This window comes from Musca autumnalis, unplaced genomic scaffold (assembly GCF_047663935.1).
Source record: "Musca autumnalis isolate F117 unplaced genomic scaffold, ASM4766393v1 scaffold_2, whole genome shotgun sequence".
In the NCBI taxonomy this organism is placed as follows: Eukaryota; Metazoa; Arthropoda; class Insecta; order Diptera; family Muscidae; genus Musca; species Musca autumnalis.
The window spans coordinates 174,294,190-174,537,982 of NW_027411755.1; the positions used below are offsets into that span (position 1 = coordinate 174,294,190).

General features: G+C 36.0%; 1 protein-coding gene across 1 annotated transcript; it reads left to right on the top strand.

Moving 5' to 3' along the window:
- Positions 1–51,646: 51,646 nt before the first annotated feature.
- On the top strand, positions 51,647–243,593 carry bdl (borderless). The gene is made up of 8 exons (XM_073969929.1): positions 51,647–53,219; positions 172,017–172,239; positions 172,696–172,980; positions 181,277–181,425; positions 181,789–182,049; positions 197,383–197,611; positions 235,937–236,143; positions 242,210–243,593. Exons 1-8 carry the CDS (start codon positions 52,947–52,949, stop codon positions 242,830–242,832), a joined length of 2,250 nt encoding a protein of 749 aa, XP_073826030.1. The 5' UTR covers positions 51,647–52,946; the 3' UTR covers positions 242,833–243,593.
- The last annotated feature ends 200 nt before the right edge of the window (positions 243,594–243,793 follow it).

Below are 243,793 nucleotides of genomic sequence, written 5' to 3' on the forward strand. Positions count from 1 at the left end.
AATCAGTTCTTAAACGCAACAATCTTACCTACCTAACAAAAAAAAAAAAAAAAACAAAGAAAACAATATCTGTCATAGCTCCAGAGAAATATCTATTTCTTTCTTCAGAATTTTTCAGAAATTACGTACTTTCAAAAATTGCGAAAAATGGTCGCTTTAGGAGCACACCACGCCACCTTCCAATATTTTGACATAATTTTTTGGTTTCCTTAATTTTAATATATTTACTATCTTATCCCATATAAAAATTAACAATCGGTGACGACAAAAAATTGGGGTTTTGGCCAGGAAAATCGATTCCTGAACTACTGTGCTTCGTAACTAGGGTCGCATAAACAATACGTTGCCAAAAATTTTAAATCTATTCCATACAAGTCCCTTAACTGGACACTTTCCAAACATTGTGTGGGAGGAGTTGTCCGATGTATTTAATATTCGAACATAATCCGAGTCTGTAAGAAATAATGCGATGTGCGATGATTGGGCCAAATCGGTTTCTCTCTTCGAAGATGACTGGAGGCTTTTTGGGAGCTTTTGGGGCATTATCTCAGGAAGTATGGACTTGACCACGAAAAATACTGCGCCGTCGTAATCGGGCCCACAAGAAGAACTTGTTGCTAAGAATTTCAAAATGATCCGAGACGTGCTGTTAAACTGTACTTTTTCCAATATTTGTGTGGGAGATACCCGAAGGAGTATACCTATTTTGTCCATATTCACAGCTGATCTATGCCTGAAATAGGGTGTCCAAAACCGAACCCGGTTAGCCGATTTTCCGATTTTGAGTTACAAAACCGAAACCGGTTTACGCCAAAAACATAATTTTCGGTTAACCGAAACCCTGATTAGTTGAGTCAATTAACCGGTTTAAGGAAACATGAAAAATTTTTCATGATTCTTTTTTTCAAAGAAACAACAAATATTTTTAGGTAGATGTTTTTTCCTCCTGAAAGAACACATCTTAAACTACTTCTGGAATTTTTGTTGTTGAAACATGTTGCATAGTTTTGTGGTAAATGGCTACCTGCCAAACCCTTTTTTATACCCTCCACCATAGGATGGGGGTATATTAAGTTTGTCACTACGTTTGTAACTACTCGAAATAATCATTGTAGACCCCACAAAGTATATATATTCTTGATCAGCGTGCAATTCTACATCGATATAGCCATGTCCGTCCGTCTGTCCGTCTGTGGAAATCACTCTAGCGTCCGAACGGATTGACGTAGGTTGATGAAACTTTGGGAAAATATATTATATGTACGTAGGACTTTTGGTATTGAAAGCGGGCTATGTAGGTTCACGCTTTCGTATAGCCCCCATACAAAATGACGCGTGACGCGTCGTCGTTTTAAGGAATTTTTAAGATATTTGTCCCATTTTACCACCGAATTGGTTTTAATTTGGTACTTTGTGTCTCCAGAAGCCAAAAAACATTCCTACCAAAGTTGGGTTATATAGGTTCACGTTTTGGTATAGCCCCCATATAAGGCCCCATATAAAGTACGCGTCATTTTAGTATATTTTGAATGTATTTGACCCATTTGACCACCGAATTGTTTGTAATTTGGTACTTTGTGTCTTCAGAGGCCAAAAAACATTCCTACCAAAGTTGGGTTATATAGGTCCACGTTTTGGTATAGCCCCCATATAAGGCACCATATAAAGTACGCGTCATTTTAATATATTTTGAACGTATTAGACCCATTTGACCGCGGAATTGGTTGTAATTTGGTACTTTGTGTCTTCAGAGACCAGAAAACATTCCTACCAAAGTAGGATTATATAGGTCCACGTTTTGGTATAGCCCCCACATAAGGCCCCTTATAAAGTACCCGTCATTTTAATATATTTTGAATGTATCCGACCCATTTGACCAAAGAATCGCTTGTAACTTTGTATTTGTGTTTCCAGAGCCTAAGAAACATTTCTACCATAAATTTTTTATATAGGTCCACGTGTTGATATAACCCCCATTATACGATATCTCCCGATTTTCGATATTTTAAAGGTTTTAGCCTCATTATCACACCGAGATGGCTGAAATTTGGTATTTAGTCTTCTTTAGGCTTATAAAACTTTCCCCCAAAAATTTTTAGGTATAGGTCCACGCCATCATATAGCCCCCATAGAACGGTACCTTCCGGATTTCGGGTTTTTGAAGGTTGTGGTCACATTAATCCACCGAAATGGCTGAAATTTGTGGTGGAGGGTATAAAAAGTTCGCCCCGGTCGAACTTAACGCTTTTCTTACTTGTTTGTAAAAGCGTTTTGCGGTGCCAACGATAACTCGAAAACGGATGGGCCGATCTTAGTATATTTTTGTGGGCGTTTTAAAAACGTAATAATCTTGTCTTTAAGCGAAACAGAATTTAAAAAAAAATCGATTTTTAACAAATTATGAGCTGTCAAAGTCAACATTTCGATTTTAGCGAAAAAATTGACCGTTTTATGTCCAAAAATCGGGCAAAAAATTTTTTAAAAAAAATCTGTCTCGCTTAAAGACAAGTTTTTTATGTATATAATAAGCTCAACAAACCATATGAAGATCGGTCAATTCGTTTTCAAGCTATCGTTGGCACCGCAAAACGCTTTTACAAAAAAGGGTTTCGAGAAAAACTCGTTTTAAGTTGAGCCTCTACACACAAAACTCAACGGATTCTTCAATTTGATTCTCCAATTTTGCTCCGATCTACTTGAAAATTTTTGTGGTATACTCTATAATACCTATACTTCAAAATAATCTAATAACATTTTTTCCTATTTTTTTTAAAGTGACAAACAGGGGTAACCTCTTAAAAAATAGTAACATTTTCTATATTTCAATTGTATTCTTGAAAGTAAACTGAACATAACTAACGCAAGGTATGGTCAACGTTGTAAATGTCAGATACCATTAAATTTGAAAAAAATATATTGTGTAAAATGCAGATTTGTGTGAAAAAACAACGTATACGTAATATCACACGGTAGTTTGTATGACGTTACTAATACGTTTTTGAACTAGTATAGTAAAGTAGGAACTAGCCGAATGTCAAGTTATAAAGGGTAACGATTACAAAATGTATGTTTGATTTCGGCATTTCACGATAGTTTGAGATTGGCAAAGCAAAACGAAGAATCCAGACTTAATAAAATGCAAACATAATTCTTTTGGTACACAATTTTATACCTGTAAGGGTTTTTATTATTCTTAGTAGCACCCGCTATTTTAACATAACTGTGCACATAATAACTAGCGCTGAATCATCAACTTCCACTATTCAAGACTTTTTAAAACATAATTCGATCTTCGATCTTTCCAATATTGATTTCCTATCCCATATGAAAAAAAAACAACTCCCCCTCAAAGTGAGAAGCTTCAAACTTTAGCAATATCTTGGAAACAAGTACATGTACATACATATATACAAAATATATATTTTTTTATTTTCAATACATTTTTTCTGATTTTAAAAGTTTGTATAGAAAGTTATATAATTTTTTTTCTGAAAACATTCTTTGGTTCGTGCATTTCCTAAACAATTCTAAAATAATAATAGAATTTCTCCAAATGAAAGAAAAAACTAAGCGGATCTACGAAATAGAAGACAGACAAAATGGCAACAAATGGCCAACAAATGAGAAACACGAATATGATATCGACAAAAAATGTGAGAAAGTAATGAAAGAAATTCAAAACACAAACAACACAGAGAAAATATTGAGGAAAATTTTTAAACAAAAATGCTTGCAAAGAATAAGAAGAAGAAAATTATGAAATAGGATTTAATTTTTAATTTTACTTAAAAATTAAGCACTTAAGATGTTACAACAACAACAAAAATTGTAAATTGAACGGTTAAAGGTTTGACACAACTTGACGCCAAAACACTGCCACAGCGAAGAAGAATAAAATTAAAAAAAAGAATAAATATTAAATAATAAAAAAATACAAAAATAAAATGAACAGAAGATATAAAAACACAACTAAATATAAAAGTAAAACAAAAAAAGGAGAAAAGGATAAGGTTTAAAGAATTAAAAAAAAAACATAACAAACGTAAGCTAAGAATATGATTAACAGCAAACAAATAAAGATGAAAAGTATAGTGAGTAAATGAAATACATTAAACAAAGGTTAATATAATTTTGTATAAAAATGATATAAAATATAAAAAAAAACTAAAGTAAACGTAAAGCAAATGAATGAAGGTGAAGTGGTGGAGTAGAAGAAGTCATTGTAAAAAAAATAAACAGCAAAAGAGGCAAAAGATTTGTGTTTCAAAAAAAGAGTATTATTCTTTCTATTTTCTTTTTGTTATACAGGGTGTGGAAAAAGGATTTAAAGCTTAACAGAAATATTTGCCAACACCCTGTATATTTAATTTCAATCGATTATTTTTTGATTTTCCGTAAAAGAACAAGATCTCAATTCAATTTGTTTAATTAAAAACCTATGTATTTTAATAGCTTCTAAGCAGAGTTGTTTTATCGTGTTTAATTTTGAATTTTGTGAGCCCAACTTTGCAAAATTTTCAATTAACAAAGAGAACAACAACTAAACTCCCATTACAAAAAACAAAGAACTTTCTTGAAATTGTGTTTAGTTACTATTTTAAGAATAAATATAATTTCGACTAAGCTCTTTATATTACCTACATATTATTTAAAACAAAATATTTGTTAATTTTTTTTAAAAATATATTTTTTCATTGAATAATTAAAACAAAATCTCTATATTTATAATTCTTCACAAGTTACCTTCTCTCTTTCTCAAAAGATTAACACATGAAGTAAAAAAACAACAACATAAACACCTGAAATTATTTATAAATCCACAAAGAAAAATCGAAAAATCACCATTAACGGTTTGTTCAACACCATCATGAAAAAAATTTAAGCTGCGCCATCTATAAGAACAACAACAACAACAAAAACCGTTAAATTACCACAAACGAAAATTAAAACAAACAAAAAATTCTTAATGAAAACGAGGAAAATTCTAAATCGTCATAGCATTTTTATTGTTTTGTAATTTAGCCATAATTTGATCAAATAAATAAATATTATTATTATTAATATTAGTAATAAATTTTAAATAACTTATAATATTATTGGATAAGAATAAAATGTTATAAACAAAATAAAGAAATTAATAAACAAACAAATTAAACTATATTCAAAATTTTATTTATTTTCTTGTTTATCATTGTGGGAATATGGGAACAAAGGAAATTACATAAAAAATAAGGCAACCCAATTTAACTTTTTGGAATGGTTTGCTTCTTGGGACTGTAAGAGTTTTTGGGTTACGTATACTCGTATGACTTGTGTATTGTCAACAAAAAGATGGTAAGTATCGGTTCTGTTCGTGGCTTTCTCTAGAATTTGACGTAAAGTTCTAAACTAGTTGATGGTGGATTTGTCAAATCCGCGCTGAAAGTATCGGCTTTTTATAGTGTGAAAGCAAATTCTGCAAGGCATAAGCACTATTCTGCCTATACATTAGACTGCCCAAAAAATATATTGAAATGTATATCCTTTATTTTTTCCATTTGATCCAAAACCCTTAATTATAAAATGTCATGGTGTTGGATAACATTAACGTGTTCCCCATGACCGATTTCTATTTCCATATTAATTTTTATTGGCCCAAAGGTGACTGACTTTTCACTCTACAATTGCATTTTTTATGCAAACGATGAAAAAACTTTACGCTTTAATTGTAATTTGTTGTGACAAAAATAAAAAAAAAACAAATCTTACGAATATTTGTGAAAATAGAATCCGACTTTTATTAAGCCTATTTAGCCGATTTAATGTATTTTGAGTGTCCTTCCGTTAGTGGTTCCAACTAAAACTTTAATCACGCTGGAGGTCGCAATTTTGATGGGATCTTCAATGTTAATGGGGGTCCCAGAGAGGAAGAAGAATATGTTTAAGCGCAATATTAAAAATTCGAACGGATTTGAGAATGGGATTCACACAATCCATGTGCCAAAAATCTTTCACATACCTGCAATTTTTTTATTTTTTTAAATGGAAATGTAAAACAAATTAGTTTAACCGTATATTTGTTCGATTTGTGGTACTGGATGAACCATACCAGCTATCTCTGCCCAATTTTGGCGAAATTTAATTGAAATCGGTTTAGATTTGGATATAGCTCATATATTTTCGACCTATTTCACACTATTTGATGTGCCTATTTACACATTTTCCAACGATACTTTTAACGAGTGATTCAACTAGAGGTACTTTTTTCAATGGCCTTTTTTGACTGATCACGCGTGAATCGTGTCATGCTGCCATGTTATTTTTGCTTAGTATTGTTTGGCATTTCATCGTGGAAAGACGACTGAAAAATGTTTGCAAATCGTTCAACTTTATTACGAAAATTAACGTTCTTTGAGGAATGCGGTTTGAGCCAAATTTTGTTCAGCGATGAGGCCCATTACTGGCTTAATACGTATGTAAAGAAGGGAAGTAGCGCGGCATTTGGGTTAAGAGCAACCTAAAGAGATTCTAAAGGTTTGTCGGCTGGTAGAATCGTCAGCACATATTTCTTCAAAAATTTTGTGTGAGAACGCAACCTTCAATGGCGACCATAGAATTTTCTTTTTCTAAGTTGGGAACCTCTATGTGGATCACCTTATAGAAGTGTTGTTTTATACCCTCAACCATAATATGGAGGGTAAAATTAAATGTGTCATTCTGTTTGTAGCATATCGAAATATTCGTCGGATACCCTATAAAGTATATATATTCTTGATCAGCATATAATTCTAAGTCGAAATAACCATGTTCGTCTGTGAGTTGAAACCAAGATACAGCTCCCAATTTTTATACCCTACACCACTATGTGGGGAGGGTATTATAAGTTTGTTTTGGCCAAAAAGTTTGTAACGCATCGAAATAATGGTCGTAGATCCATACTTATATATACCAAAATGAATGTCTCGACGAGCTGAGTCGATCTGGCTATGTGTGTCCGTCTGTCCGTCCGTCTGTCCATCTAAACCTTGTAATCACGCTACAGGTCGCAATTTTGATCGGATCGTCACCAAATTTTGGGTGTTGACGAGGGTCTCGGAGGGGAAGAAGCCTATTGATTTTGGTGATGGTCGGATAATATTCAGGGGTCGGAATGCGCAAAAACTTATTTGGGGAAAAAGTCAACGTTTTATTTCAAAGCGAATATCTCCGCACCTGTAATGGGTATATCAAAAGCAAAACCTGCTAATGAAAGTAGAAAATATCTCCTATACAACGATGTAAGGTAGGTTGTCGTAGGTGGTCAAACAAAGAAGAAATCGCAATAGTCGCTAATACAACCCATCTTTTTATTTTTGCAATTTGAGTTACAATGACGAATATCACAGGTTTGGGTGGGGATCTTCCAAAAGCAAAGCCTGACTATGAAAGAAGAATATCCCACCTTTACAATGATGTAAAGCAGGTTGGCGTAGGTGGCCAAATAACGGTAATATAGCAATAGTCGGTAATACATTAAATTTTTCAATTTTTTTCAAAATCGCGCTACAGGTCGCAATTTCGATCGGATCGTCACGAAATGTTGGGAGTTAATGGGGGTCCCACAGAGGAAGAAGCCTATTGATTTTGATGATGGTCGGATAATATTCAGGGGTCGAAATGGGCAATAACTTATTTGGAGAAAAGATCAACGTTTTATTTCAAAGCCAATAGCTCCGTTTCTTTAAGAGGTACATCAAAAGCAAAACCAGGCAAGGGAAGTACAAAATATCACCTTTACAACGATGTACAGTAGGCTGTCGTAGGTGGTCAAACAACAGAGATATCGCAATAGTCGGTAATGCATCCCATTTTCCGATTTTTTTGTAATCACGCTACAGGTCGCAATTTTGATCGGATGGTCACGAATTTTTTGGGAGTTGATACGAGTCCCACAGAGGAAGAAGCCTATTAAGTTTGGTGGTGGTCGGATAATATTCAGCAGTCGGAATAAGCAAAAAGCTTAGGTGGAGAAAAGTCAACGTTTTTTTCTTATGCGAATATCTCCGCTTCTGGTTGAAGCATTCCAAAAAGAAAGCCAGCAAATGGTAGAAGAAAAGATCTCGTTTATATTGATGCAAAGTATGTTGGTGTATGTGAGCAAACAACGGAGATATCGCAAAAGTCAGTTATATATCCATTTTTTTTTTCATTATTTGTAATCACGCTACCGGTTGGAATTTTGATCGGATAGTCACTAGATTTTGGCGGTAGATGCGGGCCCACAGAGGAAGAAGCCTATTGATTGTAGTGATAGTCGGATAATATTTAGGGGTCGGAATGGGGAAAAACTCATGTGGAGACAAATTCAAAGTTTTATTCTTTGTGAATATATCGGCTTCTAGTAGGGGTATTCCAACGGCAAAGCCTGTCAATAGAATAAGAAAATATTGCCTTTAAATTGGTGTAAAGGCGAAGGTGGCCAAACAAGGGAGATACCACAATGCATCCAATTCGTCCATTTTTTGCAATCACGCTACAGGTCGCAATTTTGATCGGATGGTACCGAAATTTTGGTTGCTTATGGGGTCCCGAGAGAAGGAGGCATATTATGTTTGATGGTATTCGGATTATATTCCCTAAAAGAAATGTTTACCAGTGAAAAGCTTATGAACAGGGGTAGTGGTGTAGGGTAACACATGGTCGGCCCCGTCCCGACTATAGCCTTTGCTCACTTGTTAAGATTGAGTTTTATACATAGGTATTCAAGTTTCTATTACCTCTAGGATATTTTGTGTTGGAAATGCGCTATATTGGTCGACGTCTTCATATAGCCCCCCATAAACCTCCCGATTTTCGGTACTGGCCTCAATATCCAATCGAAAGGTCTAGCATTTGGAATTTAGTATTCGTTGGGGGTATAAAAGTTTCCACCAGGAATTTGTCGGTATAGGTCTTCACATAGACTCCATAGAACGGCACTACCTACTTTCGATATTTTGAAAGTTTTAGCAAGGGATACAAAACATTATAACCGGTACAAAACATCCTTAAAAAAAATCGGACAATATACGTCCACTTTTTGCTACATACCCATGTAGTGGTACCATCCGACTTAAGACTTTTTATGATGTTAGTCACATTTTCCTACCAAATTGGTTGTTAATTGGAATTTTGTGTCGACTGGGTCTGAAAATAGAAAACTTACTCCCAAAAAATATCCCTATATGGATGTATATGTCACGGTGCGCCTGAACCAACTTTAAAGCGAAGGTGCTCAAACCTGGGAAGTTTTTGCGGATTCTGAAACCAGAATGTTCATCGATGAGAAAAATCAAAAAACAAAAAAATTCCCGGAACGATTTTTAAATAAATCGCGGTTTCCAAGCAAATTCGCGGACTTGCGGTTTCCAAGCAAAATCGTGAAAGCCGAAAAAACATAAAAATTTGAACTTTGATCCGATTTATTTAAAAATCTCTCCGCCGATTTTTTTATCATCTATGAACATTGTAGTTTTAGAGTCCGTGAAAACTTTCCAAGTGTAAGCACCTTCCATTTAAAGTTTGTTCAGGCACATCGTGATGTAACTTTAAATCTAGGTATTGTCCAATTTTACGTATTTCGAGGGTTTTTTCATGACTATAGCTATATCTCATTTCCGTTTGCATGTTGCAGACAAATGTTGACAGATAAAACACCCCATAACACAGTGTGGTGTAAGGTATAATGAAAATGGAAATATACAGAATAATATGCACAATTTTACAAAACCTATGTAAATACAGTAGATTTAAATAATCAACTTCACTACATATACGACAAATGAATCCTTAAAACGGAGGTAAACCCGTCAAAAAGCTGTGATGTAAACATGATATTAAGCTAATACTACTATTAGGCCGGGGCGATTTGTACGGAAGGAAAAAGTGTTATCGGGCGCCTGGAGATTCTGATTTTTGGGATTGTACTGAGCAAAAAAGTCAACTAGACCATATGTCTACGGTGAAAATCGAGCCCCCGGATTTTGACTTGAAGTTTTTTTTCAAGGATTTTTGGATATTTTGGCATATAACAACCAAACCACTGAGATTTTCGATCCAACACAAAGACAACAATTGTAGCCAAGACAATAGTAAAGAACTCTTTAGTACATCGCAAAAGCATTGGAACGCTCCTTCAGGTAGTTATGGCCTCGAGAAAGTGCACACATTTCGGAAAATATCGATAAACGACACTGTGCTACAAAATGGAACTCAAAGTCAGTGGGTGGAAAATTTCTTTTGGAGATGAAAGCCCTTGGTGAGTGTACAGAGAACCCAAAAGGACATTTTCACCATAGGTCAAGTTTCCGAGATATTGCGTGATTAAAGGTTTAATTTTGGCCCCTTAATTTGTGATCAAATAGGTTTATATCTCTCTAAAGCGTTATTGTAGCTTCATTTCGACATTACATGTCTTCAGTCAAATCAAATGGTGAATCTTTTTGTAGAATATTTCATCCCTCTAACTTAATTCCTTTCACGTCCTTTTCGTCCTTAATTTTTTGAACCTTAGTAAAAGTACCACAAGGCGAGATTTTACAGCATCCAAATATTCTACAAAAATGTTGTTCAGAAGATTTTAGGTACGGTTCTCATTGATGACCAATCGATATTTCCCCGTTTTCATGGTCCTTTTTGACAATTTACCGGTTTTTGTTCAGAAAACTATGTTTTGTTTTTATGTATATTTGTTATTGGTCTGTGGTGCTTCTGAAATACTTACCATAAATAGCTCTTGTAATGACGAACACGTTAATAACAAATTTTATTGGAGGACAGATCCGGTTATCTAAATTTTTTAACCGGATATTCTGATATCTAAACCGATTTTGGAACCGGTTTTTAGTAACCGATTAACCGAATATGTATATCATTAGGAAGCTAATAAAATGGTCAATCAAATGACAGCAAGTAGCTGATTACAACTTTGTTGGTTACGAAGCTTTTCAAAATAAATATTGAACAAAACAAAAAACATTATACTTTTGGATAAAATGTAGGAAAAATAAGAAATAGAAAATTTTATAATTTTGCGCTATGGAAAATGAAAATGATAAGGACAGTTATTGACGTGGTTCAAACTCCTGAGTTATGGCGAAATTAATTCATTCTTGATGAACTTTAAGTGCATGACAAAAAAAAAACAACATAACACAAATTCATCTCGCCATAACTCAGAAGTTTGACCTATGACATAACTACCTTTCCAGATTTATAATATTATCTTAATCGACTTTCATCGCCAAAAAGAACCCAGTGATATTTTACATCAAAATCGGTTTAAGAACGCGGTTTTTTATTCTAGCTTCGTAATCAAAAAAGTTGTAATCATCTACTTGCTGTCATTTGATTGACCATTTTATTAGCTTTCTAATGATATACATATTCGGTTAATCGGCTACTTAAAACCGGTTCCAAAATCGGGTTTAATATCAGAATATCCGGTTCTAAAATTTTGATAACCGGATCTTTCCTCCAATAAAATATGTTATTAACGTGTTCGTCATTACAAGAGCTATTTATGGTAAGTATTTCAGAACAAAAACCGGTAAAATGTCAAAAAGGACCATGAAAACGGGGAAATATCGATTGGTCATCAATAAGAACCGTACCTAAAATCTTCTGAACAACATTTTTGTAGAATATTTGGATGCTGTAAAATCTCGCCTTGTGGTACTTTTACTAAGGTTCAAAAAATAAAGGACGAAAAGGACATGAAAGGAATTGAGTTAGAGGGATGAAATATTCAACAAAAAGATTCACCATTCGATTTGACTGAAGACATGTAATGTCAAAATGAAGCTACAATAACGCTTTTGAGAGATATAAAGCTATTGATCACAAATTAAGGGGCCAAAATTAAACCATTAATCACGCAATATCTCGGAAACTTGACCTATGGTGAAAATTTCCTTTTGGATTCTCAGTACACTCACCAAGGGCTTTCATCTCCAAAAGAAATTTTCCACCCACTGACTTTGAGTTCCATTTTGTAGCACAGTGTCGTTTATCGATATTTTCCGAAATGTGTGCACTTTCTCGAGGCCATAACTACCTGAAGGAGCGTTCCAATGCTTATGCGATGTACTAGAGAGTTCTTTATTATTGTCTTGGCTACAATTGCTGTCTTTGTGTTGGATCGAAAATCTCAGTGGTTTGGTTGTTATATGCCAAAATATCCAAAAATCCTTGAAAAAAAACTTCAAGTCAAAATCCGGGGGCTCGATTTTCACCGTAGACATATGGTCTAGTTGACTTTTTTGCTCAGTACAATCCCAAGAATCAGAAACTCCAGGCGCCCGTGATGGTGTTCAAATCGCCCCACTCTAACTACTATACCTATAATGCCTTTCTTCGATATGCCTGAAATTATGCTATGAAAATAAAACAAGTTATAAAATTTCATTTACTGAATACTTAAATCTTACAGTGATGTACTAACGTAGGTTACATATCATCTACGGCCATGTAGAGTTATATGTATATCCGTGTCGATATGTTATTTATTTCACGGAAATAATATATAAACCTTTAAAGAGGGTACTCATTCCAACGGACAAAATTTGATGTTTTGTGAGAAAAATATACAAAAAAATGTCTAAAGAATTACCATTTCAGGGACCACCCCTGTAGCTAAAATCCTCAAAATACCGAAAATTTTGAGGTGCCGTTAATTCGGTCTATACAAAAACATGGATATACACTCCACGTCAGTAGAATAGAACACCTAAATTTTTGTTAATGTTAGCATATTTATCCCAAAACGAATGCATCTGCGTTTTTAATCTTGTGGGGATTTAAAGACTATGATGTTCCGTATCAAACACAGAAAAAATTATGTTTCTAGCTCTTCGCGAAATGATTTTCTGATCAATTTTACGATAGTACTATGAAAAATAGGCATTTATTTTTGGTCATCAGGATAGAACAGTCACTTTATTTTCGCGAATTTTTGAGATATTAACGCCGAATTTTCTTTCAGTCGATAAAGCAAGGCTTTCTAATCATTTTTCCAAAAGAAAACCTATAAATTATTACGCGGACACCGAAATAACAGCGTTAAAGGGTTTAAATTGACAGATATTTGAAACATCTCGGAATATCAATAGGAGTCGCGCAGTTATGTCATATTTATCACAATAATATAGAATATGACACAGACGACTTTGACGGATACAATCGAGTGCTTCGGATGCTGATAAAATGGAACATTTTCAAAATAATTATGAAAAACGTCAAAATTTCTTATAAAAACCTTGATGTTTTGTTCAATAAAATGGTTTTTTCCGCGAACAAGTCTGCCGTTTAAAGGTTCGGAAATATGCTCCAGATTTGGAGGAAGATAATCTGATAAGAAAATAACCGTTATTTTAATACACTGAGGGAAATTTTAGTACTTTTTAAAACAACATACGAAACCTAAAACCTCAATTTCCATGACTGTGTTTTCCAGCGAAAACGGGGCTTTTACATTTGCGAGTTCAGTTAAAAAAACTACTAATTCGTAAAATCCGGTATAGAGAGCATAAACTGGGCCATTTATATTGGAGCATAACACTCTTGAGAACAGTCGCGGACACCGAAAAAAGAACACATATAAAACTCGAAGTCCAAAGGGTGTGTTCAATTTGAAAAATGTACTAAAATTTCCCTCAATGTATAAAAATAGCGGTTGTTTTCATATCAGATTATTTTCCTCTAAATCTGGAGCATATTTCCAAACCTTTAAACGGCAGACTTTTTCGCGAAAAACCCATTTTGTTGAACAAACCATCATGGTTTTTATAAGAAATTTTTACGTTTTTCATAATTATTTTGAAAATGTTCCATTTTATCAGCATCCGAAGCCCTCGATTGTATCCGTCGAGGTTGTCAGTGTTATATTCTATCTTATTGTGAAGAAGTATGACATAACTGCGCGACTCCTATTGATATTCCGAGATGTTTCAAATATCTGTCAATTTAAACCCTTTAACGCTGTTATTTCGGTGTCCGCGGAATAATTTATAGGTTTTCTTTGGTGAAAAATGATTAGAAAGCCTTGCTTTATCGACTGAAAGAAAATTCGGCGTTAATATCTCAAAAATTCGCGAAAATAAAGTGACTGTTCTATCCTGATGACCAAAAATAAATGCCTATTTGTCATAGTACTATCGGATTGAAATTGATCAGAAAATTATTTCGCGAAGAGCTAGAAACATAATTTTTTCTGTGTTTGATACGGAACATCATAGACTTTAAATCCCCACAATTTTAAAAACGCAGATTCATTCGTTTTGGGATAAATAAGCTAACATTAACAAAAATTTAGGTGTTCTATTCTACTGACGTGGAGTGTATATTGAACTTTTTATACCCTCAGCCTTTAGGCTGAAGAGGGTATAAACACTTTGATACGACCAAAAATGAGCGTCATCGAAATAATGGTTTAAGACCCCAAGTATGTTTGGACAAAATCTGTTGCAGACAATTTGGAGTCGATTGAGCAATGTCTGTCTGGCTGGCTGATAACACTCGAACGAAGCAACCGATCAGGTCCAAAATTTAGCTTTTGCAATACTTTGTCCAAACTTAGTTTAAGTTCGAAAATGGATCATATCGGTCTACTCCTTCCGGTACCTCTCCACTGAAATGATCATAATTTTGCATATGATAATACTACTTCCAGGCATAGATCGGTCCACTCCTTCAGGTACCTCCTAGTTTTGAAATTTTTTTCAGCAAGTTGTCCTTGCCGCCTCCTTTACAACGGTACATTTTTTTTGACGTAAGTCCATAATTCCTGAGATAATGGCCTAAAAGCCCCAAGAAACCTTGACAGCAAGATAACTCCTGTAGGGAGATTCTGATTAATCCAAATTTTGCACATCGTATTATATCATCTAGTCACGTATCAGATCGAATATGGACTATATCGTTCCCGTCCTTCAGGTACCTCCCACACAAAATTTGGGAAAAATGCAGCTTAACAGCTCCTCTCGAATCGTTTAGAATTTTTTTCCAAAAATGTCTTGTTGTTGGCCCTGTTACGACGGCGCCATTTTTTTTTTCTGCCTGCCGGTAACAACGTAGGTGGGTAGTACGTAAGATAACGCTCGAAGGAAGAATCCGATTTGGTCCAAACTTTGTACAACGTATTAAATCATACAGCCTCGAATTATGTCCGAATATTGACTACATCGGGCCACTCTTTCGATTGGGATGGTTTTCAAATGTTTGGCAACATGATAAAACGGTACAAGTTTTTTTTTCAGGGCCAAACCCATACTTTGTGAGAAATTGGGCCAAAAACTCAAAAAACCGGTATAGAGGTCAGAAGTATTATCTTTCGTTTTTTTAGGTCCGTGGCTGAAGGTATATCTATGTCGGCACAGCTAACTGATTAGGGTTATGAGTTTTTGAAATTTGTTCTCAAAAATTATTTCCTGTAGTGAGAATAAATGAACTGTTGCCTATTAATGCCTATAATAACATTCATTCCATTTTATTATAAATATAGCAATGGTAGGCAACATATTTTTCTACTGCATACTTTAGGGGTTGTCATTGTGTGAGTGCTATCCCAGCAAACACAATGTCGGACGTCCGACGCGTCTGCTCAAAGTCGGAATTTTTTTCCGACGCGTCTGACCGACTTCGGTCCGAACTCTGTCCGACTAGTCTGACGAACTTTTCCCGTCCTCTCTCTCCCTCTCTGAAGGGAATTTTTCTATTTTCTCTTGTGCTGCTTTGGCAAAATTAAGTGTAAATAAGCAGAGAGAAAAGAAAGTGTAATTGTTGATGCAGTACAAACGAAAAATTGAGTGCTCGGGTTTAAATTTCTGTATCGGAGAACAAATTTGGTTTATTTTTGTTATGCGTGTTGATGCATAATAGTGTTTAAATGTTATTCATAGTGATCGGTTGCATACATATTTTTTTATTTTTATTAAGGTAATGAAAGTAAAAATTTTTTTCGTCAAACTTCAACACTATTCCGTGGAAAGTCATATGTTTTATATTTGTATATGACCAAATTTAACTTTCTGAACACTTTTATGTGTATCAAAATTTTTTTTGGATGTGAAGACATGTATTTTTTCATATATTAATAACAATTGTTTTACATATTTCACAGATCGTGTTGAAGAATTTGTTGTTCTCCACAGTTTGTTTTTCCACCAAGTTTAACACAGCATAAGATGATATTACAACCTTTAATATGTTTATAGTAGATAAACTTTTATAGGATTTGGATATTTCATGAATAGACATCGGATTTTGCATATTTGCATATTTTTTAATAATAGAGATACGAAGATTCTGATTGGACCAAAATTCGTTTCAGAGAAATCTAAATTCAGCGGCAGGGTCATATTTTGTATTTATTTTGCATATTTGCATATTTTGCATATGCACAAAATATGCAAAAAATATGCAAAATATGCAAAAAATATGCAAAAAATATGCAAAAAATATGCAAAATATGCAAACAGTTTTTGGCCGAAAATGATCATAAAAGTCGTAAAATTGACAATTAAAGTTGGGAAAAATCATCAAAGTGTCCTAAATTAAAATTGTTGGCCGTTTAACGTCGCTTTTTTAGCAGATTATTATGCTATTGAGACCCCCTACCACAGTGTGGATATAAAAATATGGTTATATGTATATTGTAATACCAATTTTTATTATTAACATATTAAAAAAATATAAAATTTGATAAACTGTGAAATATTTTATTTAAAATTCAATATTTTCTTTGTCATAATTTGTTGCATTAGTCTGGTTTTAATTCAAAGGGAAAACATCGATGTCGGATTTTTTATGCGGCACTTCCCTAAAGTATTTAGTTTGGTTAGATTTTAAGATTGTTAAAGTTTGAGCACAACTGGAATATGTTAACACATGCCACTGGGTCCTCGAAGTTATGAAAATCTCGACTTTTTGGCTATTTGACGACTTCAGCCACCCATATCTATGAAACGGTTAAAACTATTTGCCCGTGTTATGCATTAAATTAAATGCCATACTATTCTTAATATTTCTTGCCGAACAACAAAATACGTGAGTAATACTGAATTCAAGCTAATAAAGCCAATGTCCCGAAAACGCCTTAGGGTGAAAATGGAGTCTATTGTGAAAAAACCCTTTTTACAGTGTTTAATTTAACTTGCTTTTGTGTCTGTTTAGTTCAAATCTAGTAACTTATTTTCCACACAGTTGTAGTTGACCAATCGAACTAAAACTTTGCACACTTTTCAGACTTGGATGACAATACATGAATATGAAACCAAAACCAATATGGGTCCATTTTTTTTCTTAGAGCCCCCATATAGCGGTACCACCCGATTTAAAGTATTTTAAGGATTCTGTTTTAATTTTTAGGCCGAATTGGCTATAACTTGGTATTTGGGGTTCCCAATGGTACAGAAACTTCCTCACCAAAAATGTTGGACTCAGGTCAAGGCTTTGGTATAGCCCCTATATAACGGTACAACACGATTTCAGGTATTTTAAAGTTTTTATCTACATTTTCGGCCTAAATTTACTATAATTTTGTTATGAGGTTCTCAGTGGTCAACAAAATTAAATGCTGAAAAGTAAAAAATAAAAAATAGTTAAAAAATAGGTTACAGTGTTTTATTTATAAATGCACTTAAAACTAGAAAATAATTTTTAATGATGAAATCTCTCAAATAAAACGCTTGCATTTGAATTAAAAATTTTGGCAATATTAAACGGCAAGCGTTTTGAGAGAATCCATCATTAAAAATTATTTTCTAGTTTAAGTGCTTTTATAAATAAAACATTGTACATTAATTTTTGGGAATAAAAAACAAATGTCTTTTACATTTTGTTCATATTTAAATTTATTTAAGGGACTGACATAATGTGATTTTGGAGCCATCTGGGTAAAGATGACTACTTGGTGATGAACTCGACTCCTTGCTCTGCTATGTCGTTCACAACTTTCAAGTTGTTTACCATCCTTTACCATTCCTGCTAATTGATGTTTTGTGGTCAAGTTGCAGGATCTTTTTCAAGAAATTCGGAGTTAATGCTTAATCTCTTAAACAACAAGTAAGTATTCCCTCTAATTACGTCTGGTTGACTTTTTCTGGGAATTTCGGCAGTTGTTCTTTTGTTACTTTGGTTTTTTCCATCTTCTTCTACTTGCTTTGTTAAGATATTTTTCGCATTTGGCTCTTTACGGTGGTTTGAACTATGTTTGATCAAACAATGCCAGGCAAACAAGTTCAGGACTAAGATACCACCGATGATTTATCATTTTGTTATTTCCTTTATCTGATATTTGTTTCGTATTTCAATAAATCTTCAATTCGGTTTAGGTTTTATATTGGACCAAAAAATATTTCTGAATTTCGTTTTCACTAATTTTTGTATTAAACTCAATCTAATGTCTCTAATCCTTTTCAACCTATTGATTATGTTTACCCAACCCATCCTATATTATATCTATAAAAACATTATTTTTTTCAATATACGTTTTGTAAAATCAATAACCCATACTCTCATACACTCAGTGGTTGTCGTTTAATACAAAATAAACAAAATAAAAAAAACGTTCTGGGCGCGTTAAACCAGGCTCGAAAGATGGAAACACAAAGTGCTTCTACGACCTCTTGTTCGTGGGAAGTCAGCTGGAAAGTAGTTTTAAAACATGCTCGCCTACATCGAACTTGGATTTTTCAATCGCAGACTATTCTTATAGAAATCGCATGAATATGCTTGGATGCTGCCAAACTTGCAGTCAAAAATCCCTCTCAACAACACTTCTAATAAGTCTGTACGCAGGTACAGAAGCTTTCGACCTAACATCTGCTCAAGCTGGTAAGACCCCATTATTCTAGGCATTCGTACACTGATAAGTCTTGTTTCTCCCTTAGACTACCGTCAGTTTCAGGAACGCCCAGGAGTTGTCCTTTACCCCCATACCAGATGATACCAGAACAGCAACCCGCTCTTTCTGCTCTGTTTTGGGAATACCTGGTAATAGTTTTCCATGCCAGTGCACGCAAATAGCCTTGTTTTGGGGTATCTTAACCCTTCCTTGAACTTTTTGCGAGTATTTTTCACTGTTTATTCTCCGGAATAAACGGATAAAGCTTCTAAAGATCTTATATTTGTTGGGGTCCTCTCCGAGAGCTTCTACTGTAGATAAAATGATACGACTGACGTTCCTATAGCGCACTTTACAGGGGTCCAGGAGCAATGTCAGTTTCATGGTTAGGAGTTTTTGTTGAAGCTGCGCTTGATTATTTTCGGGACAAATGGTTCTTCAGATTCTACGAAGCGTTTAGCATCAAAAGAAGACCTAGACCTCATTGAAAATCTATTGAAATACGAAAACATAGTCAGAAAAAGGAAATAAAAAATGATAAATCACCTGTGGTATCTTAGTCCTGAACTTGTTGGCTTGGCATTGTTTGATCTCACAGTGCAAAACACCGTAAAGAGTCAAATGGCGACAAAAATCTTAACAAAGCGAAGATGGAAACTTCTCCGGAAATATTCGACCCAAACTTACAAAAGAACAACTGTTCGAAATTCATAAAAAAGTCACATAAACTCCGAGTCGAGCTCACCACAGATTACAACTAATTAATTACAAAGGACGAACAACTAAAACAATGCGTTCTCCAAGTAGTCGGCTATACCCAGATAGGCTCCATTTTCACCCCAAGGCGTACGTTGTCACGTTAATTGGGACACTGGCTTTCTATCTCGAATTCAGTAATACTTACGCATTTTGTTTTTGAATATAAAATAAACAGAATGGCTTTTATTTAATGCATAATACGGGCAAATAGCTTTAACTGTTTCACAGATATGGGTCGCCGAGAGAGACGAGATTTTCATAACTTCGAGGCTCCAGTAGAACGTGTTAACTTATTCCAATGGTGCTAATTGGCAATCTTAATCTTAAATCTATCTAAAATCTAATCTAAGTAAACAGATTAGGCGGCACCCCCGCCTAAAAAAATCCGACATCGATTTCTTCCCTTTGAGTTAAAACCAGCCTAAAGCTACAAACTAAGACAAAGAAAATATTAAATTTACATAAAATGATTGATATTTTATCAAATTTTATATTTTTGCATAGTTTAACAATAAAAATAGTATTACAATACCATATACCCTACACCACACCGTCGTAAGAGGTATCAATAACACAATAATCTGCTAAAAAATCGACATTAAATGGCCAACAGTCTTAATTTAGGACACTTTAAAGTTTTTTTGATGATTTTTTCCAACTTTAATTGTAAATTTTACGACTTTTTTGACGATTTTCGACCAAAAACTGTTTGCATATTTTGCATATTTTTTGCATATTTTGCATATATTTTGCATATTTTGCATATTTTTTGCATATTTTGCATATTTTTTTTTGCATATTTTGCATATTTTTTGGCATATTTTTTGCATATTTTTTGCATATATTTTGCATATTTTTTGCATATTTTTTGCATATTTTTGATATGACCCCAAATATCGAAAAGTTGACCCTCAAAACGCCTAGATCCAAAATTTGAGTCCAATCGGATGAGAAATAAAAAACATGCAAAAATCCGATGTCTATTCATGAATTAACTGTGTATTTTCAACATCTTTTAATAATAAAAACAAATTCTGGTCGAATATTGGTAAATAAATCAGAAGTTCATACGATAGTTCATCTGACTTCGGACCAAATTCGGTCCGAAAGTCGACAAACACTTTCGAATTTCATAAGATTTTACTTCCGAATTCGCACCGATATCTGTCCGATAGTCGGTAAATAAATCAGAAATTTATACGACAGTTCATCAGAGTTCGGACCGAATTCGGTCCGAAAGTCGGCTAAAACATCCGATTTTCATCCGAATTTCGGTCAGAGAACTCGTCAACCACGCCATATGACTTCCGGACAGAGTTCGGACCGAATTCGGATCCGAACTCGGACGTTTCATCCGACTTTCGGACCGAATTCGGTCCGAACTCTGATGTTTCTTCCGATGTTGGTTTGCTGGGATGTTTCTCAATAGGTTGAATTGTGTGTGTGACAAATTTGTACACACACAACTACAAATGTGAGCCCCATTGCCTACCACTAAATATTTCCTGTTGCACGAATGAATGGTATTTTGCTTATTATTGACTAAAGCAATTTTTATTCCATTAAAATTTTAAAAAGGTCCCGCACAAACCACTTTTAATTTTTGTAATACACTCCGGTTCATCTGAATAGAACCAACCAATATTTGTCTACAAATACCGTTATATCTGACTAAAGGAGAGGAATTGTAAATTATAATTTTGTGGACATGTAGAGCACATAGTAGCCGATATTTTCAATACCTAACATGTTTCACATATGCGTTATAACGGTACTTTTTACTCGCTTTATGAAAATATTGTGCAAAAATTTGTATTAGGGTCTTGAAATTTGATGAAAATCCATGCTTAGAGCTCCAAAAAATATTTCTATGAAGAAATCGGTAAAAACAATTTATAAAGTCAAAATTTTATACTGAATTATGTTCAAAATTGTCTATACTACAATAAAATTACAAAAAAAGTCACATTTGATAGGTTTATAAGTCCGAAACAGAGGAACTATGGTAAAGATAACTCAAATTTCTACGTTCCCAATCCAAAAATTTTTATTTTATCTCAGGAAAGTGAATGCAAATCGATGGGTTCCACCCAGTTTCGTTGGCTGTGGACATCTACAGGAAAAATCCCACCGCCGAACGCTTCATGTCAATATCAAGTCCTTGGAAGTTCAAAAGGTGTGTATATGAAATAAAGTTATATATAATATAAAATGATATATATGTTATAATACGATGATACAATTAGTGAGAAACAAACGGTTATGTCATTATACCCTATACCACAATGTGGAAAAGGGTATAATAAGTTTGTTTTCCCAAAAATTCATGTAACGCCGCGAAATATTCGTCGTAGACCCCTCATGTGGTATACCAAACTTCATATCTCGACGAGATAAAGCGATTTAGCGATGTGTGTCCGTCCGTCCGTCCGTCCGTCTGTCCGTCCATTAAAAATTGTAATCAAGCTAGAGGCCGCAATTATGGACCGATTGTCACGAAATTTAGTATGGAGGTCGGGTTTGGACCAGAATAGAACTGATTAGTTTTTGGCGATGATCGTGAAATGTTAAAGGGATGAAATGGACCAAAAACAAAATTTTTGCTCGATTTTGTAGCCGCTCTGTAGGTCGCAATAATAGTCCGATCGGCGCGAAATTTTAAACGTAGTTTTGGTTTGAGATGAAGAAGTAGCGTGCAAGTCAACGGTATGATCGGATAATATTTAGCGGGTTAAATTGATCAAAACTTTTGTGTGAAAATTGGTAAAATTTCTAATGCACATCTTATAACTTTATCCCAAGAAGACGCGTTTAGTGGTATAGGGTATCACATGGTCGGCCCCGTCCGACTATAGTCTGTTCTTACTTGTTTTGGTATGTCGTGTGCCCCTATACCTTGTTTTCAGTTAAATATCTGCTTACAGTGACTTCAAAAATTGTCAAAAGTTCTGAAAAATAAAAGCTTTAAAAGCTTTTCGTGCGGAAGCTTCTTTCATCGAATCACTTTATAATTAAAATTTTATGCAATCTTAGGTTAAAACTCATCAAAATAGCATACAGGGATACGAGGTTGTAAAAAAGTCATAACCCTAATCGTGATATGGAGTTTTACCGAGACGTGGACCGATATCTGTAGATGCTGCAGTATTTACAACAGACGGACATTGCTACAATTTGATTCTGATCAATAATATACAATGCATTACAAACGGAAAAACAAATTTAATATACCCTCCATAGTGTATAAAAATTGTTAATCATTTGGTGACATTGCAATAGTACAGTAACACTCCCTGGCCTAAATATCCTGGGTATTTAAACCACGTTCAACTACTTTACAAGTGTTGTTAGACTATGCTACACTGTGCAACAAAATTCAATTTTTTTTTTAAATGATGGAAAAATGGAGTAGATGAAAGTAGGCGGGGCAAGTTCCGCCCATTTCTAGTTTTTTTCGAAATATTCGAGTTAAGATATCTTGTAATCCTTGCACTTTAGGTATATAGTGTCTTTAGCAACTTTACAGAGGAGGATATGGGGAATATTTTTGTTAAAAATGTTAACCCTTATGCGGTTCACCAAACGGTTTTTTGGTCCTTTTTTCGAAAAATGTGATCATATCAAATCCAAATATTCTACAAAATTGTTCGTCATAAAATTTTACAAATCTGTCGCCAAGAATCTCTAAAAATGAAAAACACCTTTTAGGGTCAAAGTCTGACTTCATCTGAGTTAATTCAAAATTGTGCCTCAACACATAATTTTAGAGAGATTACGTCAAAGACATAAATATTCTTCGTCAAATTTCACTATGAGTCACCAAAGAAATGAAATGTCTATTTACATTACATATCGTGAAAATATCAGTATCAATTTTGCTGAAAAGAACATTAAAATATTTTACAACATATTTTTATTGACAGGGTTAAAGAGTACAAAATTCTACCTCAATATCCAAAATAGCAATGTCATATGTTGTTTACTTTTCTTGTTACACGTGCTATAGAAATCCGTTTAGAATAATTTTGAAATGTATTGGAGTATAACAAACAAGTGTGTCGAATAGGTCGTGAGATTTTTTGTGTGTTTTTCTCTTGATTGTTGTCTCTGATAAAGCTCACCAAAAATGGTGGAAATAGCCTTGTGTCAAATGTTTGCATTTTGGGGTTTTTGTCTTAATTTTCTCTGTTATTGTGGTACAGTATGTCGTGTTTTGGCTTAATGTCTGTGTTCACCCTGCATAGGACAATGTGTGCACGTCCACCATTATGTTATAGGTACTATATATAATGATTTATATGAAATGATGATGATGCACAAGGGTTCAATGGAAATTAAAAATGGAGATTTAGTAAAAAAAAATTAAATTTGGTTTTTGGTATAACTGTCGTTACATGGTAATATGGTACAAAAGTCTCTAACCGAAATGTCGAGATCATATATTGTTTACTTCTACAGTTACACTGTGTTAATGCTAAAAAAATTTTAATCATTTGAAGAGCATCATAAAAAATTAAATTTTTTGGTGTAAAAAGTGTATCAAAAGTGGCCATTTTAGAATGGAATCGTCAACTTCAGGTAGATATCAGAATATTACAAAAATGTATTTATGGCAAAAGAAAGTTAGAAACATATTAAAAATTAATTTAATATGTATCCATTTTTTCCCTGTTTTTGAAAAGTATTTAGATTTAAAATAGCTGCGGAATATATTGTATGGAGGTTATTCCACAACGAGAATATATCGCTCATTTACTGAAAGAGTGACACATTTCAAAAAATCCACTTTCGAGAAAAACGCGTTTTAAGTTGGCGAATGAAATTTGACTTCCCCACTTAAAAAGATTGTTGCACAAAAACTAAAATAACTACTTGGACCATATTTTGCAAATCATGATATGAAGTGTTTTAGTGCTTCATAAACAAAAAACTTTTGAATTATGCGAAACTCGTATTAAATGAGCTATAACTCGTCGAGTTTTAGAGATATCAGTATGAAAATTTGACACAAGATAAAGTAGAAGTCGTAGAAAAAATAGAAATTGCTAACTCAGAAAACGCATTTTTCGAGTTATGCCACTCTTTGATTAAATGAGCGATATGGAGATGATGTTTGATAAAAATATTTTCAATCTGTTCAAAATGCACATTTCACAATTTGAGCCAGTTTAGTTACAATATATGCATAAAATGTTCGAAAACCCCAAATATGACTGTACCTCTATATGGGGGCTATAGCAAAACATTGACCTATATTAAAAAATTTTCGCACGATGAATTTTTAGGCATTCAGAACTAAAAATCCTAATTTACAGATAAATATACCACCAAATGAGGTAAAGACCCTCGAAATACAAACAAGTAAGAAAAGCGTTAAGTTCGGTCGGGCCGAACTTTTTATACCCTCCACCACAAATTTCAGCCATTTCGGTGGATTAATGTGGCCACAACCTTCAAAATACCGAAATTCGGAAGGTACCGTTCTATGGGGGCTATATGATGGCGTGGACCTATACCTACAAATTTCTGGGGGAAAGTTTTATACGCCTAAAGAAGACTAAATACCAAATTTCAGCCATATCGGTGTGATAATGAGGCTAAAACGTTCAAAATATCGAAAATCGGCAGATATTGTATTATGGAGGCTATATCAACACGTGGACCTATATAAACATTTTATGGTAGAAATGTTTCTTAGCCTCTGGAAACACAAAATACAAAGTTACAACCGATTCTTTGGTCAAATGGGTCTAATACATTCAAAATCTATTAAAATGACGCGTACTTTATAAGGGGTCTTATGTGGGGACTATACCAAAACGTGGACCTATATAACCCAACTTTGGTAGGAATGTTTTCTGGCCTCTGAAGACACAAAATACCAAATTACAACCAATTCTGTTGTCAAATGGGTCTAATACATTCAAAATATATTAAAATGACGCTTACTTTATATGGGGCCTTATATGGGGGCTATACCAAAACGTGGACCTATATAACCCAACTTTGGTAGGAATATTTTTTGGCCTCTGGAGACACAAAGTACCAAATTACAACCAATTCGGTGGTAAAATGGGCCAAATATCTTAAAAATTCCTTAAAAAAACGACGCGTCACGCGTCATTTTGTATGGGGGCTATAAGAAAGCGTGGACCTACATAGCCCGCTTTCAATACCAAAAGTCCTACGTAAATATAACATATTTTCCCAAAATTTGATCAACCTACGTCAATCCGTTCGGACGCTAGAGTGATTTCCACAGACGGACAGACGGACAGACAGACAGACGGACAGACGGACGGACATGGCTATATCGATGTAGAATTCCACGCTGATCAAGAATATATATACTTTGTGGGGTCTACAATGATTATTTCGAGTAGTTACAAACGTAGTGACAAACTTAATATACCCCCATCCTATGGTGGAGGGTATAAAAAATCGGGAGATACCCTTGTATGGGAGCTACACTAAAATATTGACATAACTTAATAATTTGTTTGCCAAATATTAGCTTAACCAAAAATAATCATATTAGAAGATTTTAGATTAATCAAATAACAAATGTAGGCAAAACCGTAAAAATACTTCATAGTTTTTATGGTACCCATTTATGGGGGCTTCGAACATACCTCTCCAATCACTTAATTTGCACCAAAAGTGTAAGGTGTAAACATTCGAAAAATATTAACATAAGATCACTCAAATGCTTCCCTAAAATAATCTCCCAAATATGCGACGATTAAAATATGAAACATCATTGAGCTTCAAAAACAATCGTATACAGTGTGAACAAAGGAGATTTTGTCCTAAGGGAAAATATTTTTTTACCAAAAAAAATCAAACTTTTCACTTATCCCTCGCAGTTAGGTCAACATAAACGCCAAATGGTTACTCTCCTCTCTGGATAAATAGGCAGACGTTAAGCACTTGAAGATAATTTGTGTAGTGCATTAAAATTGTGGGTTATTGCGTTAAGTGTGTTAAATATGACACAATTTTATTAAACTAAGCAGCGAACATTGTAAACTCCATTCGATTAATAGCATCATGACGTACATTTTAGACAATTGGCAATTTAAAAGAAAAACATCGACTATCTAACGTTTGTGAATTGTCTTCTAAAAATCTAAATTTAGAGAATTGTGTGTGTGTGTGTGTGTTTGTTTCGTACTCATATCAACATTTCTCTATTTACACATCCACCAAGCATCTATCCATCCCATAATGGAAGTTAGTAAATTAAATTAATTGAATAGAAGTGAAATGTCTATCACTCCTTCGCATTGATCAATTAAAGACCAACGCACAAGTTATTCGCGCTCATTCATGGGAAGCAGAAGAAGATCGCGTTTTGTTTTACTCGCCACTTTGACATTTTAATTGAATGCAACATAATTTTGAGTAGTTTGGATCGTCACCTTCGATATCTCTGTCAAAAGCTTATTGTGTTGACAGATAGCTGATGATGATCGTGTGTGTAGAATCATTTGTTGTAGCATGAAAATGGAATTTGTAATAACAACAAGAACGTTATTTGTTGCTTTTGTTTTTAGAATCTTATTCTATGATCAAGTTTTATTGCACATTTTATTTTATTGGAGCAAATGTCACCCTTGAGCTTTTATTTAGACTCTCTCTGTGGGTGGGTGTTTCTTTGTTTCTAAGCTTGTTCTGAATTTCGGCTCTTGTCTGCCATAATATTTTGCATATTTCCTACTATGTACGACAATGCTACAGTACAGAAATCAAATTAAATTCATTTTATTTAAATACTTAAGTGCATAAACAACAAATTATTAAATTAGAAAAACAATGGCAAGACCCAAAGACAATGTGTGTGCGAGGTGATGTAACATTGACATCTGATGACGTACGGCGTCATCAAGTGGGCCAAATGTGATTGCCTGTATCTATGTATGTACATAGCTACACAAAGAAAAATACGTACGTTGAATCAATGAGAAGAATACTAAATGATTTATTATACGCTCACCCATGGAATGGGGTGTGTAATTCACGTCCCCACATCCAGGAATAGAATGTAGGGATTGGTTTTTAATAAACATCAACGTATATTGATTTTAAATTTGTGGGCACTTGATGCTATGTAGTGTAAAATGTGCCTACTATGCAACGACGATCAGGGATTTTATTTTCTTTTTCTCTTTACCATCGGTATACATCTCCACTTGCTCACAACTATTTTCCAACTGAACAGGAAAAAAAATCTCTGATGATGATCGTCGATGACGTTCGAAATATTGGAGATATAAAAATAAAATAAAAAACGAAAACCTTGTTTTTTATGTCTGACCTAAAACCCGAACAAAACCAACAAAGATAGACAGTCGAAAGGTCAATAAATTATTTTAAGATAACGAAATAAATCATTCGAAAATTAAGCGAAATATTGAAATAAAGCTTCAAATAAATGTTGATAATATTTTTTGAGAATTTAACGAAAAAATTAATTTGAACCACGCCCGATGTAAATCAAAGAATTTATCTTTCAAACACCTCTAAGAGTAGTGGTACCATCCGATTTTAAAAATTTTGAAGGTTTTTTTTTCAATTTATTCAACCGCATGCGCATTTGGTATTTGATCTGTGTTGGTAGTATCAAATACTCCGGCAGATAATTGTAGGTACAACCGAATTTATTGAAATTTTGTTACACCCTCCACTATAGTACAGAGGGTATATTAGGTTTGTTTTCGGTTTGTAACGCATTTGAAGAATCAATTGCGGTAACTATCGAGTTTTGGTTTTATGAGAATTTTAGCTAAATTGTTCAACCGAACTACCCGTAATTTGATATTTGAAGTTCTATGCAGTCACGAAACGTCTACTCCAAAATGTAAATTACCACTAATATAACGGTACCTCCTAATATTGGGTATATTAAGGATTTTAGCTAATTTTTTGACCGATCTGTTATTTGACAAAATGTATCCAGCAAAAATTGTCAACTTATGTACAGTATGCAAAGTGCATATTCGTACACCCCTCTAAAATGGATAAAATTGTAATTAACTCCATACTTTTATGCAAATATTAAACAATTGATGGGAATTGCTATAACGAAGAAAGTTCTAAAAATATCTAAACAAATTTTGAATTTATTCCGTCATTTTGGTAAAGATGGTGCCTGTGTGGGTGGCAAAGTTCGTATTCGTAAACCTACTTTTTATTTATGCAAATTTTATAATAAAAATATTTTTAAATGGTTTTATTTTATTATTTAGCTCACCCCGTTTGTTTTATTATTTATTCTTGGGTCAAATTTAGTAATTCAAATTTCACCCTCTTCCTGTCAACCGATTAATCTGAAATTTTGTATACACTGTGGATTTTGGTGACAATACAATTATGTTTATTCATTATCATTATAAATTCAAGATGGCCGCCGCTACAAAATGGCGGATAACGTAGGTTTTATCAATCCCATCAATATGTGAATCAAATGAAAGGGCTCAACAACCAGAATACAATCTATACTTATAAAAGAGTTCAGTAATGATGACTCACTGACTCACTGATTCACTGACTCACTGATTCACTGACTCACTGACTGACTGACTGACTGATAATCAACGCCCAGACTAAACGGCTAAAGCTAGAATCTTGAAATTTTGGGTGAGGGTCACTCTTGGTCCGAAGGTGTCAGATAAGGCTGGATTTTTGGAAATTCGAACTAGAACTGTACTAAAAGTACTAAAAGGTACTAAATATGGTACCCTTTCTATTAGGCAAACGCGAAGAGCTAGAATTCTGAAATTTGGAATGAGGTTCACTGATGGTGAGTTAGAAAGGTGTACCAAATTTTTGGAAATTCGAACTATAAGTGTACGAAAAGTACTAAAAGTTACTAAATTTAGTACTATTTGGTATTACGTGAACGGATAGAGCTAAAATCTTGAAATTTGGAATGCAAATCAAGGTTAGAAAGATGAGTTGATACAAGGAGGTGGTTTTGAAAATGTGCACTCATGTGTATGAATAGTAATAATGGTACTAAATTTGGTACAATTTGAATTAGGGCGAACCGATAAAGTTGGAATTCTGAAATTTGTGAATTACTATTACTGTTGGAGTGTAGGTTAGAGATATGGAGGTAGTTTTCGAAGTTCGTACATATGGGTACGAAAGGTACTAAATAGTACCAAATAAGGTGCAATTTGGATTTGGGGGAACGGATGGAGCTGGAATCCTGAAATTTAGAATTAGGATTACTGTCGGGGTGTAGGATAGAAGTATTTTGGAAATTCGTACTTTTGGGTACGAAAAGTACTAAATGGTACCAAATTTGGTACAATATGAATTTAAGTGATCGGATAGAGCTGGAATAGTGAAATTTGGAATTAAGATTACTATTGGAGTGTGGGATTGGGATACTTTTGGAAATTCGTAATTATGGCAACGAAAAATACTAAATGGTACCAAATTTTGTACAGTTTGGATTTGGGTGATCAGATACATTTGGAATCCTGAAATTCGAAAGTAAGATTACTTTTGGAGTGTTGGATAGAAGTAGTTTTGGAAATTCGGACCTATGGGAACAAAAAGTACTAAATGGTACTAAATTTGGTACAATTTGGAATACGGTGATCTGATGCAGCTGTAATTCTGAAATTTGGAATTAAGATTACTGTTCGCGTGTAGGATTGAGGTAGTTGTGGATATTGGTACTCTTGGTTACGAATAGCACTAAATAGTACCAAATTTGGTACAATTTGGATTTGGGTGAACGGATATAGCTGAAATTCCGAGATTTGGAATAAGGAGTACTATTGGAGTGTGGATAGATAAAGTTTTGGAAATTTTTAGTTATGGGTAGGAAAAGTACTAAATAGTACTAAATTTGGTACAATTTAGATTTCAAGGATGGGATACATTTGGAATCGTGAAATTCGGAATTAAAATTGTTGTTGGAGTGTTGATAGAGGTAGGTTTGCAAATTCGTACTTTGGATACGAATAGTACTAAATGGTACCAAATTTGGATTTGAGTTATCGGATGTATCTGGAATTCTGAAATTCGGAATTAAGCTTATTGTTTGAACATAGCACTGAGGTAGTTTTGAAAATTTGTACTTATGTGTACGAAAAGTACTAAATGGTACCAAATCTGGTACAATTTGGATTTGGGTGAACTATGAACTGGAATCCAGAGATTCGGAATAAGGATTACTGTTGGTGTGTAGGATTGATGAAGTTTTTGAAATTTTTAGTTTTATGGGTACGAAAAGTACTAAATGGTACCAAATTTTAATTTATGTGATTGGATACATTTGGAATCCTGAAATTCGGAATTACGATTACTGATGGAGTGTTGAAAGAGGAAGGTTTGGAAGTACTTACTTTGGATACGAAAAGTACTAAATGGTATCAAATTTGGTACAATTTGGATTACTGTGATCGGATGCAGCTGTAATCCTGAAATTTGGAATTAAGATTACTGTTGGTGTATAGGATTGAGGTAGTTGTAGAAATTCGTACTCATGGGTACGAAAGTACTAAATGGTACCAAATTTGGTACAGTTTGCATTTGGGTGAACGGATATAGCTGGAAACCCGAGATTTGGAATAACGAGTACTGTTTGAGTGTAGGATTGATAAAGTTTTGGAAATTTGTAGTTATGGGTAGGAAAAGTACTAAATAGTACTAAATTTGGTACAATTTGGATTTCAGTGATAGGATACATTTGGAATCGTGAAATTCGGAATTAAAATTGATGTTGAAGTGTTGATAGAGGTAGGTTTAGAAATTCGTACTATGGATACGAATAGACCTAAATGGAACCAAATTTGGATTTGAGTTATCGTTTGAACCTCAGTGCTAGGTAGTTTTGAAAATTTGTACTTATGGGTACGAAAAGTACTAAATGATACTAAATTTGGTACAATTTGGATTTTGGTGATCTGATGTAGCTGCCATCCCCAATTTTGAATTTAAAATACCTGTTGAATTGTAGGATTGATAAAATTTTGGAAATTTTTAGTTATGGGTAGGAAAAGTACTAAATAGTACTAAATTTGGTACAATTTGGATTTGAGCGAACGGATAGAGTTGGAATCAAGAAGTTTGGAATTAAGATTATTGTTGGAGTGTAGGATTGAGATATAGAAGTAGTTTTTGAAATTCGTACTTATGAGTGCGAAAAGTACTAAATTTGGTACAATTTGGATTTGAGCAAACGGCTAGAGCTGTAATCTTGAAGTTTGGAATTAAGATTACTGTTGGGGTGTAGGATTGATGAAGTTTTGGAAATTCGTACTTATATGAACGAAAAGTACTAAACGGTACTAAATTTGGTACAACTTGGATTTGAGCGAACGGGTAGAGCTGGAATCAAGAAATTTGGAATTAATATTACTGTTGAAGTGTAGGATTGAGATATGCTACAACTTGGATTTGAGCGAACGGTTAGAGCTGGAATCTTGAATTTTGGAGTTAATATTATTGTTGGGGTTAGTTTTGGAAATGCGTACTTAGTTTTAGAAATGCGTACTTATGCTTACAAAAAGTACTACATTTTGTACAATTAGGATTTAGGTGAAATTATAGCGCTCGAATCCTAAAATGTGGAATTAGGTACACTTAGGGGTACGAAATGGTTCCATGTATGGTACAATTTTATATTGGATGAACGGATAGATCTGGATTCGTGAGATTTGGAATTAAGATTATTGTTATCATTTGCTTATAACGTCCGATTTAAGAAATATGTGCCATAAATATACGTAAAAAGTTGTAAATGGCACAGGATTTGGTACAATTTGTTATTGTGTAATGGGAATTTTGAAATAATAGGAGGAGGTTCGTATGTATATATTTACATGTAAAGTACTAAATAGTTCTATACTTGGGGGAACAGATAGAGCTAGAAATGAGGATGGCGGTTGTTGGGTTAGGCCGTATTTGCGCTGAGAACCTCAATTAAAATATCTCAAAAAATGTGGATTGCTCTTGATGTGTAGGCGTGACAAAAATCGAACTAAAGTGGTACGTATTAGTACACAAAATGTTTCCACCATTCTATATTATATATTGTTCATTTGTTTTATATATTTAACGCATACGAAGTAGCGGGCACTTTGCTAGTACACTATAAAAAATTGAAATCCAAGATGGCGGCCGCTACAAAATGGCGGATAACGTAGGTTTTATCAATCCCATAAATATGGCTATCAAATGAAAGGGCTCAACAACCAGAATACAATATACTATAAAAAAATTAAATCCAAGATGGCGGCCGCTACAAATGGCGGATAACGTAGGTTTTATCAATCCCATCTATATGGGTATCAAATGAAAGGGCTCAACAAGCAGAATACAATATACTATATAAATTGAAATCCAAGATGGCGGCCGCTACAAAATGGCGGATAACGTAGGTTTTATCAATCCCATCAATATGGGTATCAAATGAAAGTGCTCAACCAGTAGAATACAATGTACTATATAAAATTAAAAACCAAGATGGCGGCCTCTACAAAATGGCGGATATCTTAGGTTCTATCAATCCCATCAACATGGGTATCAAATGAAAGGTCTCTACAAGTAGAATACAATTTACTATGCAAAATTGAAATCTAAGATGGCCGCCGCTACCAAATGGCTGATAACAATTTTTTATCAATCCCACCAATATGGGTATCAAATAAAAGGGCTTGACAAGAAGAATACAGTGCACTATACAACCTCAATATTTAAGATGGGCGCAGCCACTAAATGGCGTATAATTAAGATTTAAATTTAGAAATTGAATCTGTAATTTAGGTATCTGAGTAATCCAGCCTGAATCCACCACCCAAGTCAAGATTTTTTATCGTGTTGAGGACTGTGTGGCGTTAGGGTGGCTAAAAATGATACGTCGTTAGCGGTACACCACCCAAGTTAAGGTGAAAGGTTAAAACGCGCCGAGAACTGTATGGCATTAGGGTGGATAAAAATGATATGTCGTTAGCGTTTTCCCCTCAAGACTCAGGCTCATCTTGTTGTACATAGCCTTGCCCCTTTATTGGACCTCTGGGGGGGTCGACCGTTTAAATGTCCATTACTCGTGGGAACAAAATGGTAAAAAAATATATAAAAAATACAAACACAAATAAAACAGAAACTGCAACACAACGTAAACGAAGGCTTCAAAAAGCGAAAGAAAAGTATAATGCAAAACGAGCTAAAGAAACTAAAGGTGATAGAAATAGTCGGTTACAGAAACGACGGGAACAATTAGCGTCAAAAACACCTGAGCAATATGAGGCCAGGTTAAAAAAGCAACGTCAGCGATATACACAAATGACGGCGTCAGAAACGCCTGAAGAATATGAAGCCAGGTTAACAAAGCAACGTGAGTGATACACACAGATGATAGCGTCAGAAACGCCTGTAGAATATGGAGCCAGGTTAACAAAACAACGGGAGCGATACACACAGATGTGTGTTGCCTTTAATACTATCATGGGCTTCTACAATACATAAAATGCAGGCCAGCACTGTGGATCACGCAGTCGTATACATAGGTGCGAAACTGTTTGAGGAAGGTCAAGCCTACGTGGCTCTTAGTAGAGTAATATCTTTGCAGGGACTACGTAAAGAGGAGTTGGACTGCAATAAACTAACGGGCAAGAAACCTTGCAATAATGAAGCACTAAATGAATTAAACAGAATGCGAAATAAAAACTAGAAAATAAAAATAGGTAAAAAACTTTTTAAGTTAAACGGTTTTATGTTTAACATACATTGCAATGTTTAAGATAAATGTACTAAAAACCAAAAAAAAAAAATAATAAAATAGATACAGTCGTGCGAATTATATACATATGCATAGACTAGACTAAAATAAAACCGTGGGATACGTCAATTGTCTACAATCGTTGATTAAAATGTTTGTTTTGTAATGTTACACTATAATTAGGCAGTTGTTCAACCGACAACGATGGGCGTGTGATAAGTAGGGCTAGAATGTGGAAACAAGCTAGCAAGCTCGATTATAAGCGAGTTTTAGGGTTTCATAGTGGTGAGCGATTAAAGACAAACTATGAGCAGTGAAACGATTCCTCGCCAGCCAGCAGTGTGAATGTCCACCGTCTGCGTGCCAACTGCCTAACGACGAATTAAACGATTCTTCTATCGCACATTAAGTCGATAATTTGTAGACAATTGACGTGCCCCACGGTTTTATTTTAGTCTAGTCTATGCATATGTTTATAATTCCCACGACTGTATCTATTTTATTATTTTTTGGTTTTTAGTACATTTATCTTAAACATTGCAATGTATGTTAAACATAAAACCGTTTAACTTAAAAAGTTTTTTTTACCTATTTTTTTTATGAATTTTCTTACTGTACAGGCATTTTCTACATTACAAAAAGACGAAAAGAACATAAAGTAGTGGTTTTTATCTTAAAAAATTCTTAAATACCTCAATATATGTTGGAGTTTCAAGAGATCAAAAAACTTCTGCATCAAGAATGGTTAAGATAGGCCCACGTTTTGATATAGGTCCCATATAACGGTACCTCCCGATTTAAGGTATTTTGAGGCTTTTAGCTCCATTTTTTACCGAATTAGCTGAAATCTGACATTTGAGATTCCCAATGACCAAAAAAGCTTCTCTACTAAAAATTGCCAATATAGGTCCACGTTTTGGTATAGCCCCCATATAAAGGTACCTCCCGATTTAAAGTGTTTTGAGGCTTTTACCTACTTTTTCTGACCGAATTACTAGTGGTTCCGATAACCTGCGGACATTGACACTTTCGGAACAAAAAGAAAACTAATTATTACATTTTAGTTCACAATATTTCATGGTGGAGGGTAAAGAACATAACGATTTTTTTACTTGTTTTAGCTAAAATCGAAATTGTTACTTTGACAGTTCTTAATGATCCAACAAAAAATATATTGATCGGTTTATTCGTTTTCGAGCTAAAGTGGGCACCGCAAACTGCTTTACTTAAAACAGTGTTTCGTGTGGTGGCCATTTGTCAGAACAGTGGGCAATATTTTTAAACAAAAAAAAAATTAGAAAATAGTTCAATGTGTAATCAATCAAATAAAAACAAAATTTTTAAAAAAAAAATTAGTACATTTCTTGCAAAAATTCAATTCAAAATGTAATTTTTCGTGCTCAATAAGTGACCATAACCCCTTAATTAATTGCTGTCATCTCTTTGTGTGAAACTGAGTTTGGTTTGGATAGGTAAAGCCGATCAAGACTGCTGCTTGTTCTCTGGCCACAGGGGCTTGTAGACTCCCTGTTAGGCCGCGGCGATTTGTATGGAAGGGAAAACACCTTATTGGGCCCTTCGCGTTTCTGATTCCATGGATTGTACTGAACAAAAAAGTCCACTAGACCATATGTCTACGGTGAAAATCGAGACTTCCGATTTTGAAGTTTTTTATGCACGTTTTTTTGGATAGTTTGTCATATAACAGCCACCACTAAGACGAAAATTGTAGCCCCCACAACAATTAAGAACTCTCTAGTACATCGCGAAAGCATAGGCACGTTCCTTCAGGCAGTTTTGGCCATGTGGATAAAAAACTTCAAGTCAAAATCGGGAGGCTCGATTTTCACCGTAGACATATGGTCTAGTGGACTTTTTTGTTCAGTACAATTTCAGGAATCCGAAACGCGAAAAGCCCAAAGAGGTGTTCAAATCGCCTTACCCTGCTCCACATACAGGAAGTTTGCTAGAGGTATATGTTTTCATTGCTTGTTAAGTATCAAGCGATGATACAAAATAAATCGTGAAGTTCTCAAAGAGGGTTCTATGCGACCACATACATTCGTGTTGTGTCATATCGCACTTTATTACCTACATATGTACAGTTCAATACGCTTTCTTCGATTTCGACCACTTCCTGATAGTAAGAATAAATAATTACCCACAAGCCATCATCAGGAACATTTTAAGTGGTATAAAATTTATTGCAGTGAAATAACTCGGAAAGCCAATTTTTCGAGCTCCTTCCAGTTGTCCAGCATCATCATGGTTTACGTTGAAAAAATCACATACGGCAACTTAAAAGTTATTAGTGCAGATTTCAACTAAATGGTCCACAGAATATAACTGCATTTAAATAATTTGTTTTGAATCAGCCAGAGAGGAATAACGGTTACTCTTTATTGACAAATTTTAGACTGCTTTCGGTAATATATATTTAAGGGGTAAATTTGTGATCGTCGCATGCAGTCTTCTTACAAAGCAATTTGAAATCTATATTGTATTTAACATTTCGTGAGGAAAGGTAAATTAAAAAATACTCGTAGTACATATAAAATAGTACTTATTATAATTCGCATTTTGCAAATAAAATATGTGACTTCTGATTTTCTTTCAACTTGTGTACTTCGATAGTAGTATTTATAAGGGAGTGTCGCAGGGTGTTTCGTAGATTTTTTATTTTATTTGTAGTACATATGCTTCTTAACAATTTTGTACAAATGAGAACTGCAACAAACAGTGTCAAATTTTCCCAAACACATGTCTCAATATTTAAGTTGTTTATAAAAATACTTTTTTTTTTGTAATTGTAATGAAAGGTATGTGGAACGCCAATGATGTGTGCGTTCTTTAAAGATTGATGTACATACTTGTTGAATAAGATCAAGTTGCGCTGTGTACCTTACCGATTTCCATGGAAACATCCTGCACAAATTTGCACTTTTCGTTTTTATGTGAAATTTTGTCTTGAAGATATATGTATACATATTATCGTTGATTCAGAATGTCAGAATATAGTATAGTAACTTCCTGGCATTTAGGTAACATTTAGAGTTTTGATGTATTCTAGGACTTATAGTAAATTTTAATACAGAAGAAATTTCTAGAATATTTTGATCTTATATTATAAAATTGTATAGGAGATTTTAATGATTTGGGGAAAAAGGTACCAAAAAGACTCCTTTTATGACTCGTACGAGGGTTAATTTTTCTAAGAAAAATATTCCTCACATTTTAGTCAGTAAAGACACCATATACCTAAAGTGCAAGGATTCCCAGTAATCTTAACTCAAATATTTCCAAACTTGTAGAATTTGTAGAAACTTGCCCTCCAGTTTTAGCTTCTTGGTTTTTTTGGAAAAATTAATACCGACATTTCCTTGGTAAGTAATGCTAATAGAGATTTAATTTCTTTGGTGAAATTCAGCGGAAAACTTTTTTGTCTTTGACGTCATTTTTCTAGAATAATGTTTTGTATGACAATTTTGCCAAAACTCACATGAAGTACGACCTTAACCCTAAAATGTGTTTTTAATTTTGCATATTTCTTGAGTTTAGCTAAGTTATAGAGTTTTGGTGTATTCTAGGACCTATAATAAAAATTGATGACGAACAAATTTGTAGAATATTTTGATCTGATACGATCACATTTTATAGGATAAGGGACCAAAAAGGCCCTTTTAATGACCGCCTGAGGGTTAAATAAAATGAAAAATGAAGCCAGCCACTCAAAACACATAAGAACCCAAGGTTAGGTCAAAATCAATTCATTTATAGAGTTTTGGCAAGGTTTTTCGTAAAATTGGACACTGTGCAATGCGTAGAAAAATATGAAATCAAATTTATAGAGATTGGGTACATAAATTGCATATTATAGCAACAACAAAAGAGAAAAACTTATTGGTGGAAAATATTGTTGCAAATATAACTTTTGGTTTGATTCGAAAAAGTAGAAAAGAAAATATTTGGGAGTTCTCCACCTGTTTCGCTAAAATCCCATTCGATAATTAATGTACTCTACTAAAACTTCATCAAAAAATGTGGTTTACCATCGCAAAAGCTTAGGATAAGAAATTAAGGGTGATATAGAACTTAAAATCATTCAAAAAATATGAAAATTAAAAAGACTGTTATTTGCGAATCAGTTAAAAGCGGTTGATGCGCATCCTATTTTGGAATTAGCGAATCATCTTCTTTCCATATCTATGCGTATTTCGATGTTTCACTCAGCGGCCATTGTGTGCCGTCAGTTGCATCTCACAATGCCAAAAATCTTAAAGTTGGTAAAAGTCGCGCAATGTGCATACGATTTTGATGCGCATCCGGTTTCAGTAGCACCCATCAAAAATACGTCAATATACACATATTTTAAATAGATTCTTCAAGAACCGCGGATGTCGCTCCACATTCTATTTTGCGTAAGATACCCATATAACTCGCGTATCTCTGTAATTTATGACACGCGTTTTTACAAATATTATAATCGCGTATAAAGATTCTTACGCAAAAAACATTAAAGAAAATCGCGGTTTAGTACGCGGATATTTTTGCTGATTTTCCTATTTTCAAGGTATCTATATCCGCGGTTTTAGTGGATGGATTCGATCGCAGAAGGTCTCATTAGATCCGTCGCGTAAACAAACTAAATTCACGAGGGGTTCAAAGGAAATTAAATGACACTTGTAAATTTTAGGTGGATGCAGTGTATATATCGAAAAATCATACACTGGTATAATGTTGCCCATGGAGTATTCTTTGAGTCTTTCTTTGGGCATAGGTCTATGAAATGTAAGGTTAAGCCATAAATCGGAAGGGAACATAAACAAGCAAAAAGTCGTTAAGTTCGGCCGGGCCGAACTTTTTATACCCTCCACCATAAAATAGTCTTAATTAAAATGGAATAATTAGGGTCCTTTTACAATTTTAGGTGGAACAACTTTTCGACAATGGATAGACTCCTACTGCCTCCCACTATTTCTTAAATTACACTGTGAACACAAAGAGAAATAGATAATTCCTTTTGGAGATGAATGCCCTTGGTGTGTGTATATTAAAAACCCCGAAGGACAGATGCGCCGTGAGTCGAACTTCCGCGTTATGGCGTGATGAAGTTTTTGGAAGAGACCCTGTAAGCCATCATGAATTAGCATTATATCTTTGTTTGTTGTTTTTGTAGAACACTTAATCAACAGTGAACAAAGATATAACGCTAATTCCTGATGGCCCACAGAGTCTCTAACAAAAATTTCATCACGCCATAACGCGGGGTTCATAATATACTCACCAAGGCCTTTCTTCCCCAAGAGGAATTTTTGTGCCCCAGACTTTCACCTCCAGTTTGTTGCACAATCTAATGTGTTCAGCTAGGTGAAAGGTACCACCTACGCGGCTATATCAAAGAGTCAACCTATCTTTAAATTTTTTGGCGGAAAATTTTATAGCTGCAGGGAACTTCAAGACCCTCAAAAATGGAACCATGTTGACGAATTTTAGTGAAGAAATTTCGTGACCACTGAAAATTCCCTAAAATCGGGAGGTACAGTTATATGGGGGATATACCAAAACATTGACCTATATTGACGATTATTTTTGAATAGACAAAATTGTAGCTAAACTTCTCAAAATACCGATCATTACAGCTAGTTCGGTTAAAAATTGCAGCTAAAATTCTCAAAATACCGAAAATCGGGAGATACCGTTATATGGGGGCTAAACCAAAACATCGACCTATGTTGACGATGTTTCGTTGGAGATGTTTTATGACCACTGAGAACTTCAAATGTCAAATTACAGCTATTTCGGTTAAAAACTGTAGCTAAAATTCTCAAAATACCAACAATTGGGAGGTACCGATGTATGGGGGCTATACCAAAACATGGACCTATGTTGACGATGTTTGGTGGAGATGTTTGATGACCACTGAGAACTTCAAATGTCAAATTGCAGATAGTTCGATTACAAATTGTGGCTAAAATTCTCAAAATTCCGAAAATCGGGAGGTACCGTTATATGGGGGCTATACCATAACATGGACCTATGTTGAAAATGTTTGGTGGAGATGTTTCATGACCACTGAGAACCTCAAATGTCAAATTGCAGATAGTTCGATTACAAATTGTGGCTAAAATTCTCAAAATACCGAAAATCGGGAGGTACCGTTATATGGGGGCTATACCAAAATATGGACCTATGTTGACGATGCTTGGTGGAGATATTTCATGACCACTGAGAACTTCAAATGGCAAATTACAGCTAGTTCGGTTAAAAATTGTAGCTAAAATTCTCAAAATACCGAAAATCGGGAGGTACCGATATATGGGGGCTATACCAAAACATGGACCTATGTTGACGATGTTTGGTGGAGATGTTTCATGACCACTGAGAACCTCAAATGTCAAATTGCAGATAGTTCGATTACAAATTGTGGCTAAAATTCTCATAATTCCGAAAATCGGGAAGTACCGTTATATGGGGGCTATACCAAAACATGGACCTATGTTGACGATGTTTGGTGGAGATATTTCATGACCACTGAGAACCTCAAATGTCAAATTGCAGATAGTTCGATTACAAATTGTGGCTAAAATTCTCAAAATACCGAAAATCGGGAGGTACCGTTATATGGGGGCTATACCAAAATATTGACCTATGTTGACGATGCTTGGTGGAGATATTTCATGACCACTGAGAACCTCAAATGGCAAATTACAGCTAGTTCGGTTAAAAATTGTAGCTAAAATTCTCAAAATACCGAAAATCGGGAGGTACCGATATATGGGGGCTATACCAAAACATGGACCTATGTTGACGATGCTTGGTGGAGATATTTCATGGCCACTGAGAACCTCAAATGTCAAATTGCAGATAGTTCGGTTAAAAATTGTGGCTAAAATTCTCAAAATACCGAAAATCGGGAGGTACCGTTATATGGGGACTATACCAGAACATGGACCTATGCCCATATCCTTTGGGATATAGGTTTGTTGATCACTAGGAAACCTAAGTGCCAAATTATAGCTAATTCGGTCTGCAAATGTGGCGAAGAACGTCAAAATACCTCAAATCCGGAGGTACCGTTATATGGGGGCTATACCAAAGAGTGGACCGATATAGCCCATCTTCGAACTTGACCTGCCTATGGAAAAAATACCCTCGCGTGCAAAATTTCAGCACTCTATCTCAATTATTGCGGACGCTAGAGTGATTACAACAGACGGACAGACGGACATGGCTAGATCGTCTTAGAATTTTATCCTGATCAAGAATATATATACTTTATAGGGTCGCAAATGATTAGTTCGATGTGTTACAAACAGAATGACAAACTTAATATACCCTCCATACTATGGTGGAGGGTATAAAAAACGTGTTGGCTTCAACCCGTTTTTACCCATTTTTCTACATTGATGCCAAAACAGCTTACACGAAAATGAATTTAATGATGGGATCCCTTCTAAAACACTTAATTTTAAAGAATTTCAGTCCTACAATAAAGAATATGTTAACAGTTCGCGAATTCTGAATGGGTGAAACTCGGATTCATCGATTGTAAAACATTTTTGGTTTTTACCATATACTAATAATCTATATCTATATCAGGAAAAATGTCTAAAATTGTCTTTTCCATTTCAAAAAAATCCAAAAAAAATTTTGATACTACATCAATGATTTTTGGTACATAGATTAAGAAAAAAATCTGCATTCCAAATCTGCTTTCGTTACTAACTTTGATCGTTGCGCGCAAAAGATATGACCGTTTTAATTATGATAATTAGAAAAAATTGTAAAAAAATCGCGGCTTAATATAGTTAGCTGTTATATCCTATTATCGTTAACTGAATTCGTAACCTTTGCGATGATGCAAAAAATAATCGCAAAGTCTCAATGGATTCGCGAAAAATCAAATTTGTTAAACAATTTCACGTATTTACAAACATATTTTTGAAACAATAGCACTCATACTTACGAAAAATATATAAAAAAATTATAGCAGCATCCAGATATTGTGAGGAATAAAATGAAACCTTAGTCGTGAAGTTTGGAGCTATAGTATTCGTGTTATTTGCAAAAATACATAGAAAATATGACGAAAAAAATAAAAATCATGTTATTCTAATTTTATTTTTTTATGGTTTTATAGGAAAAGTTGGAGAAAAAATTTTTGAGTTCTTCGGCATTTTCGTGAAAATTTCACGCAATAATGATGATATTCCGCTGTAACAAATTTTTGGCTTATAGTTTTCCTATTGGATAATATTATTAGAACCTTATATTAAATCACAAGGAATTCCAATTGTGGCATAACGTTAAAATAATGTTGTATTGAATATTATAACATTTGAGACGCATATAAACCGCGTAATTATGAAAATGACATGATGCGCATCCGATTTTCCAACACAGCGAATCAATACCTCTTATTTGATGTACAGTTTGTCAAATTCTATTTGGCGGCCAAGATGTAGCATCTGCTGCATATTAGGGTGCAAAATACTGTAAAATGGTCATAATTTCCGCGAAGTTCATTTAAATTTTATGCGCATCCGATTTCAATAATCACCATTAAAAAATACATCATTCTATGCCGTTTCAATGCGATCCATCAAGAACCGTGGATGTAGCATCGCACTCAATTTTTAGAAAAAATCTATTGTATCTCTGGATTTACGAGAGTTTTTAAATATCTGTTTTAGCGCAGTTTAAACACGCGTATCGATATATTTATTTAAGTAGAACTGACACATCCAAAACGTGTTTTGATATGCGATATTTTCAAAATAATTTTTTGCAAATTTTCGAAATTTGAGGGGTATCATATCCGCCGATCTAGTGGGTGGATTTTTACGCGTCGTGGCTTGTTAGATTCAGAACGTAAAAAAACTAAATTTACGCGGGTTTCCACGGAAATCGAATGACGTTTGTAAATTTTAAACAAAAAAAATAGATTTTTGAGAAAAATTTACGCACAAAAATTTCGTGTTTGGGCACAGATTACTGTGATCCTGTGAGGGCTACACCCTCATGTTATACATTAAAAAATGCGAAATCGCGAGTACTACAATCAAATAATAAGCTTTTAAGAAAATCCAGCTGCGCGTCCCGATTAGAGCAAAAATTCAAAAAACCCCATTTTTCAGGTTTCAAAATGTCAGCATCCGTTTGAGGTAGATACAGTGGTTATATTAAAAAATCATACATAAGAAACTTCAACTCTGAAGTGTACTCTTTAACTTCTCCGTTGAGCATTAAGCTCTGCATTGTGTTGTAAAACCACTAATTGGAAAATAACATAATGAAACTCGTTTAATTCAACGATTTTTTCCGATTTTTTTACATTAGTACGACCACAGCTTCCGCTCAAATTATTATTTTAAGAAACCCCTCGGCGAATCGGTCTAAAACAGTTTATTTTACCGAAATGCGGTCAAAAGTTATGGTATAGTAAAACTGATCGCGAGTTACAATACCCCATACCTCAGTTTCAACATAAGTTAATTTTCTACAAAAAGCTTGATATATCTATATATGGCGAATAACAAAATTCCTTTACAATTCCATTTGAAAAAAATTAAAAATTTTTTTTACGAGCACATCTACGATTTTTGGTACAGAGGTAAAGAAAAAAAATCCGGTTTCAAATCTGCTCGCGTTCACGAAATTGGCCAATGCGCGCAAAAGTTATAGCGGTTTTTATTCTCATATAAAGAAAAAATATTTAAAAATATCTTTTTTGTTGTTATGAGAAAATGTATGCATAAATCGTTAACAGCAGTCCATATCTATTCGTAGATGTTTAAATAGTTATTAAATTTATTATTATTTTCGCGGAAAGTCAACAAATAATAAAAAAATTTTGAAGTAAATCCAAACTATCCGTCCCAGAATCCGTACAAACCCTCTAAAAATAAATTAAAGAATATATGCGGAATCTAGACAATGCGTAGAAAAATATGATACCAAATTTATAGAGATTGGGTACGTAAATTGCATATTATAGCAACAACAAAAGAGAAAAACTTATTGTTGGAAAATATTGTTGCAAATATTTTTTTGGTTTGATTCTAAAAATTAGAAAAAAATATTTGGCAGTTCTCCAACTATTTTGCTAAAATCATATAGAATAATGAATGTATACAGTTAAAACTTCATCAAAACATATGGTTTACCATCGCGAGAGTTTAACTGATTACTGTGATAACTTATAAGGGTAGGAAATTAAGAGTAATATTGAAATTGCAATCATTCAATTAATATTATAATTAAAAAGCCTGTTATTCGCGAATTAGTTAAAGTCGGTTGATGCGCATCCGTTTTTGGATACAGCGAATCAATCTCTGTCAAAATTTATGCATATTTCGATGTTTCACTCAGGGGCCATTGTGTGCCACCAGTTGCATCATACACTGCAAAAAACCTTAAAGTTGGTAAAAGTCGCGCAATGTGCATACGATTTTGATGCGCATCCGGTTTCGTCAGCGCCTATCAAAAATACGTCCAAATATACCAATTTTAATTAGATTCTTCAAGAACCGCGGATGTGCCTCCACATTCTATTTTTGGTGAAAAACCCATATTACACGCGAATCTCTGTAATTTATGACACGCGTTTTCGCAAATATTATAATCGCGTATAAAGGATTCCATTTACGTAAAAAAATTTCAAGAAAATCGCGGTTTAGTACGCGGATTTGTCGAAATAATTTTTTGCTGCTTTTCCTATTTTCAGGGTATCTATATCCGCGGTTTTAGTAGATGGATTCGATCGCGGAAGGTCTCATTAAATCCGTCTCGTAAAAAAAAACTAAATTCACGCGGGGTACAAAGGAAATTGAATGGCACTTGTAAATTTTAAACGCAAAAAATAGGTTTTTTAAAAAAAATCACGCATCTAATATTGGCCTTTAGACTCCAATTACTAGGATGCTGTAAGGAGCACACTCACGAGATATGCATTAAACGACGTAGAATCACGAATTTTATAATCCTAATGTGAGTTTTGAATATTATCTTGTTGCGCGTCCGAATTATTAAAACAATTCAAAAAACCCCGAAATTCCGGCTTCAAAATGTCAGCATCAATTTTAGGTGGATGCAGTGGATATATCGAAAAATAATATACTAGCATCATATTGCCCATGAAGTATTCTTTGAGTCTTTCTTTGGGTATATGTCTATAAAATGTAAGGTTAAGCCTAAAATCGGAAGGGAGCATAAAAAATTTGTTGACTTCAACCAATTTTTACCTATTTTTCTACATTGATGCCAACACAGCTTCCACGTAAATTAATTTTAATGGTCGACCTTATGGGATTCCTCCTAAAACACTTCAGTTTAAAGAATGTATATCATACTATATAGAATATGTTAACAGTTCGCGAATTCTGAAAGGGTGAAACTCGGATTCATCGATTATAAAAAATTTTTGTTTTTCGCCATATATATATAAAATTCTTCGAGACTGCCATGATGTTCGAAATTAAACTCCTCCGAAACGGCTGGACCTAATTCGATGAAATTTTGTATGTGGAGTTTTTAGGTTTGAGAATAGGTTTTTAGCTATTTTTTATACTGGTCAGTGGAGTGACCAGGGTACCTCCCCCACAAATTTTTTTAAGAAATCGTGAAATCAAAGATAATTTTGAACGTATTGTTTAAAAATTGATTGCATTACTACCCAATTTTTTAAAAATGTATAATTATAGGTAATATCTTTAATTTTAGTAAGCGTGACTACAAAAACGCTATAAACTCTGGCTTCAATAATTGGGAAAGCGCGATCAACCCTACATTTTGGAATACAGTACAACCCAAATAATGTTAAATGTGAGAAATCAGGCAAAATATAATTTCAAAGATGCTTAAATAACTAGAACGTCTAAAAAATGTACATTGGTCACTAAAGCGATGGACCAGCAATTCGGTGCATCTATAACCTATCTAAATGTATGTAGGGGATTTTCTAAATTAAACTTCCGAATCGGCTGGACCGAATTGGATAAAATTGTGTGTAGGTTCATAAGGTGGGAGAATACCGACGGGTTTTAAATCGCTAAATATCAGAGATTTTTAGACGTATTAGTACTTAATGCAATTGCATTTGTGGCCTCTGCCATTAATGGGTGTTTTGGAAGCAAAATACCGCAATTGCGTCCAATTTTTGAAAGCTTTATTCTTACTGATTAGATTTACAAATTTAGTAAGTGGGACAGCAAACATGGCATGAACATTGACATCAGTGCTTGGAACAACTCGATCAACACCACGTTTTTTTAATACAGCAAAGTCTAGATAAACCCAATAGCATTTTGAAGTCATTTTTTATGAATCACAGATGTTTTCATGTTTAGGAGTGCAAAATAATAACGTGTTCAATGAAACATCTCTTCGTTAACAAGAAGTAAAAACGACGTTAAGTTCGACCGGCCCCAACTTTTATGCACACCATCATAAATTATATTGAAATCATGTTTAAGCCATTCCGATTGAATAATGTGGCTACAACATTCAAAATCACTAAAAAATCGGTAGGTATCGTTTTATGAATGAAAACACGGATTTATACCGACAATTCTCTGCTAAAATATTTGATACCTCCAAGGAAGAATAAATACCAAATATAGCCATTTCTTTTGAATAATGCTGCTAAAACCTTGAAAATATTGAAAATCGGAGGGTATCGTTCAATGAAGACTACATAAAAACTTCCACCGAATATTCTATGCGGGAATGTTTTATACCTATAATGAAGACAACACACCAAATTGCCATAGCCATTTCGGTGGGATAATGAGACTAAAACCTCCAAATTATCGAAACTCGGGAGGTACCGTCCTATATAATTCTCTGCAGAAATGGTTTATACCCCCAAGGGAGACTAAGTACCAATTATAGCCATTTCGTATGAATAATCAGGCTATAAACTTGAAAATACCGAAGATCGAGAGGTACCGTTCAATGAAGACTATTTAGAAACCTGGCCCTGTACCGAATATTTTATGTTTTATACCCACACTGAATACTAAATACCAAATTGCCGCCATTTCCGACTAAAACCGTCAAAATATCGACACTCGGGCGGTACCGTTCCGGGGTAGTTCTATCAAAACGTGGGCATATGCTGATAATCCTTTGCAAAAATCCTTTATGCCTCTAAGGGAGACTAAATACCAAAGTATAGTCATTTCGGTGGGATAATGCGGCTAAAACCTTGAAGATTCCGAAAATCGGGCGGTCAGTCGGTGCTAAATCAAAATGTGTACTGATATAACCAATTTTCAATACCAAACAGGCTACGAGAAAAAATAGAAACTTCTGTATCAAATTGAACAGCTGTATGTTAAATATCGCGAGCTGTATCTTGATTTCAACAGATAGACGGACATCGTTTTATTCACTTATTTTTTATGTTGATCACGAATATGTACTTTATAGGTTCTCCGACGAATATTCCGATGTGTTACAAACAGAATCATAAAGTTAATTATACTCTTCATATTATGGTGGATGCTATAATTAAAGTAATTTTCTCTTTTACATCTGGAGATACCATTGCATGAGGGTTATACCAAAACGTCGATTTATCGTCAATTCGGTTCGAATATCTAGAGGTATCAATATTAGATAGATATATTGTAGATAGATTACTAAGCCTTACACGTAAATCCAAAACGACGGGCCAGCAACGCGGAACCGGGTCAGCTAGTAATAATATAACTTCTCGCCGAGCTGAGTCGCCGTCCTCCGTCTGTCCATCTAAACCTTGGTCGGATCATCACCAAATTTTGGGTGTTGGTGGGTTGGAGGGGAAGATGACTATAGAATTTTAAGGATAATATTCAGGGGTTGGAAAAGTGGGAAAAATACAATGTATTATTCTTATGGGAATGTATTCGCTTCTAGTAGGGGTATTCCAAAAGCAAACCCTTTCAATGCACATTGGGCCCAATGACAGGTTTTTGAGGCAACAAGTCACTGGAAGCAGCTAGAGCTACCAAATTTCGTTCCAATGTTTTTAATAGGCATAAAAGTACAAAATTTGGTAAGAATCGGTTCAGATATAGATATAGTTTTCATGTATATGTTTCATCCGATTTAATCCGATTTTATTTTTAAGCCCCACAAAGGTCACAATTTGCATCCGATCGCCTTAAAATTTGATATGGTAAATCCTGTTCAGGTTAGAATCAGGTCCTGAAAATTTGGCTCTGATCGGTTCAGATATATATCTACATATATATAGAAACCTTTTCAGGTATACCATGATGTTCGAAATATAAATCTTCTGAAATGGCTGGACCGAATTTGATAAAATTTTGTTTGTAGATTCATAAGGTCTGAGAATAGATCGTAAGGTACTTTTTATACCGAAAAATGGAGGGGGTGGGGGACTTCCCCCACAACAAGTTTTAGCCAAACGCGAAATCTCAGAGATTATTAGACGCATTGGTATACAAAACAATAGTAATTGTGACCTCTATCATTAATTTATGTTTTGGAAGTAGAAAACCGCGATCGCGTCCGTTATTTGAACACTTTATAATTACAGGTTAAGATCTTGAAATTTAGTAGGTGTTTGTAGTACCAGTTATTAAATTTAAAGATCTAGAATATTGAAGATTTCAATGCTTGGTGTAACTCGGATAAGATTACTATAAAATTTGGCGACTTGTGTCATATTGAGCATCGTCCAGTCCCAACCCAGTCTAATAAATTAAAATATCCACATTTTTAAGTGTCACGCTATCTGTAAGTAATTTTCTATAAGTATTCGGATCCATACGGACATGAAATTTTTTTACACATATAGTACTCACTATTACCTTCTATCAGATATATATAGTTTCGACAATACGTCGCAATACCGCGAGTTTTATTCCAAAAACTATTTAAACTACAATACGAACTACACAAGAAATACACCACAAGTCTACTTCAAATATTCCTTACCAAATCTAACTTCTTTTATTTCTTAATCAGAATATTAATTTATATACCTTTACACGTTTTATCCATTAAAAAAACTGTTTATTAAATCAGCGGTTTTTAATTGCCGAGCGAAACAAATTTGTTCTTCGTTGGATAAATTTTTATAAAATTTTACAAAGTAACATGCAATATTTTTGACAGCTCGGTATGTGACCACGAAGCGTTGCCAGGTTGAAATGATTTTGTTTCTAAGTGGCTCAAAGTGTTAAGAATCTAATCCCGTTACTAATTTATACAAATATATGACTTCAAAACTAGACTTTTTGCCTCAGAAACCTGCCATTGGGCCCAATGTGCAATGGAAGAATAAAATATCACCTTTGCATTCATGCAAAGTAGATTAGTCATTTACTATATATATAGGAAAAGACGCTCAGCGGTGCGATTCTGTAACTCCTTAACGACAGAATTAACGACGGATGTCGATAGTTAACGATAACTTCCGGTAAGTGCTATTCTGTATACGAATTCTAACGATTTTTGTCGGTAAATTTTGTCGTTATTTACCGAAAATTGTTGTTAAGCTAACAACCAAAAAAAGTAGTCGTTAAGTCGTAACGACAATAAATATTTGCAGTAATATGAAAATATGTTAAGTTTATAAGGAGGGTACACAAGGTAAATTCCGCCTTGTTGAGAAAATTATTCTTAAGTCATTTTCATAAGTGTTAACTATGTTGGATAACATGGGTCAGCTTCGCCACTGTTGCGCTTTCGCAAGCGCCGATTTTATTAAAGCCACACAAAGATCACAAGGATAAAGTTGTAGATCTTCGATAAACTCATAACTTTCCCTGTAGCATCAACTAAATCGGCGCTGGCAATGGCGCAACCGTGGCGAAGCTGCCCTATGCTTTCCTACATATGAAGGCTGCGCTAACCTTTGTTTTACTTATTAAACAGGTAAAACTTTAGCTAATGCTTCAAAAGAACTCAAGTGTGGTACTGCTATGTAAGACCTATACCAATGCCCTAAACATTACCTTTCTAGGAGGCTGTCCGTACATGTACATAAATGCATTGGTTATTTACCTCTTTGAAGTACATACATACAAACACACTTGACGCTTTAGAAGTTGAAAGTATCCTTGTGTAACGTATTGTTGGGATACTTGCAGATACTTATTTAGCACATTTCTTTAAAAAGCAGACCTTCCTCCCTTACGCGTTTTAAATATTTAATATTTTTAATTAAAAACAAGTAAGAAAAGTCTATAGTCGAACGGAGCCGACCATGGGATACCCTATACCACTACCCCTGGACAATCGCTCTCCACGGAATTTCTTTTCAATGATTGTGAAAATTTAATTATCAAATATCAGAGATGTAATGTATAATACTTATGACCAAAACCAAGAAGTTATCTAGCATGTCAAAGACATTTTTGTAGCAGGAAAGGAAAATTTAGTTCACACAAACTAAAATGTAATGAAACCCACTTATGTAGTACTACTACTTCCGTTGTTTAACCGCTACGTTATTGAAATTTTTACCAATTTCACACAAAAGTTTCAGTCCATTTAACCCTCTCAGTTATATCTGATCTTCACGTTGGTTTGTATGCTTCTTCTTCATCATAAACTCGAACTTTGTTTAACATTTTGCGGGTTATTATTTTGATCTACACAGCCGCTACAAAATTGGTTAAAATTTTGGTTTTTGGTCCATTTTATTCCCTGAACATTTCACGGTCATCAGCAAAAACTAATCATTTCTATTCTGGCTAGAACCCAACCTCCTTAAAAAATTCGTTACAATCGGCACATAATTGCGGCCTTAAGCTTGTTTACAATTTTTAATGGGCAGACACACATCGCTAAATCGCTTTATCTCGTCGAGATATGTAGTTCTCTACACAGAACCCATTATATATTAGGCAGTAGGCCCGTTATCTAGCAAACACTTTATTGCAATTTACATCAGAGGAAAGCTCAGTAGTTTTTTCCCATATATAGGCTACTTTGCTGGCGATTTTGCCACCGTTGAAAATTTTATGTTGCCTGGCCTGGGAATCGTACCACAGACCTTTAGCGTGCAAGGCGGGTGTGCATACCATTGCACCACGGTGGCACCCATGAGAAGTCCACGATTACGAGTACTATAGAGAAATAAAGTAAATGGTGATTTATTAAAGTTTTTTTTATTGGATATTGGATAACTAAAAGCCACTAAATAAGAAAGGTTCCTAAAATGTCTGTAACATTTCAACAGAACTTTCTTTACCAAAAATTATGCATAATTATGACACCATACACATTTTAATCATCATCATTATTATTGCATGATAGCTAACGTGCTCATCATCACCATAGTCATTATGATCAGACGAAACGAATACTATCTGGCTGGCTGGATGGATGAATGAATGGCTGACTGGCTGGCCGATGTACAATGGTTGTGGATGGTTTAAAGTTAGATTTTAGTTTAGTTGCGGTTTAGTTATCAAAGCGATCGGTACGTTCTGAAGTGGAAAAACGCTAAACACGGAGAAAACTCAAGTGGAAATTTTAAAAAAGCATAAATATAATAAAGCACACACAATCTCTCTTACTTTCTCAAAGTGATAAAAGCTTTTTTCCTTGCGAAATCAGAAAAAACAACATCTCAAGCCGAATACGAAAAACCAACTTTACTCAAATAGATTTGAGATAAAGTCAACAGCATATATAGTACATCACGTATACGACGACGTCAGATCAACAAACGAATAGCTTGCAATTGACCTGATTATCTTAAGCATTTCGCATTTAGTCTGTGTCCGGTTACTGAACGAATTCTTTGGAAAGATTAAAACAAAAAAAAAATTACGCTAAAAAAACGCAACAAAAGAATTTTGTGGAAAATAATTCAATTCATTAGCAACCAAGTACAAAAAAAATAAAAAAAAACAACATCACATCCCAAAAGAAAACAAAATAAGCATTTAATAGCTTTGCATATTTCTGAGCTGACCACCATTTTGGTTTAACGAGCACAAGAATTTTTGTTAATTAATCAAGCGTTCTTTATCATAATTACACAAAACAGCTTTTAGCAACATTTGAGCGTTATTAAATTAATTTAATTTCCCTCCCAAACAAAAAGAAAAAAAAAAAACAAATCATTTAAGAAAATAACCAAATTCATTGCCCCTGCCATAGCTGCTACGAAAAGAATTTTGCCCAACAGTGAAAAATTCTTTTAAGGGAAAACGACAACAAGTATCCACCCAAACAAAACTGTTTTCCGGCTAAAAATATTTAATTTAATTGAATTTGAGAAACAAATTCCGAGTTCCTTGTGTAAAATATAAAAAAAACTTCGAAGTGCCACAACTAAACGAAAGGAAATCTAATAGAAAACACCCCTAAGAAAATCTGAAACAACAAAAAGCAAACGCGAAAAAGAACATTCAAATCGTTGCAATTATCATCATCAGCAACCACATCATTACCATCATCGTCGTTGTCGTCGTCGCCGTCGTTACAATAAACCGCAAGTAAACTTAGCTGGCAAAGGTCGTCGTGGCAACAGTAGCTTATTTGAAAACAGCTCCCTCCCACCCAAAAACCAATACCCGATCCATCTTCAGGTTTACTTGCCCAAGAACACAACACAAAACAAACTATTGTCTCGTCATCATCATGAAACAAGAGCAACAAAACCAACAACAACAACATCAACGGCGTAAACTGATATTATGCCATAATGCTTTTGGATTTTTAGCAGCTTTTTTCTCATCAACGTTTTTGCTTTTAATGAGCGTATCCTGTGTTGCTGTATGCACGGGTGCACGACACGATCGACAGAAAACAACACAGCTAGAGGCCAAGGTCGGCTCATATGTGGTCTTCAATTGTTACATAGATTTTCCCTATGATCTACCCATACCGTATGTGGTCCATTGGAGTAAAGATGTAAGTAAAGATTTGTTGTACGTTTTTTTTTATGGAAACTGGGTTTTTACTTTGAACTTTTTGCTGAGCTTAAGATGTCATTGTAAATGCCGTGAGTCATGGCCATGGGGGGTTATGCAAATTAGATAATGTGAAAAAGCAAAAAAAGAAAATATGTTACAAGTTTAAACGTCACAAAGAAACAAATTTATTTAATTCTCAAAATCATTTTAAAGATGTTGAAATCTAAGTTGCTAATAGTTGCTAATAAAACGTAAAAGTAGGTGCACATGCACTAAAGTGAATTATTTCGCACACATTAGCCATGTTCTTTTACGAGCCAGAGTCATCCAGTTTTTACCAATTTTTCCTAGAAAAGTGTTCTCTTACTTCAAAAACAAGTAAAAGACTATAAGATGGCTTTACCATGGCATGGATTTAAATGGGATTATTAAGTAACAAGGTTTCATATGGTGAATATGTTCAAGGATGGAAGTCTTTTATTCTATTCGAAGCCCAATTGGTGTGCTCGTGTGTAGTGTGCTCGGCTAGAAATCTGAAGTTCGCATGATCAAATCCAGCAAAGAGCAAAATAAAATAAATAAAAAAATAAAAATTGAAAACAAATTCCACCACAACTGTTCTAAAAATAGAACAAATGTTTTTTTAGCTTACGAGGGCTGCACGATAACTATCTGGCCTAACAATGAAAACGCGAATATTTACCATCAAAAATTGTTTTCTTATACCCTCAGCCATTAGGCTAGAAAGGGTATATTCGCTTTGATACGACAAAAAATGTGCCTCATGGAAATAACGGTTTTAGACCCCAAGTATGATTGGACGATATTCGTTTCAGACAATTTGGAGTCGATTTAGCCATGTCCTTCCCTCTATCTGTCTGGCTGGTGCGCACGTCAACTCTCGAACAGATCAACCGATTCGAACCAAATTTTGGAAATTTTTGCAAATTTCGCACGTCGTATTATCCCTTCTAGATATATATTTGGTTTGAATATGGACTATATCGGTCCACTCCTTCGGTACCTCCCACGCAAAATTCGGATAAAGTGAAGTATAAGAGCTCCTCTCCGATCGTTCTGAAATCTGTTTTTTCAGTAGGTTGTCCTTGCGGCTTCTTTTACAACGGCACAATTTTTTTCTGCGCAAGTCCATACTTCCTGAGATATTGGCCAAAAAGCTCCAAGAAATCCGCAAGATAATTCTCGCAGGGAGTTTTTTATTGGTGCAGACTTTGCACATCGTATTATTTCATCCAGTCATGTATCAGGTTGAAATATGGACTATATCGGTCCAATCCTTCGGGTACCTCCCGAGGAAAAAATTAAGTTTAAGATCTCCTCTCGCATTGTTTTGATTCTTTTTTCAAAGGGTTGTTCTAGCGGCCTCATTAACGACGGTACAATTTTTCCGGAGTAAGTCAATACTTCCTGAGATAATGGCCCAAAAGCTCCAACACCCTGCCGGCACATAGCAAATTGTGCAAGATAACTCTAATACTAATTTAATATTTCGAGTCCTTTATGAAGAAGTTTGGATAATAAAAATTGTTGGTATATGTCAGTGATTTGGTATAGCCCCACATTACGGTACCTATAGATTTTGAAGCAAACTCTTGATAAAACTAGTAAAAAAGTTTCAGTCGGATTTTCTCACTGATACATATTTAAGGTCCTTCAGAATTGTGTGGCGCTTTTTGGACATTTGAACTTGCCGACAAATATGTGGATTAGGAACTAACTGCACAAAGACACAAATGTTGAACTTTTGTGGGGGAGGTACCCTTAGGTAGGACCGATATAGGCCATTTTAGAAGTTAAACTAAATTTTGACAAAATATTAGGAGATCCCAAGTTTTGACCAAATTGATTGCCTCATTCAAGTGATTTCGTCCTAGCACTTTAGTCACATTTTTTAAATATTGGAGGGAAGTACCAGAAGTTGTAGACCGGTATTGGTCCATGAAACTAAGTTTGGATATAATATGACGAAGACGAAATGTTGGACCAAATCGGTTGAACAGTTCGGGAGTTATCGTGCTCTCCGACAGCCACATATGGTGATATTTCGGTTTTTTACACCTTTCGGGCTGTTTTCCCAAGAAATATGGACTTCCCCCGAAAAAACTTTTACCCTCGTAATGGAGGTAGCAAATCGCTTCAACGAAAATCAAAGTGATTCGCGAGCAGGTCTTAAAGTGAACTTATCCGAAATTTTGTGTGAGAGGTACCAGAAGGAGTATACAAATATAAACCATATTCGAACCTGATCTATATCTGGTAGATATATTAGGATGTGCAAAGTATGGATTACATCGGTAACTCCCTTCAAGAGTTATCCTAAAGGAGTACACCGATATGGCTTATCTTCTTATCTTCGAACTAAAACTATGTTTGGAAAAAATATTACAAAGGCCAAATTTTGGACCGAATCTGTAGTCCCGTTCGAGAGTTATCTTGTGCTCCAAACACTACAGACGGTGCAATAGGGATTTTTGCAACTTTCTGGCCATTTTCTCAGGAAGACTTGCCCCGATAAAACTTGTACCGTCGTATGGGATACAGTGAATACAAGTTGTTACAACAAAAATCAAAGCGATTCGAGAGCAGGTTCTAAACTAAACTTTTCCGAAATTTTGTGTGGGAGGTACCCGAAGGAGTGGACCGATATATTCCATGTTGGAATCTCATCTTTGTCTGGTAGAATCGGTTACTACATTTAAGAGTTATCGTTCGCACAATTTTTCCGAAGATTTTCGAACTTTTGTGGGGAGGTACCTGAAGGAGTGGACCGATATGACCCTTCTTCGAACTTAAACTAAGTTTGGACAAACTATTACGAAGGCCAAATTTTGGGCCAAATCGGTTCATCCGTTCGAGAGTTATCGTTTGCACCAGCCAGCCAGACAGAAAGACAGACGGACGGAAATTGCTAAATCGACTCCAAATTGTCTGAAACGGATTTCGTCCAAACATACTTAGGGTGTTAAAACATTATTTCGGTGAGGCCCATTTGCCCTTTGCCATTTGAAAGTGTATATGGTAATATTCAAAAATGTTTTACAATCGTTGAAGTTGAGGTTCACCATTTAATAAGTCGCGAACTGTCAATATATTTCATACAATATGAATATATTTATATTAATTGAAGTGTTTTAGCCGATGTCGCATGAAATGAACCATAACAAATAATTTATGTGGAAGCTGTGTTGGTGGTAATATTAAAAAATGGGTAAAAATGTGTTGAAGTTTACAAGTTTTTTTGTGTTCTTTCTTGATTTCTGGTCAAACCACGGAAAATTCAGACATGAGCTCAAAGAAAGAATTGAAGAATACCCCTTATGCAACATGGTTCTAATGTATGACTTTTCGATATATACACTGCATCGATGCTGACATTTTGAAGTTTTGAAATCTGGGTTTTTGGAATTTTTCTTATAATTGGAGGGCGCAACCAGACAAAACTATTTATTGGATTGTAGAACTCGTGGTTCCACGTCGTTTGATGTATATTTCATGAGTGTGCTTCATACAGCTCCCTAGTAATAGGAGTCCAAAGTCGAAATTTTGGTGCGTAAATTTTCTTTAAAAACCTATTTTTTGGCTTCAAAATTTACAACTGTGACTCAGGTACCCTTGAACCCCTCGTGATTTTAGTTTTTTTACGCGCCGTATCTAATGAACGCTTCCGCTTTCAAATCCATTCACCAAAACGGCGGTTGTAGATACCTTGAAAGTAGGAAATTCTGCAAAATTATATTTTGATGATTCTGCGCATTGAACCGCGATTATCTTTCGTTATTTTTACACGCGATTATATTATTTTCCAAAACCGTGTGGCATAAATTACCGACATTCTGGAGTAATATTCGTATTTCGTATAAAATAGAATTTGGTAGCACATCCGCGGTTCTTGACGAATTTGTTTAAAATTTATTGTAATGACGTATTTTTTATAGGCGGTCACTGAAATCGGATGCGCCTTATAATCCTATGTACATCCCGCACTTTTTACCCACATAAAGGGTTTTTGAACAGTAAGATGCAGCTGACGGCACACTTTGTCCGCTGAATGAAAAGTGGAAAAATCGCTACATATTGATAGAGATGCAATTGCTGTATCTGAAAAGCGCATGTGCCTTAACTGATTTAAACGAATTCGCGAATTATACGTTTTTTAACTTTTATGTTTTTTCTTTGGTTGTAATTTCAACATTACTTTCTATTTCATAATCCTATTGTTTATCAAAGTAAGCAAATACACTTTCGGGTTTGTCATCGCATTTTCCCTGAAGAAGTTTCAGCGAAGTACGTCAGTCTTTGCATCGAAATTTAGCAAAATAGTAGAATAACTCCCAAAAATGTTTTTTTCTATTTTTCGTATTAAACAAAAAAATATATTTTTGAAATAATATTCCAACAATAAGTTGTCGTCTTTTGTTGTTGCTGTAATATGGCAGTTATAAATCCAATCGTTAAAATTTTGGTCTCATATTTTTCTACGCGTTGTCTAGAATATGTACGTATTTTTAATTTATTTTTTTCGAGTTTTATTTGGAATCTAAATTAGAATAAATTCAATTTACTCCAAGATTTTTTCAGAATTTCTTGATTTTCCGCGAAAATAGAAATACATTTAGTAAATATTTAGGCATCTACGGATAGATATTAAATGCTGTTAACGCTTTATATGTACATTTTGTTATTACAGCAAAAATGTAATTTTTAATTATTTGTTCTTTATAAGGGAATAAAACCCCCCATAACTTTGGAGCGCAGCATCCAATTTTGTGAACGCGAACAGATTTGAAACCACGACTTTTTTTCTTAATCTATGTTCCAAAAATTGCGGATGTGCTCGCAAATTTTTTTTAACATTTCTTCCAATGGAGTTGCAAAAGAAATTTGAAATTTACCATATACCCTCGCTAGCAAAAATGCTGAGGGTGTAAAAATGAAAAGTTGGGTTTTATTTGCGACTATTGTGATATCTTCGTTGTTTGACCACCTACGGCAACCTACTTTACATAGTTAGAAATGCGATATTTTCTACTTTCATTGTCAGGTTTTGCTTTTGGTATACTCCTTTCAGAAGCTTAGATATTCCTTTTTGGAAAAAAACGTTGACTTTTTCTTCAAATAAGTTTTTTCCGATTCCGACCCCTAAATATTATCCGACCATCACCATCTTCCCCTCCGGAACCCCATTAACACGCAAAATTTGGTGACGATCCGATCAAAATTGAGACCCGTAGCGTGACTACAAGGTTTAGATGGACATACAGACGGACTCAGCTCGTCGAGACATTCATTTTGGTATATATATGTACAGGTATACGACCATTATTTCGATGCGTTACAAACTTTTTGGTCAAAACCATGCATGACTTGATGCATGCATTTATTTTTTCTGCAGGAAATCTAAACGTGAATTGCTTCTTAAATCCTTCAAGAATCGATCTAAAACTTCTATGGAATTTTTATGTGCCATCGTACATTTGTTCCAGATTATAATTTCTATTTAATATTGCATATTAAGGGCCGGCTTTGTTGTCCTTCTACCTTCTTATAATGTATCTTATATACCTGATGAAGTTATAGCTATCGATAGAAGGCAACATTTCTAGTGTTTAGCTTTTCAATTAGACCAAAGCTTCGTTATGCAAAACATCTGGAATTTCCATTCGGTCGGGTCTTATGGCTAAAACATGTATCCAAGGTCGGGGAAACGGACACGTTCGGAAGTTTTACATATATAGCGCATTTAAAAAATTAGGCTCCTCCGAAATTTAATAAAATATATAGGCTATTTCCACCAAGGGCTATCACTGTACATCTTCTAAAAATGACATTGAAATCGGTTCAGAAGTTTTGGAGTGGGCGTTGTCGGATCTTAAGGCCACAAATGAATGCCTAGGGTCGAAGACACAACCACCATTGTCTATCGAATTAATTTTCAAACCCCGCTCCGCCGAAATTCACCAAAAATCATATATAGCTTATATTCACCAGAGGACATCCCTGTACATCATCTGAATATTACATGAAAATTGGTTCAGAAGTTTGATATAACATATTTAAAAAAGGTAGGATGGGCCTTTAGGTCCCAAATAAGGACCTAGGGTGGGATACACAACCACAATTGCAAATTCATTTTCTAACCGATACGTTCGTAAGTTTTGCGAAAATAGCGTTTTAAAAAAATAGGGCCTAGGGCCCCCTCCGAAATTCAACAAAACTATTATCACCACGGGTCCTCCCTGTACATTTTCTGAAAATCTCAGGAAAATCGGTTCAGCCATTTTTGAGTCTATACGGAATATACAAACATACACACAATGTCTTTTATATATAAGAAAGTATTTTTAAAGAAATTGGGTATAGAGGAAGTACCCCCTCCCCCCATTCCAAAATGCATATGTAGCCTATTTTCACCGGGGGCCATCCCTTTATATTCCCTGATAATTTCAGGAAAATCAGTTCAGTAGTTTTTTTAGAAAAAATTAAAATTGAAAAAAGTTGACGTGGTGAAATTTTCTTTGCATATAAACCTATTTTGGGTTATGACGAACATTCCAAAAAAAGAATTATCCAAATCGGTCCATAAATGGCGATCTAGCATTATCTGTTTACGCACGGATTAATTTTTTTCTGGCACAACAGCCTTCGTTTTTTTGGCGAGTGTCGACCCCGATTAAATTCATTAAACAAGTTTTCCGTAATGCTATCGGATGGCCCTCTTGCCGTGATTATCCACGTCGAAATTTGTAAAAAATTATCCAACGAAAAATGTTCACAAGTAAATTCCAGATTTTATGCAAAGTGATTTTTTCAAGTAATTGTAAACAACACAACACATGGTCGTATGACAATTTTACGACTTTTATGACGATTTTCTGCCAAAAACTGTTGGTATATTTTGCATATTTTGTGGTGAATATTGCGAATATACTTGTTTCTGTGTCCCGACGCATTTTAGGTTAAAAATATTGAAAAAGTAAGACAAAATGTCCTTCAACGAGGCTGGAAAATCAAAATAAAATATTCTACATATGTATTTATATGACAAAAATGGTCGCAAGGCGTAAATACTCATTACCGTGCGTGTTCCCAGTCGTCATTAATATTTCAAAATATATTATATAAATGAAGTACGCCGAGTTATTCTAGAAGAATGAACAAAGTCTATTTTAATTTCATAAATATAATTTTATTTTTTATTTTCTAACTACGGTAATGAAAACAAGTAAAAAAAGTGTCAGTCGGCTTTGCCGACAGATATATACCCTCAGCCAATGTGAAGCGAAACTTTCACCTCCAGACAGACCGAACGTATTTAAGGTCTCTTCAGAATTTTGAGACTAAGACACAAATGTTGAACTTTTGTAGGGCAGGTACTCTTAGGGAGGACCGATATGGGCCATCAGATGAACAGTTCGAGAGTTATCGTGCTCTCCAATCGCCACATATGGTGACATAGGGGTTTTTTACACACTTCGGGCTGTTTTCCCAAGAAATATGGACTTGCCCCTGAAAAAACTTTTACCGTCGTAATGGAGGTAGCGAATGCAAATCGCTTCAACAAAAATCAAAGTGATTCGAGAGTAGTTTTTAAAGTGAACTTATCCGAAATTTTGTGTGAGAGGTACCAGAAGGAGTAGACAAATATAGTCCATATTCGAACCTGATCTATATCTGGTAGATATATTAGGATGTGCAAAGTATAGATTACATCGGTCACTTCCTTCAAGAGTTATCGTGCGCAAAACATTCCGAACATTTTTGAAGTTTAGTGGGGGAGGTACCTGACGGAGTGGACCGATATAACCCATCTTCAAATTTAAACAATGTTTGGATAAAATATTACGAATGCCAAATTTTGGACCGAATCGACAGATCCGTTCGAAAGTTATCTTGCCCTCCAACCACTACACAAGGTGTCATAGGGGCTTTTTGCACCTTTCCGGCCATTTTCTCAGGAAGTATGGACTTGCCCCTGATGAAACTTGTACCGTCGTATAGGGGGAAGTGAATACAAGTTGTTGCAACAAAAATCAAAGCGATTAGAGAGCAGGTCCTAAACTGAACTTATCCGAAATTTTGTGTGGGAGGTACCGAAGGAGTGGGCTGATTGAGTCCATATTGGAACCTCATCTAAGTCTGGTAGCAATTTCACGATGTGTAAAGTATGGACCAAATCGGTTACTCCCTTCAAGAGTTATCATGCCCACAAATTTTCCGAACATTTTGGAACTTTTGTGGGTGAGGTATCGGAAGGAGTGAACCGATATAGGTCATCTTCGAACTTAAACTAAGTTTGGACAAAATATTACGAAAGCCAAAATTTGAACCGAATCGGTTCATCCGTTCGAGAGTTATCGTGCGCACCAGCCAGATAGACAGACAGACGGACGGACATTGCTAAATCAACTCCAACTTGTCTGAAACACATTTCGTCCAAACATACTTATTTCGATGAGACACATTTTGCCCGTATGAAAGTGTATATACCCTTTCTAGCCTAAAGGCTGAGGGTATATAAAGGACCCATCGCTAATTAATGCATAAAATTGTCTTATAAAACAGTATAAGCCGAAAAATATTTATTTAATCCCATTTTCGCAATTTGCCGTTTTCGACCCCAAAAACAAGTCTTTTCGCAATATTCACCCATATATACACTAGGGTTATGACTTTTTTACAACCTCATATCCCTGTATCATATTTTGATGAACTTTTGCCTAAGATTAGATAAAATCGTAATTATAAGTTTATTCGACAAAAAAGCTCACGCACAAAAGCTTTCAAAGTTTTGACATATGAGCTTTTTTTTGAATAAAATTTGGAGTCACTTTAAGCACATATATGGCTCAAAAAAGCTTTAAAACCACACGACATAACCAAAATGACATATGCTTTTGTTTCTCACCAATTTTATCGCCATATCATAGAATTTATATCATTTTATATCATACATAACTTTATTCCATATATCATATAAATTGAAACTTGTTTGTGCGTGACCTTTTTTATACCCTCCACCATAGTATGGAGGGTATATTAAGTTTGTTTTTCCGTTTGTAACGCATTGAAATACTCATTTGCGACCCTATAAAGTATATATATTCTTGATCAGGGTAAAATTCTGAGTCGATCTGTGCACGTCCGTCCGTCCGTCCGTCCGTCTGTGGTAATCACTCTAGCATCCACAAAAATGAAGATAGGACGCTGAAATTTTGGGAAAATGCGTCTTTTGTTTGCAGGCAGGTCAAGTTCGATGATGGGCTATATCGGTCCACGTTTTGGTATAGCCCCCATATAACGGTACCCCCCGATTTACGGTATTTTGACGTTTTTAGCTACATTTTCAGACCCATTTAGCTATAATTTGACATTTAGGGTTCTTAAGTGTCAATAAACTTATATAACAAAACTTGTGGACCTAGGTCCACGTTTTGGTATAGCCCCCATATAACGGTACCCCCCGATTTACGGTATTTTGCCGTTTTTAGCTACATTTTCAGACCGATTTAGCTATAATTTGACATTTAGGGTTCTTAAGTGTCAATAAACTTAAATAACGAAAGTTGTGGACATAGGTCCACGTTTTGGTATAGCCCCCATATAACGGTACCCCCGATTTACGGTATTTTGACCAGTGTTCGAAAATAAACACTATGGTATCGTACCGTACCGTTTGTACCGTACCAAGGTGGATAGGTACACTACGATAGTGTACCGCTCCGGAACACAAACACTAAAAAATATTTTAGTGATACTGTACCGGAACACAACGATAATCGTAGTGTACCGCATGCCGGAGCACTAAAAATCGTAGTGCTCCGACTGCGGAGGACTAAAAATCGTAGTGTTCCGACTGCGGAGCACTAAAAATTTTAGTGTTCCGACTGCCGGAGCACTAAAAATCGTAGTGCTCCGACTGCGGAGCACTAAAAATTTTAGTATTCCGACTGCGGAGTACTAAAAATTTTAGTGTTCCGACTGCCGGATCACTATAAATCATAGTGTTGGAACACTAAAAAATAATAAAGGTATTATGTTTTCTTAGGAAAATTAAATATTTGGTTAAATTTGATCAAATAAAAATTAAGATAAACTGTTACATCCATGTATGTTTAAATTAGTTAAACACATTGCGAAATTTGGTCAATATTATGAACAAAAATATTTAGTTTTTTGTGGAATGAAGCACAAAGATCGTCGTGCCGGAGCACTAAAAATCGTTTTTTGCCACGTTTTGAAACTATAAGGTAATGAACCATACATGAATTTATTATGATTTCTGAGGAAATTAAATATTTATATATATTTTTTTAATAAATAAAAATTAAAAGAAAATGTGTAAAACATCTGATTTGGTTCTGGGACAATGGAGCACTAAAAATCGTAGTGTTCGTCTGCGGAACACTAGAAATCGTAGTGTTCCGACTGTCGGAGCACTAAAAGTCGTAGTGTTCCGACTGTCGGAGCACTAAAAGTCGTAGTGTTCCGACTGTCGGAACACTAAAAATCGTAGCGTACCACGAGCCGAAACGCTAAAAATAATGTTAAGAAAATCGTTTGTTTATTATGTGAGCAAAATTAAATATTTTATGTTTTTAGGATAAATAAATATGTATTTATTTATTATTTAATAAATTATTTATTAAATTATAATTTAAAGAATAAAAATTAGAAGAAAATGTGTAAAACATCTGATTTGATTTCTAGACAATGGAGCACTAAAAATCTTAGTGTAATTATGTTTTCTTAGGGAAATGAAATATTTAGTTAAATTTGATTAATAAAAGTTAAGATAAAATTTTACATCCATGTATGTTTGGTTTGGTTTTTGGACAATGGAGCAGTAAAAATCGTAGTGTTCGACTGCAGAACATTAAACATCGTAGTGTTCCGACTGTCGGAACACTAAAAATCGTAGCGTACGTCGATTTATGAGGGAAATTAAATATTTTATGTTTTTAGGATAAATAAATACATATTAATAAATAAAAATTAGAAGTAAATGTGTAAAATATCTGATTTGATTTTTGGACAATGGAGCACTAAATCGTAGTATTCGACTGTGGAGCACTAAAAATCGTAGTGTACCACGTGCAATACAATAAGGTAATGTACCACACATGAGTTTATTATGATTCGCGAGAAAAATTTAATATATTATGTTTTTTCTTAATAAATACAAATTAAGAAATAAAAATTAGTAGGAAATGTGAAAAACATTTGACTTGTTTTTGGACAATGGAGCAGTAAAAATTTTACTGTTCGACGTTTAGGTAATCATCTGTTTATTATGATTGATGAGGAAAATTAAATATTTGATGGCTTTTGGGTCAAGTAAAAATTAATAAATACAAATTAAGATGAACATGTTATATCCATGTACTTAAAATTAGTTACAAAATTTGAGAACGTTAGTAGAAAATATGACAAGATGTATGCGGTACAAATTTTTATAAAACACTATTTATTACATTTTTTGTTACATATAATCTAAAATAGTACACGTTACCGTGGTTGCACATTTAGACGCTCAGAATAGCAATACTTAGTGTCGTATAAAAATTGTCTTCTTGATCTTCATGAATTACTTAATTTTTTTTAATGTGAACAAAAGAAATAAGGACCGGAAAATATTGATAACAACACAATGTTTGCGGAAATTGTACCTGTAACTTTTTGTATCAAAAACAAAATTCCTCAGTAAATGAAGTTGAAGAAAGTATGTGGATTTTCACAAGTAGACTTGTACTTTTGAAGTCACTTATTATTTTGGGGAAATTGTACCTGTTGATATTTGTACAACAAACAATATCACTCAATGAGAATGTGCTGATTTTCCGCAAGTAGGATTGTACATTTAAAGTCAACTTTATGATTTCGGGATAAATCCCAGCGAAAAGTTTGCCTCCAAAGAGGCAGTTAAATGATATGTACAAGTGATTTAGAAGTGCATCAAATTATGCATTTTCAATCATGATTTTTACAAGGGAGTGACCCCGGAAAGAAGCACTCCATTGCACCGCATTTTAACTGACCCTTTGGCATTGCATTTTAACTGAACCTTTGGCACTGCATTTTAACTTTGGCACTGCATTTTGGGGTAGAATAGGAGGCAGTCCAGAGCACGTGTTTTGAATAACAAAATAAAATGCATTTATCATTTGTGTAAAACAAAAATATTAATAACTTTATTAAATTAACACAAATTATGAAAATTCTCTATTGAATTCAATCGCAAACATGTGTATTTCCTCCGCTCTTCATTTAATCCAAGCTTAAGTGCTTTTGCTTCATCTGCTAAATGGTTTTGATATTGTCTTCCCATCACCAGTTAAGATTTCGACATGTACTCCAACAGCACTCCACTGGGAAATTTTTTTCTCGTGAGTTACCAGAAAAATGTTCACAAATTAAATATTATTTAGTTTGTATTAACAAATGTTTTCCGCTGCCTGTAGAGATGTACAAACTGATTTATGTACATGTGGGGATCTCTAACAACTGCTAATAAAATGTAGTGAACGGAGTGCCTTTTTCACGACTCCGTTTGCACTGCATCCGGATGCTGTTAAATTGTGAGGAATTGGAGTGCCTTTTTCACGACTCCGTTGAACTGCCTCCGGATGTTGTTAAAATGTTACAAATGGCTGTGATTCTTTGGATTGCATCCAAATGCGGTTAAAATGTGAGGAATGGAGTGCCTTTTTCACGACTCCGTTTGAACTGCATAAAAACATGCCGTGAAAGAACTAGTCTACATTGCACTACTTCCAATTTATTTTGCTGGGAATACAACCACACACTTATTAATTTTGGGTAATTTTACCTTTTGCCTTTTGTACAAGAAACAATATTCATCAATTACTACGCGGATTTTCCGCCATTAGGGAAATTGTACTTGTTGGTTTTTGTACATCAAAAAATATTCCTCAATGAATGCAGTTTTACAAGGATTTTCCGCATAGCCAATCAACGTACAGGTACATATAACACTGAGTACAGGTAGTCTTATAGGAATTTGGATAAACCCATAAACGTTTAGGTATCTTCTGGGTGGGTCTTCTTCAGTTTCTATCAAACATCGAGTTAATAAATACCAAAATGCGAAGGCCAAAAAACAGTATTTTTTGACACGTTTAATACAAACGAATCAAACGAAATAGTGTGTAGTTCTAAGTTTGCGAACACAACATAATGGAAAGAATAATAGGATAAAATTGTTAGTGATCCGGCAGTCGGAACACTACGATTTTTAGTGCTCCGCAGCCGAAAACTACGATTTTTATTGTTCCATTGTTTCGATTTTTAGAGATCCGGCAGACGGAACACTAAAATTTTTAGTGATCCGGCAGTCGGAACACTACGATTTTTAGTGATCCGGCAGTCGGAACACTACGATTTTTAGTGCTCCGCAGCCGAACACTACGATTTTTATTGTTCCATTGTTTCGATTTTTAGAGATCCGGCAGTCGGAACACTAAAATTTTTAGTGATCCGGCAGTTGGAACACTACGATTTTTAGTGATCCGGCGGTCGGAACACTACGATTTTTAGTGCTCCGTAGCCGAACACTACGATTTTTATTGTTCCATTGTTTCGATTTTTAGAGATCCGGCAGTCGGAACACTAAAATTTTTAGTGATCCGGCAGTCGGAACACTACGACTTTAAGTGCTCCGCAGACGAACACTACGATTTTTATTGTTCCATTGTTTCGATTTTTAGATATTCGGCAGTCGGAACACTACGTTTTTAAGTGCTCCGCAGACGAACACTACGATTTTTATTGTTCCATTATTTCGATTTTTAGAGATTCGGCAGTCGGAACACTACGATTTTTAGTGATCCGGCAGTCGGAACACTACGATTTTTAGTGCTCCGCACTACGATTTTTATTGATCCATTGTCCACCAATCAAATCAGGCGTTTTTCACGTGTTCTATTAAATTTTATTTCTTAATTTGTATTTATTAAAAAAAATTATAAAATATTTAATTTTCCTCACAAATCATAATAAACTCATGTATCCACAGTCAGGACACTACAATTTGTAGTGCGCCATTGTACAACAACCGAATCAATGTTTTTCATATTTTCTACTTAATTTCCCAACGTTATTAATTAATATGTATACATACATGGATTTAAGAGGTGTATCTGAGTTTTTATGTCTTAATTTGTACTTATCTCAAAAATTATAAATATTTAATTTTCCTCGCAAATCATAATAAACTCGTGTGTGGTACATTATCATTACGTTTTTTTTAGTGTTCCGACATGTGGTACACAACGATTTTTTAGTGCTCCGACTTCGGAGCACTACGATTTTTAGTGTTCCGACTGCGGAGCACTACGATTTTTAGTGTTCCGACTGCGGAGCACTACGATTTTTAGTGTTCCGACTGCGGTACCCAACGTTTTTAGTGTACCAAAATGTGGTACACTACGTTTATCGTTGTGCTCCGGAACAGTATCACTAAAATATTTTTTAGTGTTTGTGTTCCGGAACACTAACGCTAAAAATATTTTAGTGATACTGTACTCGGAGCGGTACACTATGTTAGTGTACTGTTTATTTTCGAACTCTGATTTTGACCTTTTTTAGCTACGTTTTCAGACCGATGTAGCTATAATTTGACATTTAGGGTTCTTAAGTGTCAATAAACTTATATAACAAAAGTTGTGGACATAGGTCTACGTTTTGGTATAGCCCCCATATAACGGTACCCCCGATTTACGGTATTTTGCCGTTTTTAGCTAAATTTTCAAACCGATTTAGCTATAATTTGACATTTAGGGTTCTTAAGTGTCAATAAACTTATATAACTAAAGTTGTGGACATAGGTCCTCGTTTTGGTATAGCCCCCATATAACGGTACCCCCCGATTTACGGTATTTTGACGTTTTTAGCTACATTTTCAGACCGATTTAGCTATAATTTGACATTTAAGGCTCTTAAGCGTTACTAAACTTATATAACAAAACTTGTGGACATAGGTCCACGTTTCGGAATAGCCCCCATATAACGCTACCCCCGATTTACGGTATTTTGACGTTTTTAGCTACCTTTTCAGACCGATTTAGCTATAAATTGACATTTAGGGTTCTTAAGTGTCAATAAACTTATATAACAAAACTAGTGGACATAGATCAATGTTTTGGAATAGCCCCCATATAACGTTAGCGCCCGATTTCAGGTATTTTGACGTTTAAATGCACATTTCTATACCGAATTAGCTATAACTTGATATTTAGGGTTCTTAGTGACCAAAAAACTTATATTCGAAATAATTATGAACGTAGGTCCATGTTTTGGTATAGCCCCATATAACGGTACCTCGGTATAACGAATTTCGGTATCCCCATATAACGGATTTTCGGTATTTTGAGAATGTAATTTGAACATTTGACATTTGAAATTCTTAGTGGTCACCACACCTCTGCACCAAAAATTGTCAAGAAATGTCGATGTATTGATAAAGCTCCCATATAAAAGTACCTCCCAATTTCCAGTAATTTGATGATTTTAACTACAATATTAAACCGACATTTGAAGTTCTTAGTGGTCACAACACCTCTCCATAAAAAATTGTCAACATAGGTCCATGTTCGGATATAGCTCTCATATAACGGTACCTCCCAATTTTCAGTAATTGGCAATTTTAGCTACAATTTTTAACCGAACTAACTGTAATTTGACATGTGAAGGTTGTAGTGTTCACCACACATCTGCATCAACAATTTTCAACATAGCTCCAATATAACGATACTTCCCGATTTTCGGTACTTTGAGGATTTTACTTAAAATGTTTAACCGAACGTAGGTCCATCTTTTGGTATAGCCCCAAAACAAACCTCCCGATTTTCCGTACCTTAGCTTTATTTTTTGGACGAACTTTCTGTAATTTGAAATTTAAAAGCCAACAAAAATTGTTCATTTAAGTTCATATTTTCGTATAGCCCACATACCTCCGAACTAGCTGTTAATGACATTTGAAGTTCCCACGTTATGCACCGATTTTCGGTATTTTAAGGATTCTAGCTACAATTTTTAACCGAATTAGGAGTTATTTGACATTTAAGGCTCCCATCAAAAACTGTCAATATAGGTCCATGTTTTATTATAACCCCTATATAACGGTACCTCCCAATTTCTAGTCCACCAAAATTTGTCAACATACATAGTTAGATATAGGCACCATAAAAAAGGGACTACCGAATGAAACATTTTATGTACATTATCTGACATTTTAACGTACCCACTTAAAGTTGGGAACAGGAATGAAAACTAGTTATTCCATTTTAGTTCAGAATATTCTATGGTGGAGGAGTTCGGCCCGGCCGAACTTAACGCTTTTTTACTTGTTAATATTTAAATGGAATAAAAGTTATTTTAGTTATTAATAGGTCAAAGGTTATTCATTCATGCAACAGGAAATATTTTTTTTTTTGAGAACATTTTTTTTTTGATTTCATAGGATTTTCTAAAAAATCAATTTTTTCATAGTGGTTTGTGCCACCGTGGTGCAATGGTATGCACGCCCGCCTTGCACGCAGAAGGTCGGGGGTTCGATTCCCCGGCCAAGCAACATCAAACATTTTTCAACGGTGGCAAAATACCCCTCAGTAATGTTGGCGACATTTCCTGAGTATTTCAGCCTTGAAAAACTTCTCCATAAGTGGTGTCTTAAGACACGCCGTTCGGACTCGGCGATAAACAGTAGGTCCCATATCATTGAGCTAAATATGAATCGGGGTGCACTCATTGATATGAGAGAAGTCTCCCTTGTCCCGTATGGGATGCTGTGGAACAATGTTTTTTTTTTTGTTTGTGCGTGACCTTTTTTAATAATCAAATGAAATGAATGTTATTTTTGGCATTAGTAGGCAAAAGTTCATTCATTCTCGCTACAGGAAATCATTTTTGAGAAAAAAGGTCAAAAAGTCATAACCCTAATATACACAGTCTTACAAAAGTTTACATACGCCCCATAAATCTCGGGTTTTAGGATAAGTAATGATATTCATGAAAATCCAAGTACACAGTTTTATTTCTTCTCACTAATAAACAATATTTAATACAACAAATATATATTCCATAATATAAATAAAGATAAATTTTACAAAGCCCAAAAAATGATAGTTACAAAAGTTTACGTAAGCCCCGAGGAAATATGAGTATTTTCGTACAATTTATGGACTTAGCAACAAAATTTGTACATTTTACTATTTTGGCGAACGTCTCTGGGTATCAGAGATATTTTTATACCCTCAGCCTTTAGGCTAAAGAGGGTATTTACACTTTGATACGACCAAAAATGTGTCTCATCGAAATAATGGTTTTAGACCCCAAGTATGTTTGTACGATATCCGTTTCAGACAATTTTGAGTAGATCTAGCAATGTCCGTCCGTCTGTCTGTCTGTCCGTCTGTCTGGCTGGTGCGCACGATAACTCTCGAACGGATCAATCGATTCGGTTCAAATTTTGGGTATCGAAATATTTTGTCCAGATTCGATTTAAGTTCGAAGATGGGCCATATAGGTCCACTCCTTCAGGTACCTCCCTCACAAATGTTCAAAAATTGTCGCAAAACTTGTGCGCACGATAACTCTTGTAGGGAATAACCGATTTGGTCCATACTTTGTACATCGTGTAATTTCTACCAAACTTAGATGAGGTTCCAATATGGACTCAATCGGTCCATTCCTTCGGGTACCTCCCACACAAAATTTCGGAAAAGTTCAGTTTAGGACCTGGCTTCGAATCGCTTTGATTTTTATTTACGCAAGTTGTATTCGCTGTCCTCTATTATTGTCCTCATTAGGGGTAAGTCCATACTTCCTGAGAAAATAGCCTGAAAGTTACAAAAAACCCTATGACAACGTGTGTAGTGGTTGGAGCGCAAGATAACTCTCGAACGGATCTGCCGATTCGGTCCAAAATTTGGCTTTCGTAATATTTTGTCCAAACTTAGTTGAAGTTCAAAGATGAATTATATAGGCCCACTCCTTCCGGTACCTCCCCCACAAAAGTTCGAAAATATTCGGAAAATTTGTGCGCACGATAACTCTTGAGGGAAGTAACCGATTTGGTCCATACTTTGCACATTATGAAATTTCTACCAGACTTAGATGAGGTTCCAATATGGACTCAATCGGTAAACTCCTTCGAGTACCTCCCACACAAAATTTCGGAAAAGTTCAGTTTAGGACCTGCTCTCGATTCGCCTTGGTTTTTGTTGTAACATCTTGTATTCACTGTCCCCTATACGAAGGTACAAGTTTCCTAGGGGCAAGTGCATACTTCCTGAAAAATAGCATAAAAGTTGAAAAACAAACCGTATGACACCATGTTTATGGGTGGAAGCGCAAGATAATTCTCGAACGGAAATGCCGATTCCGGCCAAAATTTGGCCTTCGTAATATTGTTTCCGAACTTAGTTAAAGTTCGTAGATAATCCATATCGGTCCACTCCTTCAGAAACCTACCCCACAAAAGTTCAAAAATATTCGGAAAAATTGTGCGCACGATAACTCTTGATGGGAGTGACCAAATTGGTCCATACTTTACACATTCTCATAATATCTACCAGATATAGATCAGGTTCGAATATGGACTATATTTGTCCACTTCATCCCGTACCTCCCACACAAAATTTTGGATAAGTTCACTCTAAGACCTGCTATTGAATCACTTTGATTTTTGTTGTAAAAGTTGTTTCAGGGGCAAGTCCATACTTCTTGAGAAAACAGCCCGAAGGTGTAAAAACCCCCTATGACACCCCCATGTTTATGTCGGTCCATTCCTTTAAGTACCTTTTCCGCAAAGTTTTTGAACTTTAATCCTAATAAAAAAAAATTAACATTTTTGTCGGTTCATACGACCAAAATTTTGAAACCTCCTAAATACATAAGTTTTTTTGTGAAAAAAGTGTTTCAATTTGCACAGGCTGAGGGTATATCTCTGTCGGCAAAGCCGACTGATACTTTTTTACTTGTTTTAGAAAAAATAAAGCTGTATTTGGGGGGTTAAATGCCGTTATTTAATGTCAGACTTCTTGTATAGCTCGTTAAAGCGGACCCTTGCTGATTTCTTTCCTTTTTTAGGTATTTTACTTTATAAAAATTACAATATTAGTGACAGATGGCAGATCTTGAGATCCTAGAAAGCTTTGAAGTTGTACTTGTGCATAATATATCTTCCAGGGTGTCGATAAACGCACGCTTTTCCTGGGATATCTCAGGAATTTAATAGACTCCGCGGAATTCGTGGCTCAAATTACATACAGAAGAACTTGAATTGCCTTATGATTTTAATATATATTTTATTTATGATTTTAATATATATATTTTTTAAACTTACTTACCCTTGACAGAACTCAACCTTCAAAATTTAAAATTAACTTACATACATATTTTTATATGTTAGGAGGGTTGTCGTTTTTTTTATTTGCGATGACGTTTTCTATTTTGTTTTTCAAAATAGTCATTCTTAATTCCACAGTCGTTGTTTTAATATTTTATTAAAACAACTTTAATTTATCAGTGGGAAAAATTGGCGATGCTTACCAAGGGGTAAGGGAGGGAAGACTATAGTTTCGGATCTCGCCACAGATCCTCCTCTTGTTTTTCAACAAGAAACATTTTATTTGTACGTACAATTTGTGGCAAAAATACAATATTTATATTTATAAAAATACTGTACTCAAACTACAAACGTAATAAACAGTCGGCACCTAGAAGTTGCTTCTTTCACATTTTAACCCTGTAGTGAAATTCTGTAATTGGTCACCGAAAACATCGGTAACATTTAGAACGACCCTATTTTGACATTTTAATTTTCAATTCTTTGACATTTGACGATTTTTTTAATTTAAAGTGGTATATGAATTTACCTTCCGTTTCAACTCCGGAATAGGAGTTGTCGTAAAAATGGACTGGAGTCGGAGCGGAAACAATAATATTTTTATTCTCCTTACTTTTCTCGACAATGATCCAAATGTTTCAAACACTTAGCCCAAGCGGTTGTCCTTTTGGAATGTCAGTGGAATAATTAGACCAACTCTTTATAATACCTACCCCATAAAGTCGTAAAAAATTCCCCCGGAAGCTTCCCCCAAAACTTGTTTTGGCACATATGACAATGTTATTTCATAGGACATTTTTGGAAAGTCACAGGCTGAGAGTCTTTTTACTTTACAAACTGAAATATGCAGTTGCGAACTTAGTAAAGCAAATAAGTAAGAACCGCGTTAAGATTGGCCTGGCCAAACTTGTTATACCCTCCACCACGAGTTGTTTTAAAGTAAAAAGAAACAATTTGTTTCCTTTTGCTTATGAAGAAGACTAAATACCAAATTTCAGCAATTTCGGTAAAACAATGTGGACAAACTTCAAAATACCGAAATTCTGGAGATACCGTTCTAAGGGGCTATATCAAAACGTCGATCTATACCGACAAATTTTTGACGGAACATTTTTAGACTCAAAGAAGACTTAATATCAAATTTCCCATATTTCGGATGTACTCTTATGAGGGCGATATAGGAAGACGTGGACCTATTTTTTTTTTTTTTTTTTTTTAATTCATTTTTATTAATGCCTTCTATCAATCTCTTTACTTTGATATTTACATTATTCTTATTATAATTCGAATTTTACATTGATTATATAAGCTTTCCCAGTGGTTTACTTATACATAAATCTAAGTATATAATTTGTATTTAGAGTGATTTGATTTATTTGAATTTTTTACAAAAGATCTTGTGGGGCTCTTCTCCTCAATCTATTGAAAGTTTCTCGGTTGGACATCAAGATCGCTGCCAGGGGGTTTGGATGTGATTCTATTCTGATTTTGTAGTTTTGCAATTGATATGTTATTTCATCCTTGACACTTCTCACGTTTAGCTCTTCGTGTAATCTTCGGTTAGTTATATAGTAGGGTGCGCCAGTAATTTTTCTTAATATTTTTGATTGGAATTGTTCTAACGTTTTTATTGTTGTGTTGGAGGCGGTTCCCCATAGCTGGATGCCATATGTCCATATTGGTTTTATAATGCATTTGTAAACAAGTAGTTTGTTTTCTAGAGACAGTTTAGAGGATTGTCCAATTAGAAATTTCATTTTGTGGGCTTGAATATCCAATGCTTTTCTTTTGGTTTTGATGTGAGTGTTCCAATTAAGTTTTGCATCCAGATGCATGCCGAGGTATTTGACTTCAGTACTAGTTGGAAGCTCAATTTGGTTCATTTTAACTGGAGGACAACTTCCATGGTTGAGAGTGAATGTAACATGAGAAGACTTGGTTTCGTTGGCTTTTATACGCCAAGTCGTTAACCATTTACAGAGGGTATTAAGGTAATTTTGAAGTAGGTTACTAGCCATTATCGGATTTTTGTCAGCGACCAGAATGGCAGTGTCGTCAGCGAATGTTCCAACAACCGTAGATTCAGTTTGTGGAAGATCAGATGTGTATAATAAGTACAATATTGGACCCATAACACTGCCCTGAGGAACTCCAGCTCTTATTTCTTTTAGAGCGCTGATTTCATTTGTCTCATGGACGTAGAAATATCTATTTCGTATGTACGATCTGATGAACAAATAGTAATTTATAGGCAAAAGTTTTCTAACTTTATAAAGTAGGCCTTCATGCCATACTTTATCAAAAGCTTGGGAAATATCCAGAAACGCAGAAGTGCAATATTGTTTTGATTCGAATGCAGAATTAATTGATTCTACTAGCCGATGGATCTGCTCCACAGTTCCGTGTCTTTTTCTGAAACCAAATTGGTGGTGCGGTATTAAATTCCTTTCCTCTATGACAGGCATTAGTCTTTTTAGGAATAATGATTCAAGAACTTTAGAAAGAACAGGTAGGAGACTTATTGGTCTGTACGATTTAACTTGATCAGCAGGTTTGCCAGGCTTTTGAATCATGGAAATTTGGGCGACTTTCCATTGAGGTGGAACAAAATTAAATGTTAAACAAGCGTTAAAGATACATGTTATAAGATGAATGCCTTCTTTTGGTAACTCTTTTAAAATTTTCGGTGTAATTAAGTCATAACCAGGAGCTTTAGCAGGTTTTAGACACTTAATCGCTTGAAGAACTTCAGCCTTTGTAAATTTCATTATTGGTAAGTCAAGCTGGTAAGTTTGACCTAGATTGGTCTCAATGTAATGTGGCGTTGTTTCACTACTGTTGGGAGTAAAAACATCATGTAAGTAATCTGCAAATGTGTGGGCTTTTTCCGTATTACTTCTAGTCCAACTATTGTCACTCTTTCGAATAGGATAGTTAGTTTTAGATTGGTGTTTAACTTTCTTAGTTATTTTCCACAGAGAGTAGTCCGTAGACTTAGTGTTACCCAGATTTTGAATTTCTTGCTCAATTTGTCTGTTATTTATATTTTTGAGGAGTTTTTGAAGGTCGGATGTAATCTTGTTAAGCTTACGCTTATCTTCAGGCAATTTAGTTTGCTGCCATCTCTTTCTTGCTTTTCTTTTCTCTGAAATTTTTTTCAGAACTGTATTGGAAGTTAATTCCAAGCTGCAGTTTGAATAGTACGAACCAGGTGTTCGATGCTTTCAGTGATTTCATCTTCTGTCTTAAGTGATTGGTTCAAATTTATCGTGCTGGATAATTGATATCTAAAGTAGTGCCAATTAGTTTTCTTGTTATGCAATTTACATCGCTGGTCTTCTTTAATATATTGGGCGTGCAAAGTTAGAAAAACTGGCGAGTGATCTGAAGATAAATCATGGCTGGTAAAACAAGTTTCAGAAGCAGCAGGGATGCCTCTGCAGACACAAAAATCAATAAGGTCGGGTGCCTTATTTAAGTCAGTGGGCCAGAACGTTGGTGAATACGGCGATATTGTGCGCAAGTTTAGCTCTTTTATAGCTATATAAAGTTGTTTACCTTTTGGTGTATTGAGACGAGATCCCCATTGGATATGCTTAGCGTTGAAATCACCACATGCTATGAATTTGTTCCCTAAAGTTTTGAAGAAACCTATGTATTGGTCCTTTTTTATGTTATGCCTTGGTGGACTATACACTGATGACACTGTTATTGGACCATGAATGCTTTGTACAATAATGTTCGTGGCTTGTATTTCATCAGTACAGTAGTGAGTGCCTTGATGGTGTTTTATGGAATCTTTTACTAGAATTCCTGATCCACCTCGTGCCTTCCCACTCGGATGCATAACATGGTAGAAATTATATTTGGGAATTGTAAAGTGATGTTTATCAGTAAAGTGAGTCTCTGATATAAGGAGAATGTCAATGCATTTGGTTTGGAGGAATGTTTTCACTTCTAAGTTATGTTGTGATAGACCATTTGCATTCCAAAATACAATTTTTAAAAAATCCATGTTTATAATTGAGTAAGTTTTTGAGTAATATTCATGAGAAGATTTGTCATCTGTTGCATTAATATGTTGAGACTATTTAACATTTCGTTCACCTCTGGTGTCTTGTTTGATGGCTTGTTTTGTTGGTTTTGAGACTGAATTTCATTTAATTGTTGACTATTTTGGGTTATGGTTTTTGTTACGTTTGAATATGTTATATTGTCTCTGTGGACCTATACCGAAGAATTTCAACCGGAAAAGTTTTTACGTAGACTAAATACCAAATTTCAGCCATTTCGGTGGGTTGTTGTGGCCACAACCTTCAAAATACCGAAAATCGGGGGGTACCGTTCTATGGGGGCTATATGAAGGCGTGGACCTATACCACAAACCCAGCCATTTCGGTGGGTTGTTGTGGCCACAACCTTCAAAATACCGAAAATCGGAAGCTACCGGTAGGTATTGGGGCTATATGAATGCGTGGACCTATACAACAAACTTCTGTGGGAAAATTTTATACTAACAACGAAGACTAAATACAAAATTTCAGCCATTTCAGTGGAATATTGAAACCGCAACCTTCGAAATACCGAAAATCAATAGGTACCGTTCTATGGGGCTATATGAAGGCATGGACCTATACCTACAACTTTCAAGTGGAAAGAGATATATCCTCAGCCTATGAGAATTGAAACTTTCATCTACGGACATCGAATGTATTTTGGGTCTTTTACGAGTTTTGTGGCCCTTTTTGGACATTTGAACTTGCCGACGAAAATATGGGTTAAGATTAAAGTTCAAAAGTGTTGCGGAGTAGATACTCAAAAGGAATGGACCGACATAGTCCATTATGGAAGTGGATCTAATATTGAGAGTCATATCTTTTTGATAGATATCGCGCCCACTTGTTATTTCAGTCGTATAACTTTTGAAACAGTATGCCAGGAAGCATGGATTTGTCCATGGAAAACATTATATGACTGTAAACACGAGGAACAGCATCGGTATACATTTCCATAGGATATTCGAACAGACCCTAAACTGCACTTAGACCAAATGTTGAACTTTTGTGGGGGAGATACCCTAAGGAGAATATAGATATCGGCCATTTTAGAAGTTAAACTAAATTTGGACAAAATATTAGGAGATCCAAAGTTAGGACCAAATTAGTTGCCCCGTTTAAGAGATTTTTTGCATACCATTTTAGTAAAATTTTTTCAAATGTTGGGGGGAAGTACCGGAAGTTGTTTCCCATCTTCAAAAAAACTAAGTTTGGACAAAATATGACGAAGGCCAAATTTTGGACCAAATCGAATGATCAGCTCGAGAACTATCGCGATCAGAAATCAAATTGATTCGAGAGCAGGTCCCAAAGTGAACCTATCCAAAATTTTGTGTGGGAGGTTCCCGAAGCAGTGGAACAATATAGTCCAATTTCAAACTTGATCTGATAGATATATTAGGAATTGTAAAATATGGACCAAATCGGTCACTCGCTTCAAAAGTTATCGTGCGCACAATTTTTCCGAACATTTTTGAACCTGTGTGGGGGAGGTACCTGAAGCAGTGGACCGATATGGCTTATCTTCGAACTTAAACTAAGTTTAGAAAAATATTACGAAGGTCAAATTTAGGCAGATCTGTTCGAGAGTTATCTTGCGCTCCAACGGCGACACACGTTGCCATAGGGGTTTTTTGCAACTTTCAGGCTATTTTCTCAGGACATTGGGGCAAGATTCCGAAAAACGGAGATTAATTAAGGGAAGCATTTGGGTAATCTAGTGTTAATATTTTTCGAATGTTTACACCTCAATCAATATAACGGAACACAGATTTGGTGCAAATTAAGGGATTGGAGAGGTATATTAGAAGTCCTCATAAATGGGTACCATGAAAACTATGAAGTGTTTTTACGGTTTTGCCTGCATTTATTATTTGATTAATCTAAAATCTTCTAATATGAGTAATTATTGGTAAAGCTAATATTTGGGAAAAAATTATTAAGTTTGGTCAATATTTTAGTGTAGATCCCATACAAGGGTATCTCCCCATTTTGTGTATTTCGAGGATCTTGGCAACATTTTTTAGTATATTTATCTGTAAATTTGGATTTATAGTGCTGGATACCCAAGAATTTATCGAGCGAAAATTTGACAATAGAGGTCAATGTTTTGGTATAGCCCCCATACAGAGGTACAGTCAAATTTGGGGGTTTTCGAACATTTTAGGCATATCTTGCAACCAAACTGGCTCAAATTGTGAATTGTGCATTTTGAAGGTATTGAAAATATTTTTATCAAACTTTATCTTCATATATTCTCGTTTTCGAATAACTTCCGCTACTTTTTTAACTCTAAATACTAAATATAACTTGACAAAACATCATGGCAATAACATAAAAGTCTTTCAGGTCGTATGACCAATGAATAAAAGTAACACACATTGTCCATACGCTCCCATGAAAGTCTCACTAATTCGAAAAATGTGTATTATTCTTATACAGCTTCTTCTATGTTTTGGTATCTTACAATTATAACCACCAGACGTGAATATAAAGAAAGTGCTTAAAGGTATTTCCAATAAACTACAAAATACACATTTTAAGCAAGTAATTCTGCTCGCTATAGACGTATGAATATGATTAGCTATAATTGAAGTCATTGGTTTGTACATGCATAGACTAATAGTTACACTGCATACATCCTCACAATAGCAACTCATTGATTGATCTCTTTCGAACATTATATTGATGCAAATGTCATTACTTTCCATAACAATAATATGCAAGTATGTGTGTGTGTGTGGTATTAATCTCATTAAGAAACGTCATTCATTTTTCTCCTAATCACCTAAGAAGTACAATAAGAAGCGTTAATTAGAAGTGTATCGAACGAATGGAGAGAGATACAAGAGAATCCATGAATAATGTGATCAATAAAGTTTTGTATATCAAAATGACTTCCTATGGCAATAAATAAAGCGCATGTCATTATGTACATTAGAAGTATCCAAGGCCATGGTACATAAGCTGCTGGAATTCCTGTTTAAGTCATTACTGGTAATATGTTAAAAGGTAAAGCGCTGCCTAGTTTGAATTTGGCTAGGCCGTTCTTTTTTTCCTTTATGCGACTTAAATGTTGTTTGTTTGAATGATTAAATAAACCTAAATTCTATTACGACCTCATATGTTTACAATGTAACAAAAAAATACTTGCCTCATTAATGTCAATCATCTATTATTTGTTTTATTACAATTACAATATCTAGGTCTTGCTATTCGCCTGAAATATTGCATTATACCACATTAACCATATGTTACCGCCAGCAGCAAGCGTAGCAGCATCATCATTATACTGACCAATTGTTTCTCTATGGATGAATATGTGTAATTAATCCCCTTTTTCGCACAAACATATTCTCGATAATTAATGAAATCCAATTCAAAAAAAGTATTAAATACGGAGCACAATTCCGTTGACTGTAATAAAATGAAACGAGTCACTATTTAGTCACAATGGCTGCTGCTGTCAACAACACAAGTCACTGCAACATTTTTGCAATGGATCAATGGGTGCGCGCACTCATTGTCGGCTAATTGTGACAAATATTGTACACATGTTGTTGCTGTTGTTTTTGTTCTTGTAGAACAAATATTAAGTTACATATGCAGTCACATGCATGTTTGAATGTATAATTACATAAAATAATATATGTTTTTGCGTTTTTTGCTTTTCAACAAAAAAACTGAATATCATAAAAATAATTGTTTTGTTTGTTTTTCGCGAATTAATTTAACAACATTTGAATTAAGTGACCAGAACTGAGGCACATTTTACGACTTTAATTGTACATTATTTGGTACAGTTTGTTTTGAGCTTAAATTTAACAATGTACAGAAAGCGAGCGGTACGAACCAAAGTCCTGGAAAAGGATTATATGATATGTCTGTAAGATGATATGTTTAGTTTCCCAACACTTTTAGATTTAGTTCAATCGCCAGAGATTGAGTAAATCTACTTCTTTTATGATTTATTTTAAGTTTGTTTTTCTCTTCATTACGTTACTATTGTATTTATTTTGGACGTTTGTCCTTTTGTTGGAGTAGTGTGTCACTGGTTTAAGCATTTTGTATTTCATTAATTGGCCTGTTGGCTTTGTTATACATGTTAAATTGAATAAATCTATATATATAAAAGAGCTTAGTGATGACTGAGTGAGTGAGTGACATGTATATCAACGCCCAGACGAAACCGCTGAAGCTAGAAAGCTGAAATTTTGACTGTGGGTTGCTGTCGCTGTGTAGGGGTGAGATAAGGCTGGATTTTTGGAAATTCGACATAGAAGGGTAAGAAAAGTACTAAAGGGTACTAAATATGGTACCCTTTGTATTAGGCAAACGGGAAGAGCTAGAATTCTGAAATTTGGAATGAGGGTAACTGATGAAGAGTTAGAAAGATGTACTAAAGGGTTTTGGGAAACTCGACCTCTAAGTGTACGAAAAGTACTAAATTTAGTACCAATTGTATATTTTGAACGGGTTTAGCTACAAACTTGGAATTTGGTATGGAAATGAAGGTTGAGAAGTGGTGTTTATAAAAGGAAATGGTTTTTGAAATTCGTACTCATGTGTACGAAAAGTACTAAATGGTACTAAATTTAGTACAATTTGGATTTGGGTGAAAGGATAGAGCTGGAAATCTGAAATTTGGAATTAAGATTACTGACGGAGTATAGGATTGAGGTATAGGGGTAGTTTTGGAAATTCGTACTTATGTGTACGAAAAGTACTAAATTTAGTACAACTTGGATTTGGATGAACGGATAGAGCTAGAAACCTGAAATTTAGAATTAAGATTACTGACGGAGTATAGGATTGCGATATGGGGGTAGTTTTCGAAATTTGTACTTATGTGTACGACAAGTTCTAAATGGTACTAAATTTTGTACAACTTGGAGTTGGGTGAACGGATAGGGCTGAAAACTTGAAACTTCGAATTAAGATAACTGTGTAATTGTACGATTGATATACGGGGTAGTTTTAGTACTTATGTTTACGAAAAGTACTAAATTTGGTACAATTTGGATTTGGTTATTTCGTACAAAATATGGTATCCATGGTATTAGGCAAACGGGAAGAGCTAGAATTCTGAAATTTGGAACGAGGGCCCCTGATGGAGAGTTATAGAGAGAACCCTTTCGTATGGTTTTTGGAAATTCTACCTATAAGTGTACGAAAAGTACTAAAGTTACTAAATTTGGTACCAATTGTATATTTTGAGCGGATATAGCTACAATCTTCATATTTGGTATGGGAATCAGGGTTGGGAAGTGGTGTTGATATAAGGAAATGATTTTGGAAGTTCGTACTTATGTCAACGAGAAGTAATAAATGGTACTACATTTGGTACAATTTGGATTTGGGTGATCGGATAGAGCTGAAAACCTGAAATTTGGAATTTATATTACAGTCGAAGTGAAATATGGGGGTAGTTTTGGAAATTCATACATATGTGTACGAAAAGTACTTAATGGTACTAAATTTGGTAAAATTTGGATTTGGATAGACCTGGAAAACTGAAACTTGGAATTAAGATTACTGATGGAGTGAAGGACTGAGGTAGTTTTGGAAATGCGTAGTTTATGGGTACGAAAAGTACTAAACGGTAATAAATTTGGTACAAATTGGATTTGGGTGAAGGTATAGAGCTGGAATCCTGAAATTTGGAATTAAGATTACATTTGGAGTGTAGTTTTGGAAATTCGTACGTATGGGTACGGAAAGTACTAAATGGTACTAAATTTGGTAAAATTTGGATTTGGATAGACCTGGAAATCTGAAATTTGGAATTAAGATTACTGATGGAGTGAAGGACTGAGGTAGTTTTGGAAGTTTGTACTTATGGGTACGGAAAGTACTAAATTGTACTAAGTTTGGTACATTTTGGATTTGGGTGAACAGATAGAGCTGGAATTCTGAAATTTTAAATTAAGATTACTTATGGAGTGTAGGATTGAGGTAGTTTTGGAAATTCGTACTTATGAGTACGGAATGTACTAAATGGTACTAAATTTGGTACAATTTATATTTGGGTGAACTAATAGAGCAGGAATCCTGAAATTTCGAGTTAAGGTTATTGTTGGAGTGTAGGGTTAAGGAAGTTTTGGAAATTCGTACTTATGGGTACGAAAAGTACTAAGTGGTACTAAATTTGGTTCAATTTGGATTTGAGTGAACGGAGAGAGGAATCCTGAAATTTATATTACTGTTTGTTAACAAATTGTTATTGTGTAAATTAGTAGAGCTGAAATTGTGAAATTCGGTATTACGTATACGTACTTATGTATACGAAAAATACTAATTTCCGGTTGGGATTTAGTTTTGGATAAAAGGCGGTAGTTTTTTAACTTATACATATTATAAGTACTGAATTTGGACCAGTTTGGCGTTGCTTGAACGGATAAAGGTGGAATTTCGAATTGTTGTATGAGGGATGGTGTTGGTGTTTAGATAAGGATTTTTTGAAATGCATACAAATTCTGAAATTAGGCTGAGGGCTGGCTGACTTATTGAGACATACGAAATGGTATTAAATTTGACGTTGGTGTAGCAATGAAGCTGGGATTATATAATTAGTGTGTGAAAAGTACAAAATTGCAATAAATTTGATATTAGGCTAAGGAATAGAATTCCAATTCTGATTTATTATTTATTAGCCAGGTTCATTGTTAGAAGTGGTCGTACAATAAATGTACTAGAAGTATTAACTAATACTAAATATTGAAGCACTGGTATTGAGTGAATCGATAAATGAAATTTGTTACGAGGATAACTGTTGAGATTGGATCAGAATGTTTATTTAAATCCGTCTTTAAATGTATGAAAGGTTTCTACATGGAATACCATTGGCATTGAGTGAACAAGTAGAGCTAAAACTGTAACATATGAACGAAGGTTCTGGATTCTAAAAATTGTACTAAATAATGTACTATTGTTTCTATGTTAACACGAATTCGGTTTCTAAATAATGTAATAATTTTTCCACAAACATCCCAGACGGGACAATGGAGACTTCTCTCATATCAATGAGTGCACCCCGTTTCATATTAGCTCAATGATATGGGACCTACTGTTTATCGCCGAGTCCGAACGGCGTGCCTTACGACACACAGTGTCACGACCGTGGCCAAAAATGGTAAAAACTAAATATTTCGTTGAACAAATTTATTGATGGGGAGTGATAGAAAACATATTAATTAAAAAGAATCTGAATTTTGGTACTGATACGTGAAGTAGTTTTTGCTATATGGGGATTTAAATTCGACAATTTTAGTTAATACGTATTTTTATGTTTTTTTTTTTTCTAAAATTAATAAATTATATTATGCGTTAATATTTAAAATTTAAAAGTAACGGTCGCTGCAAAAGTTGTTCCTAAGTTCTCTCGGGATGTAATAAACTTGGCTACACTTTTGTTTGAATGTAAATATTAATCATATGGTGTTTACATTTACCCAAACATGTAGTACTAAGTTTATTAATTTTCTGAAGCAAATTTTAAATTGAGTGGAGTGGGAAAAAAATGTATAAAAGTGTATATCGATATTTTTTGCTGTATGAGTAGTAAAAAGTGAGTACTTCAAATATATAAAGGTCCCAGCTGCAGAGGTTTGCAGACGAATGTGTCATTTCTCTTTTTCAGCGACCACCTCACTGAGAGAATACCCCCTTTTTTAACAAATCGTTTTGCGGTGTTGGCTATAGCGCGAAAACGAATGAACCGATCATCATATATTTTTGTGGGCTTATAAAGTACCTAATAATCTTGCTTTAAAACGAGAGAATTTAAAAAATATCAATTTTTAAAAAAATTGTGAACAGCGAAAATCAAAATTCAATTTTTTACAAAAAATTTACCGTTTTTTGACCACTAATCGGTCAAAAAAAATTTTTAAAGGAAATTTCACATATATAAACACAAGAGTTTGATATATTCAATATGTTCACAAACAATATGAAGACTAAACACCAAATTTCAGTCATATCGGGTGGATATTGAGGCCACAACACCCAAAATACCGAAAATGAGGAGGCACGGTTCTATGGGGGCTATAGGAAGACGAGGACCTATACCGACATATTTCTGGTGGAAGGTTATAAGTCCCCCAACGGAGACTTAATACAAATTTTCAGCAATTTCGGTGTGATAATCAGGCTAAAACCTCCAAAATACCGAAAATCGGGAGGTACCGTCCTATGGGGGCTATATGAAGGCATGGACCTATGCGGACAAATTTCAAGGTGAATGTATAATGCCCCCTACGAAGACTAAATACCAAATTTCAGCAATTTCGGTGTAATAATGAGGCTAAAATCTTCAAAATACCGATAATCGGGAGGTACCGTTGTATGGGGGCTATATCAAAACGTGGACCTAAGCCCACAATTCTCTGTTGGAATGTTTGATACCTCTGCAGAAGACTAACCACAAAATTTGAATACTTTCGGTTGGTCATTGTGTCTAAAACATTCAAAATACCGAAAATCGGGAGGTACGGTTCTATGGGGGCTGTATCAAAACGTGGACCGACCAACCCAATTTTTTGCCCTGAAGATTGTAAGTCAATAATAGGTACGTGTACCAAAATTGATACACCTACGACAGCTCCTTTTATTTTTGGCCACAGTTAATATGAACTCGCGACATTGTGCGACATCACTTGTAGAGAAGTTTTAAATGGCTGAAATACTCAGGAAATGTCGCCAACATTACTGAAAGGGTATTTTGCCACCGTTGAAAATTTGATGTTGCCTGACCGGGGTATTGATCGGTGTTCTACATTTTGATATCACAAATTCCAAAATTCGGTTGGAAAATGTGGATAAAATTTTCAAAATAGCCATACCGTTCTAATAAAACATGGACTGAAATTTAAAATGTAGGCCGCTGTTGAAGTGTAGAGGTCTTTTTTTTAAGATTCGAACAAAACGTGTACGAACAGTACCTGAAAGAAATGAAATGTCAATTCATATAGGTATTAGTACATAAAATTTTTCAGTGTTCACCAATTAAATATTGTTTATTTGAATATTATTCCATTTCCGCATACGAAGTAGCGGGCATTTTGCTAGTAAATAAATAAATAAATAAATAAATGCCCGCTACTTCGTATGCGGAAAGGGAGTAATATACAAATAAAAAATGATGAAAATGAAAATGGTGGACACTGAACATGTTAATGTACTATTTTAATTATTTACTCCTAAACATCAAAGCGACCCACATTTTAAATTCAGTCCACGTTTTATTTGAACGGTACGGGTATTTTGAAGATCCATATTTTCCAACCGAAGTAGTTGTAATTTCTGAATTTCTGACTCAAACTATAGAAAACCTTTAATTCAAAAAATTTTACTAAATGCATGTCAAGGCATGGCCCCATATAAAACAGTTAATTTTTTTGAGAGATTTTAATTTAGCCCTTTTTGTTCTCAGGGGGTAAAAACCTTCATGTAAGACAGTAGTCTTACTTTCTAAAAAGTTCAGAATAAAATAACCAGTTAGGAAAGGATCAAAATCGGGCGGGGCCTCTACCCTATACCCTACATCACCACGACCTCAATATAATTTGGCGATATCTTTCAAATTTCATCAGAATGTGTGGTGCGTCAACTACAAAAATCTTCCGAACATATATGGGAACTATATCCAAATCTGAACCGATTTTAATATAATTTGGCAAATTTTTCTGCTGCAAATTCCGTCATGTATTCCAAATTTCATTAAAATTGCACACTCGTAGTGTGATTGGTGCACCTAATACCTCAAATCGGCCGAAAATATATATGGGAGCTCTATCCAAATCTGAACTGATTTCAATACAATTTGACAAACATTTTTCTAGTCCGAATGCTGTGATATTTTCCCAATTGCATCAAAATCGGACAGACTTTGCGTGTTTGGTGCACCAAATACCTCAAATCGGCCGAAAATGCATATGGGGGCTATATCCAAATCTGAACCGATTTTTACCAAATAAATGCGTTCGTCTTCCCAAATTTTCATGCGAATCGGACAATAAATGCGTACAGCTCGCATTTGTTTGTTTTGTTTACATAAATACATGGACAGAGGGACAGACAGACGGACATACGTAAATCGACTCAGAAAGTTATTATATGTATACCCATCAAAGGAACTATGGGTCTGTCTCTTTTCCTTTTGCATGTTACAAACTAATGTACAAAGACATATACCCTTTACCACAGTGTGGAGTAGTATATAAAAACAAACAACATAAGTACGAATTTTCAAAACTACCTCAATCCTACATTCCAGAAGTAATCTTAATTAAAATTTTCAGGATTCCAGCTATATCCGTTCACCCAAATCTAAATTGTACCAAATTTAGTACCATTTAGTACTTTCCGTACCCATAAGTACGGCTTTTCAAAACTACCTCAATCTTACAATCCAAAGGTAATCTTACTTCCAATTTTGAGGATTCCAGCTCTATCCGTTCACCCAAATCCAAGTTGTACCAAATTTAGTACCATTTAGTACTTTTCGTACCCATAAGTACGAATTTCCAAAACTACCTCAATCCTACACTCCAAAAGTAATCTTAATTCAAAATTTCAGGATTCCAGCTCTATCCGTTCACCCAAATATAAATTGTACCAAATTTAGTACCATTTAATACTCTTTATGAATTTCCACAGCTACCTCAATTCTATACTCCAACAGTAATCTTAATTCAAATTTTCAGGATCCCATCTCTATCCGTTCACCCAAAACTACGAATTTCCACACCACCACAAAATTCAAGTTTCCAGCTCTATCCGTTTACCCAAATCCAAATTGTACCAAATTTAGTACCATTTAGTACTTTTCGTACACATCAGTACGAATTTCCTAAACTACCCCCATTACTCATGTGTACACTTCAATAGTAATCCTTATTCCAAATTTTAGGTTTCCAGCTCTTCCGTGCACTCTAATCAAAATTGTACTAAATTTGGTACCATTTAGTACTTTTCGTACACATAAGTACTACTTCAATCCCATACTGCAACAGTAATCTTAATTCTAAATTTCAAGAGCTCTATCCGTTCACACAAATTTAAATTGTACCAAATTTAGTACCATTTAGTACACATAAGTACGAATTTCCAAAACTACCTCCATATCTAAATCCAACACTTCAACAGTAATCTTAATTCCACATTTCAGGTTTCCAGTTCTATCCGTTCACCCAAATCCTAGTTGTACTAAATTTAGTACCATTTAGTACTTTTCGTACACATAAGTACGACTTTTCAAAACCATTTCCTTACACCAAAACCACTTCCCAACCTTGATTCCGATACCAAATTTCAACATTCTAGCTATATCCGTTAAAACTATACAATTGATACAAAATTTAGTAACTTTTAGTACTTTTCGTACACTTATAGTTAGAACTTACAAAAAGCCTTTGGTACATCTTTCTAACTCTCCGTCAGTGACCCTCATTCCAAATTTCAGAATTCTAGCTCTTCCCGTTTGCCGAATACAAAGGGTACCATATTTAGTACCTTTTAGTACTTTTCGTACCCTTCCAGTTCGAATTTCCAAAAACCCAGCCTTATCTCACCCCTACACACCAACAGCAACCCACACTCAAAATTTCAAGCTTCTAGCTTCAGCCGTTTCGTCTGGGCGATGATCTGTCAGTCACTCACTCATCACCAAGCTCTTTTATATATATAGATAGATAACGTAACCGACATACATATTTGAATAGCCTCAGCCTTATGGCTGTTTTCTCGAATTTTTCCTGGTGCACGTTCACTGTTGTCTATTAATGACGTTTCTTTTATTTAAATATTGAAAAAAGTCTCTCTCAAAGCAATAACCAATTGGATTTCTTTCATAGAAATATTTATTCCGAACTTACATAGATCAAGTTCGGAGAAGTTACACGTCTTCTGTTCCAACACCGAAATGTCGATAAAGTGGAAATTGAGGTCTGTTTAAGAATTATTTTGGAATTTTTACCGAAGGTACTCCTTATGTTATGCCCGTTTAAAGTTGAAAATCCAAGAAACCCCGTTTCCATTACAATAACCGCTATAAAATCCAAATTCCCACAAAATCGAATTTACGCATCAGAACCCCTGCAAATTTTTCGTGTAGCACAGTGTAATTGTGGGCAATACCATACTACCCGAGATAATAGTCCAAAAACTCAAAAAAAATCTCATTGCGCCAATAAAAATTACTCATGAATGCATTAAAATACGAATTAAATTCCTTCCAAACGTACCATGAATTTTCTCTACGTCTATTTTAATGACTGTTTGGAAACTTTTACCGAAGGTAGTCCATGTGGTACGTACCAAATCCAAACATCGAACATCAAGTTCGACTATGGAATATGTACTAACTCAATAAAATCCAGTCTATCATGACATACTTTTTTTGTGGGACAGACCCAATGCTCTAAAAAAATCCTGCGTTCATTAAGTAAAATGACTGGTGGTTGACTGGTTGACTCTCAAATATAGACCATTTCTTTAATTCATTGAGGGTCCAGCCCAAGTGAGTTTGAATGTTATACGCGTAGACTGTGTCGGCTGGATCTATTAGTGAAACAATTAGGCACATTTTTTACGATACCTAGCCCACAAACGCTAAAAAATTACTCTGGAATTAAAAAAATTAAGCGTAAATTAATAAACAAGGCCGACTGACCTGCCCACAGAGATATAGTATATGCCCTCAGCCTGTGCGAATTGAAACTTTATCTATGGACGTATCGACTAGGCTTCACAAATTCTTTTCCACCAAAAATGTTGGACTTATGAACTGCCGACAAAAATAAATGTATAAAATACATCATTACAATTGTGGTGGTTCCGAATAAATGTGGACGTTTTGTTAAGAAATTTAATTTGAATTAAAAATCAAATATGTTGAAAATTTGAAAGAAATATTAGAATGTGCAGGGGTTGGGGAAATGTCAGTCAAGTCTTATCGCGGTCATAAACCATCTTTGATGAAAGAAATATTTCGATGTGAAGGTTGGGATTATCCGAGAGAGATAGAGTTATCGTGCGCATCAATTTCGCTACAATATTTGGCCTCTAAAAATTCTTTAAAAAATCCACAATACAGGCCTCTAAAATTTTTTTAAAAAATCCACGATTAAGTACTCCAAAAATTCTCTAAAAAAGTTCCTAAAAATTCTTTAAAAAAATCCAAGAATAAGACCTCTAAAAATTCTGTAAAAAATCACGATTAAGTTCTCTAAAAATTCTTTAAAAAACCACGATTATGTCCTCTAAAAATTCTTTGAAAAATTCACGATTAGGTCCTCTAACAATTCTTTAAAAAATCCACGGTTAAGTCCTATAACAATTCTTTAAAAAATCCACGATTAAGTACTCCAAAAATTATCTAAAAATCCTCCAACATTTTTGTAAAAATCCACGATTAAGACCTCTAAAAATTATTTAAAAAAATTCACGATTAAAATTTCTTTAAAAAATCCACGATTAAAAATTCTTTAAGAAATCTACGATTGAGAATTCTTTAAAAAATCTACGATTGAGACCTCTAAAAATTCTTTAAAAAATCTACGATTGAGACCTCTAAAAATTCTTAAAAAATCTACGATTGATACTTCTAAAAATTCTTTAAAAAATCTACGATTGAGACCTCTAAAAATTCTTTAAAAAATCTACGATTGAGACCTCTAAAAATTCTTTAAAAAATCTACGATTGAGACCTCTAAAAATTCTTTAAAAAATCTACGATTGAGACCTCTAAGAATTCTGTAAAAAATCCACGATTAAGTGGTCTAAAAATTCTTTAAAAAATTTACGATTGAGACCTATAAATATTCTTTAAAAAATATACGTTTAAGGCCTCTAAAAATTCTTTAAAAAATCGACGATTAAAACCTCTAAAAAATCTTAAAAAAATCGACGATTAAAACCTCTAAAAAATCTTTAAAAAATCCACGATTAAGACCTCTAAAAATTCTTGAAAATACCTACGATTGAGACCTCTAAGAATTCTTTAAAAAAATCTACGATTAAGTGGTCTAAAAATTATTTAAAAAATCTACGATTGAGGCCTATAAATATTCTATAAAAAATCTGCGTTTAAGACCTCTAAAAATTCTTTAAAAAATCGACGATTAAAACCTCTAAAAAATCTTTAAAACATCCACGATTAAGACCTCTAAAAATTCTTAAAAAAAATCCACGATTAAGTGTTCTAAAAATTCTTTAAAAACCCACGACTAAGACCTCTAAAAGTTCTTTAAAAATCGACGATTAGGTACTCCAAAAATTCTCTAAAAAAAGTCGTCTAAAAATTATTTAAAAAGTCCACGATTCAGACCTCTAAACATTCTTTAAAAAGTCCTCGAATAAGGCCTCTAAAAATTCTTTAAAAAATCACGATTAAGTCCTTTAAAAAATTCTCGACATTTTTCCTTACAAAATCCTCTAACAAGTAAAAAAGTATCAGTCAACTTTGCCGACAGAGATATCACTGTGTAACTCTGAAAATGCAAACAACTTCTAGTATGCATATTTTTGAAAGTACATATTGAGACTACAAACACCCTAGTTGGGTTTTGTCCTATCAGATCCAGTTCGAATTTTATGGCCTCATCTAACCTGGACTAAAATTACATATTTTTGCATTTATCGGGCCTTTATCTCAGAAACGAATAGTAATTTGGCCTTAACGTTTTTAGCAATATTGTAGCCCTAAAGACGTATAACTTACCTGGTTAACAGACTGTACAAGAAAAACTCCATCTAGGGCATAAAATGGATAAAATATAGAAAATTGTACATAATTTCTGGAATCCTGGTCAGTAGCTGCTAAACTATTGGGAGTTGAACCAAGTAACCTGTTGCAAAAATCGTCCAAATAATGTTCTCAACAATTCTTCAGAACATTCTGAAACTCTTAAATTCTTATTTCATGTTGTGTCAGCGGTATTTTGCATCATATCTTTTACAACACGTATTTCAAACACAGGCATAGAGGCATTTTACAACAACTAGATGTTGTGAAGAGTTAGGTATTACATTCCAGCGAATGTTTTTCTCATAGATAACATTACGAAAAATTTATCAGTTTCGGAGATATGGTACAAATTATGGAATTTTTAGATATATTATAAAATTTGAGGCAGTAAATTTAGTTTTTCGAGTTCATTATTTCTCAAAATATGTTATTCTTGCCCTTATCTTCAAAATTTCTTCAGAGGTCAGAAGAAGATTTGCATTGGTTTCAGAGATATAGCTCCGAGTTTTTGTTGAAAAGTCAATATTTAACCATATTTATATGTGTCCATAAAATCCAAGCTGGATCTGACACAACAAACCCCAACTAGGGTTTTTGTCGTTTGCGTCTGTACTTTCAAAAAATCCTCAGTTCAAATTGTTTGCACAAGATTACCTTAAAAATGTTGCACAGTGTATACCCTCAGCATATGTGAATTGAAACTTTCATCTACGGACAGATCGAATGTATTTAGGGTCTTTTCAGAATTTTGTGGCCCTGTTTGGACATTTGAACTTGCCGACAAAAATATGGACTAGGATTACAGTTCAAACGTGTTGCGGAGGAGGAACTTTAAGGAATGGATCGACATAGTCCATTATGGAAGTGGATCTTATTTTGGTCATTTCAGTGGGTCATCGTATAACTTTTGGACCAGTATGCCAGGAGCATGGACTTGTATACTGAAAACATAATATCGCTGTAAACAGGACCACAACAAACAGCATGGGTATACATTTCCAAAGTATCTTTGAACAGACACTAAACTGCACTTAAACACAAATGTTGAACTTTTTTGGGGAGGTACTCTAAGGAGACATGTCCTTAAACTGGAAGATACCCCAAGTCCCCCTACGTAAATGTTGGTTCCCACCACCGGAAACTTTGCAGTGAATCTATACACTAATATTTACGTTGTTGATTATCAAATGTCCATAAAAGTTGTCATTTTAAATGTTATATAATGCAAAGGCTACTTTTTCATTTCAAATCTGTTCGTATCTTATTTCAATTATCAGGAAACTTTTGTGCCATGTAGTTTTAAATGAGTGCTTTCAATATTATTAATTTATTAATTAATGCTAATTATTATGTTGATTATATTTAATTGAAAATTAATTAAAAAATATTGTATTTTTTAACTGGGTCAAAACTGAGTAAAACTTTCATATGCTAAATTTAAAATTTCTTTTACAATTCCATTAAAAACAAATAATTGGTGCAATAGTCAATTCTCCGCGCTCGTGATATATACGACGACGACATTAAACGTCAAAATATTGGCCTGTAGATCTTTTGAAGATTTTTTCTCTCAAACGCACTAAGCACTGCCTTATCTTCTTGTGCAGTTGCATATGCTTAGCACGGGCAGTACCAGCGCTTTGTAGAGTGTTATTTATGTTCGACAAGAAATGACCTTCTTTTTAAACTGTGTACTTAAGCCAAAATAGCAACTGTTGGCCAAATCTCTTTTTTATTTAAAACTGATGCTTTTTTGTTTCGTTTATGGCAGTGCACTATAGGTAATTTGGACAGGTTTTTAGGCAAAAAGTCGATTTTTGAACTTTTTATAACGCGAGTTTTCTAATTTGATTCGCAGAAAGAACATATCAGATTCTATGGATGTGCAATTTGTTTTCAAAAATATTCAAAACTCGCGATTTAATTCGAAGTTAAAATCAAAATTTCGAATACAAAAAAATGTTAAAAAAGATTAAAACTCAGAGCAGAATTTAAACGCAATTTGTAAGAGTTTTTTTACAAAATTATAGTTTTATTTTATAGACTTTTACAAAATTGTCCAACTTTGTCTGAAATTCTGCCACCGGGAATATCTTCAGCAAAGGGTTCAAAATCAACTACATAAATACCAAAGTGTGATTTTTTGCGTTTTTTACGTTATATTACTTTTTTGAACGTGCCTTACTTGCAGTAAAAATTTTTTTTTTCAATTTTGTGTTTGGTGAAGGAAATATTAAACACAAAAAAGCATCAGATTTGAACTAAAAATACATTTTCCTTAAAGAAATATTCACCATGTGTTCTAAAGATGTACAGACGTGTTGTGGTCAACATTTTTGTTAATTATAGCCGTAATATGTTCTAACTAGGGATCATGATTGTGTGATTTATTTGGTCCTTTTAAAAACATAATATTTATAAAGATCTTTCCGCGAATCAATATTTTAAACATATCAATGTTTATAAAAATCTTTTGGCTGATCAGTATTTTAGTTCATTATAACCGCTTTTCTTTTGTTTTAAGCGCATTCATTGGGTTGGAACAAATAAAATAGGTAAAATGAGAATTGGGGTAGGAAAAAGAAAAATTTTTTCGTTATATCCGGCGTTCGTTATAAACGTGTTCATCTGTAAAATTCTTATTAAAGCTTACTTTTAAATATCATATATTAAAATATTTGAAACAGTGCTCAAATTTGTAGCTATCCGCTTGTGCTTAAAAGCGGCCCTGTAAATCCTAGCAAATAGTAAAAAATTCTACTCGCGGGGTAACAATTTTAGTTCCTTATAATCGTGGTCGTTTTAAGAATTTGAATATGTGTACAAATATTAAGAAAAGTTCTTTGGAAACACAAAACTTTGTTCGCTATAAACGTTGTTTCTTATCTTATGTTCGGTATATCCGAATTTTACTGTGTAATTCTTTGTTTTATCTTACTTTTGCATATAAACCATTAAAAATGTATAAAAAGCCCATAAGTCCACCGCTATTAATTTTTGCCTCAAAAACAGGCAAAATTGCCCGAGTTCTATGGACGCATTGCGCATCGATTCCATCAACTTGGCGTTGTCGCCTTCGACCTACTTAAAGGTATCAGTTACTTCTTTTACTGAAGAATCAAAGATGTCAATGTCATCAGCGTAAGCAGGTGAAATGTGGAGTATTGGATTATATTGTGCATTTCTATTAACTTTTGCAGCTCGTATAACCTTTCCCAGCCGAAACTTGAAGAGATCACACGAAATGGTGTCTCCTTGCCTGAAACCTCTTTTAATACTGAACTGTTCGGAGAGGGTTTTTTTCATATATTTCTTTTGTCTCGAGACCTCATGAGATCGAAACGCTTATATCTGGTGACACATTGTATTATACATAGCTGCTATGGTATAAGGTGCCCGGACATAACTCCCAAAATGATTTGGGAAAATATTTTTGTAAAAAATCGCGCGATTTTTTCAAAAATATTTTCCCTTGTGGCGCTTTTCGTTTTTCAGAAAGTAATTGAATATTTTTACAAAAGCTTTTTATTTTCTTAAATTGTGAAATATTTTTGTAAAAAATTGAGCGATTTTTTTCAAAAATATTTTCGTCTGCGACGCTTTTCGTTTTTCACAAAGTAATTGAATATTTTTACAAAAACATTTTATTTTCTTAAATTGTGAAATATTTTTGTTAAAAATCGCGTGATTTTTTTTCAAAAATATTTTCGTCTGCGACGCTTTTCGTTTTTCAGAAAGTATTTGAATATTTTACAAAAACTTTTTAACTTCTTAATTGTGAAAATATTTTTGAAAAAAATCGCGTGATTTTTTACAAAAATTTTTTCGCCTGCGCCGCTTTTCGTTTTTCAGAAAGTATTTGAATATTTTTACAAAAACTTTTTATTTTCTTAAATTGTGAATATATTTTTGAAAAAAATCGCAAGATTTTTTCAAAAATATTTTCGCCTGCGGCGCTTATCTTTTTTCAGGAAGTATTTGCGTATTTTAACAAAAACTTTTTATTTTCATGTAGGCAGCATTTTTCGTTTAAAATAGGTTTGACCGCAAAATTTGAATATAGTTCGATTTAATTTTCATAAAAATTTTAAATCAATTATAAATTATTTTATGAAAAATGCATATGGTAAATAACAAAAATGTTTTGCAATCGATGAATCCGAGTTTCACCCTATCAGATTTCGCGAACTGTTAACATATTCTATAAAGTATGACTACAATTCTTTAAAATTAAGTGTTTTAGGAGGGATCCCATAATGTCGACCATTAAAATTAATTTTCGTGGAAGCTGTGTTGGCATCAATGTAGAAAAATGAGTAAAAATGGGCTGAAGCCAACAAGTTTTTTATGTTCCCATACGATTTCTGGCTTAACCTTACATTTTATAGACCTACCCCCAAAAAATGAATCACAGAATACTCCATGGGCAACAAGATTGTAGTGTATGATTTTTCGATATATCCACTGCATCCACCTAAAATTCATGCTGACATTTTGAAGCCGGAATTTCGGGGTTTTTTGAATTTTTTTAATAATCCGGACGCGCAAGAAGATAATATTCCAAACTCTTAACACGATTATAGAACTCGTGATTTTACGTCGTTTATGCATATCTCATGAGTGTGCTCATTACAGCATCCTAGTAATTGGAGTCGAAAGGCCAAAATTTGATGCGTGAATTTTCTTACAAAACCTATTTTTTGCGTGTAAAATTTACAACTGTCATTCCATTTCCTTTGAAACCCGCGTGAATTTAGTTTTTTTACGCAACGGTTCTAATGAAGCCTTCCGCGATCGAATCCATATACTAAAACCGCGGATATAGATACCTTGAAAATCGGAAAATCAGCAAAAATATATTTTGACCAATCCGTGTACTAAATCGCGATTTTCTTTAAAATTTTTTACATAAATGGAATCCTTTACTGGCGATTATAATATTTGCGAAAACGCGTGTCATAAAAGAAAAGAGATACGCGAGTAATATGGGTCTTTCACAAAAAATTGAATGTGGAGGCACATCGGCGGTTCTTGAAGAATCTAATTAAAATTGGTATATGTTGACGTATTTTTGATAGGCGCTGATGAAACCGGATGCGCATCAAAATCGTATGCACATTGCGCTACTTTTTTGCAGTGTATGATGCAACTGGCGGCACACAATGGCCCCTTAGTGAAACATCGAAATATGCATAAATTTTGAAAGAGATTGATTCGCTGTATCCAAAAACGGATGCGCATCAACCGACTTTAACTAATTCGCGAATAACGGGCTTTTTAATTTTAATATTAATTGAATGATTGTAATTTCAATATTACTCTTAATTTCCTTATTATAAGTTATCAGAGTAATCAGTTAAACTCTCGCGATGGTAAACCATATTTTTTGATGAAGTTTTAACAGTATACATTCATTATTCTATGGGATTTTAGCAAAATAGTTGGAGAACTCCCAAATATTTTTTTCTAATTTTTAGAATCAAACCAAAAAAATATTTGCAACAATATTTTCCAACAATAAGTTTTTCTCTTTTGTTGTTGCTATAATATACAATTCATGTACCCAATCTCTATAAATTTGGTATCATATTTTTCTACGCATTGTCTAGATTCCGCATATATTCTTTAATTTATTTTTTGAGGGTTTGTACGGATTCTGGGACAGGATAATTTGGATGTACTTCAAAATTGTTTTATTATTTGTTGATTTTCCGCGAAAATAATAATAAATGTAATAACTATTTAAATATCTACGAATAGATACGGAATGCTGTTAACGATTTATGCAAACATTTTCTCATAACAACAAAAAATATATTTTTAAATATTTTTTGTTTATATGAGAATAAAAACCGCTATAACTTTTGCGCGCATTGGCCAATTTCGTGAACGCGAGCAGATTTGAAACCGGATTTTTCACCTCTATACCAAAAATCGTAGATGTGCTCGCAAAAAATTTTTTTAATTTTTTTCAAATGGAATTGTAAAGGAATTTTGTTATTCGCCATATGAACTTAATTTGAACTTAATTTCTTATACATTTGAAATAAAAATTGTATTTAAATAAAACTCACTTAAATTTTAACAAGTAAAAAAGTGTCAGTCGGCTTTGCCGACAGATATATACCCTCAGCCAATGTGAAGTGAAACTTTCACCTACGGACAGATCGAATGTATTTATGGTCTCTTCAGAATTTTGTGGCCCTTTTTGGACATTTGAACTTGCCGACAAAAATCTGGATTTAGAATTAACTGCACTTATGTTGAACTTTTGTGGGGGAGGTACCCTTAGAGAGGACCGAAGTGGGCCATTTTAGAAGTTAAACTAAATTTTGACAAAATATTAGGAGATCCAAAGTTTGGGCCATATTGTTTGCCTCATTCAGGTGATATCGTCCTAGCATTTTAGTGAAAGTTTTTAAAGAAGAAGTACCGGAAGTTGTGGACCGGTATTGCCCATAAAACTAAGGTTGGATATAATATGACGAAGTCCAAATGTTGGATCAAATCGGTTGAACAGTTCGATAGTTATCGTGCTCTCCGAAAGCTACATATGGTGACATAGGGATTTTTTTACACCTTTCGGGCTGTTTTCCTAAAAAGTATGGACTTGCCCGTGAAAAAAACTTTTACCGTCGTACTGGAGGTAGTGAATGCAAATCGCTTCAACAAAAATTAAAGTGATTCGAGAGCAGGTCTTAAAGTGAACTTATCCAAAATTGTGTGTGAGAGGTACCAGAAGGAGTAGACAAATATAGTCCATATTCGAATCTGATCTATATCAGGTATATATATTATTATGTGCAAAGTATGGATTACATCGTTCACTCCCTTCAAGAGTTATCTTGCGCACAACTTTTCCGAACATTTTTGAACTTTTGTGGGGGAGGTACCTGAAGGAGTGGACCGATATGGCTTATTTTCGAATTTAAATTATGCTTGGACAAAATATTACGAAGGCCAAATTTTGGACCGAATCGGCGAGTCCGATCGATAGTTATCTTGCGCTCCATCCACTACACATGGTGTTATAGGGGCTTTTTGCATCTTTGAGGCTATTTTCTCAGGAAGTATGGACTTGCCCCTGATAAAACTTGTACCGTCGTATGGAGGGCAGTGAATACAAGTTGTTGCAACAAAAATCAAAGCGATTCGAGAGCAGGTCCTAATCTCAACTTATCCGAAATTTTGTGTGGGAGGTACGCGAAGAAGTGGATCGATTGAGTCCATATTGGAACCTCATCTAAGACTGGTAGAAATTTTACGATGTGCAAAGTATGGATCAAATCGGCTACTTCCTTCAAGAGTAATCGTGCGCACAAATTTTCCGAACATTTTCGAACTTTTGTGGGGGAGGTACCGGAAGGAGTAGACCGATATAATCCATCTTTGAACTTGAACTAAGTTTGGACAAAATATTACGAAAGCCAAATTTTGGACCGAATCGGAAGATCCGTTCGAGAGTTATATTGCGCTCCAACCACTACACACGGTGTCATAGGGTTTTTTGTAACTTTCAGGCTATTTTCTCAAGAAGTATGGACTTGCCCCTAATGAAACTTACAGCGTCTTATAGAGGACAGCGAATACAACTTGCGTAAACAAAAATCAAACCGATTCGGGACCAGGTCCTAAACTGAACTTATCCGAAATTTTGTGTGGGAGGTACCCGAAGGAGTGGACCGATTGAGTCCGTATTGGAACCTCATCTAAGTTTGGTAGAAATTACACGATGTGCAAAGTATGGACCAAATCGGTTATTCCCTACAAGAGTTATCGTGCGCACAAGTTTTGCGACAATTTTTGAACATTTGTGGGGGAGGTACCTGAAGGAGTGGACCTATATGGCCCATCTTCGAACTTAAATCGAATCTGGACAAAATATTTCGATACCCAAAATTTGAACCGAATCGATTGATCCGTTCGAGAGTTATCGTGCGCACCAGCCAGCCAGACAGACGGACAGACAGACAGACAGACAGACGGACGGACATTGCTAGATCTACTCAAAATTGTCTGAAACGGATATCGTACAAACATACTTGGGGTCTAAAACCATTATTTCGATGAGTCACATTTTTGGTCGTATCAAAGTGTAAATACCCTCTTTAGCCTAAAGGCTGAGGGTATAAAAATGAACATAACTCCCATTGGGACTTATGTCCGATAAGTGGGGTCGGACATAGCTTCCAAAAAATTTGGGAGTTATGTCCGCAAACCAAGGCGGACATAACTCCCAAAATAGTTTTGGGAGTTATGTCACGGCACCATGGTATAAAGCATGAGTTTTGTAATCAAAGTACAGGGATCTGACCATAACAGAAACGATTAGATGTTGGTGATATTTAGGGGGTGAAATAGACCAAAAATAAAATTTTTGTCCGATTTTGAAGCGGTTCTGCAGGTCGCAATAATAAATAGTCTGATTACCTCGAAATTTTAAGTAAAGTTTAGCTTTACGACAAAGAAGAAGGTTGCAATTTAACATGATGATCAGATAATATTTAGCGGGTTAAATGCATCAAAATTCTTTCTGTGAAAATTGGTAAAATTTTTAGTGTAATAACTCTATCATTATTGCCGGAAGAGATGATCCACCCACGTAAGTTATATTTGAAAGAGGAACCTTCGACCTTTCCATTTATACAAATCATGTCGATGTACGTGGTCAGAAAATAGAGTTACAGCCTATTTTATACTGGGAACCCACTGTTTCAAATGTGCAGTGTAAACATAATCAAGCTTGATGTTGCAGTTATAGTTCAATACTGAAAAAAGTTTGCACGATGTAAGGGTTTTGGTCAAGGAAAATGCCAATCATCTTGGATAATAACAGAATAGTGTATAGCGGCTGAAATTTGCCAATTTGGAGTCGATTTAGGCCTGTCCGTCTGTCTGGTTGACTGGTGCGCACGATAACTCTCGAACGGTTCAACCGATTCGAACCAAATTCTTAACTTCGTAATATTTTGCGCATGCTTAAATTAAGTTCGAAGAATGGCCTTATCGGCCCACTCCTTCAGTTACCTCCCCACAAAACTTCAAAAATATGCTAAAAAAAAGTTGTGAACGATAACTTTCGAAAGGAACAACCGATTTGGTCCCAAATTAACACATCATATTATTCTATCTATATACACGGAGGAAAAAAGGTCTCTCTAACATATGTCCCAAATATATTTTGCAGCAAACATATATTTGTTTGCAACCCGTTCCAAACATAACATATGTTTGGGTCCTGTAAACAAATATTTGTTTGGGTGCAAATAAATTTATGTTTGGGTGGAAACAAATTTATGTTTGGCTGCAAACAAATATTTGTTTAGATATAATATAAATACAAACGCAAAAGCCACAATAAAAACAAACACATGCACCAGTGCACATAGGTTTCAATCAGGAAATTTTTGGCCAAAACCCTATTTTTGAAGTTTCGAAATTTTAACTTTTTTTTGCACAGAATAATAAAAAACACCTCAAGTCATCTGAAAATAATTAGTTTTTGTAAATAACGTTAGTATTCGTTGATTGGCGCGGTACCAAAGTTGACACTTTTTTATGTAAAAATAAAACAGACTTTGTGCTGTAAAATATAAAATTTTTGTTGTATTGCGTCGCTGCATAAATATACAGAAGTGAGACCAAAGTTATTATGAATCGGGAAGCTGTTAATGAGTACTTTCATAATATTTACAAAAAGGGCGATGCAATTTGTAAAATTAGCGTAATAAAATCAATTTTTATATATATATTAAAAATTATTTTTTACAAATATTATTAAAATATATTTAAACTTTTAAAAAAATGTCCAAGTTTGCCCACCTCCAAATTGATTTTGGAAGATAGCTGGGGGTCTGAACTAATAAATTGAGAAACAAATTCTTGCTCAAATTTGCCACAGTTAAAATAAAGTCGATTTTTCTATTTTAAGATGGGAGAATTTTTTGTAAATACCTGTTGTGACTGTACGTAGTATCCAATTGAAATAGAACGGTAATACCTACATATATCAAGCGATTTTTCTTAAAATCCATATTTAAGGGTTTCAGAGTGTAGAAAACAAGTACGTGTAAGTTTTTTGAAAATAGGTCCATTTTTTGTCATAGCCCCCACATAGAAGTACCGTACGATTTTAGATATTTTGTGAATTTTAGCGACACTTTATGGCCGATTCGGCTGAAATTTGGTATTTCGACCTCTTGGAAGATATGAATCCTTCGTACCAAAAATTGTTAACATAGGTCAAAGTTTTGGTTTAGACCCCACACAACGGGACCACCCTGTTCAACAAATTTTGGCAGTTTTTGGTGATTTTGGTCGATAAAACGTAAGAATTGCTGTTTGTACACATTTATTAAAAATAATAATTAATTTCAATACAAAATGGACGTTGAAATAGTTTTGGCCAGAAAATGTGGATTTGGGACCATTGTGCAGTGGGAGCTCACTGAGCGCAAGGGAGCATAAATTTCAATGTAAAACACATTGAAATGTATGCTCACTTGCTCTCAGTAAGCGCGCACTGGATATCTCTAACATATACACACAGTTATAATTGGCGGTGGTTTATTGAAATCCATAGATATTCCAAACACAAAAGCAACAACAGACACATATGTACATAAAAAATGCCAAGGAAATACATAACAGACTTTAATAAAACAAAAACGGAATGGAATAATTTATAAAAAATCACGCTTTTAAAAAGAAAATAATATATACATAGAAACTTCGTTGAACGCTTCTCCTTAGTTGTGAAATAAAACACATTCTCTTCAAAGTTGAAATCATGAGCGGGAAATCGGCATCTGGAATCAAATGATTATATAATGTAATAAATAGGTACATCCATATTTTAATTTTACATACATATGTATGTATATGAAAAATGTATTGACGTAATTACCAATATTAAATGCGGTTTCTTCTTTGTTCAATAAAATATTTCTATTCACCTCTTTGATTCAATTATAAAACTTCCAGTTATAAAATGTATTGGGCATTTTATTTACTGAAAGGCACCATTTCTTTAAGAAAACACAAAACACTTATCTATTCACACACCTTACCGTCATTACTCAACGATTGTATTTAGAAAACTGAAGTAAAACGAACAAAAGTAATGCATACCGCTTTTTTCCTCTTCGCTTGCTTGGTTGTTTAACTGAAAAAAAACAACACGCGAAACACACGCGTTTGGCATACACACAACCAAATCAAAAACAAACTTTTTACCTCTCGTCTTCGCTTATGTGTCTTCTATTACACCATACACACAGCTCTTTATTATAAAAACAGCATTCCACAGCCGCGAGTGCCCTGTTGTTACTCACTTCGACAAAAATCCTCTCTCCACCCATAAAAAATATGTTCTAACATAAAAAATATGTTGGTAGACAAACAAATAAAATTTCGATATGTTACAAAAAGTTGCAAACATATCTTTGTTTGGACCCACAATATATAATGTTTGGATCCAAATATATATTTGTTTGCAACCAGTCCCAAACATAAATTTGTTTGGATCAAAACATATTTCTAACATATATTTTTCTGCGTGTAGATCCGGTTCGAATATTGACAATATAGATCCACTCCTTCGAATACCTTCCACACAAAATTTGAATAGATATTTAAGAACTCCTCTCGGATCCTTTTAAATTTTTTCAGATGAAGTTTGAATCAGAATTTGGCTTATTAAAAATTTTTGGCATATGTCAGTGATTTGGTATAGCCCACATTACGGTATCTACAGATTCCACGAATTTTGAAGCAAACTTGTGATACGAAATCGATATATTTTATATATGGTGTTTGTTCTTTTCTTGGTCAGAGGCCGAGAGTATATCTCTGTCAGCACAGCTGCCTAGTGCTTTCTTATTTGTTCAATTCGGTAAAAATTATTTTTTTAATGCACATTTTAAAATAACATATAACGTGTCGCCGTCATATAATATAAATTCCGTGGAAAACTAATGCCCAGGGCAAATGGTAGGGTATCGCATGGTCAGCCCCGTCCGACAATAGGCCTCTGTTACTTGTTTTTCTTTTTCTTTGTTTTTCATAGTACGATATTTTTGCAAGGATGGGTTACTAGCCCAACGCCCAACCCAAGTTCATATAGTTGAACGCGCGGCACTTGTTAAGTCTCTGTCTTTAACGGGTGTTAGAGGCAGCTCCTCCGGTGACATCACGGGAAGATCAGTGTCCACATGAGATAAATGAGGGACAAAGATAAGTTGACGGCTTTGCCGTGTTAATACCAGTCAGGACCGTTTCTTGGTATCTTTCATCCCCTACGTCACTCATCAAAATTAACTCTATCCAACTTATTACCATGTATTTTCCCTGCCCTATATAACTGTATAAAATTTTAAATTATTATGTACATAATTTGTGTGACACACTTTCACAGCAAAAATAACAAACAACAATAGATTTTACACAATTGTTCCGCTTTCACTATATAAATATGTATATATGTACATACATATATTGCATACGCGTACATATATATGAGTGTATGTATCGCTTACTCGCATATAATACAATTGATTTTTCATTTAATTATGAGCTCTGGATGTAAAGTGTTTTCCATTACGCAAAGATGGACAGACAGATCGTTTGACTAATTGTGCAAAAGCGTTTGGTTCAATTGAAATGTCACTTTATATTTGGTACGATTTCAACAACAACAAAGAGACAATGGACAGAAGCAGTGAGGTTTCAAATAAACAAAAACTGATGGATGATGATAAAGTGACATCATGACACTCAACCACCGCTAACAAAAATGTTCGTTGAAATGTAAATCATTCAAAAATAATATGAAATTTAAAACAAAACAAAAAGTACAGCAAACAACAACAAAAACATCACCAACAACGAGCACCATCAAATATATCATTTAATCCAAGTGCCGGCGTTATAAAGTCGCAAACAGACATACAGAGATCATCGTAAATCATCAATTATCGTAATGACATAGGGGTGGGCGGTGATGGTGGTCAATGGGGGCAAAATAGTTCAATAGAGGTGTGGTAAGAGATTATTATGTGTGTTTTTTAATGGATTACTAAATACGGAATTAAATAAATGATTTTAATTTTGCTCTTCCCATTTGAAGTCAATACGGACCTGTATTGATTAGCTTTAAACAGCTGGACTACACTTTTGTGCTGGAGTTATATGAAAGAGTGGCCCTAAGAAGTGTATGAAGGTACTGGCTTCCCCGGGAACAAAAATATACTGTTGTAGTCAAAATCACAAGAGCTAATTATTTTTTTCCAAATTTGAGCACGATGCAGGAAATCGTATGAAAATGGATTTAAACGAAACAGTTTGGAATTTTTTGAAAGAGATACCTGAAAGAATGAATGAAAGTCTATTAATGAATGGAATAAAATTTAAGTTTGAGAGTCACTCACTGGTGGTCACAGTCATTTTAGTTGGTCAGCATCTGATTCTAGACTTGACCAACAAAAACATTTAAAAAAACTTATATGTTTCGACGGTGGCCGTGTTAGTTCAAAACTTATATGGGCAAAAGTTTGTAAAATTGAGTTTTCCATTTTAAAAATATTCAAACAAAAGTTTTGGTGCTACATAATCATTCATGTAGCATCAAAAAAATTATTTGAATATTTTTAAAATGGAAAACTCAATTTTATACATTGGTACATAGACAAAGAAAAAAATCGTCATTCCAAATCTGATCGTTGCGAGCAAAATGATATGATGACCGTTTTAATTTGTATATTTAGGAGTAATTTAAAAAAATGCGGTTTGATATAATTAGTTGGTATATGTCATTACCGTTAACTGAATTCGTACTCTTTGCGATGATAAGAAAATAATCCCGAAATGTCTAAATGGATATTTGCAAACATATTTTGTGAACTAGTAGCTCATATGCCTACAAAGTATATATAAAAAGATTACAACAGCATCCAGAGATTGTGAGAAATAAAGTTGAGCCTATGTCGTGAAGGTCGGAGCTATAATATTCATGTTATTTGCAAAAATACAAAAACAAATTTTGAAAAAAAAGAAATCAAAATTGTATTACACTATGCAACACTGAAAATGCAAACAACTTCTAGTGTAATTTTTTTAAAATACACATTGAGACTACAATAACCTTAGTAGAGTTTTGTCTTGTCAGATCCAGTTCGAATTTTAAGGTCCCATCTAAACCAGGCTAAAAATACAGTTTTTTGCATTTATCGGTCCTTTATCTCAGAAACGATCAGGAATTTGGCCTTACTGTCTCTGGCAATATTATAGCCCTAAACTAGCAGATTTTATCTGTTGAACAGACCACATAACAAAAGCTCCATCTAGGGTATATCAATGAGTGCACCCCGATTCATATTAGCTCAATGGTATGGGACCTACTGTTTATCGCCGAGTCCGAACGGCGTGTCTTACGACACCACTTTATAGAGAAGTTTTACATGGCTGAAATACTCAGGAAATGTCGCCAACATTACTGAGGTGTATCTAGGGTATTAAAATCGATAAAATATAGAAAATTTTACATAATTGCTGAAATTCTGGTCAGTATCAGCTAAACTATTGAGAGTTGAACCAAGTAACCTTTTGCAATTTTTTTAAATATTTTAAAATGTCTTTTAAAACACGTATTTAAAACACAGGTCACATCAACAATTTATTTTCGCATTTCGGATTTCAACACATTATTGACATATTTATTAATTCGTCGTTGACAAATATACTGAAAACAACGTTATAGTGGCATTTTACAACAATGGCATGTTCTAAAGATTTGTGTATTACATTCCAGTGAATATTTTTCGAAAGGAAAACATTAAGAGAAAATTAACGGTTTTGGAGATATGGTGTTAAATGTATATAAATTATGTAAATTTTCGATATTTTAAAAATTTTGAGGCAATAAATGTAGTTTTTCGAGTTCATTATTTCTACAAATATTTTATTCTTTCCTTTATCTAAAAATTTACTTCAGAGGCGAGATGAATATTCACATAGGTCTCAAAGATATAACCCAGAATTGCTTTAAAAAGTCAATATTTAACCATGTTTAGATAGGGCCATAAAATCCAACCTGGATCTGGACAAAACCCAACTAGGGTTACTGTCGTTTGGGTATGTACTTTAAAAAATCCTCACCTCAAATTTTTTGCACAAGATAACCTTAAAAATGTTGCACAGTGTTACTCCTAGAATGTTTGGTACCGATTTTCAGTATCTTGGAGGTTTAAGCCTCATTATCACACTGAATTGGCTGAAATTTGGTATTTAGTCTTCGTTCGGTGTATAAAACTTTCCGCCTGAAATTGTTGAGTATAGGTCCGCGCCTTCATATAGCTCCCAAAGAACAGTACCTCCCTCAATATCCCACTGAAATGGCTGAAATCTGGTATTTAGCTTCCTTAAATACGTCGGTATAGGTCCACGCCTTCATATAGCCCCCACAGTGCGGTACCTCCCGATTTTCGGCATTTTGAAAGTTATGGTCTCAATATCCAACCGAATGGACAGAAGTTGGGGGTAAAAACACTCCACACCTTCATATAGCCGCCATAGCTACAATTTTCCTGGAGTCGGTGACGGAGTCTGAGTCGAAAAAGATTACTCGACTCCAACTCCGGGCAAAATGTTTCTACATTGTAAAAATATAACTTTAAATTCGGGACACCAATTTTTTTTGAAAATCATTACTTATTTTAAAAGAAAGCTGTAAAGAAACAAATAAGCAAACGGTACATATGGTAACATGGGGCGGCTGTGCCACTGGAGCGGCTTTGCCACCGCAGATTTTCTTGAAATCTTCAGTTTAGCGAAAATCCATCATAACCCAAAAGCTGGCATTTGTATCAAAGATATGATTGAGGATGCAAGCAGTTTTGTGTTTTTCAGGGTATTGTGAAAAAAGTTCATGGAAGGTATGTATATTTAGTTAAATATTGTTTGCCTTTGGTGATATCCAAAGTACATTTTATACCGTTAAAAAGACAACTTCTAAAGAATAGAAATCCAAATAATTTGTATTAAAAAATAATTATAAATGCCGAAATTATTCATATTGTACAAATAAATTTGTACATATCTTTGGGTGAGGTTAGGGCACTGGGAAATTCAAACCATTAAAAATAAATATTGCATATTATCAATTTCCCAGTGTCATAAAACACCATATGTTTTCAATGCAGCGCTCTTATGCGCTGGCGCAGACGGCAATTATTAATCTATTTTAAATATGTATGACCAATTCCGAGCCATCGTAAATCTATGTGTGTGAGCACTGATAAGAAAGAATGTCATAAAGTCCACACACGAAGATAACGATACGCTCAGTAGGTAGAAGGCGCACAATGTAGGGACAAAACAACCCTCCTTGTGTGCTGGCTAAATAGATCAAAAAGATTGTATGTCTGCGTGTAGGCTAAGATAGATTAGTTTAAGTAGCTCTTAAGTTTCATTTTATTTTAATAAAATTAGAATAGAATTTACAACCCAACGAGACGGTTGTAGTTTTATTACTCAAACATGATCACCTTCCCTAAACATGTCCTCTCTTTCTGTATTTATGGGACATGTTATGTCTCCTTCTACAACTTTACCGCATTTTGTAAAGCGCACAGACACAGGATCAGCTTTTTGCTCCAATTCGGGGTACCTTGGGAATACAATTTTGGCGCACTCTTCAATTTCTCTCGCTTCCTCCTCCGGGCTCAAAAAGGAGTACTCGTTTACAAGACTCCAATACGATGGTGGTTTTATCAGCTGCTCAATCTCAATCTTCTGATCGCTCTTGCTTTCCCACGCTCGTCTCCTCGTCGCCATTAGCTTATAGGCTACGACGAGACTTTCATCCACTTTCCTAGACACATATTATGAAATATGTTGGGGGCTATGCCAGGATGGGGGTGGGGTGGGTTAATGTGAGAAATTTGCCGGGTTTAACTTATAAGGTTTATGTTATAGATATACCACACTATAATGTGAAGTCAAAATCAAATATTATGCTAAACGTGTCGTATTGATGTAATACTATACCTTTTGTATCTAAATTCACCATACCAACTTCAATTGAATGCTAGTATCTGTTTCTTTTTGTCAATTTTAGTATAATTTTTGATTATTCACCCATGGGGCAGCTTTGCCATTTTTTAGACATTTCGTAAATTCTCAAAAATTATATTTTAAAAACAAACTTATATATCAAAACTTGTCATCTCCACATATATTATCATCATTTAAAAATCTGAAAAGCCAATTGATAATTCCCTTCGCCGGTATGAAATCATGATATTGGTAGCGATCAGTAAATTTTGCAGGCTGCTTGTGGGTTTTGTAAACATTACTCTCTATAATATAGAGTAATGATGAAGTTAAGCCAATGGGGGAATACTCCAGACTTAGGCAATCATAATCCTTAAAACAAAAAACGTCTGTTTTTAAATTGTGTGTGTGAGCAAATTGACATACACCGACAGCAGTAGGGGCCTCCCTTGGAGCATCCTTGATGAAATTTAATATTGTTCGTTGCAGGATGATACAAAAGCTAAGTTCGCAAAACTGCAAATATTTGTCCATGTTTTGGAAAGAACAACGATGACGCCTCATATAAGCTCATTAAAGGGAGTACTATCAGTAAAGATATTCTTCTCCTGCAAGAAATAGGAGGAAGAGCTTAATACATACTTTCATAAACGAAAGGAAACTAAATGTTTCTATTTATATCAATACAGTTAGAGGTAGAGGGTATAAACAGCTCGGGCCGGCCGAACTTAACGCACTTCTTACTTGTTTATCTTAAAATCCCTCGGTAAATCGTGCTAAAACAATTCATTTGATCGAAATACGTTTAATGCTTGTGTCGAAGAACGACAGTTCGCTCGTTACAGTACTCCAAAGTTCTGCCCGGCCGAACTCACTTCTTATTTGTTTATCTTAAAATCCTTCCGTGAATCGTGCTAAAACAGTTAATTTCATTGAAATACGTTTAATGTTTGTGTCGAAGAACAACACTTCGCTCGTTACAGTACTCCAAACATGCGCTTCAACGTATGTTAAATTTCTACATAATTGCCCATATATAAGTCTAAGTCGATTATTTCAATATTATTTCGATGTGATATAAACTTTTCAGTCAAAACCATGTTATAATACCTTCCCCACATAGTGATGCAAGTATAACAAGTTGAATTTTTGACAAACGAGTAAAGAAGTATCAGTAGGTTTTTCCGACAAAGATATACTCTCAGCCTCTGTGAATTGAAACTTTCATCTATGGACAGATTAAATACCGGCTATACAACCAAAATCCTTTTCCTCAAAACTTATGAATTCATGTGATTTTCAGAATATTGGGACCCTCTGTGGACGTATGAACTTACAGACCAAAAATATGGATTTGGGTTAAAGCTCAAAAGTGATGCTGATGAGCTGGTAGGGACTGAATACATTGTCTATATTGGAAGTGGATCATATCGTGGCAGTCATTCATTTCTATAGACAGCGCGCCCTAGTCATTTCAGTAGGTCACCGTATATTTTAGAGCTTTTGGACCATTATATCAAGAAGCATGGACTTTTCCACGAAAACCATAATATAGCTGTAAACAGGACCACAAGATGTACCTTTGGAAGACATTTACAAAGAATCATCGAATAGAACTTAACCCTACGGTCAATAACCGGGTACAAATGTACCTTTTTGAAAATAAAATTGCAGTCAAATCTTTAATAATAGAGATATTTACATGAAACTTGGAGCAAATGAGTGGGAGGTGTTTCTACTCAGGATCACGTATAGAAACTATATATATTTCCGATTTATAGATATGTTATAGCCCCCTACATTTTTTTAGTACATACATAACGCTATAACTCGTTGAAAAAATTAGATATTCATGCGGGGTTTTCTGCAGATTGATCTGTAAGGATGGCAGCTATAATTTTAAGCTTAAATTGATGTATATGTGAAAAAAAAAAATGCTTGAAAAAAGCACTTGGAATTCTATTTGTTCAAAAACTTGCCTACTATTTTGTTTATATCTTTGGAATAAGCATTAATTTTTATATGATACTTAAAGTGAAAATAAATTAAGATGTTTTCCCATCTTTCTACCATTTTTTGTGGCCCTACGCACCATAGTACCTTCGTGGTGGGCCAAAAATATCAGCAATCGCAACTATTTTGAATTATAGTAAACTTCTCAAAACAACAGTTATAACCCTCTACTCTCCAATAGTACCTACAAATGTTGTTTTTGATTGGAGAATAGTAAAAGCAGCTGATTATTCTGTATTCTTATATCGAATGATTAAAAATTATATACTTACAACAAGAATTGTAACCTGCTATTCACCACAACATTCTAAATGTTGTTTTTGATTGAATTGTAGTAAAAACAGCGGATTAAATGTTTATGCGTGGTAATATATTTTTGTTTTATTATTGCTATTCACCACAACATTCTAAATGTTGTTTTTGATTGAATTGTAGTAAAAACAGCGGATTAAATGTTTATGCGTGGTAATATATTTTTGTTTTATTGTTTTAGTTTTTAGGAAAAAAGGTATAGAATACACAAAACATTAAGTGTTTGTACAAAGGAAGTATGTGGTAGTCTTTTTTAATTTTTACTGCAAACGGCTTTTCCACACAAATCCCTGGTTTTAGTACCTTCTTTTCTGGTTTTCTCTAAACAATAATTGTGAGATTTTCACTAGATTTGTAATTCAAAAACAATTTTTTATTCAGCATGTCCCATATGTCTCTAATATATGCTGCCATATATGCAATAATTCTTTGGTTTTGGGTATTAACGTCGTCAAACTTTATGAACCGCAATATTCACCAGAAACTGTTTATACCCATAGTTGGCCGATATAGAGGGTAATATTTTGAAGACCATACATATTTTACGTTGTCTTTATTGGAATGATTTGCGCTAATCATTATAAGTATTCCGATAAAAGAATACATTTCCTCTGCGGTTACATTATTCCACATACGTTCCTCATTTTCCTCACTTTTGTTCTTGTTTGTTGTATACGTTTGTATCATTGACCTCATCATTGGCCCTTTCTAAGCGTAGGAAACTTGCTTTTGACATAATATCAGTTTTTTTTTATCGGACATTATCGTCCTCTAAATCGAATACATGTTTGACCGTATGTTGAGGGACGTTTTTTCCATAAAGAGCAGTCTTTATCTGTAAAGCACACTATGCCACTATATTCATCAATATCACTTTGACAGTCAATTTCGCTATCATCATTGTCTTCCTTTAGTTCTTCAAAAGCAAAACTATCCCCTTCAAACATATATTTGGGACCTTTACGTCGGATACCTCATTGTAAAACAGTAGCGGTTGCTGAAATTTTTGGTCCACCGCGAAGGTCTTATGGAGCGTAGGGCCACAAAAATTTGTAGAAAGATGGGAAAATACCTTAACTTATTTTTTTAATAATTTTCTCGTTTAGAGTTAAGCTTGATGATCGGAAATTTTTTGCAAGCGAAAAAGGAAAGCGAAGGACTCGAACCCACACAGTCACCAAATTACGTTACCTGGTTTCGCTGTTGGTTAAGCAGCTCTTCAGACGTATCGACTGTCGAATGGCTTCTCTGTCCTAGAACTTTTCGTTTTACAAATGGAAATGTATTTCTTCATGACAAACGCTATTTTGCGCTGCCTTTGAAGTTATGAGTTTGGCTTTGAATGCTAACACGCTGTGACAACATTTTTTGATATGTTTTCAAGGACGTGGGTTCAAATCCCAGCCGGGCTCAACCTGTTTTTTATTTTTTGAAATTTTGCCTGTTTGGGCGAAGATCATTTTTAATGATTTTTTTTTTTTAATTTTCTCGTTTAGAGTTAAGTTGATGATTGGAATTTTTCTTTTGCAAGTGAAAAAGGAAGGCCAAGGACTCGAACCCACACAGTCACCAAATTACGTTACCTGGTTTCGCTGTTGGTTAAGCAGCTCTTCAGACTTATTTTCATTTTAAGTTTCATATAAAAATTAATGCCCACTCCAAAGATATAAACCAAATAATAGGCGATTTTTTGAAGAAATACCATTTCAAGTGCTTTTTTCTAGCAATTTTCTTCACATATGTATCAATTTTGGATTTAAAATTAATCCTTACAGACTAACCTGCAAAAAACCCCTCATAAATATCTCATTTTTTCAACGAGTTATAGCGTTATTTTTAAATGGGTACAAATGTACCCGGTTATTAATCTACTTATACTTTTTTGGTTATTGACCGTAGGGTTAAACTGCACTGAAACAAAAATGTTGAAATTTTTTGAGGTAGGTACGCTCTGAGGTGGACCGATATGGCCCATTCAGATCATAAACTAAGTTTTGACAAATATTACTAGACCAAATCGGTTACTGATGGAGGTACCGGATAAAGTGGACCGACATCCATCATAGAACTGTATCTACGATTCGCCGAAATATTTCTATATTCAAAGTTTGGACCAGCGCAGTATTCGTTTCGAAAATTGTCGTTCGTTGGTAATGGCATCAGTTGAGGACGGCTGGACCGATTTAGATAACTCTTTTTGTGAAATGTTCGCAATAACCCGACTTAGGTTTTTATGCAAAGAAAATTTAATTATACCCACTTTTTTCAATTTTCAATTTTTATATTTTCTACAAAAACTACTGAACCGATTTTTCTGAAATTGTCAGGGAATGGACAGGAACTTCGTCTATACCACTGCCGACCAAGAAGAGGGCACACAAAATTCTCAATATTGGCAACTTTTGACAGTGTGTTAGAAAACTTGTAAGCACGCATGCTGCAAAACAAAAACAAATCAAAATATTTGCTCTCTTTTGTATGCTCTTTCGTTGCGTTCGGGTCGTGTGTGTGAATTACCGAAAAACTTCGTAACTTCAACAATACCAAAGAACGGCATTGGTCTATACCCTAATTTTTTAAATGCTATATTTACAATAATTACGAATGTGTCTGTTTGGAAATTAATTTGCTAGACAATTGTGGTTGTTTCTCCGGCCTACTATTTTTTTAGAAACCAAAGACTTGTCCACGCCCACTTTTTTAAAATATGTTACAACTACAAAACTACTAAACCGATTTTCCTGAAAATTTCAGGGAATGTACAGGGATGGCCCCCGAAAACAGGCTACATATTTTATTGAATTCCAGATGGGGCGGGGTACCTCCCCTATGCGATTTTTCAAAAAACGACGTCATATTTGCAAAAATTATGCATGTATCGGTTTAAAAATTTACGGATGAATCTACAATCTAGGTACTTCTTTAGGGTCTAAAGGCCCGACCACGCCTGTTTTTTTAAATATGTCATAACTCCAATTCTACTGAAGCGATTTCGATAAAATTTGCAGAAGTAGTTCAATGTTTGCCGTGGTTATGTTTATTTTATGAATTTCGTGTGGGAAACCTTCCCCACGACTTTCTTTTAAACGCTATATCTATAAGCCAAACTTATTATACTTATTATTTGGTGCCCATATCCGCATTTATTTTCATAATTACATACATATATTTATTTTGCATCCCTCACTCTTGCTTAGATAATAAACATTATCAAGTATTTTTTAACAATAATAACAAAACTATTTCAAATATGCAATCTGAAATCAATACGTCACCACATTGCATGTCATTCTGAAACTGTTCTTATTCCGTGTGTGTGTGTTTTATTAGCAGTTGTGAATTTGTTTTATACATTCACAAACTAAGTTTAATTGTGAATTCAGGATTTGAATTCACTTTGATGTAATATCTTAATAGCTAAGCCTCGTTCGTTGTCTTATTGGCTCAAAATCGTTCATTCTAGTTAGTCTTAATGCAAAAAAAAATATGTTAACCACAATTAGATATTAGTTTGCTATACCAGTTTGTTTTTTATATAAAAATTAAAGCGATATCTGAACAGAAACAAAAAACACCACAACCACAACGGTGTGTACAAAGCCGTTTAGAAGTCCAGTAATAATACATACATAAAATATCTTTGTGGTTAACGAATTATAGACGAAGGTCAATATTGACAGCGATTTGAAGGCCACAATAGGTCAATCAATGATTAGGAGGTGTTTTGTTTTCATTTTTAAAACCTTTAATGTCTTTGAAAGCCGATAAATTGCAATAAATCGCAAGTCAACATTTCTTATTTCAGTATAAATTTACCTCATGACCTACATTACCCTCCACTTTTGTAAAACAAAAATATATTAAAAAATGTTTTAAATACATATAAACAATTTTCATTAAATTTTCCGGTAGTCATCATCAAATTCCACAATCAATCAAGTGACGTTTTTTATTGCCATCCAAATATGTCTACAAATTACAAAATTAATTTGCAACACTTTCATTTTTTTATTTTTAACGGAAGTCATTGTTCTCACGTCAATATTGCAATGTGTCACTGTTCATGTGTGTGTATGTGTTTGTGGGTAATGCCAGGAGTCAAACAAAATTAATTAAAACTTGAATTTTAAATAAAATTGCATTCTTCGTACAAAAAATTAAAACAAAAAGAATGCCGCTTGTCAAATGAAATGCTATTCAATTCATTTCGATCTGATGTAAATGGTTTTTTTGAAAATCAAAAGACGACCGAAATTAAAAACGCTTTAGCAAATAGTGTAATAAAATAATACCTTGCACTAAATGAAATAAAAAATGATTAATGAATGAATAAAATTGGTCATTCAAATAAAAAAAAAACTTTAGGAATTGTATAAACTTATATATGAGGTATTAAACTTTCACTCATAAGTGTAATACTAACTACTCATGGAGCGCCTTTAATTAAGCCTGACTATTTTAAAAAGCCAAACAGAAGTCGTCACCCAAATAAAAAATGCCAACCCCCCCAGTTTTTAGGTTTTCAGGATATCACTTAAAAACTGCAATTCTCTACAAGATTGTGAAAATTCTCAACAGATTGACAGTCAGTGCATTGTCCCAATTTGAACTTCTATATCTCAAAAATGGTGAAACATACGAAAATGAAAATTTAAGTTCAATCTTGTAGAGAATTTTCACTGCTACGTAAAACGTAAAAAAAACCTAAAAATGTGAACCTTGACCTCGATTTATTTAAAAAGCACTCCTTCGATTTTTTTTTGTTCTTTTGATTTTTCATTTAATGTTAGTTCAGGCGACCGTTTTTTCATCGATTTGACCATAAATGCGCCTTTGGAAAAATATGGGGTAGGAGTTCCAATCAAAACAAGTAAAATTAGCCGACAGAGATACATATACCCTCAGCCTGTGTGGATTGAAATACTTTTTTTCCAAAAAAAAACTTATGTATTTAGGGGGGTTTTCAAAATTTTGGGCGTATGCACCGACAAAAGTATGGATAGGATTAAAGCTTAAAAATTTGCGCGGATATCGACAGATAGGGCTTTTTTTATCACACTAGCCTATGAAAAACATAATATCGCTGTAAACAGGGCCACTAGGAAAACCTTCGGTAAAAATGTCCAAAGGATCCTCGAACCACACAAAATGTTGAACATTTGTGTTGGTGGTACCACAAGGATTGGACAGATATGACCCAAATTTGAACATAAACTAAGTTTCGACAATATTTAGATATCCAAAGTTTGGACCAAATCGGTTGCTACGTCTATGAGTAATCGCGCGTAGCATTTTAGCGAATATTTTCCAACTTTTGTGGGGGAGGTACCGGAAGGAGTGGACCTATAAGCACCACCTTCGAATTTCATCTAATATTCGAAGAAATATTACAATATCCAAAGTGTGGACGAACGCAGTATTCGGTTCGAGCCCTCCAGCCACTACATATGGTGCCATAGGGGTTTTTTACAACTTTCGGGCTGTTTTCTCAAGAAGTATGGGCTTGCCCCTGAAAAAACTTTCACTGCCGTAATTGAGGCAGCGAATGCAAGTTGCTTCAAAAAAATTAAAGTGAGTCGAGAGCAGGTCTTAAAGTGAATTTATCCAAAATTTAGTGTGGGAGGTACCCGAAGGAGTGGACAAATATAGTCTATACTTGAACCTGATCTATATATGGTAAATAGTTTAGGATGTGTAAAGTATGGACCAAATCGGTCACTCCCATCAAGAGTTATCGCGCCCACAATTTTTCCCAAGAATTTTGAACTTTTGTGGGGGAGGTACCTATTGAGTCCATATTGAAACCTCATCTGAGTCTGGTAGAAATTTCAGGATGTGCAAAGTATGGACCGAAACGGTTACTTCCTTAAAGAGTTATCGTGTGCACAAATTTTATGAACATTTCCGAACTTTTGTGGGGGAGGTACCGGAAGGAGTGGACCGCTATAACCCATCTTCGAACTAAAATTAAGTTTGGATAAAATATTACGAAAGCCAAATTTTTGACGGAATCGGTTGATCCGTTCGAGAGTTATCGTGCGCTCCAGCCAGCCAGACAGACGGACGGACAACTCCAAATTGTCTGAAAAACATTTCGTACAAACATATTTGGGGTCTAAAACCATTATTTCGATGAGGCACATTTTGCCCGTATGAATATACATATATACATTAGGCCGGGGCGATTTGAATGGAAGGAAAAAAACTTTAATGGGCCCTTCGCGTTTCTGATTCCTAGGATTGAACTGAGCAAAAAAGTCCACTAGACCATAGGTCTACGGTGAAATTGGAGCCACCCGATTTTGACTTTAAGTTTTTTATCCATGTTTTTTGGAAATTTTAGCATATAACGGCCAGACCATTAAGATTTTCGATCCAACACTGAGGGAAAAATTGTAGCCAAGACAGTAATAATGAACTCTCTAATATATCGCAAAAGCATAAGAACGCTCCTTAAGGCAGTTTTGGCCTTGAGAAGGTGCAAACTTTTCGGAAAATGTCGATAAATGGCACTGTGCTACAAAAGTTGACCAGAAAATTATTCAAGCGTTCTGATGCAAAATTCTATGGTGTTGAGATCCATGGACAACGAAAATGCATTTAGTTCGTTTGGGTCACTTCGTTTTATTTTTTTAAAACGTTAAAAGTAGTGAAAATCTCGGTTTCTTACATTTTCAAATTTAAACGGGCATATCTTCTTTTTTTCACAACGGATTTCTGTTGATCCTTCTTCCTTTTAAAGGGGTGAATAATATCATTCGAACAAGTTATTATTTTTGTAATCGGTTAACAAATGGCTAAGTTAATGTGGTTTAAGTTTGAAAAACCCTACAAAAAACTTTAACTGAATTTCTCACAATTTTCAAAATAAATATTGAACAAAACAAAAAAATTATAATAAATTCAGTTATAGTTTTTTTTTGTGGGGGGTTTCAGACATAAACCACTATAACGTAGCCATTTGTTAACCTATTTAATAAATAATAACTTGTTCGAAAGATATTATTCACCCGTTTAAAAGGAAAAAGGATCAATAGAAATCCGTTGTGAAAAAAATAAGATATGCCCGTTTAAATTTGCAAATGTAAGATTTTCACTACTTTTACCATTATAAAAAAATAAAACAAAGTGACCCAACCGAACTAAAGGCATTTTCGTTGTCCATGGATCCCAAAGCGATAGAATTTTGCATCAGAACGCTTGAATATTTTTCTGGTCAACTTTTGTAGCACAGTGCCATTTATCGATATTTTTCGAAAAGTTTGCACCTTCTCAAGGCCAAAACTGCCTGAAGGAGCGTTCTAATGCTTTTGCGATGTATTAGAGAGTTCATAATTACTGGCTTGGTTACAATTTTTGTTTGTGTGTTGGATCGAAAATCTCAAAGTCAAAATGGGGGTGCTCGATTTTCACCGTAGACCTATGGTCTAGTAGACTTTGTTGCTCAGTTCAATCCCAGGAATCAAAAACGCGAAGAGCCCATTAAGGTTTTCAAATCGGCCTAATATATATATATATATATATATATATACATACTAGTATAATATAAGGCAAGCCTGGCTAATACGGGACTTTCCATATATCATTAGATTGTTTGTACGTACTCTGTTGTTTGTTAGTACTCGGCCCGGCCGAACTTAACACTTTTTTTCTCGTTACTTGTAAATTTTCTCATAAATATTAATTTTCCAATAAAGATATTCTACAAATGTATGGCCAAAAGAAAGTGCATGTGTGTTCTTGTTGAATTGTTGCCAAAGACTCCTTACAGTTACCAAGAGGGTAGAACCCAACGCATGTAAGAAATCATAATGCATTTTGATTTTATATTTTACATGGTGAGGCCAAGGGTTCAGACTTTATTACTCAACAATGGTATGCACAAGCCTACACATTGTATGGGTTGAGTTCTATCAAGGATATCTACTTTTCAATGCTGGCTTTTACTAAATATGATGTTCTATTAAAATATGAATCTTTATGTTTTGTAAATCTTTTCAAATTTACATAGATTCTTGTATATGTATTCAAATGGATAATTTTCCTAAATTTCATTTTAAGTTGATGCACACATACATATTAGGGTTATGACTTTTTGACATTATTTCTCAAAAATTATTTCCTGTAGTGAGAATTAATGAACTTTTGCCTAATAATGCCATGAATAACATTTATTCCATTTTATTATAAAAAACGGTTCCGCACAAACTACTTTGATTTTTTTTTGTTTTTTTTTTTTGAAAAAAATGCGAAAAAATTTTTTCAAAAAATTAGTTCCTGTTTCTCGAATGACACGGTGCTCTTGAATAAAATTTAAATGGAAGGTGCTTACAGCTGGGAAATTTTCGCGGACTCTGAAACTACAATGTTCATAGATGAGAAAAATCAAAAAACAAAAAATCGCCGGAGCGCTTTTTAAATAAATCGCGATTCAAGTTGACATTTTTAGGGGTTGTTTAGGTTGTTGCGATTTTGCTTGGAAACCGCAAGTCCCATCAAAATGAAAATAAAGAAAATGTTGTAGCTGTCAAAATTCTCTACAAGATTGACCTTAATGATATTTTCGTAGGTTTTACAACTTTTGAGATATAGAAGTTGAAATTGGGACAATACAAATTCAATTCAATTCTGTATCGTCTCCTTATAAAACAATGTCATGACTGCAATTTCCCAACTTAAACTTGTATATCTAAAAAAATGGTACAACCTAGGAAAAATTACATAAGCCAGTCTTGTACAGAATTTTCACACCTATAAGATTTTCTCAGGTCCCATGCCGATAAGACTTGCCGTATTCAAGCAAAATCGCGAAACCCTAACAAACAAAACCTAAAAATGTAAACTGAGCTTCTTTATCTCAAAAATGGTACAGCCTGAGAACAAATCATAAGCGTCAATCCTGTAGAGAATTTTCACAGCTACAAAATTTTCCTTATCTCCATTTCGATTGGACTGGACTGCGGTTTCCAAGCAAAATCGTGAAAATCTAAAAAACACTTTAAAATGTGAATTTTGACCGCGATTTATTTAAAAATCCCTACAGCGATTTTTTCTTGTTTTTGGATTTTTCTCATCTATGAACATTGCTGTTTCAGAATTCACAAAAACGTCCCCTGTGTAAGCGGTTTTCATTAAAACTTAGTTAAGGCGCACCCTTCATTACATTGTTTTATAAGGGGGCGATACAGTCAGTGCATTGTCCCAACTTGAACTTCAATATCTCAAAAATGGTAAAACCTACGAAAATAACGTGAAGGTCAATATTGTAGAGAATTTTCATAGCTACAACATTTTCTTCAGTCTCATTTAGATAGGACTTGCGGTTTCTAAGCAAAATCGTGAAAACCTAAACAACCCCTAAAAATGTCAACTTGAATTGCGATTTATTTAAAAAGCGCTCCGGCGATTGTTTTTTCGTTTTTTTTATTTTCCTCATCTGTGAACGTTGTTGTTTCAGAATCCGCAAAAACTTCCCAGGTGTAAGCACCTTTCATTTAAATTTGATTCAAGAGCACCGTGATGAATGACCTTTTGTGAAATAACTTTTATTCCATTTAAATTTTAAACAAGTAAAAAAGCGTTAAGTTCGGCCGGGCCGAACTTTTCATACCCTCCACCATAAAATATTCATTCCTGTCCCCAACTTTAAGTGAGTACGTTAAAATGTCAGAAAATGTACATAAAATGCTTCATTCGGGAGGCCCTTTTTTATGGTGCTTATATCTAACTGTTGACAATTTTGGTGGGCTAGAAATTGGGAGGTACTGTTATATAGGGGTTATAATAAAACATGGGCCTATGTTGACAGTTTTTGATGGGAGCCTTTAATGTCAAATAACTCCTAATTCTGTTAAAAAATTTAGCTAGAATCCTCAAATATCAAAAATCGGTACATAACGTGGGAACTTCAAATGTCATTAACAGCTAGTTCGGAGGTATCTGGGCTATACGAAAATATGAACTTAAATGAACAATTTTTGTTGCAGAATTTTTGTTGACTTTTAAATTTCAAATTACAGAAAGTTCGTCCAAAAAATAAAGCTAAGGTACGGAAAATCGGGCGGTTTGTTTTGGGGCTATACAAAAACATGGACCTACGTTCGGTTAAACATTTTAAGTAAAATCCTCAAAGTACCGAAAATCGGGAAGTATCGTTATATTGGGGCTATGTTGAAAATTGTTGATGCAGATGTGTGGTGACCACTACAACCTTCAAATGTCAAATTACAGTTAGTTCTGTTAAAAATTGTAGCTAAAATTGCCAAATTATATCCGAACATGGACCTATGTTGACAATTTTTGATGGAGAGGTGTTGTGACCACTAAGAACTTCAAATGTCAAATTACTGCTAGTTCTTTTTAGTATTGTAGCTAAAATCATCAAATTACTGAAAATCGGGAGGTACAGTTATATGGGGGCTTTCTTGACAATTTTTGGTGGAGAGGTGTGGTGACCACTAAGAATTTCAAATGTCAAATGTTCAAATTACAGATAATTCGGTTAAAACTTGTTGGTAAAATTCTCAAAATACCTGAAATCGGGCGGTAACGTTATATGGGGGCTATTCCAAAACATGGACCTATGTCCACTAGTTATATAAATTTATTGACATTTAAGAACCCTAAATGTCAATTGATAGCTAAATCGGTCTGAAAATGTAGATAAAAACGTCAAAATGCCGTAAATCGGGGGTACCGTTATATGGGGGCTATACCAAAACGTGGACCTAGGTCCACAACTTTTGTTATATAAGTTTAGTTGCACTTAAGAACCCTAAATGTCAAATTATAGCTACATCGGTCTAAAAATGTAGCTAAAAACGTCAAAATACCGTAAATCGGGGGCTACCGTTATATGGGGACTATACCAAAACGTGGACCTATGTCCACAAATTTTGTTATATAAGTTTATTGACACTTAACAACCCTAAATGTCAAATTATAGCTAAATCGGTCTGAAAATGTAGCTACAAACGTCAAAATACCGCAAATCGGGGGGTACCGTTATATGGGGGCTATACCAAAACGTGGACCTATGTCCACAACTTTTGTTATATAAGTTTATTGACATTTAAGAACCCTAAATGTCAAATTATAGCTACATCGGTCTGAAAATGTAGCTAAAAACGTCAAAATACCGCAAATCGGGAGGTACCGTTATATGGGGGCTATAGCAAAACGTGGACCTATGTCCACAACTTCTAATATATAAGTTTATTAACATTTAAGAACCCTAAATGTCAAATTATAGCTACATCGGTCTGATAATGTAGCTAAAAACGTCAAAATACCGTATATCGGGGGGTACCGTTATATGGGGGCTATACCAAAACGTAGACCTATGTCCACAACTTTTGTTATATATGTTTACTGATACTTAGGAACCCTAAATGTCAAATTATAGCTAAATTGGTCTAAACATGTAGCTAAAAACGTCAAAATACCGCAAATCCGGGGGTACCGTTATATGGGGGCTATACCAAAACGTGGACCTATGTCCACAACTTTTGTTATATAAGTTTATTGACATTTAAGAACCCTAAATGTCAAATTATAGCTACATCGGTCTGATAATGTAGCTCAAAACGTCAAAATACCGCAAATCGGGGGGTACCGTTATATGGGGGCTATAGCAAAACGTGGACCTATGTCCACAACTTTTGTTATATAAGTTTATTGATACTTAAGATCCCTAAATGTCAAATTATAGCTAAATCGGTCTAAAAATGTAGCTAAAAACGTCAAAATACCGCAAATCGGGGGGTACCGTTATATGGGGGCTATACCAAAACGTTGACCTATGTCCACAACTTTTGTTATATATGTTTATTGATACTTAGGAACCCTAAATGTCAAATTATAGCCAAATCTGTCTGAAAATGTAGCTAAAAACGTCAAAATACCGTAAATCGGGGGTACCGTTATATGGGGGCTATACCAAAACGTGGACCGATATAGCCCATCATCGAACTTGACGTGCCTGCAAACAAAAGACGCATTTTCCCAAAATTTCAGCGTCCTATCTCCATTTTTGTGGATGCTAGAGTGATTACCACAGACGGACGGACGGACGTGCTCAGATCGACTTAGAATTTTACCCTGATCAAGAATATATATACTTTATAGGGTCGCAAATGAGTATTTCAATGCGTTACAAACGGAAAAACAAACTTAATATACCCTCCATACTATGGTGGAGGGTATAAAAAGGACCTGCACAAACCACTTTAATTTTTTATGATATATGAAATAAAGGTATATATAATACTAGTAGACCCGGCGAACTTCGTCTCGCAGTCTGTTGTACACTGAAATTAAAGATTTTAATTCTATTAATGAATATAATTGCAATTAAGTATCAGATTTCTTGTTATGAAAAAAAGTTGCTCCCTTCGAGGATTCCTTTTATTAGACGTAGATCGTGGTAAAACTGGTATAATTGTCTCAAATTCATCGTACATAGATCTTTTGTAATTCGCTTCAATTGGGTTAATCGCAAGCTTATGCGACATTAGATATTCGTAACAAATAATAATTTGGCTAACACTCAAAGCGTTGACCGCTCCTGAATGTTCCGACATGTGTGTTTTAACACGAATTAGTCATTAGGCAAGTTTCACTATTTTTCCAGTTGAAGCGTATTATGTGCTAACCCTTTAAGAACTCTAGACAAACAATCATACGAACAAAGTATTATCAGCGCCCCCAACCTATGAAATGTATGTACTATAGACATTTGATCATGAACTTCTGTAGAAATCACAATCAGGATTATTTATGGTTCGTGAAATAGGTGCCTTCGACTATGCATGGTGACTATGGGTCGACGACGCCACACGCTCTGTGAATCTAATTTACAATTTCAACTAAATGTTGGTCTTCATCAGGTTCGGGATCAGGGATTTCGGCAAAACAACTTAGTTTGATATTATTTTACAGACATACCTAATAATAATGTTGGCATGTGTCAAGCTCTTTTCTACGTCCAAATTAGTGCACTCAATATCGTGTATTCTCCCAGACGCGATCCCCAGAACCGAAACAATAACTTGGTATTTGCGAAACAATTTACATACATACATATATTTTCCTCTGTATTTATTGTTCTTTATTGATCAAGCTGAATCCACTATTTCGCTGAATCCAGTTCATATTCCAACAACGGAAGTCATTCGGATGCATGTTATATCGCTGAGTATTAGAAAGAAAGTGGCGTGGCATTGGTGTTCTACAACGTAGTAAAGAATACAATGGCTTTGGTGGTATGAACAATTGTGTTAATTTTACCAAGAAAACTAAAAAACACCATGGGTGAGAGAATCATCCATTAGCCCAATGTAAGTGTTGTGCTCATTTGAGCAATCATAATGAAATACTAAAGCGTTGATTAAGATTTCAGCGTGGTCTTTGGGCATTGATCCAAATTTTGACGCTGTTAATAAACTCTACGATGTTTCATTCCTTAATGAATTCATTCGCCTGTCTTTGTTCATGATTGTGATCCACGAATTCTGTCAATTCCCGTGCAGTTTCGTGATCATTACTTTTCAACTGATGTGCAATATTGCGATAGTGTGCATTTCTGGTCGGACGTCTACATTTCATATTTTGATTAGCGCAACTGTAAGGAATAATGGTAAATTACTTGAAGCATACCGCAACTACATACATAAAAAAACATTACCACTTATTACTTAATTAAATAATCACAATAAGTCTTGGGGTTTCCACCAAATGTATCAATCAGAATGAAATGAACGACGAATAACTCTTGACTTCACAAACAAACAAAAATCCAATACCGTAAGTCAAACTGAAAAAATATTTTATACAACATTGAATATTGACAAAAAAAGAAAACAGGAAAAATCAAAAATACCCATTTTCTTCAAGAATTTTTTCGCGGATTTTTCACGATTTTTTTCGGTTTTATCCTTTTCTGCCATGAGACCATTCCGAATTGGTGCGTTCTTGAGTTATAAGCGTAGTAACTAACATCATCCTTTTTTATATATATAGATAAAATCATATATATGTTATAATACGATGATAAAATTAGTGAGAAATAAACGGTTGTGTTATTTTGGTTATGTCATGTGCTCCTGTATCTTGTTTTCAATTAAATATCTGCTTACAGTGACTTCAAACAATTTTCAAAGGTTCCGAAAAATAAAAACTTTAAAAGCTTTCGCATAAGCTTTTTTTATCGAATAATTTTATAATTAAGACTTAATGCAATCTTAGGTAAAAACTCATCAAAATATCATACAGGGATACGAGGTTGTAGAAAAGCCATAACCCTAGTACACACATATGTGTGTGCCTGCATATAATTTACACTATTAACTAGTAACCCAGCAATAATTGTGGACACTTATAGCTCAGAAAAGATGAAACTGTTTTTTGTAAAATAATTAAGCAAAAAATAAAACTTTTTTAGTTTTCATCTTTAACATTATACACAAAATTTGGACTTTAATCTCAATTCAAAGTTTGAAAACTGAAAATTAAAGGATGTTCTAATTTCTACAATATTCTTGCTTCTAGTCGCACTGTCTACCATGTTCGCAATAGTCAGTCACTGACATCGTAAAGCAATGCCAATGCAAGTTGAAGTAAAAATTTTCGTTGGCGTTTCAGTGTTGTCTGAGATTTGATTTATTATTTGTTTTCCATGCATTCGTTTGAATTTTTGTCTGGTTTTGATGTTGTGTGTGTTATGGTCGGATCGGGTCGGTCCACTGTGTGTGTTTCAAGCCTCATTTGAATAAAATAGAGGCCGGCGGTTCTGCACTGCCCAACTCATGCTGAGGTTGAGAATCATCTACAGTGTAGATGATGATTCTACACATGTCTCCATATACGAGTATTTACTTGGCCTGTTGTTTCAGTTAAAGAGTGTGCGCTCGGCTGAACATTGTTCACTCTTCTTCTGTTGATGTCAGTGTTATTGTTGCGATTTTAATTGTAATTTTGATCTTATTAGTAAATTATGATTGTTTACTATTTATCCATGTGTACAACTTTTGTTAATGTGTGTGTGTGTGTTTGAATATATGATATATGAATGTATGGGATTAGTTTGTAATGAGCTTTTACATAGATGTCCAAAGCAACAGAGTCTATATTTTATCTTTGTATATTTGTGCATTCAAATTTAAATACCCGTACATAAATTGCCTGAAATTATTTGAAGTCTAACTAAAATTTGACAATAAAATTTAAAAATAAAATTGTATTGTGATTATATTTTAAGGTATTATGAAAATTGTGAAAACAATAAGTATAATTGTATAAAATGTAATTGCATTAAAATTAAATTTCTTGAGCTAAGCAAAAAAAAATATCCCACAAACACTTTAATAGGAACAATATAGGACCTCGTATGAAAGATTTTTTTCCCAATTTAAATGTAAGCTTTGTAACCAGTTATTTTAAAGAGGTTTATAATAACTGCTGAAAATGTTTATTTTTGGACATGGGTCAATATGTATTTGTTTCCTAAATAACAGGTCATACCATTGTTGCCAAGGTGTTTGGCTTACGACACACAGTGTCACGACCGTGGCCAAAAATGGTAAAATCTAAATACTTCGTTGAACAAATTTATTGATGGGGAGTGGTAGAAAACATATTAATTAAGAAGAATCTGAATGTTGGTACTGATACGTGAAGTAGTTTTTGCTATATGAGGATTTAAATCCGACAGTTTTAGTTAATACGTATTTTTGTGTTTTTTTTTTCTAAAATTAATAAATTATATTATGCGTTAATATTTAAAATTTAAAGGAAACGGTCGCTGCAAAAATGGTTCCTAAGTTCTCTTGGGATGTAATAAACTTGGCTACACTTTTGCTTTGCATGTAAATATTAATCATATGGTGTTTACATTTGCCCAAACATGTATTACTAAGTTTATTAATTTTCTGAAGCAAATTTTAAATTGAGTGGAGTGGGAAAAAATGGTATAAAAGTGTATATGGATATTTTTTGCTGTTTGAGTAGTAAAAAGTGAGTACTTCAATATATAAAGGTCCCAGCTGCAGAGGTTTGCAGACGAATGTGTCATTTCACTTTTTCAGCGACCACCTCACTGATCCTCTCCCCTTTTTTAACAAATCGTTTTGCGGTGTTGGCTATGGCGCGAAAACGAATGAACCGATCATCATATATTTTTGTGGGCTTATTAAGTACCTAATAATCTTGCTTTAAAACGAGAGATTTTTAAAGTATCAATTTTTAAAAAAATTGTGAACAGCGAAAATCAAAATTCGATTTTTTACAAAAAATTTACCGCTTTTTGACCACTAATCCGCCAAAAAATAATTTTTAAAAGAAATTTCTCATATATAAAGACAAGAGTTTGATAAATTCAATATGCTCACAAACAATATGAAGACTAAACACCAAATTTCAGTCATATCGGGTGGATATTGAGGCCACAACACTCAAAATACCGAAAATGAGGAGGCACGGTTCTATGGGGGCTATAGGAAGACGAGGACCTATGCAGACAAATTTAAAGGTGAAGATATAATGCCCCTACGAAGACTAAATACCAAATTTCAGCATATTCGGTGAAATAATGAGGCTAAAATCTTCAAAATACCGATAATCGGGAGGTACTGTTGTATGGGGGCTATATCAAAACGTGGACCAAAGCTCACAATTCTCTGTTGGAATGTTTGATACCTCTGCCGAAGACTAACCACAAAATTTGAATACTTTCGGTTGGTCATTGTGTCTAAAACATTCAAAATACCGAAAATCGGGAGGTACAGTTCTATGGGGGCTATATCAAAACGTGGACCGACCAACCCAATTTTTTGTCCTGTACCTACGACAACTCCTTCTATTTTTGGCCACAGTTAATATGAACTCGCGACATTGTGCGACATCTATATATATAAAATTGAAATTTGTTTGTCTGTTTGTTTGTTTGTGCCTTATAGACTCGAAAACCGCTGAACAGATCATACTGAAATGTTAGGGTACATTGCTACATGGCCTGGAATGAAAATAGGCTATATCTTTTTTTGAAATTTCGCGTTGATCTGGAGATATAGCATCAAAGCCGGAGGTACCTGCTAAAAATTTAGATTTTGTATTCAAATATCTTTAGAACTGTTACAGATACAATCTCCAAATTTTGTATGCGTGACGGAATTTGATGTAGAAATAAATTTACTAAATTATATTCAAATCGGTTCAGATTTGGATATAGCTCCCACATATATGTATTTTCGGCCGATTTCCTTATTTTATGTACCAAACATGCTATTTATGTCCAATTTCGATGAAATTTGGAATGTATGACGGAACTTGGTCTGGAAATAAATGTGCTAGATTATATTGAGATTGGTTCAGATTTGGATATAGCTCCCATACACATATATTTTCGGTCGATTTTCTTATTTTATGCACCAAGCACGCTATATATGTCCAATTTCGCTGAAATTTGAAATGTGTAACGGTGCATAAAAATTGGAATGTGTTACAGAACTTGGTCTAGAAATAAATGTGCCAAATTATATCGAAATCGGTTCAGATTTGGATATAGCTCCTGTATATATTTTCGGCCGATTTCCTGTATTTTATGAACCAAACTCGCTATTTATGTCCAATTTCGGTGAAATTTGTAATGCGTAACGTGATTTGGTCTAGACATAAATGTGCCAAATCATATCGAAATCGGTTCAGATTTGGATATTGCTCCTATCTATATTTTAGGCCGATTTTCTGTATTTGATGCTCTAAACACGCTATATGTGTCCAATGTCGCTGAAAATGGATGTCTGACGGAATTTGTTGCAAATATAAATGTGCCAAATTATATCGAGACCGGTTCAGACTTGGACACACTACATATGTCCAATTTCACTGAAATTTGGAAAGCGTGACGCAATTCTTTCTAGAAATAAATGGGACAAATTATACCAAAATCGGTTCAGATTAGAATATAGCTCCCATATATATTTTCGGCTGATTTTCTGTATTTTATGCACAAAATGTGAATGTGAGACGGGATTTATCTACAAATTAATTTGACACATTATATCGAGAGCGGTTCATATAGAAATATAGCTACCCATATATATTTTCGGTCGATTTCATGTTTTTGTTACGTATGTTCAATTTCAATGAAATTTTGAAGACTTAGCATTCAGTAAAAGTCATCATTATTTACAGAAGTACTTATAGTCGGGAAGGAATTGACCAAGGCTACAGCTATTAAGTATCATGTCTTTGTGGGACTTCTTATGATTTATGTTTTATTATGATATATCTAAATCATAAGGAATACTTATAGGCGGAAATGCTTTCGGAGGAGTGTTACCTCCTGAAACATACAAAAATACCATTGTAGCTCCATAACAACCCTGAATAGGTATATAACGCCTTCATATCTCCTATATTTATTCGTTAAAATATTAAAAACGTTAAAATAATTCTGGAAACGTTAAAATAATGGAATGATATTTTATCGTAGTCGGGGCAGCAAAGCGCACCGGGTTCAGCTAGTTATTCATAAAATATAGTAACAGGAGTGTCGCACAACTCTATTTTTAGGCCCTTCCTCTAAAATCTACTGTAGCCAACTAAACATCAGTCTTCCACATGACACAGAGCTGGACGTCTAACACTCAGCCCCGCTTGTAGAAATGATAACTAATGATATCCATATCAAGATGGCTAAACGAAAAATTAGCACTCACTGCAACATAGAAATATATAAAATGTTAAAATAATTTGTAGTGATCCTTGACTCTAGGCTAACCGTTTGTCAAAACGTATGCGGCTACTGTCTACAGCGAAATTATTTGAAATAATACATAACTACAACAAAAACAAACAACGAAATTCAGTATTAAACGAACACACAAAGGAGCGAAAAAAATCCGCGAAAGGTTATAACGATACGAGGCATGCCTCTAAACTGCACTTGGGAGATTTTTTTTAATTGGCGTGTGAGATGCTCGAAGGTGTGGAATAATTACTTACTTACTTACTTATTCCGGACCTCTTTTACCTTGCAGTGTAGAGGTTTTTGCAAAGATTTCTCCATTTTACTCTGTCTTGAGCCGCAGCTTTGGCTGTTGTGGGTTCTATATTACGTTTGGTTAATATATTGTTAACTGTGTCCATCCAGGTTTTCCTTCGTCTTCCTCTACTTCTTGTCCCAGTGGGTCTTGCTTCTAAAGCACGTTTTGGTAATCTTGTATCTGGCATTCTTGTCACATGGCCAAACCATCTTAGATTGTTTTTCTCGATTTTGTCGTTAAGGGGCTCGATTTCTAGGTTAGATCTGATTGTATCATTTCTAACCCTATCTCTCCTGGTTTTTCCTGCAACGCGGCGTAGGTACTTCATTTCTGATGTTTGGATTCTGTTCTGGTTTTTGGTTGTGAGTGCCCATGATTCACTTCCATACGTAAGTGTTGGAACGTAAGTTGATTTGAAAACTGCTAGTTTTGTTCCTTTTGTTACTTCTCTCTTACTGATGAAGTTTCGGTTGAGGCTATAGTAGAGATTTGCTGTTGCTGATATTCTACGGTTAAGATCTCTGTCGGCTTTCCCGTCTTCGCTTAGTATTGCACCAAGGTAGCAAAAATGTTTAACTTGTTTTAGGGGTTCTGTTCCGATGTGCAGTTGGTGTTCACATTTATTTCGGCTGATGACCATTGTTTCCGTTTTCTTGATATTAATGCGTAGACCCCGTCTTGTCATTTCGTTTACGAAAATGTTTATATTTTGTTGTAGGTTTTCTTGATTGTTGGCTAATATAGTCACATCGTCTGCATAAGCTAGCATTGATATTTTAACAGGTTGCATTTTCCAATTTCCCATATTCAATGTTCGAAATGACTCCTTACACGTCTTTATAATGTCGTCCATTAGAATTATAAATAAATATGGGCTCAATATGTCTCCTTGTCTTACACCTTGGTTCGTCAGAAATTCTTCCGAGGTAGAGTTTCCCGTTCTCACGTAATTTCGGCATATTTTATAAAAACTTTTTATTCTTCTTATCAAATTACCGTTGACATTTCTTTTGTCCAGCACATCCCATATTTCCTGCCATTTTACCGAGTCGAAGGCTTTTTCTAGATCGATAAAGCAACAATGTGTTTCCTTATTGTACTCTATGGTCTTTTCTGATATTTGTCTCATTGTGAATATCAGGTCTAGTGTACCTCGATTGGGTCTGAAACCACACTGTTCTTCTTCGAGTTCGTCTTCGATTTCACTCCTAAGTCTGTTTGTTAGGATTCTAGAGTAGATTTTTCCTGCAACTGATAAAAGGGATATTCCTCGATGGTTCTGACAAAGTTGGTTATCGCCCTTTTTGAATATGGGGTTGATTATGGCCACCTGCCAGTCGCTGGGTATCGTGGCCGTCGTCCATGCAACATTTATCACTTTGAGAAGCATTTCTTCGCCTGTCGCACCCATGTATTTCAGCAGTTCTGGGGCTATACCATCGTGGCCTGCTGCTTTCCCCAGTTTCATTTTCTGTAGAGCTTGACTAAGTTCTTGCGTTGTTATTATATTTGTTACACCTTCATCTTCTTGAGTTATTGGTGTTTGTTCCGTAACGGGTGTGCTATCACCATTTAGTAGCTCGTTGAAATACTCTCTCCACCGTGCCATTATCTTTTGGTCGTCCCTCAGTAGCTCTCCTTCTTTACTTCGGATAAATTTAATGGGGCACTCTTTTGGTCTTCTGAGGCTTTTTAAAGTTCTATAAAACAGTTTTTGGTTCTGATTGTAGTTTTCTTCCATATATTTTCCGAATTCCTCCCACGATTCAGATTTCGATTTGCGGACAATTTCCTTGACTCTTATTCGTTGTTCTTTGTAATGGTTGTAGTTTGATGGCGTTCTGTTGTTGAGGTATTGTTTCCATCTTGTTTTCTTTTCTCTAACTTCGCATTTAATAGTGTCGTTCCACCATTTGGTTGCTTTAACGTGTCGTCCTCCGCACTTCGCTTCGCCGCATACTTCTTTTGCTGCTTCTATCATTATGGTTTTAAAATTAGTCCATAAGATATCTACATTTTCATTTAGAGCCGATGTTCTAAGTTCATTTGCCTTTTCTGTTACCTTTCGAGCAAATTCTTCTTGGACCGCCCTGGATTTTAATTTTGAAATTTTAATCTTTGTTCGCAGATTTCTCTGTCTGGTTGCTTTTCGCGGGGTTTTTGTTATTGCTCTGCGCAAAACGACCAGAAAGTGGTCGCTGCCTATTTCCGGACCTCTTTTGACTCTGGCGTCCCGGCATCTAGGTAGTTGGTTTTTCCTAATAATTATATAGTCTATAACCGATTTTTCATGTCGTGCGGGTTCCTCCCTCGTGTATCTATGAATGTGTTTATGAGGAAACATTGTGTTTGTAATTATTAGCTGATTGGCAATACAGAATTGCAACAATCGGGTACCGTTGTTGTTTATTTCTTCCTCCCCGTATTTCCCTACAACATTTTCATAATTTTCTGGGCTTCTTCCAACTCTTCCGTTGAAGTCCCCCATTAGGATCACATCTGTAGTAATGTCGTCAATAGTGTTTTGAAGATTGTCAAAAAATGTATCTTTTTCTTCTGCAGATGCGTCTTCTGTTGGTGCATACGCAACAACTAATGTTGTATGTGAAGTGTCCTCTTTAACTTTTAAAGCCATTATTCTTTCATTTATGAATTTCCATTCGCAGATAGAGTCTTCCATTTCCTTATGGATTACGAAGCCTACGCCAGCTCGGGCTCTTTCCTTCTTCGGAACTCCAGAATATAATAGAATGAAACCGTCTTTTAATATTTTACAGCCGCACCCCTTCTTCTTTGTTTCGGTTATGGCTAGGTATTTAACATTTGTTCCCAATATTTCATCAACCAATTCGTTTTCTTTCCCATTTAAGCTTCTTATGTTCCATGTTCCGTACTCGAAAGTCCTATTTCGTCGCCAGTTCGGTGATCTGTTTTTCGGATTGGTTTTTATATTTTCTCTTTGCGTGTTCGGTTTAATCAGTTAGCATTCGGAGAAGTGAGTGATTGGACCACTGTCTCCTATCCTGGTTGAGAGGGCTGCTCTCAATTAAGGTTCCCCAGGATTAACCTTTTGCCTAAGCACGAGCGTACACTTCTTGGAAGTCTGTGGGCGCCACCGTTGACCTATATAGGCTCATCCGCTGCCATCCCTACTGCCTTGTCCGCCGTAACAACGCAGATACCTAGAGACCCTATTCCCCACCTATTTGGGTTGGCTCTCACAGGTATATTAGGGTTATACCGCCCATGGTCGGTAACGTGGGGTCCGCGGGGTCGTTACACCCGTCATCCCTTTTTAGGAATGCCCCTGCGGGCAGTGTGGAATAATATAGTCCATATTCGAACCTGAAGTACGAGTATGTATGGAAGATATATTACGACGGACGCTAACTTAAAGCCACTGCACTATACGTAATTTGGACAGGTTTTTAGGAAAAAAGTCGATTTTTGCACTTTTACTAATGCTTGGTTTACACATTCGGCGTCGTTTCGTGATTTCGCGCGGATTCAAGCAAAATTGATCATGATTTCGCATACAAAAATGAAATCATCTCATTTCGTGATTTCAGCGAAATCGAAATCGAACTCACAGTACTCATGATATACAACTCTGTTTTTGCCTAAAAAAAAGTACCAACAGTTGCAACACTTTTCACGTATCACAATAAACAAGGTAGATGGTCAATTGCTGCAACAAAAAAATTTAGTATCAACATTTGTAAACAATGTGAAAAAACAAATATTAAATTACTTTGTTACAATGCTATTTTTCATTGTATTCCCGTATTTTTTAATGGTAATAAAATACATATACAAATTTCTTAAAAAAATCGGGAACGGAAAAATTACGGAAATTTGCAAAACCTCCAGCAAAAATGCCAAAATTTGCAAAACCTCCAGCAAAAATGTCAAAATCGGCGTATCAGCCATCGTAATCAGATGCCAATAAACATGCAGCTAGTTTCTACGAGGTCTGCACGAAAACTATCTGGCCTAGGCAACACCGCGTGTTCCCAGGCGCCATTTCAACATTTCTTTTGAAAGTTTGACAGTTTTTAGCCCAGACGTACTCAGGACAGTCTGTCGTACGACCATGTGATGTGTTGTTTACAGTGACATGAAAAACTTTGCAAAAAAAAAAAAAAATGGAATTTACTTGTAAACATTTTCGTCTAAAAATTTTTCACAACTTTCGACGTGGATAATCACGGCATCGATTAAATTAAATCTTTGTATGTCGTTAAAGGATCATCCTATAGGACTATAAAAAACTGGTTTAACGAATTCAATCGTGACCGGCCCTCGCCAAAAAGCGAAGGTCGTCAGGGTCGCCCAAAATCTAGCGTTGTGCCACAAAAGAAATATGCCGTTACCGTTAGTTAGAGGCATCTTTGGGCATTTCCTTCACCAACTAATATTTGATATCGCATAAACACCTGGCCGCAAAAATGGATTTTTCTCTTTAGATCCAGCAAAATTGGACAATCGTTCAAAAAAAGGCTTTTGTTGATTGTTTCAAAGAAATAGTGCATAAAATAAGACCGGATGAACCGATTCCATGCAAATTTTTGGTATAGTACTATTTTGTCCAAACTTAGTTTAAGTTCGAAGATGGGCCATATCGGTCCACTCCTTCGGGTACATCCCCCACAAAAGTTCAAAATTTTTCTGTAAAATGGTGTGAACGATAACTCTCGAAGGGAGCAATCGATTTGGTCCAAACATTGCACATCGTATTATTCCTTCCAGATATAGATCGGGTTCGAATATCGACTATATCGGTTCACTCCTTCGGGTACCTCCCGTATTATTTCATCCAGTCATGTATCAGGCTGAGATATGGACCATATCGGTCCACTCCTTCGGGTACCTCCCGCACAAAATTCGGAAAAAGTGAAGTTTAAGAGCTCCTCTCGCATCGTTTTGTTTCTTTTTTCAGTATGTTGTTCTAGCGGCCTCATTTACAACGGTACAATATTTTTCCGGAGCAAGTCAATACCTCCTGAGATAATGGCCCAAGAACTCCAAAAACCTGCGGGCACATACTAAAATGGGTATTGTGCAATAAAACTCTAAAACTTTTTCAAAAATTTCTTCCAAACTTAGTTTAAAGTAATTTAATAGTTCGAGTCCTTTATGAAGAAAGGACACTGATTTTGTATAGCCCCACATTATGGTACGTACAGATTTTGATTTTGATTTTTTTGTCAGTGGCTGAGGGTGTATCTCCATCAGCTGACTGATACTTTCTTACTTGTTGTTTGAAGGAAATATTAAGCACAAAAAAGTATCTGATTTGAACTAAAACTACATTTTCTTTAAAGAAATATTCAAAATGTGTTCTAAAAATGTACAGACGTGTCGTGGTCAACATTTTTGTTAATTATAGCCGTAATACGTTCTAACTAGCGATCGTAATTGAGTGATTTATTTGGTCCTTTTAAAAAAAATATGCATAAAGATCTCTTCGCGAATCAATAGTTTAAACATATCAATGTTTATAAAAATGTTTTTTTTTTTTTTTTTTTGTTTTACCTGCGTTCATTGGGTTGGAACGAATAAAATAAAATCAGAATAGGGGGTAGGAACAAGAAAATTTGTTCGTAATATCCGGCGTTCGTTATAAACGTGTTAATCTGTAAAATTCTTATTTACTTTTCAATACCATATGTTAAAACATTTGAAACAGTGCTTAAATTCGTCGCTATTCGCTTTTGCTTAAAAGCGGGCCTGTAAATGCTAACAAATTGTAAAAAATCCACTCTACTCGTTTTAAGAAGTTGAATGTGTGTACAAATATTAAGAAAAATTCTTTTGGAACACAAAACTTTGTTCGTTATAAACGTAGTTTCTTATAACCGATGTTCGCTATATCCGAAATTTACTATGTAATTCTTTGTTTTAGCTTACTTTTGCATATAAAGAATTAAACATGAATAAAACGGCCATAAGTCCACCGCTATTAATTTTTGCCTCAAAAACAGGTCAAATTACATATAGTGCACTGGTCGTTTAAACACCAAAAAAAGGTTGCAAAAATTGACGTAAAACTCTGGTATTTTCGCAGAATTTGGTGGGGTTGTTTGTATTTTGTTATAGTAGTGTCTATTATCTATCATTCCACGTTTATAAAGTTTCATTTGGCTAATGTATTTCTACGCATTTGGCATAAAGAGCAAGCATTTCCAAAAACTCGACTTTTGTGTAATTTTCCACTTTTGATAAAAAATTAAAATACATATGTGTTATATATATTTAATCTTAAATGTTACATTCATATAAATTCAGGGATTTGTTAAGAATGTAGTAAGAGTTTTTTCTTAATCAAAAACCAAGGGATTCTAATGTAAGAATATACCTATATTACACTTCCAAGTTTTCGACATTTTCAAAGCAGGTCCGATTACAGGAAAACTATAAAAAAACGAGTTTCAAAAATATGATTTTCATAAAAAATTTTAAGTTTTCTCGAAAAAAAATTTTCGGCGCTAAGTGGGTTAAACACGAAGTTTCGAATCTCAGACTCGCACAGAATCTTATCAAATAATTTGTTTTTTTTTTTTTGTTTTTTTTTTTTTTGTTTTCGGATATTCTCCGCCGGAGTCTTTTTATAGCTAAAATCCTCAAAATACCGATAATCGGGAGGTATTGTTATATGGGGCCTAAACCAAAACATGGACCCATATTGAACATTTTTAGTGGAGATGTTTTGTGGCCACTGAGAACTACAACCCAGTCAAATTACAGAAAGTTCGGTCAACAAATCTAGCTAAACTTCTCAAAACACGTAAAATCGTGAGGTACCTTAATATGAGGCCTACACCTTAACAAGGAAGTATGATGACAGTTTTTGGTGGAGAAGTATTGTGACCACGGGGAATCTGAAATGTCGAATTACAGGTAGTTCGATCAAAAAATTTAGCTGACAATACGACAAATCTGGAGGAAATGTTATATGGGGGCTATACCAAAACTTGGACCCCTGTTGACAGTTTCTGGTGAAGAAGTTTAGTGATGTCAAAAAAATTTTCAATGTCAAATTACAGATGGTTCGAAACAGCCAAAGTCTTTAATGGCCTGTTTCACTAAGACGATTCAAATAAAAATTCGTTCGAACTACTACCAAATGTCTGTTTTTTGAAAAATATTTGAATTGTTTTATTTTCAGTCAAACAAATATAACCTACAACAACAGGAGTTTGGTAGTAATTCGAACGAATTTGAATTCGAATCGTCTTAGAGAAACAGGCCATAAAACACCTAAAATCGAGAGGCGCCGTTATATGGGGGCTATAACAAAACATAAACCTCTGTTGACAGTTTCTGTTGGAGAAGTGTTCTTATTTCGAAAATTCCAAATGAAAGTTACAAATAGTTCGAAATACCGAAAATAGCAAGGTACGATTATATTGGGCTGTACTAAAAGATAGGTCTATGTTGAACAGTTTTTGCGAACAAATTTTGTGACCACTGGGAACCTGAAATGCCAAAATACAGATTGTTATTTTCTTCCTGTAGTAAGGACTCCCTTTAACTATTCAGCTTGTCTATAAAAACTCTCCTCTGATTGTCTATACAGGCTCCCTCCAGCTAGTCTATAAAGACTCCCTTCAGTTCGTCTATAAAGACTGCCTTCAGCTCGTCTATAAAGACTCTCTTTTACTTGCCTATAAGGACTTCCTTCTGCTTGTCTATAAGGACTCTCTTCTGATTGTCTATACAGACTCCTTCCAGCTAGTCTATAAATGCTCCCTTCAGCTCTTCTATAAAGCCTCCTTTCAACTCTTCTATGAAGACTCCCTTCAGCTCGTCTATAAAGACTCCCTTCAGCTCTTCTATGAAGACTCCCTTCAACTCGTCTATAAAGACTCCCTTCAGCTCGTCTATAAGGACTCCCTTCAGCTCGTCTATGAAAACTCCCTTCTGCTCGTCTATAAAAACTCCCTTCAGCTCGCCTCCGTTCAGCTCGTCTATAAAGACTCACTTCAGCTCGTTTATAAAGTCTCCTTTCAACTCTTCTATAAAGACTCTACTTTAGCTTGTCTATAAAGACCATCTTCATTTCGTCTATAAAGACTTCCTTCAGCTCATCTATAAGGACTCCCTTCCACTCTTCTATAAAGACTCCCTTCAGCTCGTCTATAAAAAGTCCCTTCTGCTAGTACATAAAGACTCCCTTCACCCCTCTATATGAACCCTCTACTAGTATATATGTACATGCATACATTGTATATACCTATACATTCATTTAGAAAGCCTCTCCGTGACTGCTCTCCTTTCAAATAATAAATCTTAGTAAATATTCTCAGCCACCTGCTAAGTTTGACATTCAATTCAGATTGCTGTTGTCCAGATAAAATATTAAATTTGCTCTTCTTTATTTACTTGTCGTTTGTTTGTGGCCGGCTGGCTGGCTGCTAGCTGGGCACGAGAACACATGTAATTGCAATGGCATTGGGGCTAAAAGGCATCAACCACATCGTCATCATCATCATCATGCACATCAAATGTTTCTGCCTATTTACCTAGGTATGGGCAAAATTTAAATAGTTTTTCGACTGTGCATAACAATCAACCAATACAGAGACACACTCTTGTACACACATATACGCATTAAAATTCTAAATTAAATCATGTGGTGCAATAGTTTTCCATGTGGACACATTTACATTTATTTTGGGCTAAATTAAAAGGGTTATTGTGAGAGATTGAACGATTTTCTGAAAGATGAAATGTCTCAATAGCTAATTAGAGGAGTGGTGTTGTGTAAGAAGACTTCAACATGTTTGAATGTGTTAGAAATTGCAGGTTTCTTATAAGGATTTACTAGTTTTGCAAATGGCGATTTTCTAGAAAATTTGTCAGCTTAACTTGACAAAGAAAATATGACGTGCATTGGCAGGACAAGGGTTTCCAAAATAATAAAATCCTATCCTTTCTATTATTCCTATTACCCATTACAAATGCACACTTTGTCAATCTGATAAACAGTTTGGGCAATTGGACAACTGGTCTGCCGCACACAGTAAACAGTATCATCGCCGCTGTGGCTGCTGCCGCCATTTGGTAATGCAGATGCCAATGACGTTAAAGACCACCACAACAGTCATTACAATGATGAAAATAATGACGTTGGTGTCGACAACGATGATGAGAAGTGCTGGCGAGCAGCATGTTTCAGTGTCATTGACAGTGGTTTTTAATTGTACTCGACAAAAAACCACTCCCCTTCAAACTCTTCATCTATTTAATGCCCTAATGAATCAAAACAATTTTAAACAAATGATTTGAATTTAATTCATTATACCCTCGCAACGCATTGGACGAGAACATGCGTAGATTTTTAGAATCGCATTAAATGTGAAATAGTAATTCAACCAAAATGCTAATCAAAAGCGGGAGACAACATCAACAAAATGTAGAATGATTCCAAATCAGTCTTTGTTTATTTAAATTTTGAAATGGAAGCAAATGGTCATTTGTGTGCGTGTGTGTTATTTTCCTGGAATCCGCAGTTTTTTTTAATGATTTTAACCACACTTTAGAATCTCCCGCTTTTTGTTAGGAATAAACAATAGAGTCTCTGCGAATTCTGTAAAAATGTGGTAAAATGTACTTAGGTGCGGTTGGTTTCGCCCCAATTGATAATTGTAATAAGGTATTACGTCGCTGTAGTTACATCAGTCGCACGCTTGGTCAACTATTACAATGGTTACAAAGTATGAGTAGCTTGGCTGAAATCATTAACACAATTGGTCGATTTTGAGGGGAGAGATCATTCATTATCTTATACCAAACATGGACAAAAATACAAATACTAAGATATGACACTCCAGATGGCAATCAATTGATACGCTGATGCCGTCCTACAATGAATTTTTAACAAATTGTTCTCTTGTTTAAGTGGATTTAAAAAATATTTCTTTAGACAAACCTATATAAATTGTCATTTGTAACACCTCCTATCGAAATACTATCCAACAGTCGAGGTTACTTTAAGCGCTTCATCCATTTAACCATAACTAATCCTCCTTTTACTAGGTGTCGATAACATTCATCAAATTTTGCCTTAAAACTTCTAATATTTTTGTTGAATCCACCCATCCAAGCGAAAGAAGACAATAGAAGCTACTGTGTAGCAAATATTCGCAGAGATAGGTCACTCCACACCCAAGATCAGCATCATGTGCTGGATCACATTGTTATGGAAGAAGAGATCTATGAGTTGACTTCATCACCAAGCATAGAGTACTTCTTTGATTGAAAGCAGTCTTCACAAATGGTAAAACGGAGATAAAGCAAAAAGGCGGCTCCAGAGACACACATGAAGCTTTTCTTCCATAATTTTACTGAGAGTTTTGAGATTCTTTTTACAAAGTTTCAGCAGATCCCAAACATCTGCAATGCACGCTGGAACTCTTGTGCCATTCTAGCTCTTCTTTCGTTTAATCTGATGATTGAAACCTGGAACAGGTTGCGTAAAATCTGTTCATTAATTTCTTACTCATAGACTGATCATTGGTTCAGTCTCTAGCTCTGAATGACTATCTACAAGCTCTCAATAGCTTGAAGACCCATTGGCAAAAATATGAATCTCCAGATTTTATTTTTATTTATTTATTTTATTTATTTTTATTTTGATTCCTACACAACAAGATTTAAATCTTATAAGTTAGAGTGCAGGTTTATACAGTGAGAAAACATATCCATCTTAAAATTAAGGGTTTACATTTGTATGTGTTTAACAATTGAATTATAAAACAAATGAAATATTAGACAATAATTGATTTTGATACAACATAAAAAGTTAGTGAAAACAATGTTTAAAAAAGAAAAAGAATATATATGTGAAAAAGAAGATAAAAAATTTAACGGTTACACTTGTTAAATCGCTTCCAAATTCTGAAAATAGTTAGTAATTTTATATTTAAACGTATGTTCGTTACTGATGCTTTGCAATTCGTGAGGAAGAGAATTCCAGAGACGTATAGTACTTATAAAGAAATGACAATTTGATACCTGGCTCTGCCGTCTCAAGTTTATAATATTTTTTCCTCTGTCAGATCTAAAAAAATTAAGCCGTTCAAAAATATATTTAGGTGTTTTTTTATATATAACTTTCTGGAGAAATATTAAGGCTTTCACATGGAGAAGAGAGTTTATACTGATGCCATAAAGCGAGTTGCTATATTGCGATATATGCTGAGTTCTACGCAAGCCATAAACATAGCGAATGATACTATTAAATGCAACATTTAGTCTACGTCTACTCAGAGAATCACAGTTCGCAAAGAGCTCGCAGCCGTAAATTAACCCTGGAACTAAGTACGTTTTGGCCAGTAGACATCTAACATTAAATGGGGTAAAAGACTGAGTAAGCCATAAAGCACGTAATTTAGCATAGGTTTTGCCCACAGCTTGATTAATATGGTTTACCCAGCTTAGAGAAGAGTTGAAAATAATGCCGAGATTTTTGGCACTCTGAACAATTGCGATATTTTCTAGATTTAGTGAAATTTCAATGTTTTCTACAGTAAAATTTTTCCTTTTGTGGATTACTAAGCACATTGATTTCTTTGGATTTAATGCAAGACCATTTGCATTGGCCCATTTGCCGATTCTATTAAGGTCCTCGTTTAGATTGACAATGCACTGACTGATATCATCGACAGAACAGCTCAGATAAATCTGAACATCATCAGCGTACATATGTATTCTACTGTGCACAAGTTGTAGGGGTAGGTCATTGGCATATAAAGAAAATAAAAGTGGTCCGATAATCGACCCTTGAGGTACTCCTTTGGTTACTGCCAGAGGCATTGATTTTTTATTTCCGTTGTATACAGATTGTGTTCGATCAGATAAATAGGTGTCAATAAGATTTATGGAGGATCTAGAGAAGTTGAAAAATTTTCGCAGTTTAACACAGAGGGTTCGATGGTCAACAGTGTCGAAAGCTTTAGAGTGGTCTAGCAGAACCAGAAAGCATGCCTTGTTATCGTCGATGTCACTCCTTATTGATTCAGATACATCAATTAATGCTGTTACGCAACTGTGTCCGGAGCGAAAGCCTGATTGCACTTTTGTCAGTAAAGATTCGCGTTGAAGGTATTCGGACATCTGTTGATGAATTATCTTTTCAAAGACTTTAGAGAGGTAGGGAAGAATTGCAATGGGTCGAAACTCTGAATTACGTTTTGGTACTGGAATAATCTTAGCATGTTTCCAAATAGTGGGGAAGGCGCTGGTACATAAAATTGTATTGAAAAGGTGAGTGAAATGAGTTAGCAAACGTGGGAGTAGGATCCGAATAAACTTAGGATCAATTCCATCTGGACCTATGGCGTTCGATTTTACACTCGAAAAACAACTCAAGACTTCTTGATATGTTACGCATCGAAACTCAAATATTCCCTCCCCACGTATGCCATCATCATCGGATGTATAAAAAAGGGGATCAGCATTAATTATTGGTATATTGACGAATGTTTTGTTAAGATCGTCTACATCGCCTATAGTAAGGAAAGGATCGCAATGACCAATGTGAAGTGATAAACCTAATAATCAAACGACACCTTCGAAACTTTAATAAAATATATTAAGGAATGTAAGGGAGAGCTGTACTTTGGGTTGGTGTGGCTTCGATTCAGCATCCCAGAGTCACAGTGAAGAACGTAGGCAGCATGGTCTTTGGTGCAAATATGCCTGCATCACTGCAAAGCGGCGGCTGCCGAATTTCTTTTCTCCCTTACAGAAACAGAAGTACACATTGCTTTGGTTCTGGTACCCTATACTTCCAATGGGGAAAATATATTAACTTGTATTGTAGCCAAGAAAAGTCTAAATTTTATTCAACTCTACAATTACATTGATGGCAATACGACAATAGTGAGGCTGGAAGTAAGCTCGAGAAGAGCCTTGATGCCAGCCTCGGTATACATCACGTACGAAGTAGCAGATTCGCCAAATCTATTGTAGCTAAAATTCTCAAAATACCGATCATTACAGCTAGTTCGGTTAATAATTGCAGCTAAAATTCTTAAAATACCGAAAATCGGGAGATACCGTTATATGGGGGCTATACCGAAACATGGACCTATGTTGACGATGTTTCGATGGAGATGTTTCATGACCACTGAGAACTTCAAATGTCAAATTACAGCTATTTCGGTTAAAAACTGTAGCTAAAATTCTCAAAATACCGAAAATCGGGAGGTACCGTTATATGGGGGCTATACCAAAACATGGACCTATGTTGACGATGTTTGGTGGAGATGTTTCATGACCACTGAGAACCTCAAATGGTAAATTACAGCTAGTTCGGTTTAAAATTGTAGCTAAAATTGTCAAAATACCGAAAATCGGGGGGGTACCGATATATGGGGCTATACCAAAACATGGACCTATGTTGACGATGTTTCGTGGAGATGTTTCATGACCACTGAGAACCTCAAATGTCAAATTGCAGATAGTTCGGTTAAAAATTGTAACTAAAATGCTCAAAATACCGAAAATTGGGAGGTACGGTTATAAGGGGGCCATACCAAAACATGGACCTATGTTGACTATGTTCGGTGGAGATGTTTCATGGCCCTGAGAACCTCAAATGTCAAATTGCAGATAGTTCCGTTAAAAATTGTAGCTAAAATTCTCCTTACTTACTTACTTAGCTGGCCCATTACAGAACATTTGTTCTATAGGCCGAACTAAGAAGAGATCTCCATTCCTCTCTATTTGTTGCTTTGCTCTCTGGAATACCGCGCCTTGTCATCTCATCATCCACTTGTTTGCGCCATCTGTTCCTTGGCCTGCCAATTCTGCGTGCACCGCCATGTGGCATGTATTCATACGCCTTTTTAGTGGGTTCATCATCGCTCATTCTTTTGATATGGCCTAGCCAACGCAATCGCTGCATCTCGATACGTTTAACAATATTGATGTCGTTGTATAGCAGATACAGCTCGTGGTTCATGCGACGTCGATATTCACCGTCAACGCAGATTGGTCCGAAGATCTTTCGAAGAATTTTTCTCTCAAACACACCAAGCACTGCCATGTCTGCTTGCGCAAGTACCCAGGCTTCGGAGCCATACATCAGCACGGGTAGTATCAGTGTTTTGTAGAGCGTTATTTTTGTTTGACGAGATGTGGCTTTGTTTTTAAACTGCTTACTTAATCCAAAGTAGCATCTGTTGGCCAATACAATTCTTCTTTTTATTTCACAACTGATGTCGTTTGTTGTGTTGACGGAGGTGCCGAGGTAGACGAAGTCTTTTACTACCTCAATATTATAGGAACCAACTTCCACAGTCGGTCCGAGCTCAATGGACGCATTGCGCGTCGACACCATCAACTTGGTCTTCTCACCGTTTACCGCCAGACCCACTTTAGCAGATTCTCCTTCGACTTTTATAAAGGTATCAGTTACTTCTTTTACTGATCGACCCATGATGTCTATATCATCAGCATAAGCAAGTAACATGTGACTATTGGTGTAGATTGTGCCACTTCTTTTGACGTTTGCCTCTCGTATAACCTTTTCTAGCAGGATGTTGAAGAGGTCACACGAAAGGCTGTCTCCTTGTCTGAAACCTCTTTTGGTACCAAACTCTTCGGAGAGGTTCTTTCCTATTTTAACTGAGGACCTCGTGTCAGTTAAAGTCATTTTACAAAGCCGGATGAGCTTTGCGGGAATACCAAATTCAGACATGGCTTGGAATACCTTTGAGCGCAGCGGACTGTCGAAGGCTGCTTTATAATCGACAAAAAGGTGGTAGGTGTCGATCTGCATCTCTTGGGTCTTCTCCAGGATTTGCCGCAGGGTAAATATCTGGTCAATGGTGGACTTGCCAGGTCTAAAGCCGCATTGGTATGGTCCAATAATCTCGTTGACCATTGGCTTTAGTCGTTCGCACAATATCCCTGACACGATCTTGTAGGCAATAGGGAGTAGACTTATGCCCCTATAGTTAGAGCATATAGTCTTATCTCCCTTCTTGTGGACGGGGCACAGGATACTCAGGTTCCAATCGTCGGGTACTCGTTCTTCCTGCCAGATGGTGCTAACTAGCTGATGAATACACCTTATCAGCGTGTCGCCTCCGGTTTTGAACAGCTCGGCTGGTAAGCCATCGGCCCTTCTGCCTTATTATTCTTCAGCCGATTTATTGCTGTCTTTACCTCATCTTGGCTGGGCGGTATACATTCAATACCATCTTCTGGGATTGGGACTGTGGTATCTTCGTCGTCTTCGCTGCTATTGGATACCAACAGATTTGAAAAATGTTCTTTCCATATCCTGAGTACACTATCTGTATCAGTTACCAAATTACCTTGCTGGTCTCTACAGGAGGATGTGCCTGTACCAAAGCCATCAGTTTGATGCTTGACTCTTTGGTAGAATTTTCGGACTTCATTCTGGCTCCTGTACATCTCGATTTTTTCACACTCCCGCTTTTCCATCTCTCTCTTTTTCCTGCGGAAAAGACGTTTCTCCTCTCTCCTTTTCTCCCTGTATCTCTCTCGTGCGCTACGCGTTGCTACGGATTGTAAAGTAGCCTTATATGCCGCATTTTTCTCTTCGGTGGCAGCACGACACTCCTCATCATACCATGGATTCCTTGGTGGAGGTCTCTGGTATCCAAGTATGGATTTTGCGGCTGTTTGCATGGAGTGGGCAATGCTTTGCCATTGCGCTGATATGTTATCGGGATGAGGAGGGCTTTGATTAAGCAATTGGGCTAGTTGAGTGGAATATGCTGTGGCTATCTGTTGTGATTGCAGCTTACCGATGTCTAACTTTCGTGTTGTGTCTGTTCGTACTTTGTTTGCTACGTTTAAGCGGGTGCGTACCTTTGCTGCAACAAGGTAGTGGTCCGAATCAATGTTTGCGCCTCGGAACGATCGTACATCCAACACGCTCGATGAATGTCTTCCATCTATCACAACATGATCAATTTGGTTTCTTGTTTTCTGATCTGGAGACAGCCAGGTGCCCTTATGAATATCGAGATGATTAAATCTGGTACTGCTAACTACCATGTTTTTTGCAGCTGCAAAGTCTATCAGTCTCATACCATTGTCAGATGTTTCACTGTGGAGACTGAATTTCCCGACTGTTGGGCCAAAGATATTCTCCTTTCCAATTTTGGCATTAAAATCGCCTAGAATGATTTTAATGTCATGGGCAGGGCAACGGTCATATGTTTCTTCTAAGCGCTCGTAAAATATATCTTTGGTCTGTTCATCCTTTTCTTCAGTGGGAGCATGAGCGCAAATAAAGCTGATGTTGAAGAATTTAGCTTTTATTCGAATTGCAGCAAGTCTTTCATTCACTGGAGTGAAGCTGGATACAAGATGTTTTAGTCTCCGACTAACTACGAATCCACAACCAAACTCATGCTTTACGTCATGGCAGCTATAATACAGTGCGTCACCTTTAGGTGTTGTTGTGACGCCTTTCCCAATCCATCGTATTTCCTGTATGGCAGTAATATCGGTCTTGTACTTTTCAAGTACGTCTGCCAATGCGAAGACTGCACCTTCTCTATAAAGAGTGCGAACATTCCAGGTGCAGATTCGCAGATCATGGTCCTTAAAACGTTTGCGGGGTTCGTCAACTTTAGAGGGGTTTGTTTTTCTTTTCTTTCGTTTTTTCATAGTAGGCTGTTTTTTCTAGGGGAGGGTTACTAACCCGACGCCCAAACCCAAGTTTTTAACGTTCTTATGGGTGAACGCGCGGCACATGTTAGCTCACTACCTTTAACGGGTGTTAAAGGCAGTTCCCCAGGTGACACCACGGGGAGGTCAGTGTCCACTTGGGATGAAAGAGGGACCAAGATAAATCCTGGGCTTTGCCATGTTAAAACCGGTCAGGACCGTTCCTTGGTATCTTCCATCCCCTACGTCACCCAGCTAAAATTTTCCACATACCGAAAATCGGGAGGTACCGATATATGGGGGCTATACCAAAACATGGACCTATATTGACGATGTTTCGTGGATATGTTTCATGACCACTGAGAACCTCAAATGTCAAATTGCAGATAGTTTGGTTACAAATTGTGGCTAAAATTCTCAAAATACCGAAAATTGGGAGGTACCGTTATATGGGGGCTATACCAAAACATGGACCTATGTTGACGATGTTTGGTGGAGATATTACATGACCACTGAGAACCTCAAATGGCAAATTACAGGTAGTTCTGTTAAAAACTGTAGCTAAAATTCTCAAAATACCGAAAATCGGGAGGTACCGATATATGGGGGCTATACCAAAACATGGACCTATGTTGACGATGTTTCGTAGAGATGTTTCTTGACCACTGATAACCTCAAATGTCAAATTGCAGATAGTTCGGTTAAAATTTGTGGCTAAAATTCAAAAAATATCGAAAATCGGGAGGTACCGTTATATGGGGACTATACGAAAACATGGACCTATGCCCATATCCTTTGGGATATAAGTTTGTTGATCACTAGGAACACTAAGTGCCAAATTATAGCTAATTCGGTCTGCAAATGTGGCGAAGAACGTCAAAATACCTCAAATCGGGAGGTACCGTTATATGGGGGCTATACCAAAGAGTGGACCGATATAGCCCATCTTCGAACTCGACCTGCCTATGGAAAAAAATACCCTCGGGTGCAAAATTTCAGCACTCTATCTCAATTATTGCGGACGTTAGAGTGCTTACAACAGACGGACAGACGGACAGACGGACGGACATGGCTAGATCGTCTTAGAATTGTATCCTGATAAAGAATATATATACTTTATAGGGTCGCAAATGATTAGTTCGATGTGTTACAAACGGAATGAAAAACTTAATATACCCTCTATACTATGGTGGAGGGTATAAAAACAGTTGGTGGTGCATATGTAAACGTTAAAACAACCGTAATATTCGTACGCGTAGCACTATGTTGTAGTGTCTTCGGTTACAAATCAGAATTTCGCATGATAAAATCCAGCGGAGAGCAAAATAAAATACAAATATAAAGTGTGATTCCACTCCAACTGTTCTACATATAGAACATACACATATTTTAAACTTATTTTTATACCCTACACCACTATGTGGAAAGGGTATTATAAGTTTGTTTTGGTAAAAATTCATGTAACACCGCGAAATATTCGTCGGAGACCCCCAATGTGGTATACCAATCTTCATATCTCGACGAGATAAAGCGATTTTGAGATGTGTGTCCGTCCGTCCGTGTGTCCGTCTGTCCATTATAAATTGTAATCAAACTCCAGGCCGCAATTATGGACCGATCGTCACGAAATTTTGTGTGGAGGTCGGTTTCACATCAGAATAGATCGCTATTTTAATTGGTGATGATCGTGAAATATTTAGCGGGTCAAATGGACCAAAAACATAATTTTTATACGATTTTGTAGCTGTTCTGTAGGTCGCTATAATAGCCCGATGGCCTCGAAAATTCGAACAAGGTAACAGTATATGACAAAGAAGATGCTTGCAATTTAAGATGGTGATCGGATGATGTTTAGAGGATTAAATGGACCATAACTTTTATGTGAAAATTGTGAAAATTTTTAATATACCGATTATATCTTTATTCCTGGAAGACACATTCCGCCCACGTAAATAATATTTGGAAGACCAACTCTTGCCCTTTCCATTGATGCCAATTATATTGATTTACGCGGTCAGATAACAGAGTTACAGTCTAATATATCCAGTTTTTTGCTTGAAGTGTAATCATAAACACACTAGAGGTCGCAATTATAGCTCAATAGTCACGAAATTTTTTCACGAGGTAAGGGTTTAGGTCGAAGAAGATGCCTACAATTTTGGATGATCATCCGATATTATTTAGCGGGTGAAATGGACCATTACTTTTGTATGAAAAATATACAAATTTTATTTTTGGTCCATATTTTTATTCCTGCATGGCATATACCGGCAAAGTAGCCTATATATGGAAAAATAAATACTGATATTTCCCCTGATGCAAATTGCAATAGTATGTCTGCTAGATAACGGGCCTACTGCCTAATATATAATGGGTTTTGTGTATAGAACCACAATTTCCTCTTATACTACAAATTGTCTCAATCATGACAGAGACATTTTCAGTTCAGTTGTATAATTGAATTTTTATACAAATATTGCAGCATGGGGTCGCTTCGCCACCTATTTTATACCCTCAGCCTTTAGGTTAATACAAATACTCCCGAACGGATCTACCGATTCGAACCAAACTTTGCACTTCGTAATTTTTTGCCCAAACTTAGTTTAATTTCGATTATGGGCTATATCGGTTCACTCCTCCGGCACCTCCAACACAAAAGTTCAAAATTTTTTCTGAAAAATTGTGGAACGATAACTGTCGAAGTGCGAAATCGATTTGGTCCAAACTTTCATATATTATTATTCTTTCAGATATAGATCGGGTAAGACTACATCGGTCCACATCTTCGAGTACCTCCCACACAAAATTTGGAAAAGTGAAATCGTTTTGATTTTTTTCAGCAGATTGTCCTTGCGCCCCCTTTACGATGGTACAATTGCAATGGCAAGTTCATACCTCCAGAGATTATGGCCGAAAAGGTCCAAGAAACCCTGAAAAACAAGCAAGAAACCTAAATAAAATGCCAAATCCGAAAATAACTCTCAAGGGGATTTTCTGATTGGCCCAAACTTTGCACATCCTATTATTTCATCCAGTAATATATCAGGTAGGAATATGGACTATATCGGTCCCGTCCTTCGAGTACCTCCTACACAAAATTTGGGAATAGTGCAGTTTGAGGACCAGTCTCGGATCTATTTGAATTTTTTGAAGAAGGTTCTTTTCATGGTACCTATTGCAACGGTACAATTTTTCCGGAGTAAGTCCATACTTCCTGAGATAATGGTCCACAATTTCCAAAAAAGTAATTCTCAAACTTTTTCAAAAATCATAAGTAAGCTTACTACAATTGATTTGGTATAGCCTTACATTACGATACCTACAAAATATATATATTTTTATACGGCATAATTATTGTTTTTGTTTCTTTTTTTTGTTCAGATGCTGAGGGTATATCACCGTTAGCGGAGCTGACTTATACTATCTTCTTTGGTGTGTAATTGAATATGAATAATTTTAGGATTTATAAATTTGTTTGCATGCAAACTATTTGAATTTCTATTCATTATTAGTTATTTCTATGGGTATAAAATATGTATATAACCACAATGAACTATTTTCGAAATGCCCTGAAAATCACAAAACTGCGTGCATTACCAAGCATATGTGAAGACGATAGATTTTCAATTAACCCACAATCAATGTGAATTTTCCAATTTAGGCATATTGTTTAGAAATGTATAATTTATATAATTGTTCCACAAATATCCCAGTAGGGACAAGGGAGGCTTATCTTATACCAATGGATTCATGTTATGTCATTGATATGTGACGTATTTTTTATCTCCGAATCCGAAAGGCCTGTCTTAAGTTGCCACTTGTAGAGAAGTTTTTCATGGCTGAAATACTCAGGAAATATCGGCAGAATTACAAAGGGGTATTATGCCACCTTTGAAAATTTGATGTGGCCAGGTCTGGGAATCATACCCAGACATTCAGCGTGCAAAGTGGTTGCACATAGATAATTCCTAGAGGTTGTGGTGTAGGGTATCACATAATCGGCCCCGTCCGACTATAGCCTTTGCTTACTTGTTTTAATATCTACTACTAAGTAAAATGCACCCCTCAGGTAGCATTAAATGATATATTGGATTTCTAACCCCTGGTTATTCTAGTTGAGTACCAAGCAGCCCGATGTGTCTTGAGGCTCTTTTTCTTTATTTGGCTATTCGTGTTACGTGAAACATCATTTATACCGGTCCATTCCTGAATATTGTTAATCCAAGACTTCTCTTTTTTCCTCTGGACTGTCTTCCCTCTGTTTTGCATCGAATAATGTTTTGGAGTAATTTGTATTTTATGTTTCGCATGATGTGTCCTAGATATGATATTTTCCGTTTTTTATTGTACCCATAAGTTCTGTTTTTTGATGTATTCTCCGTAGCACTTTAATGTTCGATACAAACTTTGACCAAGGTTTTTTTTAGAAGCCGTTTGTATGTCCACATCTCGAAAGCGTCAAGTTTTTGAATGTCAGCTGCTTTAAGGGTCCACACTTTGACTCCATATAGCAAAACTGACCATACATATGTTTTCAGGTATCGTAGTTTTGACTTTATATTGATATCATGACTGACAAACATTTTCTTGTATTTGTCATTCATTGTGGCTCCGATGTATTTATTTTTAGAGGCGTTGATTACCCATACTCTCTTTGGAAATAACCATATACATTAATAAGAATGTTTATCCCTAAACCGTAGCTTTCACTGTGTGCTAGCAGTCTTTTTAATAGGTATTGAAGTCCTGCAAAGTTATCAGCTAGTATGGTTGTGTCATCTGCATATCTAATATTGTTGAGAAAAGTACCATTTACAAAAATTCCCTTTTTAACATCGTTGATTGATTCTGGGAATATTCTTTCGGACTAGACATTGAACAATAGGGGGGATAAATTCATCCTTGCCTCACACCTTCAGATATTACTATGTCTTCTATACATTCTCCATTTACATCCATATGTGCAGTTTGGTGCCAATACAAGCTTTTTTATGCATAGAATTTCGTTCTGTCCAATACCAATGGACGTAAGTATCTCTATCAATTTATCATGTTGTACTGTATTAAAAGCCTTCTCGTAATCAATAAAGCATATGTATTAGGTCGGGGCGATTTGAAAACCTTAATGGGCCCTTCGCGTTTCTGATTCCTGGGATTGAACTGAGCAAAAAAGCCCACTATAACATATGTCTACGGTCAAAATCGAGCCTCCCAATTTTGACTTGAAGTTTTTTATTGACGTTTTTTTTTTTTGATGTTTCGGCATACCCATTGCGATTTGTGATCCAACGCAAGGAACAAAATTGTAGCCAACACAATAATTAAGGACTCTCTAGTACATCGCAAAAGTATTGGAATGCTCCTTCAGGCAGTTTTGGCCTTGAGACTGGGCAAATTTTTCGGCAAATATCGATAAATGACACTGTGCTAAAAAAGTTGGCCAGAAAAATATTCAAGCGTTCTGTTACAAAATTCTATCGTGTTGGGGTCCATGGACAACGAAAATACCTTTGGTTCGTTTGGGTCACTTCGTTTTATTATTTTACAACGGTAAACGTAGTGAAAATCTGGGTTTCTTACTTTTTCAAATTTAAACGGGCATATCTTCTTTTTCCCGTTTTCGGAAGCTAATTTAATTTCACTGTGCAACACTGGAAATGCAAACAACTTCTAATGGGTATTTTCTGAAAGTACATATTGAGACTACAAAAACCTTAATTGGGTTTTGTGTTCTTAGATCGGGTTTAGATGTTATGGCCTCATCTAAACCGACCTAAAATGAGCCTTTTTTCCAGTGATCGGACCTTTATCTCCGAAACTAATAAGAATTTGGCTTTGCAGTCCTTAGCAATATTGTAGCCCTAAAATAGTAGAACTTATGTGTCAAACAGATGAACAAGGAAAAGCTGCATCTAGGGCATCAAACTCGTTAAAATATAGAAAAGTTTACATAATTTCTGAAATTCTGGTCAGTAACAACTAAACTGTTGGGAGTTGAAGCAAGTAACCATTCTAAAAATGTTCCAAATAATGTGACCATCAATTCTTCAGAACATTCTGAAACTCTAAAATTGTTATTTCACGTTGTTTAAGGGGTATTTCATAACATACCTTTTACAAAACTTATTTCAATCAATGTTCACACAGGCTGTTTATTCTCATGTTGGGGATTTCAATGAATTATTGAAATATTTACCAAATTGTTGTTGAAAAATTTGCTATAAGCAAGGCGATAGAGGCATTTTACAACAATATAATGTTGTGAAGAGTTGTGTATTACATTCCGGAGAATATTTTCCCAAAAGGTAACATTAAGAAGAATTTAACATTTTGGGAGATACGCTGCGAAATATACACAAATTAAAGATTTTTTAGATAAATTATAAAATTTGAGGCAATAAATGCAGTTTTTCGAGTTCACTATTCCTCCAAATATTTTCTTCTTGCTCTTATCTACAAGTTTGCTGTAGATGTCAAAACAAGATTCGTATTGGTTTCAGAGATACAGCCCCGATTTGTTTTCAAAATTCTATCTTTAACTATGTTTAGATGAGGCCATAAAAATCGAACCCGATCTAAGAAAACAAAACCCAAATATGGTTTTTGCCTATTGGTCCTCTACTTTCATAAAATTCTGGACAGAAGTTGTTTGCACGCGATTGGCTCCAAAATGTTGCACAGTGTTTGCTTTTTGGTGAAAATAAATACGTATACTGTGTGGTATCTTCTAAGCAGCCTAGCGCACGAGGAAAATAATTTTCCAGTTTTTTTTTTTTTTTTTTTTTTTGTCCACTATAACTTAGTCATTTGTTACCCGATTGAAAAAATAATAGCGTATTCGAAAGATATAATTCACCCCTTTATAAGGAAGAAGGATCAACAGAAATCCGTTGTGAAACAAGTAAAAAAGTATCAGTCGGCTTTGCCGACAGAGATATATCCTCAGCCTATGTGAATTGTCTTTTTCGAAATTTTGTGGCCCTTTTTGGACATTTGGAGGTACTTAAAGGAATGGACCGACATAGTCCATTATGGAAGTGAATCATATTTTGGGAGTCATATCTTTTCGATAAATATCGCGCCCACTAGTAATTTCAGTGAGCCATCGTATAAACCAAACTAAACTCCACTTAGACACAAATTTTGAACATTTTTGGGGGAGGTACCCTAGGAAGAGATATGGGCCGATATGGGCCATTTTAGAAGTTAAAATCAGTTTGGACCAAATTGGTTGTCCCGTTCAAGAGATATCGTCATACCATTTTAGTGACACTTTTTAAATTTTTGGGGGAAATCCCGGAAGTTGTGGAGCGGTATTGCCCACCTTCGTACTGAAACTAAGTTTGGACAAAATATGAAGAGGGCCAAATTTTGAACCAAATCGGTTGATCAGTTCGAGAGTTATCGTGCTCTCCAGCCACTACATATTGTGCCATAGGGCTTTTTTACACCTTTCGGGCTTTTTTTTCTCAAGAAGTATGGACTTGCTCCTAAAAAAACGTTTACCGTCGTAATTGAGGCAGTGAATGCAAGTTGCTTCATCAAAAATCAAGGTGATTCGGAAGCAGGTCTTAAAGTGAACTTTTTCGAAATTTTGTGTGGGAGGTACCCGAAGGAGTGGACAAATAAAGTCCATATTCGAAGCTGATCTATATCTGGTTGATATATTAGGATGCGTAAAGTATGGACAAAATCGATAACTCTCTTCAAGAGTTTTCATGCGCACAATTTTTCCGAACATTTTGAAGTTTTGTGGTGGAGGTACCTGAAGGAGTTGACCGATATGGGTTATCTTCGAACTTCAACTAAGTTTGAACAAAATATTACGAAGGCCAAATTTTGGACCGAATCGGTAGTTCCGTTCGAGAGTTATCTTGTGCTCCAAACACTACAGACGGTGTCATAGGAATTTTTTGCCACTTTCTCAGGAAGTATGGACTTGCCGCGATGAAACTTGTACCGTCGTATGGAGGGCAATGAATACAAGATGTTGCAACCAAAATCAAAGCGATTCGAGCGCAGGTACTCGAAGGAGTGGATCGGTTCAGTCCATATTATAACTTCATCTAAGTCTGGTAGAAATTTTACGACGTGCAAAGTATGGACCAAATCGGTTACTCACTTCAAGAGTTATCGTGTGCACAAATTTTCCGAACATTTTCGAACTTTTGTGGGGGAGATACCGGGAGGAGTGGACCGATATAACCCATCTTCGAACTTAAACTAAGTTCGGACAAAATATTACACGGTGCTCTTGAATCAAATTAAAATGGAAGGTGCTTACACCTGGGAAGTTTTTGCGGATTCTGAAACTACAATGTTCATAGATGAGAAAAATCAAAAAAAAAATCGCCGGAGAGCTTTTTAAATAAATCGCGATTCAAGTTGAAATTTTTAGGGGTTGTTTAGGTTTTTGCGATTTGGCTTGAAAACCGCAAGTCCAATCGAAATGGAGCTAAAGAAAATGTTGTAGCTGTGAAAATTCTCTACAGGATTGACGTTTATGATTTGTTCTCAAGCTGTACCATTTTTGAGATAAAGAAGCTAAGTTTACATTTATAGGTTTTTTTGTTAGGGTTTCGCGATTTTGCTTCAATACGGCAAGTCTTATCGGCATGGGACCTGAGAAAATCTTATAGCTGTGAAAATTCTCTACAAGACTGGCTTATGTAATTTTTCCTAGGTTGTACCATTTTTTTAGATATATAAGTTTAAGTTGGGAAATTGCAGTCATGACATTGTTTTATTAGGAGACGATACAGAATTGAATTGAATTTGAATTGTCCCAATTTTAACTTCTATATCTCAAAAGTTTTAAAACCTACGAAAATATCATTAAGGTCAATCTTGTAGAGTATTTTGATAGCTACAACATTTTCTTTATTCCCATTTTGATAGGACTTGCGGTTTCCAAGCAAAATCGCAAAAACCTAAACAACCCCTAAAAATGTCAACTTGAATCGCGGTTTATTTAAAAAGCGCTCCGGCGATTTTTTGTTTTTAGATTTTTCTCATCTATGAACATTGTAGTTCCAGAATCCGCATAAACTTCCCAGGTGTAAGCACCTTCCATTTAAATTTGATTCAAGAGCACCGTGATTACGTTCGAGAGTTATCGTGCGATCCAGCCAGCCAGAAAGACAAACGGGCAGACATGGCTAATCAACTCCAAATTGTCTGAAACGGATTTCGTCCAAACATAGCATAAATGCGGAGGGTATAAAAAAGAAGGTAAGCCCGTTTAAATTTGAAAACGAAATGTAGTTTTAACAGAATTCCACATCTGCTCACTATCTGCAACTTCAATTTTTCTAAGTTCTTGATCAAGGATCTCCTTCATTCTTGCCCTAACTATTGGTTCTTCGAGTTTTCTCCAGTTCTCCTGCGGATAGTTAGCCAAACTGGACTAAGAGCGGTGAGTTTAAACTAACTACATTTCACCAATCGTGGACGTTGACACAGCTGCGGTATTAATCCCCTATAGAAGTGCGCGGACGCAGGGCAGAGCACTTCCAGGTAACCTATCCATCTTCACTGATGGATCGAAGATGGAAGAAAGCGCGGGAGCTTGTGTGTATTGTGAAGAACTGAACATCAGGCTCTCGTATCAACTTAAAGACAATTGCAGTGTTTTTCAGGCAGAAGTTTTTGCAGTTCTGAAATCCTAGTGACTACTAGGGGGAAACTTTGAAGGTAGGATAATCATGGAAAGCCAGGCTGCTCTAAAGGCGTTAGGATCCTTTACTATTATATCTTTGGTCCATTATTACATGTCTCATTTTACTATCGGATGGATTTTAAAACGCAAAATAAACCAATTTGGAAGCATTAAAAATATAACTTTCGCATTTATTGCCAAGAATGTCCTCCTTGATATTTAATCATCACTTTTAACTTTTATGAGGATACGAAAGAGATTGGGACAATCGAGCATCTCCTGTGTGTATGTCCTAGACTGGCAGCCACACACAGGCATCTCCCTCCTCCTCCATAGACCCCGCATCCTTGTTAAATTATTGCAGGAGCCTTAAGTAACTAGACACAGGAAGTTCTATTACCCTAACCCTCTGTGTAGCTGCTCCTTGTCTACACCTTTCCTGTCGCTCACGCTTTCTCTCTAATATAAACAACCTGCTAACCAAACTCACTTTGCCGTTACCGACAAAAATCGGCAAAATTAAGAAAGAAAATTGTTAATAACTGTTGACAGCACTGTTGCTATCGGTAAGTTTTAGCGACTACTTTATTGTGGTTGCTTACTTATCGGAAAATACTTTATTTACCGAATAATAAAAAAAAACACTTCGATTTAAACAATTTAATTAATTGAGCTATCGTGGTCTAAAGAGTTTGCAAACAAGAAATGTGTTATACCCTAGACAGACGGCACTGTTAATTTGCATTAACTGCCTTAATTCAAATTATCTCGTGAATTATCCACATTCTTAATGCACAAATTCAAAGGAAATTTAAACTGAATTTAGCAATTTCAATATGGCAATGCTGTTGAAAATCAATTGTCTTTTGTCAAATTTCCATGTTTAAGAAAATAAAAAGGGAAAGCAAATCAGCAATTTTCGCGTTTCTTCAAAATAAGTAGTGGTCTTTCGCGAGTAGAATAGCAGCTAATCGTTTTTTAAGCCTTCTAACAAATCTCTTTTTCAAATTTTTATTTTCACAAAAAATTTCATTACCCACCATACCAATTCTATCGAAAATCATATCTTCCTCAAATGTTTTTTAAAGTTTTGCAATATTTTTATAATATTAAAAAGACTCAAAAATATCGCGAATAAATTAAATTTATTTTTGCTTCATCGTGGTGCAAAGATCAAAGGTAGATAGTGTATTTGTTTCGCATATTTTGGCGAACTTTTGTAAAGCTTTATGAAATGGTCTGCTGGATACAAACAAACAACACAAACAGCTGTTTCATAAATGCAGATAATATCGTCTGTCAGGGTGAAAAATTAATTCAAATTAGGACATTTTTAATGCAAATTAACTCTGCCGTCTGTCTAGGGTATTACGATCGTTTTATTCAGCTCACCAGTAGTGCGATTCTCTAACTCATTTTTTGAGTTAACGACAAATGTCGGTAAAATTAAAACGCAAAATTGTGAATGAAAAGCTCAAATAAAAGTTGACAATACTGTTGCTATCGATAGAACTTTACGACTACTTTCTCTTGGTCGCTAACTTACCGAAAAATATTGTTAATTACTGAATGTATAAGCATTTTAATTTTACCGATTTTTGTCGGTAACTCAAAAAATGTGTTAGAGAATCGCACTACAGGGGCCTAATTATGTGAGTCGATTCGATCGAGAAATTACTCGTGAATTTGTTTTCGACACGATAAAGAAACGGCATTATAAGTCTCGATCGAAAACGTTTAAGCATTGTTATCGATTTTTTTCGATAGTAACCGGTAATCGAACTGTGAAAACCGGTAATCGAACTGTGAAAGCCTAAATTTTCTTTAAGGAACATAATTATAGGTAGATGCCGAAAAAGTATTTATTTTAAAACAAAAACGAAAAAAGCATTATTATGAATGAAGAAAATGTAAATTTTTGTGAAATTTTTTGAAAAATACTTTGAATAATAATTTCGGAATAAAGTTGTGGTAAGAAAATAAGAACATTATTAATGTTTGGAAATCCTTTTTTAAATTGTTGTGACATATTGATAATGCATCTACCTTAATAAACGTACGGTTGTTTTGGCAGAATTATTAGAAACATTCTTGGTTGGCGCAATTTTTATAAGAAATGAACATAAAATAATAAAATGGATCCATCTGTGTTATTCTTGTTATCTTCTTCTGACGAAGAAGATGACAACATTAATTTAATTCGTAAACAAATTCGTTCACACAGTGAACCTTTATCTTTACCGGAAGCTGCGTATGTGTTTTAAAGTATAAATCATAAATTGATCAATTTAAAATGTATATTATATTTCTTCGCAGATTTCTACAGAGATTCAGGCTGACAAAAGAGGCTTTCCGTTATGTACTTTCTTGTTTGGAATTTTCGTGCCAAAGTTCAAAATCTGTCCCCCCAATTTTGCAGTTGGCAGCAACGTTGTCCCTTTTGGGAAGTGGCGGTTTCCAATATACTATAGGGAATGATTTAATTTTAGGTCTGTGTCAGAGTGTTACATCAAAAATTGTTAAACATGTTGTAAATGAAATGGAGCGAAAACTATGCCCACAACATATACGATTTTCTCCAGAGCAATCTACTATATGTAAGGAATCATTTTGTACCAAATATGGAATTCCTGGAAGTTCGTATATAATATTTAATATATCATGCAATAATTAACAAAATTATATTAGTAATTGGAACCCATTTTGGCCTACAAAAACCAACGGAAAATGAGCATATGTTCTTTAACAGAAAAGGCTATCACAGCCTTAACTCTATGATAGTAAGTTTTGTTTATAGAAAATGTTATTTTCATCAAATTTTATTTACATCTTCTTACTTTGTTCAGAAATCTTCACATTTATTAACTAATTTATCTGTATTTTGCATAAACGAAAGCAAGATTCAATTTGCACATTACTTTTCTTGCATTTTCTTTCCTTTTGCTTGTTTACGATTGGTAATGTAGCAACGAGAAATGTCTCGCAGAAAATTGATCGATAACTCGATAATTTTACTCGATACCGAATGTTATCATACCAACTTTGGGTACTCGGTTCGAAAAAACTCGATATCGACTCACATAATTAGGCCCCAGGCTTATCATATGAGAGTGGCCAAACAAACGTCAAGTTTTATAACTTCCATTTATACGAACATTATTGCATATCTGCACATGTGAAGTATTATTGAAGCCAAATTTTGTCGATAAAAGTAAATGAATTAGAACATTGTACTGTAGATGAGATTTAACACCGACTTCGATCTGACAAAAATGGCAGTATATTCAAATCAATAGTTAAAGCATACGTGTCATACTTTTGATGTTGTTCCTTCTAGGTTCTTCGTGGGAAACATGGACGTACATAAGGTGCTATATAACTGTCAACTAAGAAATGTGGCTTTTGTTATAATCGACGACCCCACTAACATATTTAATAAATATCACATTACCTCCAATAATAATATCCACAGTGCACCTAAAATTTGATTCCTCCCCTTAAGTCTGTGCAACGAATTTAAACCATTGCCATTATGATTTATGTCTTAGTAAATATACTTATCCTTCCTACTCTGGGTAAACTAACGTTTAAGTGTTTTCCCAAAAAAAATAAAAATCATAATTTCAACTATCTCATAAAACTGCAACATATGACAGACACCCTGATGGTGCAAATTTCGTGTTTACCTTGTGTCATTCATTCAGCACCACAGGTATGTGTTGTGCAGTAGCATCACATGTGCGTTCATAATCGCCTCCCTTACACAGCCACCCAATGTGGCATCAATAAAAAACACATTTATCAACATAATAAAACAAATTACACGAACATAACTTGATTTATCCGGTAATTTTTTTATGTTGCCATTTGCGGAGGTGTTGACGGTTGAGTACTTTAGGGTGGACGTAGTAAATCAAGTGCATGTGTGTGTCTGTGTGTGTGCAAATTATAATTTAATTTTATTTACAAAATATTCTATAACGTCATAGTTGCACAGACACTAATCGCAATGCTTCGAAAATATGCGGATACCAAAAAAGGCTAGCCATGACAGGGGTTGTCCCACATAATTCATTCTTTAATTTAAGATTTGACCGTGAATTTTTTTGGGATAGAATAAAACAAAAGATAAACAAAAATAAAACAATTTATTTTATATATATTACACCCACCCATTATCATGACTGGCTTACTGGCTGCCTGGCTGGTTGATAATAGGGTTGATTGGTTTAGTTCACAGCTCATACTACTATGTCAGTGGTATTTTGAAAAATTTATGTTATTTTTTAATTAGATAGATTGCTGAGTGTGTGTGTGTTTTTTTTTTGCAAATGAAATACCGCGGTTTTATGAACAAGATACTGAGTGTTATGAGGTCATAAGAATTTAATGTATTTAGGTTAATTTATTTAATTCTTATTTCTGAGGTTGTAAGGTAAGAAGGCAATTATAAAATGACTTATAATTGTTGAAATGTTATAATACAAATCCTGTTTTCATAGAGGGAAAATAACGAAATTAGTTAATGCTTGAAGAATTCATTTGGTGAATAGACAAAACTTCGTTCTGAGACACTAGGATAGTTTAGAATAGGTTATAGGATGCTCAGCTGACATTGATTGTTGACAGACACTTCAGTAAAAAAGCATAAAGTTCGGTCGAGCCGAACCTTTTATACCCTCCACCATAGGATGGGGGTATATTAAGTTTGTCACTACGTTTGTAACTACTCGAAATAATCATTGTAGACCCCACAAAGTATATATATTCTTGATCAGCGTGCAAATCTACATCGATGTAGCCATGTCCGTCCGTCTGTCCGTCTGTGGAAATCACTCCAGCGTCCGAACGGACTGACGTAGGTTGATGAAATTTTGTGAAAATATGTTATAACAAGTAAGCAAAGGCTATAGTCGGACAGGGCCGACCATGCGATACCCTACACCACTAACCTGCGAGTTAGCTTTCAGGAAATCAAAGTTTCTTTTGGACAAATAAGCTAATTGTAAGAAATAAATTTTTGGAGTCTGCAACCTTATCACATTAAGTTTAAATAACAATATAATAATTGTTCCACAAACATCACAGAAGGGACAGGGCGTGCACCACTATTCATATTACAGCAATAGTATGGGGCCTACTGTTTATCGCCGAGTCCGAAAGGCATGTCTTAAAACAGCACCTGTAGTTGAGTACATGATTGAAATACTCAGGAAATGTCGCCAACTTTACTGAGGGGTATTTTGCCATCGTTGGAAATTTCATGTTTGCTGGCCGGGAATCGAACGCCCGACCTTCAGCGTGCAAGGCGGGTGTGCAAACAATTGTACTATGGTGGCACCAATAAGTAATTTTAGAACGGAAATTTAGTGTGGACCTAGTTTTTTGCATATTTTGACATATTTGCTAAACCATATGCATGACTTTGTGCCCTAAATATCCCATCGAATTGGCTGAAAGTTTGTATTAAGTATTTGTTCATCACAATTTTCGACCTGAAATTTATCGGTATAGGTCCAGGTCTTCATATAGCTCCCATAGAACCGTACCCCCGATACCCGGTATTTTAAAGGTTGTGGCCTCAATATCAAACTGAAGTGGCTGACATTTTGTATTCAGTCTTCGTTGGAGGTAAAAAAAACTTTCCACCTGAAATTTGTCGTTATATGTCCACGTCTTCATATAGCTCCCATAACCAGAACCTATCGATTTTCTGTACTTTGAAGGTTATGGTCTCAATCAATATCCCTCCGAATTGGCTAAAATTTGGTATTAAGTCTTCATTGGGGGGATTAAACTTTCCATCTGAAATTTGTCGGTATAGGTCTAGGCGTTCATATAGCTCCCATACAACGAAAGCTCCCCATTTTTGACATTTTGAAGATTGTGGCTCTGGTTACAGATTTCTCTATTTTATTGACTTGTCTGAAGTGAATTTCAAACAGAAAAATGTACACATAAACATTTTAGAAGATATTATTGAAATATATGTAGCATACGAAAATATGTGAAATACAGAAATTTTCCATATGCAAAAATAATATTTGCATATGCTTAATTTATATATTTCGCATATTTTTGCATATGTGATATATTTCGATTGGAATTTAATTAGAAGCCAAAAATATGCAAATTTTACAAAAATAGGTGTTGCATAAAATTCCGCTGTCTACATATCATTGAGCTGATATTAATCGGGGTGCTGTCCCTTGTCCCTACTGGAATGTTTGTGGAACAATTACATATATACAGTACATTTTAAGAAATATTCTTAAATTTGAAAATTGGCGTTGTTTAGCAATTTCTGCTACATCTTTAAATTTCGAACAATTGGACAGGTAATATGATAGGGTTCCACGCAATTTGTAAGAACTGGGAATTTGTCTACCATGATAGAGAAAATTTGTAGCATGGGAGGAAGATGTGGTTCTCTTCACAAAACTCATTATATCTTAGGTAGTAGGTCCGTTACCAAGCACACATATTATTGCAATTTTCATCAGAGGAAAGATCGGTAGTTAATTTTTCATATATAGGCGACTTTGCCGGTATATGGCCTCCAGGGATTCAAATATGGACCAAAAATAAAATGTTTTTATTTAGCATACAAAAGTAATGGTCCATTGCACCCGCTAAATAATATCAGATCATCATCAAAAATTGTAGGCATCTTCTTCGACCTAAACCCTCGTGCAAAATTTCGTGACTATTGATCTATAATTGCGACCTCTAGTATGCTTTTGATTACATTACAAGCAAAACACTGGATATTTTAGGCTGTAACTCTGTTATCTGACCACATAAATCAACATAATTGGCATTAATTGAAAGGACAAGAGTTGTCCTTCCAAATATTATTTATGTGGGCGGAATGTGTGGTCCAGGAATAAAGATATTACCGGTATATTAAAAATTTTCACAATTTTCAAACAAAAGTTGTGGTCCATTTAACCCTCTAAACATCGTCCGATCACCATTTCAAATTGCAAGCTTCTTCTTTGTCATATAATCTTACATTATTTAAAATTTCGAGGCGATCGGACTATAATTGCGACATACAGAGCCGCTACAAAATCGGATAAAAATTTTGTTTTTGGTCCATTTCACCCGCTTAATATTTCTCGATCATCACCAATAAGAATAGGGATCTATTCTGATCTGGACCCGACCTCCATACAAAATTTCGTGACGATCGGTCCATAATTGCGGCCTGGAGCGTGTTTACAATTTATAATGGACAGACGGACGGACGGACGGACGGACAGACACACATCTCAAAATCGCTTTATCTCGTCGAGACATGAAGATTGGTATACCACATTGGGGGTCTCCGACGAATATTTCGCGGTGTTACATGAATTTTTACCAAAACAAACTTATAATACCCTTTTCCACATTGTGGTATAGGGTATAATTACGTATGACTTTTGGTATTGAAAGCGGGCTATGTAGGTCCACGCTTTCGTATAGCCCCCATACAAAATGACGCGTGACCCGTCGTCGTTTTAAGGAATTTTTAAGATATTTGGCCCATTTTACCACCGAATTGGTTGTAATTTGGTACTTTGTGTCTCCAGAGGCCAAAAAATATTCCTACCAAAGTTGGGTTATATAGGTCCACGTTTTGGTATAGCCCCCATATAAGGCACCATATAAAGTACGCGTCATTTTAATATATTTTGAATGTATTAGACCCATTTGACCACAGAATTGGTTGTAATTTGGTATTTTGTGTCTTCAGAGGCCAGAAAACATTCATACCAAAGTTGGGTTATATAGGTCCACGTTTTCGTATAGTCCCCACATAAGCCCCTTATAAAGTACCACGGTGCTCTTGAAACAATTTTAAATGGAAGGTGCTTACACCCCGAAAGTTTTTGCGGATTCTGAAACTACAATGTTTATAGATGAGAAAAATCAAAAAACAAAAAAAATCGCCGGAGCGCTTTTTAAATAAATCGCGATTTAAATTGACATTTTTAGGTGTTGTTTAGGTTTTCACGATTTTGCTTAGAAACCGCAAGTCCTATCAAAATGCGACTAAAGAAAATATTGTAGCTATGAAAATTCTCTACAAGATTGACCTTTATGATATTCTCGTCGGTTTTACCGTTTTTGAGATATAGAAGTTCAAATTGGGACAATTCAAATTCAATTCAATTCTGTATCGCCCCCTTATAAAACGATGTGATGACTGCAAATTCCCAACTTAAACTCATATATCTAAAAAAAATGGTACAACTTAGGATAAGTTACTAAAGCCAGTCTTGTAGAGAATTTTCACAGCTTTAAGATTTTCTCAGGTCCCATATCGATAAGACTTACCGTATTCAAGCAAAATCACGAAACCGTAACAAAAAATCTAAAAATTTAAACTCAGCTTCATTATCTCAAAAATGGTACAGGCTGGAAACAAATAATAGACGTCAATCCTCTAGAGAATTTTCACAGCTACAACATTTTCTTTAGCTCCATTTCGATTGGACTTACGGTTTCCAAGCAAAATCGTGAAAACCTATAAAACACCTAAAAATGTGAATTTTGACCGCGATTTATTTAAAAATCCCTACAGCGATTATTTCTCGTTTTTGGATTTTTCTCATCTATGAACATTGCTGTTTCAGAATTCACAAAAACTTCCCCTGTGTAAGCGGTTTTCATCAAAAGTTAGTTAAGGCGCAACCTTCATGACATTGTTTTATAAGGGAGCGATACAGAATTGAATTGAATTGAATTGTCCCAATTTGAACTTCTATATCTCAAAAATGGTAAAAACTACGAAAATACCATTAACGTCGATCTTGTAGAGAATTTTCATAGCTACAACATTTTCTTTAGTCCCATTTTGATTCGACTTGCGGTTTCTAAGCAAAATCGTGAAGACCTAAACAACCCCTAAAAATTTCAATTTATATCGCGATTTATTTAAAAGCGCTCCGGCGATTTTTTTTTTGTTTTTTGATTTTTCTCATCTATGAACATTGTAGTTTCAGAATCCGCAAAAACTTCCAAGGTGTAAGCACCTTCCATTTAAAATTGTTTCAAGAGCACCGTGGTACGCGTCATTTTAATATATTTTGAATGTATTAGATCCATTTGACCAAAGAATCGGTTGTAACTTTGTATTTTGTGTTTCCAGAGGCTAAGAAACATTTCTACCATAAAATGTTTATATAGGTCCACGTGTTGATATAGCCCCCATAATACAATATCTCCCGATTTTCGATATTTTAAACGTTTTAGCCTCATTATCACACCGAGATGGCTGAAATTTGGTATTCAGTCTTCTTTAGGCGTATAAAACTTTCCCCCAGAAATTTGTAGGTATAGGTCCACGCCATCATATAGCCCCCATAGAACGGTACCTTCCGAATTGCGGTATTTTGAAGGTTGTGGCCACATTAATCCACCGAAATGGCTGAAATTTGTTGTGGAGTGTATAAAAAGTTCGGCCCGACCGAACTTAACGCTTTCCTTACTTGTTACCTTCTACCACGATTCGGCCCAAAATTAGGTTTTCGTAATATTTTGTCTAAACTTAGTTTAAGTTCGAAGATGGGTTACATCGTTTCACACCTTCCGCACCTCCCCACAAAAGTTAGAAAATGTTTGGAAAATTTGTGTGCACGATAACTCTTGAAGGGAGTAACCGATTTGGTCCATACTTAGCATATCGTGAAATTCTACCTGACTTAGATGATGTTCCAATATGGACTCAATCGATCCACTCCTTAGGGTACCTCCCACAAAAAATTTTGGAAAAGATCTGTTTAGGACCAACTCTCGAATCGCTTTTAATTTTTGTTGTAACAACTTATACTCGCTGCTCCCATACGACGTTATAATTTTGATCAGGGGTAAGTCCATACTTCCTGAGAAAATAGCCTAAAAGGTGCAAAAAATCAATAAACCACCGTGTGTAGTGTTGGATCGCAAGATAACCCTCGAATGGATCTGCCGATTTGGTCCAAAACTTGGCCTTCGTAATATTTTGTCCAAACATAGTTTATTTTCGAAGATAAGCCATATTGGTCCACTCCTACAAGAACCTCCCCCACAAAAGTTCAAAAATGTTCTGAAAAACGCACGATAACTCTTGAAGGAATTTACCGATTTGGTCCATACTTTACACATCTTAAATATCTACCAGATATAGATAAGGCTCGAATATGGACTATATTTGTGCACTCCTTCGGGTACCTCCCATACAAAATTTCGCATAAGTTCACTTTAAGACCTGCTCTCGAATCACTTTGATTTTTGTTGAAGCAACTTGCATTCGCTGCCCTAGTTACTACGGTAAAAGCTTTTTCAGGGCAAGTCCATACCTCTTGAGAATACAGCCCGAAAGGTGTAAAAACCCCATATGTAGTGGCTGGAGAGCACGATAGCTATCGAACAGATCAACCGATTTGGTCCAAAATTTGGCCTTCGTCATATTTTGTCCAAACTTAGTTTCAGTTCGAAGATGGGCAATGCCGGTCCTCAAATTCCGGTACTTCCCCCCATATTTAAAAAATGTCACTAATATGGTATGCACGATATCCCTTGAACGGGGCGACCAATTTGCACCAATTTTGTTCAAATTTAGTTTAACTTCTAAAATGGCCCATATCGGTCCTCTCCTTAGGGTACCTCCCCCACAAGAGTTCAACATTTGTGTCTAAGTGCAGTTTAGGGTATGTTCGAATATCCTTTGGAAATATATACCAATGCTGCTGGTTGTGGTCCGTGGACAAGTCCATGCTTCTTGGCATACTGATCCAAAAGTAATACGATGGCTCACTGAAATGACTAGTATGCGCGATACCTATCGAAAAGATATAATAATTATTCCACAAACATCCCAGAAGGGACAAGGGAGACTTCTCTCATATCAATGAGTGCACCCCGATTCATGCTAGCTCAATGATATGGGACCTACTGTTTAGCGCCGATAGGCGTGTCTAAGACACCACTTTTAGAGAAATTGTACATTGTTGAAATACTCAGGAAATGTCGGGGTATTTTGCCACCGCTGAAAAATGTTTGATGTTGTCTGGCCGGGGGATCAAACCCACGACCTTTAGCGTGCAAGGGGGGTGTGCATACCATTCCACTTCCATAATGGACTATTTCGGTCCAATCCTTCCAGTACCTCCACTGCAACTTTTTTGAATTTTAATCCTAATCTACATTTTTGTCGGCAAGTTCAAATGTCCAAAAAGGGCCACAAAATTCTCAAAAGACCCTAAATACATTCAAAGTGTCCGTAGGTGAAAGTTTCTATTCACATAGACTGAAGGTATATATCTCACGGCAAAGCCGACTAATACTTTCTTACTTGTTAATCTAGAAGTGTGTTGACCTCTGAGAACCCTAAGTGGTAAATTACACCCAATTTAGTCTGAAAAAAATCTGAAGTCGGGCGGTATTGTTATATGTGGGCAACCCCAAAACGTACTCCTACGACTAAAGTTTTTGGTATATAATATTTTCTGAATACTTTTAACCCTAAATTCCAAATCACAGTAAATTCAGACAGATAACATACATAAATAACTGAAATTTGTTATATAGAGGCTATACCAAAACATGGACCGATGTCCACTATTGTAGATACATTTTTGACCACTACGAACCCTAAACGCCAAATTATAGCTAATTCGGTGTAAACATTTAGCTAAAATCGTCAAAAATAACTGAAATTTGGTGTTTTCTTCTATGGGGCTATTCCATAGACATATGGACCTATGTCTACAATTTTTAGTAGAGAAGTTTTTTACCACTTCGAACCTCGAATGGCAATTCGGTGTAAAAATATATATATCTAAACACGTCAAAATACCTGAAGTCGGATGCATAGGTACCACATCCTCACATAACCTGCAATACTCAATGTTGTTGTCCTCCAATGAACAGTAATAATTACAGCGATTCTGATCTCTAATTTAGGTAGTGAGAGAAGGGACACAGTGCTACGCCCTGAGTTTGGTCGGTCAGATTGACTTCTATATCTTACAACCAAATAAGTCATGCCAAATACTAACCGTTGTTGTAGACCCCAATTATGTTTAGACGAAATCCGTTGTAGACAATTTCGAGTCGATTTAGAAATGCCCGTCTGTCTGTCTGGCTGGCTGGAGCGCACGATAACTCCGAACCGATTTGGTCCAAAACTTGGCCTTCGTAATATTTTGTTCAAACTAAGTTTAAGTTCGAAGATAAGCCATATCGGTCAACTCCTTCAGGTACCTCCCCCACAAAATTGAAAAAAATGAAAGTAACCGAATTGGTCCATACTTTGCACATCGTGAAATTCCAATATGGACCCTATAGGTCCAATATTTCGGGTACCTCCACACAACATTTTAGAAAAGTTCAGTTTAAGACCTACCTTCGAATAGCTTTGATTTTTGTTGCAGCCACTTGTATTCGCTTCCCTCATTACGACGATACAAGTTTTTTCCAGGGCAAGAGAAAACAACCCCTATGGCACCACGTGTAGTGGCTGGAGCGCATGGTAACTATCGAACGGGTAAGCCGATGCGGTCCAAATTTTGGGCTTCGTAATATTTTGACCAAACTTAGTATCTCCCCCACAAAAGTTCACCATTTATTATTAAGTGCAGTTTACGGTCTATTCGAATATCGTTTGGCATTGTTTCCGATGCTGATCCTTGTGGTCCTATTTACTGCCATATTACGTTTTTCGTGGGCAAGTCCCAGCATGTCAGCAAGTTCGTAAGTCCAAAACGGGCCACAAAATCTAACAACATCCTTAATACATAATTATTGGGGAACATTATTTTGATTGTACAACCGATAGTTGATCTGATCTTCGGCAAAGTCGAGTGATACTTTTTTACTTGTTTTAAGTAGAGCTCACCGAGTTTGTTGAGGAAAAAGCAAAGCGGTGGCTTGACACAGTCTCCATCAACTGTCTCATTTCCCTCAACATTGCAGTTCCCTGGTTTGCCCAATAAAATTTAACGACTATGTTACAAGTTTTTAGATAGATAGACTATCCACGTATACCATGACTGTCTTATTTGCAAATCTGTCATTCCCTCTAAAGAGCAGTACATATTGTCAGTTTTGAATGTCGATATTTTGAAGTTATCGATAACTGTCCAACCGTCCAGCAACCACAAAACATTTTGTGGTTGCATGATGAATGACAAAAATGAACGGCCACACTAGCAAGCACCAACAAAGCTGTCATTCAAAACTGGCAATGTGTACTCAGCTTAATAGTTCTAAGGCTTTCAACACTGCAAAAATTTCTGCCTGAAAAACATTGCGGTTGTCGTTAAGTTTCTACGAGCCTGTGATGATCAGTTCTTCAAAATACACGCCAGCTCTCGTACCTTTTTCCTTCGTCGACCAATTATTGAAGATGTATAGGCTATCAGGGAGTGGTCTGCTCTGCGCCCATACACTCCTTTCAGGAACTAATACCTCTGCTGTGTCAAAGTATAGGATTGGTGAAATGTAGTCAATTTCACCCCCAATGTAGTCAATTTTACAGCCCAATTTGGTTACATATCTGCTGTAGAACGCTTGCATGTCCAATCTGTGAACAACGCCGCATATTGAGCTCTTTGAGTATCATGGAACATCCGTATGTTTGATACTGAACTAGAATATCCAGGGGTTGGATATTCAGTGTAGCATTCAATGCTGCCTGAGCAGATAGGCCACACCACTGTCATATACAGCAGGTGTATTACATGCCGTTTGAGACCCCAGCTTTTTTAACTATGGAGTTCTTACAGGAATATAGTGCAATTACGGCTCTCTTCGTGCACTCCTCAGTGCGCCTCTTCGATCTTAGCCGATGGTCAAGGACCACTCCCAGGTATTTCGCTTCCGCAGAGAGATTTAATTACACACCACCCAGTATTGGCGGCACAAACTCAGTAATATTTATTTGCTTCTATTTTTGCTGGATTTAAACCAAGGCCATTATGATGAGGCCAGCGAGAGTACACCTAGCAGCAATGCAGAAATCATAGGAAAAACGTTTCCACTGATTTTGTTAACTACGTCATCTGCATATAAAAATTTAAAATATATAAATTTTTTTAAGTATACTATTCGTCACCAGGAGCAATAATAAAAAAAATAAAACTCCTCCCTGTGGGATGCCTCTGGTGACTGACGTCCTTACGGAGCTCAATCCAATATTAGAATTGTCTAGTCTGCTTTCTAGTTTTCTATCAATCCAATTGGTTAGGAGAGAGGGCACACTCCGTATCTCTAGAGTCATATGGATGGTTTCACATTATTGAACGCTCCTCCTATGTCCAGAAAGGCGGCCAAGGTTTAATTCGAGACGTCCATATTATTTTCTATATAGCCCACAACCTCGTGTAACGACGTTCTGCTGGCCTCCCTTTGACATACGCATGTTGCGAGTTGCTTATGAGGCCTTTCTAGTGTTTTGACAGAGAGACTAGTCGGTCCGGCTTTCCTGTCTTGAGGATGTATGACACTTAAGCCTCTTTCTATAGTGCCGGTACGTGCGTCAGTAGCAGGCAAGCCCTAAACATTTCCTTGAGTATGGGAATCAAGACAGATGGTGCATTTTGAAGCATCGCCGGAATGATACCATCTGGTCCAGGAGATTTATAGACTTGAAAAGTACTGATCGTCCATGAGATCCTTGGATTACTTATTAATCCCTCAATAGCAGTTAATCTGAGTCAAAAATCTATTTAAGTCCTATTAGCATTCACACTAGGTAGTTGAGAATTGACATCCTTGCACTCCGAAAAGTGGATTTCTGCCAGTAGGTCTACAGCTTCTAGAGCAGAGTTCGTCCACATGCCATCATTTCGTCTGATGCTACCAATAGGTTTGGGATCCTTTGCAATCACTCTGCGAAATCTTTCGACTGCATTAACTCCTTTTATTGTTGCCTCACTGAAGTTTATCCAGGAATTTATTTTAGCCTTGCTAACCTCAATCTCATACATATTGAAACTATCCTTCTATAGGTCCCAATTAAAATTAACTAGACTTGGTGTATGCCCTTCTTCGAAGTTTCCGGAGTTTCGCCAGGTTTTTATTCTACCAAACTGGCTGAATTCTAATACCTGATAAGTTAATGGGCAAGACTTCTCATAGCAATCCCGAAGAATACTTGTGAGATCTTGAAGTTCCCTGTGTGAAGTGCTGTAATTTCACATAATACGAAGCTAGAGAGTTGAATTCATCCCAGTTGGCCCTTCTAGGATATCCAAGAGGCGGTTGCCTTTTCTTCAATATGATTTAGACCTTTCATAGCTACAATACAAATAATTGTTTTCTCTCAATTGGAAGTATAGAAGGTATGGCGGTATTCTCAAATCAGAAGAACAAGTCTTTGATGGTAAAACAAATCAAATAATAAGATTTATTGGGAATCTATTTTTTATTTTCTGCTTACGGCACAAATGTTCTGCATCGGCCTATGACATCTAGTTTCTTTTTTCCGTACCTTAAAAAACTGCAAATAAAGATCTTATTATAAATCCATCCTCTGATCGATCGGTAGTCCAAACCACTGGATGAATGGTTTTCCGTGTTTGAGAACATAATAAATCGAGTTTTTGGTAATGGATCTTGAATCTATTACTGTTCACCCCCATACTTGTTGCAGCCCTGAATTGTTTGAGCCAGGTGAACTATAGTGAGCCAGGTAAACTATAGTGAATCACGTGAACTATAGTGGGCCAGGTGAACTATACTGAGCCAATTGAACTATAGTTATCCAGGTGAAAGAACTGTTCCTTAGTGTATATTTATCATCCCCAATAAAATGTGAAAACCAGCATTATTCTTTAAGCATAAACAGTTAATCAAAAATATTAACCAACCTATGTTTTGTTGTATATTTGATTTCAGGATAAACGGATCTTTACATGGTTTGAAGGTGAAACATCATCAAATGACCTCTATAGCGGACGATTACATCTAATCACCAATAATGAGGAATATGGCAAAGCAAGTGCAAACTTAACATCCATACGTGAATCGGATCAGGGTTGGTATCACTGCCAAATTGTTTTTCCCAATCGTACACCGAGTATACGCAACAATGGAACCTGGTATAATCTTATAGTGCAAGGTATGGAAAATGTAAATATTAAACTCAATAAATGTATCGACAAAAAATAAAATAGAGTAAAGAAAAGCGGAGAGAAAGTAAACAGAAAAGGTTGTAACAAAAACTATTTGTATCTATCCCTCCGTTGCTTTCCTTCCTTGCTCCCTTCCATCTCCTCCAACTTTCTAATAATTACCAAAGCTATGATTCTCAACACTTCTATGACGACATGACAATCAATAGAAGCTGTACGAGTATTATGCCACTTCTTATATTCCCATAACAATGAGCGAGTGTGTGTGTGCGTTTACGAGTGTATAAAATTGTCGATGCATGCATGTGTGCACAGAACCCTTTCAACAATAAGTGTACTAATGAACTTTGTTTTCTCCCCCCCATTTATGTTTGCAATGTCCAATGACCAATGAATGGCGCTTATTTTGCTGCCTCTTACTGCAACCTATATCTATCCACCAGGTGGTTCCCTAATAAAAATACCCCCAGTGAATCAAACAATTATGGAAGGACAAACAGCGTTCTTTCATTGTGTCATGAAATATCCCAATTCATCGGAGACTTCATGGTATAAAGATGGCGTTATCTTGCAAGAGATACCTGACCTTATGCGTCGTTCCCGTCTAAGTCCACAGGGCAGTTTGAGCATTGATCCAACAATGATGAGTGATAATGGTGAATATGAATGTTCGGTGCGCAGCAGTGAGGATGAAATACAAACAGCGAAGGCCTATCTTAACATACAATGTAAGTATTTGGTTGAGGGTGTATTTGTGTGGCAGGGGTCATCAGAGCTGTTGTGGTGGAAACGTTTCAAAGTGAACTATGGTGAGCTGCGTAAATGACAATGTATCAGTGAACTATAGTGAGCCAAGTGAACTATAGTGAATCAAGTGAACTATAGTGAGCCAAGTGAAATATAGTGAGCCACGTGAAGTATAATGAGCCATGTGAACTATATTGAGGCAACTGACCTATAGTGAGCCAGGTGAACTGTATTGAATCTGGTGAACTATAGTGAGCCAGGTGAACTACAGTAAGGCAGGTGAACTACAGTGAACCAGGTGAACTACAGTGAGCCAGGTGAACTATATTGAATCTGGTGAACTCTAGTGAGCCAGGTGAACTGTATTGAATCTGGTGAACTATAGTGAGCCAGGTGAACTACAGTAAGGCAGGTGAACTACAGTGAACCAGGTGAACTACAGTGAGCCAGGTGAACTATATTGAATCTGGTGAACTCTAGTGAGCCAGGTGAACTATAGTGAGCCTGGTGAACTACAGTGATCCAGGTGAACACTATAGTGAGCCAGGTGAACTATAGGTAACTATAGTGAGCCTGGTAACATGTAATGTATATATAATAATAATTGTTCCACAAACGTCCCAGGCGGGAGAAGGGACATGGTAACATGTAATGAAAAAGGTTAAATATATTGAGTCAATCAACTAAGTGAACTGTAGAAAGTCAGAACAGAGAACTATATTAAATTAGGTGAACTATAATGTGACAGGTAAACAATATTAAGCTTGTTGAAATTTATTGAACTAGGTCAACTATATTGAACCAAGTGTAGAGAGCCTGATAAACTATTTATATTGAACCAGGAGAACTATAGACACTCAGGTGAATTATATTAAACCAAGTGAACTACAGCGAGCCCTGTAGTTTGCTGGTTGGACCAGGTGAACAATAGTGAGCGAGAATAAATATAGTGAGCCTGTGCAACTACCTAGTGAACTATGATGAACTATAATGAAAGCCCCACAACTGTAGCGAAGCTGCTGAACTGTTGTGAAGCTGATAGACATTAATGAGACAAGTGAATCAATGTGAGCCGTTTTATTTTATTTTTAATTAATTTTTATGATTAATGACCGTTTATTTTTGCAAGTGAGAAAGGAAAGCTGAAGATTCGAACCAACACAACCACCACTATGTGACATGCGTGTTTCGCCGGTGAAACTATAACGACATGCGGGAACTATTGTTAGTCACCTGAACTTTTGTGAGCTACAGATATATAGTGAATTGTTGTCACGGAGTGACCTATAGAGAACAAAGCTAACTATCGTGATACAGATGAACCGTAGTAAACATTAAGAGATATTCTGTTTTCTATTAAATACCACAAAAGATCTACTGTTGTATAATGAAGAATTCAAAAGCTGCCCTGTTGTCAACAGAAGAGGCTGAAGAAGTCTTATGTTGTCTAAGGGAATCCTGCAGAGGTCTATTGTTGTTTATGGGATACCTCAATAGGCCTTTTGTTGTCTATAGGAGACCTCAAGAAGCTCTTTTTAGTATATTGGAGACGTAAAAGTTATTCTGTTATCTAAAGAAGACATCAAAAAGCCATTTTTGTTTATAGGAGATTTCAAGAGGTTCTATGTTATCTATAAGGAAGTCTTTTGTTGTCTACAGAAGATCTGAAGAAGTATTATGATGTCAAAGGAAAACCTCCAAAGGTCTTATGTTGTTTATAGGAGTCCTCAGAAGGTCTATTCTGTTTTCTATAGGAGACCTTAATAGGTATTCTATTATCTGAAGGCGTCCTAACAGTTCTTCTGTTGTCTCAAGAACACCTCAAGAAAAATCTCTTTGTCTATTGTAGAGCTCTAAATGTCTTCTGTTATCTATAGAACTTAAGATGTCTTCTCTTGTCCAAAAGAGGCCTCAAGAGGTCTTCTCATATCTAAAGGAGGTCTCAAGAGGCCTTTAGATATCTATAAGGGACCTCAAGAGGTCTTCTGTTATCTATAGGAGACCTAACAGGTCTTCTGCTACCTACATATAAGAGTGTTCTAGAGGTCTTTGTTGTCTATAGGAGATCTAAAGAGGTCTTTAGATATCTATAGGAGACCTAAGGAAGTCTCCTGTTGTCTACAGAATAGCTGAAAAAGTCTTATGTTGACTCGAAGAAGTCTATTGTTGTTTACACAGTCCACAATAGATCTTCTGTTGTCTATAGGAGTCCTCAGGAGGTCTTCTATTACCTGAAAGGGACCCTAAGAGGTTTTTTGTTATCTATATGATACTGCAAGCGGTCTCTGTTGTCTGAAGAAGTCCTCAAGAAATACTTTTTGTATATAGCAGACCTCAAGAAGTCTTGTTTTATCTAAGAGGTTTTCTATCATATACAAGAGGCACAAGAGACCTACAAGTTATTCTGTTGTCTAAAGAAGACCTTAAAGGTCATTTTTATCTATTGGAGGCCTATGGAGGTCTTCTGTTGTCAACAGAAGAGCTTCGGTTATCTATAGGAGACATAACAGTTTTTCTGTTATCTATAACTGAACTCAAGAGTCCTTTGTTGTCATTAGGAGATCTAAAGGGGTTATCTGTTATCTATAGGAGACCTAAGGAGGCCTCCAGTTATCTGCTGAAGAGCTAAAAAAGTCTTATGTTGTCTAAGCGAAACTTGAAAAAGTCTTTTGTTGCATATAGGATACATCAATAGACGTTATCTTGTCTATAAGAGTCCTCAGGAGGTCTTCAAGAAGTTTTCTGTTATCTATATAATACTTCAAGTGGACTACTATTGTCTAAAGTACTTCTCAAGAAGTATTTTAAGTATAAAGCAGACCTCAAGAGTGCTTCTTTTATCTATAGCAGACCTCTAGAGACTTTACGAGGTCTACTACCGTATACAGGAGACCTACAAGTCTAAAGAAGACATTAATAGGTCAGTTTTGTCTATAGGAGACCTAAAGAGGTCTTCTGTAGTGTACAGGAGACCTAAGGAGGTATCCTGTTAGCTAGAGAAGAGCTGAAGAAGTCTTATGTTGTCTAAGGGAAACCTGAAGAAGTCTTATGTTGTCTAAGGAAAACCTGAAGAAGGAGACCTAACAGCTCTTCTGTTTTCTAAAGAAAACCCCAAGAAATATTATTTTGTCAATAGCAGACCTCAAGAGGTCTTCTGTTATCGAGAGGAGTCCATAAGAGGTATTATGTTATATATAGGAGACCTCAAGAAGTCTTCTATTACAAAAAGGAAGCCTCAAGAAGCCCTCTGTTATCTGTAGAAGACATAACCGTTCTGCTGTTATCTATAGGATTCCATAAGATTTATACTGTTGTCTTTAGGATACCTCAAGAGATCTTCTATTATCTAAAGGAGACTTAACAGTTCATATGTTGTCTAAAGAACACCTAAAGAAGTATTCTTTTGTCTATAGCAGACCTCAAGAGGAATTCTGTTCTTTATAGGAGACTTCAATAGGCATTCTGTTGTCTATAGGAGGCCTCTTGAGGTCCTATTTTATTTTATAGAAGTTTTCTATTGTCTAAAGAAAAACTCAAGAAATATGTTGCGTCTATAGCAGACCAAAAATCTGTTCTCTTTTCTATAGGAGAACTAAAGGATCTTCTATAGACTTTAAGATACCTCAATAAGTAAAGTTCGTCTTTTATCTGACGAAAACCTCAAGAGACCTTCTATTATATTAAGGAGACCTAACTGCTCTTTTGTTTTTTAAAGAATACCCCAAGAAGTTTATTTTTGTCAACAGAAGCTGAAGAGGTCTTCTGTTATATATAACTTGATGAGTCCATAAGTGGTCTTATGTTATATATTAGAAACCTCAAGAAGTCTTCTATTATAAAAAGGAGGCCTTCTGCTATATGTAGGAGACATAACAGTTCTTCTGTTATCTAAAGGATTACATAAGATTTATTCTGTTCTTTTTAGGAGACCTCATGAAGTCTTCTATTATCTTAAGGAGACTTAACAGTTCATCTGTTGCCTAAAGAACACCTAAAGACGTATCCTTTTGTCTATAGCAGACCTCAAGAGGAATTCTGTTGTTTATAGGAGACCTCAATTGGTCATCTGTTGTCTATAGGAGACCTCAAGAGGCCTTTTAATATCTGAACAAGACCTCAAGAGGTCTTCTGTTATATAGAAAAAACTTCAAGAGATAGCAGACCAAAGATGTTTTCTCTTTTCTAAAGAGGACCTAAAGGGTCTTCTGTAGTTTTTATGAGACCTCAATAAGTATTATTTTATCTATAGGAGACCTAAAAGTTCGTCCGTTATCTAACGAAGACCTTAAGAGGTCTTCCATTATATTAAGGAGACCTTATAGCTCTCCTGTCTATACCAGACCTAAAGAGGTTTTTTAATATCTAAAGAAGACTTCAAAAGGTCTTCTGTTATATAGAAAAAAACTCAAGAGGTCTTCTATTATAAGAAGAAACCTGAAGTGGTCGTCTGTTGTCTATAGGAGACATAAAAAATATTTTGTTGTCTAAAGGTGTATTCTGTTATCTCAAGAGGATTTCTATTGTTTGTAAGAGACTTCAATAGGTATTATCTAATATATAAAAGGCAATGTGTGTATGTTAGTATGTTTGTTTGTTTGTATGTTTGTATGTTTGTATGTTCCGAATAGACTCAAAAACGGCTGAATAGATTTTCTTGAAAATTTCAGATAATGTACTGGGAACACCGGTGGTGAAAATAGGCTATATATTTTTTTTGAATGGTCGTCGCGGAAGTGAAATATCGCGGTCATCCCAAATTATTCAAAAATGTATTATTTCAGATAATATAACTAATTTTAGTAAGCGTGACTACAAAACCGCTAAAACACTGGCTTCAATATGTGGGATAACGCGGTCAACGCCATATTTTGGAATACAGTAAAATCCCGATAACATGAGATGTCACTATATAGAAATTCCGAAAACTCGATTGGAAAATCTTATGAAATTTTGTATGTGGAGTTTTTAGGTCTGAGAATAGGTCGTAATATATTTTTTTATCCCGCTAAGTGTAGTGACCGGTGGTCCTCCCCACATTTTTTTTAAGAAAACCGCGAAATTCAAGATACTTTTTAATATATTGTTTACAAATTGTTTGCAATGCTATGGTAATTACAGTCTTGACGACCATTCGTCGCGGAAGTGAAAATCGCGGTCATCCCAAAATTTTCAAAAATGTATTATTTCAATTAATTAGAACCGTCGTAAGCTGTTTTTATAGTGACCGGTGGTCTTCACCCACAATGTTTTTAAGAAAATCTGAAATCTTTGATATTTTTGAACGTATTGTTTACAGATTGTTTTCCCTGAATGATCGCGGTCATCACAACGTTTTCAAAAATGTATTATTTCAATTAATATACATAATTTTAGTAAGCGTGACACAAAAATTATATAAACACTAGCTTGAACAAGTAATATAGCGCGGTCGTGAGCTATTTTAATACGGCTAAGAGTAGTGACCGGAGGTTCTCTTTCAATTTTTTTTTTTAGATCTGAAGTCCATGATATTTTTAAACGTATTGTTTACAGATTGTTTGCAATACTACTGTAATTACTGTCTTGACCCTGAATGGTCTTCGCGGAAGTGAAATATCGCGAAAAGTGAAATATCGCGGTCATCACAAAATTTGCAAACATTTATTATTTCAGATAATATACATAATTTTGTAAGCATGCCTAAAAAACGCTATAAACGCTGAACACTAAACAGTAAGTGGGACAGCGCGATCAACTCCACATTTTGGAATACAGTAAAATCCGGATAACTTGAGATCGAAATTCCAGAAAGATCCATTGGAAATCAGACAAAGTTATTGATATACAATACAATATCATCATTGGAATCAGAATACCGCGATCGTGTTCGATTTTTGAAAATATTATAATTACGGATAAAATCTCAAAATGTGGGAAGTGAAACTTCATGAGCATTAATTTCAGTCCTTGGAATAGCTAGGTAAAGATACATTTTTTAAATACAGCAAAATCTCGATAATAACAACTACAATTTATAGAAGTAATTTTTTTATGAATTATATAAATGTTGCCATACATATCCCGAAGGAACATACATTTCGCTGAGGGGTATTTTACCACTATTGCATATAGAGCGCGAAGAAAAAAAAGCATTACGTTCGATCGGCCTGAATGAGGTTAAATCCACCAATAATAGCGAAAATCAGGCGCCACCGTTCTATGGGAGCTATATCAAAACGAGGACATATACTGAACAGTGGCTATATCTCTGAACTATCGAAAATCGGGAGGTACTGTTTTATGGGAGCTATATCAAAACGTGAACCTATTACTGTTACATACCGAGCGCAAATAAAAAGACGTATCTTTCGGTCGATACGAATATTTATGCTCTCCTCTTTAAAATATATTAAAACCAGATTTCAGCCATTTCGGTGTGATAATGATGTTAAATCCTCAAAAATAGCGAAAATCAGCCAGTACCGTTCTATGGGAGCTATATCAAAACGTGGACCTATACTGACAATTCTCTGCAGTAATAATTACGACCTCAACCGAGACCAACAATCCAATATATAGCAATGTTAATTGACGTGCACCGACCATTATATGTGGGTCACAAAGTGCTTTAAACTGTCGATTTATGGTGAAGGGTATAATAAAAGAGATTTTATATCATAAATTTGGGAGATACCATTATATGGAATTTATGTCAAAACATTGATTTATATTATGAAGTTTCTACAGGGATGCCTAATTATGGGTGTATCAATACTGGATAGATAACTAAAGTTTACTCGGAGAACCCAAACAACGGGCCAGCAACGCGGACCGGGTCAGCTAGTATTATCTATAGGAGTCCTCAAGAGGCCTTTTGTTGTCTATAGAAGATGTGAAAAAGTTTAATGTTATCTAAAGGAAACTCCCAGAGGTGTTATTTTATAGGAGACGTTCTTTTGTCTATAAGAAATCGTAAGAAGTCTTCTATTGTCTGGAAGTATTTTTTGTCTATAGCAAACCAAAAATGTTTTCTCTTTTCTATAGGAAACCTAAAGGGTCTTCTGTAGTCTTTAATAGACCTCAATAAGTATTATTTTGTTCGTAGGAGACCTAAAAGTTCGTCTGTTATCTAACGATGACCTCAAGAGGTCTTCTATTATCTAAAGGAGATCTCAAGGGGTTTTATATTGTTTTGTCTATAGGAGACCTCAATAGGCCTTCTGTTGTCTATAGGTTACTTCAAGATGACTTCTATTATCGAAAGGAGACCTGAAGAGGTTGTCTATAGGAGACCTTAAAGTTCTTCAATTATCTAAAAAATTACTCAAGAGGTCGGGACTTCCATAGGTCTTCTGTTATCTATAGGAGCCTAAGGAGGTCTTCTGTTGTGTGCAGAAGAGCTGTTTAAGTCTTATGTTATCTGTGGGAAAAACTCCAGAGGTCTTATATTCTTTATAGATATATCAATAGGCTTTCTGTTATCTATGTGAAACCTTATATTATCTTCTATTATCTTAATCAGACTTCGAAGGGTTTTCTGTTTTCTATAAGAGACCTTTTTTATATGAGACCTTTCTATAAGAAGATTTTAAAGCTTAAATCTTTAATTTCCTGATGATATTTTGTCTAATGAATTTTCAATACTCAGAAGGCCTTACTAAAGAACTAATGGAATTATAGGAAATTATTAAGAACTAAATTGAACTATAGTAAATTAATTGTGAGTTATAGTGAACTATAGAAGTCTAAAGAAAATTTGAGTAAACTTTAGAAAACTAAAGTTAATGTATGGAGACTTAGTGAGCTTTTAATACCTAATTTGAACTACAACGAACCTTCAGAACTATAGTGAAGTTAGTGAATTATAGGGAACTATAATGAACTCAAAGATCTACTGTGTACTCAATGAACTGTTATGAGTTCAGTGGATTATAGTCAACTGAGTGAAGAAGAACTAGGCCTTTAAGCCGAAAACTAGAGAATTAGTTAACCACAATGAAGTATTTATTGCGAGCAAGTTGAACTTTACAAAACTGACTTAGTCAGCGATCTAAAGGAAATATTGGGAACAAGTAAATTTTGTGAACAGAGAACTAAGTAAACTCACTTTGATTCAGCTGTATCATTACCCGCTCAATTCAAATTTTGTTTGCCTCACAAGCGAATCCACCCTCACCTTGTCCGGAGCTCATTTGCAAATGAATGTTCCTGCCACACAGCTATCCATCACCGTCGTCGTGTGTGATGAGAGTTTCATCTGTGTTCTATTTTATTGTTTGTTGTTTTTTTTTTTTTCAGATAAGGCTAAAGTGATTTATGCACCACCTGAGGTTTATTTGCCGTATGGTCAACCGGCTGTACTTGATTGTCATTTTCGCGCTAATCCACCGCTGAAGAATCTAAGATGGGAAAAAGATGGCCTTCTCTTCGATTCATATAATGTGCCTGTAAGCAGCATTACCATGGAACATTTGTTGTTCATCAGCATGCGTAGGCAACTCTCGGTAGCTCTGATGGCATACATACACCTCAATGTTGGACAATTATGACTCCTTTGTGGACGTATGAAGGATGTCATTTCCTTTTTTGCGTTTCATTTGTTGTTGTTGCTGTTATTTCTTTTTCCATTTAGTCCATACACATTTGAGGTTATGTTTCTGGTGCTGATGTTGCTGCTAGAGCTGATGATGAGAGCATGTTGTGATGCTGATGATTGTACAGCTATGGGCCATGGTTTTAATGTTTTGTTGTGGATATTATTGATGTCATTGTTGTTGCTTTTTGTTGTTCTCGTTCTTGTTTGCTTTCAGGGAGTCTTCTATAAAATGAATGGCAGTTTGTTCTTTTCCAAAGTAGATGAGTCTCATGCTGGCAGTTATACGTGCACACCATACAATGATCTGGGCACGGATGGACCATCTCCTGTCATTAATGTAATTGTTTTGCGACCACCAATATTCACAATAACACCAAAAGCAATTTACATACAAAAATTAGGCGAATCGGTACACATGACATGTCAGGCCATCGATCGAGATGGCAGTAATCATCCATCAATTGATTGGAAAAGGGTAAGTACGAAGGGAGTACAGCTGAACAGAAATAACAATTGTGGTAGAGGATGGATGATAGGCATTTGCATGTATGTCTGTATGTTTGGGTGTATAATTTTGGATGTATGTATTCACGGTGTGCCTTAACCAAATTTAAATGGAAGGTGCTTACACCTGGGAAGTTTTTGCAGATTCTGAAACTACATTGCTCATAGATGAGAAATATCAAGAAACAAAAAAATCGGCGGAGGGATTTTCAAATAAATCGCGATTTTAGTTCACATTTTTAAGGGTTCTTTAGGTTTTCACGATTTTGCTTGGAAACCGTTGTCTATTTGAGACCTTATATTATATTTTGTAAACGTGCCTATAGAAAATGTTGTAGCTGTGAAAATTCTCCACAAGATTGAACTTTACGATATTTTCGTAGGTTTTACCGTTTTTGAGATATAGAAGTTCAAACTGAGACAATGCACTGACTGTATCGCCTCCTTATAAAACAATGCCATTACTGAAATTTCCCAAATTAAACTTATATATCTTGAAAATGGTACAACCTAGGAAAAAATAAATAATCCATTTTTTTAAAGAATTTTCACAGCTTTAGCATTTTTTTTAGTCCCATTTTGATATTACTTGCGGTTTCCAAGCAAAATCTTGAAGACTTAAGATAAAAACCTAAAAATTTGAACTGAACCTCTATATCTCAAAAATGGTAAAACCTACGAAAAAACCTAAAAGCCAGTCTTGTAGAGAATTTTCACAACTACAACATTTTCTTTAGACTCATTTCGATACGACTTGCGATTTCCAAGCAAAATCGTGAAAACCTAAAAAAACCTCAAATTGTGAATTTTGATCGCGATTTATTTAAAAATCCCTCCGGCGATTTTTTCTGGTTTTTTAATTTTTCTTATCTATGAACATTGCTGTTTCAGAATCCGCGAAATCTTTCCATTTGTAAGCGGTTTTCATAAAAAGTTAGTTAAGGCGCACTGAGCATGATATTGTTTTATAAGGAGGCGATACAGTCAGTGCATTGTCTCAATTTGAACTTCTATATCTCAAAAACGGTGAAACCTACGAAAATATCAGAAGGTCAATCTTGTGGAGAATTTTCACTGCTACAACATTTTCTTTAGGGCCATTTACATAGGGCCCGCGGTTTCCAAGCACAATCGTGAAAACCTAAAGAACCCCTAAAAATGTGAACTTAAATCGCGATTTATTTGAAAATCCCTCCGGCGATTTTTTTTTTTTTTTTTTGTTTCTTGATATTTCTCATCTACGAGCTTTGTAGTTTCAGAATCTGCTAAAACTTCCCAGGTGTAAGCACCTTCCATTTAAATTTGGTTAAGGCACACCGTGTATTTGTATGAATGTGCGAGTGTATTAAAATGATAAACAAAATTTTATGTGGGACATTTCACTTGAGAAACAAAAGTGAAATGGGAAAAATTCAAATTTCCCAAGCCACCAATTCCGCCAAACCAAGCCAGGAGGAACTTCTTGTAGGCCTTAAACGGTCTACTATTACCTAAAAGAAGCCTCAAGGGGTCTTATCTATAAATGATCTCAAGAGGTCTTCTATTGTCTATAGGAGATCTAAAAGTTCTTCTGTTGTCGAAAAGAAGTCTTATGTTGCCTAAGGGAGACCTTAAGATGTTTGCTATGATCTAATGGAGGCCTTCTATTATCTATAAGAGATCTAAGGAGGCCTTCTGTTGTGTATAGGAGACCTAAAAGATCTTCTGTTGTCTAAAGAAGGTCTCAAGACGTATTGGTTTGTCTGTGACAGACCTCAATGGGTTCTCTGTTATTTATAGGAGACATAACCCTTCTTCTGTTATCTAAAGGAGACAATGAGATGTCTTCTGCTGTCTATGGGAGACCTCAATATGTCTTTTATTATCTAAGGGAGACCACCAGAGGACATCTGTTATCTATAAGAGACCTCTGTTATCCATAACAGACCTCAGGAGGCCTTATGTTATGTATAGGAGAACTAACAGTGCTTCTGTTATCTAAAGGAGACAATGAGAGGTCTTCTGTTGTCTATGGGAGACCTCAACATGTCTTTTATTATCTAAGGGAGACCACCAGAGGCCTTCTGTTATCTATAAGAGACCTATGTTATCCATAAGAGACCTCAAGAGGCCTTATGTTATGTATAAGAGACCTAACAGTTCTTCTGTTATCTATAGGAGACCATGAGAGGTCTTCTGTTGTCTATGGGAGACCTCAAGATGTCTTCTATTATCTAGAGGAGACCACCAGAGACCTTCTGTTATTTATAAGAGACCTCTGTTATCCATGACAGACCTCAAGAGTCCTTTTGTTATGTATAGGAGACCATAAGAGGTCTTCTGTTGTCTATGGGAGACCTCAAGATGTCTTATATTATATAAAGGAGACCACCAGAGGTCTTCTGTTATCTATAAGAGACCTATGTTATCCATAACAGACCTCAAGAGGCCTTATGTTATGTATAGGAGACTTAACAGTTCTTCTGTTATCTATAGGAGACCATGAGAGGTCTTCTGTTGTCTATGGGAGACCTCAAGATGTCTTCTATTATCTAAAGGAGACCACCAGAGGCCTTCTGTTATCTATAAGAGACCTCTGTTATCCAAAACAAACACCAAGAGGCCTTATGTTATGTATAGGAGACCTAACAGTTCTTCTTATCTATAGGAGACAATGAGAATGCTTCTGTTGTCTATGGGAGACCTCAAGATGTCTTTTATTATCTAAAGGAAACCACCAGAGGCCTTCTGTTATCTATAAGAGACCTCTGTTATCCATAACAGACCTCAAGGGACCTTATGTTATGTATAGGAGACTTAACAGTTCCTCTGTTATCTATAGGAGACCATGAGAGGCCTTCTGTTGTCTATGGGAGACCACAAGATGTCTTCTGTTATCCAAATGGGACCACCAGAGGCCTTCTGTTATCTATAAGAGACCTATGCTATCCATAACAGACCTCAGGTGGCCTTATATTATGTATAGGAGACTTGACAGTTCTTCTGTTATCTATAGGAGATAATGAGAGGTCTTCTGTTGTCTATGGGAGACCTAAAGATGTCTTCTATTATCTAAAGGAGACCACCAGATGCCTTTTTAGTATAGGAGGCGTAAAAGTTCTTTGTTATTTATAACATACCTCAATAGGCTTTCTGTTATCTAAAGGAGACCTATAAGTTCTTCTGTTATCTATAGGAAACCATGAGAGGTTTTCTGTTGCCTATAAGAGACCTCAATATGTCTTCTGTTGTGTATAGGAGACCTAAAAGTTCTAAAGGTCTTCCTTTGTCTATGGGTGACCTCAAGATATATTCTATTATCTAAAGTAGACCACCAGAGGCCTTCTGTTGTCTATAAGAGACCTCGGTTTTCCATAACAGACCTCAAGAGGCCTTCTATTATCTACAGTAGACGTAACAGTTCTTCTGTTATCTATAGGAGATAATGAGAGGTCTTCTGTTGTGTATAGGAGACCTAAAAGTTCTAAAGGTCTTCCTTTGTCTATGGGTGACCTCAAGATATATTCTATTATCTAAAGTAGACCACCAGAGGTCTTCTGTTGTCTATAGGAGACCTCTATATTTCTTCTGTTATCTTAAGAAGACATCCAGAGGCTTTCGTTATATATAAGAGACATCGAGAGGTCTTCTGTTGTCTATAGGAGACCTCAAGATGTCTTCTATTATCTAAAGGAGACCTTAGAGGCCTTCTGTTATCTATAAGAGAGCTCAATAGGTCTTCTGTTTTGTAAAGGCCTGCGTACATAAGCTGCATTGCCTGATTGCCTTGCGTTGCTGCTTCATTTCTGACATAATAAAAATAAATGAATAAAGAAGGCCGAGCAAATTTCGAACTGGGCTGCCCTTTTCTTTTTTATTCTTTTATCAGAAGTAAGCAAGGTAAGCAGGCAAGGCAGCTTATGTACGCAGACCTTTAAAGTTATTTTGGTTTCTAACGAAGGCTTCAAGATGTATTCGTTTCTCTGCGGCAGTCTTCAAGGGTCTTCTGTTATCTATAGAGGACCTAACAGTTCTCTGTTATCTATAACAGACCTCAATAGGCCTTCTGTTTTCTATAGGAGACCTAACAGTTCTTCTGTTATCTTTAGGAGACCATAAGAGGTTTTCTGTTATCTTTAGGAGACCTATAGGCCTATTCTGTAACTTTTTAACAACTTTACTCATTGTTTATTTTACAACAATTTTATTTGTTTGTTTTATTGTTGTTACAAAAACAAAAGAAATTTTAACAACATTTTAATCGATAAAAGTTACAGAATTCCTATACTAAAGAGGTCTTCTGTTGTGTATAGGAGACCTAAAAGTTCTTGTGTTGTCTAAAGACAACACAGTTCCCTGTTATCTATAACAGACCTCAAGAGGCCTTCTGTTATCTATAGGCGACTTTAAGAGGTCTTTTGTTGTATATAGGAGAACTCAAGAGGTCTACTATTATCTAAAGAAGTCCCCAAGAGGCCTTCTGTTATATATAGGGGACCTAACAGTTCTTCTGTTATCTATAGGTGAGCATGAGAGGTCTTCCGTTGTCTATATAAGACCTCAAAAGATCTCATACAGTCCTTAAGTGGTCTTCTATTATTTATAGGAAACTTCGTTAGGCCTTCTGTGTTATGATTTTGTGTGGGACATTTCACTTGAGAAAGAAAAGTGAAGTTGGAAAAATTCAAATTTCCCGAACCACCAATTCCGCTAGACCAACTTCATTTAAAGAACTTCGTACCGTCTTCCATATGCCCTTAGCAATGTTTAATAATTAGATTTTCGAAACTTTTGTCAGTATTCCCCCATATCTAGTTATATGTATGTTAGCGAATATATAATGCCTTTTTATATGTGTTTGTACACTTCTTCCGCACATGCACATATACTTATTTGGGATTATTGTACTTTTATTAATGCCATTCCGCTTCTGGATTCGCTTTTGTATATATTTTTCAAACATAAACTGTTACTTGTATTGAAGAAAATGTCATACACACACACTGGCAGCTTCACACTCGATGCCCGGTCAAAATCATCAGCATAATAGAAGCGAAATTGCCAGGTGTATCTGCCAGAATATTAATGCAGACGCATTCACCACACAAACAGAGCAGCAAACAAACATTTGGAGAACATTATTGAAGATAAGTGTAACTTTATTTCTGTCATGTGGACATCATCAATGTCCATTGAGTCATAAACCAATACTTTGTTATTCATGTGCTTCCCATGTACCTACATACATGCATCCTTAATGTATATGGAATGTACATAAATGTGTCCCCTGAGTTGCAAAAGAGACATTTTTCATTTTCATTTCTGGCCATTTTTAAAGCATCAACTCCTACTGGAGTAATGGTATGGATATGCTCGTGGCATTTCATTCATCCAATACTTTGAATTAACCAAATTTTGATTTTCCATCAAAAGGAATGTTCATCATCATCGTCATTATCAAGACCTCCCCTACTCCTACTGTAATCGTGCACTAAAACAAAAGACAAGAGTTATCTGTTCGAAAATTTTCAAAAGCTCATTAAAATCAATGCATAAACTAGCCATTATTGGATGGTTATTCAGATGACATGAGAAATCTTTGATACAACTTGTTAATATTTCGTAAAGGCCATAACTAAGGATTTTCCATAGAAGTTATCTTGGGGTAGAATTTTAATTGAACTAATAAACCATAATAGAGTATGGTCAAAGACATAACAGAATGATGATGGAAATTGCAAATTTGTTGTGATGAGTTTTACTTTGAAATTTAAAAGTGTTGGTTGGAATAGAAATGTCAATAAAAAGGATAAATGATGAAATATAAAATTTAAGAGGATTATTGCAGAATGTGTATTGTAGACAGCTGTTGTATCTACAGAAAGAAAACTCGATATGTTTTCATTCTTTAAAAACCTAGCTTATATCTATAGAATAATTTAATGGTCTTCTAATGGTCTACAGAACTCAAACAAGTTTTGAACCTCTTCTATATTTAGAAGAGAACATCAACAACTTTATGTCCATAGGAAAACAAATCAAAGGTTTTGTATCCATGGAAGATACCAAAAGACTTCTACCCAGAAAGGACCTCAAAGATTACATATTCACACACAACTCTAGAGATCTTCTACCTATAGAAGACTTCGAGCCTTTTATCTGTAGAAAGATCCCAAAAAAATCTTTCCATCCATAAAGGACCGCTATGGTCCTTTATCCATATACGATATACCATAAAGGTTTACTATTCATAGGAAACCTCATAATTTTTCTTTAAAAAGACATCCAACTTTTTTAACAAAGAGACATCCAGAAATACCAAAGCTTTTCTATTCATGGACCACATAAAGATATCGAAGGTTTCTATCCATAGAAGTCCTTAAACGTCTTTTACCCAACGGCCTCGTCTCCATTAAGACCTAATTCTATCCATAATTCTCAAGGGTGACTTTAACGCAAAATTGGGAGCGACAACACCAATGCCCAATGAGAAAACATGGATGTGGAGTTAAAAACAATAACGTAGAGCGCTTCATAGAACTGTGTCAAACATTTCAACTTGTCATTGATGGCTCCATCTTCCTTCACAAGGCGATTCATAAGTACACATGGACATCACCGAGCGGCTATACTCGCAACCAGATAGATCACATATGTGTGAGTAGAAGATGGAGGAACTCGCTGTCAGACGTCAGAAATAAAAGAGGCGCCGACATTGACAGTAACCAAAATCAAATTGAAATGCCAAAGAAGAAACATCAAACACAGAAGGCGGAAACAACTACGCCTACAACAACACAACCAGAGACACCTTAGCCACGGCAATACGCGAAAAGTTATTAACAACCCAACACCACACATGGGAACAAATCACATCAACATACCAACACGTTGCGGAAGATACACTGGGCGTAGTCCAAAAACAAAGAAAAATCTGGATATCAGTCGACACTTGGAACCAAATTCTCAAAGATGTGAACTTAAGATGCAGTTGAATAACAACAATATCACAAGAGAGCAGTATAAACAACTAGCTAAACAAGCGAAGAAAGCTGCAAGAAGAGACAAAAGAAAGTTCCTAGAAGATCGGCAAAAACAGCAGAGGAAGCAGCAAGCCAGAATAACATGAGATAGCTACCCCGGACGATAGATAGTCTCACAAATCGAAGGTGTACCAGGAACCAAGCAGTAAAAGATCGCAATGGTGGACTACTAACGAACAATGATGATCAAATTCAAAGGTGGAGAGAACATTTCGAATAAATTAGCAACGTTGGAAACACCATCGAAAACAAGGAAATGTACAATAGCAGTCCAAGGGAAAAAACGTTGAATATACCTTGTAACCCTCCCAGCTTGAATGAAATAAAAGAGGCAATAGAACAACTAAAACGTAACAAATCAGCTGGAGATGATGGTTTACCGGTAGAAGCTTTACAGGCCGACGCTAGAAGAAGAAAGACTGCCTCCCACATCGAAGAAAGGTATCATTGTAAAGTTACCCAAAAACGGCGACTTGAAAGACTGTAACAACTGGAGAGGAATACCCCTGCTCAACACCTCCATATACAAGATACTAGCAGTTATAATACAAGAAAAAATTCAAAGGCAAGTAGAAAACATTCTGAGAGATGAACAAGCTGGCTTCAGACCAAATAGAAGCTGTGTACACCAGGCCAACACCCTACGAGTCATAATAGAACAATCAATAGAATAACGCATCCCCCATTTATCTACTGTTCATCGATTTCAAGAAAGTCTTCGACACCATCAGACGAACTGCCATATGGGAAGCATTGAGCAAAAAGGGAGTACCTCAGAAAATAATCCGAATACGAGGGTCACTAAAAAACCTTCTGGCCTAGGTAACACGCAGAGTCGCCAGGCTTCATTTGACATTTTTTTTTTGAAAGTTTAACAGTTTTTAGCCTAAGTGTACTCAGGACAGTTTGACATACGACCATGTGTTGAGTTGTTTATAGTGGCTTGATTGAGACACCTCCAAAACATGGTTTTTGAACGCTTTTACAGCATCTATCGGCGATTTTCGGGTTAATACGCATAGTTACATGATTCGTCACCTGGATCCAACTTATAAACGTCTCTTGAAGCACCGCGTATTTTTTCGAAATTTCTTGCACAGACCAACGAGAAAACTCCCATTTTTGGCGCCAAGCGTTCATGCAATATCAAATGTTAGTTGGTAAAATAAATGCCCAAGGACGCCTCTATCTCAAGGTACATAACATGGCGATCTTGCATTATCCGTAAATAACAAAACACATGGTAGTATCCCAGCAAAATTTGACGGAAGGGGTTCTTTGCGATGACGTGATTTCATGTCATCTTTTGCATTGGTTCAAAGGAAGTCGTGCAAGATCCGATCTTTTCATTAGGATTTGAACCGATGCAAAGGAAGTCGTGAAAGATCCGATCTTTTCATCAGCATTTGTACCCATTCCATCGATCCAATAGAGATGATGTTTGTGTTTTTATTTACACACCTGTTTATTTTCATTTTGGTATGTTCCAGTACTGCAAAAATCTACTAATTTTTACTATTTTTTCCGATAACATAAAGGAAAAATTGTTACGTTGTAAAAATAAGTAGATTCTTGCAGTTTCTGGAACAGACCAAAGTTGTTAGAACTGTCGTCGTGATGTTGTCTTACATTTCCTGCATATCAAACAACTAAAACTTCTAAACAATTGGTATTATATGAAGTCCCAACCATCGAGCTAAAAATAGAATCGGACTGCACACTTTGCTATTTTAAAAGTTCCCTTGTCTGTTCTAAATCTGACATAGAATGAAATCAATCAAATCTCGCTTCTTGGAATTTGAAAAAAAGTCCGAAACGAAAAGGAACAAGAATCTGAAAATTAGAGTTGTATAGTTCATGAACGAACTAGTTCAATTGAACGATTCATTGAAAAGAGCGTATGAACTAGATCAGTCGATATAGTTCATTATAGTTCAATAGCTCACAGAGCGTCGACCGAAGGATCCACAAAGAACGATCAACGAATGAACGATTCACAATCTAGTTCGGCATGTCATTCACATAAAGTGACGCCGTCCTCTGTGCTAATGGGTACTTTACACGATATGTATTTTACATATGGGTTGTCACTTTTTATATACAAAATGTATACGCAAAGTGACAACCCATATGTAAAATACATATCGTGTAAAGTACCCATAAGTGACGCCTTCGTAATGTAATGTGTTTGTTTATGTTTTGGATCAATGTGAAGTGTCATCCCTCATTGTAATAAAAATAAATTTTACATAAAGCGCATTTTAAATACATCGTATCCTAATATATCGAATCCATTACCTATTCAATGTGCCTTGTTTTGGATAGAAAAAAGTAAAAAAAAAAAAATAAAAAGAAACATACATACAGTGATAATTTCTACAAACACAAATTGTAATTACAATTTTTTCGAAGGATGTTTTTTTTTTTAACCAAATCTTTCTTTATGAATGGAATAAAAATATCTAAATGTAAAATTTTTGTAGTTTAATTATACTATTCTAATGTTTGTTCCTATTTGATGTATGTATGTATGTATGTGTTTTTCATCAAGAGAAAGATTAAGAGCCCGTGAACGATTCTGATCCGAATCATTGAACTAGATAGTGAACTATGAACTAGATTACTGAACTAGTTCAGTTAAAAGAGCTGAGCTATTGAACTAGATCTTTCAAATGAACTAGATTGTACAACTCTACTGAAAATAAAGAAGAAACTACTTTTGGAAAGAAACAATTAAAAATAAATTAATTAAGCATAAATGGTATTTTCCATAAAAAGTCTCTCCTCCCCGTTCGTTACATTTTGTTCTTAGAGATCCCTAAAGCAAGCCGGGTTGTAGATCCCTACATATATCCGTCACTAAACAAAAGAGTATAAATTACCAAAATGTTATAAAATAACGAAATTATAAAATAAAAGTAATTTACGAAATAAAAATACTTAAAGGAGTGCATTTGGAGTCCATGTCGAAATCTGAACTGGTGATGGGAAGATAATTGAAAAAACCTTTTGTAAGATGAAAGAATATCAGTTGAGTAGAACGGAGGAAGTAATCTTTTGCGTTGCAGCGGTGGTGATTACATTGCAATTTTGGATGTAAACTTTTGAAAAACTAAACTGATAAATTAATTGTAGTTATTTCATGAATTCGTTTGAATTAATAAAGAGTTTTGTTTTTCATGAAAACCATATTTCAATACAGCATTTCCATTTTCCAAACAATACATGAAAAATTCATGCCAAGGGGTTGGTGAAAATGACATGCCAAAGCATTGGTTAAAATGACATGTCAAAGCATGGGTGAAAATGACGTGTCAAATCATTGGTGGAAATGACATGCCAAAGCATTGGTGGAAATGACATGTCAACGCATTGGTTAAAATGACATGCTTAGGATCCAGAAAAGAACGTCATCTTTTGGGGTCCACGCTCATATAAAATTCATCGATGAAGATGCTAAAAAGATGACATGCTAGATCACTTGCACCCATGATTGAATGTCATCTTTGGCATCGAACATTTTGCTGGGATATGAAACTATTCTGAGTACGCTTAGGCTAAAAACGGTCAATCTTTCCAAAAAAAAATTCAAATGACGCCTGGCGACGCTGCTTGTTGCCTAGGCCAGAAGATTTTTTAGTGACCCTCGTAATAAAAGCGATGTACGAGAATGCAGAACTCTCAGTTCTTTACAACGAAAACATGAGCGAACCATTCCTCACAAACGCGGGAGTAAAGGAAGGATGTCCTCTATCACCCTTACTCTTCACAATTGTACTGGATGAAATAATGAATGAAGTCTACTGTCAGAGAAGACTATACGGAATGTATATATATATATATATATATATATATATATATATATATATATATATATATATATATATATATATATATATATATATATATACATATATATATATATATATATACCTTCTCTCTCACAAGATATCCAACATGCAGTCGATATTAGAAGACCTGGAGAGACTTGCTCGTAATGTTGGACTTGAGATTAACATCAAGAAAACCAAGGCCATGAGAATAAACAACACCAGTACAGAACACATCATGTTACGAGGCCAAGCAATTGAATATTTCGATAGATTCTGCTATCTAGGAAACACTGTAACAGCGCATGGCGATGCAGAAACGGACGTAATCAATAGGCTAAATAAAGGGAGAGCAGCATTTGGACGTCTGCAAGTTGTATGGAGAAGCACAGATATATCCAGGAAAATCAAGCTTAAAATATTCGAAGCTTGTATAAAATCGATTCTACTACACGGCAGTGAATCCTGGCTTGTATCTTACACCATCACCAAAAGCTATTCATAAACAAATGCCTCAGGAACATTTGCAGGATATTCTGGCCCAACACCATAAGTAACATAGAACTATGGCAATTAACAAACCAGGAACCCACACAAAAGCAGATTAGACGTAGAAATGGAGATGGATGGTGTGGGCACCTAAAGAAAAAATGTTAATAGCATAACCAGGATGGCACTTGAATGGAATTCCCAAGGATCACGAAATCGAGGTCGTCCAAGAAACACCTGGCGACCAGCAATAATCCAAGAACTAAGACAAAACAACCTTACATGGGAAGATGCAAAAACAACAGCACGTAACCGTGTAGGATGGCAATGCTTTGTGGAAGCCCTATGCTTCCAAGAGGAGTAACAGGAAAAATCCATAGATCACTCAAAGGGTCTTCTATCTGACAGATACATAGAGGTCTTCAAGGGCTTTCTACCCACAGGAGACCCCAAAGGTCTTCTCTCCATAAACATCTCGGAGGCGTTCACAGAAGATCTCAAATAACTTCAATAAATAGAATACTTCAAAGGTATTGTGCCAAAAGAAGGCTTCAAAAGTCTTCTGTTAATGGAAGATCTCAAAGGTCTTCTACCTTTTAGGTATTCTATATGCACGACACCTTTGAGATCTTCTACGGATAAATAACTTACTTAGTTACTTAGCTGGCCCATTACAGAGCATTTGTTCCAAAAGCCGAACTAAAAAAAGATCTCCAAATCTCTCTGGAATACCGCGCCTCTTCATCCACTTGTTTGCTCCATCTAAGCTTAGGACTGCCAATTCTGCGTGCACCTCCATGTGGCAGGTATTTATACGCCTTTTTAGCGGGTTCATCATCGCTAATTCTTATGATATGGCCTAGCCAACGCAATCGCAGCATCTCCATACGTGTATCTATACTGATGTCGTTGTATAACAGATACAGCTCGTGGTTCATACGACGTCGATATTCACCGTCAACGCAGATGGTCCATAGAACTTTCGAAAAATGTTTCTCTCAAATACACCAAGCACTGCCTTGTCTGCATGCGCAAGTAGCTAGGCTTTGGAGCCATACATAATCACGGCTAGTATCAGTGTTTTGTAAAGCGTTATTTTTGTTTGACGAGATGTGGTTTTGTTCTTAAACCTCTTACTTAAGCCAACGTAGTATCTGTTGGACAATATAATTCTTCTTTTTATTTCACAACTGATGTTGTTTGTTGGTTTTACGGCAGTGCCGGGGTAGACGAAGTCTTTTACTACCTCAAAATTATAAGAACCAACGTCAACAGTTGGTCCGATTTTTAAGGACGCATTGCGCGTCTACACCATCAACTTGGCATTCTCGCCGTTTACTGCCAGACCCACTTTAGCAGATTCCCTTTCAACTTTTACAAAGGTATCAGTTATTTCCTTTACCGATCGACCCATGATGTTAATGTCATCGGAATAAGCAAGTAACATATGGCTGTTTGTATATACTGTTCCACTTCTTTTGACCTTCGCATCTCGTATAACATTTTCCAGCAGAATGTTGAATTGGTCATACGAGAAACCTCTTTTGGTACAAAACTCTTCGGAGAGGTTCTTTCCTATTTTAACTGAGGACCTTGTATCAGTTAATGTCATTCTACAAAGGCGAATGAGCTTTGCAGGGATACCAAATTCAGACATGGCTTAGAATACTTTTGAACGTAGGGCGCTGTCGAAGGCTGCTTTGTAATCGACAAAACTGTGGTAGGTGTCTATCTACATATCTTGGGTCTTCTCCAGGATTTGCCGCAGGGTAAATATCTGGTCAATGGTGGATTTTCCAGATCTAAAGCACAGTTTCTCTGACACTATCCTGTAGGCAATAGGAGGTAGAGAATACAGTCTTATCTCCCTTCTTGTGGACAGGACACAGGATGCTCAGGTTCCAATCGTCGGGTACCCTTCTTTCTGCCAGATGGTGCTAACTAGCTGATGAATACACCTTATCAGCGTGTCGCCTCCGGTTTTTAACAGCTCGTCTGGTAGGCCATCGGCTCCTGCTGCCTTATTATTCTTCAGCCGATTTATTGCTGTCTTTACCTCATTTTGGCTGGGCGGTATACATTCAATACTATCTTCTGAGATTCGATCTGTGGTATCTTCGTCGACTTCGCTACTATTGGATACCAACAGTTTGGAAAAATGTTCTTTCCATATCCTTAGCACACTATCTGTATCAGTTACCAAATTACCTTGCTGGTCTCTACAGGAGGATGTGCCTGTACCAAAGCCATCAGTTTGATGTTTCACTCTTTGGTAGAAATTTCGGACTTCATTCTGGCTTATGTACATCTCGATTTTTTCACACTCCCGCTTTTCCATCTCCCTCTTTTTCCTGCGGAAAAGACGTTTCTCCTCTCTCCTTTTCTCCCGATACCTCTCTAGTGCGCTACTCTTTGCTAGTGATTGTAAAGTAGCCCTATATGCCGCATTTTTTCTTCGGTAGCAGCACGACACTCCTGGTCATTCCATGGATTCCTTGGTGGAGGTCTCTAGTATCCAAGTACTGATTTTGCGGCTTTTTGCATGGAAAGGGCAATATTTTGCCATTGTGCTGATATGTTATGGGGATGAGAAGTGCTTTGATTAAGCAATTGGGCCAGTTGAGTGGAATATGCTGTTTCTATCTGTTGTGATTACAGCTTAACGATGTCCAACTTCCGTGTTGTGTCTGTTCGTACTGTATTTGCTACATTTGATCTGGTACGTACCTTTGCTTCCACAAGGTAGTGGTCCGAGTCTATGTTTGTACCTCGGAACGATTTTACATCCAACGCGATCGATAAATGTCTTCCATCTATCACAACATGATCAATTTGTTTTCTTGTTTTCTGATCCGGAGACAGCCAGCTAACCTTTTGAATGTCGAAATGCTTAAATCTGGTGCTGCTAACTACCATGTTTTTTGCCGCGGCAAAGTCTATCAGCCTCATTCCGTTGTCAGATGTTTCACAGTGAAAACTGAATTTCCCGTCTGTTGGGCAAAAGATATCCTACTTTTTGGCATTAAAATTACCTAGAATAATATTAACGTCATTGGCAGGACAACAGTCATATGTTTTTTATAAGCCCTCGTAGAATATATATTTGGTCTGTTCGGCCTTGTCTGTTGGAGCATGAGCGCAGCTAAGGCTATTGTTGAAGAATTGCGCCTTTATCCGTATTGTAGCAGGTCTTTCATTCACTGGTGTGAAGCTGAGACCAGATGTTTTAACTTCCGACTAACTAGAAATCCGCAACCAAACTCATGATTTGTGTCATGGCAGCTATAATACAGTGCGTCACCTTTAGGTGTTGTTGTGACGCTTTTCCATTCCATCGTATTTCCTGTATGCCAATAATGTCGGCCTTGCACTTTTCAAGTACATCTACCAATGCGTAAACTGCACCTTCTAAATAAAGAGTCCGAACATTTCAGGTCAGATTCGCAGATCATGGTCCTAAAAAAGTTTGCTGTGGTCGTCAACTTTAGAGGGATTTGTTTTTCTTCTCTTTTTTTCAGAGAAGCCTGCTTTTTTCTAGGGGAGGGTTACTAACCCGGCGCCCAAACCCAAGTTTTTAACGTTCTTATAGGTGAACGCGTGTGTTGAAGGCAGCTACCCCAGGTGACACCACGGGGAGGGTGGGGACCGAGATAAATCCTGGACTTTGCCATGTTAAAGCCGGTCAGGACCGTTTCTTGGTATCTTTCATCCCCTACGTCATCCACCCATATCGAATACTAAATACCATATCGAATACTAAACCAAATTTTAAAAATTTCAGTCATCTTGGTAGGATAATGTGGCTAAAGCCATCAATATCCGTAAGTCGGGAGATTAGTTCTATGGGGGCTAAAGTTTTGTATGGCGGCTATACCAAACCTGGACCCATATAAACAATTGTTACTAGAAATGTTCTGAAACTTAATTTTGAAAATTGGTTAATGAAATTATAATTTATTGCAGAAAGATGGGGTACCACTTCCCGCCGACCGTGCCATTGTCGACGATGGAAACTTAACATTAACCGGTCTCACCGAAACAGATCGTGGTATTTACGAGTGTGTGGCAACAAATGAAGCGGCGACCATAACGGCAGAAACGGAACTGATGATCGAGAATATTGCACCCAGGCCACCATACGATTTGTCAGCCAACAGCACAGAGACATCCATAACCATTCGATGGCAACCAGGTAAGTGTTAAATATCCATCAACTATATTTTGCCCGAAAGAATATTCAAAGCCCGAAGAATATTCAAATACCTCATTCACATAGTCCAGGAAACAAAATAGACAAGACTAATATGCATAAAAAATATATAATATTTGAATAACAAATTTTTACTGCATGTGTATGTATGTGTGTCGTGTATAAAATATGCATTATTTAAGGGCTTGATGACCGACCATACCCCAGTACACAGAATGCAGGCGGCTACATCCATTTCGCATAGCAGGCCCTTTTTAACATTCATAAAAAAATGCCCTGCCATTTGTGTTACATGCTTGCCAACAGGGTAATTTTGTTTGGTTGTCGCAAAACAATAACAGGTGGAAAAAACCTGGCGACAATAGAGGGATCGTTGGGGCGGTTGGCCCTCAATGTTGCAAAAATGCTGATGTTCACACAAAACAAATTTTTCATATTTTTTTACATATTGGAATATTCATTTTTTGTGGATTCTGCTTATTTGGCATGAAAAGGCCTGTTGACGAAGTAAATATGATGCTGTTGTTGTGTTTGTTTATTCAACAATGTAAAGTAAAATGTGAAATGTTCACTTCGAAAGTATTTACGAAAAAATATTGTTTTTTTTTTTTGTCGGAAATACTAGACAAGGTTTATTGGTTGTTCTTATTTACAAAAGATTAAAAAACGGGAAGCAATACATATGTTTTTCACTTCAAAAGTCCTCAGGTATTTCAAAAAAATGTTCCCCACCTGCATAACGAAATTCTAAGGTTGGGAATCTATATATTAATAAAAGAGTGTAGTGATTGACTGACTGAATTACTTAATTAACTTAACTTCATCAACGCCCAGACGAAACGGCTGAAGCTGGAATCTTGAAATTTTGGGCGAAGTTCACTCTTGGCCCGAAGGTGTCAGACAAGGCTGTTTTTTTGGAATTTCGTAGAAAACGGTACGAAAAGTACTTAGTATGGCACCATTTGCGTTTCGCGAACCGGAAGAGCTATAAGTCTGAAATTTGGAACGATGGTCACTGATGGAGTGTAAAATGTACCAAAGGGTTTTTTTTGAAATTCGAACTATAAGTTTACGAAAAGTACTAAAATGTACTAAATTTGATATAGCTAAAAACTTGCAATTTGGAATGAGAATCTAGGTTGAGGGTTAAGGTTAATATAAGGCTGGAATTCTGAAATTTCGTTAAGATTAGTGGTGGAGTGTAGGATTGAGTTATGAAGGTAGTTTTGGAAAATCTCACATATATGTATGTACAAAAAGTACAGGAGTTTCGTGGTGGTACTAAATTTGGTAGAAATTGGAATTTGGTGGAATTGTGAAATTTGGAATTAAGATTACTGTTGCAATGTAGGATTGATATATGGAGGTAGTTTTGGAAATTTTAATTTATGTGTACTAAATGGTGACGTCCTGCCCAGCTTTAACATCACACAGTCTATGATTTATCATGGTCCCTCTCTCAACTCAAGTGGACACAGAACTCCCCGTGGTGTCAGCTGGTTAGCTGCCTTTAATACCCGTTAAAAGTAGTGAGCTAGGATGTGCCGCGCGTTCACCTATAGTAACCCTCCCCTAGAAAAAAGCAGCTTACTATGAAACAAGTAAGAACGGCGTTAAGTTCGGTCGGGCCGAATTTGTTATACCCTCCACCACGAGTTGTATTGTGGGCTATATTAATACATGAACCTGTACTAACAAATTTCTGGGGGAAAGTTTTAAAAAATAACGAAGACGAAATACCAAATTTCAGCCATTTCGGTTGATTATTGTGGCCACAACCTTAAAAATACCGAAAATCGGGATGTACCGTCCTATGAGGGCTATATAAAGGCGTGGAACTATACCGACGAATTTCTGGGGGAAAGTTCTAAACCCCCAACGAAGACTAAGTACCAAATTTCAGCCATTTTGTTGGATTATTGTGGCCACAACCTTCAAAATACAGAAAATCGGGAGGTACCGTTCTATGGGGGATATATGAAGGCGTGGACCTACACCGATAAATTTCTGTGGGAAAGTTTTATAACCCCCACGAAGACTAAGTACCAAATTTTAGTAATTTCCGTGGATTATTGTGGCCACAATCTTCAAAATACCGAAAATTGAGAGGTACCGTCCTATGGGGGCTATACGAAGGCGTGGACCTATACCGAAAAATTTCTGGGGGAAACGAAGTCTAAGTACCAAATTTCAGTCATTTCGGTGGATTATTGTGGCCACAACCTTAAAAATACCGAAAATCGGGAGGTACCGTTCTATGAGGGCTATATGAAGGCGTGGACATATACCGACCAACCAAGGCTCAGTACCAAATTTCTATTTTGTTGTGATAATGAGGCTAAAACCTGTTCTGAGGGGGCTATATCAAAACGTGGACCGATATAGCCCATTTGCAATACCAAACATCGTAGGAGAATAGAAACTTCCATACCAAATTACAAAGATCTATCTTAAAAATTGAGAGCTATATCTTGATCAACAGACGGACGGACGGACGGACAGACGGACATCGTTATATCGACTTAGAATTGTACCCAGATCAAGAATATATATACTTTATAGCGTCTCCGATGAATATTTCGATTTGTTACAAACGGAATGACAAATTTAATTATACCCTCCATATTATGGTGGAGGGTATAAAAACAAAAGAGAAGAAAAACAAATCCCTCTAAAGTTGACGACCCCCGCAAACGTTTTAAGGACCATGATCTGCGAATCTGCACCAGGAATGTTCGCACTCTTTATAGAGAAGGTGCAGTTTACGCATTGGCAGATGTACTTGATAAGTAAAAAGTCGACGGTGTAAACACTTCGGCCCGGCCCGTAAGTTAGCGCTGTTTTCATTGGTTTTTCTTTTCTTGGTTATTCCCTACACCACTATGTGAGGCAGCGACGTAACCAGAGGAGAAGGCCAGGGCCCCCCAGAAATGGTAATTTTTGAGACATTTTTTGTATATTTTACTCACAAAACATTAAATTTGCAAATGTCTCCGCTCCTATTAAGAGTATTCTAAAAACAAAGCAAATGAAAGTGGAAAACTTCGCCTTTACAATAATACAAGTTAGATGTTGAAACAACGGAGATATCGCATCTCATTTTTTCAGTTTTTTTTTTTTTTTTTTTTTTTGTAGTCACGCAATTTTGACAGGATAGTAACGACATTTTAGTTTTTGACTTTGGTGATGGTCGGATAAGCTTACACCTGGGAAGTTTTTGTGGATTCTGAAACAGCAATGTTCATAGATGAGAAAAAATCCAAAAGCAAGAAAAAATCGCTGGAGGGATTTTTTAATAAATCGCAGTCAAAGTCCACATTTTTAGGTTTATTTTAGGTTTTCACGATTTTGCTTGAAAACGGCAAACCTTATCGAAATGGACCTAGAGAACTTCTTATAGCTGTGAAAATTCTCTATAAGATTGATTGATTGTAATTTTTTCCTAGGTTGTACCATTTTTGAGATACATACATAAATTTAAGTTGGGAAATTGCAGTCATGACATTGTTTTATAAAGATGCGATACAGTCAGTGGATTGTCCCAATTTGAACTTTTATATCTCAACATAGTTAAACCTACGAAACATCGTAAATTCAATCTTGTAGAGAATTTTCACAGCTACAACATTTTCTCTAATGCCATTTCGATAGGGTTTGCGGTTTCCAAGCTAAATCATGAAAACCTAAAAAAGCCTACAAATGTAAATATGTACCGCCATTTATTTAAAAAAGCGCTCCGGCGATTTTTTTTATACCCTTGGCCTTTAGGCTAAAGAGGGTATATACACTTTGATACAATGAAAATGTGCCTCATCGAAATAATGGTTTTAGACCCCAAGTATGTTTGGACGAAATGTGTTTCAGACAATTTGAAGTCGATCTAGCCATGTCCGTCCGTCCGTCTGACTGTCTGTCTGTCCTGCTGGCTGGAGCGCACGATAACTCTCGAATGGATGAACCGATTCGGTTTAAATTTTGGCTTTCGTAATATTTTGCCCAAACTTAGTTTAAGTTCGAAGATGAGCTACATCGGTCCACTCCTTCCGGTACCCCACAAAAGTTCGAAAATGTCCGGAAAGTTTGTGCGCACGATAACTCTTGAAGGAAGAAACCGATTTGGTCCATACTTAGCACATCGTGAAATTTCCATCAGATTTAGATGAGGTTCCAATATGGACTCAATCGGTCCACTCCTTCGGGTACCTCCCACACAAAATTTCGAAAAAATTCGGTTTAGGACCTGTTCACGAATCGCTTTGATTTTTGTTGTAGTAACTTCTATTCACTGTCCTCTATGCGACAGTATAAGTTTCATCAGGGGCAAGTCCATACTTCCTGAGAAAATAGCCTGAAAGTTACGAAAAACACCTATGACACCGTGTGTAGTGGTTGGAGCACAAGATAACTCTTGAACGGATCTGCCGAATCTGTCCAAAAGTTAGCCTTCGTAATATTTTGTCCAAACTTAGTTTATGTTCGAAGATAAGTCATATCAGTCTACTCCTTCAGGTGAAATTCGAATATGGTGCTTGTAGGTCCACTCCTTCCGGTACCTCCCCCACCAAAGTTCGATAATATAAGCTAAAATAGTACACGCGATATTTGTCGGTTCATACGCTTAAAATTTTCAAAGCCTCTTAAATATATACGTTTTTGAAAAAAAAGTGTTTCAATTCACACAGGCTGAGGGTATATCTCTGTCGGCAAAGCCGACTGATCCTTTTTTACTTGTTGTTTTTTGATTTTTATCATCTGTGAACATTGTAGTTTCAGAATCCGCAAAAACTTCCCAGGTGTAAGCTCAAAGTTCGAAAAATCGGGAAGTACCCTTATATGAGGGCTATACCCAAAGGTGGACATATGTTGACAGTTTTCAGTGAAGAAGTTTCGTGACCTCTGGGAACGTCGAAAAGAAGGTATTTCAGTTAAAAATCTAAGGTAAAATCCTGAAAATTTCAAAAATCGGAAGGTACATTTATATGGGAATCATTAAAAAACATGGACCTGTGTAGACAATATTTGATGGAGAAGTTTTGTTACAACATGCCAAATGACAGCTAGTTCGGTCAAAAATGCAGCAAATATCTTCTAATCCCGAAAACCGGGAAGTACCTTTATATTGGGGCTAAACAAAACATGGACCTATGGGGACAATTTTTAGTTGTTGTTCTAGTAACATTATTTCGATATGTTTGTATGTTCTTTTTTCTCTTTAATCAGGCTCTATCTCCAGTTCTAGGAATGTGGCTGCTTCGATGGGATGTAACCACAGATTTACTGGAGTCAGCTGAGTACACAGAGGGAGAAAAGTAGATTCAAAATCAACACCTTGTTATGTCAACATGAGCACATTTGTGTTCAATTTTTTTTAAACTGGCCAGGAATGGTGTCAATATAAGCACATGCGAGCTCATTATTTCGGCCACAAACTTGCTCACTTTGACCACGGTACGTTGTCAATTATCGAAACTGTTGACACCATCTCATTGCCTAATTGACAACGGCGTGCTCATTTCGACGACAAAAGGAATTGATAAACTATCGACAATGGATGTTGTCAGTTTTTTGTCGTGGCAGCTGACGCTCCTCAGCTGCGATAAATGGACCGCATTTACACGATAGTTGTTTGTGGCATCTGTCTGGGTGGGGGTCCTATCCACCATATGGTGATTAGGATTTGGATGACTCTGACGGTAATACCCAAGCAAGTTATGTAACGAGAGCATATCAATGTGTGGCCTTACTGTAGCAAATCTACTACTTGTGCAAATGGCCCACTGATGACATGAGGAGGCAGCCGCTTGCAGTTCTCAGGGCGGCGTTCTAACAGGTTTGAATACTTTTCGATTATGTTGCACAGCACTGTCGTCGCATTGCTTACCATACACCGACCTATCGCGTTATATGTGACCAACAAGGTTTCTTTGTCCACGCACCAAGTGCTACCGGACCTTTTGCATACATCTCAGCTTGTCGAATGTGACCCCTGGAACTTTGGGGTAGTTTGTGGTCGGAATTCTGCTACCATGACCATGACATTTAACTCTTCTCTCACATCTGCCATCCATGTGCTGACTCTGTTCGACGTAGATTTAGTGGCGGATATTTGCACATTCCTCACGTGGAAAAAGTGATAATATCAGTCAAATAGGAGTTCAGTCTTTGAGAAATGACATCAGGAAAGGTACCTGACGCCAAGATCGTACAATCATACGCATACGTGACGATCTCAATGCTCTCTGTAGGTGGCGGAATACAGAAGAGGTAGACGTTAAACAGTTTCGAAGATATCACTTCACTTGACCGGAAGGTTGTCTACACGATGTCCTCGAATAGCGTGGAGTACTCGACAGTATCAAGCGCTATTGATAAATCAATCACTACCACCACTGTTCTATCACATGGCTTGCTCTGGTTGAGTCCTCGACTATTATGTGTGGAGATCACGTGCAACGCTGTTGTCGTGCTGGGCTGCTTACGAAACCCATACTGATGATCAGCAACTGTAAAACTATTTCTGATATCTATGGAGGAGTAATGACTCATTGGCACGGTCCACAAAAGTGAAATCGGTCTGTATAATTAACCTTTGCCGGCAAACTTGTCTGGCTTCAATAGCGGGACCATCCTGCCCAGTTTTCGGACTTCGAGAACGATGTGGGTGGCTTTCTTTGGTGAGATACTCGCCTCCCGGTACATCCAACGGCTTCAGCAGGAAAGAAAAAATTTATTCGGGTTTTTACTTGTTTTTTTTTCTTTTTTTGCCAAAGATGCATTTTCACGAAAATTCTCTAAAACCCGCAGTTATGGTCCAATCGATGAAAACACTACCAGTCCATTGTTGTTGCTAAAAAACGAATTCTACAAAAATTTATGACTATCGGTTAACGAAAACCCGTGCCCCATGACCGATATTTATTTCCATATTACCTTGAACGAATTTCCAATCGATGAAAAAACTTTACCAGCTCATTGTTGTGGCTAAAAAAAAAATCTTACAAAAATATTAGCTAAATTATATGGCCCAAATTTATATCTATACAAATAGAAAATGTTTGTTTGTAATTTATGAACAGATCTTTCTGAAAATTTGAGGGTATATTGCTACTTCGTCTGAAAGAAAACAAGTGAGAATAGGGACGGGGTCGACTATATCATACCCTACACCACTACCCCTGTGCGTACTTTTCACTTGTAAACATCTTTTAGGGAAATACTGAAGTTTTCGCCTATCTGGCTTTTATACCAAATGACCGGAAATGGTATACACACCCGCCTTGTACACTGGTTCGGTTCCCCGGCCAGGCAACACCAACAAATTTTCAATGGTAGCAAAATACCCCTCAGAAATGTTGGCGACATTTCCTGAGGGACGGACGGACACACATAGCCAGATCGACTCCTCTCGTCGAGGCATTAATTTCGGTATATATATGTATGGGTCTACGACCATTATTTCGATGTGTTACAAACTTTGTGGGCAACACCAACTTATAATACCCTCCCCACAAAGTGGTGTAGTGTAAAAATAGGCAATATTATTGTTTGAAAATCTGCGTTGATCTGCAGATATAGCATAAGGATCCCGAAATTCGGAAGGTACCGTTCTATGGGCACTATATGAAGGCTTAAACCTTACCTACAAATTTCAGGTGGAAAGTTTTGCACCCCCAACGAAGACTAAATACCAATTTTCAGCAATTTCGGTGGAATATTAAAGCCATAACCTTTAAAATACCGGAAATTTGGATGTACCGTTCTATGGGGGCTATATGGAGGCTGACCTATACCAAAAAATTTAGAGGGGAAAGTTGAATACCCAAAATAAAGACTTAATACCAAATTTCAGCCATTTTGGTGGAATATTGAGGCCACAACCTTCAAAATACCAAAAACTGGGTTGTTCCGTTCTATGGGGGCTATATAAAGGTGTGGTGCTATACCGACATATTTAGAGGGGAAAGTTGAACACCGCCAACGAAGACTAAATACCAAATTTCAGCCATTTCGGTGGAATATTGAGGTCACAACCTTCAAAATACCGAAAATCAGGAGGTACTGTTCTATGGGGGCTATATGAAGGCGTGGACCTATACCGACAAATTTCATACGGAAAGTTGTATACCCTAAATGAAGACTTAATACAAAATTTCAGCCATTTCGGTGGATTATTGTGGCCACAACCTTCAAAATACCGAAAATCGGGACAAACCGTCCTATGGGGGCTATATAAAGCGTGGACCTGTACCGATAAATTTCCGGAGAAAAGCTTTATACCCCCTCCCCCAACGGATACTAAGTACCAAATTTGCGGTGTGATAATGAGGCTAAAACCTTCAAAATACCGAAAATCGGGAGATACCGTTCTATAAGGGCTATATCGTGGACCGATATAGCCCATTTGCAATACTAAACATCCTAGGAGTAATAGAAACTTCTGTACCAACTTACAAAGCTCTATCATGAAACTTGCGAGCTCTAACTTGATTTAAACAGGCGGACCGGCGGACATGGTTATATCGACTTTGAATTTTACCCTGGAATATATGGGGGTTTCTGAGAGAAACCGGACACTTTTTCTAGATGAGGTTTTTGATTTCCCTTACTTTTTGCTGTTTGTTTGTATGTTTTCAGAATTTTTTGCCTAACGGTTCCAGAGATATCGCGCCTTGAAAGTGTCAAATTCTGTAAAAACTATGTGCAAAGAAATACTAATGACTTCTTTAATAATGAGCCCGGCTGGGATTTGAACCCGCGTCCTTGAAAACATATGAAAAAAATGCTGTCCCGGCATGTTAGCGTTTAAAGCCAAACTCATAACTTCAAAATGCGTTTTTCATGAAGAAATACAATTCAACGGCCAAATATCCGTGGTTGTATAAAAACACATTTGCATTTGAAATAACAAAAGTTCTAGGACAGATAAGCCATCCCACAGTCGATACGTCTGAAGAGCTGCTCAACTAACATCGAAACCAGATCACTTATTTTGGTGACTGTGTGGATTGTTGTTGTTGTTGTTGTAGCAACGCATATATGTTCGTTCGTGTATTATTTCAGTTATCAAGTTCCTCTGTATCCAGACTCAAGAATTCTGCAACCTGGACTGGTTGCGTCCATAAAGAATGAGGAGACAGGTGAGTGCGGTTAGCTGGGCAGTTGAATAAATGCAGAGTATCGTGTGGTCCCAATCCACATGCTGAGCATATGTTGGGTATCGTGGCGTCAATTCTGGCCCAATACGAATTGAGGCGGCTGCATCGTCCGGATCTTAACTGAGCTAAAACCACTCGTGTTTGCCTTGGCAGCTGTCGTTCTTCTGCTGCGATGGATGGGGATGGTTTCCAAGTACGGCATTCACACTGTATCTTCGTACTGCTTGCGCAACCATGTTGGTGTGAATGCGATTCAAGCCTGCCTGATAGGCTCGTTGATCTAGCGGTTCTCTTTTATACCTTTGGACCTCTCTCTCTAGATCATGAAGGTCTCTCCTGACGTGCCTGGGTGGGGGGAGCCTGTCCATTAAATCGTGACAGGGATGCTCACTGCGGTAACACCCAAGCAGGTACTGCTTCGACAACATCTTATTGTGCTGACGCACCGGTAAAACCTTCGCCTCCTCATGAAAATGGTCCACTGGTGTCATGAGGAGTCACCCTGTTGCAGTCCTCAGGGCAGCATTCTGGCAGGTTTGAATCTTCTTCCACTGCGATGCGCTAACCTTTGCGGACCAATATTGCATTGCCTATTGCATTGTAGGTGGTCAACAAGGTTTCTTTATCAGCACCCCAAGTGCTGCCGGCCAGCGACTTGAGAACCTTGTTCCTACTTCTGATCTTATTGCAAATAGCTGTGGCATGCGCGGACGACTTGAACATGCTATCGAACGTTACACCCAGTATTTTAGGGTAGTTAGTGGTAGGAATCAGTGCACCATCGACCAATATGTTCAGTGGGAGCCTCATCTCAGCCGTCCATGTGGTGAACAGCGTGGCTGTGGATTTAGCGGCGGATATTTTCATATTCCTCAGATGGAAGAACTGCACTAGGTCAGCTATGTAGACATTTAACCTATCACATATGTCATCGACGATAGGACCCGACGCCAAGATCGTACAATCATCCGCATACATCACGATCTCTATGCCGTCTGGAGGGTGTGGAATTTCAGAAAGGTAGAGGTTAAACAGTTCCGGAGATATCACCCCTCCTTGGGGAACTCCCTGTTTCACTCTACGGGTTTTGATTACCCAACGTTTCAAACATGGCTGGAGATTAGTTTTCTCTATATCCTCGAACAGCTTGGCATGGTTAACGGTATCGAAGGCCTTCGATAGGTCAAGAGCCACCATGACTGTTCGGTCGCACGGCCTTTTCTGGTTCAGTCCTCTACTGATATGTGTAGATATGGCGTCTAATGCTGTTGTAGTACTATGCATTTTCCGAAATCCATGTTGATGTTGGGCAACTGGAAAACACCTTCTCATCGTGGGGAGGAGTAGCGCCTCTAGGATCTTTGCTACTGGCGACAGGAGTGAAATTGGCCTGTACGATTCACCTCTGCTGGCATCCTTGCCAGGCTTCAGTAGCGGGACCACCCTGCCAACTTTCCAGGCATCCGGTACAACATGGGTGTCTAACGATAGGTTGAGAACACTTGTTAAATACTCAACTCCAGGTTCATCCAGCTGCTTAAGCATTACCATCGATATTCGGTGCGGACCCAACGCTTTGGATGATTTAGCGTTTCGGATGGCATCTGCAACATCGCTCATCGTAAATTGTGGTGGTACCTCCTCGGCTGGAAGAGCTCTTCTTATACGGCGTAGCACACTTCTCTTCGCCCTATCACTCTCGGGGTGCTCTATGAACTGCCGGTTAAAATAACACGCGCACCTCTTTGGGTCAGTTACTGTCACGCCGTTGAAAGTAACAGCCGTTCTGTCATCCTTCTTTTCCGGACTCGAGAGTGATTTAACCGTTGCCCACAATTTACTTATTCCTGCACCAATGTTGCATTGCTTCAAATGGTCTAGCCACTTTTTCCGCTTATGTTCGCCCACTAGCCTGTTGACTTCAAGAGTAAGTTCTCTAACTCTTGGGTCTTCGGGGTTCGTACGACGAAGCTCATCACGTTCATTTGCTAGTCCCGTCGCCTCTGCTGGGAAATTTGGTCTTATTTTGGGTATCCGACCAGCAGGTATGTAGCGAGCGGCTGCTTTAGTGATGATGTCTCGGAAAGTTCTCTCAGCTACCCGAGGATCTGAGGGGGTGGGCAATTGACTGAAGCGGTGATTGGTAAATTCTCTGAAACCTTGCCAATCAGCTTTCCCATGGTTCAGGAAAGTACGGCGTTCAGAGGTTATGAAGTCGGGTGGTCTGTTTACGGAGACGATGATAGGGAGGTGGTCCGAACTAAGGGAAATGACGGATTGTCAGGATACGTCATTTATCAGACCTGGTGCCACAATGGTGATATCTGGCGAGCTGTGGCAGTTTCCTCTAATCCTCGTAGGAGCGTCTTCATTCACCGCGCAAAACGTGGAGCTATCGAGTTGCTCTGCCAGCGCTGTACCCCGCTGGTCATTACCTAGGACGGAGTGCCAAAGCTCATGATGAGCATTGAAGTCCCCTAGCACCAGACGGTTATCGCCCTCTAAAAGCAAACTAATATTGGGCATATAACGTCGGGCACAGCTATTCATCGGCGGTATGTACACATTAAGCAGCTCTACCTCGGCAGTACCACACTTTACTGCTACCCCCATACACTCCATGTATGGGTCACTAGAGCCAAGCTCAAGCGAGATAGGTCTGTACTGGACAGACTGGTGTATTAGGAAGGCAAGTCCTCCTCCTCCGCTTCTTGTGCGATCCTTCCGCAAAACATTGTAACCATCACAACGTAAGCTACAGGTGGCGGTGAGCTTTGTTTCCTGGATCGCGGCGACCATGATGTTTTTCCGACTCATAAAGTCCACAATTTCACTGACCTTATTGCGGAGACCGTTGCAATTGAATTGCAGGAATGATGCATTTCCGGGCCGTTGAACAACAACATGTGGTGTTAGATGCTGCATTTGTTGTTGTTGTTGGGGAGACTGCGGGGGCGTCTCGTATTCCGACGACGTAGAAGACGCACTGGGTGATGCGCTGACGCAGCAAGCAGCAACATACCTGTCGCTGTAATCCCGGGTGCTACTAAGGCCAGAGCACCCACGAAAATGCACCCATTCCATACATCCATTACATCTCACCATTGTTGACATGTGGTGGATGCGGATCTGGCAAACGGAACAGATCCATACTGGCCCGGGGTTCATTTCTATCCCGGCACGGACCAGAAGAGCTCGGAGCAGGCATTCCGGGATAGATTGCCGCTCCCATGGTGAAAAAAATACACGAACACAAACACATAATTGTTGAGGTGACGGCCCCTGGTCGAAGATTCCTCCGAGTCAATCCGGTGCATAGAACCGGCCGTCGCGGGATTGTGTGGATTCGAGTCCGTGGCTTTCCTTTTTCACTTGCAAACAATTTTCGATCATCAAGCTTAACTCTAAACGAGAAAATTAATAAAAATCATTAAAAAATTATCTTCGCCTTAACAGACGAAATTTAAAAAAATATAAAAAATCTTTTTTGTATTTTTTTGTTGTTTTATCAGCTATCTAATAAAAAATATAAAAAAATTTGCAGAGTGGGTTTGGATGGAATTTTCGCGATTTAATATTTAAAATCAATTTTTATCAATGATTGTACTCTGGGATTCGAATGATTACTATTTTTTCTTAATTTTTTTAAAACTAGTCAATACAATTTTTCCTTTATAACATTGTGAAACATTTGTTATTATACCAAAAAAAGTAAAAAAATCTAATTTTTCAACATTTTTTTGCACATTGTAATCTATTAATAATATTAATAATCATTATAATTGAATTCCTATAGTTTATATTAAATTAACACCGCTCTCTTTCTCCGCTCTTATTCTTTTTATTATAAATTCATAGATATTTAATCCGCAAATATGCATAATAAGCCATAAGTCCTTAAGAATGTACTTTAAGTTTAGTTCATAACCTTTTGTAAATAAAATCAAGTGATTAGGAAAATATTTCTATGCCATTGTCATCATCATTAGATCTTTGTTAGTCGTTGCGTCTCCATGTCTGTCTGTCTGCCCGTCCATTTGTCAGTCAGACACTCTGTCTTTCATTGCAAAATAAGGGATTAAATTTAATTGCTTAATCATCTGAAAATCGACACATAATTCTTTCTTTCTTTTTGTTTAATAATCTCTGTGGAAGTTTTCCATGAAATTCTTCACAGATACATATTTCAGATAAAACAATATAAGATTTATATATTTGTGCTTGCATGTGTGTGTGTGTTTGACAAAGGATTTCCTGGATTTCTTTACATTCAACTTCATTGAAATTGAATTGCATTGATAGAGTTTATAAAAATCTTAATGTGATTAATTCATTGGAAAGAACTCAATTATGTTTTTGGTCACACCTCGGCTACAGCATCTATGGACAAATATGACCGAGAAAAGGGTTGTTTTTTCTTTTTGTGGCATTTGAATTTGGTCAATTATTTCAATACATATGTGTTTTTGGAATATTTGTATATAATAATGACCCTGGCAGGGACGTTCTTAAGGGAGGTTTTCGAGAGTATAAATATCCAGCAATATAAATAAATGTTTGAAGAATGTGCACAAAACCACACTACGCCACTCTATGTTATTGCCTAGATTTACATATACATACATATGTATGTGTAAGCATATGTATTTTCCTTGATAGGTATTATATAATTGAAGTAAATCTATAACAAGTATTTATTTCAATTTAATTGTCACAGCTTTTCGTATCTATGAGCATATGTTTGTAAACAAATAGTTCAAAATCAGGATTAAAATTATAAATAAATTGAACGAATTGATAGTTTATTGGTGCAATTTGATTACGTCAGTTCAAGAAATATCTTCTCATAAAAGCCTCTATCATTATGAGGCACAGTGGATCCACTTGTATGGAGAAAGTGGCCAAAAATATTTAGAATGTAAAAATCAAGCCAATGCGCCGGTTACAGCTTTGTGCTGATGCGAAGAGTGTTTTAAGAAACCAAACTGACATGAACAAAAGTCCCGATATCTTATGATGAAAAAATAGGCTTGGGGAAACAAAACAATCTCCAAAACAACATAAAATACAATCAATTTAGCGGATTAAACAAATCAATATTTTTGTCTGAAAATTGGTAAAATTTTTAATATAGATCTTGTAGCGTTCTTCCTGGAAGGCACGTACCGCCAGAGTAAGACTAATTTGGAAGAAGATTTTTTCATCTTGCCACTGATTCCAATTATGTTAATGTACGTGGTCAGATAACAGAGTTATACGCTAATATATCCATAGAAACCCTATTCAGGGCAGCTTTAGTCAGCCACCCACCATTTATAGTCTGGCACTAGATGGCAGCAGATTTTAATGCTGAATAATCATAAACCCATGACCTACTGTGGAAAATTATTCCCGAGGTGGGCATTGGTGGGCATCATGACTAAAACCTTGGTCAAATTTAAGTATATGAATTGGCATTACAAAATACACTAAGAATATTTTCCACAACACACTAAAACACTATTTATACCCTCAGCCTTTAGGCTAAAAAGGGTATTTACACTTTGATACGACCAAAAATGTGCCTCATCGAAATAATGGTTTTAGACCCCAAGTATGTTTGTACGATATCCGTTTCAGACAATTTTGAGTAGATCTAGCAATGTCCGTCCGTCTGTCTGTCTGTCGGTCTGGCTGGCTGGTGCGCACGATAACTCTCGAACGGATCAATCTATTCGGTTCAAATTGGGTATCGAAATATTTTGTCCAGATTCGATTTAAGTTCGAAGATGGGCCATATAGGTCCACTGCTTCAGGTACCTCCCCCACAAATTTTCAAAAATTGTCGCAAAACTTGCGCTCACGATAACTCTTGTAGGGAATAACCGATTTGGTCCATACTTTGCATATCGTGTAATTTCTAACAAGCTTAGATTAGGTTCCAATATGGACTCAATCGGTCCACTCCTTAGGGTACCTCCCACACAAAATTTCGGAAAAGTTCAGTTTAGGACCTGTAGTGCGATTTTGTAACTTTTTTAAATAACGAACCGACATCGGTAGTTAACAAAAATATTCGGTTGAGTTAACGATTGTGCTATTCTGTAACTTTATGTTACCGATTGTAGAAATCGTTAACTCATACCGACGAATATCGATGGAATGAAAAATGTCAATTATTATATTTTAATATTTATAAATGTATTTATAAATTGAAATCTTTATTTCTTCGCTACTTTAAAACAAAATGCGCTTAAAGGAAGAACAAATGACTGCTTTTTGACGGAATGTGCCTAAGATAAGAGTCGTCAATCCCTAAAGCGTCAAGTATGGATGTGTGTACTTCTAGGCGACAAATTACTAATGTATAGTTTTTGGTGGATTTGTTTCAGGATATATATACATATGTTATTACATTCCACGGAATATCGCTGCAACGCAAAATACCCAGCAACATGTTTGCGGCCAGAACATTAGTTGAATCGTGAGTGCAAGTGATACGGGATTACGTGAAAGAAGTCATAATTTTTACTAGGGCATGGTGCCGCGAAGTTGGTTCTAAAGATGTCAGTAAAGAAGATTTTCTTAAGATGTTTTCAGTACTTTTAAGCAATAAAAGCGAATATTCTAGGAAAAAAGGTAAAAATAATCATTCTGGATCATTGGTCAGAGGGTCACTCCTTATTGTGCGTGTGATTTAAAAATAATAACGAGTAGGAAAAGCGTTAAGTTCGGTCGGGCCGAACTTTTTATACCCTCCACCACAAATTTCAGCCATTTCGGTGGATTAATGTGGTCACAACCTTCAAAATACCGAAAATCGGAAGGTACCGTTCTATGGGGGCTATATGATGGCGTGGACCTATACCTACAAATTTCTGGGGGAAAGTGGAGATATCGTCCTATGGGGGCTATATCAAAACGTGGACCTATATAAACATTTTATGGTAGAAATATTTCTTAGCCTCTGGAAACACAAAATACAAAGTTACAACCGATTCTGTTGTCAAATGGGACAAATACATTCAAAATATATTAAAATAACGCGTACTTTATATGGGGCGTTATATGGGGGCTATACCAAAACGTGGACCTATGTATATAAACCAACTTTGGTAGGAGACACAAAGTACCAAATTACAACCAAATCGGTGGTAAAATGACCAAATATCTTAAAAATTCCTTAAAACGACGACGCGTCACGCGTCATTTTGTATGGGGGCTATACGAAAGCGTGGACCTACATAGCTTACACAGCTTTCAATACCAAAAGTCCTACGTACAAATAATAGATTTTCCCAAAATTTCATCCACCTACGTCAATCCGTTCGGACGCTAGAGTGATTTCCACAGACGGACGGACATGGCTATATCGATGTAGAATTGCACGCTGATCACAAATATATGTATATTGTCTGTGGGGTCTACAATGATTATTTCGAGTAGTTACAAACGTAGTGACAAACTTAATATACCTCCATCCTATGGTGGAGGGTATAAAAAGGGTGAAATATTATTGGTATTTAAAGCGCAGTTTTTTCTAATTACCAAGTTAAGGTCATATTTTGGGGTGTGTCAGGAAATTGGAACAGCAAAAAAAGAAGAGCTAGTTTCATCATATGAAGATTGAGCTTTGAAATTTCTATACCCGCCATATTAACATAAATCAGCTAAGAAATCTGCTAAATATTGCCATAAGAGACTGTCGTTAAGTCTTAACGACTACATTTTTTTGGTTGTTAACTTAACAACAATTTTCGGTAATTAACGACATATTTTACCGACAAAAATCGTTAATATTGGTATACAGAATAGCACTTACCGACAACTATCGTTAACTACCGACATTCGTCGTTAATTCTGTCGTTAAGGAGTTACGGAATCGCACTACTGGTCTCGAATCGCTTTGATTTTTGTTTACGCAAGTTGTATTCGCTGTCCTCTATACGACGCTGTAAGTTTCATTAGGGGCAAGTCCATACTTCCTGAGAAAATAGCCTGAAAGTTACAAAATAAACCCTATGACACCGTGTGTAGTGGTTGGAGCGCAAGATAACTCTCGAACGGTTCTGCCGATTCGGTCCAAAATTTGGCTTTCGTAATATTTTGTCCAAACTTAGTTCAAGTTCAAAGATGGATTATATCGGTCCACTCCTTCCGGTACCTCCCCCACAGAAGTTCGAAAATGTTCGGAAATTTTGTGCGTACGATAACTCTTGAAGGAAGTAACCGATTTGGTCCATACTTTGCACATTATGAAATTTCTACCAGACTTAGATGAGGTTCCAATATGGGCTCAATCGGTAAACTCCTTCGAGTACCTCCCACACAAAATTTCGAAAAAGTTCAGTTTAGGACCTGCTCTCGAATCGCCTTGGTTTTTATTGTACCATCTTGTATTCACTGCCCCCTATACGAAGGTACAAGTTTCCTCAGGGGCAAGTCCATACTTCCTGAAAAAATATCCTGAAAGTTGAAAAACAAATCCTATGACACCATGTTTATGGGTGGAAGCGCATGATAATTCTCGAACGGAAATGCCGGTTCCGGCCAAAATTTGGCCTTCGTAATATTGTTTCCAAACTTAGTTTAAGTTCGTAGATAAGCCGTATGGGTCCACTCCCCACAAAAGTTCAAAAATATTCGGAAAAATTGTGGGCACGATAACTCTTGATGGGAGTGACCGATTTGGTCCATACTTTTCACATTCTCATAATATCTACCAGATATAGATCAGGTTCGAATATGGACTATATTTGTCCACTCCATCCCGTACCTCCCACACAAAATTTTGGATAAGTTCACTTTAAGACCTGCTATTGAATCACTTTGATTTTTGTTGAAGCAACTTACATTCGCTGCCTCAATTACGATGGTAAAAGTTGTTTCAGGGGCAAGACCATACTTATTGAGAAAGCAGTCCGAAGGGTGTAAAAACCCCCTATGGCACCCCCATGGTCTGTGTCGGTCCATTTCTTTAAGTACCTTTTCAGCAAAATTTTTGAACTTTAATCCTAAGCAACATTTTTGTCGGTTCATGCGAGACCAACATTTTTAAAACCCCTAAATACATAAGTTTTTTGTGAAAAAAGTGTTTCAATTTGCACAGGCTGAGGGTATATCTCTGTCGGCAAAGCCGACTGATACTTTTTTACTTGTTTTAATGAAAATTAAGCTATTGATTCCTTCTTCAAAATCCACTGTAATATTTTGCTATACGTATTAGTTTCGCGATATTTTGAATATACAGTATAGTCTCGGTAATCCGGTCACTCGTTAATCCGGACAACGCGGTAATCCGGACACTAGAATTTTTTGTATTGTAGACTCAGTAATCCGAACATCTCATATTTTTCGTACCTCGATAATCCGGACATCAATAGTATTTCGTATCTTGAGCATTAGATTCTTATTTACTTCACTGACGTTTTCGTTCTTAGCAATATCAGTTGGTGTATAAATAAGACAAATTAAGTTTTTCAAAGTTTTGGTCCCGAGATATGTCTTTCTGGCTACCCACCGTTGACTCAGTTATGCAGTCAATATGGAATTAACTGTCTGAATCTGTCCAATGACTTTCTACCCTTCAACCATTGATGGCTGTCTGCGATAAGCAACAGTATTTTAAACCTAGTATTGGGTAGCCTAGTTCCCTGGAATTGGTTTCTTTGCATTCTCATCATGCAATGTATTCCTGCATATTTTACCTAGAAACGTTTAAATCATTTAAAGCGTTGGGATTAATAGCTTAGTTTTTAGATTTTGAATTATGAATGAAAAATTTAAATAACAATAGTCGTTATGTTCTGTCTGTCTTCGAACTTTTGTGTCCCTAACTTACTTAAAAATATTGTTAATTACCGAAATTATAAGCAATTTAATTTTACTAAGTTTTTTCGGTAACGCAAAAAATGAGTTGGAGAATTCAACCTCTCGTATAGAAATTTCAATATATTTCACTTTGCGACACGAAAATTATTAATAATATGATCACACTGCAGCGGGATAGGAGACCAAAAATAAGAACACACGTGTCCCGCCGTTGTTCCCTATCACTTCCACTTTTGCGGCTACGGGACCTCAAAGACCTGAGGCCTTGATGTTAAAAGAGATAATTTTGTCAGTCTCATATCTTCTAAACCACTAAGAATTTGGGTTTACTCGTAGAAGCGAAGTTGTAACTTCCATCTTAAAAATCAAAATTGTCAAGGTCAAATTTTCGTTACAATTTTTTCTCGGATTTTGGTCTACAGATATCAAACCGTCAAAATTGAAGCAAACAACCAACACAAAAATGTACCTTAGATCACTGTAAAGAACATACGAACTCTATAGTAGCGGTTCTTAATGACAAAAATAGCAAAACAAATTCGATTTTTAGCCTCTTTTCTCGGTTTCTGCTTGATAGATACTAACCGTTCAAAATTCAAGAAAACCACCAACTGTAATTATTTAGTGGATTTAAGCCACAATTTCGTAGCAAATTACCTGTAATTTGGTACTTAGGGTTCCTAGTGGTCAAAAAATAATTTCACCAAAAATTATGGACATAGGTGCACGTTTTGATATAGCCCCCATGTAACCGTACCTCCCAATTTAAGGTATTTTGAATATCATGACCACATTTTTAAACCAACTTGGCTGTAATTTTGCATTCCGTGTTCTCACTGCGTATAAAATATTCTTACAAAACATTTTCAACACGGATTTATTTTTCGATGTAGCCCCTTTTATGGTACCCCAGATTCGTTGAATTTTTACTTGTTATCCCATATTTAATAACATATTTAGCTATAATATGGTATTATAGTGTCTCCGGGGGTAGAAATCCTCCTTGCAAACATTTCTCAAGATAGGTCCATATTTTGATTTAGCTCCCATACAAATGCACAGCTAAATTTGTATGAATTTCATGAAAATTTCTTTTTTTTTTTAAAGTGCAGTCATCAAAAGATTTGCAAATATTTGCAGCCCAAATGTGGTTATTCCGTATCCAGAGAGTCCAATTTCTTTCCCCAAAAATAATCGTACCTAAGTTCGGCTAAGTTTACAAGATGCACTCTATGGAACAAGCGCGTACAACCCATAAAAACACAAAAAAATTGAATTTTTGGAAAATTTATTGCTATATAACTAAGTACCTCCAGACCCCAAACTAATTTTTATAATTTAAATCTCACCCTCTGCTATTAATTGAATATAAATCTTGTCCAGTTTCATTACGAATGCATTTAACATTTAAACAAATATGAAGTTAATTTTTTTGCAACAATTTTTTAAAATCTGATGCAACCAAAACCCTTACGTTTGATAGTGAATAACTGAGTGAATATTTACAACAACAAGAATTAAAAAACAAAATCTTTGTCTGCGAAGTGTCTGTAATCGATACAATGGAAAATATTTCGCAATTTTATAGTTCGATTTTTTGACTTTTGCGCCGCTAGATCAGTGGTTTCGACCAGTGTGCATCGCCGAAACATGTGGTGTCCGGATTATCGAGACTATACCGTATTTCCTTGCACTTAAAATATAGGTTGTACTCACAACAGAAAATATTAGTCAGATGTTCCGACTTTTTAAGCTATTCTTAAGAAGATCGCGTTCGAATGAAACAAAAACTAATATATTTTTAAAAAGGTCCATGTCATAGCTGTCAGAGTTGCCAGATGTTGTACCAAAATTTTGACATTAGTTTTTTTATTTTTGGCCAATGGGTGGGTGGATCCACAGTGTAAGGGGAGAATTTTAGTTCAAAAGTTTGTAACACATCGAAATAATGGTCGTATACCAAATTAATGTCTCGAGAAGGTGAGTCGATCCGACAAAGTGCTCCCGATTTCCGGTATTTCAGCAATTTTTTACAGAACTATTTGTTATTTAACGTTTGATGTTCCCTGCAGTCACGAAATTTGGGAATCATAATATTCCGAAAATTTCTCCACTAAACACTTTGATATAGCCCTCATGTTTTTAGAAATTTTCTGACCTAATTTGGGCCTTTCGGGTATATCAGTAGTCGAAAAATGTCTCCCCCTAAAATTGTGAACAGGAAAGGAAACTAATTATTCCATTATAGTTCAGAATATTTTATGATGGAGGATATAAAAAGTTCGTCCCGGTCGAAGTTAACGATTTTTATACCCTCAGCATTTATGCTAACGAGGGTATATGGCAAAAACCAAAAATGTTTCACAATCGATGAATCCGAGTTTCATATTCTATGTAGTATGACTGAATTTTTTTTTAAATGAAGTGTTTTAGGAGGGATCCCATAATGTCGACCATTAAAATTAATTTTGGTGGAAGCTGTGTTGGCATCAATGTAGAAAAATGGGTTGAAGCCAACAAGTTTTTTTATGTTCCTTTCCGATTTCTGGCTTATCCTTACATTTTATAGACCTATGCCCAAAGACAGAATCACACATTACTCCATGGGGATAGTGATTTTTCGATATATCCACTGCATCCACCTAAAATTGATGCTGACATTTAGATGTCGGAATTTCGGTGTTTTTTGAATTTTTTTAATAATCCGGACGCGCAACACGATAATATTCCATACTCATAATAAGATTATAGAACTCGTGATTTTACGTCGTTTAGTGTATATCTCATAAGTGTGCTCCTTACAGTATCCTAGTAATTGGAGTCTAAAAATTGATGTCAAAAAATTGATGCGTGAATTTTCTTAAAAAAAAAAAAATCTGATTTTTGCGTTTAAAATTTACAACTGTCATTCAATTTCCCTTGAACCCCGCCTGAATTTAGATTTTACGCGACATATCTAATGAGCCCTTTCGCGATCGAATCCATCTAGTAAAACCACGGATATAGATACCATGAAAATAGGAAAATCTGCAAAAATATATTTTGAGAAATCCGCGTACTAAACCGCGATTTTCCTTGAAAATTTTTACATATATGGAAACCTTTATACGCGATTATAACATTTGCGTGTCATAAATTACAAAGATGCACGAATAATATGGATCTTGTACGCAAAATAGAAAGTGGAGACACATCCGGGGTTCTTGAAGAATCTATTTGAAATAGGCGTATATTGACGTATTTTTGATGGGCGCTAATGAAACCGAATGCGCATCAAAATCGCATGTACATTGCGCGACTTTCACCCAATTTATGATTATTGGCATTGTGAGATGCAACCGATGGCACACAATGGTCCCTGAGTGAAACATCGAAATATGCATAGATATTGAAAGAGATTGATTAGCTGTATCCAGATCGAATGAGCATCAACCGACTTTAACTAATTCGCGAATAGGCTTTTTAATTTTCATTTTTTTAATAATTGTAATTTCAATATTACTCTTAATTTCCTATCCTTATAAGTCATCGCAGTAAGTAGATAAGCTCTTGCGATGGTAAACCATATTTCTTGATGAAATTTTAGCAGTATACATTAATTATAGTATGGGATTTTAGCGAAATAGTTGAGAAACTCCCAAATATTTATAGCCTACACCACTATGTGGAAAGGGTATTATAAGTTTGTTTTGGTAAAAATTCATGTAACACCGCGAAATATTCGTCGGAGACCCCCAATGTGGTATACCAATCCTCATATCTCGAGATAAAGCGATTTTGAGATGTGTGTCCGTCCGTCCGTGTGTCCGTCTGTCCATTATAAACTACAGGCCGCAATTATGGACCGATCGTCACGAAATTTGGTATGGAGGTCGGTTTTACATCAGAATAGATCGCTATTTTAATTGGTGATGATCGTGAAATGTTTAGCGGGTGAAATGGACCAAAAACATAATTTTTATCCGATTTTGTAGCTGTTCTGTAGGTCGCAATAATAGTCCAATCGCCTCGAAATTTTAAATAAGGTAAGAGTATATGTCAAAGAGGAAGCTTGCAATTTGAGATGGCGATCAGATGATATTTAGAGGGTTAAATAGACCACAACTTTTGTGTGAAAAATTTTAACATTTTTAATATACAGCTTATATCTTTGTTCCCGAAAGACGCATTCCTTCCCCGTGAGTTATATTTCGAAGACGATCTCTTGATCTTTCCATTGATGTCAATTATGTTGATATACGTGATCAGATAACAGAGTTACAGCCTTATATATCCAGTTTATTGTTGGTAGTGTAATCATAAACACTCTAGAGGTAGCAATTATAGCTCAATAGTCACGCAATTTCCCACGAGGTAAGAGTTTAGGTTGAAGAAAATGTCTATAATTTTGCATGATGATCTGATATTACGAGTATTTAGCGGGTGACATAGACCATTACTTTTGTATGAAAAATATACAAATTTTATTTTTGGTCCATACTTTAATTCCTGGAGGGCATATTCCGGCAAAGTAGCGTACATATGGAAAAAGAACTACTGACCTTTCCCCTGATCCAAATTGCAATAATGTGTCTGCTAGATAACGGGCCTACTGTCTAATATATAATGGGGTTTCTGTCGAGAAACACAATTTCCTCCCATGCTACAAATTGTCGATATCATGACAGAGAAATTTTCAGTTAAATTGTCCAATTGGATGTTTTATAAAAATATTGCAGCATGAGGTAGCCTCGCCACTTATTTTATACCTCAGGATTTACAGTAAAGAGGATATATACAAAATACGACTAAAGATGTGTCTCATCGAAATTATGGTTTTAGACTTCAAGTATGTTTGGACGAAATTTGTTTTAGACAATTTGGAGTATATTTAGCCCAGTCCGTTCATCTGTCTCTCTTACTTTCTACCTGTCTGGTGGGCAGGAAAATTTTATACTTCAAAATATTTTGCCCAAACTTAGTTTAAGTTCGAACATAGGCTATATAGGTCCACACCTTCCCCACAAAAGTTCAATTTTTTTTCCAAAAATTTTGTGAACGATAACTGGCGAAGTGAGCAATCGATCGATAGATTGGGTAAGACTATATACAAAATTCTGAAGAGTGAAATTTAAGAGTCCTCTCGAATCGTTTTGAATTTTTTCAGCAGATTGTGTTGCGGTCCCCTTTACGATGGCACAATTGCAATAGCAAGTCCATACAAGAAACCCTGAAAAACAGACAAGAAACCTGAGGCTGAGGTTATATCATCGTTAACGCAGCTGACTTATACTATCTTCTTTGGTGTGTAATTGAATATGAATAATTTTGGGATTTATACATTTGTTTGCATGCAAATTACTTGAATTTATATTCATTAGTATTTCTACCGTTTTAAAAAATATATTTTTGATATCACAATACCCAGCAAAAATTTGGATCCGGTAGTCATTACGTCACCCTTTACAAAGTAATGTAAACAAGCTTCTTTTCACATTACAAGTAATCTTAAAAATAATGGGTTACTTCTTAAAAAATTTACAAGGTAAACCTACTTACTTTACTCCTCACTAAGTAATGACGACGGTGGCACAGTGAGTGTGTGTCCGACTATAAATCCTACGGTTGTGTGTTCAACGCTCACCGTCGGCACGCGAGTTTTTTTTAATTAAAAAAATAACAGTTCGTGGTGCACATGTGCACTGCACATTTAAGTTCTTAAGCAACCCTTAATATTCGTGTGCGTGGCATAGCGTGTAGTGTCTTTGGCTAGAAATCAGAGGGTTCGTGGGTTCCATTCGGGCAGACAGCGAAATAAAATAAATTAAAATAATAGTAAGATGTGTGATGAAATTAAAAACAAATTCTCTACATCAACTGTCTAAAAATACAATTTTTTTCACCTTACTTTTCAACTTCTAGTGGCCACAGAATAACTAGTTATTTTAGTGGTCATAAAATAGCTACAAACTGAGTGCGACATGCCCTTGTAAAAATAATGGGGAATAAAGGGGGTTTGAGAGTAGTTACGGCTGCCAAAAATCCCTTACGAAACCCATGATTTTGGGAGGACTTTTTTGCTGGGTATATACCCACAATGAACTATTTTCGAAATACACTAAAAAACACAAAACTACGTGAGGACGATAGATCCACCTACGTAGTCAGGGGGGGGGGGGGGGGCCCGGGCCCCCCCGAAATGATTTTAGTTCCCATAGGATATTAGCTTATGTTACACATTTTTTAATTTTTGAGTAAAATTTTAAACTGTTTTAAATTGTTCAAGAAATATGTAAAGTAGGAAGTATTACAGAGAATTATTTAACTTCATTTGTATACTTATTGTCCAACATATTTGAAACTATAAAAATAATGAATAAGTTAGGCTTTTTGAGCCATTTTATGCATAGTTCTTGTTAAGTTTCTTGTTAAGTTTGATATGAGAAATGCGTTTAATCGGAATTTTAGGCTGACGGTAAGTGTTACTGTGTTCTGAACAAAACGTTTATTTGTATTTATTGAACGTTTGTAACATATTACGTCCATGACTTTGGCTTATAAACAACATCCAGAAAAAAAAAACATTTTTTCGATATTTTGTTTTCGAAATTTTTTATAAGAGCAATTCAACAATAAAAGATAAAACCGTAGCTTCATCTTTGTGGTTTTAAGTGTTTGTATATTTTCTCTAAACGCTTTTATAATGAACTATTTTGAAATTCATGACAATTACAAATTCTTTATTATGTTTGAAATTTGCAATAAAAAAACTATATCAACCATTTTTTATGATATAATTTCTGCTCCACCGCAGTGTCGTTAATGTCTATTGGACAAAAGGATTTTTCTGTCGAATTTTTATGTTTTGTTCGACTTTTCGAATGTTGATAAAATCAAGATTATAGAGCTTGAGGTCAATGTTTATATTTTACTAGCTGAACCCGGTGCGCTTCGCTACCCCGAATAAGGTAAAATATATTTTGACAAATTTATTTGTAGGCCAATTTTCGTCACTCATTCCAACTTTCATTAAAATCGGGTATATAAAGCGTGTTTGGTGCATCAAATACATGAAATCGGAGGAAAATATATATGGGAGCTATATCCAAATCTGAACCGATTTCAATATAATTTGGAAAATTTATTTCTAGACCAAATTCCTGCAAAATTTGGAGACATTATATGTTACCATTCTATTGATATTTGCATAAAAAAATCTAAAGTTTTTGGAGGTTCCTCCGATTCTGATGCTATATCTCCGGATCAACGCGGAATTTCAGAAATATTTATAGCCTATGTTACTTTCAGGCCATGTAGTGATATACTCTGGAAATTTCAGAAAGATCAGTTCAGCGGTTTTTGAGTCCATAAACTTCAAACAAACAAACGTACAAACATTTTTCTACTTTATATATATTGATGATTTATTACATATTATTTCCAATATTTCAAAGTTATAATCATCTTCAGTGATTTTTCTGTCGATTATTCTTTGAATAAAACCAGAAGAAAACGTCATAGAAACCCACAGCAATTGTATTTTGGGAAGTACTTTCAATGGATGCACTTTTCTAGAAATGTTAAATTTTCCTCCTTCGGTAAAGGACTTTGTGACGACAAACGAAATCTAACAACTGATCGGAAACAGGCTCTACTTCGTCAAGATCTCAACAAGTAACACTCGACTTTGCAGACAGGAATATACCCTGAGCATGTGTGAATTGAAACTTTCATCTATAGACAGATCGAATAGTGGCTACACAGCCAAAATCCTTAAACCCAAAAACTACGTATTAGGAGATTTTCAGAAATTTGTAGCCATTTTCGTACGTATGAACTTGCAAACAAAATATGGATTTGTATCATTGATCACAAGTGTTGCGGAGGAGGTATGGAGAAATGGACCGGACCGACATAGTTCATTTTGGGAGTAGATCTTATTTTGGGAGTCATTCCTTTTAAAAGATATTGCGCCCACCAGTCATTTCAGTTCGCCACAGTATAATTTTCACCTTTTGACCCTTATGTCAGGAAATATGGACTTGCCCACGAAAAACATAATACCTATCTAAACACAACATTAAAAATGTCTAAACATCCTCAAATAGACCTTAAACTGCACTTAAACAACTATTTTGAAGGTTTGTGAGGAAGTCACCCCAGTATGGCCCATTTTCGAGCAAAAACTAAGTTTGGAAAAACTATTACTAAATCCAAAGTTTGGACCAAATCTGTTGCTCCGTTCAAGAAAACTCGCCCATTCCACTTTAGCTAAAATTCTTGAAATTTGCGGGGAAAATACCAGAAGAAGTATACCGAAAAGCACCATCTTCGAATTTTGTATATGTAAGGCCCGCTGAATGAATGCGATAAATAAAGTTTGGACCAACGCAGTATCCGTTTCACAAGTTGTTGTGCGCACTAGCCACTACACATGTTTGCCTTAGGTGTTCTTTACAGCTTTCGGGCCATTTTCTCTGGAAGTATAGACTTGCCTCTGAAAAACTTGTACTGTAGTAAAGGGCCCCGAGAACACTTGTTGCAAAAAAGCAAAGCGTTTCCAGAGAGTTCTTTTTATTTATTTCATATTTTTTACTTATAACTAAATTATAAGCATTAAGGAAGTGAAGCCATGACCATTGAGGTCTTAAGCTTACACAGCTTGTCCAGGGAGGTCTTAAACTACATTCGCGGAACATTTTTGAAATACTCTGCGGAAGTTTGCCGAAAGAGTAGATCGATATGGCCCATCTTCGAAGTTGATCAAAATATCATGAAGGCCAAATTTTGTACAGAATCGGTTGATCTGTTTGAGAATTATCGTGCCCTCCAGGCAGCTACCCAGACGAACGGACATAGCTAAGTCGACTCCAAGTTTTCTAAAGCAGATTTCTTCCAAACACACTTTGGCCCTAAAGCCATTATTTCGATGAAGCACATTTTGGCTAAAGGCTGAGAGTATAACAAATTTAGATTGGGAAAAATTGTGTTTATGGATTTTTGCTAAAAGAATGTATACAGATATAGATCTTGGATTGGCCGACATAATTTCATTTTAAAAGAATTTAAGACTGGATTCCAGGGTTTTCCTTAATCCTGATCAATTTATGAGAATATCCAGGGTAGGAAAGCAGAATTGCTATAAGTGAAGGCCGACGATTGGACGTCAAAATTAGTCTATTGACAGATGCATGTTTTGGCGACAGAATTTGTCATTTACATAACCTCGATTATGTGATTGAAGGATAGACTAACTATTGCTCAGCATTAGTTCTCGGCCTTCAGAAACTCTTTGTGATAAGAAGACATCGGATTTTTGCATATATTTCAAAATTATAATGTTAATAGATTTGAAAATTAAATGTTATGGTATTTCTAAGGTTTTCTTTTGGTCTTACCGAAGTGATATCACTGAATTTCATAACATTCACTATAGCTGTGAATTATTTGATAAATGATACGCCCAAAAATATATGGGATTATTAATATATTCATTGTTTTGAACATATATTAACCGTGTCACATTGTCAAAAAAGTTCTAAAAACAAGATAAAATTGGACAAGAAGTCTTACGCCATTCGAATTAAAAAATAGTAATGAAAAATATTTCATCAGTAAAATAAGTCTAAAATAAGGTTTACATCTTTGCTAAATAAGAAATTTTCGCTAACACGAACTTTAAAAATTTTGGTCAGGTGGGCCCCCCCCCGAAATGAAATCCTGGCTACGTCCCTGGATAGATCTACAATAAACTCACAAATTTCCGAAATATCAAATATCAGAGATGTAGCAAATTGCATTGTATATATGGTAATATTCAAAAAAGTTTTACAATCGTTGAAGTTGAGGTTCACCATTTAATAAGTCGCGAACTGTTAATATATTTTATAAAATATGAATATATTTATATTAATTGAAGTGTTTTAGCCACGATCTCATAATATGGACCATAACAAATAATTTTCGTGAAAGCTGCGTTGGTGGTAATATAAAAAAATGGGAAAAATGTGTTAAAGTTTACAAGTTGTTTTGTGTTCTTTCTTGATTTCTGGCCAAACCACGCAAAACTCAAACCTGTGCTCAAAGAGAGAACTAAAGAATACCCCTTGGGCAAAATGGTTCTAGTGTATGACTTTTCGATATATACACTGCATCCCCCTAAAATCGATGCTGACATTTTGAAGTTTTGATTTCAGTGTTTTTCGAATTTTTCTTATAATTGGAGGGTGCAACTAGATAATAATCGAAACTAGTATATAGGATTGTAGAACTTGCGATTCCACGTCGTTCGATGTATATCTCATGAGTGTGCTCCGTACAGCTTCCTAGTAATAGGAGTCCAAAGGCGAAAATTTGGTGCGTAAATTTTCTGAAAAAAACATATTTTTTGGATTTAAAATTTACAACTGTCGTACAGGTACCCCTGAACCCCGCGTGATTTTAGTTTTTTTACGTGCCGGATCTAATAAGCGTTCGAATCCATCCACTAAAACGCCGGATATAGATACCAAAATACTTCAGGTTTTGTATGGAAGATTAGCGAAATAGTAGAATAACTCCCAAAAATATTTCTCCAATTTTTCGCATTAAACCAAAATATATATTTTTGAAATAAATTTCAACAATAAGTTTTCGTCTTTTGCTGTTGCTGTAATATGCATGCAATGAACACAATCTTTATAATTTTGGTCTCACATTTGTCTATGCGTTGTCTAGATTCTGTACGTATTTTTAATTTATTTTTTAGAGATTTTTATGGACTCTGAATTAGAATAAATAAAATTTACCCCAAGATTTCTTCATTATTTTTTTATTTTCCGCTAAAATAAAAATAAATTTTGCAAATATTTTAGCATCTACGGATAGATATCAAATTCTGTTAACGATTTATGTATAAATTTTTTATTACAACCCAAAGGGAATTTTTAAATATTTTTTCTTTATAAGGAAACAAAACCCCCTATAACTTTTGGGTGCAGCATCCAATTTTGTGAACGCGAACATATTTGAAACCACAATTTTTTTCTTAACGTAAGTACCAAAAATCGCGGATGTGCTCGCAAAAAAAATTTAATTTTTTTTTCAATGGTATTGAAAAGGAAATTTGAAATTTACCATATGTATATTTATTTATTTTAGGTTATTCCAAAAAGGAACCTGATATTCAAAGACAATTTGAAGGTTTAGCAGGAGGGGCTAATCAATGTGAATTTTCCTAATCAATGCATTTTCCAATATTTTTCCACAAACATCCCAGTAGGGACAAGGGAGGCTTCTCTTATATCAATGGATTCATATTATGTTATTAATATGTGACCTAGTTTTTATCGCCGAGTCCGAACGGCGTGTCCTAGAGACGTTTTTCATGGCTGAAATACTCAGGAAATATCGTAAACATTATTAAGGGGTATTTTGCCACCGTCGAAAATTTGCTTCAGCGTGCAAAGTAATTGCACATAGCTGATTCCTAGAGGTTGTGGTGTAGGGTATAACATGGTCGGCCCAGTCCGACTATAGCCTTTGCTTACTTGTTTTTTTTCTAATTTTTCTAATCGAACCGTAAAATATATTTGGAATAATATTTTAACAATAAGTCTTTTTCTCTTTTGTTGTTGCTATAATATGCAATTTATAAAACCCATGTTCATAATTTTCGTTTCATATTTTTTACGCGTTGTCTAGATTCTGCACGTATTTTTAATTTACTTTTTAGAGGTTTATACGGACTCTGAGGTAGTACAATTAAGATTTTCGAACGAGTCCGAACGACGTGTCCTACGACACCGCATGTAGAAAAAATTTTTCATGGCTGAAATACTCAGAAAATGTCACCCCTCTTTAGTGAGAGGTGTTTTTCCACCGTTGAAAATTTCATGTGGCCTGGCCTAGGAACCGAGCCCCGGCATTCAGCGTAAAAGGCGGGTGTGCATACCATTGCACCACGGTGGCACCCTATAAGATATGTCAAAACATGGAAATCTGGCATTTTTTGATTTTTGAAGAATATACTTCGGAGACATTTAATATGCTCAAAGGAATAAACATCATTACGTTTCTTCGTTTCTAATATTATTCCATAGAGTGGAGCTATATTTCAACTTCACATCCGCCCCGGCGAGGTAACATCAAACTTTCAATGGTGGCAAAATACACCTCAGTAATGTTGGCGACATTTTCTGAGTATTTCAGTCATATAAAACTTCTCTAAAAGCGGTGTCTTAGGACACGCCGTTCGGACTCGGCGATAAACTGTAGCTCCCGAGCTTAATGTGATAGGTGGCAGAATCGACAAAGTTATTTCTTACAATAAGCTTATTTGTTCCATAAAGGAAATTTGATTTGCTGCAAGATAATTCCCAGGGGCAGTGGTGTAGGGTATCACATGGGCGGCCCCGTCCGACTATAACCTTTTCTTACTTGTTTTATCATAAAATATTTTTTAATTGTACCACTATGTGCTATTTTTGCACATAATGTACATATTAATTAAAGTTTATCTGCAGTTTTCAAATCATTTCCATTTCTGTTGAAAGTTTTTATAACACAGTTTTTTCTCTTTAACAATGCCCCAAGAGTCATATAATCCATTAAAATAGCTTAAATTAAATAACACTATTAAATAGAAAAAAAACAACACTCTATAAATTCGTTATGGTTTCATTTATTGTTTACTGTTTTTTCAATATTATATTCACACATTCAGTTATAAATTAATTTTACAAAATAACATGAGCATTCAGCTCATCCTGAGTATGTTGTAGAGGTTTTTAAGCAAAAGTTTTTTAGTAGAATAAATGCAAGCATTATATAAAAGTGCAAATTATAATCGAGCCAACATTGCCGTAAACAAAATAACTTGCAAAAAGAAAGAAAAGAAACACGTGAAAATTATTCTGCGGTCGCAACGAATTTTACATATACTGCACATTTGCCATTATATAATAAGGATGAAACATTAATAACTATTATCAAAAGAACTAATAGTTAGTAGGGACAGAAGTATTAGTGGGGCCAAGAGGATGATTCATTTCATTTTCAATGGTGGCAAATATACCCCACAGCGTAATTTCTTGAGTATTTCAGCAATGAAAAAACTTCGCTACAAGTGATATCGTAAAATACGGTGTTTGGACTCAGCTATAAAAAAAACAAGTCACAAATCGTGTTTTTGGGACAAGAAGTGGAACTTCAATGACCGAAACACAAGAGACAAATAGGCAGCTGTATTGCTTTACTGTTAGAAAAATACCAATATTTATATAAATATGTTCTATTTGTGGATTTTTTCTTCTAAAGAGTGAGATACTACAAGTGATACCATATTATACCACCGTATCGTTTGGGTTAATATGAATCGGGGTTTACTCATTGATATGAAAGAAAGACTTCACTTGTCCCTACGTGGATGTGTGTCATGACAACAATGACCCTGCTTTTAAGATTTCAACACCCTACACAAAGGGTTCTAATTTTGAAATTTTTTAAAATTACAAGAAACCCCCCACAGATTATGCAAGTGGACCGAAAAAAAGAAGACACGTGTATCGGCGTTTTGAAAGTTTACGTCGGAAAGTAACCTAAATAGGCGCGGCAAGTTCCGCCCATTTCTACAATTTTTGAAATATTCGACATCAGATTTCTTGGAATCCTTGCATCTTTTTGGTCCCTTTTTTCAAAAAAGTTTAAAAGCTCCTTAAATAAAATTTTGTAGAATATTTTGATCTCATTCGATCACATTTTAAAGGATTTTTTAAACGTTTTTGAAAAAAAGGAGCAAAATGATCCATTTAGTGACTCGCATGAGTGTTAATTTTTTTCATAAAAAGATACACTGCATTGTTGTCAGTAATATTGCCAAAGACACTTTATTCCTAAAATACAAGGATTCCAAGGAATCTGATGTCGAATATTTCAAAACCTGTAAAAATGGTCGGAACTTGCCACGCCTATTTAGGTTACTTCCCGACGTAAACTTTCAAAACGCCGATACACGTGTCTTCTTTTTTTCGGTCCTCTTTCATAATCTGGCCGAATTATCTTGTAATTATTTTCTGTGTTGTACAGTGTTATCGTGCCAGGCAGCCATTTTAGTTGGTTGGATTTTGTCTGCATCACGGTGGCACCCGTTTGTAACATATCGAAATATTAGTCGGAAACGCCTTTGATCAGCATAAAATTCTAAGTCGATATGACGATGTCCGTCCGTCTATCAGTCTGTCTGTTAAAATCAAGATACCGCTCGTAATATTTAAAATAGAGCTTTGTAATTTTGTACTGAAGTTTCTATTACTCCTACGATTTTCAAGGGCCAAATAGATTCACGTTTTGATATAGCCCCCATTTGTACTTCCCATTTTTCGTTATTTTGAAGGTTGTTGCGTCAATATCCCACCGAAATGGCTGAATTTCGGTATTTTGTTGGGGGAATAAAACTTTCCACCTGAAATTTGTCAGTATCGCTCCACGTCTTCATATAGCCACCATAGGAGGGTCCCTCCCGATTTTCGGTATTTTGTAGGTTACAGCGTCATTATCAAAACGAAATGGATGCAATTTAATATTTAGATGGGGGTATTATAAAACATTCCAAAAGAGTATTATCTGTATAGGTCCACATTTTCATATACCCCATAAAAGGGTGACGTAGGGGATGAAAGATACCATGGGACGGTCCTGACCGGCTTTAACATGGCAAAGTCCAGGATTTATCTTGGTCCCTCTTTCATCTCAAGTGGACACTGACCTCCCCGTGGTGTTACCTGGGGTAGCTGCCCTTAACACCCGTTAAAGGTAGTGAGCTAAATTGTGCCGCGCGTTCTCCCGTAAGAACGTTAAAAACTTGGATTTGGGCGCAGGGTTAGTAACCCTCCCCTAGAAAAAGCAGCCTACTAAGAAAAAACAAAAGAAAAGAAAAACAAACAAATTGACGACCCCCGCAAACTTGATCGCACTCTTTGTAGAGAAAGAGCAGTTTACGCATTGGCAGATGTACTTGAAAAGTACAAGGCCGACATTACTGCCATACAGGAAATACGATGGAATGGGAAAAGCGTCACAACAACACCTAAAGGTGACGCACTATATTATAGCTGCCATGACATAAAGCATGAGTTTGGTTGCGGATTTTTAGTTACTCGGAGGTTAAAACACCTGGTCTCCAGCTTCACACCAGTGAATGACAGACTTGCTACAATTCCAATAAAGCAAAATTCTTCAACATCAGCTTTATTTGCGCTCATGCTCCCACTGAAGGCAAGGACGAACTGACCAAAGATATATTTTATGAGCGCTTAGAAGAAACATATGACCGTTGTCCTGCCCATGACATTAAAATTATTCTAAGTGATTTTAATGACAAAATTTGAAAGGAAAATATCTTTCGCCCAACAGTCGGAAAATTCAGTCTCCACAGTGAAACATTTGACAGCGGTATGAGGCTGACAGATTTTGCAGCGGCAAAAAAACATGGTAGTTAGCAGCACCAGATTTCAATATCTCGACATCCATAAGGGCACCTGGCTCTCTCCAGATCAGAAAACAAGAAATCAAATTGATCACGTTGTGATTGATGGAAGATATTCACCGAGCGTGTTGGATGTGCGTTCGTTCCGAGGAGCAAACATAGACTCGAAGCACTTCTTTGTTGCAGCAAAGGTACGCACACGGTTAAACGTAGCAAACAAAGTACGAACAGACACAACACAAAATTTAGACATCGGATAGCCACAGCATATTCCAATCAACTAGCCCAATTGCTTAGTCAAAGCACTCCTCATCCCGATAACATATCAGCGCAATGGCAAAGTATTGCCCACTCAATGCAAACAGCCGCAAAATCCATACTTGGATACCAGAGACCTCCACCAAGGAATCCATGGTATGATCAGGAGTGTCGTGCTGCTACCGAAGAGAAAAATGCGGCATATAGGGGTACTTTACAATCCGTAGCAACGCGTTGCGCACGAGAGAGATATCGGGAGAAAAGGAGAGAGGAGAAACGCCTTTCCGCAGGAAACAGAGAGAGAGATGGAAAAGCGGGAGTGTGAAAAAATCGAGATGTACAGGAACCAGAATGAAGTCCGAAAATTCTACCAAAGAGTCAAGCATCAAACTGATGGCTTTGGTACAGGCACATCCTACTGTAGAGACCAGCAAGGTAATTTGTAACTGATACTGATAGTGTGCTCAGGATATGGAAAGAACATTTTTCAAAACTGTTGGTATCCAATAGCAGCGAAGACGACGAAGATACCACAGACCCAATCCCAGAAGATGGTATTGAATGTATACCGCCCAGCCAAGATCTAGTAAAGACAGCAATAAATCGGATGAAGAATAATCAGGCAGCAGAAGCTGTTCAAAACCGGAGGCGACACGCTGAAAACGTGTATTCATCAGCTAGTTAGCACCATCCGGCAGGAAGAACGAGTACGCGACGATTGGAACCTGAGTATCCTGTGCCCCGTCCACAAGAAGAGAGATAAGACTGTATGCTCTAACTATAGGGACATAAGTCTACTGTGCAAACGACTTAAGCCTATGGTCAACGAGGTAACTGGACCATACCAATGCGGCTTTAGACCTGGCAAGTCCACCATTGACCTGATATTTACCCTGCGGCAAATCCTGGAGAAGACCCTAGAGATGCAGATCGACAACTACCACCTTTTTGTCGATTATAAAGCAGACTTCGACAGCCCGCTACGTTCCAAGGTATTCCAAGCCATGTCCGAATTTTGTATCCCCGCAAAGCTCAACCGTCTTTGTAAAATGACTTTAACTGACACAAGGTCCTCAGTTAAAATAGGAAAGAACCTCTCCGAAGAATTTTGTACCAAAAGAGGTTTCAGACAAGGAGACAGCCTTCGTGTGATCTTTTCAACTTGAAAAGGTTATACGAAAGGCAAACGTCAAAAGAATTGGCACAATCTACACCAATAGCCACATGTTATTTGCTTATGCTGATGATAAAGACATCATGGGACGATCAGTAAAAGAAGTAACCGATACCTTTATGAAGATCGAAGGAGAATCTGCTAAAGTTGGTCTGGCGGTAAACGGTGAGAAGACCAAGTTAATGGTGTCGACGCGCAATACGTCCATTGGTCTCGGACCAACTGTGGAAGTTGGTTCCTATAATTTCGAGGTAGTAAAAGACTTCGTCTACCTCGGCACCTCCGTAAACACAACAAACGACATCAGTTCTGAAATAAAAAGAAGAATTGTATTGGCCAACAGATGCTACTTTGGTTTAAGTAAGCAGTTTTAAAACAAAGCCACATCTCGTCCAATAAAAATAACGCTCTACAAAAAATTGATACTACCCGTGCTGATGTATGGCTCCGAAGCCTGGGTACTTGCGCAAGCAGACATGGCAGTGCTTGGTGTGTTTGAGAGAAAAATTCTTCGAAAAATCTACGGACTAATCTGCGTTGACGGTGAATATCGACGTCGCATGAACCACGAGCTGTATCTGCTATACAATGACATCAATATAGTTAAACGTATCGAGAAGCAGCGATTGCGTTGGCTAGGCCATATCATAAGAGTGAGCGAAGATGAACCCGCTAAAAAGGCGTATAAATACGGACCGCTTGGCGGTGCACGCAGAATTGGCAAGCCACAGAATAGATGGCGCAAACAAGTGGATGAAGAGATCAAAAGGCGCGGTATTCCAGAGTGCGAAGCAACAAATAGAGAGAAATGGAGAGCTTTTCTTAGTTCGGCCTATGGAACAAATGTTCTGTAATGCGCCAGCTAACTAAGTAAGTTGATATAGCCTCCATAGAATAGTACCTCCCGATTTTCTGTATTTTGAAGGTTTTAGCTAAATTATCTTACCGAAATAGTTCAAATTTGACAATTAGTCTTCCTTAAGGTTTCCAAACTTTTCCCCAGAAATTTGTCAGTATCGCCCCACGTTTTGATATAGCCCCCATATAAGTATATTTCCACGTTTTGATAAAGCACACACTGAACGGTACCTCCCGATTGTCGGTATTTTGAATGTATGGTGCCTACGTTTAGATCCCTCTCAACCATATGGACCCGTTCATTATCTGAATAAATTTCTGTGGGGCAATGATGTGGATGGCCCCTGTTGCCGCACAATGCCCTTTCAGCATTGTCCACGTCATGTACATCGGTTTCTCCATTCTGGTCAGGCTGGCGTATGATTTTAACGTTGGCCTCGCTTATGCCAAAGAACAGCTTGTTTTCAAATCTCTCCAGTGCCTCCACTCCACCCTATGTTATGCAGTTGCTCAGTGGTTATTACGAAGCACCAGTCCATTGGAACACCTTTGTTCATCTTTGTCAGACCTTTTGGCAGTTTGGGGCCGTCGCACTCTATCCTGGTCAACCAAACTCTGGGACTTAGCTTCATGCTGACAACATCGCTAAACTTAAGGTAAGGTCACATTAGGAAAATATTTGTCTCAGCGACAGGCAGTGTGCGCTTACTAAGAGCAAGTGAGCATAAATTTCAATGCATTATTTACGCTTGTCGCTGGAGCAAATATTTGCCAAATGTGATCTTAACTTTAGCTATGCTTTTCTGCATTTTATGACTCACCACGATGCACCTCACGAGGGAGGGTGATAGCCATCGTCCTCATATTATAAATATCAATATTTTTCTAACGACCAACAATATGTGATGATGAGATTTCCGGTTAATAGATAATATAAGGGGGTGTCAAAAAATAACAAACGTTACGACAAACCTAGTATATATTTTTTCAAATAGCATCTCTGAAATAAATGCAAAAGATTTTATTTTTTGAAGCGAAATAAGAAAAAAATTGAAACAAAATATTCGCAATTATTACAATTCACTTATAATCAAAAAATAACCGGGATTCCATTGCATGCCATCCTACCCCACTAACCACCAAAAAATCACACACATCCACATATCATCATCATCATCTCATGACTCTCAGTATAGAACAATTACAAAAACAACCACGATTTCCGGTGCAGCAGATACACCCCTGCATTGGATTTCATTTTCATTTCATAAACAACAATTATAACAGCAGCAATAACGACGACAACAACAACAACAACAACAACAAATATATGGAGAGAAAACATTTTCACTTTATTTACACATATGCACACACTCATACTAAACTGTTTCAGACCCACACAAACACATACAAAATGTTCTATAAAATTCATTTTTCTCATGTTGCACTTTGCATGTGCATAGTAGGTATAGGTTAGTATGTTTGCATGTCTGTATATGGTGGTCATAGTGTATCCTTCAATTTTTCTGTTGTCAATTTTTGTTTTGCATTTAACTCTTCTTCGGTTTCTCTCCTCCCCTTCCTCACCAAGTATCTGTTTTCATTTACAGGATATCTCCGACCCAACCTCGAATACACGGTATGGTATCGTCTAACGGATGCTCAGGAATGGCGTACAATGCGTATCATCCAAAAGAATGTCATGGAAGCCACCATTCCACATTTGCTACCGGGTCGCGAATATGAATTTATGGTATTGAGTCAGGATAAATACGGCGATGGCATGTTCAGTAAACCATTTCGATATCCTACACAACGTAAGTTAGTTTTGTTTTTGTTTTTTTAATTCAATTTATCTTTTCCGTTGCTATATATTTTGTTAAACTCTGTGTCTGTCTGTTTAATAGGACAAAGAGATGGAGGTTGGCAGTGCAGTGATATATTTATCCAAAATGCTTTGTCTGTGGGACAGTGGATTTTATAGAGATAAGGCCAATGGCTTTCTTCTGTTAGGACAATTAAGAAATAATTAGTTGTCTTAACTGACAATAACAAGAGTGGTGGACCTAAGTGGTATATGTACAGATACCTAATTTTATAAGGAACATGTAAGAACGGTGTTAAGTTCTTATCAACCACGAGTTGTATTGAAGTAAAATGGAACAATTAGTTTTCTTTCGTTTATGAAGAAGGCTAAATACCAAATTTCATCATGCTCGGTACAACAATGTGGCTAACCTTTAAAATACCGAAATTCGGGAGGTACCGCTCCATGGGGTCTATATCAAAACTTCGATCTAAACCTACAAATTTCTGGCGAAAAGTTTTTAGATTCAAAGAAGACAAAATCCTAAATTTTCGATATTTTGGTAAAACCTTCAAAATACAGAAAATCAAGAGGTACGCTTCTATGGGGGATATGGGAACCCGCGGAGCTATACTGATAATTCTCTTCTGGAATATTTTATAATCACATGGAAGACTAAATAATAAATTTCAGTCTTTTGGTGGGATATTGACGTCACAACCTTCAGAATTACGAAAATCGGGAGGCTACATGAAGGATGGACCTATACCGACAAATTTCTAAGAGAAAGTTTAATATCCCCTACGAAGACTAAGTACCAAATTTCAGCCATTTCGGTGTGATAATGTAGCTAAAACCTTCAAAACACCGAAAATCCGGTGGTACCGTTCTATGGGGGCTGTATGAAGGCGTGGACCTATACCGACCTATACAACAAAATTCATATGGAATGTTTAATACCCCAAATGAAGACCAAATACCAAATACCAAATTTCATTCCATTTCGGTGGATTATTGTTACCATAACCTTCAAAATACCGGATATAGGGAGGTACCGTTCTATGGGGGCTATACTAAGGCGTGGACCTATACCGACAAATTTTATATGGAACGTTTAATACCCCAAATGAAGACCAAGTACCAAATTTCAGCCATTTCGGTGGAATATTGAGGCCACAACCTTCAAAATACCGAAAATCCGGTGGTACCGTTCTATGGGGGCTGTATGAAGGCGTGGACCTATGCCGGCAAATTTCATATAGAACGTTTAATACCCCAAGTAAAGACCAAGTACCAAATTTCTGCCATTTTGGTGGATTATTATGGCCTCAAACTTCGAAATATCGGAAATAGGGAGGTACCGTTCTATGGGGGCTATACTAAGGCGTGGACCGTTTAGTACCCCAAATAAAGACCAAATACCAAATTTCATCCAATTCGGTGGATTATTGTGGCCACAGCCTTCAAAATACCGAAAATCGGGAGGTACCATTTAATGGGGGCTGTATGAAGTCGTGGACCTATACCGACATATTTCTGGGGGAAAGTTTTATACCCCAAATTTCAGCCATTTCGGTGTGATAATGAGGCTAAACCCTTAAAAATACCGAAAATCGGGTGATACCGTTCTATGGGGGCTATATCAAAACGTGGACCGATATAGCCCATTTGCAATACCAAACATCCCAGCAGTAATGGAAAATTCTATACCAAATTACAAATTGACGGACGGGGCGACGGACATGGTTACATCGACTTAGAATATGTGTTACAAACGGAATGACAAATTTAATTATACTCTCTATATTATGGTGGAGGGTACAACAAGGGAAAAAATCGCTAAGCTTGGCCAGGTCTAACTTTGTATAGTTTAGAAGTTTTTCGACCACAGAAATACAAAATGCCTAAATTAGATCAATCGGAAGGTACCTTTATATAGGAAAGTTCGTAACTGTCGAGGTAGATGTGTCGATGAATATTTGTGCCCTGTCGCCTGTTGCTTGGCGACTTCAAAGCTCATCATGAGCTTTGACATGCCGTCCTAGGCAATGACCAGAAGGGTACAGTGCTGGCCGAACAAATTGATAGCTTCACATTTTGCATGGTGAACGAAGACTCTCCTACGAGGATAAGAGGAGATTGCAACAGCAACCATTGTGGCCCCCGATGTGATAAATGACGTGTTGTGGTTTGGCTGGTAAGAGTTCACAGAATTTACCAAACACTGTTTCAGAGAGCTGCCCTCAGATATTGGGTGGCTGAAATAATTTTCCCGAACTTAATCATAGCTACTGTCGCTAGCTGCATGCATGCTAGTCGATTTCCCGAAAGTGAACCAAATTTCCCAGCAGAGGCGACGGGATTTGCAAATGAGCGTGATGAGCTTAGTCGTACGAACCCTGAAGCCGCAATAGATAGGGAACTTACTTTTGAAGTCAACAGGTTATTAGGCGAACCTAAGTAGAAGAAGTCGCCAGACCACCTGAAATTGTGGGCAACAGTTAATCGCTTTAGAATCTGGGAAATAATCGTAACAGATTAGCAGTTTATAGAGCACCTGATAATGATTGGGAGAATAGGAGTGTGAAATCATTCAAAGCTTTGGTTATGCTTAACCATCTGGATGAACCCGGAGTTGAGTATTTGACAATTGTCCTCAGTTTATATTTAGCCTGCCATATTGTATCAAAATCTTACAAAAGCGAATCGCACATACCAATTTCCCTCCTGCCGGCAGTAGCGAAGCTTTTTGTTACCAAGTCCAATCACATCCACGGTCTCCATTAGGTGTTTCGGTATTGACGATGTTAGTGATCCGGTCCTACGCTGGTCCGGAACGATGAAGCTGATTGACAATCTGGCTCTGGGTCTATCCAGTTCTAGAAATGTGGTTGTTTCAATGGGTTGTAGCCACAAATCTAATGGAGTTGGTTGAGTAGGTTTGGCAGGACAGTTGAAAAGGTGCAGAGCGTAGTGCGGGATCTGGGCCGCATTTGAAAAAAATTTTCCCGGGAATAGCAGTTTTGTGAGTTCCGTTTCCCGGGAATGATAAAAACCGGGAAAACCCAAAACCCTATCTATAAGACATGAGGAGGTGCCCTTTTGCAGTATTCAGGGTGACATTTGAATATTTTTCCATCGCTTTGCACTTATATTCGCTTACCATCGCGTTATATGTTATAAACACCCCAAGTGCTACCGGCTAGAGACTTGAGGACCTTGATCCTACATCTCAGCTTGTCGCAGGTAGCTGTGGCATGGGTGGACGACATGAAGATGCTATAGAATGTGACCCCTATAATCTTTACCGAATTCCACGTACGACTGGCGTCTACACATACAATTTATTATTCATCGTGTCAAACTTGGCCGGAGGGTAGTCTGATCAATGTCCTCAAACAGCGCAGAGTGCTTGACAGTACTGTTCTATTGATCGGCTTAGTCTCGACTAATATGTGTGGAGATGGCTCGCAACGCTTTTGTCGTACAGTGCTGCTTACGGAACCCATGCTATTTATCGGCAAATGGATAGCTATTTACGACGCTCAAGGGCCTTTTCAACGGAGACCATGGATATTCCATCATGGTCCAACACTTTGATTGATTTAGCGTCACTGATGACATTCGCAACATAATTCATTGTAAATTGTAGTGTTTCCTCCTCGACAGGAAGAGATCTAATGCGACGTAGTACTCTTCTATTCGCCCTGTCGCTCCTGGGGTGCTCGACAAAACCTCTTCGAATCAGTCATCGCAACATCGCCAAACGTGACTAAGGTTTCGAGAGTGACTTGACACATTCCGGCTCCAATGTTGCAACTCTTCCGACGATTTAGCCACTTGTTTCGCTTATGCTCACTTGCAATATCAGCTCCCTTACTCTTGAGTTACTGGGGTTGGCACGACGAAGCTCATCACACTCATTTCCTAATCTCGTAGTCTCTGCTGGGAAATTTGGTTTCACATCGGGTATATGGCGAGTGGTTGCAGCAGTGATGATGTCTCGGAACATTCTTTTTTCTAACCGAACTTCAGAAGAGATGGGCTGATTTCCGAAGAGATGATTACTGAACTCTCTGGAACTAGGCCAATTAGCTTTCCCATTATTGATGAAAATGGGGATTTCAGAGTGATGAAATCGGGCAGTTTCCTAATTTAGACAATTATGGGGTGATGGTCTGACCAAATATCAGATGACATGGTGGATATATCTGGCAAACTGAGTGTCACAGTTCCGCTAATTTTGGTTGGTTCGTCCTAATTGACTATGAACCACAACTCAAGATAAACGTTAAAGACCCCAAGAGCAGACGGTTATGACCTTCCAGAAGCGGACTAATGTTGGGCCTATAACCTTTAGTACATGTATTTATCAACGAGGTGTATACGTTAACCAACTCTACCTCGGCAGTTCCACACCTGACTGCACACATTCTATGTACGGGTCATTAAGCCTTTCGTCCCCGAATTATTTTCCTTCCATCAGCATTTAACAAGCTTTCTCTATCTACATCCCAAGTGCTGCAGGCTAGAGACTTCAGAATTTTGTTAATATATCTCAGGTTATTTTCCTTGCATCAGCATTTAACAAGGTTTCTCTATCTGCACCTTAAGCGCTGCAGGGTAGAGACTTCAGACTCTTGTTCTTATATATCAGCTTGCCGCAGATGGCTGTGCCATGCGCAGACGACGTGAACATGCTGTTGACCCCTAGTTTGTGGTCGGAATTCCGTTACCATCAACCATGACATTTTACTCAGCGTTCACCTCTGCCGCCCCTGTGGTGAACAGAGTGGCCGTAGATTTAGTGGCGGATATTTGAATATTTCTCGCATGGAAAACGGTGGTAAGATCATTCAGAAAAGAGTTGAGCCTCCCACAAATGTCATCAGGGAAGGTAACCGACGTCAATATCGTGATCTACAAATTGTCGATTAAAATAACTTGCGCACATCGTCAAACGTGACTGCGGTCGTATATTCCTTCTTTCCAGAGTTCGAGAGTGGCTTAACCTTTGCCCTTAATTTACTTATTCCGGCTCCAATACTGCAACTCACCACATGATATAGCCACTTGTTCCGCTTATGCTCACCGACCAACATGTTTACTGACTCTGGGGCCATTGGGGCTGGAGCGACGAAGTTCATGACGCTTATTTGCTAATCACGTAGCTCCTGCTGGGAAATCTGGTGTCAAATCAAGTATTCGACCAGAAAGTACGTCCTTTCTGCTACCCAAACATCAGAAGGGTTGGCAGATCTCTGAAGCAGTGATTAGAGAACCCTCTGATTGATGAAAATGAGGATTTCAGAGGTGATGAAATCGGACGGATTGCTGATGGATGATGATGATTATGGGGAGATGATCCGACACAAGAAAAACAATGGGTTGCCAGGTGACATCATCTGTTTCATCAGGTGACACGGCGACACTCTCCGCCAATTCTGGTGCTACCCCCATACATTCCATGTACGGGTCATTAAATATCAACATATCCCCCGCGAAATTTACTTCCACCCTGTACACCATCTGGACTTCTGAAATGAGCCTGCCCTGGACATATCGGTTGATGATGCCCTGATTCCGATCATTAAATACCCCAAGCACTGCAGCTTAGTGCTTATCATAAGACTGCTGTTGTCTCCTTTACATATTTTATTTTCGTAGAGGAAATACGTTTCTGAGACTTCCGTTTTTCTCTATGATGCTATTGATGGATTTTCAACCCGATCGTCTTGTAGAACGCCCATATTTTTAGAAAATCAAAAAGAAAATAGTTTTTTAAAAGACCCGTAATTATGTCGTCTTATAGAAGACAAATATTTTTGTTCCGAAACACTGTCTTAAAGCCATACCAAACTCCTCTTTTCAAAATTAAAATTAAATTTTTTAATCCGCCGTTGGCATAAAATATTAATTAAATATTGCGGAAGCCTAGCCTTGATGCGTTCGAAGTGTTTGTATTCGTATTTGCCTGCTTTCGTTTCAGGACAATATGTATTATCCTTTTGTTTAATTTATTTCATTTTCATTCCATTCATTCATTGCTTTGTTCTGTTTCATTGTTTCATTGCAGCCGAATCGAAAGTTGCCGCCGAATCAGACAATGACAATGTCGAAGGCGACTTGTCGTCTGTTCAACAATCCCAGCAACGTATTAACTACCAATCGCCAAGTGGTGGTAGCGCCAGCAGCAGCAGTCATAGCCTAAGTGCTCCATGGAATTTAAGTGCCATTAATAATCAACAAGGATGGCTCTTACATTGGGAACATCCACTTTATGGTCTCGATGCGTTACGCCTTTATACGGTACGCTGGTGGAAAGAGCCCGAACATCATTTGGTCGGCACCGTCGAAACTTTTGACAACTTCTATCAATTGCGCCATTTGAAAGAGGATGCATCATTCACCATCCAAGTGTTGGCCATTTCGAATGATGGTGCCCAAGTGCCTGGTGCTGAATTGATCATTGAAGTGCCATCGCATCGTAAAATGCGTGCCCTACTAATTGGCAGCTCGATTGGTATTGCGTTCCTGGTGTGTGCCCTGATCGCTTTTCTGTATGTGAAACGCAATTGCCTACGTCATTTGTTCAGCGGTAATGTGGTCGATGATGGTGATGATGGCGGTAGCACAATTGAGGATGGCGGCGACAGCGATTGCAATGGCCATGACATAGAGAAGATACACAATACCTGAGTGTACGAGATAACGTGGCGGTTTCGAAATTAATACATAAAATCGATTAATTGTGAAAACGACGGCTCACTTGTTTTTCATTCGATAAAGTCCCAGTCCATTTCAACGACAGATGAAGCATCAGCAACATAAATCCATTGTCATCAGTTTGTTTTTCTTTTTTTAATCCCCATAAATAGCGGCACACACATACACACACGGAAGAAAAAGACGAAACATGTCATCAGTTGCAATTGATTTTGTCAACCAGTCACCTATCCATCCTCCCAGTCAGTCAGTTTTATCCTTTGCAACCATTTTCATATTTGATTATCAACCGCCAACGGTAGGTAGGCTGGGCCATTTACTCATTGCTTCTTTGTATTATTCCACGGATGCCACGTTAACGTTCACGTTTCGCTATACGATTTGCTGCGATTGCCTTTTGTTCTTTTTTGTTTTTGTCCAGCGTTAGTAAGAGATTTTAAGTACAACTTTTGTTTGTGCCGTTAATGCCAATACCAAATAGCTTGCCAGCCAGCCAGCCAGCCAACCAACCAAACAACCAACCAACCGACCAATATACCAAACCACTCAATCAATATTCGCCTTCGCTTGTTTTTTGTATTTATTATATTCTGTAAACGTTTTAAAAATTAAGATTGATTTCATGACATGATGATGATTCGTGCATAGCTTAAGCCAAAAAAAAACTATTTAAGATTATTCAATAATTAATTCGAAACTAATTTGAAAGAAATAAATGAAAATATAACATAAAATACGTGTGGCTTTATTTTTCCGATGAAGATATAAAGGTGAGAACACAATGAGAAATTCATGCTTATCCAAGCCTCAATTTCTGTAAAAGAATAAAGAAACCCAAGATCTCTTTTACATTACGTAGTACATGACCTTTGTTCATTTACATGAAATTAAGCGTGAAGCAAGCAACAAAAGTCATTGTGTTTCTACCCTAAGA

Coding starts and splice junctions, on each gene's coding strand:
- bdl (XM_073969929.1), top strand. CDS start 52,947: ATGAAACAAGAGCAACAAAACCAACAACAACAACATCAACGGCGTAAA. Junction 181,426..181,788: donor TCGATTCATATAATGTGCCT/GTAAGCAGCATT, acceptor GTTTGCTTTCAG/GGAGTCTTCTATAAAATGAA. Junction 197,612..235,936: donor AACCATTCGATGGCAACCAG/GTAAGTGTTAAA, acceptor TTTCATTTACAG/GATATCTCCGACCCAACCTC.